The sequence below is a fragment of the Cynocephalus volans genome, chromosome 4, assembly GCF_027409185.1.
Source record: "Cynocephalus volans isolate mCynVol1 chromosome 4, mCynVol1.pri, whole genome shotgun sequence".
Lineage (NCBI taxonomy): Eukaryota > Metazoa > Chordata > Mammalia > Dermoptera > Cynocephalidae > Cynocephalus > Cynocephalus volans.
Genome location: NC_084463.1, coordinates 67391013 through 67679370, shown reverse-complemented (window position 1 = coordinate 67679370; position 288358 = coordinate 67391013). Strand labels below are relative to the sequence as shown.

Sequence of the window (288358 nt, the reverse complement as noted above, 5' to 3'; positions counted from 1 at the left end):
GTTGATAGTATCTCCTGCTGTGCAGAAGCTTGTCAGTTTCATGTAGTCTCATTAGTTTATTTTTGTTTTAGTTGCCTGTGACTTAACAATCTCACTCAAAAAAGCACTGCCCATTCCCATTTTGTGTAGCATTTCCCCTGTATTTTCTTCTAGCAGTTTCATAGTTTCAGGTCTTCCACTTAGATCTTTAATCCATTTTGAATTAATTTTTGAGTATGTAGAGGAATAGGGGTCTAGTTTCAATTTTCTACATGTGGATATCCAGTTGTCCCAGCACCATAAATTGAACAAGCTATCCTTTCTTCACTGCATATTCTTGGCAACTTTGTTGAAAATCAGTTGGCTGTAAGCATATGGGTTTTTTTCCAGGGTTTCTATTATGTTCCACTGAGCTATCTTTCTATTTTTCTGCCAGTATCATGCTGTTTTGGTTACTATAGTTTTATAGCATATTTTGAAATCGGTAAGTGTGATGTCTTTGTTTTTTTGTTCAAGATTGCTTTAGCTATATGTATTTTGTAAAGATAAGATTTGAAAATGGGCATTGCAACATTTCGAGATTGAGTAGATGAAGAGGAACCAGCAAAGGAGAATAGAGAATATAACTAATAAGAAAGGAAAATAAATAAGAGACAGTGTTCTAGAAGCAAGGTAAAGAAAGTGTTCCAAGAAGGGAAAGTGATTAAGTACTTCCATGATATGCTTAGAAATACAGTACAATGAACAATGAGCATTAATTACTGGATTTGCCAATGTGGAAGGTCATTGAAGATCTTAAAATAAGTTATATAAAATCAACGTGCTACAGGGTTAAAAGAAAAAAAATTAAAAATAAAAGAATTTAAATGAATTATGCTGTCATCTGGAGAAATGGCTAGAGGGGGATGTGATGCCAGGGTTCATTAGTGATATAAAATGTTTTTATTTGCTAATAAGGAACAATCCTGTAAAGAGGAGAAAATTTTGACTAGCGATACAGAAAAAGTAGAGGTAACTGAGTAGGTGAGAAGGAATGAAATACAGTACATAAATGAGTAGACTGGCCCTAGATAAGAACAACAAAATAATTATTTACATATTTAAGAAAAGCACAAGGAAAGTACATAGGTATACATGCATGTATACTGGTAGATGTGGTAGGAATTCCCTTCCATTTGCTCCTATTTTCTCAGCAAACTAAGAAGGTCATCAGCTTAGAATGAAAAGATGGCAGGTATGAAAATAGTCCATTAGCACTGTACTCAAATATTCTTAGCATTTATCATATTGTGCTATAATTATTTATGTACCTGTCTCTTTCTCCATTAAACCATAAAATAATTTAAGGTAGGGGAAATACTTTTTACTTTTGCACTACCGCATGTAACACAGTGCTTTACAAATATACGTTATCTCACTGATCGAATAAATGAATGTTACAGATTCCTTTAAGACTGGAGCAAAGCCAAAAGTTTGAAAACAGCAATAAATGAAATACTGTCAAAAATCTATTTGATATATATGCTTATATGTAATTTGCAAATATTGAAAAATGGATACCATTAAGCTTCAACTTATTTGTGAAAGTAAAAAAAACTACACACAGAACATAAACATTTCTCTTTTTTTAACATGCTAATAATAATATCCTGATATTAAAAATAATCTATAAAGTTGTGAGTTATTCTGCAGTCTGCTTCACACTGATTCTAGGCTGTCAACATTTCATGACAAAATGTCAAGGCTAAGAATCCAAAACAACAAGATCTTTGAAAAAGACTTACTTCAACAATATCTTCCATATAAAAAAGAGTAGGAATACTCCCACACCACAGCCATATTTTATAAGTACAGGGTTTTCTCTTGACAAATTAAGTAATTTAGATCAAGTGACAACAACAGAGAGTGCTCCTAACATGTAGAATACTCTTATTATTTAAGATTTTGTGATAATCGATATAACCCCAAAACAATGATTTGGCTACAGATTTGAACTTTCATACAAACCCTAAACAACTGTAAATTGTGTTATCTGGAACAATTACTTTTAAAGCCACCAAAATTCAAAGATACTATTAATAAATCCAGAAATTAAAACAAACTTGAATCGTGAATATATTTTATCATTTAATCCTTTAATACTTTTGAAACATTATTTTTCCTTTAACAAAAGGTATAGTAGTCATACTATATGCTAGTGGTAGAAAATTAAGATCTCTTCTATAAAATCCTACAGAAAGAAATCGCACTCATTACTGAATATACCAAGTCTTATTATAAAAACTGTAAAAGAAGCTAGGCAATAGACTTAACCTCGAAGTAGGCCCACTTCCCTCTGAACAAAAGATTTGCTATGCTTCCTAGATATCCCTTCAGAAAAGCCTTCTCTAAATAAACTGTCTAGTTTTGAACACCAGGAAGTAAGTACAGAACAGGAATGTGAGCAGGTCATCCAACATATCTGCCCTTACTCCATGGTCACTAAAATGAAGTCCACAGGAACAGGTGGGGAGGAAAACAATGATGCATGGTTGTCAGATACCCAGAGGAGTTTGCTGCTGTGACTCTCTTTACCTGTGACCTAAGAGTCAGTTGTTTATGCAGATGCAATGGAAATAAAATTGAATGGGACCTGAAGAGGATAGTAAAAATGAAATGTACGCTTCAACATTTTTTACTTTTGGTGAAGTCATATGGTTTCCACCACTGAGCAAACTGCAGTGCTTTTTTCCTCTGATCTTCAAAGCTTTCTCGGATTCCTTTCCTCCAAAGTCTTGGTTCTATATCCAGCATTCCACCAATTATTTCCTTTCGATGAATGAAAAAAATACAAACAAATGCGTATATAAATATTAATAAAAACAGAAATGAAATTATTGTTGTTTATGCTGCTATTAAATATAACAATAAGTAGTTCTCCATGACAATGTTCAAATGTTGCATAACTATTCGTTTCCAATAAAAAAAAAAATCCTGTTTTCAATTAGCTCCAACTATGTAAACTCTGATTCTAGGAGTCCTCCCCATGTCTTCTGTCAAGCAATTTGTCCATTTCGTTGCTTAGCACATCCAAGAGACAGTACCAAAGGGGAGGATGAGAAAGTGAAATTTAATTAATTTGGTCCACATTACCTGCTCTGGTAAACAGTTTGGAGAAAAGGTTAATCAACTTGTAGCAATTATTAACTTTGTTGCTCAATGCAGTTGAATCTCAGGCTAATGTTCTCTCTGTTACACAGTATATTTATAAACCAGTTTCTTCCACTACTTGCTGGAGATATTTTTTCAGGAAACAAAATCATATTTTAATACTAACCTAAGTAAATCTAGAATTAAAAATTATAAATCACCTTCACTTAAAAATTTAGTTACATTCTCAAGCCTTGAAAAGAATGTCTTTTTGGTTATCTGCTTATTATTCTAGATAATTTCCTTCATGATCTTTTTCTTCTGCTATTAGCTATAGAAACTAATCAAATTTATGCATGTGAATATCCATGCACAGAAAGATAAGGGGAGATCTGTAATGCTTGGAGGGCAGTATAGTAATAAAGAAAAACACTGGACTAAGGATCAGATTCTGCATATTTAGTCTAACTCTATCAGACTGTGTGATGAAATATTGGACAAATTATGCAACCTCTCTGACACAGGTTCTTCATCTTTACTCAGTAAATATACCATGGGGACCTACAATGCACAAGCAAATGCCAAATACTGAAGAAGATACAAAGATAACTAACATAGAGCTATCTGTCTTCAGAGAGCTTTAACATGAGCTGTGGTGGGAGCCAGAATAATGACTCAGCTATATGAAAGCCTGTCTTACAAAAGAGAAAAAATAAGTGCATAAGCAGACCATTTGGAGACTTAAAAGAAGAAAAAATTCTATTTCTTGAATAAATCAGGAGAAGCTTCATGAAAAAAGACTTGTTTTCATTAGGAAAGGGAAATAAATGAGCCAACAGAAATAGCAGTCTGTATAAAACATCAAGAGAAACAAATTAAGATTTACTGCAAGATTTCTCAGCATCAGTTTAAGTAAGCAATATAGTTTAAGAAAGCCTAGCTTATAAATTAATCTGAAATTGTCTCTATAATATACCGAGTTTTGTTTTACATGTACCACACAGGATTGATTCTTGCTCTGTTCCTGAAGCAGCTGTTAATAAAAAGAGACCATCCCAATAATCTCTTCTTCCTGTCTGAGCAATTACTCAGGTATCAGGCTGAAGGGAGGAGTTCTTGTGCCCACATGTTATTTCTTGAAAAAGCAAATTTTGAGAAAAATGGCTCAGTGACAGAATGCTGACTAGGGGAAACTTTCCTTTTAACCTTAAAACAGTACCATATAAACCAATTTACATGCATAATATTTGAAGGGGGGCAATCTACCAAATCTACCAATTAAATTTATTCAAGAAAAAAAAAGGGTATTTTACTTCCTTTTCACTAGAATCAAGTTCTAACAAAATAAATCCAGAGTCACACAGACTTCAAGCTACTGAATAACAACAGGATTTTCAGAGCAGAAAAAACAAATTTCTTTCTAGGTAACTCTGGGGCAAAAAAAAAAAAAATGAAAATTTCTCAAGCAAAAGTTTCTGTAACATATTGTAATGTTTTGAAGATACATATGACTTTGGACCCATGGTTAATCCATTAAGAACAACAGCATAAAAAGTTTTAAATCTAAACCTCTGGAGTTGAGATTCCTCCTGACACATCCCTATTCACTGTAAAAGATGGCCTTGTGAGGAGATGAAAGTGGGGAGGAAGGGGACAGCAGGGTGGGGAAGAGGGAGAAACCCAAGCAGAGTTCATCTAGGCCCCTCTAATTTAGAGGAACTGACTACACAGGGATGATATGAGCTGAAAGACCGGAGCTACACTAGACTGAAAGGCCACTTCTACAGCTATTACTGCCCAGACTTCTTTTAACTGTTTCAGTAGCTGCATTAATTTCATTTCAGTTCCTGACACTAACTCCACAGACCTCTAATTTAAGGTCTACATCACTACTCGAACATACTGGCAATTAAAAGATCTGTACTCTAACATCTGCCCAGAAACTATTTGCATGAAATGAGCCATGTATTCTTCTTGTCCTATACATTGCTTAACTATAAATGAAGAAATGAGATAATTTGTTCTCTAGTTCAAGCATAACCATATGCACCTCTGTTTCTGTCACTTAGTAGCACATAACCATGGGCAAGTTAAATAATCTCTATAGCTCAGTTTCTTCACCTGTGAAATGAAAGTTATAACAACATATACACAAGTTATTGTGAGCACTAAATGGGTGCTTAAAACAGTGGCTGGCACACTGTAAGCCCTTAATAAGTGTCAGCAATTATCATCATCAAAGCACAAGGCTGGCTAACTCCAAAAGAAAATATTTATAGTCACTACTGTTGACACTGTCAAGAAATGTTTGGCTCCAAAGTGATAATCCTGAGGCTGTTATAGACATCCTGGGATATTTATATTAATAATTACAAGGTTTATTAGTAATTACAGGGTTCACTCTAAAAACTGGGTGGGGAAGTACTCACTAACCTCACTATACACTGTGCCCAAAGTTTTGATTTCCCTTCGAAAGAAAAATGTTAACCAAATTGCTAAACTCTGGAATTTTATCAAATTTGTCAGCATACCTTTCCAAAGTAATGAGGGAATTTGTGCTGATCTTCAATAACATGCGCAAACCCTCCTTGAAGGCCAAAGTCCACAGAGAAGTAAGGTAAGCCTCTGGGTACCTAAACAAATAGACAAATCACACATAAAATACAACATGAAATCAGAAGGTAATGCTTAATATCTCTTCCTGCTCTCTGAGATGACAGTAATTAAGCATCCCTCAAGATAAATGTACACAATAAATCTACAATTCTAGAGATACTTAAGCAATGACCTAACTTTCTAAGGAAAAGATTTCATTTTGGTAGTGTTTCAGCCAGACAGCTCTTCATCATATCTAGCAATTATAATCAAAATCAATTAATTTCCTGTCAATAGGGAAAATGGGGAAAAAAATTTTCTTTCATATAACCAAAGAATAACTTTTCTTAGACTACACAAATAAAAGAATAAGGATATGCTTTCCTATATTTTACTCACAATGCAGAACAGGAAGAGAGGCCTGGGCTATATACTTAAAGCTTTGCTTACAATATTCCTGAATCTTTACTACTACATATTTATCAAAGGTAAATTAAACAAGAACAATCATAATTTTTTATTAACGGGTGAGATGGACATAGCAACACTTAGTTTATCAACCTCAATTCAAAATATCTCCAGGATTAACTCTCTTTTCATCTTTCCTTCCCTTCCTTCCCTTCCCTCCTTCTCTACACATACAAACACACACACACAGAGGAAATACTTTAAACTATATCTTGACTGGCTGGAAAAGGCCATAATTTCTTGCTTTCTCTCTCAGTGGAGTAGATCTTGTGTCCTTGCAAGATTTTCTTCCAAGCCCCAACTCTGTCACTAGAAATTGCTCAAGTGAGTCAATTTATAACAACATTTCCCTTCTCTAATCCTTTCTTCCAGTCAGCATTTACGCACTGGGGCACTGAATCACATATTTCTACTTAACTCTATGAATTCTATATCCTCAAGATGGTACAACTTGGAATGGCATAATGGTATGGTGGAAAGAGAGTAGTCATCTTGAAATATTATAAAGCAATTAAAATTAGGGCTTATAAAGAGAGTTGTTCATGTTATAGGAAAAGCATAAGTTTGAAAAAAAATTTTTAAATAGTGTATAACATAAAATGCAGAGAAATGGGTTACTGTTTTGTGGCTTTATAATTTTCTATATTTCCACATTAATACAATAATCATGTATGACCTTGACTGCTAGGAAAAAATAAAATAAAAGAGACAGACAAAGCTCTAATTGCAGATAGGGTGCTTGTAAGTGTGTGACCTTAGGCAAGCTATTTAATATCTCTGAGACTCATGAGAAATATGAAGAGTTCAGAAGTTTGCTGTGAGGATCAAATAGGACAATTTACATGAAGTGCCCAGCCCAGTTCTTGGCATATAAAAGATTATTCACATATAGAAGATCACTACTTTCCTTTCCATCTCCCATACAAGAATGGTCTGTGCAAACCTCATGGTCAAAGAAAAAAGGTTCCATCACAATATTTTTGCCATCTGAACTAGGTCACCAGGTATGAAGCATGAATCTAAAAGGACTAAAAGGAGGTTATGGAACTATATCAACTAAAGGACAGTACTTTGAGAGAGAGAAATAACTTATGGAAGAAATGTATGATGACAGTACGCAAGCCTTTTGTTTGTATCATACTGTGGTAGGTGGAATAATGGCCTCCTACAGATTTCAGTGCCTTCCCTAGTCTACAATTTTCCATGAATATGTTACCTTACATGGCAAAAGACACTTTGCAGATGTGATTAAGTTCAGGATCTTGAAATGAGGAGATTATCCTGGGTTACCCAGATGGGCCTAATGTAATCACAAGGATACTCATAAGAAAGAGACAGGAGGGCCAGAGTCAGAGAAAGATTGGAGGATACTACAATTTTGGCTTTGAAGATGAAGGAAGGGGCCACAAGTCTCAAAAGGCAGATGGCTTCTAGCAGCTGGAAAAGGCAAGGGAATGGATTCTTCTCTGGAGCCTCCAGAAGGAAAGCAGGCCTGCTGACACCTTGATTTTGGCCCACCAAACCCCATTTCATACTTGTGATCTCCAGAACTGTAAGATAATAGATTTGTGGTGTTTTAAGCCACTGAGTTTGCAGTAATTTGTTACAGCAGCAATAGGAAACTAATATACATACCAAGGCTCAACAAAACTACAAACCACTACTGAAAGAAATTAAAGACAACACAAAAAGATGGAAAGACATCCCATGCTCTTGGATTGGAAGAATGAACATCATGAAAATGTCCATACTACCCAAAGTGATCTACAGATTCAATGCAATCCCCATCAAAATACCAGTGACATTCTTCATAGAAATAGAAAAAACAATCCTAACATTCATATGGAACAACAAAAGACCCCAAATAGCCAAAGCAATCCCAAGCAAACAAAATTAAGACACAGGCATAACACTGCCTGACTTCAAATTATACTACAAAGCTATTGTAACAAAAACAGCATGGTACTGGCATAAAAACAGACACTCCGACCAATGGAACAGAATGGAGAACCCAGAAATCAACCCACAAACTTATAGCCAACTGATCTTTGACGAAGGCAACAAGAACATGCATTGGGGAAAAGACTGCCTCTTCAACAAATGGTGCTGGGAAAATTGGACATCTATATGCAAAAGAATGAAACTAGATCTGTACCTCTCCCCATACACCAAAATCAACTCAAAATGGATTAAAGACTTAAGTATGAGACCTGAAACCATAATGTTACTAAAAGAAAACATAAGAGAAATACTTCAGAAGTAGGCAAAGACTTTATGCATAAGCCCCCACAAGCATAAGCAACAAAAGAAAAAATAAACAAATGGGAGTATTCCAAACTAAAAAGCTCCTGCACAGCAAAGGAAACAGCCAACAGAGCCAAAAGACAACATACAGAGTGGAAGAAAATATTTGTGAACTATACATCCAACATGGGATTAATATCCAGAATATACAAGGAACTCAAACAACTTCACAGTAAAAAATCAAATAATCCAATTAAAAAATGGGCAAAGGAGATGAACAGACATTTTTCAAAGGAGGATACACAAATAGCCAAGAGGTACATGAAAAAATGTTCAACATAATTAATCATCCAGGAAATGCAAATCAAAACCACACTGAGATATCATCTCACCCCAGTTAGATTGGCAATTATTAAAAAGACCAAGAATAACAAATACTGATGAGGATGTGGAGAAAGAAGAACTCTACTACACTGTTGGTGGGACTGTAACATGGTAAAGCCATTACAAAGAAAAGCATGGAGCTTTCTCAAACAACTGCAGACAGAACTACCACGTGATCCTGCAATTTCACTTCTGGGTACATACCCAAAGGAATGGAAATCATCATGTCGAAGGGATACCTGCACTCCCATGTTCATCACAGCTCTATTTACAATAGCCAAGATATGGAACTAACCTAAATGTCCATCGATGGACAACTGGATAAGGAAATTGTGGTATATATATACAACGGAATACCACTCAATCATAAAAAAAAAGAATGAAATTCTGCCATTTGCAGCAACATGGATGAGCTTGGAGAAAATTATGTTAAGTGAATAAGCCAGACACAGAAAGAGAAATACCACATAAGCTCACGTGTGTGTGTGTGTGTGTGTGTGTGTGTGTGTGTGTGTGTGTGTGTGTGTGTGTGTGTGTGTGTGTGTGTGTGTGTGAGAGAGAGAGAGAGAGAGAGAGAGAGAGAGAGTGTGTGGGGGGGAGAGAAAAGAAGAGAAGAGAGGGAGAGAGGGAGGGAGGGAGAAAGGGAGGGTGGGGGAAAGGAAAGGAAAGGGAAAGGAAAAGGGAAAGGAAAAGAAAGGAAAGACCATAATAATACGTTAATCTTTCAGAAGGAGAGAACAAGTCTATGGTTATTAGAGGTGGGAGGGGAGAAAGGAGAGGGGGATAAGGAAAGATTAGATAAGGGGCATAAAGAATAATTGTGATGTTTAATAATAAATATGCTAATAATATTGATTTGATAAACATATGTTGTACACAGGTGATGGTAGTCAACATTGTACCCCCAAATATGTATAATCAATTATGCTTCAATAAAAATATAAAATTTTTTTAAAGTACTGACAGAATTACAGTAAGAAATTTTATTTATGGTAGAAAAACAGTAATATCTGAATTTTTTCCTTTTATTGCTGGTGTTACTCCTGACTTTCTATAAGTATCCTTGAGTTTAAGGTCTCTGCTAAACCTAAACTTTCCTTTCGAAGTACCTTCCTTAGTTTTAAAAAATGTTAGATGTTTTTCATTTGCTATGTTACTACAAAATTAAACTTAAGATAACATTTTTAAAAATTCAGAAAGAATTCTCATGAAATCTCAATGAAAAAGCCTTATGAAAAATGATCACTTTTCCTGACAAGTTATTAATCATCATGCAACTCCTCTGCACTGCACACTCAAATCTGTTTCCCCTGCTACTTTCATGAACTTCACAAGACACTGTAAAGAAACCAACAGACACATAGAACACAAACAGAATGGACAGAAAAGGGAAAGCTAAGACCACACAGCCAAAATTTTTTAAAAAGCATAAATTCAAAAAAATTCAGAATGAATTACAAATAGGTGAATCTCTATTACAAGCCAAGAATCTACTTGATGAAAAAAATGTCACTTCATCCCCAACGAAGCAGGCAAAATACTTTACAAAATTACTACGGACATAAAACTTTTAAAACAAATACAATGAGGTTCTTTCAGAAGTAAAAATAATGTTAAAATAACTCAATATTATTCACTCAATGTTCAGAAACACTTTAATCATTTTAAAAAGACACCGGAAAGCTTGTTAACCTAAAAATTGGCTTTCTTTGGAATTATTCTTATACTAAAGTTTTCTTTCCAATTCTATCTTCATAATTATAGAATCCTAAAGCTAAGAGGGACCTCAAGAGGTCATCTGGTCAATCCCCATCCACTGTGACTCTCGAATAGTCTCATATACAGGAACTATGTGATGCCTTAGTAAAGGCAAATGTTGCTATCTTTGAAATGCTTTTAGGTTGAATATACAACTGCTGTTCTTATAAGGATCTGTATCTGAATTTTATTTTCTGTATTGGTTAAGTTAAAAATATTAAGACTTCCTGGCTACTTAATTCAGGTACTCATCTGGGTTTTAAAAAACAAATAAGTAATGGATACTGGGTGGTTCACTAGTAAGAAACTATGTATATATACATTATAGCAAATGGAGAATGATATATTTCTTTTAAATTTCCTACTTTAAAATATTTTCAACTGTCATTAAAAGTGTGCTCTGAAAGAATATTTAATGGCACAGGGAGCTATGATATGAGAAGTGAAAAACCCAAGGACAAAAGATACATGCACATTTTAAACACCTTTTCCTATAGGCTCATAAGGGAGAGAAGTAAATAGGACCTTTAGGGGATTTTTGTTTTTGTTTGTTTGTATTTTAATATGTTGTCTGGCCCAATTCACCAGCAAGAGAACAGAAAATGATTATAGACAATGTTTTAGCTCTTTATATATCCTGGACATTAAGCCCTTGTCAGATACATAGTTTGCAAATATTTCCTCCCATTCCATAGGTTGTCTTTTCACTCTGTTGATTGTTTTCTTTGCTGTGCAGAAGTTTTTTAGTTAGATATAATCCCACTTGTCTACTTTTGCTTTTATTGCTTGTGCTTTCAAGGTCTTTAACCTCTGAATAAAAACTGTTTCTTCAATAATAAAGTAAAATTTGAATCTTTTGACTGCAGTATAGTAAGTGTAATAAGGAATCCCATCAGTCACATGATGCGTAATGGGAATGTGGCTTTCCAAAAGAAGAAATAGGGGAGAAATACTCTACCGACATCTCCTACAACAGGAATTGGCAAATTTTTTCTGTAATAGGTTCTCATAAAATATTTTAGGCTTTGTGGTTCCTATGGTCTCTGTTGGGACTACTCAATTCTTGCCTTGTAGCATGAAAGCAGCCATAGACAAATACATAAACAAATGAGTGTGCCTGAGTTCCAACAAAAATTTGTTTACACAAACAGACAGAAGAATGAATTTAGCATGAAGGTTTGAGTTGCCAACCCTGGCACTAAAAAATAAGCACAATAAAGGCAAGAATCTTCTGTTTTGTTCTACTATGTTACAAAAAGCACCTAGAACAGTGCCTGAAAAATAGCAGGCACTCAGTAAATATTTGTAGAATAAATTAGTTTTTTAACAGAAAAACAAAAAAGAAATCCATACTTCTATTAAATTTCTATTACATTTAACTTATATTTCTAGAAAAGAGAGAGGCTATTACAGAAGTACTCAACTTACGTGTAACTTATATCCAAAAGGTGATCTGCAAATCAAGATTAAACTATGAAACTCGGTGAAGCAAGTCTCCAAAAGAATCCATCTTAACTCAACTACTGTTTTAAAGAAACATAGCAGGAAATCTTCGTGTAAGAAAAAGAAAATGAGTTCCAAATTCAAATTGGAGCCTCTAGAAAATTTCTTCTCCCAGAGTAATTCCATTAACAAGAAGGCCGCCCTCACCACTTGTCCCACAGGAGCTGAGAAGCCCACCAGAGGAGCTCTCAGGGCAGAATCTAATGGTTGCCACAACCAATTATAAGGGACTACAATGGCAGAGGACTGAAGGTCAGGAAGAAAAACGTTCATATGAACAAATAAAAACCCTCTACAAACAAATAAGCATTTTCTAGGGCAGCTGGGAAGAAAAAAAATTTTTTTTTAAGTTGTGGAATGAGTTACTTCACCTTTAGACACTCGGCTAAATGGTTTCTTTTAAACTAAGACATGGAAAATAATGAAGATTCTGAACACTATGGTAATTTCTTATACTAGAAAAAAAATTGGTACTTACAGACTTCCTGATATCTTTAGAGGAGAGATCAATTAACTTCTTGTTCATAGACCACTCTTCATCAGATTCCATTATGGCTTTCTAAGAAATAGCCATTTGTCAAATGAAAACGTAATATATAAGCAAATACAAAGAGACCATTTAAAACAAAGTAATACAGCGAATTAATTACAGGTTATATTATACATGGTAGGCCATTACTCTGAATGAATTAAGGCTTTAATTTTAGTTATTTAAAATTGGAACTTCTTAATTTTGTAAAGTACTATCTTTAGCCAAAGACAATGTTCTTTTTTATTTATTTATATATTTTAATTGACACATTGTAATCATACATGCTTAGGGGTATATTATGATGTTTTGATACATATGTATGTTGTGTAACGATGGGCCAGGATAGTTAATGTAACCATCACCTCATGCATTTATCATTTCCTTCTGGCAAAAACATTCAAAAGCCTCTCCTTTAGCTATTACGTAACATACAAAACTTAACTGTTAATCATAGACACCCTACTGTACAACAGAACATCAGAACTTATTCCTCCTATCTAATTGTAATTTCGCTCTGGTTGGCCAGCCTCTCCATGTCTTCCCTTCCCACCTTCCCTCCCCAGTCTCTGGTAAGCACTGTTCTACTCTCACCAAAGACAATATTCTTTTACTCATTCTTAACTCACAACTCTTGGTCAACTTTACAACACAAAAACAATCCTTAATAAGACTGAGCAACTTAATAGTGAACATAATTTGTGAACATAAAAGTTCACAAGTTCCTCACTGCATTCACTAAAAGCTACTCAAGTAAATTCATTTAGTTTTACTGCTCTTCTTCCAAACATCAACAGAGTAATTCATATGCTTTCTGGCAACCAAGGACTTGAACTATTTCTGCCCATATTATAAAGAAGTAAAAATGTAGGGAATACCTTATAACAGTCTATTTCAAGTTGACGTCAACTTAACTGTGATTTATATACAACTCTACACATTTTATGTTTTGATGGCAGAATTTATACAGTTGTAATTTGTCAATTTGTATTTTAAAAAAAATTTTTTTTAAATGCAGGAAAAGAAAAATACACAGAAATGGGATTCAAAGACTTCCTAGGATAAGCAGTATGACTACTATTTTTGATAAAAGAAATATTTAATAAAAAAAAAAAGCCAGGATGCTTAACATAAAATTACCTCATTTTTTTACAGTATCATTATTCATGAAGCAAATTTTAAAGATGACATTAACATTGAAATAAGTACAACTGAAATACATCAGATATACTGCTGTCCCCTATTTAAAAGGTATCAGTTGCTTGGCTTGACATTAAAATATAGCATATTCAATATAAAATTGAAGCCAAATCAAATAATAAATAAAATGCATATTTAATGATCATAAGAGGCTTAGTGTAGAAGAGAAAAGTGATACATAAGTCTGCTAAGAGATGACATTTCTGTCACCCCACATGAGCAACAGTGGCTGTTCTGTGCTGGGCCACATACCTCAAATACCTCTAGTCACAATCACCTAAGACTACTGAGAAATACAGAAAAACACACTGAAAAAAGTATAATAATCACTTTCTCAACTAAATTTGGCTAACGTAGGACGGGCATGAATCTTTGGGATTATCTAGCTTATTCTCTTATACTTTAATGGCATAAGTCTTCACATCAAATAATCAGATTGTCTTTAAAGATTTCTACAGAGAAAATAGATATTTATCAACTCATAAACCCTGAAAGATTTTATAATACTTTTTATTAGATCTTACAGTTCATATTAATAAATTTTACCATCCCATATTGTGTAAATGTTTCATATGCATCTTCTTAAACCAGCTCACAAAACGTTACCTTTCTTTTTCTTTGGACATGTTAATACTTTATATATGGTTCTATATTTACGCATTTGTATTATTCTATAAATCGTATTCAGATCAGCATGAAGCACATACTATTTGGTAAAAGCTGTCTGAATGTTTAATGACAGTTATCTGGTTACAAACTCTAATCATTTATTATGTTTCCAAAAATGTACATCGTGTTGGAAATTTTTCTTTTTACAAATAGCATGATGAGATATTAAATACTAAAACTTATAGCAATAACTTGTTTCAGCAACTGTAATTTGTACAGTTTGTATGTTATTATCTTTGGCTCTAATGTATTTCAATAATCAGTTTTCTAGAATTATGACTACAATTTTGATTTGAAAGTGCTTCAAAGTAAAACCTTGATTTAATTTGAAAAGTGAGAAATTAAAATGGAAATTATTCGTTACCATTTGACAGTCTATTCATGCTTCTAAGCAAGTATGACCTTTTAAAAGTTTAAAATCTCAAATTTCCTTGATAAAAATTTATACTGCAGAATATCTTATGCTTTACTTCATTTCTTTATATGATATAAAATTTAATATAAGTACTTGTATATCAGGGAAAAAATATAACAAAGATAACTGTATTCATAAAATAGTACTACAGCAAAAAATAAATATGTATGCAAAGACTAGCTATAAATACCTTAAAATAGATGGGAGCCATATCACCCACTTCCTTTGGAAGAGGAATGCATTCATAAACCATGTGATACTGTTTCTTCATGCTCATATTAGTCTCTAAAAAGATGCAGTCCAATCCCTTAACTTCAAACATCTTTACCAATGATTTTCTGAACATCTGAAGAAAAAAAACAAGGTAAATAAAGCATACAGGAGATTCAAGATAAAGCACAAGGGATTCAAAATAAGAAAACAATAAAAAACACAATAAATCCCTTAAAAGAAAACAGAAAATAATGTCTGAACTCTATAATGTCATCTTATAGTTATTTACTTTCTAAATCTACTACAGAATTTCACATATTTAAGCAATGTTTTTTAAACCTGAAACCTCCTCTCTATATATTGGAAATGGTTCCAGTCAACTGAGAAAAGGAATAGATAAAATTTAACTTAGGTGGTAAAATATACAGAACTGACAGTAAAATCATAGGAAAATATCCATGAGCCAAAAAGGTACTCTGAGTAGATGGGCACCCTTAAATTCAGGAAGCCAAATACACCAAAGTTGAAAAGTAAGAGGGTTTTCTTTTCTCAAAGAGCTAAGATTTATTATACAATCCATTATATATGTATACATTTATTTCACACTCTTAGGCCTGAGGAACAGCTGTTTGTAGAGGGTGGTTGAATGGAGCTGGATGGTTCAGGATGTCTGCATGCAATCACGTGACACCCCTTGCAGTATAGGATGGAGTTAGGGGCAGAAAGAAAGGAGAGCTGGCTGCAGGATGGGCACCAGAGGCCAGCTCTCCCCACACCACTATGCTCTAGTGTGGCCCTCCAATGTGTCTGAGAATTTATATTCAAAGTTGGCCTTGTAGGGTGTTACACAAATATACTTATCTAAGTAGGAAGATAACACACATTTTACCTAGATTTTTCAGCTTGATTTATAACATTTTAATTAAACTTTTTTTATTTTGAGGTAATTAGCAATCACATGTAGTTATAAGATATAATATAGATGGGCCGACCCTGTGGCTCACTCGGGAGAGTGTGGCGCTGGAAGCGCCGAGGCCACTGGTTCGGATCCTATATAGGGATGGCCGGTGCGCTCACTGGCTGAGCGCGGTGCAGATGACACCAAGCCAAGGGTTACAATCCCCTTACCGGTCACAAAAAAAAAAAAAAAAAAAAGATATAATATAGAGAGACCCCATATACCCTTTACTCAGTTTCCCACTATGATAATGTCTTACAAAACTATAGAACGATATCACAACCAGGATATTGACACTAATACAGTCAAGATATGAGCAATTCCAACACCAATCATAAGGATCTCTTCTGTTGCCCTTCTATAGTTGCAGTCACTCCACACCGTACTGACTCCCCCAAATCTCCCTCGCCTTAACCTCTGGAAACCACAAATCCACTCATTTCTTTAATTTTGTCATTTCAAGAATGTTATATAAATAGCATTACGTAATCTTTTGGGTTGACTTTTTAAAATCAGCATAATTCCCTGGAGATCAATCCAGGTTGTTACATGTATGAATAGTTCAATCCTTTTTATTACTGAGTAGTATTCCTGACATGAATGTACCAAAGTATGCTTAACCATTCACCTTTATCAGATAATCTGTACTGTAGCTATATAGTAAGTCTTGCAATCAGGTAAGATTGACTCCTGTCACTTTTTTCTTCTTTTTCAATTTTGTCATAGCTATTTTAGTTCCTTTGCCTTTCCATATAAAGTTAAGAATAATCTTGTCCATACCTACAAAAAATCTTGCTGAAATTTTTATAAAAACTGTGTTAAACCTTTATATAAACTGTCATCTTTACTATGTTGACTCTCCTAATCCATAAACATGGTCTCTCCACTTATTTGATCTTTTTTAGATTTCTTCCATCAGTGTTTTGCAGTTTTCAGCATACAAATTCTGGACATGTTTGGTTAAATTTAAACCTAAGTATCAACCATCCTCAGTATTTGTAGATTCCGTATTTGCAAATTTGCCTACTTGCTAACATCTACTTGCAATCACAAAATCAATTCTCACAGCAATTTTGAAGTCATTTGCAGACAAGTGTAGAGCAGTGGAAAATTTGAGTCACCTGACATACACATTCCCAGCTGAGGTTGAACAAAGTGATGACCTGCCTTGTTTCAGTTCTCATCCTGTAAGTGTCCTTTTTGTGGTCTATTTAGTGCCACATTTCCGCATTTGTGCTTTTTGATGCTCATTTCCCTGTTTAAAATGGCCCCACGCATAGTACTGAAGTGTCTTCTAGTGTTTCTATGCATTACAAGACCATGATGTGCCTTATGGAAAAAATACACATGTTAGATAAGCTTCATTCAAGCAGTTGTTAGTCTTTGTTCTGAGAGTTTTTATTTTGATTCTGAAAGTTTTTATCATGAATGGATGTGAATTTTGTCAAATGCTTTCTTCATCGACGATATGATCATGGTGAATTACGCTGATTAATTTTTTAATACTGAATCAGTCCTGCATACTTGGTATAAGTCCCACTTGACCATAGTGTATAATTCTTTTTATATATTGCCAAATTCTATTTGCTAATATTTTGTTTTAAAATGCTGCATCTATATTAATGAGGGATATAAAGCTGTAGTAGTTTTTTTGTTTTGTTTTTGCTTTTTTAACTGTCTTTGTGGTATCAGGATAACACTAACATCATAAGATGAGTTGGAAAGTGTTCCCTCCTCCTCTATTTTCTGTAAGAGATTATATAGAGTTGGTGTCAATTCTTCCTAAATAGTTTGGTAAAATTTTCCAGTGAAACCATCTGGGCTTGGAGACTTAGTTTTTAGAAGTTTTAAATTATAAATTCAATTTCCTTAATAACCTTAAGGTTTTTCAAATTTGGTATTTTATATTGAATGAGTTGTAACAATTTGTGTATTTCAAGGAATTGGCTCATTACATCTAAGTTGTCAAACGCTGTATGTTCATATTATTTCCTTATTACCCTTTCGATGTCTGCAAAGTCTACATGATATCCTGTTTATTACTAATATTGGTAACTTGTGTCTTCTCAATTTTTTTCTTTATCAGTCTTGCTGGAAGTCTGTTAGTTTTATTTATCTTTTTAAAAACCCCAGCTTTTTGTTTCATTGTTTTTTTTCTATGGTATTTCTATTTTCAATTTCATTGATTTCTGTTTTTCTCTTTATTACATCCTCTTGCTTGTTTTGGATTTACTTTGCTCTTCTTTTTTTCTAGGTTATTATGGTGAGATTTTTCCTCTTTTCTTATATAAGTTTTTAGTTCTACAAATTTCTCTCTCAGCACTGTTTATCTCTGTCTCACAAATTTTAACATGTCATTTTATCTTAATTCAGTTCAATATATATACATATTTTTTATTTCCCTTGAGATTTCTCTTTGACCCGTAGATTATTTAGAAGTGCACTGATTAATTTCAAAGTATTCTGTACCTCTGTTATTTGTTGCACACATATTTAGGGCTGCTATGTCTTCCTGGTGAATTGACCCTTTCATCATTATGTAATGTCGCTCTCTTCTCTGGTAATTTTCTCTGCTCTGAAGTCTACTTTATCTGATAAATATAGCCACTCTTGCTTTCTTTGGATTAATGTTTACATGATATTCAAGGGGTCTTCAAAAAGTTGATGGAACGATTCATCTTATCTTTCAATTCCATTTTTTCACAAACTATTTGCATTGCTCACCTATATATTTCCATGCTTTCACATTCTACCTGCGACGTTATTACATTTAAAAAATTAAATTTAAATGTCACTAGATAATGGTGATAAAAAGCACTTGAAAGAAGTGGCTCCTGCATTTGCAAACAATATTTTGGGCTACACCATATCATTTTTTACAAATATATCTAATAAAAGAGGTAATTATAAGGATATTTGCCAGAGTATAATGAACTCCAGTTGTCATACATACTTGAAAGTAAAAACAAAGAAGTGCATTTCTGTAAATAGGCTAGGATTCAGATATTTCATTAGTTCACTATCCTATGGTAATTTATAACTTCTAACAATTTTTTTATTATGTTACACAAAAAGAGTTATAATGCCATTATTTACATAAAACAATTTGGCTTTTCCTTCCTCTCTCAAGTTTCCATAATGCATCTGGGCTTCTAAAATCTGCTAAACTATAACATAACCTATGCTATAATATACCATACCTTTGGGTAGAATTAATGAATAATTTTATCTCTACATTTCTCACAGCATATACAATATCATATCTGTTGAAAATCAATTTCTTCCTATCAACTTCATTTTCTTCATCAAAGAGCTTAATTTTTTATAGAAATATAAAATATATAACTAGATTCTTGTAATTGCTTAAAATCTTTTTTGCACTGTATTTTCCTCTAGGTTAAATCAATTTTATATGTAAAAGTTTTAAAAGGCATCCCAGAAAAATTCTAAAATAATTCTGAAAACCAAATTTCCATACTTTCCACCTTAAATTACCTATTGGCACTGGCATCAACTACTAGGAAAAAAAACAAACTTTCATATCAAAACTACTTGTCCACATTCTTACCCTTGCTTGGCCACAGATGCAATAAAACAATCTGCCCTTTCAAATTTCATAGAATAAATTTAAAAAGTGAATGGAGTAAGAGACTAAATTTCATGAAATGTCATCAAAATATCTCCTTTTCTGACACCTTTATCAGCATGCTGCAAAAACTAGTATAGTAGTCTCTTCTGAAGTCTTACAAAGTTCACATTTTCTAACTAGGGCTCCCTGTAACCCCTATTCAGTTGTCAGGCATTAGAAAAACAACAGTTTTCTTTGTTATTTTTTTGGTCATTATTAGGTCTTGAAATAATTCAATAACCATTTCAACCATGTTGTGCCTTTTACTCTCTTAAAAAATCAGCCATAAAAACAAACTGCTGAATCTAAAAGCTGGGCCAGGATATGAAGGAACAAGGGCAGAAATCAAAGCTAGAAATAAAAACACCACAAAATCACAGCAGCAGAGAAGGCCAATTCCATTACAGGAAAATGTGGCAAATGCTGAATGTAAACCTCTAACTCCCAAAATTGCTTTACATTGTCTGAAAAATTCTTTCCTTTTGGTTGGAATGTATTACCTTACTATGGTAAGAATGATTCTCAAGCTACACAAAGGACTAATTAGAAATCTTAGATTGATTTTTTTTTAAGAAAAAATAATTATTTTGTCACAGTTTATTTAGTACACAAAAGTTTTCAAAAGATGGAGTATATAAAGGAAATAAAATGATCTGAAGATCTATATAACTATGAAAATACAAGTGTTTAAGTTTAGAAAATAAAATCATTGAACAAAGATAAAAAACCTGTTGGAATCTATCACAATAGTTTGCAAAAATTACTCATGAGCTTTATAATGATAATGTGACATTATCACGCTAACCTGAATTTCCTCCCAGATGTCTTCATCCAGTAAGGTAGCTGCTCTATGGTGCTGCAAAGGTACTATCAGGCAGTGCCCCTCAGTAAGAGATCGGAAGTTGGGTAAACATAAGTAAACCTAGGGGGAAAAGATTCCAAAGGTGAAATGCTATTGTTATTTAGTCTCAGTTGAAACAGATGAGCCCCCAAAACAGCTAATATTTAATAAAGTATACTTGCTTATAAAGGAATGTTTTTTATTTTAACATTTTTAAAGAGATATAATATTTTTAAATTTTTTTAAGTCATGAAGATGGCTTTTAATAAACTGGAAAGTAAGAGCACTAGTCTTAATTTTCACTGTTATACATCAGACAAAAATTAAGATTAGCCAAGGAAGGACAGAATGAATGACAGACCCTTTATCCTTGATTTGATGGAGCTATATACTTTGAAAACCCTTAAAACAGCACAAGTTTTGCAAGAATAAAAAGATACATGGCCTGGTGATGGTAGAATAGTCTAACTGATGTCTATCAATCAGGCCCACCCTTATTAGCCAAGAAAAAAAAATTAACCCAGCTAAGAGGGAGAAGAAATAACCTGAAGATTACTTAATGCTGTTTATTTACATACATATATTACTTAAAAGTTCGTGCTATTTTTCCATTACACACAAACTGTCTTTTTTTTAAAAGAAGTCAGTTAGTATCTACGCACTGAGCACATGGTTTCATAAGGAGCATAAATAATACTCTGCAAAGAAGTTTGGTCTTATTTTCTATTATTTTTGTTAGGTTCTGATTGGAAATATTTTTCACAGCAGGCATTATTTATTGATCTATTTTACAAAATAATGAAAATTTTTAAAACTTTGCTGAGAAAGGACAAAGTAAGAGTAGACACAGATATTTACCCAAATTTACAGTAATTTCACAACCACATTCATAAAAAGAACAGACATTCCCATTAAGAGCACTGGGAATGTCTGTAAGCAACTTAGAAAATGAAATACTGGGTTTTCAAGATGGCGGCGGCTGCGGCGGCTGGCGCGGAGTAGCTGAGGTGGAAAAGGCGGCCACTGGGCCTCAGGCAGCCGGGAAACTTGTGGACCTTCCTCTCGCCATCTCTTAAGGGAGGACTGCTGCTGCTGGCCGGTCGTGGGGGGTGACCGCCACTTTGCCCCCGGCAGGAGAGGCTGCCTCACTTACAGGCAACAGCTTTGAAGTGTGGAGCAGGAAAAGAACTGTTTTTTAGCTGCAAAAGCGAGTCTTGAAACAGGGAACACGGCGCCAGGGCTGCTGTGGATGCACACAGGACCCCGGAGGCCAGGGCCGCGCTGAAGGCGGCCAGCAGCCCTATTCAGGATTCGAGGTTTCAGGCCGGCAATAAAGAAGATTCCTGGGAGCGCCCGAGCCCGCGCCGCGACTGAACAGCCCGAGGCGGCAGCAGCAGAGAACTGGGAAAGGCGGCAAACCAGAGACAGAGCAAGCGCCCGACCTGGCACAGCACTGTGAGTGACCCCTGGCACAGCTCTGTTCGGGGGGATAGATGCCCACGCGGCTCCCGAATGCACCACCAGGCCACTCACCGCCCCGGTGCTGCCTCCATTTTCCCAGGTGCGGGCAGCTCCGCCCTACTCGGCCATCACTGAGCCCTCCAACTTGCTTGGCCTGGCGCAGGGCTTTCCAGAGCCTGCAGTCCGGCCTCTGCTCCCACTCCCTCCGCGGTTCTCTGGCGGGGCTGGTGGCGGGAGGCATCCCCGGCCAGTGTCGGGAGGGCAAGGAAGTACGGGCGGGCCGACTGTCACTCCAACACACCCTGGACTCCGGCCCCAGGTAAACTCCCTGTTACTGGGAGGCAGATACCATCTCTGCGGGCACCAGTTTGGAAAAAAGCCTAACGAATTTCTGGTTGGGAATAGTGTGGTAGGAGAGTTCCCAGGTCCGCTTGAACCTGCCGGAGACCAGGCTGCAGGTGGGCACTAGACTCGGTTTATACTGGGGGGATACAAAGGTGAACAAGACCCGAGAAAGATCTACATAGTGCTACAAAGGCACCCAGAGAGACCGGACGTCTGTGCCTAGCAGAAACCTGGTAGACTTCCTGGGCGAGGCGGTGCCGAGCAGGGTCCTGAAGGCCCAGCTGATAGACGGGGGGGTGCAGAAGACACGCCACAGCCCAGCACAGTGCGCACAGAGTGGGGAGACGTGCGGCCAGGGAGGCAGAGACTCGACAGAAACCACACACCCGGTGGGGTCGCCACTGCACGATCTAACAGCCTGGCCCAGAGCACACGGAACAGGGAGAAGTCCTGCACAGGAAGTGAAAGCTCAACAGAGATCACACACCCTATGGTACGTGATCCACCAGCCCAGCAGAGTCCAAGCTGACCAGAAAGGTGGCTCCCCGGAGAAGCCCAAGACCCGAGGCAACCACACACACAAGGCACTAGAGGCCAACTGAGCAGTCACGGAGGGAGCCATACGAAATTGGTAACCACAGCAACATCCTAGTTAGTCATTAGTCTCAAACCGGTGGACTGTGAAACCTCCTGCCACAATGAATAAACACCAAAAAAAAGATACCAGAAATACAAAAAATCAAGAAAGTACACCACCAAAAGTTAATAAATCTCAAACTCTAGATCCTATAGAACAAGAAGCCCTTGAAATGACTGACAAGGAATTTCGAGTGATAATTCTAAAGAAACTGAATGAGATACAAGAAAACTCAGCTAGACATCATGATGAAATGAGGAAAAGTATACAGGATCTGAAAGAGGAAATGTACAAGGAAATCAATGTCCTGAAAAAAAATGTAGCAGAACTTGCTGAACTGAAGAAGTTATTCAACAAAATAAAAAACACAACGGAGAGTTTAACCAGCAGGCTTGTCGAAGTTGAAGAGAGAACCTCTGAACTTGAAGATGGGCTGTTTGAAATAACACAAGCAGACAAAAAGAAAGAAAAAAGAATCAAGGACATTGAAGAAAATCTGAGAGATATCAGACAACCAAAAGTGATCAAATATCCGAGTCATGGGTATTCCAGAAGGGGAGGAAAATGGAGATTCCATTGAAAACATATTCAACAAAATAGTGGCAGAAAACTTCCCAGGTATAGGAAAAATCACAGATCTTCAGATCCAGGAAGCTCAACGATCTCCAAACGTATTCAACCCAAAAAGGCCTTCTCCAAGACATGTCATAGTCAAATTGGCAAAACTCAGAGACAAAGAGAGAATCTTAAAAGCTGCAAGAGAGAAGCGTCAAATCACCTATAAGGGAGCCCCAATCAGGTTAACATCAGACTTTTCATCACAAACCCTAAAAGCTAGAAAGGAATGGGATGATATTTTCAAAATACTAAAAGACAAAGATTGCCAGCCAAGAATACTCTACCCTGCAAGGCTATCCTTCCGAAATGAGGGGCAAATAGTATATTTCTCAGACAAACAAAAACTGCGGGAGTTCACTACCACAAGACCACCCTTACAAGAAATCCTCAAGGGAGTACTGGGTTTGGTTCCTGAAAAATAACTACCACTGCCATAAAAACCTAAGAAAAATCTAAACCCGCTAGTACAATAAAAATGGCATTCATGAAGAGAAAACAAGCTAACAAAAACACTATCTACAACCTAAGGAACCAACAAACAAAGAAACCAAACAGTAAATCAGAAAGCAAGGAACAAAAGACACCTAAGACAACCAAACAACCAATAAAATGCTAGGAATAAATCAACACCTTTCAATAACAACTCTTAATGTAAAAGGCTTAAATTCCCCAATTAAAAGACACAGACTGGCTGACTGGATCAAAAAGCAGGACCCAACTATATGCTGCCTACAAGAGACCCACCTCACCCATAAAGATTCACACAGACTAAGAGTGAAAGGATGGAAAAAGATTTACCATGCAAACAGAAAAGAAAAACGAGCTGGAGTGGCTATTCTTATATCTGACAAAATAGACTTTAAACTAAAAACCATAAAAAGAGACAATGAGGGACACTATGTAATGATCAAAGGACTGATCCATCAAGAAGACATAACAATCATAAATATGTATGCACCCAATGTTGGAGCAGCCAGATTTATAAAACAAACTCTATTTGACCTAAAGAAGGAAATAGACACTAATACCATAATAGCAGGGGACCTGAACACTCCACTGTCAATATTAGACAGATCATCTAGGCAAAGAATCAGTAGAGAAACACAAGATCTAAACAAGACTCTAGACCAATTGGAATTGGCAGATATCTACAGAACATTCCACCCAACAACCTCAGAATATTCATTCTTCTCATCAGCACATGGATCATTCTCCAGGATAGATCACATATTAGGTCACAAATCAAGTCTCAATAAATTCAAAAAAATTGGAATTATCCCATGTATCTTCTCAGACCACAATGGATTAAAACTAGAAATTAATAACAAACAAAACTCTGGAAACTATACAAACACATGGAAATTAAACAGCATTCTACTTAATGACATATGGGTCCAAGAAGAAATCAAGCAGGAAATCAAAAAGTTTATTGAAACTAATGAAAACAATGATACATCATACCAAAACCTGTGGGATACTGCAAAAGCAGTATTGAGGGGAAAATTTATTGCATTAAATGCTCACTTCAGAAGAATGGAAAGATGGCAAGTGAACAACCTAACACTTCACCTTAAAGAACTAGAAAAACAAGAACAATCCAATCCTAAAGTTAGCAGACGGAAAGAAATCATTAAGATCAGAGCAGAACTGAATGAAATTGAAAACCAAAAAACAATTCAAAAGATCAACGAATCAAAAAGTTGGTTTTTTGAAAAGATAAATAAAATTGACAAACCATTAGCATGGCTAACAAAAAAAAGAAGAGAGAAGACTCAAATAACAAAAATTAGAAATGAAAAAGGCGATATCACAACTGATTCATCTGAAATACAAGGAATCATTCGAGACTACTATAAACAACTATACGCCAACAAATTTGAAAATCTGGAGGAAATGGATAAATTTCTGGACACACACAAGCTCCCAAAACTGAACCGTGAAGACGTTGAAAATTTGAACAGACCAATAACAATAAAGGAGATTGAAGCTGTTATCAGAAGGCTCCCAACAAAGAAAAGCCCAGGACCAGATGGATTCACAGCAGAATTTTACCAAACATTCAAAGAGGAATTGACACCGATTCTTTACAAACTATTCCAAAAGATTGAAACGGACGCAAATCTCCCAAACTCATTCTATGAAGCAAACATCATCCTGATACCAAAACCAGGTAAAGATATAACCAAAAAAGAAAACTACAGGCCGATATCCTTGATGAATATAGATGCAAAAATCCTCACTAAAATACTAGCAAACAGAATACAGCAACACATACGAAAAATTATTCATCACGATCAAGTGGGATTCATCCCAGGGATGCAAGGTTGGTTCAACATACGCAAATCAATAAATGTGATACACCATATTAATAAACTCAAACACAAGGACCATATGATCATCTCTATAGATGCTGAAAAAGCATTTGATAAAGTTCAGCACTCATTCATGACAAAGACCCTCTATAAGTTAGGTATAGAGGGAAAGTATCTCAACATAATTAAAGCCATATATGCCAAACCCACTGCCAATATCACCCTGAATGGGGAAAAGCTGAAAGCTTTTCCTTTAAGAACAGGCACTAGACAAGGATGCCCACTCTCACCACTCCTATTCAACATAGTGTTGGAAGTACTAGCCAGAGCAATCAGAGAAGAGAAGGAAATAAAGGGCATCCAGATTGGAAAAGATGAAGTCAAACTGTCCCTGTTTGCAGATGACATGATCCTATATATCGAACAGCCTAAAACCTCTACAAAAAAACTCTTGGAATTGATAAATGATTTCAGCACAGTAGCAGGATACAAAATCAACACACAAAAATCAGTAGCATTTCTTTTCTCCAATAGTGAACATGCAGAAGGAGAAATCAAGAAAGCCTGCCCATTTACAATAGCCACCAAAAAAATAAAATACTTAGGAATTGAGTTAACCAAGGAGGTGAAAAATCTCTATAATGAGAACTACAAACCACTGCTGAGAGAAATTAGAGAGGATACAAGAAGATGGAAAGATATTCCATGCTCTTGGATTGGAAGAATCAACATAGTGAAAATGTCCATACTACCCAAAGTGATATACAGATTCAATGCAATCCCCATCAAAATTCCAAAGACATTTTTCTCAGAAATGGAAAAAACTATTCAGACATTTATATGGAACAATAAAAGACCACGCATAGCCAAAGCAATGCTGAGCAAAAAAAATAAAGCTGGAGGCATAACACTACCTGACTTTAAGCTATACTACAAAGCTATAATAACCAAAACAGTATGGTACTGGCATAAAAACAGACACACTGACCAATGGAATAGAATAGAGAATCCAGAAAGCAACCCACACACTTACTGTCAGCTGATCTTTGACAAAGGCACCAAGCCTATTCACTGGCGAAGGGACTGCCTCTTCAGCAAATGGTGCTGGGATAACTGGATATCCATATTCAGGAGAATGAAACTAGATCCATACCTCTCGCCATATACTAAAATCAACTCAAAATAGATTAAGGATTTAAATATACACCCTGAGACAATAAAACTTCTTAAAGAAAACATAGGAGAAACACTTCAGGAAATAGGACTGGGCACAGACTTCATGAATACGACCCCAAAAGCACGGGCAACCAAAGGAAAAATAAACAAATGGGATTATATCAAACTAAAGAGCTTCTGCACAGCAAAGGAAACAATTAACAGAGTGAAAAGACAACCAACAGAGTGGGAGAAAATATTTGCAAAATATACATCTGACAAAGGATTAATATCCAGAATATATAAGGAACTCAAACAACTGTACAAGAAGAAAACAAGCAACCCAATTAAAAAATGGGCAAAAGAGCTAAGTAGGCATTTCTCTAAGGAAGATATACAAATGGCCAACAGACATATGAAAAAATGCTCAACATCACTCAGCATCCGGGAAATGCAAATCAAAACCACACTGAGATACCATCTAACCCCAGTTAGGATGGCTAAAATCCAAAAGACTATGAACGATAAATGCTGGCGAGGCTGCGGAGAAAAAGGAACTCTCATACATTGTTGGTGGGACTGCAAAATGGTGCAGCCTCTATGGAAAATGGTATGGAGGTTCCTCAAACAATTGCAGATAGATCTACCATACGACCCAGCTATCCCACTGTTGGGAATATACCCAGAGGAATGGAAATCATCAAGTCAAAGGTATACCTGTTTCCCAATGTTCATCGCAGCACTCTTTACAATAGCCAAGAGTTGGAACCAGCCCAAATGCCCATCATCAGATGAGTGGATATGGAAAATGTGGTACATCTACACAATGGAATACTACTCAGCTATAAAAACGAATGAAATACTGCCATTTGCAACAACATGGATGGACCTTGAGAGAATTATATTAAGTGAAACAAGTCAGGCACAGAAAGAAAAATACCACATGTTCTCACTTATTGGTGGGAGCTAAAAATTAATATATAAATTCACACACACACACACACACACACACACACACACACACACACACACACACAAACCGGGGGGGGGGGAGAAGATATAACAACCCCAATTATTTGAAGTTGATATGACAAGCAAACAGAAAGGACATTGTTGGGGGGGAGGGGGGAGGGAGAAGGGAGGGAGGTTTTGGTGATGGGGAGCAATAATCAGCCACAATGTATATCGACAAAATAAAATTTAAAATAATTAATTAATTACTTAATTAACAAAAAAAAAAAAAAGAAAATGAAATACTGAAAGAAATAACTAAACTTCCTACATGATTACTAAGATAATGAGCTAGGTACAATTGTCAATCATAGGTAAGAAAACTGCGATAAAGTTCATATTTTAAAGCATTATAAACATAAATATCACCTAAAATAGGTATTAAAAATCATTTTTCCCAAACGAAAATAGACATATAAATGAGAAAAGAAAAACAGATTAATTAATACCTAAAATAAATAAATTAGAACACATAAAAAACAATTTGACAAAGTGAGCAGAGACATTTATTCATGAATCAATAATTACTGAGGGCCTACAATAATGCCACACACTGCTCTACAAGCTAGGGAATCAGCAATGAGCAAAGAAACACAAACCTCTTCTACAAATCTAATCATAAGGAGTTTGTGGGGTGCTAAATGTCTGTGTTCCCCCAAAACTCATACATTAAATCCAGCAGGATTCATATATGACATGCTGTCTATGTGGAAAATCATAAAGAATCAACAAACAAACTTTTGGAACTAATAAGTGATTATAGCAAGGTTACAGGATATAAGGTTAATACACAAAAGTAACTGTTTTCCTACATACCAACAATGAAGAACTGGAATTTAAAATTTAAAATACAGTATGATTTATAATAGCACCCAAAAAGTGTTATACTTTGGTATGAATCTAACGAAATATGCACCAGATCTAGGTGTGAAAAGCTGTAAAATTCTGCTATAGGAAACCAAAAAAGATCTAAATAAGTGAAGAAATATTATATTCATAGATTAGAAGACTCAATATTGTTAGGATTTCAATTCTTCTCAAGCTGATCTACAGATTCAACGCAGTCCCAATCAAAATCCCAGGAAGCTATTTTGTAGATCAAAAAGTGATTCTAAAATTTGTATAAAAAGGCAAAAGATCCAGACTAGCCAATGCAATAATAAGAACAACAAAGCTGGAGGACTCATGCTACCCAACTTCAAAACTGACTATAAAGCTATCATAACCAAGACAGTGTGATACTGGTGAAAGAACAAACACAGCAAAACAGCCCAGAGACAGGCCCACATGAATATAATCAACTGATCTCTGATAAAGGAACAAAGGCAATTCAATGGAGAAAGGATGGTCTTTTCAAAAAATGGTGCTGGAACATTTGGACATCCACATGCAAAAAACATAAATCCATAGACAAATCTCACACCTTTCACAAAAATTAATTCTAAATGTAGAAGGCAAAACTATAAAACTTCTAGAAAAAAAAATCACAGAAGAAAATCTAAATGACTTGGGTTTAATGAGTTTTTAGAACTCACCAAAAGCATAATCCATTAAAGAAAAAGTTGATAACCTGAACTTTATGAAAATTAAATACTTCTGAACTATAAAAGACACTGCTAAAAGAATGAAAACACAAGCACTGGGTGGGAGAAAATATTTGCAAAATGGATATCCGATAAAGGACTTGTATCAAAATATACAAAATATACAAAAACAAACAAACAAAAACCTCTTAAAGCTCCTCACCAAGAAAACAACTCATTTAAAACATGGGCAAAAGATCTGAAGAGACATCTCACCAAAGAAGATATACAGCTGGCAAATAATTATAAGAAAAGATGCTCAATATCTCTGTCATTAGAAAACTACAAGTTAAAACAACAATGAAATACGACATTAAAAATTACTAAATCCAAAAAAGTGACAATACCAAATGCTGGCAAAGATGTGGAGTAACAGGAATTCACTCACTGATGTTTGGAATGCAAAACTGGTAGGTACTTTGGAAGATAGTTTGGCAGTTTCTTACAAAGCCAACTATAGTCTTATCATACAATTCAGCTAGTATTAACCCAACTGATTTGAAAACTTAGGTGCACACAAAAACCTGGATGTAAATGTTTATAGCAGCTTCATTCATAATTGCCAAAAACTGGAAGCAAATGGGATGTCCTTAAACTGGCACAACCATTACAATGGAATATTATTCAGCAATAAAAAGAAATGAGCTATTATTCCAGGAATAGATATGGAAGAAACTTAAAAGCATATTGCTAAATAAAAGAAGCCAGTCTGAAATGACTACATCAGGCATGAGTCCAATTATGCGACATTCTGGAAAGGGCAGTGGAGACAATAAAAAGATCAATGGTTGCCAGGAGTACAAGGAGAAGCAGGGATGGCTGAATAACAGGAGTCCTGGGGATTTTTAAGGCAGTAAAACTATTTTTTTGATACTTTAATGATGAATATATGACATTATATATTTGTCAAAACTCACAGCATAATTTTATATTACAAGCTTTTTAAAGACTTTATTTAATTATAATACCCATACGAAAAAATACTCAATTCATAAGTATATAACTGATGAATTTTCATGAAGTACATAACTGTATAATCAGCACTACATCCGGAAACAGAACAACACCAGCAGCTAGAACCACCCCTCGCAAATCATCTTCCACTCACTACTGTTCCCCAAAGAATAACCCTTATCTTGATTTTTTATTATTTTTTTAAAATTTTTAATTCTTCAATTTTTTCTTTTTTTTGATAACTTATTATACATACATGTGGGGTACAACATTGATTTTCAATAATTGTGTACAATGTGTGACGGTTAAACTGGATAGTTAGCTTATTCATCATCACAATACGCAACCATTCTTTGTGTCTGTTGACAATTCCTCATAAGCCCCCAGCATTTTAAAGCACAAAGAATGAACCTTCACATATGCAAATTTTAAAAAATTATTTAGGAAATCAAGGGATCCCAGTAAGGAATGGAGACTGTGACAGGAAAATCTAATTGTTTACAAATGCAGGAAATAATATACCTGAAGAGGGTAGAGAGCAAAAGGTGCTGACCTAAGTAATTTTGGAAATGAGTGGAGTCTGTAAACTAAAGGCAAAAGCAACTGGACATACCCACTATACTCTAGTTTAAAAAACTGTTTCCCACAGGGGTACAGGTTAGCAATTCTGATACTGCTATACAATTGAACTGGAATTAAATGGATGGTGGAGTGGGAATTTATAGATAAGCATGCAGAGGGGGCTAGAATAATTCATGTGGATTAGAGTCGAAGACATCAGTATGAAATCATGTTTAGCTTGACATAGACACTGATGATTACAAATAGAAAAATTAACAGATATGTATATTAACACAGGTTAGTATACACACATATATTTCTTTACTCTGTCCCTGAGAGGGACTAAAAGAAACATCCCAGTAGCAATGATATCCAGACCCTGGTTTCTAATACATTCTCCAATACCTCGGAGAAATGGCTGACTCCAAGACTGGGTCAGAAAATACACAAGATTAGCCCGGAGCATTTTATCATTCCAGAAAGTAAGAAAATCCTCAAAAATAAATAAATAAATAAAAAGCAAAACCCCATTCATGGGGGTATGTCAAAAAGATACAGGAGCCAACTAAAAGTGTTCTCAATAGCCAAAGCTGTAAGAACTTGAGCAACAAAATTAATAATGTAGTATCTGGTTATAATAGAACACATAAAATAAGTATCCATGAGTCCATAATGACATTAAAAAATAATTGAATAAATACATAAGTAAACAGGTGAGAAGAGACAAATCTCCCATGTAGAAAAATTCCAAATAATTTATGTAGGAGAGCGCCAAATCCAACAGAGAGGAGACATACTCCTTACAACTGTCAAGGTTATCAAAAATAAGGAAAGTCCAAGAAACTGTTCCAGCCAAGAAGAGCCTAATGAGACATGACTACTAAATGTAATGTGGCATCTTGGATGGGATCTTGGAAGAGAAATAGGACATGATGTAAAGACTAAGTAAACCTGAACAAACTATTCAGTAACAATATCAGCACTGATTAACCAATCGTAACAACAAATATACTACACTAGTAGTGTTAAGAAGTTAATAGCGAGGTATATGAAACTCTATATATTATCTCAATTTTTCTGTAAATCTAAATATTTTCTAAAAGATAAAGACTATTTTTTTTAAAAAAGGATGTGCACAGATGACTTTTATTAAAAAAGGAAGGAGGAGGCATGGATAGCTAATGAGAAGTTATTAACTGTCTAACTAATAAGTGCTAAAATACTTTCAATAACGTATTTTGGATCTAAGATGTTACTTTAAATATTAGAAATCCAAGCCAAGTAAGAATTGCTGAATTGCTTTGAAATACTGTTTCAGCTTAAGGGCATAGCAATTCCTTTGAAACTCATTATCATATATGATTAACTTAAGGAATAACTAAAGGGAATAATTTGTTATTATTTATTCGGGTTAAGAAAGTGTTCTATTTGCTACAATGAATGAGACAGGCAGTCAGATATAATGAAATTCCTTCTAATCAATATTTCAAACATTTCTATATTGAAATATTTACAGTGAAAGGCTTAAGGTAGATGGTAATTTTTTAGAGCAAAGACAGCAGAATAAACCATAGAGGGAGAAGGAAAGATTCAAATGACTTCATATCCTTCAGTATGAAAAGCTTAGTCCAAGAGGGAAAGAACAGATTAACTCACAGTAAATTGAAAGCAAAGAGAAGAATTTAATACCACTAGAGATGATTAATTGGAAAATATGGATTACCTCACAGCAGAAAAAGAAAACTAAGAAGGGGAAAAAAATGTATGCAAGAGTTGAAAAAATAGAAATGTCTGTTACTGGCCAACAGTTTTGGCCAATGAATGCCTACTTTGGGATGCAGCCTATAAAGTAGGAGGCTAAAAAATGGCTTGTACACTTAACACCTCTGTGCCTCCCTGCACCCAGCCTGTCTTCAGTATATTAGGGAAAATCAAGTCATTGAATAAACACCCCGAAACTTCTCCTAAGGCATTTTAGGAAAACTTTAAATGTTACTTGATGTTCAATTTACACTTACATTTTTAAAGGTGTGGATGATCAGACAAAAGGGGAATGAAATATTTATATGTAAGATGATAATTATAAAAAAGAAAATGTTTATGTGAAAGTCTGGAAAGAAAATTAGAAAAATTAATACAAGTAATTGGTTAAGGTTTTTATTTTTTTATTTTTGGTTGAATTTTCAATGGAATTTTTATATTTACCCTGTTAGTAAAGTACGGAGGGAAAGAAAGAAAGAAGAAAAAGAAGGGAAGTAAAAGAAACCAAAATCCAAACAGATAAACTGACTATCATAATGACCAAAAGATATTAAAGAGTAGGTGTGTGTGTTGAAAAGGGTGTGTGTGTAAGTGCAAGAAACAATTTAAAAATATGTAAATATATATTCTCCAAACTAGTAGCTCCCGAAACTAGAATTAATTCATTCAACCTCTTCTTTTTTTTCTCACACACTCCACTCCAGGCTTCTCTCCACTTCCTCAATGAAAAGCTCATTTCTTCCTCAAGGCTTTTCAGTCCCCGATGCTCCTTCCTGAAACATTATTCATTCATATCTTCATGTCATTTCCTCTTTTCCAACTTACCTATCTTTACCAACATACCTCAGAGAAGACTACCACAGACACTGCTTAATGTGGTATGTTCCACCATCCATGTGGATGTTCCACCAGAGCCACTGCCACAGCCACTACCACTGCAAGGGCAGCTTGTGACCACAGCCACCGTGCAGGGGGCCTGCTAACAACTCAATGGCATTGATACAAGGAGCATCAACAGTGGAGACCAGAGAAAGAGCTGAGCATAATATTTCATCCAACAACTACAGAATATACATTCTTATCAGAACATGGAACATTCTCTAGGATAGACCACATGTTAGGTCACAAATCAAGTCTCAACAAATTTTTAAAAATTGAAATCATTTCAAGCATCTTTTCAGACCAAAATGGTTTAAAACTAGAAGCTAATAACAAGCAAAACTCTGAACACTCTACAGCCACATGGAAATTAAACAACATGCTCCTGAATGACATATGGTTCCAAAAAGAAATTACACAAGAAATCAAAAAATTTCTCAAAACTAATGAAAATAAAAACACATCATACCAAAAACCTGTGGGATACTGCAAAAGCTTTAATAAGAGTGAAGTTTATTGCAATAAATGCTTATATCAAAAGCAGAAAGATTTCAAACAACCTAATGTAACACCTCAAAGAACTAGAAAAAACATAAACAATCCAATCCCAAAATTAATAGACAGAAATAATTAAGATAAGAGCAGAACTAAATGAAACAGAAGCCAAAAAAATGATCCAAAAAAATCAATAAAACAAAAAGTTGGCTTTTTGAAAAGATAAACAAAATAGACAATCTACTACTAGGCTAAAAAAAAAAAAAAAAAAGAAGAGAGAAGATCCAAATAACAAAAATCAGAAATGAAAAAGGATACATTACAACCAATACCACAGAAATACAAAAACTCATTAGGCTATTATAAACAACTATATGCCAACAAATTTCAAACCTTGGAGAATATGGATAAAATTCTGGACAAATACAAACCACCATGACTGAACCAAGAGTAAATGTAAAACCTGAATATAGCAAGAACGAGCAATGAAATTGAAGCAGTCATCAGCAGTCTCCCAACCAAAAAAAGCCCAGGACCAACTGGCTTTACTGCTGAATTCTAACAAACTTTTAAAGAGAAATTAATACCAATTCTCTTCAAACTATTCCAAAAAATTGAAACAGAGGCCACTCTCCAAAACTGATTCTATGATGCCAGCATCACCCTGATACCAAAACCACACAAAGTTACAAAAAGAAAGAAAACTACAATCCATTATCCCTGATGAACCTATCAACAAGTATCTTCAACAAAATTTTAGTACAAAGAATGTAGCAACACATCCAAAAAAATTATATATCATGATCAAGTGGGACCCATCCCAGGGATGCAAGGATGGTTCAACATAAATGAGTTAATAAATGGGATAAGCCACATCAACAAAACCAAGGACAAAAATCATATGATTATCTCAATAGCTGCAGAAAAAGCATTTGACAAAATTCAACACTGCTGGCCAATAAAAATTCTCAGCAAATTAGGTATAGAAGGAAAGTATCTCAATACAATAAGAGCCATATACAAAAAACCCACCATCAATATCACCCTGAATGGGAAAAAGCTAAAAGCTTTTCTCTTAAGAACAGGAAAAAGACAAGGATGCCCACTCTCACCACCCTATTTAACACAGTATTAGAAGTACTAGCCAAAGCAATCAGGCAGGAGAAAGAAATCAAGGGCATCCAGACTAGAAAAGATGATGTCAAACTGTCCCTGTTCGCAGAAAACCTTAACAATTTCAGTAAAATTGCATGATATAAAATCAACATGCAAACACCAGTAGTGTGTGTATACTCCAATAACAAACTAGCAGACATCAAGAAAGCAAGCACATTTATGATAGTTACCAAAAAGCTAAAATACCTAAGAATCAACTTAACCAAGGAGGTGAAATATCTCTACAATGAGTACTACAAATCACTGTTGAAAGAAATCAAAGATGACACAAAAAGATGGAAAGACATTCCATGCTCTTGGATTGGAAGAACTAACATTGTGAAAATATCCATACTACCCAAAGGGATCTATAGATTCAATGCAATCCCCTCGAAACACCAATGACATTTTCCACTGAAACAGAAAAAAACAACACTAACATTCATATGGAACAACAAATGACCCCAAATAGCCAAAGCAATCCCAAGCAAAAAAAAATAAAGCCCAAGGCATAACACTACCTGACCTCAAATTATACTAAAAAGCTACAGTAACCAAACCAACATGGTACTGGCATAAAAACAGACACTAAGACCAATGGAACAGAATGGAGAACCCAGAAATCAACCTGCACACTTACAGTCAACTGATCTTTGAAAAAGGCATCAAAAACATACATTGGGGAAAAGACTGCCTCTCCAATAAACAGTGCTAAGAAAACAGGACATCCACATGTAGAAGAATGAAACTAGACCTGTACCTCTCACCATATACCAAAATCAACTCAAAATGGATTAAAGACTTAAATATAAGACCTGAAACTATAAAACTCCTAAAAGAAAACATAGCGGAAACATTTCAAGAAGTAGGACTGGACAAAGACTTTATGAATAAAACTCTGAAAGCACAGGCAACAAAAGAAAAACAAATGGGAGTATATCAAGTTAAAATGCTTTTGCACAGCAAAAGAAAGAATAGACTGAAAAGAAAACGTACAAAATGGGAGAAAACATTTGCAAACTACACATCCAACAAGGGATTAATGTCCAGAATATACAAGGAACTCAAACAACTTAGCAGTAAAAAAAAAAAAGTACATCCATTAATAAATGGACAAAGGAGCTCAATAGGCATTTCTCAAAGATATACAAATGGCCAACAGACACATGAAAAAATGCTCAACATCACTAAGCATCAGGAAAATACAAATCAAAACCACACTGAAATATCATTTCATCCCAGTTAGACTGGCCATTATCAAAAAGTCAGGGAATAACAAATGGCTGGTGAGGATGCAGAGAAAGGGGAACCCTCCTACACTTTTGGTGGGACTATAAATTAGCACAGCCATTATGGAAAATAGTATGGAAATTTGTGAACAACTACAGACAGAACTACCATATGATCCAGCAATCCCACTGGCTGGGTATATACCCAACAGAATAGAAATCATCATGTTGAAGGGATAACTGCACTCTCATGTTTATTACAGCTCTATTTACAATAGCCAAGATATGGAACCAACCTAAATGTCCATCAAGAGACAACTGGATAAGGAAAATGTGGTATATATACACAATGGAATACTATTCTGCAATAAAAAGGAATGAAATTCTGTCATTTAAAGCAACAAGGATGAACTTAGAGAAAATTATGCTAAGTGAAATAAGCCAGGCACAGAAAGAGAAATACTGCAGGTCCTCACTCATAAGTAGGAGCTAAAAAATAAACAAATAAATTTTTAAAAAATAAAGAAAAACATGACAATCACAATACCTTGAAATTTCAAAAGGAGAGAACAGAACTGAGTTTCCCAGAGGTGGGAAAAGGGGAGGATGAGAGGGTGTAAGGGAGGAATTGGTAAAGGGACACAAAAAATGATTACATTGTATAATGTTGAATAAACTAATTAACCTGATTTGGGCATCATTTATTGCACACAGGTACTGATATTCAAGTCTGCACCCACAGATATGTACAATTAACTATGTTTCAATTTTAAAAATTAAATAATTAATATTTAAAAATAAATATATAAAAATTACCCCCCCCCAAAAAAGCATGCACAGAAAAAGAATGTCCTCATTCACAAGTGGAAGCTAAAAAATAAGAAGAAAGAAAGAAAAAAGATACAACAATCACTATAATACACTGATCTTTCAAAAGGAGAGAACAGAACCGACACCACCTGAGGTGGGAAAGGGGTAGAGGGAGTTAGCAAGAAATTGCTAAAAGGCCACAAAAAATGATTACACTGTATAATGTTGAATATACTAATTAGCCTGACTTGAGCATTACATATTGTACAGAGGTATTGATATTCAATGCTGCATCCCACAGATATGGGTAATTGATTATGCTTTAACAGATAATTTTTAAAAAATACCTCAGAGAAGCCTTCTGGACCATGTTATCAAAAATAATAACTCCACCATCAATTTATCCCATTTCCTCGCTTTATTTGTTTTATTACAATTAACATTCTCTTCAATCAGGGCAATTATTATTTTATTTATTTTCTGCCCTATTTCACTAGAATACAAGCTCCAAAAGTCTGATTCTCTAGTTTTCCCCAGTGACTAATTAGGGTCTGATATATACCAGGTATACAAAAATTATTTACTTAATATAACAATTAAATCTATAAATAAAGGACTATTTTATACTAAGAACAAGGCTAGATGCTTGGTATACAATGGTGAACAAAAGTTACCTCTGTTTTCATGAACTTTAAAGACTGTTCAGGGTGAGACCCAATAAACAAGTTAAGCAAAGAAAATATAATGAACTTCTTCGAACTGTGAAATAGTCTATGAAGAAACAAACAGGTCCTACGGGAAAGTAAGCAAAAAGCAATAAATATATTTCTTACCTTAACACCTACTGCAACAATAAGGTGCTTGGGAAATTGAGAGCTGTCAAAACAGTACAGACATTTTTCCATTTGTGCAACAAGACTCTGATGCTCAGCAATAGCTTTTTTCCTCTGGTTTTCTTCCTCTTCACCAAGACATTCTCTCTCGGCTGCTTTGGAGACAAACATGTCATCCAGAGTATAATATTCTCCATCTGTTTTCCCCATAAACTGAAAAGCCAAAATAACAGTAGTAGAGATCAGAAGGCAGTGGTTAAGATTTTATTGTACTGTACTACCCTGAAGTCATATCTGTAAATTCTAGGATAAAACTCATATATTAAGAAAGAAAGAAAGAAAGAAAGAAAGAAAGAAAGAAAGAGAGAGAGAGAGAGAGAGAGAGAGAGAGAGAAAGAAAGAAAGAAAGAAAGAAAGAAAGAAAGAAAGAAAGAAAGAAAGAAAGAAAGAAAGAAAGAAAGAAAGAGAAAAAGAAAACATGATTAAAACTTAAGTTTGACCTTCAAGAGTCAATCAATCTATCATCATCCTCATAGCTAAAACATGCATCAAAGCTGATGTAGTGGACTGAATTATGTCCCCCCAAAACTCACTGAAGCTTGAATTGTGTCCCCCAAGTTTTATGTATTAGAAAATTGGCCCCCACTGTGACTGTTAGGAGGGTGGAAAATCCTGTTATGGTGACTGAAAGGTGGAGCCTTGAAGAGGTGATTGGATTGTAGGACCACACAGTAGTGAACGGATTAAAAATGGTAGTCAGGGGCGTGATCCTGAGGGCTTTAAAAGAAGAGTAGAGTATCTTTCTCTGCTCTCTGCTTCCACCACCTTGCAATGTGAGACCCTTGGGTCACTGTCACCACCACCAGATGGACTTTGGACTTCCCAGCCTAAGAAACTGTAAGCAATAAATTTCATTTTCTTTATAAATTACCCAGTTCCAAGTGTTTTGTTATAAACAACAGAAACGGACTAATACAGCTGAATATTTCTTATGTGTAATTCTACGTGATTTGATTATGTTTTATACTCCTATGTGGTAATCTTTATCACTTTCATCTAATAGATAAGGAAATTGAACACAGAGGTTAAGAAATTACTTTCATTTTAAAAATCAGCATACACTTTATACAGAACATGAAACATTTTTCTACCATATCTCCAGGTGCCTTTTCCACACCTCCCCCAACATAAACCATGGAGAGATTGATACTTTTAAAACACAAATTTTGTTTGCTCATTTTATGTTCCTGCTTAAAATCCTCAAAGAGCACTATATTGTATACAGGATCAAGTTTAAACTCTGGTTTGGCTACTAACTTACACACACAGAAAGACATGGTGGTTAAAAGCTTAAACTCTACAGTCAAAAAGACCATGGTAAAATCCTCACAGGCAATTATAAGTATTAATGTATGCAAAGGGCCTGACATACTCATATAGCAAGACCTCAAAAAAAAAAAAAACGGTAGTTATTATTATTTTCTCCCAGATTCTCCCAGAACAGTGTTCTCAAATGAAGGCAATTATGCACCCCACCCCACCAACACCACCACCAGGAGACACTTGACAATGTCTGGAGACATTTTTGGTGTCACAACTTGCGATGAGAAGGGTTGCTACTGCTATTTACCGGCTAGAGGCCAGGGACACCACTAAACAGTCTACAATTCACAGTCCTCCTACAACAGAGTTAGCCAGCCCAAAATGTCAGTAGTGCCAAGGTTGAGAATATATGTTTCAGAGAGATTCTGATTTAGTTACTGCAACAAAGAATGTTCTTTTATATTCACTAATGATAACAACCATCCACAGGAATTGAGGATTTAAATAGAATTATTACTGATATTCTGTTTAAACAGTTTCCAAATTTAAGCCTGGAAATAGCATTAGTGAATTAATAACCTGAATATTAAGCACACAAAAATACTGAATGTCCTCTAACCACGAAAGCTAATTTGTTTTTCCATTTTGATGTTTGAGTAAAAAAACCTGAAATACAACAAAGTAAGTGGCATCTTATTAAAATATCATGTATTCAGATCCTTAAATGAAAACTGTGAAAACTAACGGCTTTTTTTTAGTGTCACAATGTAGAAACAATGGTTTACAACAAATCTACTTAATTAGTATTGCATTATTACACAGGGATTACCAACAAAGAAAAATAGACCGCAGCCTAATTTTTATAAAAGCATTTCAAGTTTTATAATAATATTTTTTTAATCAAAATTGTAAAAACTTCTTCAAGCTCCAAGCCCTCAAATTCATTGGAAAAAGGATGAAATTAGATGATGAAATATAAATTTCAAATAATTTTGGACACCATTTTTCTTTAAGAAGAAAACGGATAGTTTTCTTTACAAAGAAGAAATGGATAGTTTATTAAGCCAGTATACTCAATTGTCAACAAGTTAAACGTAGGTCAAAATCTGAGAGAACTGCCCAAGAGTCCTCATAAAATCTCACCATGGTCTAGAACTGGGACCTGACCACAGCTGATACCACTTCATATCCATTAGTACGGCCATTATAAATAAAATCAAAATAAATTAAAATAAAATAAAAAACACCAGAAAATAAGCACTGACAAGTATGTGGAGAATTGGAACCCTTGTCAATTGCTGGTGAGAGTATAAGTTATGCAGACACTATGGAAAACAGCACAGTGGTTCTTTAAAAAGTCAAACATAGTATTAGCATTTGATCCAGCAATTCCACTTCTAGATATATACCCAAAAGAACTGAAAGTAGAGACTTGTACACCAGTGTTCATACAGCATTGTTCACAATAGCCAAAAGGTGGGAACAATCCAAATGTCCACCAACAAATAAATGGATTTTTTTTTTTAAAAAGTGGTATACAGTATACATACTATGGAATATTACTTAGCCTTAAAAAACAATGAAACTCGTATACACTCACAAACATGGACAAATCAAAACACATTATGCTAAGTGAAATAAGTCTCATACAAAAAGAAAAGTATTGTTATAACTCTGCTTACATGAGTTATCCAGAATAGGCAAGTTCATAGAGACAGAAAGAAGTTACTAGGGGGTGCAGGGAGAGGGAGGCAAGTAGGACAGTGGAAAGAGGAGTTACTATTTTCATAGATACAGAGCTTCTGTTTGAGATGATGAAAAAAGTTCTGAAAATGCATAGTGGTGATGGTTGCACAACACTGTCAATGTACATGATGCCACTGAATTGTACACTTGAAAATGGTCAAACGGTCAAGTTTATGTTAGGTATATTTTACCATTAAAAAAAACCACTGGGACCTGAACTATACAATGTTAAATAAATTTTTCTGGTGTTTCCACCTCCCTTCATTCCCCTCATCCCTAGGTGAGGTTTAGAAAAACAAAAACTATTTCCTTAACAAGCTTGGACTGGGATCAAGCCCCTACATCTTTTGGGAAAAGAAAAAGCTATTTCAACATTTATCTTACTCAGTTCTATGTAAAAGCAAAATATCAGTTTTACCATTTTATGACACACAAATTTCAAACTTCCTTTTGGGGTTTTGTCACAGGAACATATATACATGATTTCACACTCTTAGATTAGCCTCTTCCAAATCTAATTTCATCCCATATCTAAAAAAGTCTCTGAGAATGGAAATGGCTACCATTAGAACTAAAATGACCAAAGGATGCTACAATAAGTTGACAATTTCAATATTCCTTATTTTACTCTAATCATACCTTTATAAAAGGTATGTCACTTAATCTCTCAAAACTTGTTATTAACATTACAGTTTACTGGAAATAAAAAAAGGATTCAGGTTTAAATGTGTATTATTATGGAAATATGTAATCCATATTTTAAAGATTACCTCTAAAAGAAAATACATTAAATCTTAAGTGTTACAAATATAGAAAAAATAAAATTGTCAATAGAAACACAAACATCTTTTATTAGATAATAAAATCATCTTGGTTTTCTTAAAGTGAAACCCTAATTAGTTTGAGTCTGTTTTCTTTCCCTTACCATTTTTCTCTTGTACTTTTCACTTTTTCTCCCCTCCAGGCCATTTTTAATGCTCCATCAGTACAAAAAGGATAAAATTACTGTCCACAGTGCTAAAAAAATTAATGAGGAAAGATGTATCTAGATCTCATGAAGATGTGCCTAAGTTTACGTTGCCAAGGAAACACTGACGTCTTAAATTTTAAATGAAAGAGTTTATATTTAAAGATTGCTGGAGTCAATAGAATGTATTTTAAGAACAAGCAGAGCATACACAACTTATTATTCCAAATACCAATAAATGACACATGGAAATTAGACAAAGACATTAAATTTAAGCATCAACAACTATCCATTAGCATGAATCATTTGAAAGGCAGTACTGTTTAAGCTGGACTGGGAGTTAAAAGTTGAGGCTTCTGATGGTGGCTTTTGTGACTCATTAGCTGTAGGCATACGGAAGTTACTTAGCCTTGTATAAGCCACTTAATTCTCTTAGAGTCTCAGTTTCCTTATCTATAAAATGTGGAAGGTAAACAAGATTAGTAAGGTCCCTTCCCAGAATTGAAAAATCTTTGGTTCTATGATTTCAAAGGAAGAAACTTCTTTACCAAAAAGAAGTTACTACATACCTATTATCTTCTGGAAAATCATAATAAATACACTAGCATATACATGGTAAGAAAACATATGAACATGCCCTTCTTTTGGGGGATATTTTTGATTGTTCCCCTTTTTTCATTAATTATGTAGTACATTTTCAGAAAAAAAAACCTGAGCAATATAGAAAGGAAAAAGATAAAAACACAGCAACCATAATTTCCCTATCTTAATACAATCAAGTTCACATTTGGCATGAGATACCTTTCTTGAGCTGGTTATAAGAAAGAGATGCTATTAAAGATTTAATGGTAAAATAACTGAAAGAAAGTAAGCCGAGATGCCGGGTACTGTTCAAGCTTTATTAAAGAAAGAAATCTGCCCGGCTGTGCTCAGAGTGGCACAGGGCCCATGGCTGCCCTTGAAAATGGTGGACAGCCCAAACAATGGGTTTGCGAGAGTTTATATTAGCTTTTGGGCGTGAAATCTACCGGGGGAGGGACCATTAGGTTGATGTAACTGGGTGAAGAACTGCACCTATGCAGAAGTCAGGAGGCTTCTTGTAAAGGGAAGGGGGGAGGCGAAGGGAGGAGGTGGGCGGTGCCATTTTGTATTTAGGCTTGTCTAAACTGGCGCTGGTTATGTTGCAGATCTATTAATAACAACTGGAAAGAAAGTGAATAAAATCTGAATTTCAGAGCTGCATGAAAAGGATGGACAGTAGAAATTAAATAAATAAATAAATGTAATACGATAGTAATAAAAAGTAAAATAGCTATCAACAGCAAATACAACCCAGACTTGAATACTGACCAGAAACAGTATCAGACTTGCTGTTCAACATGAAACCTTTCCTTGTCTCCCAGTTCAGATCAGGTCACCCTGGTGCTGCTCTCAAGACTTTCATGTCTTTCACAGTAATATGCACAATCATAATTAATGAACTCATTTTCCATTATTCTTTACTTAATGCTTCTTTTTCCCCATTAAGGTATAAGCTCAGTTAAGTCAAGGATCATGTCTTCCTCAAGTGCCAGAGTATCCCCAGTACAACACCTCACAGACTAAATGAGACCAATTAACATTTGCTGACTAAATAAACACCTAAACAGATTCTTCTTCTTCTACATCAACTATTTCTTATGGCTACTTTCCCCAAGATCTAAGATCCATTTTCAGGGGAACTACTAAGTAAGGGAAGTACCCAAAGATATTTGAAGGAAAATATATATTATTTAGATACCCTAATCCAGGTATTGATAAACTACAATAAACAAGCCAGCCACCTGTTTTCATAAATAAAGTTTTGCTAGAATATAATCACACCCATTCATTTACGTATTGTCTGTCGCTTCGTTGCACCATAATAGTAGAGCTGGTAGTTGCAACAAAAAGCCAAAAACATCTACTATATGGTCCTTTCCAGAAAAAGTTTGCGGACACTTGTCCTAGACAAATGACTTCCAACTAAGAAGAACATAGAATAATAAGCATTTGTGGTCTCTTCATGAATATATTTAATGTATTTAAACTATATACCAACGATATTATTATCTCTAAAAATTCATTAACTTAGATACTTTAGTTCATAAACTTTTAAAAGTGCAAAGATTAAGCACAGTGTTTACAGAAATGGTCAATACTCCAAATACTCTCTTTTTAATTATAAAACACACAAAACAAATTGCTACTATGCTGTGGTTAATTATTAGGCAGGATGAACTAAATCACAATGCCAAATCAGCATTTCCATAGCAACCTGTACCTCAATTAGCTCTACCACATAGAGGTAAAGTCTGGCATTGCTCAATATATTTTAAAAAACACCTTTGTCCTTTTTTTTTTATGAGAAATTGCCTAATATAATTTAAGTTCATCCTCTTTCTTCTGCTATCACATACATATCAATCGTCAGGCCAAAAAACAAACAAAAAAAAAAGACAGGAAAAGTTAACACAATTGATTGCACGAAGAGAAAAGGGTACAGTTGTACACTCAATAGTTTGTCTAGTTTGTAGGTTTATTTATTGCTATCAGTTCTGGCTGATTTCCACCGAAATTATAAGATAATATCTAAATCATATAAAAAAATGAAACAAGCATTTATTTATAAATAGTGTAAAAATTGAACAAAAGATGGGAAAGAAACATTTATGGAGCACCTACTGTCTATCCTAGGAAGCCTCTTATAAATAAATTTAATAAGTATGGTTTCATTGGACTATTTAATCCAAAACATGTCGTTTTATAAAATTGGGACATTATTTTGTAAGCCAAAATTAATATAGACTGGGAATGAAATTTTTAAGGGTCAAATACCACTGGCAAACTTTTATAGTATTCTAGCTTTATAATGTTCTAGATTAGTGAACTTGGATTTTTAAAAAAAAAAATCAAAGGTGTAAAATGTTCAGGGAAACTGATTGAATAAAGATGCGATTACAGTCATGCATGGCTTAACCATAGAGATACTATCTGATAAATGTGTCATCATTTGGCAGGGTCCCTACCCACCCCAGGTAGGCTACCCAGGAATATTCAGGCTGAATAGACATTAGCCACCTCCTTGATTTGTAGTTAATGAGCCCATAAGAAGAGAGGAAAAAGGAAAACCCCTTGACCAATCAAATTAAAGAACCCCAGAATTCTGTGGTTTTCGGAACAGGAAACAAAAATCACAAAAACCCCAACACATGTGCACTAAGGACAGAGATGCAAATGACCACTATACAATCTTCACATGTGGCGCCAGACCAAAAAGGGCAAACTTAAGGGAAAACTGGCCCCATTGCCACATGACCCTTTTCTTCAAACTCAGCAATACACATGATCGAAAGGAGAAGCAGCCCCCCGAGCCAGGATTTCCCCAATCTCTACCCAAACTAAATATTCCTCCCCCTAGTTAAGTTAGAACACCATCTCAGTCCCCAGATGACATATAAAACCCATGACCCCGAATAATGACAGGTTGCTTCTCTCTCACCAGGTTGCCCTCACTCTCTCTTGCGTGTACTTTCACTGTGCAATAAACTTTGAGTGTGTGATATCACTACATGAGCTTGGAGTTATTGTTGAATTCTCCCTGGTATTCCTCCCTCAGAAAATCCAACACCTTCATCTCCCGCAACAGATGATTTCATCATTGTGCAAACATCCTAGAGTATACTTAAACAAATCTAGACTGTAGAGCCTACAACACACCTAGGCAATATGGTATAACCTACTGTTCCTGGGCTACAAACTTGTACAGCATATTACTGTATTGAAGACCACAGGCAACTGTCACACAATCGTAAGTACTTGTGTGTCTAAACAGAAAAAGTACAGTAAAAATACACTGTAAAAGATAAAAAATGGTAAACCTATATAGGGCACTTACCATGAATGGAGCTTGCAGGACTGAAAGTTGCTCTGAGTGAATGGTGAGTGAATGTAAAGGTATAGGACACTAACATACACTATCACAGATTTTATAAACACTGTATACTTAGGCTACATCAAGTATGATCCCATATGACCCATCATTACGCAGCACATGACTGTACTACTAATATTAAAAACAATCCTATACAAGATAAGTATTAGTACAAGACTTCATAGTATACAAATAACAAAAGAAAACCTATATATACATGCTCTATTCTTTGTACCCTTAAAGTAATAAGCAATGGTGGTGAAATATGAAAAATATGAAACAAGTCATTATCATTGTATCATGATTCAATGAAACACGTCTCTGTCAAAATGTGACACAAGAAAAATACATAACCATAAACCTCAGATGGACCACCTGGCAAGCCTACATTGTATCACTCACAGTTTCTCCCAAACACCATTTCACACCTTCTTCTCAAACCCTGAACACCCCTTCTCCATCATCATTCTCAGATGACAACCTTAGTCTCTTTAATAAGCTAACAGAAGCAATAAGAAGAAAACCCATTCATCTTTCTACTACCAAATTTACAAAACTACCTGCATCTGTATTCTGAAACTCTGCCTTTCCTCCTGTTAGAAGTGGTGGGCAGTAATCAGCTCCTTTCTAAGGCCAACTCTTCTCACGTTCACTCTTGAACCCAATATAATTAGGCTTTTCTTCTTACCAAACCACAAAAACTACACTTACCAGTCACCAGAAACTTCCACATTGCCAAATGCAATGGTCATTTCCCCATCTTCAAAGATCTTACTCAACCTCAAACATCTACTCAATGTCTCAGAAACAGCTAAAATCTTTCCTGTCTTCTCTGGCTTCTGAAACAACATACCCTCAGTTTTCCTCCTATCTCACTAGCTGTACCTTCCCAGTCTCATATGCTAAATACTTTCTGTCCTCTTCCAGACAGCACTCCAGGGCACAGTGTACAGGCTCTCCTCATCAGCAATTTAAATCCCATGGCTTTAACTGCTATTTAAATGCTAACAGCAATCTAAATCTATTTGGAATAACCAACATGACCCATAATTCCAGGGACAGTCACCCCATACCACCACGTAAATGTCTAATGAGCATTTCATACTTCACGTTTCCATAACAATACTCTTGATCTTCCACACCTTGCAAAATTTGTCCCTCCCAATTTTTCCCATTTCAATATACGGCACCAGCATTGCTCCAAATCCTAACACTTCTCATCTGTGTTACTACTCTAATCCAATGCTCTATCTGAACTAAAGGAAGACCCTCCTGAATCATCTCCCCGCTTCCACTGTTGCCTCTCTACATTACCTTCCAAAAGAATAACCAGAAAAATCCTGTCAATATATAAACCAGATCATGACTTGGCCCCACTAAAAACCTTCAAATGGCTTCCATCATGTAAAACAAAAGCAGAAGTTCTCACACCATGGCCTGTAACACTCTATGTGACCTGACTCCTACTGTGTCCCCCATCTCATCTTCTACTTCTGTTTCTCTTTCTCCCTCTGCCTGTCTTCCTACTGTCTCTTGATGTTCTTCAAGACTGTCTCTGCTTCAGATCCTCTGCATTTGCTGTTTCTTCTATTGTAATATCCTTCCCCCATATAATCACACAGATCCCCTCAACTCCCTCTTTTGTTCAGAGTCTGCTGAAACATCACCTCCACAAAGAGGTCTTCCCTCAATCCTCCATTGAAAATATAATCCCATCTCCTTTCTACTTTGCTATTTATTTTCCACAAAAATATTTTCTATTTTATAATACATCATTTATGTTATATAATATTTTATATTATGTATTTGTTCATTATGTGTCTCATCCACTAGAAATAAAAGCTCCTTGAGGGCACAAACTTTGACTTGATTGCTTCTCTGTACCCAACACCTACAATGATAGCTGGCACAAATTAGGTGTTCAAAAACAACTGTTTAATTAATAAATGCCCATTACAATTTTTAACAAGAATTTTTCTCTTGTGTATAAACTTGAATGAACTATGACTAGATTGTTAAGACTGTTATTTAATTTAGACTTCCATATAAAGTGGAACCATTTCTGAGAAGGAAACTCTCATAAAAATATGTCCTCCTCCTTTTTCCAGACCCTAAGAAATTTCTAGCATTTCCCCCAAATAAACCGAGGCAAAATTATTCTAATTAGCTAAATTGTAAGATCTCATATAATTCTTAGTGACAGGTACAATGACCATTTTTATTTAAATCCAACTGTATTTTACCTACCCTCCACCAACACACACATATACACACAAGATACCTTGGTTACCTTAATTTTCATCAAGTTAATTTTTTGACCAGGTAATATACTCACATAGTTAAAAAAAAGAATAAGTCTGGAAAGGTATACAGCGAAAGGTCTCCCTCCCATTCCTGTCTTTCAGATACCCAGTTCAAACACAAACTACCAAAAATAATCACTGGTATTATAGAGCAAGGGGTGGCAATTTTTTTCTGTAAAGAGGCAGACAGTAAATATATGTATTCTTGTGGAGTATACACTGTCTGTCACAACTACTCAATTTGGCCGTTACAGAGCAAAAACAGCCTTAGACAATATGTAAACACATGTGCAAAATTGTGCATCAATAAAACTTTATTTGCAAATATAGGCAGTGAGCTGAATTTTTTCCATGGAGTCACAGTCAGCCAAACCCTATTATAGAGCTAAGTTTAAATACAATGCCTCTTTTGTAAAAAAATTTCAGTAGTAGTGTTTGGAAGGGATTACAATGGCAGAGATTGGAACCAAAAATGATATTTGAAACAAAAATTCATCCCACTACCTATAAAGATTTAAATAATGAATACATGAATTGTATATATTACATATTTATATTTTCATTTGAATAGACTTAAAATCATTCCAATATATATTCTCTATAATCCATAATACATTAGTCTAAATATTTTCTTCTATCTCTTCATGGCATAATTACGAAGAATTAGAGGACCATTAAGACAAGACAGATTGGTAACCTAACTAGCAGCACACTGGCAATCATTAACCTCTGGCCGAAAATTCTCCTTAAATGGTAGGTGAAATATATAAGTAATATCTTCATAGAACACATTAAAGAAATAAACCAGAGCCTATGCTTAAAAACAAACAAAATCCCAAATGTATATTCCTAAATCAGATCAATTCCAAAATGCATGTTCCTAATATGTCTTCCAAAGCATTAAATTTAATAAAGTAAACCAAGATTAGAGAGAACCCAATCTCTCCGAAAAGTAGATCATTGTTAGATTAAAGAACCAGCTTCCCAAAATTCAAAGGAATCCTAGGAATATATCTTACCTTAGATGCCATTCTCATAAAAAGTTTGTTTTGGTTTTCTGCTGTTCCCATCTTTTCGTTTTTGACTAAATCATTCAGGCTTAGATTATCATCATCATGAAAGTATCTGATCCTTTCTCTTTCCTCATGGGTTGAAACCTATGACAACACGAACATTATTAATTTAGTGAAAATATGAGTCTCTGAAGTTATTTTGTTTGTTTTCTATTGGAGGCTGGACGGTACAGGAGATCCAAACCCTTGACCTTGGTGTTATAACACTGCACTCTAACCAACTGAGCTCACAAGTCAGCCCTGAGGTATTTTTAATGGATTACCTATAAACATGTTATTAAATGGAAAAATTACACTATGTATCAAGACCTCTCCTTCCAGTTTATCCCCATTCTATGTGCTTCCATGTGAAAGAACTTCCATTAGAATTACACTCCCTACTTCTTCTGCCCTTTTACTCTCTTCTTCCCCAGAAATAGAAGCATGACATTTATCAATAGCATGATAAACTGCTCTATCCTTTGTTCTCTCTTTTCTGCTCTTCTCCTTGTAGTTAAAATTCCTTACCACTGCAGAAGGAAGATTACAGTTATCCAGAGGTGGAGTAAGTACATATGTTGGGCCCATTTTTAGGAGCAAACATTATCTGTGAGCCACATGTTGCCTATGGGAGGAGGATGAAGATGGCGCCCGCCCGCGAGAAGTAGGCGAGGCATAACCCAAGATAGCTCCAAAAGGTTTTTATTGGTCCTCCAGTATTTCCGCACTTGTGAACCCTGCGTGATCGCTATGCTCAACATGTCAGTACAAAATGCATGCCCACGTGATCCTTTAATTGATTGGTTAGTTCATGGAAAGCCCCTACTTGCTTGCTTATATAAATTGCAGTGTAACGGCAATAAAGTGGAACTGCCCTGACAGAACCCCTGCCGCGTCTGAGTGTCTCTTTCACGGGGCTGGGTTGGCAGGCAGCAGGCTCACTTTTCCCCGAGATCCCTCGATCCCATCATCAGGGGTAATCCTGTCGGCTCCTTCTCCTTCTGGATCTGCGGGAGGACCCTAGGCGTGCCCCCGCATACATCAAAAACAGAGAAGTACTAGCAAACCCATTACAATGGACTTAATGTTTATGTCCCCCCAAAATTCTTATGTTGAAATCCCAATGTGATATATTAGGAGGTGGGGTCTTTGGTAGGTAAATTGGTCATGAGGGTGGAGCCCTCATAAATGGGATTAGTACCCCTAAAAAGATGTGAGAGAGCTTGCTCTGTCTCTCTCTCTCTCTCTCTCTCTCTCTCTCTCTCTCTCTCTCTCTCTCTCTGCCACATGAGGATACAAGGAGAAGACCACCATCTACAATCCAGGAAGCATGCCCTCACCAGAAACTGAATCTGCCAGCACTCTGATCTTGGACTTCCTACTCCCCAGACTATGAGAAATAAATTTCTGTTTCTTAAGCCACCCAGTCAATGCTATTCTGTTATAGTAGCCTGAACTAGCCACTGAACTGACCAAGACACCCACTTCTTTTTCTTTTTTTCTCACAAAAATTTAATATATGTTTGAGGATTTTCAAAGAGCAAGATTATATATGATAAAAATTAGGAAAGCAAACAAGCAGAAAATTTGTAGCAGATGAAAGAAAATTCGTACATATGGCAAAATATTCAACCTCACAAATTATTTTAAATGCTGGCTGAAACATCAATGAAGTACCATTTCATAACTAATAAATCAGAACTTAACAGCCAGTACTAATACTGTGGTTAAACAGACATATTATACTTTGTAAGTAACAAAAAACACCTACCTACTTCTAATTATCAAATCCTTGTTTTATAAACAGCTTTCTCAGAAACAAGGCTGATATTCTGATCACCATCTAATTCAGTCCTGGGTTTTCCTTTCAGTTGGTTCCGTACCCAGGTGTGGAAAAGAAAAGTGCTATTTATTTCCTCCCAAATCAAATCTCCCCAGTGCTGCTCTCACATCCCCCTATCCAAAAAAAAAAAAAACCTGGTCTTCAACTTCTTTAAGATCTTTGGAAGCAGGGTCCCACGACTTTTCCCAACATTATTACTCTTGTCTTCACTAGCTTAACCCACACATTCCATGACTTCAATCACCCATTTCTGGCCCTCTGGCCCTTCATTATACCCAAAGAGCAAACCCCAATACTGAACAAATGTGTCTGCCTTCTTTATTCCTATACCTAAATTGCTCAGTAATACACAACTCAAAAAGGGCAATCAATGCCTTCTGGCAATGTATTTATGGATCCCAAGTCAGTTCTGTCATTTCATATAATTCAAATCTTTGCTATTCTCCTGCCACACCTCCTCTCCAGCCCCCTAATTCCTCCCATTACATTAGCAGAGGTATCCATTCCACTTCTATTTGTTGAATTAATTAATTAGTATTTCCAGCAGCATAGGCATTCAACAGGCAAATAATAAACAGCTGAAAGAAAAATTCCAAATGAGCAATTCTTTTGTGTACCCAATTATCACTTGTATGATCTTTCAAATTTACAACAGTAAACCTAACTTGGGAAAACTGAATGTGTTGTTTTTGCCATCTCAAGAGCCTCAAGGTAGTGCTAAAAACTAATTTCTAAAGCTAGAAGATGAACAATAAAATTCGGATTATTAAGGATCACAGCACCTACATAATTAACACATTACTGTGTATGGATACCCCACCACCAGGTCTCATATTAGCTGTCTAACACAGGTAACAGGTCTGGGAGACCAAGGTTTTCCCTAAGAGCTATGGTAAGTATGTAAAAAGAAACTAATAACACCGCCAAAGAAATGTACACTAAAATTAAAATTGCCTTAAACATTCAATATTCACTATTATTTGAAAAAATGCAGTTGAATGAGATCTCATTTTGTAAAAGGCAAAGGGATAAAACTAAGAATAAAAGCAATAACATAATTTACTGCCTTCTAACATCTGTTTTAGAAAGCTACATTTCAGAAAATATTCTGTAGTCTGATGCAACAAAATCCCCACAAGGAAGAAAGGAATTCTGGATTAACAAACACATATATTAAACATACCATCTGTCTCTTCCTTCTTCCTCCTTTTGATTCCAGAGGTTTTCGTGGTGTGTTTACAGGCCATACTCTTCCAGACTGATCTGTTCTGACAAGGATCACTTCTTGCTGATCTTCATTCTACGGAAAATTTAGAGATAATTTGAAATTATCCTGAAGAGTGTTGAATGCTTATATTTAATAACAAAAAAAAAAGCATTAAAAAGATTAAAGTTTTCACATAATATTATGGATGTCTTAAGTCTCCTGGATTTTCTTTACTTACTGTACAATAAAATGACTATAATTTTTTCAGGAAAAGGGTGGGAAAAATCCCAAAGTTTATTATTTTAAAAAAAGCAATCACAGAGGTAAACTTCAAATAAAGTTTTCATTTAGACAATATCAAAAGATGACAAAGTACCAATAGTCCATCAGGCATTGCATGACAATGCCCATCACTTATGCAGCAGATGTCATGTTTAATGGATATTACTGAAATTTAAAGATCCTACTAAAACTTGATTATAAAAAATAAAGCAACTAAATGACAAAACAAACTTGCAAAATTAATAATTATAATGATACTCCACACAACTTCTGTTCTTCCTATTTAACAGCCCTCAAATGCTTTCCGCTTCTCTGACTCTTCAGAAGAATTTATATGCCACACATTTTCAAGCCATAATCTTTTATCCTACAAACTTTTAGCCAAATGCACACCTGGCACAGTACAGAATAAGAGTAAAATTTATTCAACAATGAAAATGGAATATTACTGGAAAGGTTCTAATGAAGAATCAATAAAAAATAATAGGGAATGAATTCATTAAAAATCAATTTAAACAAGACCAACCAAATTATTCACATTTCAATTTTCTTCTCAAATCAGGATCAAATACAAAAAAGTCAATTTCAATTCCATTTAATAAAGGTTTAGTTCCCCTGATGAAACAGAGGGAAAGAATAAGAAGGTACTTCAAAAAGTTTACAGAAAGATTCATATTATCTTTTCATTCCACTTTTCCACAAACTGTCTGAAGTACATTCAAACATACCTATAATTAATCTTACTGATTCTCAATACTAACAGGTAGCAAAGATTATTTACCACTACTTTTCTTCCTCAATGAATTAATTAACATTAACTAATGAAGTGTCATATTTAAAAGGATCTCTCTACTCATTCTCTTACTGGATAATAGAGATGGGCAAGAAACTACAATCTGACTTCTAACAATCTGACTTCTAACTTTATCAGGCTGCTAAAGTTGATCTCCCTAAGGAATTTCAAATTATTAAATCTAATAAATACTTACAAATGATCATCTTCCTTAATTTGAAAGCATTTGATTCTGTTTATTACCTTCTCTAGCCTGAAACTCTTCTTATTCCAGTTTTAAATACTCTAATGTCTCCTGGTTCTGCCTTTATCTCTCTGACGCATTCATTCATCAAATATTTTCGAAAGTGCCTAGGTTATGTTAGTAGCCAAAAGAAATATAGCCCCTGCCCTCAAGAAGCTTATAGCCTCGTGGAGGAATTACTCCTTACATGATTATCAAAATAAAGAAAGTCACTTTCATTTTCTCATCCATTTCCAGCTCTCTCTAAAATGCTGATTCCAAACTTTCTTGGTTTCCAACCTTCCATCCTGAAACCTAACTATCACTCATATTGCCAAAAAGGTCATTGTGTTAAACACATATATAATCATACCATTCTTTGCTTAAAAATCTGCAGGGACCACATATCACCTAGGATGGCCCAGAGACCAGTGCAAGCCTGAGAATTACCAGCCATGAAATATTTGTTATTCCTAATCCATGATGAGGTACGTAAAGAAATTCAGTGTTTATAAATTTTAAAACAATTATCTAGAATAATGTTATGTTGGTTCAATCTAAATTTTAAAATGTAAGACCTGTATTTCATATGTCTATTTCATTTTTCTATAATTCATTTTTATTGTATTTTATAAAACTATTCGTACATGATGGCCTGGGAAGTTTAAAAATATATGTGTGTGTATATATAATCTCCCTAATCTTACACCACAGTCTGAGAAGCACTGCGCTAAACTATGCGATAAAGGCCAAGCACTTTACCATAGTATACATTGCAAATTCTGGCCCCAGACTTCTTTTCTAGCTCCTCATAATTTCTGTAAATTTACTCTACATTTTACTTGTTCTGCATGCAACAATGTATCCCTTGCTCAACTAGGAACCAGGGATTTTAGTCACAGCCAATGCTCTATACCAAATAATTTTAGGCATATTTATATTGCTAGACCATAATATTTTTAGTAACTACAGTATTTGTCTTACATTTATCTCTTTACCACATTTCCAGAACAAAAACCAAGCTATACACTACTTGGTGGTATCTATAGGACCTGGCATAGTGTCCAACAATAGTGGGTAATCAATAAATGCTTAATAAATAAAATTAACAAGCTGGTGCCTCAGACAGATTAATTATACTCCCAAAGCTAACCCACTTTCCCTTTTAGTTGCCTCTCTCCTCCCTTTGTACACTTTCTGTTCTTTAGGCCTGCCAAAACAAAAGACCCTAAGATGTCTCACTTTGAGTACCCAAGACAGAGTGCATTCCTACCATCTACTTGGCATTAAAACCCAAGATACAAATGAGAAATTCATTCTACAAAGAAAATATGCAAAAATATTTTCATCATCCATATAATTTACTAAATTCTCTCCAAAGAAAGCAGAAACATTTCTTGATATAATGAGAGCATTATGGACACATTCTTATTTTCATAAGAATGCCAAATGCTCCAGGTTTTTTAATTATCCCCAACAACTGCAGTTTGCTCTGTAGGACTTTATATTTTAAAAACATCAAAAGTGATTATTTGTTATAAACACTTTATATGACTCCTTTAATTAATAATTCTAATAATGTTCTGGAACCATTCACTGACTAAACCAAAATATACCCTCTGGCTGACAGAATTATGAATAATTATTTCAAAGGAAGAAAGGAGAAAACAACACACTTTAAATAAAGTTATAAAATCAATTTGCTAACATAGGCAGGGATAAACCTTCCCTATTGCCATCTACAGTATTTATGAGATAATAAATGATTTTTCCTATAAAGTGCATATAACTTTTTATAGAAACGAAGACTTGTATTTTCCAGCAAAACACACTTCAGGGTCTAATCCCTCTAAATTTCCATTGAACCCAACAGATATTTAAAAAAAGACCAAGCTGCACATTACTTTCTATCTATAGGACCTAGCACAGCGTCAAACAACAGTGGGTACTCAATAAATATTTGATAAATGAAATTAACAAGCAGGTGCCTCAGACAGATTAATTATACTCCTGAGCTTAGTTGGTTAGAGCATGGTGTTGATAACATCAAGGTCAAGGCTCTATCCCTATTCCAGCCAGCTGCTAAAAAAAAAGTTTTATATATATATGATTTATATATGTGTGTGTGTGTGTGTGTGTGTGTGTGTGTGTGTGTGTGTGTGTGTGTATCACGCCATAAAATTATATTCCCAAAGCTACACACCTTCCTCTCTATTTTCTTTTTCTACATGCTTTTCTACTTTCTGTTCCTTGGGCCTGCCAATACAAATTACATCTAAGTTTTCCCATTTTCAGTACCCAAGACAGAAATATTGAGAAGCCCAGAAATATTGAGTAAGTCCCCAATTTTCTACCACTTTAATACGGAATATAGGACTTACTTAATAACCTGCATCAGAGTCAACAAACAATGGCCCACAGGCCAAATCTAGCCTGCTATTTGTTTTTGTTCAGCCCATGACCAAGAATGGTTTTTACATTATTAAATGGTTGAAGAGAAATTAAAACAATATTTCATGACAAATTACAATTATATGCAATTCTAATTTTAGTGTCTACAAATAAAGTTTTATTGGAACACAGCCACGCTCATTCAATATTGTCTATTGGGTGTTTTCATGATACAAGAGCGGTTGAGTAGTTATGACACAGGCTGCATAGCCCACAAAGTCTGAAATATTTACTATTCGGTCTCTACAGAAAAAGTCTGCCAACTCTTGATCTATATTATTCTCCAGCTGATACAACTAATTCAAAATCATTTTACTGATTCTTTTTACTACCTAAGAACAAGCAAGACAAAAACTTTCAGTTGACTGATAGTACTACAAACAGATCCATGCTGGTAACAAGTACAGCAAGAAAATGGGCCTTGGCACAATTTTATTTTGCAAAAATGTCTATGCTTGACTTCCATTTCAGGCCACGACAGCATAACATAAAACAAACATAACCTGCCACTACTAAAAAACTAGACAAAAGGACAAATATATAAAACAATCATTTCCAGACATTGGACACCAGGCGGTAAAGGAGTGTGATGCCTGAGAGAAGGGAAACAAGTGAGATGAGCCTAGAACTGCCACTGCTTTCTATCAAGAGGCAGTTTATAGGCTGTAGTGCAGGAAGGGGGAATCTAAACAGAGCTCAGCTTCTCTGCTGATTGAATTGGGATATAGTTTAACCAGCTGTTGGAAGAGAAGATCTAGCAAAGAAAATAAAGCAAACAAAAAAAAAATTGAAGGTAATATTAATGCCAATTAAAACCAAATTTATTTACATAAATGAAAGGCAATCATAACATACTATTTGGCTTAGCAGTGTTTAGAAATATAGAAGTAAAGCCAGAAGAAACAGCTAAGAACTAAAAGATGCTAGAAACGTGTAGAAAGGGCTCAAGGAATTATTATTATTACAGGTAGGCCTTTTAGCACTACTTGTATGTAACACTGATTAAAAAGAAAAGGAAAAAAGCATGCATTGCTTTGATTCAAAGCTGTTATTAAAAAGTAAATGTTTGGGGCTGGCCCGTGGCTCACTTGGGAGAGTGTGGCGCTGATAACACCATGGATTCAGATCCCTATATAGGGATGGCTGGTTAGCTCACTTGGAAGCTGACAGACAACACCAAGTCAAGGGTTGAGATCCCCTTACTGATCATCTTTAAAAAAAAAAAAAAAAAAAGTAAATGATTGAAAGCCCTTTCTAGCATTTTTAGAAATAAAGCAAAACTCTTCCACTAGAGCAGGTTTTCATACCAGTGGTCCATGAACTTCTAGAGGTTCAAGACAGTATTTCACAATTTTGTCATCACTGAAGGCCATATAGCATCTGTTTCAACTTTTGTTTTTCAAACTTTCAATAAATAAGCAGTTATTATATTCTTAGTGTTTTCATAACTTTTGAACAATGTCCTCTGTATCTCTAGTTACAGCTATAGTCACATTACAAGAGAGCAGGTTGTTCACTACACACAAGTACCCGGCCAAGGGAACGAGTTGACTGAACACCGAGCTACATTCCAATCACTGAGATGTGTGTCTTAGCACAAAGCTATTTTTTAATTTGTACAAAGGTATTCCCAGAACTGCATCTACGCAAAGAAAGCATCTTTTTCTGACCCCAGGCAGGCACCATGAGGGCTGAAAGTAGCCCTAAGTTATATCCCCCTTTCCTAATTCTTAATGCTGTTTGTCTTCCCTTTTTTTTTTTTTTTTTTTCCCTTGATCAGCCTTCCTAGAGGCTTGCTTATTTTATTAGTTTTTTCAAAGTATAAACTCGGGTTTCTGATCATTTCTATTTATTTTTGGGTTTCTATTTCAGTAATTTCAACTTTTATCTATCCTTCATATTTTCCATCTGTTCTTGAATACATTTTCTTTCATCTCCTCTGTGTTGAGTTATTGGCTAATGCAATAGGCATTATTCTATTTGGTTGTTAATTATTATTAAGCTATTAATCTTATTATTAATCATTATATCAATTATTGAGTATTAATAATTATTCACTATAACTTAATTTTATATTTAATTCAAAGAATTATACATAGAAGATTTACTAAGTATTTCTGAGCAGACAGGAACATAACAAACACTATAAGTTTCCCTGATTCACTGTGATATTATTTCAAGCATTTTTTCCTTTTCTTTCCTTTTTTTTTTTCAGTGTTCAGTTTCATTCAACTAATCTTAGTTTTTCTTCCTCATAAATCTTTTGTTAGCAACTGTCTACTACAATTATTCCAGTCAAAACCTCTTTGGTACCTGCATACCTATTATGCACTGTGAAACTGGAAACTGCATTTTTAGTTTTCCTAAAAGCACATTAAATTTGACTTCTAAATATCTTCAACAATTGGTTATGCATTCTACAATACAGTTAAAAGTAATTTTTAAACAAATACAAGGATAAAAATTTACTTTGAAGTTGATTTGTTTCCCTTAAAATGCTTTCCATTTAAACTACAAATACACAATATAAATATGTGACATCATCTTTCCACCCTCTCCCACAAAAAGAAAATCAGGAAAGAACATGTAAGAATCAAACCCTTCAAGAGAACACATAAGTCTCAAATGCTACTAAGTAGTAAAAGGACTCACTATTTTTCATATGGAGTAACATTTCATTTTCCCCTTAAATTTAATTATATGGCAGAAAAAAAGAATGAAATGCTGATAGTAGACTTAGAAAAAAACTAATAAGCATGTGGAGGAATAGAAGCAAACCGGTGGAGGAGAGAGACTGTGGCTGAGTTATTCTTCCTTTTCTAAAGAAACCAATTAGTTATGTCTTCAGTGTCTGTTGGAGAACCTGTTCAAAATTTGAGGCAGTTCACAATACATAATTCATCCAAAAATACGACTAATAAATATACCATCACAACTACCCAAAATAATGGCTCTACAAGTTTCTCTAAATTATTACAATTGAGAGAATACTCTTCATAAAACAATAAAAAACTTTTTTTAACTGCCCCAGGAAGCACTAAGAATTAAATATGGCCTACAGTCAAATGAGCAGGTAATTCCTATTCAATGTCTGATGCCTATGGGTCAGCACTCCCACCTAGGATGACACTTAGCCGCCATGCTAAAGATCATTCATATGGCATACAAATAAATCTTATAGACAGCAGTCATAAAAAGAATAGCTTTTGCTGTGGCAAAGTTATAAAAATGGTGATAAGATCCAAATATAATGGCTCTAGCCTCAGAACATTCTCTGGATGCCCAGACTACACCAGGCCCTCTTCACTACCTCCATATTTCTACACTTTTCCTTTGAAAGACCATCAAAGCTGCAATAATATATCTGTATAATTAGTTTTATTTATATGTTCTCTTTCCAGAGAGAATGTTTTCCAAAGGAATATACAATGTCTGAGTTAAGATCTAAAGGGGGAATAGAAGGTAACTAAGGGAAGAAGGGGGAAGAAGAATATCTAGGCAAAGGAAAGACTGTGCAAAGGCACTGAGGCAGGAGAGAAAGCCGTTACTTCAGAGGTAAAGACAAGAGATGATGGTCATCTGAGACAGTGTGGTAGATACAAAAAACAAATAGGTTTAAGAAATATTTAGCAGGTAAAACTGACACTTTTATGATGAATTTTATGTGAGGCATGAGAACAGAGAACAGGTAAAAGATTCTGTGTGTTACTATGAGTTTGCATTTTATATCATCTATAAAACTGTTTTTGCTTTAATTCAATTAGCTTAAAATGTTTGCTCCTACGGTAATAGTCTATTTAAAGAAATAAGCCCTTTAGTAATGCATACGATATTATTTCTAACCGTACAACACAGAAAAGAGGGATACATTAGGGAAGATTTAAAAACAAATTGATCTGTATGAAAAACGGGTACATCTATTGACCTATTTTGCTTAGCTGGGGAAGAAACTAGCTTAATGACTAAAAGAAAATAGCATTTTTGTGTACTTACTCTGTCAGAAAAGGCTATACCTCAACTAAAGTGTGCCTACAGTAAAGTGACGAGATAAATAGTGGAAAAAATACAAAGCTACAGTAATGGTATTTTAGATTTAAAATATTTAATTTAGAAAATTGAGAATGCAAGTGCCTTCTACAGAGAAGGAACTGAAAGTATTTGTTGAATAAAGGTCAAACCCCACCGCTGAAAAATTAAAGGCAAATCACAAACACAGTAATTTTATCTTGTAATTTTTTCTTTCTATTTCTAGGGATCAACTACAGGGACTGTGATACTGAAACATAAAAAATCAGTCTAGAGGTTCACATATTCTGGGAATCACAGCAATGGCAGTATACTGAACTTACAATGTACCCAAGAATCAGATCCAAAAGACAGTGTTAAAGCAGTAAGCAAGTATTATCAAACTACTATTGAAAATATTTTAAATCACCAGTCAAGTGCCTGATTTTATATAAAAGATGAGGAATTTATCTGTTTCTTTAACTATTTATTAATATTTCTCTATGGCCCTCGAAGGCCCTTAGTTAATTCCTCAATTTCATTCAAAACAATGTCCATACACCCTCTCTACATAGCTGCCTAGGGACCACAATAATGCATTTCTCTTCTTTATCGACAGTGTGAACAAAACATTAAAGCCACTGCACCATTATGCAATGATTAATTCATTGTTTACTGCAAATGGTGAACTGAATTTCCTGCACAATTTAAAAAGGAAAAAAAATGTAGAGCTGAATTCCCTAAGATTAAATGTGTCCATGATGTGATTCCATTGAAGAATTATTAACAGGTTGAAGTTATAGAAGGGCATATTAGAATCTAATATATTAAAGAATTGGAATTAGATTTTTGCTGATATAAAACTGGCAGTCTCCAAAACTCTGTGGACCTCATCACTCAGTGTCCAAGTACAAGTTAGATGGAGATGCTGTATAGCTGGGTTACTGTTTAAACAGGAAGCTACACTTGTGGGAAGGCCATACTAGATCATTCCAAAGATTACAGATCATTTTTAGGACTTACAGAGAAGAAAATAAATCAAAGACATTCATACAACAAATATTTCAATATTCCTTTGTTGTCTACAATGTGCCAAGCATTGTCCTATGCACTAGCTATGAACCAAAAGAATAACCCTTGTCCTAAGTACTAAATAGTTCAACCTATAAAGAGGAAGAGAAATAAGCAAACCAATAATTAAAGAGTTGATGGTTTTTCATGGAAGCCAAAATGATATTCATAGATCTTTGAATCAAGTTATTCTCATAACTTAACATTTCCATCAAATAAGCTAAGCAATGAAAGAATTCCCCCCTGTTCAACTGTTCTATGAATGGGGTTTTCTTTTCTCTAAAAGCTAAATTTCTATCAAAGGTATCACAGGATTTTCCTCCAGTATGTCATCAAATTTAGATAAGTCAAGGCCCTGGCCCTAATGAAATAAATTACTTTACTTTTATGGCAGTAGAGAATTCTTTCAGAACTGTTGGCAGAGGTTTGCTTTACATACATACCTGGTAAAGCAAGTGTCCAATCTCTGCAGAGAAGATGAAACTATATGTCATTTTGGTCAAAGAATCCTTAGAATAAAAACCTTTCTATTTGAAGCTTCAAAGGGCTATACAGTTTCCATAACTACTACTGAGTTATGAGGTCTACTGCTCAAAGCTAAGAGAAACTAGAAATAATAAAGACATTAATAATATAAGAGTTGTGTGCTCAAGGAGTGACATATAGCCTGTCAATTACTCTATGATATCCTTAAGACAGTAGAAGAAATGTTATTCAAAGAATATTTCTGCTTCAATTTTTTCCTTCTGTTTCAAGCCACAAACTAGTTCAACCATTTCCAGAGCACACAGATTCATCCCAAGTATCTATGTGCAGCCCAGGCTTCTCCCAACTCCCAACTATCAAAGTGCCTACTTGACATCTCCACTTGTTCTACATCTAAAAGGCATTCAAGCTCAATATATACTAATAGAACTTCTAATCTTTGCCCTAAAACCTACTCTTCCTCTTTCTTCCACAACTCAAATAATGGCCAGTTTATTCTTTCAGTGGCTCAAGCTAAAAACCTTGGAGTACTCTTTGCCTCCTGTCTTTTTCTCATTACCCACCCACTCCCCATCTATAAAAATCCTGTCAGTTCTCCTTTCAAAATACATATAGAAAATATTTATGTATATACAAAATGTAATCACTTCGAACCATCTCCTTAGCTGCTATCTTGGCCAAAGCTACCATCATCTCTTATCTGCATTATTGCAAAAGCCTACCTAGACTCCACCTTTTGCCCTTACTCTCCTTCAATTTATCCTTCTTTTTTTGTCTTGGCAACTGGACAGTACAGGGATCCGAACCTGTGGCCTTAGTCTTACCAGCACCACTCTCCCAAGTGATCTAACAGGCCATCCTCAATCTATTCTTAATACAGAAGCCAGGATGGTCCTTTCAAAATATATTCACTACTCAAAAGCATTTAATTGCTTCTCATCTCAGTCAGAATAAAAGCCCACTTCGACTCCATCCCCAGCCCAGCCAAGTGCGCGCTAACCAGAGAGGCACCCCACTGGAGAGGCCCGAGATCTGCAAAGACCACACGCCCCATGGTGACAGTGTGCAACTGAGCAGGTAGGCCTCACCGCTGCCAGACTTCATCCCCAGCCTGGCCGAGTGCGTGCCGACCAGAGAGGTGCCCCACCAGAGAGACCCAAGATCTGCACAGACCACACACCTCGTGGTGACAGTGTGTGACAGAGCAGGTATGGCTCGCCACCACTGGACTCCATCCCCAGCCTGGCTGAGTGTGCGCCAACCAGAGAGGCACCTCCCCGGAGAGGCCCAGGACCTGAGGTGACCATGCGCCCAAGGCGCCAGTGGGCAACCGAGCAGACACTGAGACAGCTGTGCCAAATTGGCAGCACCAGCAGCATCCTAGCCAGACAACAGTGTTAAACCAGTGGACCGTGAAATCCCCTGCCACAATGACTAAAACTCAAAGGAAAGATAGCAGAAATATCAAAAATCAAGGAAGTACACCACCAAAGGGTAATAACTCTCAAGCTCTAGATCCTATAGAACAAGAAGCCCTTGAAATGTCTGACAAGGAATCTCGAATAATAATTCTAAGGAAACTAAATGAGATACAAGAAAACTCAGCTAGACAACATGATGAAACAAGGAAAAGTATACAGGACCTAAAAGAAGAAATGTGCAAGGAAATCAATGCCCTGAAAAAGAATGTAGCAGAGCTTGCTGAGCTGAAGAATTCATTCAACAAAATAAAAAACACAACAGAGAGTTTAACCAGCAGGCTTGCAGAAGCAGAATAGAGAACTTCTGGCCTTGAAGATGGGCTGTTTGAAATAACACAGACAAAAAAAAAAGAAAAAAGAATTAAAAATATTGAAGAAAATCTAAGAGAGATATCAAACAACCTTAAGTGCTCAAATATCCAAGTCATGGGTATTCCAGAAGGGGAGGAAAAAGGAGAATGCATTGAAAACATACTCATCAAAATAGTGGCAGAAAACTTCCCAGGTATAGGAAAAGACACATATCTTCAGATTCAGGAAGCTCAAAGATCCCCAACTGTATTCAACCCAAAAGGTCTTCTCCAAGACATGTTATAGTCAAATCGGCAAAACTCAAAGACAAAGAGAGAATCTTAAAAGCTGCAAGAGAGAAGAGTCAAATCACCTATAATGAAGCCCCAATCAGATTAACATCAGACTTTTCATCACAAACCCTAAAAGCCAGAAAGGAATGGGATGATATATTCAAAATACTAAAAGACAGAGATTGCCAGCCAAGAATACTCTACCCCACAAGGCTATCCTTCCAAAATGAAGGGCAAATAGTATATTTCTCAGACAAACAAAAACTGCAGGAGTTCACTACCACACGACCACCCTTACAAGAAATTCTCAAGGGAGTATTGGGTTTGGTACCTGAAAAATAACTAACACTGCCATAAAAACTCAAGAAAAATCAAAACACACTAGTAAAATAAAAAATGCCAACAATGAAGAGAAAAAAAAAAGTTTATCTACCATCCAAGAAACCAACAATTACAAAAGACAACCAGTAAATCAGAAAGAAAGGAACAAAAGACACTTAAGACATCCAAAACAAAAATCAATAAAATACTAGGAATAATCAACACTTTTCAATAACAACTCTTAATGTAAAAGGATTAAATTCCCCACTCAAAAGACACAGACTGGCTGACTGGATTAAAAAGGAGGAACCAACTATATGCTGGCTTCAAGAGACCCACCTCACCTATAAAGACTCACATGGACTAAGAGTGAAAGGATGGAAAAAGATTTACCATGCAAACAAAAATGAAAAACAAGCTGGAGTAGCTATTCTTATGTCTGATAAAATAGACTTTAAACTAAAAGCCATAAAAAGAGATCATGAGGGACACTACATACTGATAAAAGGACTGATCCATCAAGAAGACATAACAGTCATAAATATATACACACCCAATGTCAGAGCAACCAGATTTATAAAGCAAACTCTATTAGACCTAAAGAAGGAAATAGACACTAATACCATAAGAGCAGGGGACCTGAACACCTGACTATCAATATCGGACAAATCATCTAGGCAAAGAATCAGTAGAGAAACACAAGATCTAAACAACACTCTAGACCAATTGGAGTTGGCAGATATCTAAAGAACATTCCATCCGACAACCTCAGAATATTTATTCTTCTCATCAGCACATGGATCATTCTCAAGGATAGATCACATGTTAGGTCACAAATCAAGTCTCAACAAATTCAAAAAATTGGAATTATCCCATGTATTTTTTCAGATCACAATGGATTAAAATTAGAAATCAATAACAAATGAAATTCTGGAAACTATACAAACACATGGAAATTAAATAGCATTCTACTTAATGACATACAGGTCCAAGAAGAAATCAAAAAAATTACTGAAACTAATGAAAACAATGATACATCATACCAAAACCTGTGGGATACTGCAAAAGCAGTACTAAGAAGGAAATTTATCACATTAAATGCTTACTTCAGAAGAATGGAAAGATGGCAAGTGAACAACCCAACACTTCACCTTAAAGAACTAGAAAAACAAGAACAATCCAAACCCAAAGTTAGCAGATGGAAAGAAATCATTAAGATCAGAGCAGAACTTAATGAAATTGAAACACAAAAAGACAATACAAAAGATCAATAAATCAAAAAGTTCGTTTTTTGAAAAGATGAATAAAATTGACAAACCATTAGCACGGCTAACTAAAAAAAGAAGAGAGAAGACCCAAATAACAAAAATTAGAAATGAAAAAGGTGATACTACAACTGATACCTCAGAAGTACAAGGAATTGTTAGAAACTACTATAAAGAACTATGTGCCAACAAATTTGAAAATCTGGAGGAAAGGGATAAATTTCTAGACACACACAAACTAACAAAACTGAGCCAAGACGATGCAGAAAATCTGAACAGACCAATAACAATAAAAGAGATTGAAGCTGTTATCAGAAGGCTCCCAACAGAGAAAAGCCCAGGACCAAATGGATTCACAGCAGAATTCTACCAAACATTCAAACAGGAATTGGCATAAATTCTCTACACTATTCCAAAAGACTGAATGAAACAGACACAATTCTCCCAAACTCATTCTATGAAGCAAACATCACCCTGATACCAAAACCAGGTAAAGATACAACTAAAAAAGAAAACTACAGGCCAATACCCTTGATGAATATAGATGCAAAAATCCTCAATAAAATACTACCAAACACAATACAGCAACACATACACAAAATTATACACCACGATCAAGTGGGATTCATCCCAGGGATGCAAGGCTGGTTCAACATACGCAAATCAATAAATGTGACACACCATATCAATAAAATCAAACACAAGGACCACATGATCATCTCTAGAGATGCTGAAAAAGCATTTGATAAAATTCAACACTTGTTCATGATAAAGACTCTCTACAAGTTAGGTATAGATGGAAAGTATCTCAACATAATTAAAGCCATATATGATAAACCCACTGCCAATATCCTGAATGGGGAAAAGCTGAAAGCTTTCCCTTTAAGAACAGGAACTAGACAAGGATGCCCACTCTCACCACTCCTATTCAACATAGTGTTGGAAGTACTAGCCTGAGCAATCAGAAAAGGAAATAAAAGGCATCCAAATTGGAAAAAATGAAGTGAAACTGTCCCTGTTTGCAGATGACATGATTCTATATACCGAACAGCTTAAAGCCTCAATGAAAATACTCTTGGAGTTGATAAACAATTTTGGCAAAGTTGCAGGATAGAAAACCAACACACAAAAATCTGTAGTATTTCTATTCTCCAATAGTGAATATGCAGGAAGAGAAATCAAGAAAGCTTGCCCATTAACAAGAGCCACCAAAAAAATAAAATACTTAAGAATAGAGTTAAACAACGAGGTGAAAAATCTTTATAATGAGAACTACAAACCACTCCTGAGAGAAATTAGAGAGGACACAAAAAGATGGAAAGATATCCCATGCTCTTGGACTGGAAGAATCAACATTGTGAAAATGTACATACTACCCAAAGTGATATACAAATTCAATGCAATCCCCATCAAAATTCCAAAGACATTTTTCTCAGAAATGGAAAAAACTATCCAGACATTTTTATGGAATAACAAAAGGCCACACATAGCCAAAACAATTCTGAGCAAAAAATATAAAGCTGGAGGCTTAACTCTACCTGACTTTAAACTATACTAAAAAGCTATAAAAACCAAAACAACATGGTATTGGCATAAAAACAGACACACTGAACAATGGAACAGAACAGAGAATCCAGAAATCAACCCACATACCTCCAGCCATCTGATCTTTGACAAAGGCACCAAGCCTATACACTGAGGAAGAGACTGCCTCTTCAGCAAATGGTGCTGGGATAACTGGATATCTATATGCAGGAGAATGAAACGAGACCCATACCTCTCACTATACACTAAAATCAACTCAAAATGTTTTAAAGAATTAAATATACACCCTGAAACAATAAACCTTCTTAAAGAAAACACAGGAGAAACACTTCAGGAAGTAGGACTGGGCACAGACTTCATGAATACAACCCCAAAAGTACAGGAAGCCAAAGGAAAAATAAACAAATGGGATTATATCAAACTAAAAAGCTTCTGCACAGCAAAAGAAACAATTAACAGAATGAAAAGACAACCAACAGAGTGGGAGAAAATATTTGCAAAATATACATCTGACAAAGGATTAATATCCAGAATATACAAGGAACTGAAACAACTTTATGACAAAAAAACAAGTAACCCAATTAAAAATGTGCAAAAGAGCTAAATAGGCATTTCTCTAAGGAAGATATACGAATGGCCAATAGACGCATGAGAAAATGCTCAACATCACTCAGCATTCAGGAACTGCAAATCAAAGATTTGCATCTGAGATACCATCTCGCCCCAGTTAGGATGGCTAATATCCAAAAGACTGTGAATGATAAATGCTGGCGAGGTTGCGGAGAGAAAGGAACTCTCATTCGTTTTTGGTGCGAGTGCAAAATGGTGCAGCCTCTATGGAAAATGGTATGGAGGTTCCTCAAACAATTGCAGATAGATCTACCATACGACCCAGCTATCCCACTGTTGGGAATATACCCAGAGGAATGGAAATCATCAAGTCGAAGGTATACCTGTTCCCCAATGTTCATCGCAGCACTCTTTACAATAGCCAAGAGTTGGAACCAGCCCCAATGTCCATCATCAGATGAGTGGATATGGAAAATGTGGTATATCTACACCATGGAATACTACTCTGCTATAAAAAAGAATGAAATACTGCCATTTGCAGAACATGGATGGACCTAGAGAATATTATATTAAATGAAACAAGTCAGGCACAGAAAGAGAAATATCACATGTTCTCACTTATTTGTGGGAGCTAAAAATAAATAAATACACAAATAATTTCGGGGGGGAGATACAACACTTACGATTCCTTGAAGTTGATATGACAAGCGAACAGATATGAGGTTGTTGGGATGGAGGGGGTAGAGAGAGGTTTCAGTAACGGGTCACAATGATCAACCACATTGTATATTGACAAAATAAAAATAAAATTAAAAAAAAAAAAAAAGAAGAAGAAAAGCCCACTTCCTTACTATGACTTTCAAAGCTTAACATGATCTGGCCTCCTGTGATCTCTCTAGATTAGATCTCCTACTTCACTCTTTCTCATTCATTCCACTCCAGCACCACTGGTCTCCTTGCTGTTCTTCCTACACATCAGACATGTTTCTACCCTTGGGCCTTTAAATTCTCTGTTCCCTATACCTGGAGTGCTCTTCACTCAGATACACATAGATGCACTCCTTCACTTACTTCAAGTCTGCATCAGTGTTACTTTTCCAGTGAGAATTAGCCTGTGTGCCCCAAGTCACCAACCCATCTGTCATTCAAATTCCCCACTATCCTGCCATAGAATGTATGACTTTCTAATATGTTGTACAATTTATTTATTTATTATTTTTATCATTTATTGTCTTTCCCTACCCAAATGAAAGTTCCATTCAGGCAGGTGTTTTTATCTGTTTTGTTCACTAATAGATGGATAAATAAATCATGAAACAAAGTAATTTGCTTTAAATGAAATGGATATTTAGTTCAAGTCTCATTCTGTAGGGGAAAAATTTAAGGAACTGTTTGACTTGCAGTTTGACTTGTATAAGGTCAAACAGTCAGTAAGAAGCAGAATAAAAGCATAAGTCCTTGGCCCCAAACCTAGGTTTTTTTCACCAGGGCACACTGGTGGAATGTAAGAGAATACATATAAAAATAAATTTTAAAAATAAGCAAACAAACAAGCATACACACACATAAACACAGAGACACATCTCACATTAAAATATTACCACTGCACAGTAATAGTATTACACAAGGTAATTATATGCCTGCAAAGAAAATTTATTACTTACCTCTACCCCAGATTTTTTTGATGATATCTGTGTCACAGTTTCTTTGAATTTATTTGCCTTTTCAAGTTGAGCTTTAAGTTGTTCAGCTAATTCCTTCAAAAAGAAAATCAGGTGAAATAGGTGTAATATACAGTTTAATTCTTTACTACAGAATATTTTCAAATTTACACAACAGAAAGGAAAATAGCATAACCAACACCCATGTAGCCATCACTTAACTTCAATTACCAACTTAAGGCCTAGTATATTACTGTCTAATGAACTTATCTCAGTTACACACATCTCAAATACCTGTGATATTTGTTTATGCTTTGAAAATAAATAACTACAAGGACATATATTTTGGGGGAGACGAGGAGATGGAGGAAATACATAATCTTAAGAATGACATTTTTGCAAGTAGATATTACAAATTTCCAATACTTACAAGCTCAGTTATTTGTAACAAGGAAGCCATCACAAGATTTGAAATATTACCTTCTTTACTGTTGATAAATAATTTAGATAAACATACTGAATAGAATTCATTTTTACTCTACGAAGCCCATAGCAATTTATGTAAACAACTGCCATATAAAGCAATAAACCACAAAGTAATAAATTAAATAAGCAGATCTATGTGACAAGCAAAGGACAGCATGCTCCACTGCAGTGGTTCCATGAACACAGGAACTCCTATTTTTAACCTCCTACCTAGGTGACCTCTCTTTCACTATTTTAACTACTTCTCTGTACTTTCAAAACTCAAACTTCATTATCTTGCTTTAGACACTGTCATTGATTTACCTCTTTTACCTCTTGCTATTGTTGTCGCATTTCTGGGGTGAGTCGAAGTTCAGTGTTACCAAAGACCAGATTCAGAGAGAAAGAGCAGCATATGCCTGATATGCCTTTTATTAGACATACAAACTAATAAAAATACAAATATTGTGTTTGGCTACCATTTATTCTACTCAGAGTATATCAAAACTGAACTTAATGATCACTTATAATTGTGTGTAAGATGAGTGCATATATATAACCATGAGTGATACATGGAATGGTATCTGGCTGTGCTATTCTGCCACGTGCACTTTAATAAAAGGGTACTTCAAAAAGTTTGTGGAAGAAAAGAATTAAAAGATAATACAAATACTTCCATGAACTTCTGGAAGTACCCTCATATATATATTATTATATATTATTTTAACAAGCATGTGACAATATAATAAACGAATAAATGAATGAATGCAGTTCATTTGTAGTCATCCCTATTTCTATTCAATTCTGAGGTAAATCGGTCTTAAGTCAAACATTATTATGGGAATTAAATGAGCTAACCTGTACAAAGCATTGGACACAGCATCAGGCACAAAAACACTGCCTTAAAATTTGAATACATGAATTAATCATGCTTTTCTAGGAACTCATTTTTTATGTTCTTAAGTAATTTAAGAAAGTAATAAATGTTCCTAATAATATATAACTAAAATTAGGAAAGAAGCCAGTGACAACTTTATCTCCTTCAAATATGCTCAATAAGTTAGAAATGTAAGAATAAAAAGCAAATAACAAAGTAAAAAAGAAATTAAAAAGCACATAGTTCCCTAAGGATCTTAAATTTCAGAAATCTGATGTAGAAAGTAATTTATTTAGAAATTGACACATAGTACTGTTTCTAGAAATGCTCAAGAATTTCTTAAAAGAATCAATAAGCAGCAGTTATTTTCACTGTGTGCTACATCCACACTGCTGAGGAACTTCTAAAATTACTCATAAGAAGTTAAATATTTAATACACTATTCTCTAAAAGAACAAAATATAAGAGTCTCACCATATTCCCCATCATCTCTGCCTTGATAATCTTGGCTCCCAACTTGTTCTTCTCATCAACACTCAGGATGTGGATGGACTCATCCTCTGGACTACTGTTGAAACAGGAAAGTTCTTAAGAGCATATGAAACGTAAGTATAATGCATAATTACATCCTATTTTCCCATTAAAATTTACTCTCTTTAAAACACACACACACACACACACACACACACACACACACACACACACACACACAACACTGGCTAAAAACTTTAGAGGAAGAAGTCTTAAAAGGGCTCTGGCTCAATGATATTTCAGAAACCTTGAGTATACTGCAATTATTCTTTTTGTGCTGGCAGTGTCCATAGATCTCCCTTTAATTATTCTTTTCTTATCACTTGTTCTCACAACTTTCCCTATACAACTCACCTGGGCCCTGTTCCCCCTAATCTTATCCCAGAAGAGCTCATTATCCCTTCATGTGTGTAAATACCATAACTATAAGTATCTATACTTATACCTGTAATAAAGCATCAGGGCATTTATGTACCATATTCGTTTACATCTATATGACTGCCTCTCTCGTACTGTGAGTTCTTTGAAGGCAGATACTATGGCATAATTATTTTTATTCCACCAGGACTAGGAAATAGAAGCATTCAGTAAATACAATAAAAAATGAGTAACAGAATGAATTTATCAAAGTCATCTAACTTAAATCCCAAGGGACAACTGTGATGTGAAAATAACTTCCTCTTTTTACCTCATTCCTTGACACACCAGTCCAGACATATTTTTTCAAAACTGAATGAGTGTAAGAAACACATTGTTTCTCAAATTTTCAGTATCCAAGGATCACTTAAGGGAAATATGATAGGAACATGGACCAATAATTTTAGGTTAATTTTGTTCCAAAGGTTCATCAAAATTTGGGGGTAAAAATAAACTAAAAACAGTAAGAGTCATAACAACGGCAGGATATTTCAATTTTGTGAGCTATATGTGAACTAAATTATTACATCACTTTTTTTTTTTCCTTGAAGTAACCAAACTCATCGTGGTCCACGCATAGACCAAGAGGATCACCAATATTCTGGAGATCATATATTGAAAAACACTGACCTAAGTCTTGAAGAAAGAAGTCCTAAATTTTCCTCCCCTGTCACCCACAATCTGTAGCCATACGTTCCTCTTCTTTTAACATTTCCACCCAAGGCTAATCCTTCTCTTTCCCTTTTGGGCTATAATAACAAACTCTGCCAAGAATGACATTCCAAGGCTAAAATATTTTGTAAAATGGGTTGGTTTCTGATATTAAATTTACAAAATCTAAATTAAAGACATCACATTAATTTTTGTTCATATTACATACTACCATAGGTTTCAAATTCCTGAAAGTACTTAACTAATTTATTTTCCAACAAAAGAAAAACATAAGCAACCACATTTCATTTCTAAGAAAAATAAGCTTAAAGTTCTTAACCATATGGGCTACTACTGGAGGATGTTTTCCTACTAGTTAAAACAATCACAGGGCCTAAAAAAGAACAAAGGAAAGGATGACAAATTTGATCACATTAAAGAAAGAATAAAAGAATGGATAAAAAAAGAAAAAGAAGGAAGGCAAATTACAAATGATGAAGAAACTATTTGCATTACATGACAACTATAAAGAGTTCTCGCAAATAAAGAACTCAAAATGCATGCAAAACATGTCTAGTAAACAAAAACAGAAATAAAAATAAACACATAAAAATACAGCCAATTTCATTCACACTTAAAGAAAAAAAACAAGGAACAAGTCTGTTTCTCAACTATGTATATGACCAAGACTTTTTTTAAAGTTCAGTATACTATCAGCAAGGAAGTAGTATGTCATTCTCATATATGACTGTAAGAATGTAAATTGGTAAATACAACAAACATATTAAAAGTAAAATGCACGTATTCTTTGACCTGATAATTACACTCCTTGGAATTTATTTTACAGCTATATTTCAATAGTGTGCAAAGCCACACATAAAAACTTCATTGCAGCCTTGTTTGTAATAGCAACAAAGTGGAAACAACCTAAAAGTCTACTACTAGGAGACTGGTGAGAAATATTAGGTTATTTCTAAGTTTAACATTAGAATATTAAAGAGCTTTTAAAATAAAATAGGTAGATACATATGGGCTAATGTGAAAAGACCTTTAAGATATAATGATTGGAAAAAACAAGATTCAGAATAAAACATGCATTATGAAGATATTTAAGTTTATATATGTTATGTATGTATATAATTTCGTATGCTAAGTATATAAATTACACACATTCAAATGCACTAAAAAATCTGGAAAGACACTGTTAACACTATTAATCTGGCAAGTGGGATTAGGGTTGAGGGTGACAAGAAAGAGAGACTTTTTCAATTTACGCTCTTCTGCCTTCACCATTTAAATTTTATACACATGCATTTACTATCTACTTGATTACAAATGGTTTAATGTTTTAAAACTATTAAAGTAGCAAGAAAGGTAAACATAAATGAATGATACATATAAAGGAATAAAACCAATTCAACTAATTTCTCTATCACTATTCATATGAGACGAAGATATTAGTTGTTACAACTTTTCCACAGTCTGGTAGATTGACCTATGGTACATTCCAACACCCAATTTATAAGAGACTAAAAGTATTTTCCAGTCATCACTGAAAATGTTTCACTTTTTGCAGCTTATATATCTTTTTTCCTCTCTCCTATGCCACTAATTGGTCAACTCTTCTCATATTCTACCAAAATTACTCTTACAAATGATACCAATAACTTTTCCATAATCAGCGCATAAAAGGAAAGGGTCTTTTTCCCAAAGAAAATTCATGGTTCTACTTTTAATCTTATTTGAAACCACACTAAATCAGCATCAGAAGACATGAAGACTAATCGAAGCCTTGCAAATAACTAATAATATTAATAGCAACAACAGCTAAGATTTATGGAGCACTTACTATGAACCAGATACTATGCTAAATTTAAATTTTAGGTAAATGGCAAATACTTTTTAGCATAAGTATGTCCAAATATTGCAAGAGACTTATAACTTTTTATTAAAAAAATCTGGAAACCCTAGTTACATAATACATTGTGTGAGTCACAACTTCAGCTCCCTCAGTTTCTACATATACAAAATGCAAGGATCAGACTGATTTCTTCTATTTCTAAAATCAATTCTGTGATTTTTTTCTAGTTCTAAAATTCATTGATTCTAAAACTCCCCAGAATTTTGGTATTTTATTTTAAAAGACCAACATATTCCCAGGATAATAAAATTAACAGCTTCTAACAATCTTTCACTGAATCTTTCTAAGCAGTCTTGAAATTTCTGTCTTGGTCTCTTACTTTACACCACTCTACATGCTCAGCAATCTTTTTTTTCATTCAAATATAGTGGATGATTCCCAGATTTTCTTTCCTTCTCCAGACAATCACAGAATTCATGAAAAGCCTCAAACCCTCTGTAACATCAAAATTAACACATATAACAAAGAATACTGTCTTCAAACCAAAACACACACACACACATATGTACACAAACACAGCTTTTAGTGAGTGCTTATATTACAATATACCTATCAGAAGCTTACAATTTGAATAAGACACACAAATATGAAGCAATCAGACAACCAGATGAAATACTAACAATGTTAAGATTGATTTGCATACTCTGCTTAGCTACAGTCACAAAAATCAAGACCTAGTGATCGTCCAAATGCTAAATCAACCCTAATGATATCAGGAAATAAGAGCTTCATCCCACTAGCAACTGGGAACTAGAAATAGTGTACCATCGAGGATAGCTGGAGTGAAGCCTGGACAATTGTATATGCACACAGTCTTAGACATTCTCTAATCCCTTCCTTGCTTATTCAGCCAATACAACTGGATTTCTCCTTCAGTTTCCTAGGAGCAAAGCCCTGACCTGAACCAGAGCTCATCTGACTGGGGCTCAATCACTCAGTCTAGATTTTGCCAGCTCCCTCCCATAGAAAGTTACACACTGTGCTTTATAATCCAGTGCTTCAGATGGAGTCGTTAACAAAAGCGATTTATCAGAATCATGACCCCAAACCACAATGCTTATATCTACTACTACCATTGATTTTTATTATTTCCTAAAATGCCTTCCTTTAGTGTCCCACTCATTTTTAACACAATTTAATGATCATTCAAGTATATGTTTGTCATTATCCTTGGACACGTATTTTTTATGTCTGGCTACCTCCAACAAGGCCAGCCCTAAAGCTAAACCAAGCTTTCCTAGGTTTGATCCCACTCATCCTGAGTTTCCTCATCTTCTGACACAGACCTATATAAGTGCAACAATAAAAAAAACAGTAAGTGCCATCTATTTTCCTAATCATTATGGGTACAATCATTATCCTACCCTTATTTTACATTTGAAACCCTAACATTATCTTTAAAATCTGCCATTTGCCCAACATGGATTATTGCTTTTTCTGCAAAACAACAACCATAATTCATGGTTCCCTCTGCAGGATCTTTCACCTATATTTGTCACTTCATATTGGGTTACAGAAGCATATTTTCCTTCAGTCTCCTATACCTCCTATAGATGTGCAGTATTTATAATTATGATTATACTTAACAATGGGGTAATTTCCTTAAAATGTAATATGGCACTGATAACAAAATCTACTCAAATTTCTCCTGAAGCTCATCCATTTAAAAGATTCACTCATTCCAGTTTTTAAATTGCAAAAAAGCAACGAATTTTGAGGATAGAACTACTGAATTCTTTCAGCTCTTTTAAAAATAGAAGTGAAAAAAAAATACAATCCACAAAACAATATTACTGTATTGCTAAATCTGCCTATCTTATCTCTTCCATCAATTTTAAGAAACAGACCGTACTCGGATCTAATTAACAAATGATATTCTAAAAATATTGTTCAGTTCTTTGAATCTTCTGAACCCTAATGTTCTTTTATCACAGTGAAAAAACAAATGATAAAATACCCAGTAAATGTAGACTTTGTGTCATTTCTCAGGCTTTCATCTTCTGATTTTTCTCTCATGTCCTCTGGAATATGTTGGTGTTCAACACTGCTACTCGCTTCCAGTGGCTTTTGATTTGAATGTTTCTTGTCTCCTTCTCGCCCATTAGATTGACTCCATGATGTTAAACTATCTTCACAGTTCTCAGTGGGTTTTCGAAAACCACAACGCAAAGAACCCTGAGCTACCAATGCTGAAGGTAAACTAGATGATTGAAAATTTCTGCCCTTGCTGCGAAATGACAGTTCTTCATCATCAGAGGGTCTTAAGAATTTATGTCTCAAATTACCTGGAGAAGAAAGCTCTTGATTTTGCCTTGGGTTGGATTCTCTTCCACGTCTTTCTAAAGACCCAGATCTTTTCTCTTTTTCATCACCAGTAAACTTATATTTATTGCTATTGTTTGCAATATCTGTTGTAGCATATCTATCCCTTGAACTTTCTTGATATTTTACTAAGTCTGATTTTCTATTTTCTTGACTACTTTGTGCTTTATCCAAATATGTTGGTTTCCTCCACCGTTCTCGTCTATGATCCTGTTTTATGGAAGCAGTTTTTTCAGCTTCTTCTAATTTCGACTGAAATACTTCCATTGACTACAAAAGACAAAAATTAAGACATTTAAAATTTAAAAAGGCTCAGTGACTTGCTCCCCACATGCCACTGTACTATGATAAGTGGCACAATAAAAGAAAAACCCACCAATGGGGGAAAAGGGGAAGACCCTTACAATCATCCCACACTGAAATGAATACTTTTTAAAAACATGAGTGAACAGTAAAAGATTACCAAATAACAAAAACAGATCCCAAGAGGATAATCATGTTGACCAAAGGCTCTGCTCTAACACAAAGTACAGTACATAAAATGGTAGAGACATAAACTTTCAAAAACATAATAAATTCCTACTGGTAGTTATATTCAAGAGTATTGCTAAAACAATATTACTTTTTTATACTGTATTCGTATAAAAAAACGGGCTCTCATAAAAAAAAGAACACTTCAAGAACAAGAAAATGAAAAACTATGTGTCAAAAAAAAATTTTTTTTTAATGTCCTGATATACTGAGTAGAAGAGAATAAAGTGCTGAAAACCAAATTAGCCTGGGAATTCTCTATACTTTAGGAAGAAACGGTAAATAAGAAAAAGTCTTAGACAATCTAATATGCATGTACTAGTACTTCCAGAAAGATGGAGCAAAGGTGAAGGAAGAAAAACATTAATTTTTTTAAAAAGAAGAAAATTTCTCCCGGATGATTTTCCAGATTAGAAGCGCTCATCCAATAAACTCGGGGGAAAGGAAGTGGAGAAAGACTTACACACACACACAGAAAAAAATCCTAATTCCTTAATCTCAAAACTCAAGAAAAAAAAATTCTTCACAAACACTGGATCACAGGAAGGAGTGCATCAGTGTAAGAGTGTATATAGATGGAAACAGGTAGATAATACATTACCTACAAAGGAAAGAAAGACTGCTGTCAACTTTCAACTCTAATTCTTAATGGACAATGCAATAAAGATCAAACTTTGAAAAAAATTATTAGGCTATAATTCTATATAAAAAATTAAATTCACAAACTATCCTTCCCTGGTATAGGCAAAAGAAAATCAAAAATGCAGGGAATGGTTGGCTGGTTAGTTCACTTGGTTAGAATGCAGTGTTATAACACCAAGGTCAAGGGATCCCCATACCAGCCAGCAACCAAAAAAATAAATAAATAAATGCAAGGAATCATAAGACAAATCACTTAATAATTCTGGGGAAAAAAATTACTCAAGATGATTAAGCCAAACCATAAATGAATTAGGGCAATGTGTGAAGTTTAATACAGTTGTCAAGGAGAGATGCATCATACACAGAAACAGAGAGTAGGAAGGTTATTACAGAGTTGGAGGCAGGGGAAAAATGGGAGATGAAGGTCAAAGGGTACAACAACATGTCAGTTACATAAGATAAATAATCCTAGAGATGCGAGGTACAGCATGAGGACTGTAGTTAGTATTGTATCATACATTGGAAATTTGCTAATTTGATTATAAAATTAACTTTTTTATTAAAACTTTTACTACAAAAATAAAAAAGGTAACCATGTGAGATGATGAATGTTAATTTACTTGACTGTAATAATCATTTCACTATGCATATGTATATCAAAAGATCATGCTTCTTACCCTAAATATTTTTTATACAATTTATACAGAAAAATTTTTTAAACAATGAAAATTTTTTTTAAAAAGGAAAAAAAAAAATAACACTTCTTACTAAACTGAATACAAGGATACTTTATCTAACCATGATAATCCTCATCTTAAATCCCAGAAGTCATCATTTAAACACAGAAAGACAAGAACACTAGCTTCCAGTGCTTTTATCAAAGTTCTAAACTTCGATTTCAAAAAGTAAAGGAAATTTAAATATTTTAACATTGAAGGGAAAAAGCAAAATAATCATCATTTGCATGCTACCTTCCCAGATAACCCAATATAAAAAAAAAAAATTAGAAATAATAAGAGTTTGTTAGAAATTTGGCAGACCACTACCAACAGCAATTCAGGAAACATAAGGGAAAAAAATTGAAAAAAAAATTAAAAACAGCCATAATGACGCATACATAATTGCACAGAGAAAATTATTGAAGAACATAAATGAAAACTTGAATAGAGAAATACCCAGGGTTTTAGAATGAGATGACTCAACATTATAAAGGTATTAACTGTTTTTGATATATCTGTACATTTAAATTTAAATCAAAATTTCAAAAAGTAAATTTATAATGGATTTTAGAAAAATGTTTATTTCTGTTGAGCTTAAACTTGACAAAGTGATTCTAAATTGAATAAACAAACACATAAGAATGAAAACTACTTTTTAAAATTACTAACAAGACTTACTTTGCCACGCAGTAGGTGTTCACTAATTATTCGCTATCTGTTAATCATTTACTGAAAAGTACAATAATTATAACAGTATAAATAAAACTAATTGCAGGCAAAGATAGAAAAATCAAGGAAACACCCATGAGAGTAAAGGAACAGACCCACATATATAAGAAAACCTAATGTATAACAAACATGTCATTTCAAATTAATGGGAAAAGAATAATTCATTCAATATATCATAAAAAATTATCTAAAGACTTTAGGAAAGTTAGACGCCTACTTTGCAACATACACAAATATGTTCCAGAAAGATGAAGGATAAACATAAAAAATAAAACTGGATAAATACTCAAGGTAAAATATATGTGCACATTTTCATGGCTTTCGAGTAGGGAAAGCCTGTCAATTAATCATACCAAGAGCATTAAGTCATGAAAGAAAAATATGAAGAATTTTGCTAGGTAAAAATATTTAAAATTTAACCATAGCAAATTATCAATAAAGTAAAAAACAAACATGAAACTAAGGGGAAGAAATTTGAACAGAATAATTAAAAAGTCTTATATAAATCATTATCCCAAAAGAAAGACAGGAAAATGATATTAATAATCAATTCACTAAAAAATACAAATGGCCAAAATAAATGTAAAAAACAAATTCCAATTCACTAGTAAACAAATGTATAAAAATAAAAGCAAAAAAAGGTGTTTACCAATCACAATAGCAAAGACTATAAAGAATGATGGTCCAACTGTTGAAAATTATGTGATAAAATGGTAAAAGAGGCATTTTAATAATTTGCTCAATCTTTCTGTAGATAAATTTGGCAATATACATCTCACTTCAATTGTCTATATCCTTTAAATAAGCAATTTTATTTTTACTAATTCACCTGAATACCCAGATAAATATGCAAAATGCACTGGACAAAGACAGTCAGCACAGTGCAAGTATTTAACCGAGGGAGGAAAGAGCATATACATGTCCATCCACTGACAAATAATGGAAAACCAGATTAATATATAAGAAAATATTAAAAGGTCATTAAAATGTATATATTTACGGGAATCCAACTATGTCTACATTAGTAAGTAAAAAAAAAAAAATAAGGGTATATTCTATAAGCATACTTTAAAACATAGGGGAAAAATATGCAAAAACATATTACAAAATGTTAATAGATTTAAGACAAAGTGTAACATTTTCCCTCTTTTATTTGGAAGAGGGGGCAGTGGCACTAGCATACAGTTTTGAAATCTTTCTACTTTCTAAATCTCTAAATCTGCTTTCCTTTGGAAATTGAAGAAGGTGGGGGGGGAGGACATCAATGGTAATTACTGAAACAGAAAGATTATCCACACATGGTGAAAAGAGGATCTGTTTCTAATATATCATATACTGCTGCATGGTTCCATTGTTTTAAGAGTATATACACTCTTTTAAAAACTCTGGAAAATATCAAAACTCTAGAATATACCAAAATTTCTACAGTGGTTATCTCCAGAAGTATACTCTGAAGACTTTCCTGCATTATTTAAATTTTATCACAACGAGAAAATGTTATTTTTACATTAAACACACACTTAAGTTTTACATTTGTTATGTCAATAAAAATATGCTACCTAAGTTCAAATAATGAAAAGCAGAAAATGACTTCAGCAGTATACAGAAATGAAATTTAATATTAATTCAATTCAAAAGTGTTTCACAGCACAAAACAAAGTTTAAGGCACTTAATTTTTCACATAATCCTGAAAATATTCATATCTCCTTAATACACATACTCACCCCATATCTTTCAGCTACAACGTCCTCAAAATTTCTATTTTGTTTCTCAGCTTGTTCCTTCATTCGTTGATAAGATTTCCTTAGCCAACTTAATCCACCGTCTTCTACTACTGAAACTAAATTCCAATTTTAAAAGTTAGTTGTACTTTTAATGTGATTACCACAGAATTAATATTTATTGCTTTTATGATGACTTCTGAAGTACATAATAAAATATTTTTCTTTGAATATATAAAAATCATAAGCACATTTTAAAGTCAACATATATCTGGTTGCCTATATACAAGAGTACTTCAAAAAGTTCATGGAAAAATAAAATTGAAAAGTAATATGAATCTTCCCATTAACTGTTTGAAGTGTACCCTTGTTATGCAACATACAGAGTTTTATCATTATGAAGAAGGAAAAAATAAATAAAACTACTCTCAAGAAAATTCCAATCTAAGAGAATAAGGATAAAAGAATATAAATAATTACAATGAAGATAATATGTGATAACTATTTATTTAAAAAAATGTAAAGGGTTATAGAATATGAGAAAAGTGAAGAATTATTTGTAACTGGGAGTTCAGGGAAAAATCCATAAACCAGGCTCGGGAAAAATCCATAAACCAGGCTCAGGAAAATGAGTCAGATTTCTACTAAAAAAGATAAGAGTAGAGAGGACATTCCCAGAAATAAATAAGGAATAAAGGCACATACATAGATGGGAAAAAGATACCTCAGATGCAGCACAAAGAACAAATAAGAAGTTTATGGAAGATAATGCTGAAATGTATGTTAAAACAAATTATCCTACTTTAGTCATGATTACCAATCACGAATAGCTGAATACCTTCAACAAAATTTATTTAGCTGCTTATATTTCCTTCTGTACACATCACACTTTTGATATGTATAAAAAGAAAATCTAATCAACTACCTAAATTAAAATTCTGTTCCTGATTTTCATTGCCCAAAAACAGGACACTTTAAGATTACGCCAAATATATAACCAACAAAAATGGACCCATGCAGACTCCAAAAGGCATGTACAAGAATGTTCACAGCAATAATCTCAACCTGTAAACAACCCAGGAAATGTCTACCATCAATAGAAATGATACATAGAGTGTGATATATTCCTAAAATAGACTATTATATAGCAAGGAGAATGAAGGAACTACAACTATACACAACAATATGGATGAATCTCAAAATGTGGGCAAAGGAGAACATAACTGATTTTTGGTGCTGGAAACCAGGACAGTGAAAACCTTCTGGTGAAAGGGTAGTGACTAAAAGGTCCACAAATGGGGCTTCTGGGTTGCAAATACAAGAGTACATCAAAAAGTTCATGGAAAGATTCGTATTATCTTTCAATTTTATTTATCCATGAACATTTGGAAGTAACCTCATAATATTGTATCTCAAACTGTGCACTGATTACACAGATGTTTTCACTTTGTGAAAATGATCAGTCTGCTGTACACTTATTTAAGTTTACTTCTTTAAGTTTGCTTAAAAAAAGAACAGATTTTTCAATCCTTCAATTAATTATATTCAAACTAATTCTATTCCCTCATTCAAATCTCGACAGTTTATCTCTACTAAGCAATCTCTTCTAAGTTAATGTGTCCTTTCTTTACAGGTTTAAAATAGTATGTATTTCAAAACCTAGATCTCTAGTTAACTCAATGCTTTCACTTTTCATTCAAAACCTTACTTTACTCTTCCTCTTTCATTCTTATTTATATAGTCTATGGGTTCAAAATTAACAGTGGAGCTAATCAAGGAACTTGGGCTAAATCTGCCATTTACACAGTGATAAGTAAAAGAAACCCATAGAAGTTAACACCTATATTAATGTCCCAGCTATATAATTAAATTGTTTATTCCATAGACAAAACTAATAAATGCTGATGATCACAGTAAAAATTTCCTGAATAATCACCAAGATATTAATATAGCTCAAAGAAAAAAATATCAGAGGAAAAGTAAGACTGCTTTTATTCCTCTACATTGACATTTATGAAGGAAATTTAACAGGAATAAAAATTTTCAGCCAATTCAATCGCAAGTTAAATCCACAATTTTAGAAATATTTATATAATAATGTTATTTTTAGTTGATAATATGTTCTATTTCAACAGTCCTATTAATCTTATAATTACAGAGGGCAATGATGAAGTATTTTCAATAAGAGAAATCACTGAATGTAATACTCAAAAAGCAAACAAAGGGCCGAGCCGTGGCGCACTCGGGAGAGTGCAGCGCGCTGGGAGTGCAGCGATGCTCCCACCGCGGGTTTGGATCCTATATGGGAATGGCCGGTGCACTCACTGGCTGAGTGCCGGTCACGAAAAAGACAAAAAAAAAAAAAAAAAAAAAAAAAGCAAACAAAAAAATACCAACTTGCAGCACCATCCTGAAATTCAATCAACAAATATTCAATGAATATTTACTATAAATGTGATAACTTGTAAAACATAGTAGGAAGTAAGAACATAAAGAAAATACAGTCCTAATCCTCTATGCTGAGACAAAGATATATCAAATAATTATAGTAAATTCACTGGCATACCGCTTTTGAGGTATAACTGTATCTCAAATCTGTTTTTTATAATAAGTCAAAAATTAAGAGACTTAAGTATATGCTTCCATCATAATTCAAAGCTATATTGTTATAGACAAAATAAAACCAAATGAATCTAGGTTCTAGTCCCCATTTCTCTCAGAAGACAGGCTAATATAGAAACAACGATAAACTAAATATCTAGAGACCTAGAGTTTATTCTTGCTGCTACTACTAAATAGTTGTAAGATCTGAACCAAGTCATTAACTTCTCTGGACCTCTGCTTCTTTACCTGTAAAATAAGGTAGCTGATTTAAACCACCTTTGAAAGTTTTTCCAACACAAAGTTTCTAATAGAGAAGTCAAAGAATAAAGAGGGGGAAAAAAATCAATAGGAAGAACAAAATCACATCCAAAGAGTCTGTAAGCAAGAATTTCTACTAACTACATGGTAAAAAATATAGCCTTCTACTAAAGAATTTAGAGTGACTAACCCTAGACTAGGAATCAGAAGATCTGATCTAGTATTACTCCCATGACTACAGGCAAATTACCTGGCCACTCTAAGCCTTAGTTTCCTAAGCTATAAAATTAGGATAACAATAACATATACTCTGCTCTCCTCACATGGTTGCTATGAAAATAAGCTAATGTATAAATATGCCATGTAAACTCTAAATTGTACAAATACTCCCATTACTAAAATATGATTTAAAATAATTGTGTATGAGCTCTGAAAATGGTTTACTTACCTTTCCACCTAATTTTCTAAGAAAGAAAAGATTAACAAATTTTCTTGAAAATATGGTACCTCGATCATTACAAAAAAACTTGATAAAACCTTCTCAAAACATTTAATCACAGAACAAGTACTTGACGTCATCATCATTATTGAGTATATACTATATTCCTGATAACAACAGTAAAAGATTTTTCTCATGTAATCTTCACAATAATTACATAACATAGGTACCATCCTTAGTCCCTATTACAGATGAATAAATTGGGCTCAGAAAGGTCAGGAAACTTTTCCAAAATCAAAAGCTAATAAGTGGAAATGCCAAAATTCTAGTCACCTCTACCTCCTTAATACTAGTGCTATAATACTTTAAAGTGCCTAACAATTTCAGCCGTATCATTAATCCAAACAGAATGATACCGCTATCTGCATATGCAGAAAAACCTGCAGATCATTTTTTAAAACTTAATTTCAACTCTGGGATCTAAGCCTTTGACAGAAGCTTTCTGCCATTTTTCTTCATTCTAAATAAATACAATATTGGAAAGGGAAGTGGTGAAATCATGATGTGAAGGTGAAGGGGAGAAAGGCCCTCTAAAAGCTTTACGTGAGGTCATTTTCCTCCTAGTATCTTTGATTCCGCTGTTTCAGCCAGCTAAAAGATATTATCTAAGGTGGAATTTGGAGTCTTCTCTACTCAATGAAGTTAAGAACCTGTTGATTACAGAATATTGGGCTTGTCAATTCTAGGTTTTCCCCAAAGATGAATCTATTGACTGCCTTCTGACAAAAGGGTTCGTAAAAGCTTAGCTCATAAAATCAGCCCTACATACTAATGGGTCATTGAGCTAACTTACTGCTCCCCAAACTTTTTTTTAAGTTCCTCTAAAACAATACAGATACCCCTCGACTCATGATGGGTAATCCAGATAAACCCATGGTAAGCTGAAAATATCATAAATCAAAAATGCATTTAATACACCTAACCTACCAAACACCAAAGCTTAGCCTAGCCTACCTTAAACATGCTCAGAACACTCATATTAGCCTACAGTTGGGCAAAATCATCTAACACAAAGCCTCTTTTATAATAAAATGTTCAATATCTCATGTAATTTATTGAATACTGTACTGAAAGCAAAAAACAAAATGGTTGCATGGGTACTTAAAGTACATATCACTTTTGCACCACTGTAAAGTGAAAAATAAGTTGAACCATCATATACTGGGGACTATCTGTATTTCAAAAAGAACTTTATATGTCTACAGTTGCTATTAAATAAATTTTTCATTGAATTATCAATGCAGCACTTAATAGGCATACAAGATTTTTTAAGTATGTTTAAAATTATGTATGCTAGGGCCGGCCCATGGCTCACTTGGCAGAGTGTGGTGCTGATAAAACCAAGGCCACAGGTTCGGATCCCTGTATAAGGATGGCCGGTTGGCTCACTTGGGAGAGCGTGGTGCTGACAACACCAAGTCAATGGTTAAGATCCCCCTACTGGTCATCCTTTAAAAAAAAGAAAAAAAAAAAATTACGTATGCTTATGTGACACAAATATTTTGTCTCCATCTGCTGGAAAATAACAGTACTCTCCTAAGATCAATATAAATTTTAAGAATGCTGGCAAAGTAGGAATTTCTGAAAATAGGAAACTATATCTTTAATGTTTATACATTATTTTCATGAAATTTCTCAGACTTAAAATTTTTACATCTTATTACAGAATGTAACATACCAAAAGCATTATTATATCCTCACAGAATCATACTTTGCATTAATCCATTTAAAACAGAAATTCATTTATGAAAACATGATCAACATAAAAATGCATATTTAATCATCTTTGCTCCCAAATACATCATAATTAAAATAATCTTCTCAAGTACTAATAACTTAAGTAAGGCTTTAAAAGACTGTAAACATTTTATCAATGCTTTGTCTTATGTAAACTCGGATCATTCCCTCAGGAACATCAAGTTATCAGAAATGCCTATGTGTTTACAACCAAAATATAGGAATACCTTTAGTAAGTGATGATACACTACAGTCTTCTGGTGGAAGACCTGTCCCACCATCCTTCCAGAATGGATTCAATTCTCTTTCCAGCAGTTTGGACTAGAACAAAACATTTTCAAAAGTCAGAATTTAAATATAAACCCATCAAAAAATATAGTAATAATTAAACTGAGATGCAGTTAACAGTTGTAACCCTGTACAAATCATTTAAAACACTCTTAAGACACGCTGTTCTGTAACTTGCAGGAAATAATGTCTAAATTCACATTCATTCAATGTTTTTATTCAATGTCTACCATGTCTCAGAATTGTCCTACATGTAGAAGATGTAACTGTCAATAATTCTGACTCAGCCCTTGGTAGCTTGGGACATAGTGAGAAAAACAGAGAATAAATAAGTAATTGATAAGTGCTTTGAAGGTAGACACACAGAGTTCTAAAGCCACACAAAGATTCAAACCCCTCTCACACTGAAAGCCTTCCAAGAAGAAATAATATATACAGTCTTAGACCTAAGGATGGGTAGAAATTAGCTAAGTTTTCTTTTTTTTTTTTTAAAGGCCGGAGGGACATAAAGATGCTCCTGATAGAAATAATAATAGCATGCTCATGAAACCCTAGAGAAAAAGAAATCACAGCACTCTCAGGGAACTTAAAGGAATTCAGACTGGCTAAAACTTAGAAGTGTGAGTAAGTAGTGACAAGCCATTAGATTGTAGAACAATCAAGGACTAGGTCACATGAGTCATTTTGGACTGTTCTTGAGTTTTTATGCTGGGGGCAATGGTGACTCATGAAAGTGATCAGCTTGTATCACACAAACTACAAACTATTCTCAGTGTGGAAAAAACCCTGGAAAAGAGCAAGATTAGAGACACAATCCAGTCAGAAAATGGTGGCAGTAATCTAGGCAAGAGATGATGGTAACCTAATCACAACCCAAGTGCTTCCTGCATTCCATGCACTACGCCAGGCACTGGGCTATAATGAGTAAGGTGGGCATGGCCCTTGCCATCAAAGAAATTATGGTCTAAAGAAGGGGAAAAGACAATTTGGAACATTAACATAGATAAGTGCTATGAAAATAAAGGGTGCTACAGAACTACCTTCTTTTTTTTTTTTTTTTTTTGTCTTTTTTTTTTAGGTGACCAGCACTCAGCCAGTGAGTGCACCGGCCATTCATATATAGGATCCGAACCCGCGGCGGGAGCATCGCCGCGCTCCCAGCGCTGCACTCTCCCGAGTGCGCCACGGGCTCGGCCCAGAACTACCTTCTAATGATATCTAACTTGAGCTCAGGGGGTGAAAAAATGCTTCCTACAAGAATAATAGCAACAGGATGGAGAGAGAAGGAAAGTGTTAAACATTAGCACCTTCAGTTTCCAAGAGTATGAACCAACCATACTATTGAAAAGAAAATGTTGGATAAAATGTTTAAAGAAAAAGCTTTTTAAATGTATCTACGAGCTGACAAAAAAGACTCTTCAAAGGACAAAATTTAAGTTAATGTTTAACTTGGAGGTTTGATCCCTTACAGTAGTTTGTAGCAAAAAAGGTTCTGTCACCTGCTTTGTTAATTTACTACAAAATCTCTCAGTATTTATAATTAACTAATTTCTTCCAATGGTCTTATCTAAACACTCAGATACACAGCAGATACTCAACAGGATAAAAAAAAAAAGCTAGATTATATACTGAGGAGGAGAACTGACAAGAGGCCAGACAAGCTGTGAGATACTATCTGAAAATGTATGAGACAAGGACTAAATATATAAGAACTTCTACAAATCAGTAAGAAAAAGACAAATGAACCTAACAGAAAAGTAAGCAAAATCATAAACAAGCAGTTCACAGTACAAGAAATCTGAATGACCAAAATGCATGAAAAGATCTCTTGTAGTAACCTGAGAAAAACAATAAAATGCCATTTCTCACCCATTAATTAATCTGGCAAAAATTTTAAAGTTTGACAATTATAGGTACTTAGTACTAGAAAAGAAACACATATTGCTGGGGCAGTACCAATTGTTATATCTAAGGTCCTTCATTGTAGCACTGTTTGTAATAGTGAAAAACAGTAAACAATGTAAGTGTGCATAAGTAGAGGAATAGATATTTACAGTGTGGCATAGTAAGATGATGAAAGACTATACAGTAATGAAAAAGAATGAAACAAATAAAATATGTCAAAGTGAATCTATCTCTAAAACATGTTCAGGTCTTCTAGTCAAAATGGCTTAGTAAGATTCCACTTCATCACAATCTCCCTGCTCTGGACAAATAGAAGAGATATACAAAATATAAAACATACTTGAGTTCAAAATAAGATAACTATCTCTATGGACGAGAAACAGAAGAGACTTGCAAAGCAGTAAGCAGTACTGAAGCCATAGGTCTACTAGGCCCTGTGTGTAAGCAGAAAACAATAGTTCTGCATTCAATTTGCATAAGATAATAAATACTAAAAGTGCTCCAGTTAAGACAGAAGAATGGAGCCAGTCTCGCCATATAAAGCCAAGAACTGGGGTAAGGAGATCTGCTTTTGAAAGAAGGCTGAAGAATTGGTACGAGGTACAGACTGGGTCTGTTGATAAGTGCTATAGTTCTATAGCATTTAGCACAATGCATGCATAAGAACAGAAGAGGACACAGACACAGCCTCAAGCACTGGCTTTCAAACTTTTCTGTGACCCTGACCCATAGTGAAAGACAGCGTGAGTGTGTGTGTGTGTCCAAAACAAAAGTTTAAGGAAACAAAATACACCTTTATTACATGTAATACATAGCTGGTATTTTATATTTTTAAGTGCTGATAGCAATAAATTAATTTCATGACCAATATTTTGAAAAACACTAGCCTAGAATACCAAAGAAATGATATCCCCAATATCAAGAGGAGATATATAATTAGCGTGCTCCCACCACCTGACAAGACAGGTAAATTTTCTTGCCTTCAACTGGATTTTTCCTCAAATTCATCATTTCCTCAACTTCATCCTTTCATTAAGGGTATATTCCTGCAGGGTCCCAGATTTATAGGGGTTCATCAACCAGGTTTTCCCAACTCATGCAGGCTCTTGCCTTTATGTCCTATCCCTAAGGACCCATTAAAATTGAAATTCAAGATTATCAGGATTGTGTGATGCCACCTGGAAAGCCACCAGCTTCAGCACTTCCTTACATGCTTATGTCATATTTTATCCAGAATTTTTAGGTGTCTTGAAATTAAAGCATTCTTATAGTCTCTAATTCAGTATGTATACTGAAACAAGATGAAAGGGTTCACTTTTAATACAATGATATTAACCTAAAGTCAATATTCATTCAACTATATATATTCCCTAGATTTATTAATCTAGTATACCTTTAAACTGGCTTCCTATGGGAAACTTATTTTAACAAAACATATCCCATTTCATAGCTGTTTTCACTAATTGTATTAAAAACCACAAAACATAAAATAATATTTTACAAGTAAAATTGCATTTATATAAATGTCTTAGTTTATTAAAGGCAAATTAGAAAGTTAAAGCATTTTAAATATTCTCTTACCTGTTCAAGTGCTTGGGTTTTCTCTTGTTCTATTTTCCTTATAGTTTCCTTTTCAGCTTTGAGTGATGATGACGACATAGTTTTAACAGACATAAAATCAACAGTCATCCACTCATCCCTCTGTTGAAAAAAGATGACCATTTCAGGCTAAACTGATTAGAACTTAATAAACACTTTGCTCTAGGATTTAGGCACTCACACCTGGCTCAAATCCTATATGGCTGTATAACTTAAGGTGAGTTTCTTAATCTCTCTAGGCCTTAGTTTCTCCCCTGTAAAATGGGATAAAATATCTATCTTTCAGGACTGTTTTAAGGAGAAAACAAGAAAATGGATATAAAGCGTCCAGCTCAGTGCTTGGCACACAACAAACAAACATTAGTTCCTTTCACATTTCTTCCTTCATCTGTGTCTAACAGTGGATACATTACATTCTCCCTTAGGCATATAAACTATAACCCAAAATCTGTGAACTACTCAACTGTAAGCATTGCTAAGAAAATTACAGCATGAGGCGAAGGGAAAGAAAAACTATTTTTGAATTCTACTCACTGTAGAAGGTTCAGATAAAGTACCAGTACAAGGCTTCACATACATAAAAGGAAAGTGCCACTTCTCTCTCAATAACCAGAAGCAAGAAAACCTCTAAGGGACTACGACAGAGACGAACACTCACTCTCTCATAGCAGGAGGAGGAGGGGAGTCCAAACACTAAGCAGTCAGCGCTACTGTCAAATTATTCATAAAGTACACTGTTTTCAAAGTTAACTTTCTACTGAAGAAATTAGAATAATCTTTCATTTTGACATTCATCTATTCTTAGAAGTTGACACTTTTTTAAAATCAGGTGACTTGCTTACCTGAATAACTTGATTGTCATCTTCTTTTTCAGACTTTTCATCTTTCACTTTCCAGGCCTTTCCCTTGCCAGGAGTCTGGGATGGAACAGCCTCAACCCACTCATCTTCAGAGCTCTAAGAATATTTAGCACATGAGAAAAATTTTCAAATTTGAATATTTTCATATAAAACTTCTGTGCTATTGTTAAGGGGTAGAAATTCAGCTTCCCATAGAAAATTCTGACACTGTATCTCCCCTTTAAAAAATGACATTGAAAATTTAAGAAAGAACATGTAAACCCACTACTTTGGGTTAAGGCCACAAAACACAACCAAATTATTTCTATTTTCTTATAAGTTTATTATCAAGACAAGGGAAAGCAAAAAATAAGACTTGGAACTGCTATGTAGAGAATTCACTTCAGCACAGAGCTTTAGTTTCTACCAACATCAAGAGTACTCACATCTTTGCTTCTCTAGAACAAAGGAAATGACATTGAAGTTAACAAGTTTGCAGTTTGCCCCTAAGTTTCAAATTTTGGGATTTCTCTGGATCTAAAAATGCAGAGATTTCAGGTAACAACTAGTAAGGCATTTTGCTAACTGTGTTTAAATTCCACATTATTAAATCAACTGAGAAGTATTTAGTCAACATGCCCTATGTGCTGATCATTATGCCAGGTTTTGGGGTTTGTTTTCAACAAATGTATCAGTCTACTCTTCTATGTCAAGTACTGCATTAAATACTTTCACATATATTATCACACTGAATTCTTATCACAACTCTAAAGTATTTTTTTCATTTTATAATAAGGAAAGCTCCCCCAAATTAAGTAATTTGCCCAAGTTACATGGTATACAAGTGTGAAAACCCAGTTAGGAATCTAGATCTGTCTGGCTCTAAAATCTATTACATATTCTTCGGAGCTATAGAACATAAGTGTAGCAGAGATCCTAGAAATCACCTAGTACAAACCACCTGTTAATGTACAGCTGAGAAACTTTAAGCCAAGAAAGGAAAAAGTGAGTGAATACCAAGGAAAACATTAGAATCTGGGTTTCCTGAATGAGACTAATATTCTTCCATTCTGCAAAGTTCTTGAAAACTACCTAAAGCGTTCTTTGACTACAGAACATAAATACATCTGTCAAAAGGTATAATGCACATGGAGTAAACATATTTGCGCTCTGCCACCTCAGCTGCCAACTGTTTCCCATAGCAAAGCAGATTTTATTCACTCATTCAGGCCTTGATTTGGACTTACAGAAACCTTACAACTAGTTATTTATATTTATAGTTACAATTTTTTAAGATAATCACTATAATGTATTACTGGTCTACCCATGGTCAAATCAGTTTAGAGATACCTGGTTCCTAATTCTTGAGGTCACCACTAAACAGGGTAGTATAATCTAAAAAAAAAAAAAAAAGTACTTTCTTTCTGAGAGTGCCAATTTGCTAAGATCAAATTAAAATAATTAAAAAGTTGGCATTCCACAGGACTCTGTCATAGGCCTTCTTCCATAACTACAGATTTTCACTATCTTACAAGCTGTTGACCAACCACTTGAAATTCATTAACTGGAGCCACCAGTTGCTTCATCACAACAGCTGCAACCAGTCTCCAGCTCTGGATAAATCCAATCACCATGATCTGCAACATCAGTTAAGCTAGACTCTGAACCCCAAGTAGAATTCCCCTTGCTGGTCCTTGGTCAGTTCTCTCTTCTATTCTCTTACGACTTTCTTTTAAAGCATTAATCATTTTTACATTCATTTATGTGACTATTTGATTAATATCTCACTCTCACACTAAGCTGTAAGTTTAAAGGAACCATCTGCTTTTGCATACTTTGTGTCTCCAAGCACATAGCTTAATACATTGGCAAATATCATTACCTTCTTCAACACCCTCCTCAAGCTTTCTACCAACGCCCATTCCCCATAAGCTTAGCAAATGATCTCTCCTCTTACCTTATCAAGAGAAATGAGGCTACCTTAGCTTCCTACCAATCTCCGACAAAATTATTTATGGCTGCACCTATCCTTACCTCCTGTTAACTCTTCCTTTTCAAGGCATGTCCTCCTCCAAAGATTTTGATCACAACCATACCTGCTCCTCTAAAACCTTGATCCATCAATTATCTCCTTCTCTTATAGCTTCAACCAAAGATCTCTAATGGACTCGAAATATGCTCAAGCTTTTTTTTTTTTTGAAGCGGTAAGGGGGGAACTTCCTTGACCCTATGTATCCCTCTAGCAGGAATCCATCTTCCAACTTCTATTCTCAGACAAACATCTTGAAAGAGTAGTATACATCTACTGCCTTCACACCATCACTTTCATACATTTCTCAAAACTCTGTAATATAACTATTGTCCCCATTAATCTACTGAAACTTCTTCAAAGTTCACCAATTGTTTCTATTATGCCAATTCAACAAAATGTTACCATTTTTATCACCCTAGACCTCTCTGCTGAAGACAACAATGTTGACAACTCATTTTCTTGACTTCCAAGACACTTTCCTCTTTTCCTCCCACTCTTTGTTTCTTCTCCATTTCCTCCACGCTCTCTAACTCCTATAAACCTAAGTTTGTATCTAGTAATAGTACCATTAAAAAATGAAGATGAAATAAAAGAAATTTTCAGGCAAACAACAGCTGTGTTTACTGTCAGCAGACCTACACTATCAGAAATATTAAAAGAAGTTCTACAGGCAGAAGGAAAATTTTATTAGACAGAAATTCAGACCTACACAAAATAATAAAGAATGCCAGAGATCATAAATCTATGGGTAAATATAAAAGACATGTATAACTTATTTAAAAGATAATTGGGTATGTAAAGTAAAAATAATAACAATATATTATGTTAAAAGTTATAAACTATGTAGGGTTTATAACACATGTAGAAGGAAAATGTATGATAACAATAGCACAGAATATGGTAGGAGGAAATAGAAGCATACTGTTCTGAAGTTCTTATTATAAATGCAAAATGATATTATATTTGAAGGCAGAGCATAATAAGCATTTTTTTTAAATGAGGTACATCTAACCTCTTGCCATATACCAAAATCAACTCAAAATGGATTTAAGACTTAAATATAAGACCTGAAACTTTAAAACTCCTGGAAGAAAACATAGGGGAAACACTTCAAGAAGTAAGACCGGGCAAAGACTTTATGAATAAGATCCCAAAGCATATGCAACAAAAGAAAAAATTTAAAAATGGGATTATATCAAACTAAACAGCTTCTGCAGAGCAAAAAAAAAAAAAGTAGTGTGAAAAGACAACCTACAGAATGGGAGAAAATATTTGCAAACTATAGATCTGGCAAGGGATTAATATCCAGAATATACAAGGAACTCAAACAACAGTAAATAACAGGTAACCTAATTAAAAATTGGACAAAGGAGCTGAATAGGCATTTCTCAAAGGAAGATATACAAATGGCCAACAGACACATGAAAAAGTGCTCAACATCACCAAGCATCGGGAAATGCAAATTAAAATCACACTGAGATATCATCTCACCCAGTTAAGACTCGCTATTATCAAAAAGACAGAGAATAACAAATGCTGGCTAGAATGCAGAGAAAGGGGGACCCTCCTACACTGTTGGTGGGACAGTAAATTAGTGCAGCCATTATAAAAAACAGTATGGAGTTTCCTCAATTATAGATAGAACTGCCATATGATCCAGCAATCCCACTGCTGGGTATATACTGAAAGGAACGGAAACCATCATGTTGAAGAGATACCTACACTACCATATTTATCACAGCTAAGAGTTGGAACCCACCTAAATGTCCATTGACGGATGACTAGATTAGGAAAATGTGGTATATCTGCACAGTGGAATGCTACTCTGCCACAGAAAAGAATGAAATACTGCTATTCACAGCAACATGGAGGAACTTACAGAAAATTATGCTAAGTTAAATAAGCCAGGATCAGAAAGTGAAATACCACATGTCCTCACCCACAAGTGGGAGCTAAAAAAATAAACAAACACATAAAAAAAGAAAAGAAAGAAGGATAAAACAATTACAATAATTCACTGAACTTTCAAAAGGAGAGGACAGAAGTGAGGCCACCAGAGGTGGGGCGGGAGGAGGTTTAGCAAGAAATTGGTGAAGGGTCACAAAAAATGACTACCTTTTTTGATGTTGAATATACTAATTATACTGATTAGAACATCATGTATTGCACATAGGTATTGATATTCTACACTGTACCCCACTGATATGTACAATCAATTATGTTTCCATAAATAAATAATAAATAATTTTAAAAAGAGAACACCTGGTAAGCCTATAGTGGAGATGAAATGGAATACTAAAAAACCCTCAATACAAAAGAAGGCAAGAAAAGGAGGGAGAAAAGGAATACAGAACAAATGGAACAAACAGAAAAGGAATCACAAAATGGTAGATTTAAGCTCATCCATATCAACAGTTACATTAAACATAAATATCTAAACCAGTTCTATTCAACAGAATTTTTCTTTACCTACACTGTCCAATATGGTAGCCACTAACCTAGCCATACGTGGCTACTGAGTGCTTAAAATTTGGCTAATGAGACTGAAGAAATGAATTTTCAACCTGAAATAATTCTAATAAATTTAATTAAAAATTTTAAAACCATACACAGCTACCATATTGGACAGTGCAAAAAACAGTCTAATTAAAATGGAAGAAACTGATAGGCTACATAAATAAGCAAGACCCAAGTAATGTTATTCATAACAGCCCCAAACTAAAAATAACCCAATGGCTTTCAACAGATAAACATATGAGCAAATTGTGGTATATTCACACACTGGAATACAGCAATAAAAAGAAAGGCACTACTGATAACATGCAATAACATGAATGAATCACATATGTTGAGCCAAAGCCAGACACAAAAAAGATCATATTACATAAATCAATTTATATGAAATTCTAGAATAGGAAAAGCTACAGTGTGCTAAAGTAGATTTGTGATTGCCCAATCCTGGAGTGGGAGAAGAGAAAGAGGGAAGAAGAGGGAGGTAGTAGGGAGATTGACTGCAAAGGACCATGATGATCTTTATGGGATAGTGGAAACATTCCACATCTCAGTTGACATGGAAAACAGGTGCATTCATCAAATAGTACACTTAAAATATGAGCACTGTATTATATGTAAATTGTACTTCAATAAAGTTGATTTTAAAAGTTAAAAGAAAAAAAATTTAAAGACCTTGTCAAAGCCAAGATGTTTTTTAGCCTCACATGGATCCTCAATGCTATTGAGCAATTTTTTTGCTTCTCTTTTATTATCTAAGCAAAGTTATTTCAAATTTATACCATTTCCTCAATTGTCCTTTTACTCCCAAATACCTTCTCAGATGATTTTACCTTCTACTTCACAAAGGAAACAGACAACAACAAGCAGAAACACCATCAATAATCTGCTCTCCTTCTGACCATACTACCTCCTTATTTATCTATTTTTACACACATTTTTTACAACTTCCCTCCTAGCTCAGAAGATAGGTGCTCCTACTCCTGATCAAAGCTAACCCTTTCCCCTGGGACCCTGCTAATTAAAATTTATCATTCTCCTCAATATTTCCTCTCTCCTAAAAACATTTTCTCAAAAAGACCTTCCAAAAACCCTGACTCCTCTAGCTACCCCTCTGTCTTTCCTTCCCTTCACTGCCAGTACAAGCTTCTCTTTCATTCTCCAATCCACCTCAATGTGGTGTGAGCACAGAGCATTCATTCAAACTGCTCTAAGGGTGTGCGTGCGTGCGTGCGTGCGTGCGTGCGTGCGTGTGTGTGTGTGTGTGTGTATGATACAACTTATTATGTATATATAAGTATACATACTATATGTTGCAGCAAAAATATATACATCTATTTCCAGGAAAGAACTAATGGAAAAAAAATGGACAATGGGGAATAAAGTGCTCTAAATCAAATGATGTAATATTTAGACAGCCTGGCAGATCCGGGGGTTCTTAACCTGTAATCCTTGCATAAAGTTCAGGGTATTTTATAAACTCCACTGAAATAAACAATTTTGCATGTACATGTTTTTTTGGAGAAAGAATACAAAAAAACTTTTATCAGATTCTCAATGGAGCCAATAATCCAAACCCACAATTGTGGAAATAGTGTTCCTATCTTCTTTTCACTTTAAGATTTTTTTAACTCCCTTTGTTTTGAGTTATATTTTTAAATTTTTTCTATATAATATAAATATGTCTACCATTACAAAATATACTGGCTAGTCTACAAGACTATCTAGTTGTATTCCTCACTATGAATTAATATACCATATTCTCATATAAGATAGGCTTTTGAGGTCAATTACCATATCAAGCATGTCGAGAACTGCAGAACTCTTGGCACAAAACTCCATCCAAACTCCTCCTGCACTAAGAGACTTAACTGAACTCTAGCATGGCTACTAGCAGCATAAGACTGTGTCCCTAGGATGACCCTTGCCCCACAGTAAAATGCTTGTCTAAGAAAGCTCAATGCTGCCAGAAAAACTTACTACTTGTTCTAGCCAACACCTGATGATAGGCTCCTGATCTCCCTCTCTTAGGGCATTTACTAAAAAGAATGTACAGTTGTAAATATGGTATCTCTTAAGAACCTCAAAGCCAATCCTCTGAATGTAATTATAGGCTCTCTGTCTCCCAGTCTCTGTAGGAAGACGGAATACTAACTTTGAAAACTGCCAGCTAGCAAACACAGCTGGCCTAATCAAATTTACAGTGACCAACTCTTTGTAATTTTTCACTTTTCTGACTCTACCGAGGCTTCGCTCTCCCCCATCCCTCATTTTCCCTTTAAAATACCTAAATCATCTCTGCACAAACTGAAGTGGAGTGTAGCAATTTCCCCAAATATCAGTGGTGTGGTTACTGAATAAAATCTGTTTTCACCTTTTTAACTAATATCAAGCTGTGATTATCTTTGACAGTCTACTGCCAAAGTTTCTGAAACTACAGGTGGGCCAGACATTGAACTACGGTGATTCAATGAGAGGATAACCGTATGAAGATCAGACATGAGAGACCAGTCATCCATAAACATCTCTAGCTCATCACTCTCTAAGCAAAACCTTTCTTCCTGAAAAAGTATGAAAGATTTGTCTTGTTTTCCACAGTGAGCCCTCTCAGTCCAGAACTGGTTGGTGCAGCCACCTCAGCATTTGCTTCCTTTTGGCTCCAGAGTATATAAACATAACCTACTTTAAAGACTTTAATATTAACTTCTATGAAAAAACAGACAGGGGTAACAGACTCTCAAATATCTTGAAACTCTTTTCCCTTATGTTTATAATACTGCTCTTCCCTGCTTCTCTAATTTTCAACAACTTTTACTTAGCATCCTTTACTTCCTATATGGCTCTTAAGTGCTGGTGTTTCATCTTTATTTTCAGTCCCCCTAGGGATTTCATCCATTCTAATGACACCAAGTAGCAATAATTCCCAAATAATATCCCCAGCCTCTTACCTTTCTCTGGAACCCAAGATCCACATTTCCAATAGTTTCTGGACACCTCCAAGTAGATGTCTCCCAGATATTTTCATATCATAACTAGCAATATTTTTTAAGTTCATATATATTTTAAGTTCCCAAATATTATGCCTTTAAATAAAATTTTCTCAAATAGCTTCTTTGGTTAATTTTAGTACATACTTACTGATGAACTATCAGATGAATCATTGTTTTTTTCATATTTCTGTTTCTTGCTCTTTTTCTTCTCTTTCTTTACTTTCTTTGAATGCTTGTCTTTTTTCTTTGTTTTCTTCACAGAATGTTCCTGTAAATAATCATTTTGAACATGTAAACAAGGAATTTAATTTTGTCTTACATTAAAAGAAAGCATTTTGAGGGAAAAAACTCATGTTCCAAAATACTTTAAATCTTTCATGAAATGAGGCAAAGAATATGACTAAACAAGTATAATCTTCCAAGAAACCATAACATGCTTTCTATAATATGTACACTACTAATAAATCATATAGCTGAGATTTCTTATCAGAAAAATATGAGGAAAATTTTGGTTTTAATTTATTTTTACATTCATGTGACACAAATATAACCAAATAAACACACATATATATATACAAGGGTACGTCAAAAACTTCCTGGAAAGATTTGTATAATCTTTCAATTCTATTTTTCCACAAACTTTTTGAAGTACTCTTGTACAAAACATATCTGTGCATACATACATACACACGCACACACACATAATAGCTCTCTATGGTCCCCCAAAAATTTATACATGATTATTAGGCCATAAAGAAATAAAATAAGACAGCATTAATTAAAATTGTAGGAGGAGGGTGCAGTGGGGGGACGGAAAAGGAATGGAGAAAGGGAAGATGGTGACTAAAGGGTACAACATATTAGTTAGACTGGAAAAATAGGTTTTAAAGATCTACTGTACTCCATGGTGCCCAGAGTTAACAATAATGTATTATATACAATATTCCCCCCCTTATGAGCAGGGTATGTGTTCCAGGACCTGCAGCAGATGACCGGAACAGCAGAATAGTACTGAACCCTACATATACATACCTATGATAAAGTTTAGCAGTGAGAGACTAGCAACAATAATAAAGACAACAATGATAAAGACAACAATTATAACAATATACTGTAATAAAAGTTATGTGAATGTGCTCTCTCTTTCTCAAAATATCTTGTACTGTACTTCCCCTTCTTGTGATAAAGGAACAGAGAGGGATGGCTCAAGATTTCATCATGTTACTCAGAATGGTATGCAATTTAAACTCATAAATTATTTCTGGAACTTTCCATTTAATACTCTCAGACTATGGCAGACCATGGGTAACAATAGATGGCCAGTAACGGAGACAGAGGAACATGAAACCATGGATAATGAGGGACTACTATATTTCACATTGTATCCCACAAATATATACAATTATTATGTCAATTAAAAACAAATTTCAAATATTGCATGAAGAGAAAACAAGGCTTGAAACAGAAAAAATAATCAAGACATAAAGCTAAAAGGTATAATTTGTGGGTTGGCTAGTTAGCGCAATTGGGAAACCATGGTGCAGATAACAACAAGGTCACAGATTCAGATTTCCATATCAGCTAGCTGCCCCCCAACAAAAATATATAATTTTTTAGATCCATAAGCTTGCTATAAGTGGGACAAATATTTAAAGCTAAGCATTCTCACTGCCAACTCAAGTAAAAAAATCTTTTCAGTGTTATAATATCCGAAATATTATATTGTAACACTTCTGCCAGAGAGATAAAACTATTCGGTAATGCCAACTATGTGATATTCATTCCCTATCTTATGACGTCTATAAACTTGTTCTTCTGATATTAACTTAAATAAGTACAGAAAAAGACAGATAATCTTACACCAAGTAAGCCTGTTGGTATTCACCTGTGAGAATTGTTCAATTCGCTCATTCACATCAGGTAGCATCCAGGTATCCTCACCCCGGAGTCGCTTAAGTTCTTTACGCCGTTCTTCTTTTTCAAAATTGGCTTTAGCCTGCAACAACAACAAAAAAGACAAACTGCCAATTGAACCAACTGCTTTTCACAAAAAAAGGCAAACAAAAACCTGTCCAGCTTTCATATATACCTACCTGCTCGTGAATGAACGGTCTGTTCCTTGCCAGGAATCTACTTCTACCAGTGCACAAAGACAGACAAAAACAAAAGCCCTCTCCTTCTGTATTACCAATCACATTACCAATCTCCAGTGAATGGAGCCATCATTCAGGGTCAGAATCTTGGGACCTATTCTAGACCCTCCCCTCTCCCTAAACTCCCTACCTCAAATATGACTTGGAATCTCTTTTCCCTTCACCATCCCCATGGCTACTGCCTTAGACTTTAGACTGACCTCCATGCCTTCAATACGCATTGCTCACACCCCAGTATCCAGCCCCTCAAAATGCTTCAGGATGAATCAGCTTTCTAAAAAGAAATTATCATATTGCTAATTTTTATTCATCCTTCAACAATAATCAAATAAAACAAAGTTTTTCCTAGAAGATTGTTCCTGCCCTCTCATTCTCTCTCCCAAACTCCAAAGCTGGGTTTGGTCTTTCTCAAACTCTATGAATATCTCTACTGTAAAATTTATCACAGCTTATATACCCTACTCTCTCCAAAAACTGCTTGAAACACCAAAAAGATGAAGATGAAGAATATTTATTATACATGTATATTACATATGCTGAAATCAGGGAACAATACCAACCTTTCACCTGTCCAACTCTAACTGCACACTATTTCCCATTAAAATCTAGCGGTAGTCATTACCCCTTTCTCCCTTCTGTCTTCTCTACCTCTTCTCTACTGGCTCCTTTCCATCTGCATTTAAACTAGTTTAAGACTTTATCATCTTAAAACAAACACAATCAAAAACTCTCACTGAACACTCTGTTGCTCTCCAAGTACAACTTTTCCCTTTCATCGCCACACTTCTTATATACTGAATAAGCTGTCGCACAATTCAGTACGGTTACTTCCTCCATTCTTTGTATGTTACCTCTATGCATCTCAATCTTAATAAGAAATACAGTACTTTTCAACCTTTTCTGAAAGGCTAAATTTTCTGGATCTCTAGTGTGAACTCCTGTTTGGATCAGTAAGGGCTTACGATAAGTCTGGAATTGATACCAACAGTAAGACTAGAGAATGAAACATCAAATGAAATGAAACAAAGTCTACTCAAACAAGCCTTACATGTGTTACTGGAAACAAACAAACAAACAATAAAACACATTTCAGATAAGAGCAGATGCAATGACAGGCTAGCAGAGTACCTAGGAAGTCCGCAGTCCCGGTATTAGAAATGTAAAAAAATGGATGACTCAGAAGGTAAGGGAACTTGGAGAAAAAGAAACAGATCATCCTGAAAAGACAATAAGTAACTGGAACCTGCGAGACCATCTGGGGGCGGGAGATACATAAGAGTTTACCGGCATCGCAAGGAGAGACTCCACCCAAACAAGGTGGTGAGGGAAGCGGGGAGTGGGCAAGCTCCCGGGAACCCTCAACTCCCACAAATCTAAATTCCTACAAAAGCCCCCAACGGAGGTACCTGGCGCAACACCTCAGCTCTGGCAATCCGGGTCTGTTCTTTACGATCTTGGATACTCTTCGCACTTTGAAATCTACCACTGGCGGCCGCCATAGTTATTGTCATCGTAAAGCCAGGAAGTCGTCAGGAAATCCCAGTTTACGACAGTCGTAATTTAATAAACAAACCTGGACTTCCGACTAGAGGGAGGAGGGTTGCTACTTCACCAGCAGAGCATGCGCAGATCTGAATGCCGCTTAGCGTTCCCGCGATAGTTCCAGCTCCAGGTTTTCGTCCAGCGGGGACTTCCACCAAATTATCCACTAAAGTATCCTTTTTCGTTTGCCTGTGCTGAAAACAGGCTAGCAAGAGGGCAAAATTTCTTTGAAGATTCAGTGTTTTGCTCTGGTGGATCTTTTTTAAATATATGAAATAGTCATGTGAATTTTGCCTTGTACTTCATATTTTATCCGTGCCTATTTAAATTGTTAGAAGTTTACATTTTGTTTTTCTCACCTCATATTATTTGCTCATACTTATCCATCCAACAATCTTTTATTACAGTGAGCAATTACCTATTTATTTGTGTGGGGATTTTTTTGTTCTGTTTTATATTTATATCTGTCAAACAAAACTTTAAGATCCATGAAGAATAAGACATTCTAAAGTATCAAGTGCTTTGAGAATACACTGAGCTTATATTAGTAATCATATAAAAATAAAGAAGGCTGGAGAATACTTATAAACTAGATATCTTAAGACACTAAAAAGAGTTAACACAAGCAAGATTGAGGTAAATAGTCTTTCTTTTCCGTTTTCATAAAATTGAGTTTGTGTTTGCAAGAAGCTTTCCCAGGAGCTTCTATTTACCATTCTATGAAGGTCTTAACCTTGAGAACAATTTTTACTTGTTTGATATATCATAGAAAGTACTCGTTGTATTTTTGTTTTAGATAATTGAATTTTAATTTACTAATTGACCTTGGAATACTTAACCAAATGATTACTTTGACTGATTTTGTCATAATTAACTAGTGTTAAAGACTTTTCAGATCTCTTCGGATTCAGAAAAAACATGTTCTCCCCTTTGTATCAATTACACAGCAGATTAAAACAAACAGTGGTTATAGTAGAAACTTGTGTGTTTTAGTCCCTTCAGGCTGCTGTAACAAAAACACCAGAGATTGGATGGCTTATGAACAACAAACATTTCTTACAGTATTAGAGGCTGGTGAGTCCAATATGAAAGCACTGGCAGATTCTATGTTAGGTGAGGGCCGTTTTCCAGGTTCATAAATGCAGTCTTTTTATTGTGTCTCACGGTGGGTAAGGGTGAGGGATCTCTCCGGAATCTCTTTTTTAAGGGCACTAACCCTATTCCTGAGGGTACCCATTCTGATGACCTAATAACCTCCCAAAGGTCCTACCTCCAAATACCCTTACATTGGGGATTAGGTTTCGACATATGAATTCTGGGTGAACACAAACGTTCACTGTATAGCGATGTGCAAATTTATATGAAGAAAACTTTAAAATCTTCCTTAAGGGCCGAGCTGGTGGCGCACTCGGGAGAGTGCGGCGCTGGGAGCGGGGCGGGAGTGGCGACGCTCCCGCCGCGGGTTCGGATCCTATATAGGAATGGCCGGTGCACTCACTGGCTGAGTGTCGGTCACGAAAAAGACAAAAAAAAAAAAAAAAAAAAAAAAATCTTACTTAAGCCTCAAAAGCAGACTAGACCAAATGGAGAGGTATATGATATGCTTAAAGAAGACTCAAAATCATAAAAAAACCAATTCTCCATAAATTAATTTGTAAACATATGCAATACCAATAAAATTACCAATAGAAAATGTTGGGGTCAGGGAAGGGAACTAGACATGTTAAAATAGACAAAAAAAAAAAAAAAAAAATGGTAAAGCAAGTTGTTTAGGATAGATTTTCATTTGGTCACTCCTGATAGAAATCCAATCACACAGTTTAATCAAATAAGAGGTAATGTAATAAGGAGCCTATAAGGTAGCTGGTCCAGCTTTGGTGTAATTGCTAAAGGAACCAGGTTGTTTCTTCTTTTTTGCTTTGTCACAGTCTGTGACTTTAGTCTTCATAGTTTCAAGCAGGGAACTACATTCTTCTACATATGTGCATGGCATCTATTAGACACAAGAATGAAGGGAAAGAGCAAAGGGTAAAAGGTGTATGCCAGCTAAGCCAACCCTGTTTTTTATTAGGAAAATGATGGCTTTTCCTAAAGCTTACTCCAGTTTATCTCATTTAAATCTGTTGTGTTTTACTTTTTTTTTTTTTAACCTTTACTTGTACATATTTCTGCGGTACAGTGTGTTGTTGCAATACATGCATATACACAACAACTCACTTAGGGTAGATAGCATAGTTTTGTACCCATTAGTTCACCACATCTCCCCCCTCACACACACAACCCTCCCTCCTGACCTCTAGTAACCATGATTCTATTCTCTACTTCTATGCGAACCACATTTTTTTTAGGTTCACACACCACATATGAGCAAGATCAAGTGGTATTTGCTTTTCTGTGCCGCTCCACTGAATTCACGTAACATGATGGTTTCCAGTTCCACCTGTGATGCTGCACATTATAGGATATCATTTCTTTTTATAGCAGAATATTATTCCACTACAGTTTTTTAATTCATTCATCCTTTGATGGCATTTAGGTTGAGTCCATCTCTTGGCTGTTATGAATAGTGTTGCAGTGAACATGGGAGTACGGGTGTCTTTTTGATATATTGATTTCATTTCCTTCAGGTATATACCCAGTAGTGGAATAGCTGGGTGGGAAGATAGATCTATTTTTAGTTCTCTGAGGAACTTACATATTGTTTTCCACAATGGCTGTACCAATTTGCATTCCCACCAACAATATAGGAGGGTTCCCTTTTCTCCACGTCCTCACCAGCATTTGTTATTTTCCATTTTGTTTGTAATAGTCTTTTGGAGATGAGATGACATCACATTGTGGTTCTAACTTGCATTTCCCTGATGATTAGTGATTTTGAGCATTTTTTCATGTGTTTTTGGGCCATTTGTATGTCTTCTTTTGAGAAATGTCTGTTCAGATCCTTTGCCCATTTTTTAATTGGGTTATTTGGTTTTTTGCTGTTGTTTGAGTTCCTTATATATTCTGGATAATTAGTCCCTTGTCTGATGTATAGTCTGCAAATACTTTCTCCCATTCTCTAGGTTGTTTCTTCATTTTGCTGATGGTATCTTTGCTGTACAGAAGCATTTCAGTTTTAGGTAGTCCCATTTGTGTATTTTTGTTTTCGTTGCCTGTGACTTTACAGTCTTCCTCAGAAAAGGGCTGCCCACTCCCATTTCGTATAATGTTTCCCCTATGTTTTCTTCCAGTTTGGGGTCTTAAATTTAGGTTTTTAATCCATTTTGAGTTGATTTCTTTGTATGGTGAGAGATAGGGATCTAGTTTCAGTCTTCTGCATGTGGATATACAGTTTTCCTAGCATCATTTATTGGAGAGACTGTCCTTTCTCCACTGTATATTCTTGGCGCCTTTGTCAAAAATCAGTTGGCTGTAAGTGTGTGTGTTTATTTCTGGTCTCTCTATTCTGTTCCATTGGGCTATTTGACTATTTTTATGCCAGTACCATGCTGTTTTGGTTATTATTGCTTTATAGTATATTTTGAAGTCAGCAATTGTGATGCCTCCGACTTTGTTCTTTTTGTTCAGATTACTTTAGCTATACAGGATCTTTTGTGGTTCCATACAAATTTTAAGATTGTTTTTTCTATTTCTGTGAAGAATGTCATTTGTATTTTGATAGGAATTGTGTTGAATGTGTAGATTTCTTTGAGTAATACAGACATTTTGATGAAGTCAATTCTTCCAACCCAAAAACATGGGATATCTTTCTATTCATTTGTGTCTTCAATTTTTTTCACCAGTGTTTTATAGTTTTCATTGTACAGGTCTTTCACCTCCTTGGTTAAATTTACTCCTAGGTATTTCACTTTTTGGTAGCTATTTTGAATTGGATTACTTTCTTGATTTCTTCTTTAGCTATTTTATTATTGGCATATAGGAAGGCTATTGACTTGTGTGTGTTGATTTTGTATCCTGCCACTTTACTGAATTCATTTATTATTTCTAGTAATTTTTTGATAGAGTCTTTAGGGTTTTCTATGTATAGGATCAAGTCATCTGCAAATAGGGATAGATCAACTTCCTCCTTTGCAATTTACATAGCCTTTATTGCTTTCGTTTGCCTTATTGCACTGGCTAAAACTTCCGGTACTATATTGAATAAGAGTGGGGAAAGTGGGCATCCTTGTCTTCTTCCAGGTCTTAAGGAAAAGCCTTCAATTTTTGTCCATTCAGTATGATATTAGCTGTGGGTCTGTCATATATGGCCTTTATTGTGATGAGGTACATTCTTTCCATACCTAAATAATTGAGTGTTTTTATCATGGTAGGGTGTTGGATTTTATCAACTGCTTTTTCTGTATCTATTGAAACAATCGTGTTGTTTTTTTCCCTTCATTCTGTTGATGTGATGTATCATGTTTATTGATCTGTGTATATTGAACCATCCTTGCATCCCTGGGATGAATCCCACTTGATCATGATGAATGATCTTTTTAACATGTTGGATTAAAACACATTGGATTCTGTTTGCTAGTATTTCATTGAGGATCTTCACATCTGTGTTTATTAGGGATACCGGTCTATAGTTTTATTTTTTGCTGTGTCTTTTTTCAGTTTTGGTATGAGGTAAATGTTGGCCTTGTAGAATGAATTTGGAAGTAATTCCTTCCTCTTTAGTTTTTTGAAAGAGTTTGAGAATTGGTATTAGTTCTTTAAATGTTTGGTAGAATTAAGTAGTGAGGCCATGTGGTCCTGGGGTTTTCTTTGTTGTAGATTTTTTATTACTGCTTCAATGTCATTACTTGTTATTTGTCTGTTTAGGTTTTCTAGTTATTCATGATTCAACCTTGGTAAGTTGTATGTGTCCAGGAATTTATCCATTTCTTCTAGGTTTTACACTTTCTTCACATTTAGTTGTTTACAGTAATCTCTTATGATCCTTTGTATTTCTGTGGTATTAGTTGTAATGTCTCCTTTTTCATTTCTGATATTATTTATTTGAGTCTTCTCTCTTTTTTGTCATTAGTCCAGCTACAGATTATCAATTTTGTTTGTCTTTTTGGAAAACCAACTCTTTGTTTAATCATCTTTTGTGGTTTATTTTAATCTAAAATTCATTTATTTCTGATCTGATATTTGTTATTTATTTCGTTCTATTCATTTTGGGCTTGGTTTGTTCTTGTTTTTCCAGTTCCATGAGGCACAGTGATAGATTGTTTATTAGAACCCTTTTTATTTTCAGTGTTGGTATTTATTGGTATAAACTTCCCTCTTAGAATTGGTTTTGCTGGGCCGACCCATGGCACACTCGGGACAGTGCGGCGCTGGGAGCGCAGCAGTGCTCCCGCCGCGGGTTCGGATCCTATATAAGGATGGCCGGTGCGCTCACTGGCTGAGCACGGTACTGCCGGTCATAAAAAGACAAAAAAAGAATTGGTTTTGCTGTATCCCATAGATTCTGGTATGTTGTATTTCATTTTCATTTATCTCCAGGAATGATTTAATTTCCTTTTTGTTTTCTTCTTTGACCCATTCATTGTTTAGGAGCATTCTGTTTAATTTCCATGTATTTTTATTGTTTCTAGTTTTCCTTATGTTGTTGATCTTTAGTTTTATTCCATTGTGGCCAAACAATGGAGTTGATAGGATGTAAATATTTTTTAAGTTTGTTGAGACTTGTGTTGTGACCTAACATATGGTCTGTTCTAAAGTATGTTCCATGCACTTCTGAGAAAAGCTGTTGGACGAAATGATCTATATATGGCTGTGTAGTCCCTCCAAACTCACTGAAGCTTGAATTGTGTTCCCCAAGTTTCACGTATTAGAAACTTAACCCGCACTGTGACTGTTGGGAGTATGGAAGATCCTATTATGGTATTGGAAGGTGGGTCCTTGGAGAGGTGATTAGATCATAGAACCATGCCATAGTGAATGGATTAATAATGGTGGTCAGAGGGGTGGTTGTGAGGGCTTTAAAAGAAGAGCACATGAGACGTTAGTCTCTCTCTGCTTCCTCCATCTTGCAATGTGATACCCTGTGTCACTGAAGCCATCACCAAGGAAGACCTTCACTAGCTGTGTTCCCTGGACTTTGGACTTCCCAGCCTCAGAAACTGAAAGCAATAAATTTTGCTTTCTTTATAAATCACCCACTTCCAGGTATTTTGCTATAAGCAACAGAAACGGACTAATACAGGCTGTGAGGTCCACTCAGTCTACAATAGAGACTAATTCTGATGTTTCCTGATTGACTTTCTGTATGGATGATCTGTTCTTAATTGAAAGTGGGGTTTTAAAGTATCCAACTATTATTGTGTTGGAGTCTATTTCTCCCAATAGTAATTCCTTTATATAACTGGGTGCTCTGGAGTTGGGTGTGTAGATATGGAATTGCTATATCCTCTTGTTGAATTGATCCCTTTATCATTATATTACAACCTTCCTTAACTTTTTTCACTTTCCTTGGCTTGAAGTCTGTTTTATCTGATATAAATATAGCAACTCCTGCTCTTCTCTGGTTTCCATTTGCATGAAAGATCTTTTTCTGTCCCTTCTCTTTTAGATGGTGTGTGTCTTTATATGTGAGGTGACTTTCTTGTAGGCTGCATCTTGTTGCTTCTTGTTTTATAATCCATTGAGCCACTCCGTGTCTTTTAATTGGGACATTGAATACATTTACATTTAGAGTTGTTACTGATGTATAGGGATTTCTTACTGCCATTTTATTCCTATTTTTCTGGTTGTTTTGTTGATCCTTTTTTTTTTTTTTCTGATCTTACACTGTCTTCCTTTGTGATTGAGTAGTTTTCTTTAGGAGCATATTTTGATTTCTCACTATGTATTTATGGTATGTCTCTTATAAGTTTCTGTGTTATAGTTAGCATGAGGCTTACAAAAAAGCATCTTATAGTTATAACAGATTATTTTAGACTTAATAACAACTTAACTTAGTAACAAAGCCAACTCTACACTTTAGCATCACGCCCCCCCCCCCACACACACACTTTTTGACAATAGTTTCAAGTTACATCTTTTAATATTGCCTGTCTCTCATATGGTTGTCGTATATGTTAGTGTCATGTTAGATTTGTCCTTTAGTATTCATACTAAGGATATAGGCAGTTTATTCACCACCCTTATTACATTCCAATGCCATATTCTGAGATGGTCTGTGAGCTTACTTTTCTAATGAATTATGTACCTTCAGATGCTTTCTTGTTGCTGCTTAGCATCATCTTCTTTCAGACTGAAGAACACTCTTTAGCATTTCTCATAAGGCAGGTCTAGTGCTGAGGAATTCCTTTAGCCTTTGTTTGTCTGGTAAAGACTTTATTTCTACTTCATGTCTAAAGGTTAGTTTTACTGGATAGAGAATTCTTGGCTGACAGGCTTTTCCTTCAGCACCCTGAATATATCATCCCATCCTCTTCTGGCCTATAGGGTTTCTACTGAGAACTCTGTTGAAAGATGTATTAGACCTCTTTGAATGTTATATGTTTCTTTTCTCTTGCTGCCTTCAGTTCTTTATTTTTGGTTTTTGATAATTTGATTATGTTCCTTGGGGTGTTCCTCCTTGGATTGGATTTTATTGGCAACCTCTGACCTTCCTGTACCTGGATGCTGTCATCTTTCTCCACACTTGGGAGGTTTTCAGCTATTATTTTATTGAATATGCTTTCTACATCTCCTCCTTTTCCCTCTCCCTCAGGTACTCCAACTATGTGGAGATTATTTCACTTGAGGGAGTCCCATATTTCCTATATTTCTGTTTCATTTTTTCTTATTCTTTTTTCTTTTTGCACTTCTGATTTGATAATTTCGTATGTTCTATCTTCAAGGTCACTGATTCTTTCCTCTGTTAGATTAAGTCTGCTGTTGCAGCTTTCTATGTAGTTTTTCAGTTCAGATAATGTATCGTTTATTTCTGGAATTTCTATTTGGTTTTTTTTTTTTGATTGATTTGATGATTCCTTTGTCAAGGTTCTCATTTTGCTCCTGGACTTTTTTCCAGATATCATTTAATTTTCTATCTGTATATTCTTGTGACTCACTGAACATCCTTGTATTAGTCCATTTCTGTTGCTTATAAGAAAATACCTGCAACTGGGTGATTTATAAAGAACACAACATTTATTGCTTACAGTTTCTGAGGCTGGGAGGTCCAAGGTCCATCTCATGGTGGTGACAGAGAGAGCAGAGCAGAGCAAGAGAGAGAGAGAAAGACAGACTCTCCTCTTCTTTTAATGCCCTCAGAACCACTCCCCTGACCACCATTTTTAATCCATTCACTGCTGCATGGTCCTACAATACAATCACTTCTCCAAGTCTCCACCTTTCAATTACCATAATAGGATTTCCCACCCTCTTAGCAGTCACAGTGAGGCTAAGTTTCTAATACATAAAACTTGGAGGACACAATTCAAAATTTAGTGAATTTGGGGGGGATATAATTCAATCCACTACAATTCTTAAGAGGGTCATTCTAAATTCTCTTTCAGACATTTCATAAATCCACTGTTCCTGTAGGTCTGTTACTGTTGCTTCACTTGTTTCCTTTGTTGGTGTCATATTTCTCTGCTCTTTCTCGATCTTTGTGTCTTTACACTGATGCCTGGGCATTTGATGAGACTGCTACCCCTTCTAGGTTTTATAGGTGTTCTTACTGGATAATATCAGAGCTTTGTGTCTGGGAGTAGTTTGGTTAATTACAAAATTGGGGGAATTTTCTATGGGGACCAGAACTTGAGCTCTGTGGTTGTGCTAAATTGCTGCTTTGCTGGTAATTCTCTGAAGAAGGCTTTTTTTGTGGACCAAATATTAATTACTGGCCTTTTTTTAAAATTTTATTTTATTTTATTTTGTCAATATACACTGTGGTTGATTATTGTGGCCAATTACCGAAACCTCCCTCCCTCCTGACTCTCCCCCCTCCCTCCCAACAATATCCTTTCTGTTTGCTTGTCGTATCAATTGCAAGGAATTGTAATTGTTATGTCTTCTTCCCTCCCCCCCGCACAATTTTTTTGTGTATTTATTTATTTATTTATTTTTAGCTCCCACAAATAAATGAGAACATGTGATATTTCTCTTTCTGTGCTTGACTTGTTTCACTTAATATAATTCTCTCTAGGTCCATCCATGTTGTTGCAAATGGCAGTATTTCATTCTTTTTTGTAGTAGAGTAGTATTCCATTGTGTAGATATACCATATTTTCCGTATCCACTCATCTGATGATGGACATTTGGGCTGGTTCCAACTCTTAGCTGTTGTAAAGAGTGCTGCAGTCAACATTGGAGAACAGGTATACCTTCGACTTGATGATTTCCATTCCTCTGGGTATATTCCTAGCAGTGGGATAGCTGGGTCATGTAGTAGATATCTACAGAACATTCCATCCAACAACCTCAGAATATTCATTCTTCTCATCAGCACATGGATCATTTTCAAGGATAGATCACATATTAGGTCACAAATCAAGTCTCAACAAATTCAGAAAAATTGGAATTATCCCATGTATTTTCTCAGACCACAATGGATTAAAATTAGAAATCAATAACAAACAAAACTCTGGAAACTATAAAAACACATGGAAATTAAACAGAATTCTACTTAATGACATATGGGTCCAAGAAGAAATCAAACAGGAAATCAAAAAATTTATTGAAACTAATGAAAATAATGATACATCATACCAAAACCTTTGGGATACTGCAAAAGCAGTACTAAGGAGGAAATTTATCACATTAAATACCTACTTCAGAAGAATGGAAAGATGGCAAGTGAACAACCTAACACTTCACCTTAAAGAACTAGAAAAACAAGAACAATCCAAACCCAAAGTTAGCAGATGGAAAGAAATCATTAAGATCAGAGCAGAACTTAATGAAATTGAAACCCAAAAAACAATACAAAAGATCAGTGAATCAAAAAGTTGGTTTTATGAACAGATAAATAAAATTGACAAACTTTTTTTAATTAGCATGGCTAACTAAAAAAAGAAGAGAGAAGATCCAAATAACACACATTAGAAATGGAAAAGGAGATATTACAACTGATACATCTGAAATACAAGGAATCATTCGAGACTACTATAAACAACTATATGCCAACAAATTCAAAAATCTGGAGGAAATGGATAAATTTCTGGACACACACACAATCTCCCAGGACTGAGCCAAGAAGACATAGAAAATCTGAACAGACCAATAACAATAAAGGAGATTAATTACTGGCCTTTTAATCACTTCTGGGTCTTGTGAGTTCAAACACACCTGGACTGTGTGGAAATTCTAGCCCAGGACTGAGTCTTTCCAGCAAACTGTGCCCCCTGCATTTCTGTCACCCTGACCAGTTTCCACTAAGTGGGCCTCTGCTGGTCAGAAGGCAGAATAGCTGCCCACTCTTTACCCCAGTGATCTCCCAGTAGGCCAGCTTCCCTCCCACACTCCAAATCCTTCCCAAGGGTCAAGCCATACTTGAGCCCCTTGCGATAACTCACTGACCTCTGGGTGTTTCCTTGCTTCAGCTGACTGCAGTTCCTGGCTCCGATGTGGGTCCACAGGAACCCTGTCGGTGGTCTTGTTGGCTTGGAGGCTGGAAGGGTGCACTTCAAGGCACTCGTCTCCTCTGCAGACTCCAGGTAATGCCATGCAACAGGCTTAGCTGTGGCTTTTGCTGGCTCCTGCTCCTTGTGTATTACAACTTCTTCCCACCTCTCACTGGGCTGGCCCTGAAACAGCCAGGGCTTGAAATTGTCAGAGCTGATTTTTCTTTCTCCCACCATGGCTTCTCCTTCCTTGATGAACTCCGCAGGTCTCTCCTCCTCTTCCCGCAAGCTCCAACAGTTCCAGGTTGGTAGACCTTGCTTTTTAGTAATTGTAAATTGGTCTATTGTGGGGGAGAGTGACGCTGGGGACTGTCTATTCCTCCATCTTGGTGATGTCACCTTCGAGAATCTCTCATTTAAATCTATGAGCCAGAAGTAGGTTACATGCCTACAACTAACTACAAAAAGTCTTGAAGATTCCAGGACAGTTTGTTTATAGAATGTCACTCAACATATGTTTTATGAGGTTTCCTTGTGATTATATTCAAGTTAGGCATCTTGAGCAGGACTAGCACAGAAGTGAGGCTGTAGTTTCATTGCATCCCATTGGGAAGGACATGATTTCCATTCATTCCATTACTGGTTATGTTAACTCTGACTTAAAGTGCCAAGCTCATCCATTGTAAAGATTCCTCTCTTTCCTCTTTGTAATTAATAAGTATTTTGTGAAGTGGTTCTTTGAAACTATGTAAATTCTGTGTCAAATTTTCAAGTAATTCATTTATTTTTATATCTTATGCACTCGTGATTTCTCAGTGGATTTGATTTTTGTTCAGTGAGATAATAAGTTATTATAAGTATTTATTTTGCTGCCAAAATTGTCCCGTGTTAGGCTAGTGAGAGCCATTTCAAGCTGGTTTCCGTGTCCTTTAGACATGCGCCCATATTCTTAGAGTATTTTCTTACTTTCTGGTACAAAAAGATGATCCCAGGCTCATCACATACTTTCTCTGCCTGAGTCCTAAAATCAGCCTTTTTCCCAGGTATTCCAGGTTTATTTTAGCTTAAAATGGTACTTAGAAGCTGTCAAATAAAAAAACAAACCCAGACTTAGGTAAAGAAAGATTTTATCCAAAAAGACTATTGCAATACCAGGGGAGTCAGCGGAGATATTGTAATTGGGAGAACATTTGGAAACTAAGATCTGTAAGGGTCTCAAAGGTCAGGCAGTGTGGAGAAGAAGTGGTGGACAAATGTGTACAAACTGTGCTCTCTACCCTAAATGATTAATTGCATAGTATATGCATGTATTCTACTTTCCATATGCTCTCTCCTTTCTTCCTCTATTTTTACATTTTGAGAGCATGTAATAATTATGTACTATTCTGTTACATATCCCATCATTTAGTCTTAGTTCTACAGTTACACATGTACAGTGTTCATGGCCAGTCCTCATACCAAAGCATGAGCATGGGGAAGGACTCACATAAGCAATATTCCCTGAGTTCCTCTATATTTTTAATAGTATTTCTGAAGCCTTTATGTGTGATAGCACTTTGGTTGGCTAGAAAATTCTTGGCTAGCAGTTTCTTTTCCTGAATATCTTAAATATGCTATTTTGTTGTCTTCTGGAATAAATTGTTGCTGTCAAAAAAAAAAAATCTGATGCCAATCTGATATTTTTCTCCTAAAGGATTGTATTTAAAGGATTGTTTAATTTTAGCTCCTACCTTTAATTCTGTGATCAATTTTGAGTTAATTGTTGTGCATGGTATGAGAAAGAGGTCCGGTTCCATTCATTTGTTTGTGAATATCCAGTTGTCCCAGCATCATAATTTGAAAAGATTATTCTTTTCCACCATTGAATTTTTTTTGGCAAACTTGTCAAAAATCAACAGACCTTATGTGTAAGGATTTGTTTCTGGACTCTGTTTTATTCCATTGATCTATATATCTGTCCTTATCCCAGTACCACACAGTCTTATTTTTTGTATACCCAAAGGAATCCACAAAAAATATACATCTTCTCATCTGCATGTGAAACATTCTCCAGGATAGACCACATGTTAGGTCACTAATCAAGCCTCAACAAATTTTTAAAAATCAAAATCATTTCAAGTATCTTCTCAGACCACAATGGATTAAAACCAGAAATCAATAACAGGCAAAACTTTGGAAACTGTACAAACACATGGAAATTAAACAACATGCTCCTGAATGACATATGGATTCAAGAAAAAATTAAACAGGAAATCAAAAAATTTCTTGAAACTAATGAAAATAATGACTTATCATATTGAAACTTGTGGGATGCTGTAAAAGCAGTACTAAGAGGGAAGTTTATTGCAATAAATGCTTACATCAAAAGAATAGAAAGATTTCAAATAAACAGCCTAACACTACACCTCAAAGAACTAGAAAAACAAGAACATTCAAATCCCAATATTAGTAGATGGAAAGAAATAATTAAGATCAGAGCAGAACTAAATGAAATAGAGACAAAAAATGATACAAAATATCAATGAAACTAAAAGTTGTTTTTTTGACAAGATAAACAAAATAGACACAAACCATTAGCTAGGCTAACTAAAAAAAGAAGAGAGAAGACCCAAATAACAATTAGAAAAGAAAAAGGAGACATTATAACTGATACCATAGAAATACAGAGAATTATTTGAGACTATCTATACACCAAAAAAATTGAAAACCTGGAGAAAATCGATAAGTTTCTGGACACAATACAGACTATCAAGACTGAACCAAGAAGAAATAGACAACCTGAACAGACCAATAACAAGGAATAAGATTGAGGCAGTAATCAGCAGACTCCACAAAATATACATATATGTAGATATGTGTGTGTGTATACCCAATGGAATGGGTTCCTAAAACCAATGGATTATGTCCATGGATTAAGCCATATTGTTATCACTTATGTCATTTGTGAAGAGGGATTATTTTTTTCTTCTTTCTTTCCCATCTAGCAGCATTTTATTTAATTTTCTTGCCTAACTGCCTTTTTAGGAACCTCCAGTACAATGTTGAATAGAAGATGAGAAAGTGGGCATTGTTGTTCCTGATCTTGAAGGAAAAGCATTTTGTCTCACCATTTAGTGTGATCTTAGCTATGGAATTTTCATAGAAGGCCTTTTAACAGGTTAATATCCCTTTTTATTAATTTCCTAGGGCTGCTGTAATAAAAACCTTCAAATTTGGTGGCTTAGAACAGAAATTTATTGTTTCACAGTTCTGGAGGACAGAAGTCTAAAGTCTAGGAGCTGGCAGGGCCACATCCCTCTGAAGGGTCTTCTTTCCTTGCCTCTTTTGTCTTCTGGTGGCTTTCAGAATTCTTTGAGTTCCTAGCTTGTGGTAGCATAAGCTAACATCTCCCTCCATCTTCACATAGCTCTCTCCTTTTTGTCTGTCTGTTCCTCTTCTGTCTCTTAGATGGACACTTGCCATTGGGTTTAAGGTCCACTTGAATAATTCAGATTGATCTCATTTCAAGATTCTTAGTCATATCTGCGAAGATTCACTTCCAAGTAAGTGCCATTTACAGGTTCTGCGTATTAGGGCATAGACATATTTTGTAAGGGGGGGGCGGGGAGACATCATTCAACCCACCACAGTTTGCCTCCTAGCTCCACACAATTCGCATCCGTTCCACATACCGTCTTTCATTATTGATTTTGGCAATGCTTGAGTCTTCTCTCTTTTTTTTTCTTGGTGAGACGGTTGTCAGTTTTGTTGCTCATTTCAAAGAAAACTTTTGATTTTGTTGATTTTCTCTACTTTTTCCATTTTTTTATATTACTTTTCTCTAACATTTATTATATTTTTCCTCTGTTTGCTTGAGGTTTGTGCTGCTTTTTCCATTATCTTGGGTTATTGATTTGAAGTCTTTCCTCTTTTTTAATATAGTTCTTTACAGTTATAAATTTCCCTCTAAGCCCTGCTTTATTTGTTTCTCATACTTTTTGGTATGTTCTTCATTTTATTAATCTCAAAGTATTTTCAAATTTTTCTTTTAACTTGACCATTTAATTATTAAGAGTGTGGTGTTTAATTTCCACATATCTGTGAATTTCCCAAGTTTACTTCTGTTTTTGATTTTTTATTTTATTTCATTGTGATTGAAGAACAAACTTTGTGTGATTCCAGTATCTTTAAATTTATTGAGGTTTGCTTTGTGACCTAACATATGGTCTATCCTAGAGAATGTGTCTTGAGCACTTGAGAAAAATGTGTATTCTCCTACTGCGGGGTTTCTATTGATGTCTGTTAAATCTAGACGACATATAGTGTTGTTCAAGTCTTCTATTTCCTTGTTGATATTCTGTCTAGCGTTTTATTGTAAGTGGGGTGTTGTTGAATTGACTATTTCTTTCATTTCTGTCAGTATTTGCTTCATGTATTTTGTAACTCTGTTGTTAGGTGCATATGTATTTATAAGTGTATTTTCCTGATGGATTGTCCCTTTTAAAGTTATAAAATGTTTATCTTTAGTAATGTTTTCATTGTAAAGTCTATTTTGTCTGATGTCAGTATAGCCACTTAGCTTTCTTATGGTCTCTTTTTGCATGATATGTCTTTATTCATTCTTTTACTTTCAATCTATTTTTATCAGAATCTAAAATGTGTCTCCTGTAGACAGAATATAATTGGAACCTATTTTTTTAAAATTCAGTCTGACAGTCTGTGCTTTTCGATTGGATTGTTTAATTTATTTATGTTCAATATTATTACTGTTAAAGTTGAATTTACATCTGCCATTTACCATCTGTTTTCTGTGTGTCTCATGCTTTTTAAAATTCTTCTGTTCTTCCTTTACAGCTTTCTTTTGCATTAGTGAACAATTTCTAATTTAATATGTAAATTCCTTTAATATTTTTTGCTGTATTTTAAACATTTATTCTATTAGTGGATACTCTAGTGCTTACCAAATACTTATTAACTTATCAGAATCTACTTCAGAATCTTACTAACTTAGTTTCAGTGGAATATGGAGATGTTATCTATATAGCTGTATTCTCACTTTCCCCTTTTGTGCTGTTATTGTTATACATGTTATGTCTAAAGTGTTACAAATACAACAGGATGTTGTTATGATTATTTTATACAATATTATGTTTTTTAAAGAAGCTGAGAGGAGAAAGGAGACCCAGTATATATATATTTAAAGAGTTTTTTATATTAACCTTCTTATTTGCCATTTCTGGCTCTCTTTGTTTCTGTTGCTTTGAGTTACCATTCAGAGTCATTTTATTACTCCAATACAGCTTTGTTCCCACCCATCTCCTCTGTGCTATTATTGACAAATAAATTGCTATATGACATAGGCCCAACATTTTTAGATCAGTTAGGAGAAGCAAGGAGAAGAAATATGCAATTTACTTTTTTTATAATTACATAATTACCTTTACCATGTTCTTTGATTTTTTGTGTGTGGATAAATATTACCTACTTGTGTAACTTGCCTTCAGCCTGAAGAACTTCTTTTAGTATGTCTTGTAAGGAAAGTCTGCTAGCAATGAATATTATCAGTTTTTGTTTATCTGGAAATATCTCATGTCACTTTCATTTTTTTCTAACTTTATTGACAAATCAAAATTGTATCTATTTGAAGTTTACAATGTGATGTTTTGATATGTGCGTACATTGTAAAAACATTTCTTATTTTACCACAATAAAGCTAATTCACATATCCATCACCCTGCATAATTATAATTTTGTGTGTGTGTGGTGAGAACATTGAAGGTCAACTATCTTAGCAAATTTCAGGTATACAGTGTGGTATTATTAACTATAATCACCATGCCATATATTAGATCTCCAGAAATTATTCATCCTGCATAATGAAACCTTTGTATCCTTTGACCAACATTTCCCCATTCATCTTCATTTTTGAAAGATAGTTTTGCTGGATATAAAATTCCTGGTTAACAGCTGTTTTCTTTGAGCACTTTGAATATGTCATTCTGCTGCCTTCTGGCTCCGATAATCTTATTAGGCTTTCCTTATATGTAATGAGTTGTTTTTCTCTTCTTGTTTCCAAGATTTATTCTTTGCTTTTCAAGTTTTTTACTATGATATTTTTGGGTGTAGTTCTCTTTCATTTATCCTACCTGGAGTTTGTTTAGCATATAAGATGTGTAGGTTAATATTTTTCAAAAATTTGGAAATTTTTCAGTCATTATTTCTTTCAATGTATTTTCTGCTCCTTTCTCTTTCTTCTCTCCTCTAATAGCTCAACACTATGCATTTGATGTGCTCAAAGGTGCCCCACATTTCTATGAAGCTCTTCATTTTTCTTCACTTTTTTCTCTCTGTTCTTCAGATTGCACAATCTATATTGATCTATATTTATGTTCTCTGATACTTTCTTCTGCCAGCTAAAATTGAAATCTACTGTTGTGCCTCTCTAATAAATTTTTCATTTGTTATTGCACTTTCAACTCCATAATTTTCACTTGGTTCTTTATTATAATTTCTGTCTCTTTACTGATTTTCTGTTTTTGCTGAAACATTGTCATCATATAACCTTTTAGTTCTTTAAAATAAGCATTTCCTTTAGTTCATTGAAAATATCTATAATAGTGTCATTTACATCTTCGCTAAGAATGATACCTGGGCCCTTCAAAGGCAGTTTCTGTTGCCTGCTTTTTCTATGATATATGGGTCATACTTTACTGTATCTTTGCATGTCTTATAATTTTCTGTTGAAAGCAGATGTTTAGATGGACATTTTAGATGTTATACTGTGGCAACTCTGGATACTGATCTCCCTTGTCTGGGGATTGTTTTGTTGTTTATTTTTTTAGTGACTTGGCTGGACTATTTTAGTGAAGTATATTTCCCTCACAGTGTGCCATCTTTGATATCTCAGAGAGCAAGGTCTCTAGCAGGGATCTCTCTGCCAAGATGTCTCCCTATATTGATATCACACCCAGCTGTTAGAGTTCTCTAATTGCTGGCTGATAGCTTTATTATTTTTGACAATGTCCTGGGACATAAATTGCTGCACAGACTGATTAAACTTAGTTTGAGTCCTTTTGCATAGGTTAAGTCTAAGGCCAGACTTACAGCTTTGTTCCAACTTCAGGACGGCTCTTCTCAGCTGTATCTTTCTCTGGTTCTTCTGTATAACTTCTAGTTGTTCTAGGGTTGAGCTTGTTGCTCTCATGGAGCTGCAAACCTCCTTTTAATTGCTTGCCACCAAAATCTCCACTGTTTTTAGTAGCACCCTTGGGCTTGAATTTTCCTCACACTTCTGTTATAAGAAGTCAGTTTCCCTTGAAAAAGCTTCTTAGTTCTTTGTTCTTTTGTCCTGTCTTTCCGCCTGGGAAAAGACTCTGCACCATCTTCTTGGAGCTGGTTGTGGGGACATTCTGCTTCTCTTGTACTGACACCCCTGCTTTATGGTGAGGGGTCTGGGTGTCATGGTAGCCTCTGGTCTTCTCAGCTTGACTAGGATATGGGGGAAGAGGGATCCCTGTTTTCTTGGCTGTACCTGCCCAAAGTAGAGCATCTGTCACTCTGAGCTAGGGAGGTTGATGGAAGGAGTTCATGACTCATTGCCACAGACTCTCTGTATTCTTACTGAGATTCAGTAGATTCTCTTGATTAATTGTTTCTTCATTTGCTGTCTGCCTTCAGGACAATTTCCAATGCCCTAAATTTTTTTTAAGTAATTATCACCAGTTATGGTTGCTTTGCTGGACAAAAGGTCTGTGGAGCTCCTTATGCCACCATTCCTGAAGTAGCTTCTCTACTGTGCTTGATATTTTGTTGGAGGTATCAATCAGTGTAATCAGGGAAGCGAAAGTAGTGAGAAGCATAAGAATTGGAAAGGAAGTGCTAAAATTATTGCTGATGATAACCCAAAAGAATTAATGGAAAAATTACACAAAATCAGGCATGTGTATATATATATGTTCATCTATACTTCATACACACGTGTGTACACACACGCACAACACACACATACTCCCCAACTGAAGATATAATGAAGTAAATTCCCACTCCCCCTCCCAAAATTCCCTAGGCATAAACTACAAAAACTGTTCAAAACCTATGTAAAGAAAACTACATAACACTCCTGAAAGACACTAAAATAGAGCCAAATAGATGGAAAAACTGTCATGCTCTAGGGTAGGAATTTTTAATGTATTAAAGATCCCAAATCTCCCTTTAATTTATAAATTTTAAACAGTCTCAATCAAAACAAAATCATGGGGGTTTTTTTGGAGTCAGACAAGTTGATTATAAAATTAAATTTTGGAGAAAAAAAATATTTGGGAAAATCATAAGACACAGGGGAAATGGGGAGTGGGGCGGCTGATCCACCAGACACTGAAGCATACGCGGGAGCTTCCTAGTTAAAGCAGCGCGGTATTGGAGCCGGAGTAGAGAGACCGATGGAATAGAACAGGACACGGAGTGACAGAATACACGGGACATGTAAAGTTAGCATTCAATAGAGGTGAGCTGGTATCCTCCAATGGCTGGGGTGTAATAATTAACTTTGTAGTGATTATTTTGGGGCCAGCTGGATAGTTTTACAGAAAAGGAAAACAGATTGATTCTTTACACAGTTCATCAGTTAAAAAAAAAGACATGAATGGATCAGATTTAATTGTTAAAAATTATAACCATAGAAGTACCAGGGGGAAAAAAGGGGCCAATTCATTTGTAACTTGGGGATGGGTAGCACTTTTCTGACCATTACACACAACCCAGAAACAAGAGAAAATACTAATGCATTTGATTATATGAATTTTTTTTAAAGATCCTTTTGTTATTCAGAATTCCACCTCTAAGAAACCATCCCAAAGACATAATGGCAATTTTAATTAACGAGGCTGTTCATTGCAGCACTGTTTTCCATAACATTAAACTGACATAACCCAGATAACCGTCAATAGGAAATTAAGCAATGGTTGATTAAACAGTAATACATTGAAGGTGAGATATCATGCAGCTATAAAGGAAATAAAGCACATGTCTAATATCCAGTCTCTAGGATATAGTGTTAAATTATCAAAAGTAAGATGAATAAAAGTATAACATGCTGCTGTATATGTAAGATGGGGGAATGTGTGTATGTGTTTGGTTTATTAAAAAGTAAGTAGTAACCTCAAAAAAAAAAACTGGTTAATTATAGGAGAGATGGGGAATAAGATGGAGAGGCAAGGATAGAAGCAGGGCTTTGAATATATCTTATAGTTTTTAGTTTGGAATCATATAAATATTTTGTACAATTATGAAACAAGATTAAAATTGCTAAAATAAATTTCTAAATATCAAAAGTAAAATGAAAAATGAACTATGAAATTAACTATTAAGTTGGTGGCATAACCACACAGAGCTAATTAATTAATTAATTCATTATTTCTCTTCACATTGAACTTCAGGGCTCAAGCCTGAGGGAAGTGGCTTAGAGCTGCTCCCATCTCGTCTTGAGCCAAGGAGACCGTCCTAAGTTATTTTCCCAGTTGTTTGTACATTGTAGTGGGATATATCCTAAGGATAAAACTAATCACAAGATCTTAAACTGTCTCCTGTAATCACTGGTAGTTGTAGAGTATTTTTGTTTTTGTTTTCTGAGACTGGTGGGTGTTCTTGTGGAAAAAATTAAGTAAGGAATTATGCAGGGCCAGGACTAGGGTAAAGGGTGGAAGGCATTTGCCTTGTCTTTTCTTTTTTTCCTGATGCTCCAAAGTTTCCTTCTTTTATTATTTACTTTCTGTTTACAGAATTTCCATTCACCAACCTTTATGGGCATGACTGCTAGTGACAAATCCTTAAAAGTTTTCCTTCATCTGAGAATGTCCTTATTTCCCCTTCATTCGTAAAATGTAGTTTCACTGGATATTTGATTCTGGGTTGACAGTTCTTTTTCTTTCAGCTCTTGCAAAATGTCGTGCCATTTCCTTCTGGACTCAATGTCTTCAAATGATAAATCATCTGTCATTTTAATTGGTATTCTCCTACAGGTAGAGATCTTCTTTCAAGATTTTTGTCTTGTTTCCAGACATTTAATTATGATTATCTTTGTTTGCATTTATCCTATTTAGATTTCACTCAGTTTCCTGAGTGTGTAGGGTTGTGTGATTCACTAAGTTTGGGAAGTTTTCAGCCACTATTTCCTTGAATAGCATTTTAGCCTGACCCTCTCTCCTGGGACTCTGATGAAACAAACATTGGCTCTTTCATTACTGTTGCATAGGCTCCTGAGGCGCTGTTCATTTTATTTTCTTGTCTGTTTTCTTTTGTTCAGAATGTAACCAAACTCTATCGACCTGTCCTCAACTTCACTGACTCTATCTTCTGTCATCTCCATTCTGCTACTGCACCCACACGCTGAGATTTATTATATTTTTCAGTTCAATAATTTCCATTTTGTTCTTTTGAATAACTTCTATTTCTTTAGTTTTTCATTTTTTGCCCCAGATAATTTGTATTGGATTTTTGACACAATTCAAAGATGAATGTTTTAAAATCATCTCAGTGTTGATGTCAGTTGTCTTTTCTCATTGAAGTTGTGATTTTCCTGGTTCTTGGTGTAAGAGGTGATTTTCAGTTGTATCCCTGACATCCTGTCTATAAGAGACTCTGGGCTCTATTTAAATCTTTTATTTCAGCAGGCAGTCACTTTGGTTAGATTTGGCACCCAAGACCTGGACTATGTTTGAGGGCTGTGGGCCCAGTGATGTTTAATTTTCAGAGGTTTTCTGGTGTGTTACTTTGATCTGTTTCTAGCTAGGGAAGTCTCTTTGTCCCTCTGGCCTGAGACTACCCTGGCTGTGTACTTTTTGTGACTCCTGTCTATGCCATCTGGCCATCCCAGATTCTTTGGACAGAAAAGGAGTCTTTGGCCCGCTGGGGCAAAGCAGCTTCCCAGGCTGAGCTGCTTGTGGTTGAGTCCCTCTTGCTGTTGCTTGGCCAACCTAGCATCTTCCATTGAGGGAGGGGAGTCTTGGGCCTAACAGGAAAGAACTCTTCCATTAGCCATTTATTGTTAACCAGGGTCCCATCAATTCCTCTTGCTGGTGGTGCCTGCCTCACCCAATGGGTGTCAGAGACACTGATTGATCACCTGGAGAAATGAGCATATCTGGACTGCATTCTGTTGACACGCTTGGATAGGTCAGACCTGGGTCACTTTCTTTTATCGGGTGAGGAAATATAAGATCCTCTGCTGCTGAGCTCTTCCTCCAGTACTAGAGCTCCAAAACAATTCATCTTCCTTCTAGCACTTTTCAAGGCTCTCCTTTGGTTGTCTCTTGCATTATTTCCAGGATTTACAGCTGCACTTAGTGGAAAGGAGAAGGGAGGCACGAGTCTGTCATTTTGTCTAGACCATATTCTTCCTCCAATTATTTTTATATTCTTCATATCTTTCTAAATTATTTCTGATATGGGATGATTTTCTTAAACAGGAGATACCTGGCCCAGACACAATAATTTGGTAAAGTTTGGATTGGTCCTCACACATATCATTTGTGACTGTTTACTATGGAAGAAGAGTTGTCATCTGTATTTTAAGGTAAAAAGGTAGGAGAAAAAGAGCCTGGGTCAGAGTAAAGTTCTAGATGAATTTACTTACCATTTACTTACAAGAGCTACTGTGAGCATTTAATGAAATAATACATGTAATTAATGCATTTATTGCCAGCACATGTAGGCAAATAAGTATCTAATAAATGTTACTGTTCCTCTTCTGCTACACAGCCCAACTTTTCCCTTGGTTGTTTAAAGTCCCTGAGGATAAACAATTTGTCTTCTCCACCTTGTATCACTAGGGTCTGGTAGAGTATCTGGCAAAAAATTTAATGGCTTGAATAGCATCTTATCATTTTTAACACTTCTGTTTCCCCCATCTGTGCTCTTTCCCTCTTCTGCTTTTTTGAACTCCTTGCGATTCAGTTTCTTGCTTGAATTAGCTCATCTAAAGCTTTCCTCCCCTCTAATCATTTGCTGGGCCAGCAAGCAGTAAGCTTCTCTGTCTTTATGTATCTTGATTATCCTTTGGTACTCAATCATCTATTCTTGGGCAAAGATAAAAAGCATTTCTTTTCCTCCTGAACATATTAGGCAGTAGCTATCACAGCCCCTGTGATCTGGAAGAAAAGGGATATTTATTTTAAAACATTTTTTTGTTTGTTTTTTGGCAGTTGGCTAGTAAGGGGATCTGAACCCTTGAAGGGGATATTTCTTTATAGCACCAATTTTATTTCCTCAGACTAATGGGACTACCTCACAATTTTTTAGCCAGTATATTCACTCCTCATAGCAGATCAAGAGGATGACAGGAGAAATTCTAAATTGAATCCCAAGTTACTGTAATCTGAAATCAAACCTAGATGAAAAGGATTAGCATTTAAATATTAATATCTCTAAAACCTGCATCTTATATTGCTGTGTGAAATTAAACTCCAGAAAACAGTTTATTTGTCCTTAACAAATAAAATAGGTTAGAAAAAACACTTTGAACTATTTAAAAATGCATATGTGCTCTGGTGCTGCACAGTGAGAACACAAAACAATATTCATCTAATACCATCCTCTGTGTCTATTTCTTTGGGATTTCAAAACAAAAACTTTCCAAATTACACTCCAAGGCCTTCTGCCATTTCTGCCATAACATCTGACCTTATGCAGAGTGAAACTCGAGTTCACTGCATTTAAAAACAACTGAGGGCAAGATGAAGATGGCTCAGACACAGAGTAGGACTCACACTCAGGGGAGGCAGCACAGAACACGAGTACTATTCCTTTCAGCAGGAACTCCTCATACCAGATAGGTTTTAAAGAAACTTAACATTTTACCCTACATTATTATTCAGGGAACAAAACTTATTTACTGCAAGTATCTTGGTAATACCTTTTTCTTTGTATTGAAATAGTTTGCCAGGATGTCCTCTCAAAGTCATTAAAACATGACCTGGTAGGAAAATATAAGTTAAACATTTACCATCAAAATTTTGATCAACATACATAATATTCTTTTTTTTCCAACAGAAAAAGTATGCCATTGGTTCAAGGATACATTAGATCCATTCAATTCAATGTCATGCTATAAAAAGTAGAAAAATACAAAGGAGATAATTTCTTAAATCTCGTCTTCTGTAGACTAAGACCCTTTTTTAAAGTAAAATTATATTTGCATTTCTGTAAAACTTGGATAGAAATTAATATCAGTGTATACGTACATAGTGACATTTCTGACACTAGAGCAGTGGTCTTTACTACTTAGTTAGAACAAACTTCTTCTAGAGTAAGGTAGTATTTTTCTGAACCCCTTTGAAATGGTGGTTAAATTTACACACAGGATACCTAAATGAACTGTGAGAAGGCAATGATGCAGCAGGCATGAGAAACCAGTCAGATTTAATAAATTTATATGACTTGAAAAGCACTGATGTCTTGGTATGTATCTGAGGCCAAGTGGGTACTCATTTGAATGGTTCAAACTTAAATAAGAAAATCTCATACAATCAATGAAACTTACAAGAATATAGACTATATCTCATTCCAGGAGTATAATGAAAACAGTGCCTAAGAAAATGAAGGCTTTGTGTCTAACACATGACTTGTTTGGTCGATAAGACTAAAAAACATAAAAGAAAACTTTTTCTAGAAAGACTGACTGTGGCTTTTGACTAAAAGCTCAAAATTCCATTTCCACATTACTTACACTCTATAAAATTCCCAATGTTAAGCAGAGATTGAGCGCATTATCAAAAACAATTCTACAAAAGGCAGTGGGATTGTTAACTCTGAAGAATGACATTTTATTTAACAGACAGCATGGACTTCGTACATATCCATTACCAGTGCTTTTAAAACCAAACAACTTTAAAAGTTGGCAGCAGTTTCTGCATGTACAAAAATACACATTTATTTCATAACATATGGTAGTAAAATTTATCAAGATATATTACACAAACTCAAGGCATTTTAGGTAAAGCATCAGTCTCGTATATTACAGATTGATGTAAAATAAAATGGCGTATAGTCTGTCTTCAAATCGCACAATATATTTTACAGCAATATTAACATATTCACATTATTACAAGAGTATCTAAGTGAACACAAAGAATAGGAAAGGTTATTAAAGAACCTCAGTAACTATTTTCTTCTAAACCTTCTAATCTAGTGGATGATTTTCTACCTGCCAACATGAAAGAAAAGAGGCTAGAACTATTTTCGTAGGAAGGGAAACTGTTTTCCAGAAAAACACTCCAAGCCACAAGAGCTTCATTCACATCTTGCAGTTCTGACAGTAGTATGCCGTAAGGGTGAGGTAAATCCCTGCTAAGTTTATATATTATGCCACAAAAGGTGTGGACACTTAGGAGTCTTCACATGGGAGGGGTTGGTTATAAGGTGAAATCTATTTCACACCTGTGACTGAGGTGGCCAGGGTCATGCAGGAGCTCCTTGGACACAGAGTTCAAAAAGTTAATTATAATGATTAGGGTAAAGAATGCCATGTCCTCAAGAGGAAAGTAGAACCTATAGCTAATACCAAAGTAACTTCCATCTTACAGAAAACATTTTTTCCATATAATTGGAAATGTAACCTTTAGGACAACAAGGAAAAAACACTGATATGACAATTTTCTGGTGACTGATAAGAAAAAACAATTTGGAATAAGCTAGTTTGTGGGAGAAAGGACCATTTGATGGTGGACTACAGAGTTCACATGGACTGTAAGCAACTTCTTATAGTAAACAGTTTAAATGACGGAAGACGCACATCCATTTTTAGTACTATCCCTTCGTTCTGGTCTGCAAGGCTTATGGCCTACTCCTAGGTGAGGAAATGAACAGGTGTAACCTTTAAGAAAAAAGAAAGGTCCATGGATATGAAATAAACCATGGATATGAAATGAGGTATAAACCATGAATCATTTGGGACTAAAATATGGAAAAACTTCCGGAAGTAAGAAAACCCAAAGCTAATGAACATCTGATAAGGCCTGGCAGCCACTTTGTTCGGTATTCTATTCAGGGACTTCTTATAATTTATCAACTTCTAGATTGCTCTCTCAATTACAAAACTACGAAAATCAGAAAAATGATTTATGTCTACGGGCCTAACACCCTGAACGCACCTGAGCTCGTCAGAAAAACGATTTATGTCTACGGCCCTCCCACCCTGAATGTGCCCGATCTCATCAGAAAAACGATTTATGTCTACGGCCCTCCCACCCTGAACGTGCCCGATCTCATCAGAAAAACGATTTATGTCTACGGCCCTCCCACCCTGAACGTGCCCGATCTCATCAGAAAAACGATTTATGTCTACGGCCCTCCCACCCTGAACGTGCCCGATCTCATCAGAAAAACGATTTATGTCTACGGCCCTCCCACCCTGAACGTGCCCGATCTCATCAGCAAAACGATTTATGTCTACGGCCCTAACACCCTGAATGCACCTGATCTCATCAGAAAAATGATCTATAAGTAACTTTTTTTTTTCGGGCTGACTGTAATCTGAGGGTAAGGGCTGCAGAGAAACACCTCAGCAAAGATGTGCCAAGCTTTCACATGATTTGATGGTTTATACCTCCTTGGTTTAAGCCACCATGATTTATATCTCCATGGACCTTTCTCCTCTCTTTTGCCATAAAAGGTTACACCAATTCATTTCCTCACCTAGGAATAGATCATTAGGCCTTGCCAACTAGTATAAAAATGGACGTGTGTCTTCCTTTATCGTAACTTCTTACTATAATGCTTTGATTACATGTTGGTAACAGCACTTGTGTAACTGAGAAGGGACTGTTGCTGCACTCTTTTCCTCCATGCTGAGACAGTGAATGCTGTCAGGAGGTCATCTTCTAAATCAGAAAAGTTACATTTTTGGAGAATGTTTCTAGCATAGGTACCTAAGGAAAGGGCATTGAAATAAGCAACCATTCCCTTCTTTCTCCTCACATCTTTTTCTTGGAGCCTTTGCAAAGCAATTCAACACTAATGGAAAAACAAATCAACTAACACAACAAACAAAAATTATAATATCATGGTACCCAGGGCTCTTGAATCACTCGTTTTCTTCACACTAGCTGAATCAATGGGCTGTTCCTGGAATGATCCTGTGAGGACATGTGACTATAAGATACCACAGAATGGCCACTGGGTTAGATTTGAGGAAAGGGTTTCCATGACTTCCATCATTATCAGACATGCTTTTCTTCTTTTGCTTTGAGTAGCGGCATTTTTCTTGCTTATTAAAAACATTCCATCGAATGTGGATGTTTTCTCTGTACCCTTCCCCTCTCTCTCCAGTCCCCTATATTTCATTTATATCCTGGTTTTCTCAGGACACTAATCTCACAGACTGTTCATAAGGCATGTTCCTTTATAGAAGATACTTTCTCTAGTCCTCTGCTAGTATCTCTATAACCATATAACAGGACCAATCCCATGCTTTAATAAGGAAAAAATCTCCCAGACACTTATGTGATAAAAGTTTTTAGCATAAAATTTTTGTCAAGTAGTCTCAATAAAAAGAATTATTTTGTTGCCCTAAGTATTAGCAATAATTATCCTAATGCTACCTATCCCAGATATCTTGTACAAAGGGGTCATAATAACTATCATCTTTATATTATTAGCCCAGTTCTTGTTCTCGTAGATGTCGGATCCTCATTGTGGTTAAATGTCTTTGGTTAAATGTCTGGGCTGGCCATATCCTCCATTGTCCGAAAGCTGGCTGAGGCTCTTCCCCAACACAGAACTCTAGAATAGCCCTGACCTACAGGCTTGACATCCTTGTGGGACTTCATACACAGTCTGAATGCGCTGTCTATTAGGCTGAATGGAGAGCTGCTGTGTCTCTCTGATTCCTGGGAGGGAGAAGAATTATATGAATGGGTTGTCTGCACAGTACCAAGTACATCCACGGCCTTCATGGGCATGTCTTTCTGTCTCTCTTCCAGTGAGTTGGCTTCTGGAAGACCAGAATCATGAGGAGGTGGCTCTGAAAGTCCTTTTAGAGAACCTATTTTATTTTCCTCTGGCCTGGCTACCTTTGCTTTCTTTTTGAGGGACCAGTTTCTCAAACAGGCTATGCCATTTCTCAACCATGTGTTGGGGTGAAGAGTTACAGAACGCATTTGTGAATGCCGCCCTACACTATCCTTTTTTGTATTGACGAGGTGGCTGCTGCCCTGCCCTGATGATGGACCAGGCATTCCAGAAATGAAGTTGGAACTGCTAAAGTCAGAAGAAAGCTCTCCCTGTTTTCTTTGAGCCAGAATATTGCAATCTATTGGAGAGGGAGTTTCAGTGGGTGTAAACACAGAATGTTCAGAAGTCTGAGAAAAAGGACTGTCCTGACAGCTCACTGATGAGCCAGATGGAAAAGTGCCTGGGGAGGATAAGCTGGAACAGCTAGTCTTTGGGCAAAGGCTTAATCTTGGGAGTAAAATCTGCTCAGTGTTTTGGTTTGTGGCACTACTCTTGCCCACCTCAATCCCCATGACCAAACTCTGATTAATAAGCTTTTGCCCCTCCATTTGCAAAGACTTATGCTGTTTGAGATAATCCTCCTCTCCCTGCAAGAGACCAGCTTCACAGCTGGTTTTATGTTGTTTCTTTGAATAAATCCCCCTGAGATAGGTCAGTTTACAGTGCTGGTTATCTATGTTGGTGGCATTTTTCTCAATGACATCAGTGCTTGTGACTGAACTCTGTTTAAAACATGTCTTATCCCCTCCCTGGAGAGGTTGATTCTGCTTCAGATAATCCTCATCTTTTTGAGAGAGAATTGCATCATAGCTGGACTTGTGTAGCTTTTTCTGATAAACCTCAGGAGAGGAAAGCTTAGAATCTAGACAGTCGGTGCTGGGCTCCAAGCAGCGAAGCTGTCGCCTCAGGGTTTTTGGAGCATCTGTTGCATCTGAGGACAGGTGGCTGGGTGTGTACATGTCAGATCGGGCCCTGGCATGCTCCTGTAGTGGGAGGGCCTCTCTGTACATCACTGCAACAGTCATCGGCTTGGATTCAAGAGGCTGTTTCATTTGAATGTCTTCATCATTAGACTGGTCTAAGTCAAAGTCACTCACGGTTAAAAGGCCTTCCACCTCAGGCTGGTCAAGGCCTTCCTCCTCAAGCTGGTCAAGGTCATGGTCACTGAGGGTTAAGATAGAGTCCATGCTTCTGCTACTCTGGTCAAGTTTCTTTGCCAAGTCACTACATGGAGCATCCACATCCCCATTTACTTCATTTTCCAAGCTGTTATAGGAAGAGTCACTTGGTTGGAAGCAAGAGATATCTGTCAAAAAAAACCAAACCATGATTAACATATTTACTTAGCATAAATATAGCACAAGCTGCCTTAAACACAAACTATGGTGCTTAGTTTAATTCTCTTTTCACGTAGAGTGTTCAAATCTCTACTCTCAGGAAAGAAAGATTCTGTCACAATCTTCTCATTTGTTAGTGCAGAATAAAAATAAACTGTTGGGGAATATTGTACTAAATTTATCTCAGTTCCTGACAAAATGTTCCTTAAGTTTTTCTCAAAACAGTGAAAATGTCATAAGACCATGAAAGGGTTAAAAAAGAACCCCAAACCAAAACAACAGCATAAGGGAATTAATACTAGGTATATCCAGATTCCAAATAAGACTGCCTTCTAACATGGATTGTTGGTGTTTATATAGAATTAACTCTAGTCTTGGGGAAACCAGGAAACCATTTACTAACCCTATTAGTTCCTCTTTTACAAAGTTCTTTAATATCCATTACCTTATTTAATCTTTACAATAATCATAAAGTTAGATTTTATTGTTATCCACATTTTACAGATGAAGATACTGATGTTCAGTGGCATAGAATAATTGGTCAAGGATGACATAACTGGCAGTAGAGGAATTCTGGAAGGTTGTATGTCTTTGAATTCAGCACTTCCCCCCCCCCCAAATGATGCTAGTTTTCAAACTGTTTCATAGCACACTAGAATCCTGAGGTGTCTCAGGGACCAGTAAGAGGAAGGAGAAAAAGGAAAGGAAAACAAGAACAAAAAACAGGTCTGCCTCTACTGCCTCTGGGCCTTCTACACTAGTTTTAACAACAGCAATTCTATTATATATATTAGGATTCTTCATAAAGTTTTACTAAAAAAAAAAAAAAAAAAAAAAAGCTTCAAACGATCATGCCACAGCATGCTGCCATTAAACATTCCTTGAAGGCTGGGACCTCATCTTACACATTTCTTAACCCCACCACACTGCTAATATACCCTGACATATGTAGCAGGACTTCTAAGGAAGGAACAGAGGCCCTGGGCCCCACTGACCCAGGTCAGAGGCCTCTTTCACCTCAGCTGCTGTGGGCTTTTGGACAACCACTGTCCCAGCATCTTCACAGACAAAATCTCTCTTTCTCACAAAAACCAACCCAATTATTCACAATACCTGAGGCATTCTCTCTAGTGCCACATCTCACTGAAGTCTCTCCTAAGAGGGAAGTAATTTCTTCACCAAATATCCTGCAGCAATTTTCAATCAGAAACTGTACAAGCAGGGGAACCTGTAAAAAAGGGAGAATGAACTGCTACTTTTCATATAACATGTTTATAAATCACATTTTATGTGAATCTTGATTTTAACAAAAAATACTAAAGTATCCTGAGAAATTTATATGCTTTAAAAGTATACAAAACAGTATCCCCTAAAAAATACTTTCAAGAGAAGTTTGGGCATAGAACTTAATTTTAATCAGTGGCCTAAAATTATTTGTGTCCTTGGCTTAGAGCTAACATTTTATACCAATAGCTCTGTTTGTAACGTTAGGATAATTTCAAGTATTCTCTATAAGGTGTTTGGGATGAAGAAATATATTTTGTTACTAAAATTTTTAAGTATCATTACAAGATAAAGACATGAAAAGTACTTCTTGTGTAAAGGACAGCTTGTCCTAAGCTTGGGAAGAGGGCTCCTCTGTGGGTATATTGTCAAGGACAGAGACAGCTAGAAAGAACATTTGTGTTTTTCCTGACTAGTGTCTACCCATGCACTTGTCTGACTAGCTTATCCACTGTTGCCTTCCATAAGCTTCCTAACTGAAAGTGCTTGTGGGGGTAAGAGTTTACTCGGGGGCTTTGTGCATCCATTGAGATGTACTGGAACCTTTCTGTAGTTTCTTACCCCAGTAGCTGAGGCCAAGGGGCAGGAGGAATGTTGGGAGGAAAGGAAACTAATATCCCCAAACCCTTTATTAACTGCCAGGCACTACAGGAGTGTGATTTCAAGTAACTACAGTATTATCACCACCTCCCTTTTTCAGATGAGGACATAGTGGCTCAGTATAACTGACTTTGCCTAAGACTGTACATCCGGCAAATGTGGGGGGGGCTGAGAATTAAACCTTAGCTTGTCTAACTCCAAAGTCCCTGGGGTATTTTTTGTTTTTTTAATAATCATATCAACTGCTTTATTATCACTTTATGGTTTAAGTCAGTCATAGAGTTTAGCCTCCTTAAAGGGAAAAGAGAAGAAACCCAAGTGCAATCTCTTTTCTGCTTAACTATCACCTTCCTATAGCCTATTAGGCTAGGATAACCCACTTCATAATCAGTAAACTCAGTTTATAAGGCGGTGTACTTAAGTTAATTAAGAAACTGTCTTTCAGAATTAATGCTCTGAATTTTGGTTTCAAAATGGGGACTCAGTCCCCCAGAGCATAAAAATGAGAAACTTCTTTACCTTTTTTGTAAATTCATTTTGTACTTCCAGGCTGGAGGAAAGAGGAGGCCAAAGGATGCTTGGAGTGATACACACAGCTAAATTATATGCAGTCATCTGGTTAGACGAGGACTGTTGTTCAATGTTGTGTAATACCCCAAAAAGATACCTTAGGAGAATAACATTTGCTCTCGGAAGCTGGTCTAATAGCCTAAAGACAGAAAAATGTGCTGTTTAACCATTTCATTAAAAACTTGTAAAGATGGGCAACCCTAACTTTGCATAAGGAACTGTGCAAGTCAAGGGGGTCAATCAGTAACAGGGTTCAGATATGCAAGAATTTCCGTTAACGTGGTACCATACAAAGTGAGGACCGCCTATACAGAAAGAGAAAATTTTAAAAAGCACTGGGGATTTTTTTTTTTTTACACTGCCTTCACAACCCAATGAAAATGTAAAAGAATGCAGAAAAATGTCCCATAAAAAAGTGCTGCCTGAAATATTTCCCTGAAACTAGTACAATGTGTTTTAGCTTAGGCAAATCCTATAACATTTCAGAATATTTTCAACCAAAACCCACAAAAAGTTTTCTGATAAAGTTTAACAGTGATTAAATTTAAAGTGCTTCTTTATTTCCAAATAGCAACACAGAAATGCTGTCTCTTGGTGAGAACCCAAAGCTTAGCTACTAAGACTTTCAGGTCTATTCTGAAAGCTTATGCTCTGCTACACCAGCTTCCAAGGTCAATTTTGTCCCAAATCTCTGTTTCATTGGTATCACTTTCACATATATGTCAAGCTTACAATAGTATATTTTCTACAGTTTTCATTTTGTAATTGATAAGGGATTTTATATTTATTTATTTATTTTTCATTTTTATTGAATCAAAATTGATTATACATATTTTTGGGGTTCAACATAGAGATATATTGATCCAATCAATATTACTAGCATAAGTATTGCTACAAATCATAATTATTCTTTACACCCTTTGTCCAATCTCTCCACATCCCCCCTCTAATTACCCTAGATTTCTTCTCTCCTTCTTCAAGAATAATGGTTACTCCATTGATTTGTTGCCTAGATGATCTGTCCAATGCTGAGAGGTGTGATCAGGTCCCCCAGTATCATCATAGAGCAGATGCTTCTTCTGTCACTCTGAAATGGGCTTTGTGGAGAGAGACGTCCTCCTCTTTTCTTTATCTCTGCTGGTGACTCTCCTTGTGTCAGTGCATTCCAGTGGCTGGTGGACCATTTGCAAGGTGGTTGTAGCATCTAGCTGCTTTTGTGGCAGCCATGGTTATTGTGATGGCTGTGATGGGCCACCCACATGGAGGTGATGTTTTTGGCATGCTTCTTGGCGCTGGTGGTGTGCCTGGTTGTGAGGAGTGTCTGGTCCCTGGCTCCATACCTTGGGTCCCCAAGTGGGCCCCAAGGAACTGGAGCGGTGCCTGGTTGTGGTAGGGGGCTCTGGTCCCTGGCTCCATGCTTCAGGTCACCAGGTGGGCACCGAGGCACTGACGTGGTATGTCTGCTTGTGGGTGGGGGTTCTGGTCCTCTTCTCCATGCCTTGGGTCTCCAGGCAGGCCCCAAGGTGCTGGCACAGTTTGCCTGGTTGTGGGAGGGGGGTCCAGTCCCCACTCCATGCCTCATGTCCCCTGGCAGACACCAAGGCGCTGCTGGTATGTCTGGGCTGGAACTAATTTTTTGTCCTTTGCTTCCCACTTCCTGTGGGAATCAGTACTTGAGCTGTGTGGTTGAGCAAAACTGCTGCTTTGTTGCTGTTTCCCTAGGGAAGGCTTTTCTTGCAGCTCAGGGTTTAATGGTTGACCTTATAGGTACTTCTGGCTCTCCAGAGAGCTGGTGCACCTGGGTGGTGCAGAAACTCTGATCTAGGCCTGAGTTTTTCCATCAAACTGCACCCCATACAATTCTGCATTCTGGACCAGTCTCCTCTGAGTGGTCCTGTGCAGACTAGGGGTCAGATCAGCTGTCCTTGCTGTGTCCCAGTGTTCTCTCAGTGGGCCTGTCTCCCCCACTGCCCATGCTCCAAACAGTTCAAATGGGATGGGGCCTGCGCTTGTCCCTTGCGATGACTCATCGGCCTCTGAATGGCTCCCCCTTTTCAGCTGTTCTGGCTCCTCCTGCATGGCTTCACAGGAACCCTATTAGTGTTCTTGCTCTCCTGGGGGCCACCAAGGCCCTCTTCTTCCTCCCTGCTGCCTCCAAGTAACTCCATCTGAAGGGCACAGCTGCAGCTTCTGCCAGCTCCTGTTTCATGCACTCAGCAGTTCCAGCCATAAAGTGGCCGCAGCACGAAATGCTCAGAGCAGTTTTTTCTTTCTGTCATCATGGTTTCTCCCACCTTCATGAACTCTGTAGGTCTCTCCTTCTCTTCCCCTGAGCTCCAGCAGCCCCAGCTTGGCTGATGTTACATTTTTACAGTTGTAAATTTGTGGATTTGTGGGAGAGAGGGATGCTGGGGACCGTCTATTCTGCCATCTTGACCAAAACTTGATACGGGATTTTTAAATGATCATTCACCAAGAATGTTTTTTACTACCATTCGGAAAACAGATAAGCTGATATTCATGACTACTGCTTTTTTCAATAAGAATCTGCAACCTGGTGGGAATAAGGTAATCTGCCTCCTATTGCACAAACAGCAGAGAGGTCTTTCTTCAGTACAATGGACTGACAATGAGTATATTTTGTTAGATAAGTTATGAAGAACTTTGAAACAGACCAAAAGATTACTGGGTGTATTCAATGGCAAATAAGTCATCTAGCATATGCTTCTGGGTTATCTGTTTCTATGGGGGCTCTGAGCCTTTGAGCTATTTTACAACTCCACATGTTATAGATAACTGATAGCAGTGTACCTAATACTTGTCTACAGACTTGAAAATTCTGTCTGACAGAGAGACAACTGATTGATCTGCACTCATGTTTGAAAGTTGCTCAAGAAAAAACTGTACTAAACAAGCACACACAAAGAAATTATATTGGGACTCTCGGGTTTTCTCCTAGTATCTTTTACAGCACAGATTATACTGCATTGTAATTCACAATTTATCTACTTTACTCTATCAGACTGCAGACTGTGAGTTCCTTGAAGGGAGAAAATAGGTCATTTTCTCTGTATCACTTCAGTTGCTGAAGACAATAAGGAGTCATCTGGTTAGTTAGATATTTATCAAAATTAAGACCATAAACTATAGATGGGGCCTACATATTAGCTAGTAAACGAATGTGTTTCATTTGCTACCAGATTCAGATATACAGAAGGTATACAATGTTCAAGTATTCCATGTTAATAAGACGAGGGAAAGAAACACTAACAATGACAGAAGTCAGCATAAATCTATTTTCAAACTGGTCCCTGGGACCATGACTTTGATAATTGTCCTTATTTTAATAGACAAGCTTTTAAAAGCTTTTTAGAAGTATTTTTGAGACATGACCAAATTAGAATAATTACCTTTGAATTGTATTTATTTTCTCTTCATTGTTTCCTTGATCCATTACACAGACCCAGTGATCATAGAGATCTGATGAAAAAATGCTTCCAGGAATATTTCGCAGAAATTCCTTACATAGATGGAAAAACAAACATTTTAAATCATTATTCTCATGCCAAATGTGTATTGGAGAAATAAGAAAGAAAACAACTTGTTGAAAGTTCTGTGAAGTCCTCCCTTCTTCGTACTACATAGAGCTCTGTGCCCGCTCTCCACTGACTAATGCACATGGAAGCGTGTGCTTTTATTTTTTTCTAATGAAAACCATTTGGATAACCAAAGTCTGGGTGATGGTGAGAAAAAGGACAGCCTATTTGGGCCAAAACCTCCTGTTTTATATTTTAAGCAAATTGGTACTTTATAGGGTCTGGCAGTAAACAATCTTAAATCTTTTTTTCCCTCCTTTCCCTTAAATATCTAGTCCAAGGAAATGCACCAAGATATCTGTGAGATTCATAATCTGGTAATCATTCATTTGCTCATTCTATATATGTTTATTCAACACTCTATATGTATTTATACATATATGTCAGGCACTGTTTGAGGTGCTAGGGATAGAGAAGTGAATAAAACCAAGTCCATGCTAAATAGTATGTCCATGGTACAATATCCTTTCTTAGAGATCCCATTCTGCTGAGACCACTGGCAGGGCTAAGTGTGGTGAAACTAGACGATGACACAAACAGGATATGACCAAGGGCATTTGCTGTTTGGATTTTTGTTTATCAAAAGCTTAAAAATAAAGTACATTCGCTCTTGGTCCAAGAGTTCATTCTAGGCCAATTTTCTCTGTTGCTTTCGGCCAAGCTTCCAGTCTCATCTTCCATCAGCAAACTTTAGTCAGAGAAAACTCAGTTCTTTGTCAATGCCAAGCACAGCCCGAGCCATAGTGGAAGTAATGACTGAACTGCTGCTATGTGTCACATGGGAAAATACTAATGGGGGACATGGGAAGGCTAATCAACTGAAACTGAGATTCTAAGATAATTTTAAGAACATCCTTATACTCACTCTGTTAACATATTCTTTTTAGAGTGGTTAACAAGAAGGATGGATTAATTCAAAGTTTTCCACTGTTCTATTGTATGTTGCAGTAGAAATATACCTGGATACTTGTGGTTCAGATATATTGTCACAAAACTTACCTTTTTGGGTAAAGCTATTGAATTTTCATAATTCCAAACTAATTTTAGCTGCTGCACCCACTTTAAAAGTCAGTTAGAAGAAGCAAAATTTGTTACTTTAAAATGGGGTGCTGACAATAGCTCTCTTTTTAAATCTCAATGGAAAACATACTTATGATCTGCCTTGAAGAAAAACATCATTAAATCTTAAACTTACACTTAAAAGATAATAACTCATAATATCTCAATGAACTCTCCCACAGCTGGAATAACAATTTACAAAATAGAGCCACCATCACAGCTGAGAAGGATGTGCGAGCTGGTTCTGAATTACAATCACCAACTCACAGAAACCACAGGCCAGACCATCAGCAGAACTCTCCAATTCATTTGAGATGAAATTCTGCCAGATTAAATATGAAATTTTCCTTAAAGGTCTGATAGATCAAAGCTATTGTTTCTCAAGCAATTTTTGTCCAATTATAGTTTGAGAAGTTAAATGTATACTATACCACTTTAAAACAGTCTTAAAAATGAGAAACAAAAGTTCAAAAACTTTTGGCAAAATTGATCTCCTTTCATGAAAGCACTTGGAAGAAATGTGACTAAAACACAGTTACATAATGATAAACCTTCAATTATTTGGAACCTATTTAACCAGACTCTTCAATCATTTGGATAATTTTTTGTCTATTGCTTATTTTTGGAAAAATAATATTTCTGCAATCTAAAACACAAATGAACTCTTCTAGAACTATGCTTCTTTGTAATAGCCTCCAGAATGTAGCACAAAATTTTAAGAAGTATGGTGTTGTGAAGAACAGCACAGTAGATTGAAAGAAACAATGATCAGGAAGGCTCTGGGATTTTCTGCCACTACTTTAGCAGAAATTTCAGTGAACATTCATCAGGTCTGTGAATTGAGAGACAGGGTGTTAAATACTGACTTCCTGATTTGGGGATAGAAGCTAAAGCTGTGCACTTGTGGAGCTACTAGTTCCTGAGGGTGAGCTCTCACTTCCCCATCTACTTTGATGTAGTAGAGATAGCAACCCTTCTGGGAGACTGGTTTTGTAGTGTTATTGTGGGCCCCATTGCTAGATGCCTTGCTTCCTGGCCTTCTAGTGATTTTGTAAGCATCTAATTCCTTTCATTAAATACCATTCTGGTTACAACAACAAAAAAAAAAAAAAAAAAAAAGAACAGCACAGTAAGGAAATTCTTCTAAAACATTGGTTTCATCTTCCTAAATTAAGGGCTGGGAGAGAACCTAATTATATGAACAAGAAAAACTCATATGCATATACTCGTATATCCTTGGCATATATATCTAGCTAAGCATGCCACAGATATCCTTATTGTATTTCAGGACTGAAGAGTCATCACAAACCCTGTACAAAACAGATTACATGACCCTAGCTAAAACTCTCCAGTTCTCTTGAGTGATAATATATTGCAAAAGTCCACAGCAGGGTTGGTTTAAGAGCAGACATGGCCCATTTACCCCCAAACACCTAAAATTCTGTAAGCAGCTGGCCACTCAGCTGGAGTAGGGGTATGCAAAAGTCTTCTTAACCATATTTTCCGTCATTTGGTTTTTATGTTTCAGGCCTTGGGATGCAGGCTGGGGGCCTTGTCTCTACCTGTGGCTCCAGTATACCCCAACCCTTTGGGAGATGGGGCCTCCTTCTGCAGGTCTGCAGAAGCTACTACTGGGGTCAAAAGCTCTGCTTAAAGCTGGTTTTGACTCTAGGTTTTTCAAAAATGTATGACATTTCCAAGAATGTGAGGGAAGAAAACATTTTAGAACTCTGTCAGCCATGGGTAGATGTGACTTAGTAACCATGGGTAAAGGGTAAGAACAATAGAGACTGTCAAATGTAGTAAAAGTGAAAGAAGGCCCAGATGTTGTAGCCGTTCTTACTCCACTTCCAAAGTAAAAGGCATTAGGGGACAAAGGAAGGAATATTTGTGGGCATGATGATTATGTAAATGAATGCAATTTTCAGTGGTCTCAATAGTTTTTTGTTTCAGTTGCAAGGCAAATTTTTGTTTATTCCATGGCAAGCTGTAACTGTTTTTGAAAACTTTGCCTTCATTAGGAAGGTAGTGAGATAGTGAGAAAATCATCATAAGCAGGATGTTTATTTTGGTAAACATGCTGTGTATGTTTTGATTATTTTAATTTTTAATTACAATTTTTTCTTTTTGCATGGGGAGGCAGAACTGAAGAAGAGATTGGTGTGAGGTAAAAAAAATTTTTTTTAAGTATATCTGACGTCATATCATCGGCAGTGGCCTTTAAAGTCCAATATTGACTTTTTGAAATGTTTTTAAACTTTTTTAGATTCTAAATCTACTTTGGTTCTTTCCACATAGGAATAATGTTCATAATGAAACAAAACAAAACATAAAATGTTTAACTTGCTCCAGAGCTACACCACGGGGTGGATAAAGGGAGAGCTTTTCCTACCTTTAAAACAGATGCTATCACAAAAATACATTCACAGTCTAGGTGTACTTCGATTCCAGAATTCAGTTTCTCTTTTAGCTCTCTGCAGGATTTCAGATTGGCTGATAGCCTGAAGATTCCTTTTGTTAGGGGTCCTTTTTGATTAAGAAAATAAAGCATATCCTATGGGGAAGCAAAGGAAACAAAACAAAAAAGCACTTCACACATACATGCAAGGGAACATGTACTTCGGCTGCTAGAGGCCAGATTAAAAGCACTGAAGGATCGGAGGTGGATGGACAGCTAGAAGGATTAAAGTCAACTTTTAGAGAGTAGAATGGTGGTTACCAGGGGCCGGGGATGATGGCGGGGGAGTTAGTGAGATGTTGGTCAAAAGATACAGAATTTCAGTTAGAAAAGAGAAATAAACTGAGGTGACCTATGGTATAACATGTTGATGACAGTTAATAACAATGTACTGAATTCTTGAAAATTGCTAGGAGAGTACATTTTAAGTGTTTACTCACTTTCCTTTCTTTCTATTTGTATGTCTTCTACTTGCAGTGTAGGAAGAGAATGGGTTTTGGAGAGAAGCAATCCGTGGCATTTAAAATCTAGTTATGCCACTTATTTACTGTGTAACCCTGGGTAAAGTTCAGAGGCTTTTTTTTTTAATTAGTAAAGAAGGAATGATGACAACAATAACTACCCCCTATATTTGCTGTGACAGATAAGCTGTGAAGGGGCTAGACTAGTGTCTGGCATTTATAGATGCACAATATGGCATAAAATGCCATACATCTAGTATAGTGCTTGCAGGATACTGCATACTCAATAAAAATGTTGGTTAACAGTGATTATTTAATATATCAACACAAACTCTGTGGCTTTCAACTGACCCATTCTATACACAAGATGACTAAATGCCAGAGAATGTATCTTTATTCTTAAACACTTGAAATACAAATAAAGCAGTTTTAAAAACTTTAAAAAATATAAGATTAAGTACTCTGTTGCTGAAGTGGTTAAAAAAAAAAAGACTTTCAGAACAATATGGAGTTTAAGAAGGATTTGTGAGAGATAGAATATGGATTGTCTATCTACAGAGCAAATTCTAATTTACCTGAGCAGGCTTATATGGCTCTTTCTTGAAACCAGTAGTCTAGATTATCTCTTATGTCTTCCTTATGATTCTGCAATAGCTAAGTCAGATTTTAATTCTTTTAAGTAATGATAATAGAGACTCTTAGCTAAAGCCAGGGATGTCTATAATCTTTCCATCTGGGGACAGGTTTACTTTCCAGATTTCCCCATTCCTAAAATTCCTTTCCCATTAGTTTACAGGCCAAAATGAGACTTACTAAGACAGGTTTGGGCAGATTATCATTCTCACAAATATTTGGCAGAGAAACTCCAAACAGCTGTCCTGGCACAGGAGATGTTGGAGATATGGGCAAGTTGTGCTGGTGAGTGCTAGAACCTCGCCAAAAAGCCCAGTTTAAGATAGATCTTCTCCTTTTAAATGTCTTCTGATTTGAATCTAAGGCAGAATTGAGAGTATTAGAAAAACTAGTTTTGTTTACTTAACTTTATTTCTATAATTTCCATTTCACTATATGTTCGTTACTATGGCTCAGAAAAAAAATGCTTACAGATGTCCTTTGTTATTGACAATTCAACCTATGAAATTTCACTATAATATTCTGTAAATTAAGGAAAAATCAACTAAGGAAGAATCAAATGTTTGGTTCTTTGTCTATCCATTTTTGAGACACCACTGGTATGTTTACTCGAGTTTTGGCACTAAATTTCAAAGGTGAAAGAATGGCTTCCTATTGAACTATTACAACTTAAATCAAAAAGTGTTTTTCATACTAACATATACATTTTCCCATTTTAAAGATGAGACGGGGCATCCAGAAATTTGAAGACTGAATTATACTACAATTAAATCATGAGAAAAAGCAAGCAAGGAGGAGGGAAAGGGGAAGATGGAGGAGAAAGAGGAAGAAGAGTAGGAAGAAGAGAAGAGTTGTTGTCTCTATTAAGATGTTCTATGGAAAAAAAGAACGCTTTATTGCCTGATGTCCCACTCTACTACTGACAACAGATACAGGAAGCCAATGTCCTTTGTTTTTTCCCTTTCTTTGCAACTGAAAAGACTTTCGTGTATCTTTTCAGTTCCTGACTTTAAGACATATGCATAAGGCAGGATGGATGGGTGCAAACATGACTGAGACTTGCCCTTGCCATGGTGACATTTATAATCTAACAGGGAACAAGACTGGTGGTGGGGTGGGAGAGAGGAAAAGCAAGTATATTGATAAATAAAACATCATAAGGGTGGAACAACGGACCAAAGGTATTCAGAAGAAATTAAAGCACATTGATCCAGTAAGAGGGAGAGGAGTGATCCTGGAGGCATTTGCATTTGATTTGGATGTTTTTTTGGCAGTTCGCAGGTATTGGGATCCGAACCCTTGACCTTGGTGTTTATAACACCGTGTTCTAATGAACTGAGCCAACTGGCCAGCCTGATTTGGATTCTGAATGAATAAGACTTCAACAGACAGCATCCAGCGTAATGCCTTGTACCTAATAAGTACTCAATTGTTATTGAACAATGATGGAAACGGAGAAGAAATTTAAGTGGAAAAAAACAACATATACAAAGTAGGCAGAAGTAAAAAGGGTCAATAGTGAGTTATGATTTTGATACCACAGTGCTGAAATTTTTGTCATCTGTGTCTAATTTTAACATTAAACTTAGTTTGCAAATGATCTGATACATAAAAAGGTTCCATTTTTAAAAGTTCCACTTCTAAAAGCGGCTGGTTCCTTCTCCCCCCTCCTTTCCCCCAACACACACACACACACACACACACAACAACAACAACTATAAAGTCTACACAAGTGAATGAAAATAAACCTACCTGTAGTCACTAAAGAGTGATCAAAAGAAGGTAGATACTGAAAGTAAAGGTTTGACCCTTCAAAGAAGGGAAAGTCATGGCACTGAATGTTTCCCATTCTTATAGCTTTTATCATTAAGACAGGCCCCAGGGTGGCGGGGTAACTAAAATTTGGAGAGAAACTGGAACTCTTACTGGCTTGGAGAAACAGAGAACAAAGATAAAGGTACCCACAGCATCTGGAAAGTGAGAGGGAATCATAGAAAGGACAAAACCTGACAGAGGAAGCCCCAAATATTGTACATTCAGTTCTGCCCAGATTGATGGCTAACCCCTAAAGCATGCATTCCTGGGGCAGATTCAAAACATCTTGCAATTAAGGCTAACAGAACCAAGATATGAGAGGCCACAATAACCAGATAGCACTCACTCACGGTTTGACTCCATTCTCTCTAAGCATCATCAAATACTAACTTTAAAGAAGTCTTTTATCTAGTTTGGATATAATGTACCTTAGCATTTTATTTTCTCAGAATAACCTACTTAAACCAAATATTAAAAAAGCCAAGTTGTGAGAGGAAAGCAAATAAGCAACATTTTACCAGATGGCCTTACGACCATCATCCACACTTCACTCCCTTCGGATACAGTAAGCACGTCGTCAATGTACACACACGGTCAGGTGTGCAAAGCTCTTTGGCTTTGGAGTCAGGAGCCGAGTTAGACTCTGGTTTCAGACACTTATTTAGGCAAGTTACTTAACTTCTTTCCTTAACTTTAAAATGCAAAGGATAACCTATCCCTCAAAAGCTTACTGAAAGGATCATGCAAGATAATGTACGGAAAGTATTACTTTGCCCAGGGCATGGGTCAAAGGAATCTTGATTAAAGCTGCCAAGAGACCAATCTACTCCTCAAAAACAAGACCTCCTCTCTGTACTTACTCTCCATTTGGTTTAACAGCCTTCTGGAGGTATGTAAACGTGAAAGAATACCACTACTCTATTAAGAATTTTCTTCCTGCTTTGACATTCCCAACCTACACCATTTTAGAAAGCAGAAAAAGACATGAAACCCTTTCTGAAATCCAGAAAGGGGTTCCTGTATGTCTAGCAATGTCAATCTGGGCAAATGTTTGTTTAGTATGTGCCATAATATATATGCTGAGTAGCTGTACTCAGTCTGGTTTGCTCACATTTAACCTGGTTTTTTTTATTTCTATAACTATGAGATTTACTTGATTTTTTAGCTTTCACATTTCTTAAGAATGCTCTATCACAAGTTATAAACTCAGTTATTCTATGAATGTAGACAGAGGTTTAAGTGCAAATTGAGTTCTTTACTTTATCATAAATACTTTCAGCTGTAGCCATGCTTTTAATGTTCAGCATTGAATCTGAGAGTCCAGGTTCCCTCTGGGACTGGGAGAAAAAAATTCATTAAAATTTACTTTGGTGCAGAGCCTTTAATGTATAGACCTTATTTTCTAAATGTCAAAAGCTGATGAACAAACATGCTAGTACAATTTAAAAAAAAAGATTATGTAAATGTAAAGCAAACTAATTTCATGTAAATCTAGCTTTCCTAAATAACCCTGGCAAGATTCAGGCTAGTGTTTTTGCATGCTTAAATTAGAAAACTGAATATTAAAAATTAAGATCCTTAAAACTTTGTGCATATAGAACATAACCACAACAGTAAAAGCTTTAATTAGAAATTCTATTCTGGCCACATACCTACAGAAATTAAGAATACCTTTATTTTTGTTTTTTTCCAGAGTGGGAAATACATATGAGAGAACACTGGAATGACAGGGCAAACAGGTAAAAGAAACATGTCCCATATTTTACTATCCACTATAAAAGTTCAGATTAATTCCAGTTTAGTCCTGGGTCTGAAGCAGATATGGAAGGTAATAAGCCTGCTGTGGGCTCACAGAAATGGAGTTCCATTTACAATAGAACCCCAAGGGTTGCTTCAGACCACACTCAGAAAGATCCCGCTAATTAACTCTTCCACCTCATTCAAGTTTTTCCAGTAGGTGTGACTAAGCCATTCAATCTTTCATTTAACTTCTGCTCTGTTCTATACACTGAACTAAGTCCTGGGATGAGTTCCCAGGCCTTAGACAAGCTCATAATCTAAAGAGACATGTAGATATGTAAACAAATAATCACAATGTAATTTTTTATGTTACACTAGAGATATGTATACAGTGCTCTGGAGACACAGAGAAAGGGGTAGCTAAAGATTCAAAGAAACAAAGATTTCCTAGAAGTGACATTTGAGTTGGGTCTTGAGGTCAGATCTTTGAATGTCTCTATATTCTGCACCCCCAATTAACACTAGAGCTATCTCACTGTGGACCAACCACCCCAAGGATGAGTTGTAGTGACTCAAGTCTCAGAGGTGGAGTTCTGAGAGATCTATTGCTCTTCTGTTTCCAGTGTAAGACTATTTAGTGGGAGGTCTCCACAATGAAGCAGAAATTTGAAAAACAGATTGAAGATAACTGTGCTCACCTAAAGCTATGCTGGTTAACAGGGATATTTTCTTTGAGCTAACTAGAGAAAACCTCTCTCAGAAATGGATGTGTGAAGCTCTGTCTAATTGTGGCTTATTTTATTCAGGTGGTTTAAAAACATATTAATTGTTCTCAGCCAATATTTTAATAGAAACTATCTTCCTCTTTTATCTCCTTGCTAACTTTAGAAACAACATATAAATTTCCACATAAGATCATGCAAAATATCTACTTCCTGAGGCTAAGCAATTTAAGATTTTAAGAGTTCTGTGGATTTTAAATATACAGGCCACAAACAGTGTGATAAACTCTGAGTATAACAAGTGGCACTTGGTAAATAAGGCCAAATTCTATATGTATATAATATGTGCTGAAAAAGTATTAGCTCATTTTTCCCTGTTAGAAGTCAGGTTAATTGTTGGTATGTATGTGAAGAAAGGCAGGGAAAGAGAGTGAAGAGAGTCCTGTTCTTAAACTCATTTCCTCCTATGAGGTCTCCTTGTTAATTCTGATTTATGTTAGGGATGAGTTGGGGGCACAGAAGGTGAGAAAGAAGGAAACAGAAATATGGACTTTAAAGTACATAAAATTTTGATAATCATAGGGTCATATATTCTACATCACAATGAGGCTATGGAAGTACTGAAAACAATTTCCAGAGTGGCATGTTGCCTTCAAATTTAAAAAAAATCAAGAGTATTAATAAAAGCTGTGAGGATGTTAACAGTAAGACAAACAATAACTATGTAAAACTGTCTCTATTTCATGAAGTGAGTTAGTACTAACATGTCCACATAATAGGGCAGTTGGGTCTAGTGATGAGTGGAGATCTAAGGACAGAAGATCTATGTTGAGATTTCAGTTCTACTGCTATATGCTTTGTGATGCTGGACACAGTCTGAGTCCGCTCATTTGTAAAATGGGTAATAATGGAAACTTACATGGTTGTTTTGAGGCTTAAAAGAAAGTATTCTATAAACTGTGAAGTTTTACATAGAAATTACTTGAGAACATTATGAAAAGTGTCATCATCCAGGGACCAAAAATTCCATTTGTAGAATTTCTAGGCTCTCTACAGTTCTTTAGTCTTTCTAAATGCCTTTTGGCTTTTTTACTTCTCATTAAAACACTGCAAAGATGTAACAGGCAAAGAAACGGACACCAGTCAAAAGAGATGGTTCTGTTACTTAGGGGAAACTCTGTTATAAAGTCTGGTAGAATACTGAGACTTTAGCTGAAATGTTTTTGATTAAATGTGCATTCTAATAATCTAAATTAGAGGGCAGCAAACTACGATCCCTGGGCCAAATCTGGCCTGCCACCTCTCTTTGGATAGTCTGTGAGCTAAGAATAGTTTTTCCATTTTTAAAAGGTTGAAAAATTCAAAAGAAGAATAATATTTGGTGACACATAAAAAATGTTATGAAATTCAAATTTTACTGTCTGTCACAGTTTTGCTGGGACACTACCACACTCATTCATTTATGTATTGTCTATGACTGTTTTCACTTCACACTCTATGGCAGAGTTGAGTAGCTGTGACCAAGACAATATGTTGTGCTCTCATTGCTTTGCACTGTTGCTCAGGGCACTACAAATTTCAGTGACTCCACTATATCTTGACAATGTTTCAAGTGCCAGGTGTGTCATGATACTGCAAATCTAACTTTATTTTTTATTATTCATCATGTCAAAACAAGAAAAGTAGACTTCCAGTGCTGAGTTTTTAGGGCACTGTGAAGTGTGTATGACATTGTTATTGAATCAATAGCCAAAGTATGTTGTTACTGTGCAACGACATAACAGCCATGGTGAAAAACTATATGTCAACTTTACCAGACTAAGCACTTGTCAATATAGGTTGACATTACCAGACTAAACAGTAACAATCACAGTATCCCCAATGTAAAGAAAGCAATGATCAGAAAAATTAGAATATTTAAAATAAAATATCTCATCACCGCAGATTTTCTTCACAAAGACAAAAAATGAAAACAGACTGCAACAAAAGTAAATTTGAGTGGCTCATTTGTTAGCCAAGAAAGGACAGCCATTTACTAATGGTGAGTTGATGAAATCCTGTGTGCTTGTAGTAGATGAAGAAATGAGCCCAGAGAAACTAGACTTAAGATTATTAGCCTTTTAGCGAGAATAGCTGATCAAATAGTTGAGGACCTCAGGAATAATATCCACAGTAAACTAAAAGAAGGCAGGTGACTCTCTTTGGTTCTTAATGAGTTGACAGATGTTACCAATACTGCTCAGTTGCCTATTCAAGAAGTTGATGCCAAGTTTGAAGTGACTGAAGAATTAGCCTTAAACAGACTGCATAGAACAACTATGGGTGAGAATATTTTGAAAGAATTTGAGAAAATAATTCAGCACCACCTGAAGTGGAACCTGCTAAAATGTGTTATGTCTGATGATGTAGCAAATGTATGGAGTGAAAAACGGTGTGATTCGACAAATTTACAAAGGTTGTAAAATTTTAAAATGTTTAATACCTATGGTTTATTCAGTGTATTGATCAGTGGTACTGCAGGGAAAATATTTCAATCTATAAAGTGTTCCTGGATTAGTAGTGTCAGCAGTGAACTTCATTTACTCTCATGGACTTAACCATTGTCAGTTTTGTGAATCGTCAGAAATAGAAGCCAAATATTAGCCTTTCTTGTACTATCACAGAGCAGTTCAATGGCTCAGCAGTGGTAAAGTTTTATAATGATGTTTTGAATTCTGGGCTGAGATTAAACTTTTTATGAATGAGAAGAACTGCTTTCAATCACTATTACTGGACATTGAATGGCTTTATAAGTTAACTTTTCCTGTAGATTTGATGTTTCTTAATGAATCCCACCTAAAATTACAAGGCAAAACAGTGCTTATACATAAAACTTTTAATGCAGTAAAGTCATTCAACAATATTTAATCACAAGTAATGTCAAGCTGCTTTATACACTTCTGGTGCTGTCAAAACAAGAAGCCAGATCTCTAGTCCCACACAAGTCTGCAGCACATATATTTTCCAAGTTCAAACGATAACTCTAGTAGTGTTTTACCAATCTCCACGCAAGAACAAAAGAAAATATCATAACTCAAAATCTATTTATTCGATTGAGGAGCTTCCACTTAATCTGCAATTGGAAGTGATTATCTTCCATGAAATGAAGAAGAATCTAACACAAGTCTACAAATGCCATCTAAGAGAGAAATGTGCTCAATTAGGATTGTATGCTCGTAGAATGATATCGATATTTGGCAGTACCTATCTGTGTGAAGAAAACATTTTCAAAGATGAAATATAAAAATCTCATTACAGATCAGAACATTTGCAATCGATTTTGATGATTAAGTCACGAACTTTAAATCCCAATTAAGTCAAATTTTATCCCCCTCCATATAATTCAACTCTTATTAGTAGATCTCTATTATGTATAATTATATTCAATTATTATATTTTGAATTCCATCAGTAAAAAAAACATGGAAACTTTCCTTCTTTTGTTACATAAGCACCTACCTGCAAATTTCACTATCCAGCCCCTTACAGAAAAACTTTGCTGACCCCTGATCTAAATCAGCGGTTTCTGAAACAGTTGTTCATCAAAATCTTCTGTATTAAAAAAAAAAAAAACCCACATAAGTGGTTCACCTGCAATTTTTAGTTGCACAGGTGATTCTGATATCCAGCTTGGCTTTGGCACCATTGGGCTATAGTTACTCCATCCCTGATCCCATTTGCCACGAATCATCTACCACTGGAACTACCATTATCCTAACTTTCAATAGAAAGAAACTAAGCGGAGGATGCCTACAATTTATCTTAGAAAGCAAGTCACTGGCAAAACTGAGTAAGACCCTTAGGATTCCTACTCTCTGATTATCAGTCAAATTAATTAAAATTGACAACAGACCCAGAGAAATAGTTCTGAAAACATGGGTAAAAAAGGTAGACTGGGAGAATATTATTCTCCTTAGCATAGCTATAAAGATTCTCTTTGTATCTTTAATGAGATAACAAATCTAAAAATTAATTTGATTATCCATTAAACAAATATTCATTGAGTAAATATTCATTTACATATGCCAGGCACTGTGGCAGGTTCTGGCAGTACAGAAGTGAACAAAACAAACCAAAATCCCTGCTTTCATGAAGCTCACGTTTTACTGGATGGTAAACCATGATACCTCTCTCTATAGCACCCCCTCAGAACAGCCCAAGGAAGTGAGCAAACAGCTTTATAGTCCAAAAGTTCAATTTACCGTTATAGGAGAGGAGAAGATGACAGGTATGAATTCACGGTAAGTTTGTACACCGGTGTTGGCAAGATGAGGGAGCCCCTGATGACCGATCTATTAATTTACTGTTGACTTCAGTAAAATAGAGTTGGAGGCCAGGTCACCATCCACAGAAAGTGACAGGATTGGGTGTGTATATGTGTGTGGAGGCGATTCAGTCAGAACTGTTGACTCAAGGAGTTGGAAAATGCCTTAGAGAAAAAGTTAAGTCTCTCTAGCCAGTATAGACTGCCCATTTGAGGGGGGTCATTAGTGACATAAAATTGCCCTGCTGCTGTATTATTTGCTCTAGCAGTGTTTCTTTAGAGTTCATCTAAAGAAGGACTTTTACTAGGTACATAGGAAAGTAGGAGAGAGGGTCAAAGAAGCTGAGGTTATCTGCAAGAGAGATAATCATGATAATCATGGAATTCAAGTTGGATAAGGAAAGAAGTAAAAATAGGAGTTGACTAAAAGATGGAGAAAGTGATACAGTGTTGTAGGTTATAAGTAGACAGAAGGAATCTGGGCTTCCAGAGAGGAAAAACTGTTTTGTTTTTCCATGTTTCCATGCACAAAGACTAGATGTGTTATTGTAAATGAGGAACTGACAAATCATTTGGGAAGGTCGAGATAGTAAATATTGTAGCTTTTGTGTGCCACAGCTTCTGTCCTAGTTATTCAACTCTTTAACAATAGCAAGAAAGCAGAGAAGAAAAAAAGGAACAAAGCCTGGCTGAAGAGGAAGAGAGGGTAGTTACAACTCTTTTTGCCCAATAAGATGTCAAAATTTGGAATCAATGGAGTGAATAGGAAGATAAGTTTTATGCTAGTATTGCAATTATTTTTTAAAAATCTATACATGTTTTAATATGAAAATTATAAATTAAACAGTTTTAAATGAATTGAAAGATGTTTTGTTTAAAAGGGATCTTGGTGTGTAAAATTCTTCACAATGAGTGCTTATTTGTCTGTTTTCTCTAAGTTTAGATTGCTACATACACATTTTTCTTAAAGTAGGGTCATTCTACAATGAGGTTAAAAACAGTATGAGCTACTTTTTCATTAATGCTACATCAATTGGATCACACACAGATGAAGTACTTCAAAATTTCATCTGGCATTCAGACGATGCCTAAAATCTGTCATGTGGCAGGTAGGTGGCTTCAGTGATCTCTCAAGGTCCATGCTATGCCTTTAAATTTATTACTCCTTGGGCCTGAGTTTGCTCATTTGCAAAGGCAATTCCACTGTTCACTGGACCCCCTGGTTGGTTCAAATTGATAAGGGCAACTGTAGAAATTTAGCATCCATTTTCTACTATCCCACTCATAGTTTCTGGTATCCATTTTCCATTTCTCATACACTCTTGATTTCAGACTGAGAGCTTAAAACTCAAACTTGGCTTAGGGTAAATTATGTTGGACACCATTTTTATCATTCTAGAGTCTTTATAATGCAGAGGTAAGAGACAGCTCTGTTCACAGGAAATTAATACTCAAATGGTAGGCTAAGGAGAGACTTTTGTAGAAATCATCCTAGTCTTCACATAGTTATCAGTCCCAGGATCCAGGCAGGGCATCAGAGTCTTTTGACATCCATCACTGACGGCCTCCTTTTTATACTGTGACCAGTTAGGGGGAACACACAGTGGAGTGTATTACAGTACAAAGAAGGTATTGAAGCACCTGCAGCATTGCCTAGTGCCTTTGACTCTGCAGTGGCCATAAGGTTAAAGGGGAAAGAATGGCAAAGAAAGAAGGGATAGACTGTATTGCTCTTAGTTGCTGGTTACATCACTCATGCCTATTGCTGATTTATAAAATGATCTTCTTCTAAAACTCCATCTTTCCTTTCAAAACTCCTAGCTAATTCAAAAGAAAAATCACCCCATCTGGCTGGAAGTTTAGGTCTTTTCATTTGTACAAAATGTGTGTCCAGGAATGAAAACTTTTGCTGAAAGAAGGCTCTATGAAGGACGAGAAGCGACTCACCACTCAGTTGCTGGGCCATAGCCAGACGGCTGCGCTTCAGGATGAACTGGCACCGCATCTCTTTGGGCAGCTGTTCCATAAGGAAGGGCTCCTGGAAGTTGAGAGGTGTGGTGGAGTCCTTTGATCCCTGTGTCAGGAGTGCAGTGTCTCGAAGATGGCTCATTTTAATTCCATAAGGATATTCATGCCCTACACAGAGAAAAATCTAAATGTAGACTTCAGACAGGCTGATACTGTGAGCATGTGTGCTACAAGCTGGAATGTACTGCAATTTACCCCTGGTACTTTTGGTATAAAGAATCCTTTTGTTGACTGAATGATCACCATGTGCACTCTCATAGTTGGAGACCACTGCATAATGGAGGTGGTCCTACCAAAATAGTTTTAAGGACGAGAAGAAAGGAAGGAAGAAAAAAAGTCTTTTCAAAATATCTAGTGTGGAGTGAATGTACAGGTCAGTTTGTGAGTTGCATAATGTTGGTTTCTCCTATTTGCATATAAGAATATTTAGAGGTATTCTAGTTTCTCCTTTGACACTAACCGGATCTATAAACCTTCGGCAAATCCCCGTCCTCTCTCAGCCTCAAATGCATGATTTAAAATACTTACCCTACCCCTATCACACGAGTATTGTAAAGATCAAATAAGTAAACATTGGTGGTTAATATTATTTAAATAATAGGAACAATGATCTATATATGTCAAGAATTACTATTGTTACTATTATTTAACACAAGATGTCTGACTGAAAAACGTTTAATTAGTTTTTATTAGTTATATGAGTAGAGCTTCTCAAGAGCATTGAGACTGGTTTGACTTATGCTTCCCTCCCACTGCTGCCCTCTGAGGCTGGTGTTCATAGGCAATAATCAGAAGGAAGACTGCAGGGGATTAGAAACACAGAAACAGATGCAAAAAGGAATTTACAAACTAGAAAAGCTAAACCCTGCACATCTGATCACAACATAACTTTTGCTATTTAATACTCTAAGTAATTGCAGCCTCTTAGTGTAAAGCTCAAACACTACTGGGTTGCTGATTTTTTAAGCACAGGAGTAAGTTCGCTTCTATTGCTGACTTATCACTAAATGTAACTCAGTAAATGCTTACTGTTCCTTTCTACCTGGCACAGGCACATAATGTCAATATTCGATTAATATCAAGTGATACAGCAACTTCTAAGAATTAAGCAAAAAAAAAAAAAAAAAAGAAGGCTTCTATAACAGCAATAAAACAATCAATTTATCTAAATAGCCAGCAGCTCATCTACAATTGAGGTTTGCAAGGCACATTAAAATATACAATTATTTTTATTTTTATTTTTTGGTATATCGCCAATACAGGGATTTGAACCCTTGGCCTTGGTGTTATAACACTGCACTCTAACCCACTGAGCTAACCAGCCAGCCCCAAATATACAAATAAGAACTGCTATTCAATCGTGGGACAATCATATGTCATGTTCCATGGTTTTTTAGTAAGAGCTAGTAATGAAGCTTGGAGATGTTTCCAGCTTGAAAGTTACCATCCACCTAGTTTTAATTAAATTAATGTATTTTATTAAAACATATTTTAAGTATTTTTTTTAAACTTGACAACTTTAATTGTTGTCCATTGACTTTACAAAAATGGCAACATTAAGTGAGAACTAAAAAAGAGAAAGAAAGGAACTACAATCACAATAATACATTGAACTTCCAGAAGTAGAAAACAGAACTGTGATTACTAGAGGTAGGAAGGGGTAGGGGTATTAGGGAGAAATTGGTTAATGGACACAAAGAATTATGTTTTGAAATGATAAATACACTAATTATCCTGATTGGATCACCATATATTGTCCACAAATACTGATAGTCCACTCTGTACCCCACAAATATGTATAATCAACTATTTCAGTAAACATAAAATTTTAAGATAGAGGGGGGGAAAAAACCCTGAAATAAGTCAATTTTGTCCTCAGTTTATGCATGATCACTTTCTACATTCTAAGCATACACATTTTGTAGAAAAGTTTGGTTTTAGATTACTTAGATCACTTGAAGCACTGATTACACAGTAGTGACCTCACAGATAAATGAAAGGACTGCACGAGATGATGCATGTGAAGTGCTTTTCACAATGTGTAGCAGGTAGTAAGCATTTTTCAATTGTTAACAGAAATCATCATCATCAACATCATTGTGTTCATCATCTCAAAATCTGCTACAGATATTGTCCCTCATTTTAATTGCTCTGTTTCTGTTCACCACTCTGAATAAAATTACTGATCAAAAAACATTTTTAAGTAAAATGATTTAAATAAGGTGAGGTGTAACCTATATACCAATACTCCTCAAATCAAATGCTGGGTAATTGAGCTACAGAAATAGCAAAGTAAGTTAGTGAAGTGGTAGTAGGTTAGCCAGTGAAGATTTATATGTTTAAATGGATTAATCCATTTTCTTTGATGCCTAGAAAATTCCTGGCACAGGGCAGGTATTTCACACTCACTGATGGTTTAAGATGCATGACTGGATTATAGACTGGTGTTCCAGAGAGGCAAAATAGTAGATAGGAAAGGGAACAGAAAATCCCAAGAACTGAACATAAAAATAAGTGTATGAAGAAAAGGAAATACATATTGCTGTGTTACAGAAAAAAAGTAAAGGTTTGGCAAGCTAGCTCTGTTTATAAAGTGAAAAAAAAATTCACATTTTTCTTCCCAACTATAAAATTAGCTGCTTGAGCAAAGAGATTTTGTCTAACACACAGAAATGTTTGGTAGATATTTATTCTTCATATGAGATTTAACATTTAATAGTATTTAAAGTTCGGACCATACGACTAATTCTCTCAGCCACTTAGTATTCACTGAATTTTAATTATAGTTCTCTTAGATTTTCACAGAAACTTACCAATGAGTGGGTATGGTGCCGCTTCTTTGCCAGAATTGACCCATAACTGGTAATCTCTCTCTGAGCCCTTGGAGATAAAAGAGTTAAAAGTCATAACAAATCTTCAACATTTGGTACTTCAATGAGGACTTGTTTTTTTTTTTTTTTTTGCATTTTTATGTTTCGTCAAAGGAAAAACCTGGGGACAATGTAAATGCTATATAGGTTCACGGGAGTGATTATGATTTTTTAAGAAAACCCCATCTCTCTCCCCCCAATCCCCAGTGATGGCTAGGGATCCACAAACTTCAATGGAATCAGGCCCTTGATATAAAGGGAGCCCACGGAGTGTGAAATCTTGACTAAATCTTTTTACAAAGGAAGAACAAACTTCCTGGTTCTAAAAGGCTAATCTCTTCTTTAGAGTCCTGACTTCTGCTATGTCTCTGGACTTCTCAGAGAATATCAGACTTAACCTTCAACATGTCCCTGGCAAAGACAACCTTGTTATCCAGAAAGGCACAAACATTTCTTTATGTATGATTAAGAAGTAAAATATCAAAGGCTGATTTTAGTTCAGCTGCTTCTGAGCAGGAGAAGAATGACCAAGAGGCTTTGAGCAGATAGGCAGTTGGCATAGTCTACATTGGCTTTAGTTTGGGCAAGTCCAGTCCTGGGCACAGAAAGAATGAGAATTCAATCTAGAGAATAGGCCCAGTCATGGAAAACAATAAAACAAAATTTTTCACTAGTATAATTATAACCCAGGAAGGGTTATATTCCTCTAGGAGGAATAAGGTAAATATATTTTAAAAGAAGCCAGAAGAGATATAGTCAAGTCTGTTGGCAGTATTTCATATTCTTGACTTTAACTTCTGATTAGCAATCACGGTCCCGCCCTTATAACGGAGGGTCTTGGCTATGGAGAATACCCTACAGACTGCCCCCTCTACCATACACACATAGTTTGTTACTTCATCACTAGTGAAAAAATTATATTTCAAATGGAATGAGCAACCTAATAAAAATCCTTTCTTTTTATATAGTGTCTAAAAACACTGTGATCATCTCTTAGACCAGGTATACTCAAATAGCCTCAATTCCTAATTAAATTAATAGAATTATTTTTGGGTCTGAGGAGATTGATCACTTTATCCAAAAGAAAAATACAGATAAGGAAATGAATCCTGTCATTAATTAATCTCCCTTCCTACCCCTAAATCTATTCACTTTCTTCCAAAACATATTCACACAGGTTAGAAATCAATGCAGAGATGCCTGCTTTACTCACTGCATATAAATTTAATTACATTTAAAATACATTGCTAAATTTAATAAGTCAGATTTTTTAATCCCAAATTTTTAAAGAGCTCAGGGGTCTTTAAAGGCTTACTATAGCACTGTGTACTAGCAAGTTGAAATACATGGCATGTCTTAAACATGTGTCATGTCACATCAGTGTGTTTTAAAATTTATGGGGAATCTCACACAAGGAATAGTGTTGTTCAAGTGCTTTCCTTAGTTTCCACCCTTATGAAAATCACTCTCTTTAATAAAAGTACTCATTAGGTGGTGTTTATATAACTGATAGGGAGGCAATGAGGAGAGCCTTCCAATTCTCTTTCCCCAACTCATTCTCAAACATTTCAATATTTTCCTCTAAAACAATTTCAAATGGTAACCTCTGTCCCAGAAAACAGGAGCAGAAGCTAAAAGCAAAATGAAAAATGTGGAGTATACACTAAAGCCCTTCAAATCCATGATCTAATTAAAAGCTTGTCTTTTTATTTACTAGTTCATTAGAAGTACCAGGCATCTGATCCTCAGGACCTGCAGCCAGGCAATATGGCTTCTAGCCATGTGTTCTTTATGTAAAAATTCTACTACAGAGCAAATCCTTCAGAATTCATCATCCTAAGACTAATTGTGTCTTGGGATAATAACAGGATGATTAGGTAGGGAGAACTGTCAAATACTGACAAGTAGAAAGGAGGGAAAGAGTTGAAACTGTATTATTAAGAATCTTACACCAAAAAAAATTTTTTGTAGATGTATATAGCATATACAATAAAAATACATATCATCCTAAAATTACAGTCCAATCTTATGCTTTTTGGTTCATACAAGTTTTAAAATAAGAGTGGAAGATAGCACCCGTATTTTAAACTAACATTAAATATTTACTGTCCTTATTTTCTATGCTTTGGGGATAAAATATGATTTGGGTATATCTAATAACCAGCTGTCTTATGATGGAAGGGATAATATTGACATGAATCTAAAGTATCAAGGTTTGTTTTCAACTAAGAATATCTAGCAGAGTAACTTACAGTTATCCTTAGCATTGTTAATGACATGTTGATAACTTCATCCGCTGTATCTGAATTCATTACTGTTATAGTTTTAGACTGTAGAAAAAAAAGAAATAAGAAATACAGCTATAAATAAAGAATTTTAAAACAGGTGAACAAATAACAATTGTCAAATGATTATCCAAAGGCAAATCCTGATTTCCTTTAGGTAGTTGTAAATAAAATTTCAAACCCGATTTCAAGTGTGGACAGAGTAAAGCACATGACTTAAGTAGAATATAAACCTTTGACTATAATTTACTTTCATTTCCTTATATATGATGCCCTTTAATAAAACATTTATTTCTCTCAAAATAAAGGATGTGTGGCTCACAAAATATAAGAGTTTAAGGAAGTAAGGAGAAGACCAAATATATTTCATAGAGAGTATAATAAAAAAAAATTCAGTGAGGCTGGTGTTCTGCCTCATTTCCATAGTTGTATTTCCATAGCGCAATGGGTAATAAAAAAGGGAGAGAGCTGAATCTCTTTCTATCTCTTCCTTAGTACTGTTTTCACAATATAGGATTTTATTTCTTTGCATGGTACAAAGTCAGTTTAGGTCAAATCAGAATAAGAATTGGTTATGAAAGACATTTAAAGCTTAGAATTTTAAAACACAGCTATTTATTGAGCACTTTCTATGTGTTAGGCATTGTGGCTACTAGGATTCTTATTGTGAAAATCTTCAGAGAATTTAAAACTGATGAGTCTAGGGAAAAAATGAAAATTTTAGAAAGCTCAATTCTATTACCAACTCTGCCATTCAATAGGGTATCTGTAACAGCTCCGTGCTAAACCACATTGAGAATTGCTATTTAAAAATAGACAATTTGCATGCTACAAACAGAAAAGGGATTAAGAAGATTCTGAGCTATCTATAGAGCTCACTGCATTCCAGAATATATTATGTAAATATAAGACAGTGTTGTGTTATCAAAAAGGAAATATTTTTGCTATGCACATAGTTTTTATATATGATAATTATCAGATAAGTAAGTGATCAGGGCTGCTGATAGAAGGGCTTAAATGGTACAAATAAGGAGCATAAAAGGAAAAAAAATAATATAAAAGCAAAAATGATATAAAAATAAAGCTAAGTGAAATCCACTGATAATTCATCAATTGCTGTTCCCTTATAATATGTCTTTCCAATAAGTCAATTACTTCACATGACAAATTGCCTTTAAAAGTTGTTGGTTAATAGAATTTTATGTAAAAAAAATTTTTTAAGTGCACTGATTTCAAATTGTCCTCCTTCTATCCCAAAGATTATGCAAAAGTGTCTCAGAGCACAACAAAAAGGGCTTGGAACGCCCAATCCAGTGCCTGTTTTCTACCAGAGTGGCATAGTTATATTACATACTGAGCTTTGTAACTTGACATATAATTTCAAAAAAGGCTTCTGCTTTTTTCTTTTTCTTTTTTTTTTCCAAGTCTGAAAACCATTTGATTCAATTTAAAGCAAATCTCTCATGAAGTCTTTTGTAGTGAAGAATCTATCCTCCCAATTACCTGGTCTCTAAGGTAATGGTTTTTCTTGACACTAGGCACATATGTTCCAAGTAGAGCTATAGGAAGTGTATTTTTTCCTGCTTGCCTTTCTGGTAGACAAAAAAAAAAATGAATTTCGGCAGATACAGCTCTTTGGCTAGTAAACAAACAACAAAACAAACAGACAAAACTGAAAATGTGGCAATTCCTTTCCATATTAGCAGAACTCACTGACAGGTTGTGCCTAACTGAAGACCAAGGATAAAGAATACTTCCCATAGATGCACTCCTATTTGGGGAAATCACTCTTTCTGGAAGCAGGGCTCCCTGAAAGAGAATCTTGCCATGAAAGCTACTTCAGAGAGCAAAGGACATAGTGTGTCACAGCACCCTTGACTTATCCAGGGTACTAGTGATAAAAACAGAACACCCAACCTGACCACACCTCCTGTCTTCTCTTTCAAAATGGGGGACATCAGTCCTTTCTCAAGCACACACTTTCTATATACTGAAAAAAAAAGTGTTAAAGGATTTTCCATGAAAATCCTGAATGTAACCAACTGCCACAACAGTTGAATGAAAGCAGGCCGAAACAACAGTGTTGTTGTTGTTGTTTTCCGACTTTGCTGCAGGAGATCTCTGTAGTCTCATACCACAAAAATCTGAGTACTTTCCTCAAGCAGCGATATCTCACACTCAGGAGTTGGTCAGAACATTTGCATAGCTTTTGCTTTTCTCCCAGACATAACTGTTTTGCATGCATTTTCTACACACAAATAAAACTATCTAATGTAATCTAGAGCTGCTGTGAAGTATGACAGTCCATAAGATCATAAAAACATTTGTAAGTTTCCATCTTGTTCATCACTGATAACATCTTGGCCCTTGTACTACAATTTCAGTCATCAAATTAAAAATAACAACTATGGTTAAAGAATTAATATTAATTTGACCAAAATGATAAATACCGTGATGTAGAAAAATGCTGATTCCCTTATAAATATTATCTTTCTCAGATCTTCCACTTATTAACCTGAGGGATTCAATCCCTAAAAACTTAAAGAATGAAAAACTTTTCAAAACCACTCTCTACTTAAGAAGTGATAAGTTGGAAAAAAATTGCATAATACTAATAGGAAATACCTTGTGGAAGTAGATTTACTAAAAGCCTCTGCAGCTGCTATTGAAAAGATCCAGAGAAACATTCAGGCCAGAGGGAGGAAAAAGCCATCTGACAAGCAATATTCTTTCCAAGTGTAAATGTTAAATACTGTAGTTAATATAAATCTTTCTTGCTTTATTTTTGCTAGGTTTACTTTTCATATATACAAAGACATAAATATATCCAGGAAAATGCATTTTCCCCCTATCGTATTTCAAAACACCTTCCTCCTATAGCACACACACAGTCTGTTTGCCTGCCTGTCTCTCTTTTTATTCATGGTGTTCTGCCTTATGCAGGGACTTGGAATTTAATTTTCTGGCTTAGAAACACTTACATAGGCACAATTCCCAATGTCCTCGGTGAAGATTTTGAGCGGAATGCTCTTCGGGTAGTCCTTGTCTTTCTCTAGATTGATGTATCTAATCAAATGCAAAAACAACCCAAAACAACACTGAGTCAGATGGAATTCGCTAATGGCTTATTTTAAAAATCAATCTATTTTGCTAATATTCTCAATATACTACTTATACGCCGTTTTTAAAAAGGCAGAAGGAAAGACTAAGCAAACTCAGATTACATTATGGGTTGGAAGGAAATTTTAAAAAATCAGGACATTAGGCATGGGCACAAAAAAGAATGGGACATTCATGTCAGATGAGGTTGGAGAAGCACAATCAGCTCAAGGCACCTCTGGGAGATGTTTTTTCTTCAAAGCTTCCCTGTCTTCTCTGGACAGGTCTGGCACCTTACTAATAAGTACAGGAACATATATGATACTTTTAACTAGGACAAACCAAAGCAATGGCTTTGGACTTCTCATTTAGCTCTCCAGCAGAGGGTAAATCTTGGTTATCCCATTGCTTAGGAAGCAGGAGAGGGGAGAAAGGGGAAAAAAATTGTGGGTCTAACAGACGTGCCTAAGTTGACCATTTTAGTCTGAATGTTCAATAACAAGGATAATAATTCATTTTTGAGGTGCTCAGCAGAAAGCTCTGAATTTGTGGAAACGGTATATACTTTGAGGAAACTGTTAGTTCCAATTGGTAGGTTGGAGACAACAGAAAGAGATGGGAGAGATTATTACCTAAATTCTGTCTCAAATGATCTAACTAGACCTCAATGTTCTCCTTCCTAGAAAGTACGAAATACATGTAATGAGAGAACATTATTTACAGTAAGTAGTAGCTAATGTACAGTCTAAACAACAGCTTATTCTGAGGACAAATGAACAATTTCTACCAAAGAGAAGGAAAATAGTTTGGGGAACATCTCTGCAGAAAAGGTTTTAATTCATTTATTACAGGTTAAAGACTAAAAACACATATACTGAAAAAGTACCTCTGAAGGAGAGAGAACCATTTTTCCTTTTGTTCCGGAGAACTGCAATCAAAGAAAATGAGAGAAAAAAAATTAAACCATGTAAAATACTATGCTAGCATATTTAAGATTGTCAATCCAGGTGAAAATATCAACAGCCTGTTGTTACTGATGTAGTTACACATGTAAGCTGCAACCGCGGCACAACTGTGTTTTGGATAACCCTGCTGTGAAAATGCCCTTTAGGAAAAACTACATAGTCAAGTGTGGTTTTATTAAATCCTCTTCAATAGATACAAGACAGAACCAGTGTCCTCATTTACTGCTCTTTTACAAATGGTATTATACCAGTGGGAGGTATCTCTTACCGTGGAAAGAACAACTTGATTTGGAATTCAAACACCTGGTTTCCAAATTATATGCAGGCTAGGTGATCCTAAGTCACTTAATCTCTCTAAGCCTCAGTTTCCACACCAGAAAAACTGGGTTAATTATCTCCCAGAGTATTTTTGCAGCTTAAAGGGCCATACAAATAAATTATCTTAGAAAGTTTATGCAGTTGAAAAGGGCCATACTTAAGAAAGTATGCTTAATATTGAGATTAAAGAGTTTGAAGAGAAATTTGGCATATGGATGGAAATATCTTGGCCCAGAAACCCATGGCCCAGAGCCCATGGCGCTTCCTGCAGTGCTCGGTGGTGGTTGCTGGGCTGTCTGAACACTTTAAAGATGTTGTTCCACTGTCTTCTGCCCTTCATGGTTTCTAATGAAAAATCTCACAAAATTTTAAATTGCAGTTCTGCTATATGTAATGGGTTGTTTTCTCTCTGGCTGCTTTCAAGAATTTTCTCTTTTGATTTACAGAAATTTGTCTATAACATGGCCAGGTGTAGTTTTCTTCATACACTTCCTTTTGGAGTTACTGTGCTTACTGAATATGTACATTTTTGTCTTCCACCAAATTTGGGAGGTTTTTAACCATTATTTCTTTACTGCTCCAAACCCTCTCTCTCCTCTTTTTCAGATTTCATTAATACGTATATTATATCTTTTAATATTTTTTCACAAGTCTCTGATACATTTTTTCATTTAAAAAATCTTTGTTTTCTCTGTTCTTCAGATTGGACAATTTGAACTGATATATCTTCAAATTCACTGACTCCTCTTTCACTTCCATTCTGCAAGGAAGGCCATAGGGGAGATTTTTTATTTGAGATACTGCAGTTTTCAGTTTTAGAATTTTTATTTGGTCCTTTTTATATTTTCTTTTTCTCTGCTGAGATTTCCTATCTTTTCATTAATTTCAATTGAATTTTCCTTTTATCTATCATGCATACCTTAAAAAGCTGCTTTAAAGTTCTTTTCTGGTAATTCAACACATAGGTCATCTCAGGATTGGCTTTTATTATCTTTTCTCTTTCCTTGTTATTCATATGTCAAGAAATTTTAGATTGTATTCTGGACATTACGAATGTTTGGTTTGGAGACCATATTCTATTATAATTGCAAAACGGTGTTGATGTTTTTGTTTTAACAGACAACTAACCTGATTAGATGAAGCTACAAATTCAATCTTACCTGTGGTGGGCAGCAGCTCAGTTCAATTCTTTTAGTCTTAGGTTTAAGGTGCTTTGAGTCTATCCCATGCATGTGCGGTTCAGCAATCAGCCACAGACTTGGGCAGTATCTATACACAGAATTTGGAGATTCCCTTCTCTAATGCACTCCTTTTTGAGATTTCTACTTTTGCTTTCGAATAACTGTGGTTGATCTGGACTTCATATTCTAGTTCTTCAGCCCAGAAAGACTGTGGGTTTTTGTCAGTTTTAGTAGCACCATACCATGATGTGACTGCAGTCTGACCTCAAGCTAAAGCCTTAAAAATAGGAAATGCACCCAGTGTGGTGTCTTCTTCCAAGTTTCAACTCCTCTCCCAAATCTTCCAACTTTTGTTCAGTCTCCCAAACCCTCAGTAGTTACGGTTTGTATATTATTCAGAGTTTACAGTTGTTATCTGTAGGGTGGTCAGTCGGTTGAGACCTCACTCTGCATTCCAGAGGCAGAACTCAACACTTTACTTTCTTAAAAAATAAACTTAATTTTGAAATAATTTTAGATTTCCAGAAAAGTTACAAAGATAACCCAGAGGTTCCCTGTATACTTCTCATCTAGTGCCAGATCCTCTAATGTTATCCTCTTACATTATCATGGCCTATTTGTCAAAACTAAGAAACCAATATTGGTACATTACTATTAACTAAACTCTTGATCTTATTCAGATTTCACCAGTTTTGTTTTTATTTAATTAATGATCTTTTTCTGTTCTAGGAGCCAATTAAGGATAACACATTACATTTGTCTCCTTAGTGATTGGTCTATGACAGTTTCTCAGTCTTTCCCTGTTTTGTTTGTTTGCTTGTTTGTCTGCCTTTTTTTTTTTTTTTTTACCTTCACAGATTTAAAGAGGACTGGTCAGGTAACCTATTGAATGTTCTTAATTTGTGCTTGCTGTATGTTTTTCTCATGATTAGACTGAGATTATGGTTTTGCGGGTAGGAATATCACAGAGATGAATTGCTTTTCTCTTCACATGATATCAAGGGGTATATGATATCTACATGACATCACTGGTAATGTTAACTTTGATCACTTGGTCAAAGAACCATAGTTTGAGCAATACAATGTATGTAAAACTTGTTTCCACATTTTCCCCTTCTTAGAAAGAAGTTTCATGGAAAATCCTTGATTAAAAATATCATATAGTCACATCCCTCAATTGAAATTGCTTCCTTTCACTTCCAATTCCAAGAAGATTAAGCAATAGGTAATGATAATATGAGAATACTTCAAAAGGTTCATGGAAAGATTCATATTATCTTTCGATTCTACTTTTCCACAAACTTTTTGAAGTGTCCTTTTAACTACAGAAATACATCATGCAGAGAATGATACAAATACATGTTTCTTCCAAATAAGCTGTTAAAATCTTGGGGTAGGCCAATACTGCAAAACAGAATATAATGGCATGCCTGTCCTTTATTGGAAAATTAACAGCTTGGAAAATTTTAGTTATGTGGCTTTAGAATGGTGCCTAAGGAGTTTGGTGGTAGTGTGAAGAGAAGCAGAATGAAGAGCATCATTTGCATGTGATAAATACTAACTCTTAAATGTAAAATAAATACTGGAGTTGGGGCACATTGTTTAAAAATTCACAGGTGTGAATTTTGGTTGTTCACTCTAACTGAAAATTACAATTAAGTAGGTTCAGGGTAAGAGGACAAATACTTTGTATTCATACATTCTCCAACCCCATCTCAGCCAAAAAGTGAGTCTTGGGAAACTAACTTTTACTCCTTAAACTCATAAATTTGCTTATGATTATTATATTTCTATAGATACTAAATCAGATTTAATACACAATTCAGGCAACCCAGTATTTCATGACATTAATTTATATAATGAAAAACTTTCTTTAGAAAGTTTGTCAGTATAAACCAGTTAGTCAAACTTAATTGGACATTTAATAATCATTTTATAATGATGGAAAATGATCCCAGGAGTTCCCAATATTTACCATTAATTTTCACATATTTTAATTAAAAGCTCTTTGGGAGAAACATAAAGCACACAAGTATTTGCATTGGGGGTGTGTGTCAAAACATGAGTTATCGAGTGAATACTCAAGCAGAATAAAACATTTTCTTTTAAAAAATTAAAGGAACAAGATTTTATTAAATTTTTCTCTCCAGACAAGAAATTATCACAGTAGCTAACCCAGGTAAATACAGAACAAGCTGTGGTTCTTACCTGAAAGTGGCCACAAAGTTCACTGTGGGCCAGCCCAAGACAAAGGATTTCATGGCATTAGTGTTGCCTTCTCCCACTTCGTCCACACAGGTTGCTGTCCACATATCACTTAATTTAATTTTATTTTTTATCTTAAAGTTGTTGTTATATCTAGAAAGATAAAAACCAAACAGGATCTCTTGTTTTGTTTCTTAAATTTTACAGGAGCTTCTGTACTTGTGATAAGAGGGCAGTTTTCACTAATCATGACTAAAGAATGTCTTATTCATTGTATTAATCTTCAGTATCCAGCACAGTAAATCATAACATGATTGGCTACGTTGGCCCAAGAAAGCCTCTGAAACTTTGGTGAAACATTTATTTAGTCGTCACCCTTGCAATTACAGCAGCAAATAGCCATAAACTGGCTTTTTAAAAATTTTCTATATGTTAGGCACTGCATTTGGATCAAAAATCTAATTTTAAATTTACTGCTGTTACAAAAATTAATTTATTATTTGTAATTTCCTTACTTCCAAAAAGATTGGAGTGGCTGAACACAAAAACTACACATGATTTATTAAGATGATTATAAAATTTTTATCTTAAAAGAGATGCACTAAAAAAACCTGAAATTAGAGGAATTTAAAGTACATTTTTAAGTAAATGGTTACAAAATTTTCTAGCCTTTAGAAGCACAGATTAATTTCCTTTCTTAAGATTTTGTTCAACTATTTTCCCTTATATTCCAGCTAGAACTGAAAAACTGTAGCCTAAAAACAGAACCTAAACTTAAACAAACAAAAAAGCAGAGCTGACAAAATTAGCAATCATCTCTGGGGACTCTGAAGGTCATCTACTTTAAGATAGCAGAGAAATTGCTTTTTGACAATTTCTACCTAATACCGTTTAGTCCCCTGTTATGGAAACCACCATCCATCTTCACATAATTGACAGATTTAATCCTCACGATAGACCTGAGACTTAAATACACATCAATCATAACAACTCCTTGAACTTTTTAAGACAAGTGAATAGATATGATGTGGGGGAGAGGGGAGATAAAAACCAGGGAAGAGGAATGGGTAAAGGGTCATGAAAATCAACTACAATGTATATTGAGACGTTAAAATTTTTTAAAAAGATACATTTGGAAGTATCCCTAAAACTCCACTGATTTATAGAATATTTAAAGCTAAAACTATTCACCAGGATTATAAAACGAAAACGTGTTTTTCAGGAACTATAAATGAAGGATGATCTAGATTCAAAGTCTCATTTATACTTTCCATAGGGTACACTGATTTTAAGTGTAATTGAAAAGTGCCTGTGTGGCATGATAGCTTCTTTCTATATCTCACCCTACTGCTATAAATCTTTAGACTTTGTTTATGAAATAGACTCTATTACAGACAAAATCTTACTTCTTTGTGGCAACTATTTAGGTAATGTCAAACAAAATCTATAAAGTCAAACAGCTTAAGTAGTAAGCTAGAATATGAAATTGGGCAGTGTTGATTCATGATCTTATTCATGCCCTTAACTACTATGTATCTATAAAAAGCTCTGGATATTGCCATTCCTATAAAGCACCTGGATGAAGTATCTTTCCATAAAGTTCCCTTTTGCATTTCTATCTTTGGCCTACTTTTTTGTTTCTCCACAGCTATAAGGTTTTTCTGATGAGGCTGTTAGTTTACTTCAGAGTTTGGGGGAGAAATCTCATGAACACTGATAGAGTTTGGATGTGTTATCCCTGCCAAAACAAATGTGGAAATCTGATCCCCAATGTGGCAGTGTTGGAAGCTGTGTCATGGGGGTGAATCCCTCATGAATGGATTGATTCTCTCCCTGGGGGATGGGGGTTCTGAGTGAGATCTTGCTCTATTAGTTCCTTTGAGAGCTGATTGTTTAAAAGACTTTAGTACTTCTCTCTCTCTGTCTCTCTCCATGTGATCTCTTCCTCTCGCCATGTGATCTGCTAGTACCCACCAGCTGCCTTCCGCTTTCCGCCAGGAGCAGAAACAGCCTGAGGCCCATGCCAGATGCAGCTGTCCCAGAATTGTAAGCCAAATAAACCTCTGTTCTTTATAAATTACCCAGTCTCAGGTGTTCTGTTATAGCAACACAAAATGGACTAATATGAATGTTTTTGTACATAAAGCTAGATGGGCGAGCTTGAAAATATTTAAAAGAAGTATTCCAATAAAGCTTTATATTAAAATGAACAGTCCTGAAGTCACAGTGTACATTTTCAGATTTGTCACTCTCAATTTCCAATAGCGTTATGCTACAAAAATTTAAAAATATATAAATCTAATGTGAACTGGCTGAAAACAAAGCAAAACAACACCTAAAATCAAATATTTATTTCCACAATGTAGTTCCTTACTGCAAATTTATTAAGATAACAGATATACTTTGCTTTCCTATCCTCCAATCTTCAAACTGTAAGGAATTAAAGTGTAATGTTGAAATACACAAGATTCTAGGGAGGTTTCTCCAAATTTTAAGATGAAGATATCTTATCAAATATATTCTAGAGCATAGATCAAGATGTATTCCACAAGTATATGATGGCAATTCTATTGATAATGAATTAATAATCAGACTTTGTTTAACTTCATCTTTTTCACTTAAACAGAACTCATTATTGTTTACTATTTGCTTAGGAAGTAAAATATGAGAATAATGATGGCTTAAGAGGGTGTGAGGTAAGTATAGTCATTTTCTCTCTGTAAATTCCATATGAGTACTGCTGTAGTTTAGATATGTTTGTCCCCTGAAAGCTCATCTTGGAAACTTAATTCCCACTGTGACAGTGTTAAGAGGTTGAGAAATCCTTTTATCGTAATTGAAAAGTAGGGCCTTTAAGAGGTGATTAGATAGTGAGGACCATGCCCTAGTGAATGGATTAATCCATTGATGGTTTAATGGTGGTTATGGGTGTGGTTCTGATGGCTTCAAAAGGAGAGCTCATGAGAAGCTCTCCCTCTCTCTCTCTCTCTCCTGCTTCTGCCATTCTCGCCATATGATACCCTGTGGCACTTTGAGTCATCACTAAGAATGAGGCTCTTACCAGATGTGTTCCCTGGACTTTGGACTTACCAGTTACCAAAACCAGTTATAAGCGATAAATATTATTTCTTTACAAATTACCCAGTCTCAGATATTTCTGTTATAAGCAACAGAAACAGACTAATACAGGTGCTCTATGACTATTAAAAAATATGAACTCTTCTAAATATTTTAATGTCTATACAACAGATCCTGTTTTAAAAAATGAAAAACCATAATTTTATTGGTAAAACAATTCTTATTTATTTTTCTAATGAATATCAAAGGTGGTCTCTAATAACCCATCTACCTTTAACACTTTTCTAACTTAGTAAGGAAAACAATGACAATAAACTGAAAACAATTTTCAGCAAACGTTGTCAACATTCAGCACAAAATGGAGCAAATGTAATACTTTAGCCAATAAAAGTAAGCATTTAACATCCTCTATATTACTGCACTTACTACAATTAATTTAGTTTGACTAAATAAATATGTAAGTAGCTAGTCAATGATTTATCCCGCTTGTTTATTTCTGTAGGCTCAACTAAAGATTGAAAGCAGTTTCCAAATGAAGCATGAAGATGAGGTGATATAATATGGAAATTAAGTTATCTCCTCCTTCCTCATGGCTAAGAATAAAGACTAACTGCTAGTCTTGGATAATTTCAGCAAATATATTGATTCACAGTACTACCCAATCCTTCATCTAAAAGTGAGAAGTGATAGGAAATAAACAGGTTTGGTATCGCAGGTGGCTATTTCTTCTTGGTTGCTGTTTATTTCAGAAAAAAAATAAGTTCTTTCATATTAAGAAGGATCTGTGAATATATTTAAATGTTTGCTACGAGAATGATCATGTAAGCAATTTACTGGAAAATGGTGGTCAAAATTTTTGCAATGTGGCAGGATTCAATAATAATATAATTATCTCCTCAAATATCCATGTTTTATCCCAAGGGTCTTGGGTTTATGGCAAAAAAATAAGTAAAAACAACTTAGATCACTCACACTTTTAAATATCCCCAACACATATAGAAAGTACTAAAATGAATTGAATCTCTCAAAAAACAACATTTAAATCAATTCATATAAATTTTGTCACTTCATAAAAGCATTGAAGTGGACACAAAGAGTTCTCTCAAAAGCAGTCTGGAAACAAATTGTGTAACTTTAGGTACAATCAAAATAAAAAGTCAGCTATAGAAGTAGAAGATTGGCACACATTTTTCCAATATATATCTAAAAGAGCAATTTTCTAGTGGAAAAGAAATTGTCCTTATATAAAAAGTTTTTCCAAAACATAGGTCATATAAAAACCACTTAGATGCTAGCAGTAAACAGAACATAAATAACTTCAGGTAAGAAAACAAAGGCCCTGTATGATAAATATTACTACAACTGCTAAAGGAAAAAAATCTAAAGATAAAGGAAAATACATTCCTCCCTATGAACTAGATGCATGTTACAAGTAAATAGTCTTTAAGGTTCTAAAGTTTAGGAAATTGGTTATTATAATAAATTTTTGTTGTCTGTGTATCTACCTCCAGGCTGAGTACAAAGCTATGTACCTAATGAACACAATGCGGTAAAGTGGAAAGAGCCAGCCATGGAATTAAGGCCTTCATTCAAACTCCAGGTCTGCCATTTTCTAGTACCCAACAAACCTCACTGAGCCCCTGTGTTCAATGTGTAAAACAACTCTTGTTTGGGGCACTTGTTAGGAAAATCATTATTATTTTTTCCTACGATTTTATTTTATTTTATTTTATTGACAGTTTTTTTTTTAATTCATCACCAATATGTGGTGATCAAATCAGGATAATTAGTATTCTCATGTTTGCAAACTGTAATGAATCTTTGTGCCCCTTAACTAATTTCTTGCTAACCCCCCTTCCCCTCTCCCTTTCCCACTTCTAATTTGTTAGGAAAATTAAATGAGACATTTGTGATTCTCCTATTATAATACCTAGCATATAGAACCCATCTAATAATTTTTAAACAAAAAAATCATAACTAAACTACATTTTAAAAAAATAATGATTTGTTCCTGTGTTAATAGCCTCCCTACTTAGAGCTTCAAGTGGACCTAGTGCAAAAGCATAGAAGGAGAGACTTTTTGTGCTCTTTATTCCTCATAACATCATATCCACATATAATTACATTGTATTATTTCTATTCAAAACACATTCTGAAACTGTTTTCTTTATCTTTGCATTTAAAAAAATATATGAACATTTCACTAAACATTCCATTCCATTTCTGACTAGATGAGTAGTTGGACACTTTTACTCATCACAAAGGGAAAGACTGATTTTAATGGTAATAAAAACTATATGGTTGAGAAATCTATGAAATCCAGAAGAAAACAAACAGTAATAGAGGCAGCAGACCACATATGGGTTAAAAGAATGAAATTTGAAATAAGATGGACCTAGGTTCACATGTAGGCTCAACTAATTACTTTGTGATCTTAGGGAAGTCACTTAACTTCTCTCAGTATCAATTTCTCTTGTAAAATGAGGCAAATAATACCCACCATGTAGAACAGTTATAAGGGTTAAAGTACGTAGAATAATACCTAACATACGAGAAGATCCCAATAAATTTTGGTTTTATTGCTATTAATACCACTCAGATTAAATATAGTATGTTGCAAAATTAGTACTTAGCCCTGCCCATGTCTCATTTATGACACTGAACAACTTAGGTGTGAGAGTGTAGGTATTAGAAAAAGTGTTTACTATTCTCTAGTGACTAAAAATCCCTTTGATGAGATTGAATCTGTTAAAATACCCTTATCGTTCATGATGTTTCATAAATAATGAGAATGAGGGATGAAGCAAGTAGCAGCTACCATGTTCTAGTCTGGGTATTAATGCATTAACATTGAACATGAACATTTAGTGTTGAACAGAAAGTGAATTCTCTTAGGTACTTCTAAAGTATATTCCAAATGTCTGTATCCTTCTTTTAACTGTCATTTCCTCAGATGAAGCCTCCTTATCTCTCATCAGGATGCTACAATAACCTCCTGTCTAGTTTCCTTGCTTGCACTCTTGCCTACCATTATTCAATCCATTATCTAACATGAGCCGGAATGATATTTTAAAAACATGAATCACATTATGCCACTCGCCCAGTTAAAACCCTTTGGAATAATATCCAAACTCCTGATCACAACCTTGGTGGAACCAAGCCTCCAAGATGGCACCCAATGAACCCTGCTTCCTGATATTCACACCCTTGCGAAGTTCTCTTCCATACTGTACCAAGACTGATCTGTGTGGCCAATAGAGTATGTCAGAAATGATGGCACACCACTTCCAAAATAAAAGAATATGGCTTCTATTTTGGGTGCTCTCTCCATTGCCTTCTCTCTCTCTCTCTCACACACACACACACACACACACACACACTCAGATTTTTCACTCTGAAGGAAGCAATCTACCATGTTGAGTAGCCCTGTAGAGAGACCCACATGCAGAGGAACTAAGGCCTCTGGTCAACAGACAGTGAGGAACCGAGGCTGCCAGCATCCACATGAGTGGAACTGGAAGTGGATTCTCCAACTTCAGTCAAGCCTTGAGGTGACTGCAATCCTGGCCAGCAAATGACTGCAACTTCACAAGGCCCCTTGAGCCGGAACTACCCAGATAAACACTTCCAGCTTGCTGTCTTCAGAGAAACTATGAAATGTTTATACTTTAAACTCTTATGTTTTGGGTTAAGTTAGCAATAGATAACTAATATAACCTACAAAGTTCCTGAAACCTAACCCTTGTCTACTTTAACCTTAACTCCTGTCACTCTTCTTTTGTTCATTATGTTCCAGTAACACAGGCCTTTTAACTCCTCCAAGGGCCAACCTTTCCCACCAGCTTTAGACCTGCTATTCCTTCTACCTAGAACGCTTATCCTCACAATACCTGAATAGCTGGTTGCTTTTCATCGAAATTCAGTTATTTTTTGCTCCTAATTCACCTACCTAACATATATCCCACCCCCATTTTACTTCACCCAGCACCCTATTTTCTTCATAGCACTAATCACAATCTATAATTCCCTCCCCCACACATAAGAATGGAAGCTCCCAAAGTGTAGGGACCATACCCATCACATTCTTCATTGCATCTTAGAATAAATTTATTCAGGGCATAGCACAGAACAGAGATTAAATACACATTTGTTGCATGAATAACAATTGACTTCTTTTTGGCAAAAACAAAACAAAAAGCTCACTACAGATATTAGCTTTAGTAATAGAGGCCAGACATTCTTACGGTAAACATTGTGTAGAAAAGGTATCTTTGTTAGTGGAAATGCAATCTTATAATGATTACTGGGAGAGAGTATGCAGTATACTTACTTGATTTTAGTCACAACAAACAGATCGTTGAATAGGAAAAGGTGTCGCTCCTTCCTCTGCAGGCCTCTTTTCAGTTCTGCTGGGGCATCAATCAGCAGAGTCCTACTGGAGCACATAAATGATGACAGAAATGCAGATGTGTCAACACTAGCAGAAGGACTTTTCCTGTAACAGATCAAATGCCACAGATCAGTTAGTCAAATGATCAAGTATAGAACCAAGTTTTTATAAAAGTATAGCTAATTGTTGGTCAAGAAATATATAATTCTATAATTTTTTTAATGCAATGGCATAGTGTCCTTATTGGTCTCCAGTCTATTCTTCACACAACAGTCTTTAAAGTTTCATTATAAAAATTTTGAAACATAAAGCAAAGCTGAAATAGTTTTACAGTAAACACATATATACTCCAATGTAGATTCTAACATTAATATTTTATGTACTTGCTTTATCATATACCTACTCAACTATCTATCCTTCTATCTCTTTATTCATTTTATTTCTGGCATTCAGTGCAAACTGCATACAGCAGTGCATATCTCCCAAAATATTTCGGTATGCATATCATTAGAGTTCAATATTTATTTAGAATTTTTATTTTGATATAAAATTAATTTAAAAATGAAATACACAAATGCACAAATCTTACGTGTATATTCACTGAGTTTTGACAAATGTATTCATCTGGGTAATTTAAGCCCCTATCAAGATACAGAAAATTATTATCATTCCAGAATATTCCCTCTTGACCCTTCTCAGTAATTATATATATTATCTCTATGCATTGGCCCCTAGATTGTTAATTTTTTCATTGTATGCTGAGACCTATTAGCTCAAAAGCTCACTGGTACCAAATTCAAGTTCACACACCCAATTATTTGAAAAACAGCCCAAATGAGCAGATTTTTAGCCCCCCACGGCACTGCCATGCTACTGAGCAACATGACCTGGACATGTAACCGCCAGAGATATCCTCTCTGATCTTCCTCTCCCTTAGGAGGTTCCCTTGTCCTCCTCCCCTTCTGGATGGTGGCCCCTTGCCATAAGCCTCTGGACAGTTTCATGCTATGAGTGACTTATCTTCTCAGGCAATCCTGTCCAATGATCATATCTTTTTCCATGATCAACCCCCAAATCCCTCAAACTCCTTATACCAGTCAGTCTCTATTCCATCACCCCATAAGCAACCACTATTTCCCAATGAAGATTAGTTTTGCCTGTTCTAGAATTTTATATAAATGGCACCACAGTATATTCCCTTTTGTGTAAGATATCTTTTACTCAGCATGTTTTTGGAATTCATTCATATTGTTACATTTGTGAGTAATCCATTCCTTTATATTACTGAATAGTATTCAATGTATAAACATACCAAAGTTTATCTCTTCTCCTATGGATGGACATCTAGGCCATTTCCAGTTTTAGCTATTATGAATAAAACTGCTATTAAATATTCTATTGATCTTTTTGTGACCTACGTTTTCATTTCTCTTGGGTAACTACCTCAGAGTGGAACTTTTGCGTCACAGAGCAAGTGTATGTTTAATTTTAGAAAAAACACTAGTTTTCCAGAGTGGTTGTACCATTTTACATTCCCAGCAACACTGTAGAGGAGTTCCAGTTTCTCCACAAACTTACCAACATTTGGTGGTGTCCGTCTTTTGAATTTTAGCTACTCAAGTGGATGTATAGTAGCATCTCATTAAGATTTTGATTTTCATTTCTCTGATAACTAATTAATTTATTTCATGTTCTTACTGGCCATTTGTGTATCTTCACTGGGAACTGTCCTTTAGCCTATTTATCTAAAAATCATGTATGTATCTTTTTATTACTGAGTTGTAGCAATTTCTTTATGTTTCCTACATAGCAGTCATCTGTCAGGTATGTGTTTTAGGAAATATTTTCTCCCTACCTACTGCTTGCCTGTATACTTTCTTAGTGATGTTTTGAAGAAGAAACAATCAGCACTAAAGGTACATGTTATCCCTCATTTTACAGATTTGAAGCTATTTACAGTAGTCAAAATATACCATAATTAAGTGAAAGCAATTTACCAGTAAGCATGGTTTCAAAACATGTGCATTTAAAACTTCAATGTAGCCTCTCAAACAGCCAAGCATTTCACATTGATTCAACTCCCTCCTCTACCCATGGTGACTGAGCTCAGTAGTTTAGCTGAGTCGGTTAGGACTTAATGGCTTGGGAGGTGGGGGCTGATTCTAACTTTTTTGTGAAGTAGCATGCAAGTTATTTGGTTGCCTGTTTCTGCAGCTGTAAAGTAAGGAAGAAAGACTTGGATTATAAGGTCTTTAAATTTCCCTTATAATTTGTATATGGTACTAAGTATAATAAGAAGTACCCAAAAAGTAGAATTAAGATTACTGATGAAAGAGAAAAAGATAATGGATATGATTAGCTATCTCCATGAAAGCAACCCAATCCTAAAGCATGGTTTATAAATGCATAGTTAAGCATATTGAGAGTCATCTCAGGGAAACAATTTAGAGTTGAAATAATAATAATAATAATAATAATAATAATAATAATAACAGTGACACGTCCATGCAAGCAACAAAGCCAGCCAAAATGCCTGGGGGTCTGCAGGCAGGGGCCAAGGGCCTAGGCCATGCCCTCGCCCACATCCAGGCAAGCAACACAGCCAGCCAGGATGTTCAGAGGTCCTGAGATGGGAGCCAAGGGCCAGCCACACCCCAAATCGCAACCAGATCCTAAAATGTATTTATTAGACATGTGTGTTTCTTTGGGATGTGTGACTTATCTGCTCATTTATTTGACCAGATATCTGCTTAGGTTTTTCTAACACATTTTTAAGAGTTCTTTTTGCAATTAAAAATTAAAATAAAATAAAATAAACCCCAAGCAACAGTAATAACAATAATAATAAAAAGAACTAAGAGATAGTTCTCTATTAGTCCAATTAAAAAGGAGCTCAAAGAACAAGAACTTGGCAGAGTCTCCATTAAATTACACGTCATAAGAGGCCATGAGTTATCACCCCAACTATCCGATTCACCTGGCAGCTATAATAAATGGGGATTCTAGCTTATCTATGTTCCTTGGGTTTGAATAGTATGGGTCATAATGTCTGATCTCTCCCAGGAATACTAAAAGTCTAAGGACCATACACAATCCTGACAACTTTGAGATAATGCCTGAGTGATCAGCCATCCCTTCCTCTATTATAGTCATTCTCTGTGTGTTGTCCCCTGACCAGTAGCATCAGCAATAACTGGGAACTTCTTAAACATGCAAATTTTAAGGACCACCTCAGACTTACTGAATCAGAAATGCTGAAGAGTTGTTTCAACATTCTGTATTTTAACAAGCCATTCAAGTAACTACTACACATTGACATTTGAGAACCACAGTGGTTGGCTGCTGGTAACTGAAACTGTGGGTAATGGGGGACTATGTATAAGTTAAAAAGATGTATAGGTGAAAAACAAGGCAAGTAAATCAATTAGAGTCCTTTGGAAGAAAAGGGAAAAGGGGTTTTTATGCTTGCTATTATAGATTGGAATTAAGCAGGGACAAAAGAAAATGCCCACATTCTCCATCATAGAGAAGAATCTTTTCTCTCTCAAATTCTCTTAGGGTGAGGGATCAAAAAAAGGTATAACGACATCTTTTCTATGTAGTGATCTTCAAATTTATAGAAGATAGGAATAAAGCTTCATTTACTCTTACCAAAACTGGGCAAGGACAAGGCTAGCAAGCAATAAATGGATGAAAGAATGGCTAAAATAGCATTTTACATAGCTTTAATCTCTTTATGGAATGACAAGAAAACACTGAGAGAGAGAAAATCATCTTTTGCATTTTGCTTTAGGTATCCAATAAACAACTGCTTTTTGGTTATAGTAATAAACCAGCAGAGAGCAGTATGGTTTAAACTAGGGATCCTCAAACTATTACTTAAAGTGTCAGATAATAAATAGTTTAAGCTTTGTGGGCCATACAGTCTGTGTTGAAACTATTCAACTCTGCTTTTGTATGGCTACATCACTCATAGACAATACATAAGTGAACAGGTATGGCTGTGTTCCAATAAAACTTCATGCATGAAAACAGGAGGTCTGTCTGGGCCGCGGTTTGCTGACCTCTGGTTTAAACAATACTTCTAAATGTTTAAATGTTTATAAATTAAGGCTAATCTGAAACAATTAGGAAATCATTATTTTTTGCTTGGGGTTAGCCTAGGCCAAAGATTAATTAGGCTATTTTTAAAACTAGTTTTTATTTTAGAGCAATTCCAAAGGATGTTCATACATAGCAACTCATTTCTACTTCATGGTAATACTGTCAAATAAGTACATTTGGTGGTGGCGTTGAGGAGAATCCACAATGAAATTACTTTTATTTTTCTGTGTGGGTTTATCAACATATATGTCTATAATCTGTCATGTTAAAGATCGACATATAAGTATGGCAAGAGATGTTTCAATACTTTAGCAAGCTCAGCATTGGTTAAAAAACATTCATGCAGTACTTCAGAGAAAAATAAACATCTCAGCACCCACATAAGTTAAAAAGAAAAAAATCTTTCATAGAAGGAAACAAAAACACAACCTTTGTGTTTTTTAAAACTACAAATCTTAATCAGTGTTTCCTACTTAAAAATGTATTGCTCAATTATGTGATTCTGAAGTGTTTATTTTTAATCTGAGTGCAAAGTAGATGTGTTTATTTTAGTCTCTTAGACTATGGAAATGGGGGGGGGTAAGATTATAACCTTCTATTTAGCCTCTTAATATAACCTGATTAGGATTTACAAGTTATAGTTAACAGAGCTCTAAAATGATCTAACAAATACAAGCAGAGTCTAACAAGCAAGTTTCTTGCTTCTTATATATTAACATTTCATTTTCAAATGGGATTGTGAAGCTTTTTCTGAAGGCAAGAAGGAGTTTTAGGAACTTAATCATTTTTTTGCTAAAACTAGATAATAACTTTCATGAAAGATGGCCACAGTAATATCTCTTAATTTATTGCTAAGGCTCATTCTAAAAGTCAATCCACTTTTTGGTACAGTTTTAGAGGTGGTGCTTTGTTGTAAATCACAAAATAAACTAAAATTCAGAATACTTCTTGGAAATGTCTATGTTTATAAGTGGTAATCAATACGAGATTATAAAGACCAGTGCTATACAGGACCTGGACAACCTCAAAGCCTGTTACACTAACGAGCACATAGTCACTGCTCAATAATTACTGAATAACTGAATAGAATTTACCTTCCAGAAATTTACTCATATCTCAAAGCCCATTCCAAATGCCATCTATCCCATGAAAACTTTCTCTCCACTGAATCCTTGCTTGGCATCTCTATATGACATCTAACATTCATATTCTCGTTTGACAATAATTGAACACACAATTACCATATAATAAGTTATTTGTAATAGTGATAAGAGTTGCCTTTGCTGGCTATCTGCCATGTGCCAGGCACTGAAGATAGGTTTGATCCCTGACCTTAAGGAGTTAGCAGTCTGACAGGGGATTCAGACTTACTAGTAAACACAATGATAAACCAGTGAGGTAAGTGCAATAAAAGAAATGCAAAGTGCCAAGGCACAAAGAAGAGCAAACACAGGAATCCCTATCTGAGATTGGATTGGTTAGAAAAGTTTCTTGGAAGAACCAAAGTTTTAAGACAGACAGACCAATGAAGTCTGAAGAGAACTCTAAGAAGAGCATGTCAAACATGTACCTGCACCGTGTGCTTCAGGAACTGTGGAAAGTTCAGAAAGTCTGGAGTTACAAGCACCTGAGGAAGAGTTGCAGCAAATGAGGAAGGGGCCAGATCATCAATGTTTTCCCTACCATGCTATGGGGCTTTGATCTGAAAGCTTAAAGGATTTTAAGCAGTATACTGTGTTTTGTAATATATTGAAGAAAACAGAGAAGGGCATCTTAGAGGAAAGGAGACATTAGGGAGTTACTGCAGTAATCTTAGGCAAGAAATGTTGCACACCTGAGTTGGCAGTGAGAAAAGGATAGGGAAGATAGAAGAAAACATATTTAAGAGATTTTTTTTTAAGATTGTTAATTAATTCCATGCAATTGTATGTTTAAAAATGATTAAAATGACAATCCTTATGTTATATGTATCTTACCACAATAAAATAAATAAACACAGATTGTTAAAATATGTAAATTGATAAGTTGTGAGGGGTGAGATGAAGATAAAATTTTTTTAAAAATACAGCCTTACTGCCCATTCTTTATTTATTTTTTTATTTATTTTTCATGCATCAAATACCTGCTGAGCGTCTATATGTGTTGGCTAGGCATTGTGCTAAAATGGTGGAGATACAAAGCAAAGAGTCTAGTTATTCAGCTCGATTTCTAGTAGAGGTTGGAAACCGCACTCCACAGTCTTATTTTATTTGGCCCACAGAGGATTTTCAAAAACATTTGGTTTTCAATGTCTAGTTCACCAAGTTCCCTCTCTGCTACTTCTTTACTCTGTCTACTGCACTTCCTAGGGCCCTGAAATCCTTTCAGTTTGTGATTCTTGTCCTAGTGTTGCTTCTTTTTAACTAGCTTAATTTTGAGTTCTTTGTAAAAATTATGGTAAAATGCACATAAAATAAAATTTTCCATTTTGACCATTTAAAAATGTATAATTCAGTGGTATTTAGTACAATAACAATGTTGTGCAACCATTAACACCATCTGGTTCCCAAATATTTTCAGCACTCCTAAAGGAAATCCTATACCTATTAAGCAGTCACTTCCCTTAGCTCCTGGCTGGCAACTACTAACAACTTTCTGTCTCTATGGATTTGCCTATTCTGGATATTTCATATCATATAATACATATGTCCTTTTATGTCCAGTTTATTTCACTTAGCATAATGTTTTCAAGTTTGATAGATGTGGTAGCATGTATCACTACTTCATTCCTTTTGATTGCTGAATAATATATTCCATTGTATGAATATACCAAATGTATTTATCCAGTCATTAGCTGATGAACATTTGAGTCATTTCCACCTTTTGGCCATTCTGCATAGTGCTGTTATAAAAGTTTGTGTGCACATTTTTATTTGAATATCTGTTTTCAATAATTTTGAATACATATCCAGGAGTAAAATTGCTGGATCATATGGTAATTCTATGTTTAACCTATTGAAGAACTGCCAAACTGTTTTCCACATTGGCTGCATCAGCTGACGTTCCCACCAGCAACGTATGAAGGTCCTAGTGTGACTTTTGATTCTTCCCTCTTTTGCTCCCCGCATATAATAATTTCCTATGTTTTAAGGACATTCTAACTAAACAATAAAATTTCTTGACTCCAAGCCCTCACATAACGTACAGTCATTTGATTCATAATGAACTCCTAACTGAACTCTCTACTTTCATGCTCTTTTTTCCTAATCTATATTACTCACTTCTCACTTCTGTCAAATTAATCTTCCTGATGCAAGTACCAATCATTATAACATGTACTCTAAAGAGTAAACCCAACTTAATAAACTATCAAGTTCTAGCATGTTTTGCCTTACCTGGTTATGATATAGCAGGTTAGAACTCCCTATATTGCCTGTATAAGGGGCAATCCTGTTGAGTCTTAGACAATAAATTAGTCCAGAAGTAATTTGGAACAAAAAGACATAACTATTGAAATAAAGCTACAAAAACCATTATCAACATCAAAACTGTATCTTACTCAGCAATAAAAATTTGTCCATTAAATATTAATGACTATTTTGAACATCTCAGCATTGAAAGCATATTATCTGGAAATAGAGTCTAAAACAACCATTTGTCTTATTGATGAGACAAAGCATAAGAAAGTACTATTACATTTTGATTGTCATTATCTTGATAAAATCACATTCAAATCACCAAAGGAAACTACATATAGTGATTATAACATGATGTGATTGCAATATGTACTATACTTCCACTTCCAAGTACTCTCAGTGATAAAATGATGAATCATGTAGCTCATATACAGTCTGAGTTCTGACTTGGATTATGAGAACAAAGCCTAGTGATAATCCCAAGATCAAAATGAACTAAAATAGGAGAAGGGCTTAGCAGGATAGATGGATGAGTGGTTGGATAAACAGAGTGAGCAAGGGCTTAAAAGCAAGAAGTATTCAAAGCAGCATTTTAAAATTATCATCAAAATGCTGATTGGAACAGACAGCTTATATGATATAATGAGATCAACAATCTTACATCAACAGTAATGCTAATATTTAAAGATCAAGGAAAACATTAAATTAGTAAAGACAGAATAACAAGAATGGAAAGAGGGAGTGAAGGACAGAGAAGGACACTAATAAATAGTTACACTAATAGAGCAAGATCCACACACAAAGAAACATCATTTCCAAAGAAGGGAGTTAATTTCATCACTTCCTCACAGTCTTGACACAGAAACTGCGCAACAACATCTATTAGGAATTCACTTAGTGCAAAGCACTTGACATTACAAAAACAAAGGAGAGAACAAGATCCTAAAAGCATTGTCTCTGAGGACTTAAAAAGGTGATAATTTATATACAAATTACATACCATGATGCAAGCCCATTAATCAGAGAAAAATTTGAGCTTGAGAACTTCGAATAGCCTAGTAAAAATGGCAACTTTTTGAGAAGAATAGCTCTACTTGATTATGAAAGAATGAGTAGAAACAGAGAGATACCAATTAAGGACTGGAGAAAATGCCAAACCAGTCACTTTCGTATGGCCTGCTGGCTTGAAAATACTACTTATCTTCATTATCAACTAAGTAAAGTTGGTTTTGGTCATCATCTTGAATCAAAGAAGAATGGAGAAAACAGTCAGGCTACTCAAGGAAATTTATATATGTAGTAATTACAAAGTGATGTGGTTATATGTTTATTTACTGATTCAACAATGAAACAAGTCACTAGTATGCAGATTAGGCATTCTAGTAGTTTGACTAGTTTAGTTCAGGTAATAATTAAATAATGGTACACTAAAAAGAGAAAAAAGAATAATACCTGATTAAAGGTAGTTTTATCTACAATTTTTAGGTCTGTTAAAGTTAAAAAATATCAGCTAATAACTTGTAACTAGGACATTAAGAACTATCATATTATACCTATGAATTACAAAGTCTTTAAGGCAGTATACTCCAGGCACTGACTTAAGTTACCTATCACCTCCAGCTCATTAATGCCAAAATGTCAATATTCAGGTTAATACATAAATGAGTTGCTTCATAATTAATAGAAGAGATAGCTTGGACAGGAAACTTTAACTATTATCCTGCCAAAATACCTACATAATATGTTTTAAGATAAGTAAGAACCACATAATGAATACTTGCTTTAAGACATTTTTAAAAGAAAATAAGAGGTTCAATGAGTTAAAGTTTCTTTTAAAAAAAATCATTAGTCTTTGAAATAAATTTTTGAGAACATTCTTGTTTTTGATAAATTTATTTCAAATTAAATCATTTGAAGAATTAAAGCAAATAATTTTTTAGTGGATGCTAAATAAAAACATGAATATAATGGAATATTTTAATTCAGAGTGTTGTTTTTCTATATTGAGGTGGCTAAACTATTTGATGAAGGTTTAACTTTTATTTTTTAAATCCCAAATCATATTCCACATCTAAAAATAATTTATTCCATCACTCACACATGAATGATTGCCCACAGTACATTAAATACTATTCAAAGTACTGGGAATATAGCAGCCAATGAAGTAGCGAGGGGCCACACAAAGAATTTCACATTTTAGTCTAAGTGAGATAGAAGAGTGGATGGTTTGAACAGGGAAAAAACAGAATCCATATGGCGAACAGATGGCAAATAGACTGGAGGGAGGCAAGAGTGGAAGCATGCATTAAATACTTGCTTCAACAAAATTTTAAAAGACGGTGTTATAACAGCAAGGTCAAGGGTTTGGATACCTTTACCAGCTGGCTGCACAACCCCTGCCTCCCCAAAAAAGAAAGAAAATTTAAAAGAAAACTACAGTAAAGAGTTGGCTAAAATTATTTAAATAAAATCTTTTTGGAGGCTTTTTGCAATATAATAACTTCGGAGAGAGATAATGATGGTTTGCAAAAGATGGTAGTTGTGGAGGTGCTAAGAAATTCTGGATATATTTCAAAGGTAGAACTTAAAAGGATTTGATGATAGAGTGATTTCTGGCATGAGCAACTGGGGTGGAGGTGATGATAAGAAATTTGGTTTTGTACAAATTAGGCTTGAAAAAACTATTAGACATCGAAATGGGGATTTTAAAGCTACGGGAGAGATCAGATTATCTAGAAAGTTAGTACAGAAGGAGAGCAGGTTCAAGTACTTACCCCTGTGGCATATCGACATTTACAGTTTGAGAAAAGAAGGAGAAACTAGTAAAGCAGAACAAGCTGGATGTCAGTAAACAGAACCAAGAAGCCAAGGGAAGAAGGGAGAGACTGGGGTGTCCAATGCTGAAGGAAGGTCAAGGAAGATGATATGACCAAAGATTATGAAGTTCTCTAGTGACCCTGAGAAGAACAACTTGATGGGCATTCATGAAGAAATGACTCCAGCTTGGTTTTATGTTAACTTCAAATTTTTGGAAATCGATGATTCTGCAATGTCACTATCTAACTTGTTCAAAACCATGTTCGATTTCTGGAAAAATGTGTTAAGAAGATAACAAATAAGACTGGATACATACAAAAGATGTCTCTAATCCAGGGAAGCCCTAATAAAATGATATTGTCCATTATTTGGTAGAGCTATTTACAAAGCTCTAACAGTATTCTCTCCCTACAACAGCTCAAACAACTAAAGTTAATAGAACCTAAAAGCTACATCATAATTAGAGTAGATATTTTCACATATTCCAGAAAATTCTTCCCCACAGTTCAAAGAAAGTATCTCCCCTGTGAGAATGCTAAGCATGCTTTCTTGTGGTCAGCAGCAATAACATTTAAGAAACACTACCAACTTTTTGCAAATTGTTATTGGAAGTTAAGAATCAGTTGAGATAAAGAAAAGAAGTCAGAATACTCTCTTTGACAGCCAGTCCATTTCAGTTTTCCAAAAGAATGTTTTAAAACTATCTTACATATTAAAGCTTGAATAACTACCAAAAAACCTAGGATTGTTTGTTTTAACATTTAGGACTGAACAGCCTTCCTGTCTACCAAATCTAACATATGTATGTCACAATATATATGTATATATGTATATGTATATATGAATATGTGTGTGTACAGATGTTTTTAACTTACAATGGAGTTACATTCTGATATAAACCCATTCTAAGTTGAAAATATTGTGGGTTTAATATACCTAAACTTATGGAATATCATAGCTTAAACATGCTCAGAACACTTACATTAGCCTACAATTGGGCAAAATCATCTAACACCACACTTACTTTTATAACAAGTTGTTGAATATCTCATGTAATTTTTTGAATACTGTACTGTATTGAAAGTGAAAAACGGAATAGTTGTATGGGTACTTGATTATGGTTTCTACTTGAATGTGTATCACTTTCACACCATCACAGAGCTGAAAAATCATAAGTCGAACTATCTTAAGTCAGGAACCATGTGTATCTGAATCCTTGATAACTGAGGATTAAGTAGATGTTAGAGACACAATGAATTATGATTCCAGACAAAGGAATAGACTCATAAGTCCGACATCATAACACGAAATGCTTTTTAAATCAGTAAATCTCTGATGTTAACTTGCAATAAAATATTCACATGTCTCTTTTGGATAAAAGTACACCAAAATTCAGATAACTGAGTTTTCCAGATAACTTGGTTGCTTATTTTACTGTACTAAAACTTACTTACTCTAGGTAGAATAAAAGCAATAACATACTAAAAACATGCCAAAGTCTTAGATAGGGCTGCCTTAATATATCTCAAGTGCTTCACCCAAGCCTACATTGGAAAATCTAATCTTGACATTTACACTTTGAAGCATTAAAATCTAACATACTTTCCATTTTCAAACAAAAGTAAACTCAAGTCTTAAAATCATATAGAACAAATGCAACATACATTGTCAAAAAACTTTGTGCTAAAAGGCTCAAATTGTACAGAAAAACAATTTTATATTTACTACTGTATAAGAAATTGTCTATTTTACAATTATTAATCCTTTCCACCTGGTGCTGTCACCACTGGTGAAAACACTGAAATGAAATATGATATAACAGTACTTCAAAGTTCTGGCATTTAAAATAACTTCTTACCCTGTACAATCTTAACATCTTTCATTTCATTTCACCGTCATCAAAACAAATAAAAATCCTCTAAATTGACCAGTCACATGTTCACTGTCATTAATATGTATTAAAAACAGTGTAATTAGATGTAAAAATGATACAAAAGAAGGTTAAAGGTGGTAAGTATCATAGAAAACAGGTCAATATTAAGGGAGTTTAGGAGTCAGAAAGTGTCCTCCCTGACAACTAGGTGGTGAAGTTGCAGAGGAGTGGGCAGGGAGGAAGACGAGATCAGAAAAAGCTTCACAGAGGAGTCAGCATTTCTTCTATGTCTTTCGGAGAGTTATGTCTTGGACAAAAGAGAAAAACTGAAGCATAAATTGATCAGGTGATTTGCTAAAGGTCACAAAGCTACTTATTGCAAAGTCAGACCTGGAACAATGGTTTCCTGATGCCTAAAGCAAGTAGACTTTGGATTAGGCATGAAATTCTGGACATAAGTGGCAGTTTGGGCAGTATTTTTCATCTAGTTTTACTTGTAGGAAATAATCTTTGTTTATTTTTCCATTTCTCTGGTTGAAATAGGTCACAGTGAAAAAAAATTGCTAAAAGGACACTGAGAACAAGAAAAATTCCATAGCTCATGTTTAAATTAGCTGTGTTTCTTGATCTTTCTCTACTCTAAACACAGAAACTATATGAAACCTTAAAAAAAAAATCCCCTTATCCCTGGTATATTAGCACTATCTGACTCATAGTAGGTGTTATAATTATTTGTTGATTTAGTGTACTTATAGCCTACAAATATTCTACCTAGCACTTAATTACACATTAGCTCACATTCTTTACTAATATTTTAAATTTTATTTTCTTCATTGTACATGTTTATGGGCTACAGTTTGTTATTTCAATGCAAGCATATGTTGTATAATAATCTAATCAGAATGTTTAGCATATCACATAAACATTTATCATTTCTTTGTTACAACATTCAAGATCCTCTTTTCTGGCTATCTTGAAATACACAATACAACATTATTAGCTATTGTGACCCCAGGGCACCAGAACTTACTCTACCTGTCTAACTGTAACTTTGCAACTTTGTATTAGTCTACCAACCTCTCCCCTCACACCCCACCCCTCGTTCTCTACTTATTTTTTATTTGTACATCATATTTCCCCAACTAGAGGGTAAGCTCCTAGTTGGCACTTTACATTTTAACTACACTATGTAGCAAGGCAGGAACTATTTGGCTCCACAACTACAGCTAATGCAGAGCTAATGTCTGGAATCCTCACACAGTGCCAATTGTCTAGCTCTTAATCCTGTTTGCGATGCCAATTATAGAGCTACGTGACCATGCCAGTTGTCGGGCTCTTTTACCTGCCAGTAATCCTGCACCAACTGGGCTGATTCATGAGCTAGGGCTGGGTCTGGAGCTCCCAGACCCCTCAAGCCCATTCACAGACTGGGTCACAAACCCTTCACATGCCAGGCTGGGTCCTCAGACCCCACACACGCCAGGCTGGGTCACCAGACCCCTTTACGCAGGTCTATGAGCTAGGTAACTGGCCAAAAGGTCCTCGGAGCCATAAGTTGGCTGCGCAGGGCAGACGCCTGAGGCCATTGCCTGAGGCTGGTGCCCTCCTGCCTCCTTGCTTCACTAAAACCCTCTCTCTACTCTCTCTCTCTTCCTGAAGAAGAACACAAGAATAGCAACAAAACTAAAAAGACACATTGGTGCACATGTGCACTAACTCCATCCACCCACACACACAATTTGCTTACAATGGATGTGCTAAAAATACACCCAATGGGACCCAAGGCAAGGGCCCTGACCAAATTATTCTATTTTCCCAACAGGAACCAAATCTTATTTCTGATCCCCTGTTCTTAGAACTGTGCCTAGTATAGAAGACTCAGATATCTGTAGAATGAACAGCTAAACACAACACAGTGTCCTTAGTTTCTTCTCTACATATAAAAGTGGAGAAATCATTCAGTTTATTTGTATCATTCAGAAACCAAAAACAAACCCCAAAGCCATTTTGGTCTGAATGTGTGGTGACACTAATATTTTTTAGATGGAGCAGAGGTGGGATGGGGTGGGAAAGAGAGGTTTTTCTCTCTTTTGTCTGATAATCACCACAGTTACAGTATCCCAGTGGAACACAGGTAAAGAAAGTAACTACCTCTCTTGAGCAGAGGTAGACCCATCTGATCATCTGCTCCCCTTCTCTACCTTTATGATTGTAGTAGCACCTCTACATCCATGCCACTCTATTTCTGGAATTCTTTTCCATTAGTGCTTCTAAATAGAAATCAAAAAGGAGGGGATGAGAATTCCAGAAAGATGAGTACCTGACTTCACGCAATTTAGTTCTCTAATTGCCCCATTTTATTTTCTCAAGTGATCAAATCATTCCAAAAAGTGAGAAAAAGCTAAATGCTATTAGATATTATGTAAAGCAACTGTCTCTCTTGCCTAAGCTAACAGACTCTAATTCAGACTCAACCCTCTCAAAGACTTAGGCTGTGTGCACATGTACAACAGCATGTGCTAAGATGCCCAGCATGGTTTTGGAATTCAAAACCCTAATGTGAGGACAAATCTTTCAATTTTGCTCCTTACAAAATACAAAGTCTAGCATATACTCAACAAATGCTTGCTGAACTGAAATCCAAATTGAAGAAAGCCAAGAAACATTAATGTACTTATCCATTGGATATCAGTCATAGGAGCCATCATATGAAAATCGTTCTATTAAAAGTCCTTTCATCATTCTCAAAAAATTGTTCCTCAAGTTCAAATTATCAGGAGATTTAATCATAATGATTGTAAATTAATGCTAAATAAATATTTTAACTTCTATTTTATTCAGTCTTTAAAAAACATTAGTAATAATGGAATACTTATAAATAACTGCTGATGCATGTCAAAGTGTGGAACCCACATATTAAAAGCTAGACAAAATAAAAATTGACAGCTCAGCTAAAACCAAACCACATTTTAAGTCATTTTTCACATAGCTGAAATGACATCATTCCCTTAACAAAGCAGAAAGCATGCATTGCATCTGTGTTCATGGAGCTGAGCAAACACACATGTGGCCTGATTTATTTCCAGACTGTGAAAATTTTAGTGCAATGCTATAGGTGCTTTCCCTGACCATTTAAGCACTAAAGCAAAATTCCCTGGCATAAAGGCCTCTCTGGAAAGAGAGGTTAATGGGAAAGTGCTCTACCAATTCTATCATTCCCAGTAAAACTAATTGTAAATAAATTCTGGAGGTTTCAGAATCTTGGAGTTGGGAGAAGAACTGAGAATAAATCTTTAAGCAAAACACAATTAAATTCTAGTAGAAGTTTCATTCTCATTCTTCAGAAAAGCTTCTCCACTGACTTTTACTCTGGATATTTACATGGAGAGTTAGTATTCCACAAAAACAGAGTAAAACTAACCACATTTGAGCTGTCTATTCTCTCTTTTTATAACCAGGAATCGAGGTAGACAACTTTCTGAAAAAAAGAAAACAACAATAAAAAGGATTGGAGCAAGCCTTATTTGCTTCTGGAATGACAGCCAAATGTGTTCAAAACATTAGCACAACAAATCAGGGTCCCTGCCTTCATGGTACTTACAATCTAATGAGACAAGGTGAGCACATATGAAACAGAGAACAGAAAGTTTTAAAATAGGTGGTACCAATTACAAATATAGTAGAAAGAGTCACCATCTTATAACAAACAAACAAACAATCCTATACTAAAATCTGGTAGAAATGAGATTTAGGTCGAGCTTATCAGTTAATTCCTAGAGTGAAATCCAGAGTGGGGAGAAATGGGAGACCTATATGTAAATTACACTTAGCACTAATATGTTTTGGATTGGAACATGAAGGCAATCACCACAAGGCCAAAGGTTTCACTGTCGTGTTCACTGCTGTGTTCTCAGAAGCACTTGGTCATAGGAAATACATTTGTTATAGTCTTGTAAAGCCCCTTTTGCATAGTCATGGGTTTCCTCTGAAGGTGGCAGATACTTGGTTAGTGTCCAAGGAAGAGTTATGTCTTTGAAGTAGGTGAGCGTGCCTATCTCTGACCTCTCATTTTTCTATCTGGTGCCTTATTAAAGAGTGGAGATCCTCAGGGTTGGAACTGAGATGACCAATAGAAACAGAGGAAAGAACAAATCCAAATTTATAAATGAGATTTCCTAAAGGTACACAGTTGTCTTTATTTCCTTAAGGGCCCAGCATTTCCCTGAGTATCTTCCATGAAATGTTAATAGGTGTCTCAGATCAGGGAGGCCTTCTCTGTCTATTCTAACCTAGTCACTCTCTAATTGCCACATTTTATTTTCTCATACTAGACATCACTTTCTAATATTATAATTTGTTTGTGTGTTTTGCTATCCATCTCCCCACTAGATTGTAAACTCCATGAAAGCGGGGTCCTTAGGACCAAATGCCTAGAAAAGTGCTTGATACATAGTTATTGCTAAAATATTTGTTGGGGCCGAGCCTGTGGCGCACTCGGTAGAGTGCTGCACTGGGAGCGCGGCGACGATCCCGCTGCGGGTTCGGATCCTATATAGGAATGGCCGGTGCACTCACTGGCTGAGTGCCGGTCACGAAAAAACGACAATAAATAAATAAATAAATAAATAAATAAATAAAATATTTGTTGAATAAATTAACAATTATCAGGTACTGTTATAGGGGATGAATGAGACAGATAACATGCCTATTACTTCCAGAGTGCACATTCTATGAAGGCATAGATATGGTACTGGGAAAAAGAAACTGAGAGATACACCAGATTGAAGAGGTTTCTTTACCTATTTTTCAGAGCTTTTACTATGCCAGTACGTAGAATAAAAATTGATGAAGAACCTTTCTTTCCCACAACTGCACACCTGGCAGGAGAAATGCTTCCTACTTTCATTGAACACACTGAGAAATGCAGTCCAGTGTCTTGCTTAGGTAGTCCCATCCAGCCTGCTTTGGCTGTGATGCTGGCACTAGGGAAGATTCCTATATGTATACCTGGGCTACAGTATTACATAGCCCGTGTGGTGATAGCAGTGATAACTAGGGAGAGATCTCCAATGCAGTAAGGTAGCCAAGGGACAAAAGGCTAAATTGACAGTTCCAGCCATCACTCTTCACCTGGATGTTCTCTCTCGACAACTAGTGTAGGAGGATCTGGGTTTTATTTATCCAGCTTGAGATACTCTGGGTCCTTACTAATTTTGTAAAATTCTTAGCCATTATATCTTCAAATATTTTTTCTGTCCCTTTTTTCTTTCTCTTTTTCTTCTGGAGTCCCAGTAACACGTATGTTAGACTGTTTGATATTGTTTCACGGCTCCTGGATGCTTTTGTTTTTTCCTTTGTGTTTCACTTTGGAAAATTTTTATTCAGCCATCTTTCAGGATCACTGCTTCTTCGTTCAGCTGTATCAAGTCTACTGATGAGCCTTTAAAAAAACTCTTCATCTTTGATATCATATATTTATCTATAACATTTCCATTTGGCTTTGTAAAATTCCCATCTCTTTGTTAAAATTTCTCATCTCTTGACAAATATGGTCTACCTTTTCCACTAGATCCTTTACATATTAATCATAGTTGTTAAAATGTCCCTGTCTGATAGTTCTAACATTTGGTTCATCTCTCAGTCTGGCTGATTGTCTTATCTTTCAACAGTAGTGTTTCATTATTTTTTAGTGTGCTGTGGAATTTTTGATTGAATGCCGGACCTTGTGATGGAAGAATAATAGAGACTGAGGTAAAGCGTCATGGAAATGGGCATGTCTCTTCTTCTGTTAGGTTATTAGCATGAGAGGTTGAGTCAATTCAGTCAATAGTTGGGTTTGGGTTTTGTTGTTGCTATCTTTAACCTCAGTATACCACACACTTCAAATTCTTCCAGCAATGGGCTGCTGTTACCTTGTGCTCAATGCAAGGGGTGGGATGATGGAGGCGTTTCCCCACATTTCTGCTCTACTTTCAGCTTTCAGCAATCCCTAAATGCTTGCACTACAGAAGGGAAAGTTCTCTTGGCAGCTAGCCCCTTCCCCAACAGCAGACACCTATTGCTTGTTAGTCAGCACTGGGCTCTTGGTGGGAGTATGTGGAATTCTCAGAACTTCTGGTATGTCTCATTTCTAGGCACAGCCTATGTACCTGGGCCTCTGAGGAAGGGTCTTCTCATATTCCTGCCCCTCCTTAACCCTGTGGCTTCCAAATTCTGCCACGAATCTGTGGTAGCTGTTGGGCAGAAGAAAGTTTCCAGCCTCTCCTTCAGTGGCAGCAGAACTCTGCTTTGTATTGGTGTAGAACCCTGGGAACAAGAAGTTTTTTTTCCCTTCCCATATGGACAGATGACCTGTACTTCTACTCCTTCCCCAGAAGCACTGGGTGTTTGCATGAGTCCTTTGGGTGAGGGAGATTGTTCCCTCTCCAAGAGGCAGATGGGTTTTGCTTTTACCTCTCCCCAGGAAGGAAAAGAGCTTCACCTGGACTCAGGATGAGAGGGTTTGCTGCCCTCCCTTGGTAGCTTAAGGCTTTTGCTTAGTATGAGAGAAGATTCTGAGGGAGAAGGCAATGAGTGCTTCATGTCTGTCTCCCAGAGGCAACCAATTGACTTTTGCATGCCTGGCCACTGAGGTGGGCTCTCTTTCATCTCCTGAACTATCTCTAACCTTTTTTGTGAGAAAACCAGTGTAGGCTCATGGAAAAGAACCAATATGTGAATATAAATTCCCTTTGTGTTCTGGGGATTCCAGTTACTTTAAACTGATACTTTAGCCCACATTTGGGGCCTTTACAAAATACTGAACTTTAGTTGATTACTTTTTACCTGCTTTGGTGATGTCCACCTCTTCCTGCCATGATCTTCCAAAAGTAAAACAGTTTATGTGTCCTATCTCTCTTCGGAGGGGCTTGTCACTCTTTGGAGTTTAGTTCACTTGGTTGTTTTACAAACTCAGTTTACTAATGGGTTCAAGAGAACCTATATTTTTAAAGATTACATGGCATTTACTCATTATTAGAATGGAAATGATGGTCCCTTGAGAATTTATTTTATTAAGGAAATGGCTGTTTAATATTTTTTCAATCCTTCATCCTTTAAGATGTGAGGGTTTTTTTGTTTGCTTTTGCTAAGTTCATTTCAGTTCTAAATTTCTAAGGTTCTGAGAAAATCATGGAAGGGAAATATAAATTTAGGCTGGAGTTATCAGTTAAAGAGAATAAGAAACTAAACCTGGCTATCGGGTAGTCACTGGCCATTCAGAGACACAACAGAAACCTAAAGAAATGATTATGTTATATGTGTGGTGAAAAACCATGATGGGAATTTAGTGTGAGGAGTGTGGGGAGTTGAAGAGGGAAGATAGAAAGATCTGGCTAGGAAAGGTACCACAAGGCATAAGTTGAACTGAGCCATGAAGTAATTATCTCAGTACAGAAGCAAAAGGGGAGTCTATTCAAGGCCAAGAGAGATAAATAGACCTTAGAAGTGTCTAGGGCTGAAGGGTGGGGAGGGAGTGCCAGGAAATGAGGATTAATGGCATAAATTTAGGAGTTAGACAGACCTGAGTTTGAAACTTGGTCTGATGCTTCAAGACTGTGTGACTTTGGACAGTCAGGTAAGACCTTTAAATTGCATTTTACCAGTCTGTCAAATGGAAGCATTAATGCCTAGTTCTCAGAGTAGCTGTGTGGACTGAATGAGATAATCCAAGTAAGGCACTTAGCTAAGCACATCTGGATCACATCTGTGCTCAACACGTAATGGCTGTTACTACTGGTAGCAATGGTTCTCTATCACAGAGTAGCAGCACCACACATCCTCTGCAGTATTAATCACTTGGAACTTCTCTAGAAACTTGAAGGAGGCTAGAGGGTCACTTGCTTTAGGAAAACAATTGTCTCCCTGTGGCCCAAGAATAATTCTCTTCTTCCTTAAGATATTACAGTTCCTATCTCCTCAGCACAAAAACCAGAATATATGTTTAAAGGTAGTTCCAGAGAGCCCCTTGTACTGGGAAACAGCAAGTAACAATTTATGCCTGGCAAATAGGAAGAACTACTAATTTCATCTGTTTCACCGTCTCTATGTGGGAAGGAAAGCATATAAAAAAGGGATACACTGAAAATCCATTCTTACTTAAACGGCAGAGTTAAACCCATGTTACATAATGCAAATACAGTGAAACAGAGTTCAGCAAAGACTTCATTTCTGTACCAGGAACTAACATTTGGTCCATGTCTATAACATCCAAGACTCAGGTGCTGGTTGTTTGTTTTTTGTCTTGAGCTACCAGAGCCTGCAGTAGCTCTCCAGACACTTAGCAATCCTGAAGAGGCCTGAGAACTGTCCTCCTAGTGTCGCTAAGGAGTAAACTATATTACCTGAATCTTATTCCCTGGGCTCTACCACTTAACTATGGCTTAATCACTTCACAACAAAATTAATGTGAGCATTAACTCACAGATTACTTTCTAATAGCAAAAGGGGGGAAACACCTTTACAGAGGATATCAGGTCATCTTAGCTAAGTGGGACAACCTGACATTACGTACCTCCTGAAATGATGCAATATGAAATATGAGTACTTCAAAAAGTTCATGGAAAAATACAATTAAAACATAACACAGATCTTTCTGTGAACCTTTTGAAGTGCCTTCGTATACTCTATCGTATATTAAGCATTCTTGCACATAATGATTCTTGAATAAAATTAAGTAATCAAGCATTTAGATATGATTTAGATATAATATAAGAAATATGGGAGAAATAAAGGAACAAGTTAAATGACAATACAAAGAAACATCAGACAAATCCAGAATGTAAGCTGTGGTGGCCAGCCTCTAAGTCAGCATGCCATGATATCTGCCTGCTGTTATCCACACTCCTATGAATTCAATTCAGAGTACGTACAATGTTGGTCCTTTTGACCAAGAGCCTATGGCAGAAGTGAGAGTATGTCACACTTCCAAGATTAGGTTATAAAAGACACTCTAGCTTTCATCTTGGGTCATCGTGTGTGTGTATGGGTTTATCTTTCTCTTGAATTGCTTGCTGTCGGGGAGATTAGCTGCTATGTTGTTACCAACCCTATGGAGAGACCCATATGGCAAAAAACTGAATCCTCATTAACAGCCATGTAAGTGACTATTCTTGGTAGTGATTCCTCCAGCCTCAGTCAAGCCTTCAAATGACTGCAGCATCAGTTGCCATCTTGACTACAACCACATGACATATCCTGAGCCAGACACATCCAGCTTAATTGCTTCTAGATTATCATCCTTAGAAACTGTGAAATAATAAGTGTTCATTGTTTTAAGCTGCTAAGTTTGGGATAATTTGTTATACAGAAATAGATAACTAATATTGACTATTCTATAGACAGATCCAGATTTTAGAACTAGTCTCTTTAAGAAGTTAAATAGGGCTTTAAAAAAAGTTACAGGGCCTGTTCTATATTACAAGAGAATAAAGAGACATAATAACCAAATGTAACTGTGAACTTTAATTCCTGGTTTAAAAAACAATAGCTATAAAAATAGGAACTATTAGAATAGTTTGGATATAAACATATTTTAGATGACATTAAGGAAGTGATGTTAATTTTCTTAGGTGTGATAATGGTATTCTTGTGTAGAAGAATGCTAATAATTTTAGGAGTTTATGCTGAAGTATTTTGGAGTAAGAACTATTAATTTAATTAATAGTTTATAATTTAATTTCAAATGATTTAGAAAAAAGAACAACATATATATAAACACCTAAATGAACACAGATGAAACAAATAGACCAAATGCCAATAATTGTAGGTAAAATATAGTAGTGGGTATATGAGTGTCCATTTTACTATTCTATAAATTTTATGCTCAAAATTTTTCCTAATTAAAATGTTAGAAAACAATCAAATGCCCCACCCACCCATATTAGAGCTACCTGTAATTGTCATTAGAATTAAAAAATTGCAGCCCAGTGGAAATTGAGTCCAAATTTCTACACTACAAATTCTCGCTACTCAGTTCAGAAGTTTGCACAATTGCAAAACAAATATATCAAAGGACCATTGTTGAACCAGTTGTTTCACTTAAAAGTTACCCCATCTGTCCAATGTTTGCTGAAGGTTAAAAAATAAAAAGTTGTTACTGAGTCCTTCATCTTTTCCTGTTTTTCTTTTATTTTCCTTTTAATAAAAAGCAGACAATTACTAAGTCCAAAAGGAATAAGTCCATTTAAGTATCCAGGTGCACAATCATAACCATAAACTCATTTTTATATAATAAATTAAGAACTTACGTGTTTATCCAAAACACAGGGGGAAAAAACACAGTGGAAAGAAGGGGAAAAAAGCCAACAGGAGGACAAGGAATTAATACTCAGAAGTTAACTGGAAAAGGTCCTTTAAAAACCAATGAGTTAAATTTGCAAGTTTAGTAAAATTTTACTTCCTTACAATGAATTAATTTGGAAGTGGAGATGTAGAGAGATGAATACCAACTTGAAAGTGGTAAGAGATTGTTACCTAAAACAAAAGTGGATACATTTTTGTGTAATTTCTACAAGGTGGGCTGAATACCATTACAAAATGATGAATTTCTGGAGGGAAAGTTTGTATGACTTGAATTCATTCCTAAATAATGAAGAAATATCATAAAGATGCCAATACATGTGGTATTTCCAGACCACATACATGAGTTCTTGTGCTATTCTGCTGCATGAAATTACTTCCTAACAATAACCCAGAATCATTTTGTTAAAAGGAATTTCCATTTTTCACTCGCATAAATTTCACAAATAATACCAATCAACAAGGAAAGTCTCTTATGTATTGGCTACCTAAAGGAGGTCAGGAAAGTCAGAAACTATTATGGTAACCTACTAAATTCCTCTCTCGGTTTGGAAATGGAGCCACTCCTTCATTCACTCACTCATCCAACAAATAATAATTGAACACCAAGTATGTACAAGGCATTATTTTATTAACAGATGTATGCTAGGACACTAAAGAGAACATGACATATAAGGTGATTCCAATGAAGTGTGATTGAGTGCTATGACTAAAAGATACGCAGGGTTCTATAGGAGCATGAATATTATTTAAGAGGCATTAGAGGAGTTTCTGAAGCAAGTGACATTTGAGCCATGATTAGAGAGTATGGTGGGTTTAGGAAATTGTAAGCATTAGAATTCAGAGTATACAGAATGGGAGAAAATATTTGCAAATTATACATTTGACAAGGGATTAATATCTAGAATATGCAATGGTTAGAGCTCGGTGTTGTAATGCCAAGGTCAAGGGTTTGTATCCCTGTACAGGTCAGCCACAAAAAACAAACAAAAGCAGCAACAGAATATAGAAGGAACTCAAACAACTTAACAGTAAAAAAATCAAATAATCTGATTAAAAAATGGGTAAAGGGGCTGAATAGATATTTCTCAAAGAAGATATACAAATGGCCAATGAGTACCTGAAAAAGTGCTCAACATCATTAAGCATCAGGGAAATGTAAATCAAAACCATACTGAGATATCATCTCACACCAGTTAGACTGGCTATTATCAAAAAGACAAAGAATAACAAATGCTGGCAAGGATGCAAAGAAAGGGGAATCCTTTTACATTGTTGGTGGGACTGTAAATTTTACAGCCATTATGGAAAACAGTATGGAGGCTCCTCAAACCACTACAGATAGAACTACCACACAATCCAGCAATCCAACTACTGTGTATATAACCCAAAGGAATGGAAATCATCATGTTAAAGGGATATCTGCACTCCCAAGTTCATCACAGCTCTTTCTACAATAGCCGAGATACTGAACCAATCTAAATGTCCATCAACAATAACTGGATAAGGAAAATGTGGTATATATGCACAATGGAAAACTACTAAGCCATAAAAGAGAATGAAATTTTGCCATTCACAGCAACATGGATGAGCTTGGAGAAAATTAAGTTAAGTGAAATAAGCCAGGCACAGAAAGAGAAATACTGCATGTCCTCATTCATAAGTGGGAGATAATAAAGACAAAGAAGCAACCAAGCATACATACCAGCTCTAAAAGGCTTTATAATTCCCATAAAGAATAGATCTTATTAAATAATCTCAGAACAAATATCAAATTTTCTATTATTAATTAGAGAATTCTTGTACTAATAAAACAAACAACCCCCATGCATTAAAAAAATGTGATGTTAAACACTCTTCGGCTAATATAATGTTCCAAGCACATACCAAATGTGTAATATCAGAGTACTTTAAAAATTTTGTGGAAGAATAGAATCAAAAAACAATATGGATCTTTCCGTGAACTTTCTGAAGCACCCTCATATAAAACTTTGCACTCACCTGGTACTAGGCCGTTGTAAGGCTTTACCCAGGATATGAGATGGAGCACTCCTCCTCCTTTCTGCTTCCATTTTCTGTGAGGAAAAAAATATTGAAATGAAGGCCACGTGGCTTATAATGGAAGTAAATGTTGATTTTCAACTCAAATCAACAAATTTTGTACTGCCTATCTTTACCTAGTAAGGAACCTAAATTTCATTATGGAGATAAACTATAACATCAAAAATGGGCTAGTAAGTGTCAAACATGGTATAGGCAGTGTTTCTTATGAGAATAAACAGGTTAAATGTTGATCTGAATATTTGGGAAAAGTAAGATCATAACCATTATTATTGCTTATCATGTGTCAGGCCCTATGTTAAAGGCTGGACATAGATTATCTCATTTATACCCCAAAATGTCATCAGGGTAGGAACTACTATTCCTATCTCATAGGCAGGACAGGCCCCGAACTGGGCTTCAAGGAAAGACAGGACTTGGAAAGATCCAGTAAAAGAGAAGAAAAAAACTGTTAAAGTGAAGGCATAGAGACTGAATTTTTACATAAACATTTAATCAACCTTTAAATTTTGTTCTACATTAAAATATTTGCACATTTGGGAATCTCTTCCTCCAAATAGGCTTTTTTACTATAACTTTTTTTTTTTAAAGAAAAAATCATTTTTTCTCTTCTAGGTGGTATATTAATAGAAGATAAACTGGATAAGTCAGGTACTCTGTTTCCAATGACCTAAAATTTGTGGTCAATGAGGTTTGGATTACCCAGATAATTACTCTCTAAATTCAATCTTAATATCTCTAGATACAGGCAGAGAGCCTGCCACTAGAGAGAGATGAGTAAAATTAACAATATAACCACAAATAGCCATGAGGGAAGTTCAGGCTGTGTCACACTAAAGCCATTCTTCCTGCTATACCCTTTCGCCCTATCCTAACCAGAAGTCTCACCCATGCCTGTGGGCCTAGGGCACTCATGCTTGGGAACTGGATGTTGCTCTAATAGGAACCATATAAAACTAACTAGCTGGCTCAGTGTCAGTATCTCATTACATGACTCATAAAGGAACTGTTTCTTGGCTAGTAAAATAAAACCTACATCCTAGCATAGGAATAGAGGAAGAATCATCCAGTGGGAAGGGGATACTGAAATTCTTTGGCACAATTCTTATCCCACAAATTCACCATGGCCCCAGGGATCTCTCCCAAATTATTGTGTCGTCACTGCTCTGGCCTTAGTGTTTCTGTTCCCCTCATTAATCTTTTGGCTCACATAGGGAGTCTATACACCCAAATCTTCTTACCACAGCTGAGACAGCAGTTGAAACAATTATATAAAACACCGATCAAAGACAAGAAACAAATGGGTTAAGAAATAGAGAATATCAAATGTATTGATCAGGAGTTATTAACATGAATCAGTTTCAGGCCAGGTTATTTGTATAACATTTTTTGCATGATGTGTATTTATTTGGTGCTTTTCTTCTAGAGAAACAGCCTATAGCTGTGAGATTTTCAGAAGAGTCTAATCTCTCCCGACCCTAGTGATTTCAATAACCTAGTTTATATATTCTAGCTTGCTAGTCTCATCTCACTACTTCTATTAGTCACACCTCTTCGGAACATAACCCTCAGGAATCTAACATCCTGAGGCTAATGTAACTGCACAGGTTGCAGGGAGAAAGGAAATCTGGAAGACAAGTATTTGTATTGCAGGATATAGCAGCACCTCCCGATGTGAAGAGTCTCAATAATGGAATACTGCATTGATTTTACTTAAAAAAAAGTGGCAGTTTGTTCATATGCCTCAAGCTATAGTCTAAATCTTTTGCAGGATTCTGTTTCACCTTCAGACCTTGGCTTGATTCCTACTACCTGTACTGTATTGTTACAGCAGTAGTTACACCAATTGTCTGGTTGGGGTTATTGTTGGACTCCTGCCGACATAGGCAACGGTAAAGCTACATGACAACACCAATTGTGTGTCTAGGCAATTCATAACTAAAGCCAAAACATTTCATTATTTTAGTTATACTAAGTTTCCACTTGTACTGTCAGGGCTAGGGCTCAGACACTTCAAAGCCATTATACAGACTGGGTCATAGACCCCTCACACACAGGTCCATGCTACATAATTGGGAAAGATCCCGGGAGCCACTGGCAGTCCTCAGCAGTAGCAGCAGAAGCAGCAGTGGTGGTGGTCTCCCAGGACATCCTGGGGACACTGGCAGCAACAGCTTGTAGCAATGGCCTCCAGCAGCAGTAGAAGCCTCCCCATGGCCGCCCCCACCGCCTGGGGGCATCCCAGGGGGTGAGGGGCTCTGTGGATCAGAGCCACTCATCCTCTACACTTAAGTCCATAACCCAGAACTCCTGGGTGCACATGAGCAATTACATTAGACAATAACCAAGGAACACCTGGGCACACGTGCATCTCTACATCAAATGCTCGGCAAGATTCTGAACATCTGAGGGGCTCTGACCACTGATTCCCATTTTTCAGGACCTATTTAGAATTAGTCCTTTGAAATTTGAAATGTGCCTAATCCTGTGAGCTTTACCTGAGCCCCTTACCCTCTGCTTTGACCTTGAGGGTCTGGCCTAACCTAGTGGGGGTCATTCCAGGATCTATCTCAGCAGCTTTATGTCTGCTTCCTCTACCTTTTGATTTCAGTATCAGATCCAAGATCCTAAACTTTGTTAGTACGTGATTTTTAATTCTGAGCTCCTGGCTTTTTCAGATTTATAAAGAATTTGGAAAGAGTTCAAAAGACAGCCATAAAGTGATTTAAAATGTGGAGAAAAGAAAGAGCCTATGAAAAAAGGTAAAATGATCTGAGAGTCTTCACTAGAAACAGTCATAGTCTCCAAATTAATAAAAACCTATAATATGGAGAAAGTAAGCATCTTCCAAGGAAGACGAGGCAAAAAGAAATGGGGCGAACCTGTAGAGCAGGAATCCATGTTGATGCTGGATGTGGTTCTTTAAGAAATTAACAAAAGCTGTGAACTAAATTTTGCATACAACTTCAGGGGGTTCGGAAACTCCCATAAAATAAATTCCTTAGGCATTCAGGGACTCCAAATTATGAAACCTTCTGACATAAAGAAATCTTTCTGAAAGTGATAGCTGTTAAACATGAGAACATATAATCAAAGAAGGGTGAAAATTTTTCTTCTGCAAAGGTGCTTTTAAAATAGAAGTTTTGCATATAAACTTAATGTAGATCTTTTACATACAAAGTGATTAGACTGTGTTTTCTGAGTTACCAAAACTGTCAGTGTGTAAGCAGCCAAATGTTGAATGTATCCACCTCCTCCAGATAAATTCATATTGATGAGAATGCAGTCAAACCACAGGCAAATGTTGTTTTTAATCTAAGGTCCTACTGTTTGTATTCAGACTTATTCTACCAGTAATGAGATATAAAACCCAAGGCAATTCAGTCACTTCTCTGGGCCTCCATTTCCTTACCTACAAAATGAGAATATTTGGACTACTTAGTTTCTTAGGTCCTTCTATTTCTGACATTCTCACATTAAGTGTCCACCAAAGATTTACCCTGGATATGTAAGAAAAGAAACATTACATGCACCATGCATTTAGGATTCACAGGATTCATTTTTTCTTGTAAGCAATAAAAAATCTTAAGAGCAGCTAATATAATCAGGGCTTAATAAATAGATTTAGGTATAATTCATTCAAATACACATATCTCTTTCTTTTGTTCAGAAGTGTAGCAGAGCAAATGGCCAATAGTAACTTCAAAACAAATTCACTAATCTATTAAAGAATCTGTTCTCAGGCAATAAAGACTTGAATTTTCTTCTTGTTTATAACAACTGTGTGAAATGCAATACATCAAAATAGAGTGAAACTATTGATTAATTTACAAATGTATAATAGTACAAACTTATCAGGACAGGTTGAGGTTATGCTTATATTAGCACCAAGAAATTTCACAATTGTTCTGTGACAGGAATAACTATTATTCTTTGCCTTACAGGAAACAGAAGGTAAACTTCAAACAGTGCATATTTTCTTTGTAAGTTTAAAAATCACATAGTGGATGCCATTTTGAACTGAATTATTTTTAATTTTTTTTTAAATCGAGAAACTGTACATTAGTCAAAAAATAAAAACAATTTCATTAATCTTTTGGAAATGGTTTTCTTGATATAGTACCATTTACCTAGTGTTAAGCAATCCCAAAAACTAAACAAGAACTTTATGTGAGTTAGAAAACAAACAAACATAAAGTAGCATCTATCTACTTCTCTGCCCCCAAATGGGAAAAGATGAGGAGGAGCTTGGAAGAAGTTCTAAATGGGAATTAAGAGTGGTGAAATTTCAAAAATTGTTGTCTTTTTACAAACAGCCATTTATTAGGGAAGCATAACATGCCTATTGTGGTTTCCTACCGTTCCTCCTCTACTCCTCTATTGCTCTACTTAGGGTTTGGGAAGATGGGGGTGGGAAGGGGGGTGGTTGTGTATTAAGTGAATGAATTAACATTGTTTATACATGAGATTTTAAGGTGGTAAAAAAGTGTGCCTATGTATAAAAATGAAGTTATAAACAGGTAACTAAATTTTTTAAAAGTTTTGTTTTATTTTCAACAACTCAAAATTTTTACAAAAAAACCTGTATATACAATGAAATTTTAACTTCATATCAACCAAGAGATACAGTATCATTTTTGGAACTTCTAAATCAGTCTGAATCTGGTCATTCTTTTTTCTCACAGCAATTAAAGGAAATTAAAGTAGACCAAAAGAAAGGAACAGAATGAAAGATTTGTCAGAGGCAAACAGCAATTTTTCTTGCTTTATTTTGTTCCAATCACTATGAAGAAAAAAAATTCATGCATTTTAGTTGAATTTAAGTGAAATGGTGCTGAAGTCACTTTCAAGCATTACAAACAAGCATACCATTAAAATAAGGGCTTTAAGGAAAGCTCTTAAAGAACCCTAGGTTTTTAAGGCTAGGAAAAAATATTTAAAATATTTAATCAAATTTACAAATTGGCTTATTCAAATTTGACAATTAATCCTTTTGTGGCTAGTCTGTTCAATTTAGTGAACAATAAACTATTTCTTTCTTGTCTTCCCTACATTTGTGAAGCATTTATGTGTGGAGACATACCCAAGCCATTGAACAATTATACTTCAAAGACCCTGGCTCTGCAAGAGAAAAAGAGAATTACTTTTAACCTTGCACCTTGTCTCTGGGCCCTATTATCACAACAAGGTTTTGACCACTGGGTAAGCTGAAACTTCCTACTATTGTCAGTTTGGTCTCTGATAAGTATGATCTATTTACTCATAAATCATCTCATCCAGAATCAGTGTGAGTTTTTAACTAAAACAAATGTCATCACAGTACAAACTACTGTTAAGGAATATAAATTCCTTCCTGAGGTTAAGAAATAAATTATTTCACTTTTGGCTCTTTCCTCTTTCTAGGGGACAATTACCACTTTGAAGTACAACAATAAACATGAGAATTTATGTAATGTAGAAGAACGGGCACTGGGCTAGAAGACATTAGACCTTAATTCTGGACCCAAGCTCTATTACTTAATTTCTCAGATTCTCTCTAAAATGGACATAATACTTGCCCTGCCTACCACAAACAATCAAATAAAAGTATATATGGCAGACACGGCTAGAAACATCCAAATCAATGTCTAAGAGCAGCCCATGTGCACTTGCTCAGGGAACCGTTCCAAGGAAACCTGACCCCGATTGGAATGCTCCCGCCACACCACTGGCCCTGTTCATTGGAATGGCAATGCTACAAGTAGTTGCCTGCATCCCTCCTCCCAGCTTTGACAGGGAACACGCTCGCCGCCCCCACGCCCACACAGACACCCAGGTCCCTCTCCAGCTACGCCCGAGTCCCGAGGGCCAGGGGACGAGCGCAGGGCGAAGGCCCCCCACCTCGGCCCTCGTGATCCCCTGACACAGCCCCTGGCTCCCACACAGCCCGGCTCTAGGCCAAGCGAAACCCCCATGTACCCGAGTGTCGACCATTAGCACCCTTAGTCGCACCTCCTACTCTCACCACCACCTCGGAGACCTGGGGTCGATCCAGGACCGTCTGGCTGGGCACGGGAACACCTCCCCTCCCCAAATTACCGCGGAGCAGCCGCGCCCCCACGGCCAGGTGAGGGGCTGAGCCCGTCCACCTACCTTCTAAGTGGCTGGCTGCTGCGCCCGCGCAGACGCCTGCGGTCCTGATGACTTCGGAGATGACCTTGCCAAGCGGCGATGCGCGCCCAGACAACCTTGGGGGACTCAGGGTCCAAGCACGCAGAGGGGCTGGGGGAAGGTGACCCCCCAGTCCAGGCCCCAGGCCCGGACTGAGGGAGGAGCCGGGCTGCCGATCCGGAGGCGGGTGGAGACGGGGAGGGAGGCTGCGGGTCACTCAGAGACGGGTTAAGACTTCGGAGATGGGTTAAGACTTCAGAGACGGGTTAAGCTTCAGAGATCAATAAGGCAGCCGGTACCGGAGTGAACCGAGAGACGGCAGTGCAGTCGTCGCCGGGGCGACAGAACACTGGAACACTCTGAAAGGAATTCCGAGGGCCTCAAGCCTCGCGAAGGCGTCCAGCTCACGTGCCATTACATCCCCTGAAGTTTGTAATTGACATGAGTATTAAAATATTTCAAAATTCTGAGAATATTTGGGGCCCATGTAATATTTATTCCAGATGTTCATTTTTTTCTTTTTAATATAACTAATTGGTACCTGTCCTAGTCCGTTTTTTGTTTATAACAGAATACCTGAAACTGGGTAATTTATAAAGAAACAAAATTTATGTCTTACAATTCTGGAGACCAGGAAGTCCAAGGTCCAGGAGCACAGCTGATGAGGGCCTTCTTCCTGGTGGGGACTCTCTGCAGAGTCCCGAGATGGCACAGAGCATCACATGGTGAGAGGGAGAATGTGCTAATGTGCTTCCTTAACAACACACTTCTTTCTTAATAATAGAATGTGCAAATGTGCTTCTTCATTAATAAATGGAGTAATGAATCTGTACAAAATAAATGGATTAATCCATTAGTGAGGGCATAGCCCTCATGATCCAATCACCTCTTAGAGGCCTCACATCTCAAATACCGTAGTCACATTTCCTACCCTTTTAATACTGTTGCAATGGGCATTAAGTTTCAACGTGAGCTTTGGAGGTGACATTCAAACCATAGGAATAGCATGCTGTGCTCAGTTTTGCTATGGAATGCATTTGAATGAAGCAAATCCTTTGAAATTCCTGGGTTTGTCTGGAAGTCATCTAGCTAGTAAGTGTGCTTACCTGACCATGCATCAGCCACTCTCATTTCATTTCAGCTTTATTGTTTTCTTGCCATGTGAACAGTGACATTCTCATGAGTTGATGTCCTTTTGAATATGGCAGACTCGTGATTAATACAGTAATGTCTTGTAACACCAAGGTCAAGCGTTTGGATCCTTGTACTGGCTAGACCCCCCCCCCCAAAAAAAAAACTGCAGTAATGTCAAAAAGTGCAGTACATAGTTTGAGGCAGAATTTAATTTTATATATTAAAGTTCTGATGCATACTAAGCCCTCCGCCCCCAGCCCCCAAAGCCCACCGCTCGGAGCATGCGCGGGCCGTTTGGCGCCAATTTCGGACCGCCACAGCCAGCGTCAGCCTCGCGGGTCCCCGGGCGGCGCGCGTTCGCCCCCTCCCCGGCTTCGGGATGATCGGCCAGAAGACGCTCTACTCCTTTTTCTCCCCGAGTCCTGCCAGCCGGCGACGTGCCCGCAGCCCCGAGCCGGCCGACCCGGGGACCGGCGTGGCGGCCGTAGCTGAGGAGAGCGGGGATGCAGCGGACAGCCCCGCCAAGAAGGCCCGGGCTGAGCAGGACGAGCCCGGCACGCCGCCCTCCTCGCCGCTGAGCCCTGAGCAGCTGGTCCGCATCCAGAGGAACAAGGCCGCGGCCCTGCTCAGACTCGCGGCCCGCAACGTGCCCGTGGGTTTTGGTGAGAGTTGGAAGAAGCACCTCAGCGGAGAGTTCGGGAAGCCGTATTTTATAAAGCTAATGGGATTTGTTGCAGAAGAAAGAAAACATTATACTGTTTATCCACCCCCACACCAAGTCTTCACATGGACCCAAATGTGTGACATAAGAGATGTGAAGGTTGTCATCCTGGGACAGGATCCATATCATGGACCCAATCAAGCTCATGGGCTCTGCTTTAGTGTTCAAAGACCTGTTCCACCTCCGCCCAGTTTGGAAAACATTTATAAAGAGCTGTCTACTGACATCGATGGTTTTGTTCATCCTGGCCATGGAGATTTATCTGCGTGGGCCAAACAAGGTGTTCTCCTACTCAATGCTGTGCTCACAGTTCGGGTCCATCAAGCCAATTCTCATAAGGAGAGAGGTTGGGAGCAGTTTACTGATGCAGTTGTGTCCTGGCTAAATCAAAATTCGAATGGCCTTGTCTTCTTGCTCTGGAGCTCTTATGCTCAGAGGAAGGGCAGTGCCATTGACAGGAAGCGGCACCATGTACTGCAGACTGCTCATCCCTCCCCGTTGTCCGTGTATAGAGGGTTCTTTGGATGCAGACATTTTTCTAAAACCAACGAGCTGCTGCAGAAGTCTGGCAAGAAGCCCATCGACTGGAAGGAGCTGTGATCCTGAACTGAGGGGTGTTCTGTCTCCATCGGTGGTTTTGAGAAACTGCTATTGAAGTATTTGTCAGTTCTGAAGTTGAATGGAAAAGTTCTCTATTAATTCTTAAGTACTCTTGCATAAAGGGAAAAAGCTTCCGGAAAGCAGCGTGAACTAGGCTGCCACAAATGGCAGAAACAGCAAAGACCGAATGTCTTTCTCTGCACCATGGCTTTGGCCTAAAATTCAGATGAGGTCAAATACTCACCTGGCTCTCTTCAGCTCCCTTACCTTTACAAGTAAAGGGGGAGGTGCGCACCTTTTTGTACAGCAACTAGTTTGGTACCTGCTGCTACTTTTTACCCGGTAGGTTAGACTTCAGCTTATAAGGTGTTGGCTGTTTTTGTTATAAAGGAGGCACGCTCTTCCCATGCGCAGCCCACAGGCATTCCAGAAGAACTGCCTGCCCTCTTGATCTTTCAAGGGGCCCTTAGGCTCCTCCTTGAAGGAAGCAGGGAGATGTTTTGCAAGTTTCTAGAAATCTGGCCCAGGAAATAGGGAACGGCGTCCTGATTGTAGTAGAGGTGAAGATTCCATAGGAATAGTCCTTGGTTTGAGTCTTAACAGGTAGAGGCTGAGAGAAATGAGCTGGGTCTTGTTTATCCTGTAATTTGGGGCTGTTTCTTGGAATAAGCGGTGGAAGTTGAGCAAGAGAGGAGAAAGGGGATTTTTAAAAAATTTTTTTTTTAAATGGGTGATTTTCTCCTAGGGTTATCCTGAGTTGGGGCTTTTAAGGCAGCACAGACTGCCAAGTTCTGTTTTTTATAGACTGAAATCACTGGTATACTTTTTTTTACAACACTGGAGAATTTTACTTTTTGAAAAAATACTTATGCAGATACATATTTTTTTCCAATCCTTTTTTTAAAGAGAGAATCTTTATTGGGTCTGCACCTCCATCTTTGATCTTGTTAGAGATGTTTTTGCTATTAGCCAAGTTAAAGAGTTAACCCTGCTGGAGTTTGGAAATAAAGATTGTTGAACTTTCAAAAAAAAAAAAAAAGTTCTGCTGAAGTCATTTACATTTTTTAGTTATTTGTTATAGCAGTTATTTTTGAAGATCCCGATGTTTCTGTTGAGGATGGCAGTAGTCTGTTGCACAAAATAAATTGACTGCAGAACATCCATACTTACTGGGACAGTAGTATAAATAAATTATGGCCTTGGAATATACATATATGTAGTCTGAGGTAGATAAGGGAGTGATAACCTTAGTAGGGCTAAGTAAATGTTAATTGTTATCATATGCCATTCATAATTCTAAGACGTTTTTGGTGGTAGAGCATTTAATCTTCAACACCATGAAATAAAAGCACATTGTTAGTGCTTAGGAATATTGTGTTCCTTAAAAGTTCAACACCCATTAAACTTTCTAGGCCCAGAAATTTCTTCATGGTCATTGCTCTCAGTTTAATGTTTCTTCTTGAATCAATTTTGATAATCATTCACTTAATGAAAAGTTTTTTTAGAAAACTTCATTCACTTCATCTTTCTTCTAAGTAACTAACTAAGTAACTTCTAAGTGACTTCACATACTGGGATTCATTCCTGGACTTGATACTTAGGTAGTATTTGTGTTCTTTCTTTCTCTCTTTTTTTCCTTTCTGTAATTTTTCTTGTTTTCAATACCCTGCCACCTCCCTATTTAGATTTGCCTCTTTCAAAGCTATTTTTACAATTGTGGTGAAATATATATAGCCTAAAATTTGTTGTTGTAGCCATTTTAAGTATACAGGTCAGTGAATTTTGCCATGTTTTAACTACTTTATTGTTTAACACTTCTATTCTTTTTCTAATTCATTAACTTTTGTTTTAATATTTACTAATAACCCTTTCCCATTTTCTTTAGGGCCTTTCTGAATTGATTTCTAATCTTGAGCTGTTTTTTTTTTTTTCTTCCTTCAAAATATACTGGAGGTTAGAGCTATGAACTTAACTTTAAGTACGGCATTGGCCAGACATCCAAGGTTTTGCTATGTGTTCTCAGTTTTGTTGTTTTTCTGCATCTCATCATTCAACAGACCTTTACTTAATACATGATATATGCTAATAACTATGGTAGGTACTGGGAATTTAATGACTGTTCCTGTCCTCTGATATTAAATATTGGTGGGTTTGTAGTTATAGATTTATTACTTCTTTCTTACAATACTTCTCTATGAACTTTGAATATTGAAGTGACTTGGATTTTGAAATATGTAGTATGAACTTTCATAAAGCTTATATTTCTTTTGGTTTTTGTTTTTGTTTGTTTGTAAGTGAATGTAGCCTGTATAAATTGTGCTTTTTGGAATGCAGGTTTTTGTTTTTTGTTTTTTGGGTAGCATAGTGTTTGATCAGTTTTTGTAGTATTTCATGGAGCTTGACAAAAGAAGTAGTCAGTGGTTTTTTAGAGCTTGACATAAATCCAATAATTAAGACTTATTTAAATTTGTCATTTATGTTTTTGTCTACTTGATTTGTGTGTAGATTGACAGGTGCTCTGTTTGACCATTGGGAAATTCTGTTAATTTTTATATGGAGATTTTAATGGTTTTTGCATTAAGTATTTTGACATGTTTGTTTGTATATTGAGTCATGTTTCCACTAAGATCATATCTCCTGTTAATGAAGTAATCTCTGTTGCTCATATTTTTCTGATCCATGCATTTTTTAATTTGCATTTGCTTGCTTTAAAGTCTTTCATTTAATTTTTCTTTTCTTTCTTTCTTTCTTTCTTTTTTTTTTTTTTTTGCTCAAGGGTAAATAATGAGTAGCTTTCAATCACTGTTGCACTATTTTAAGTATAAGTTTTCTGAGCAGCAGTAGGATTCAGTGTTGCTTTAAAAAACACATTATTTTCAGCATCTTACTGAGGTATTTCTGTTTCTCAGAAGGAGAAAACTAAGTTACGCAAAGGTTAAGTGACTTCTCAAGATTATGCAGCTTATTAGGAGGTGAAGTTGGGTTTCAAATCCAGGCATCCTGGCTCCAAAGTCCCAGGCTCTGTACCTTTCTGCAGTTTCTCCTTTTAACTATTACTGATGTTCATACTCTTTGTGTTAGTCTGCCCGTAATGATGAAAGCACTGATGGAGATGCGATGAAAGGCAATTCTTCTAGTCTGCCCCTCATTAATTTATTCCTGATTTTTTAGGCATATTTTATTTGAGAGCATGTGTAGGTCTGAAAACAACTATTGCTGGACTGACGGGTCAGCTCAATTGGTTAGAGTGCAGTGTTGATAACACCAAGATCAAGGGTTTGGATCCCTGCACCAGCCAGCTGCCAAAAAAATTGTTTAAAAATAATGAAAAAATTAAAACAATCATTGCTTACTAAATTTTGTTTGGGGAGAGACATATAGTTCTCCAGTAATGTTTTATTATTATAATTTTTTCCATTCTGTTTTATCACAGAAATTCAGATGATTCAGATGGCCAGAGAAAAATTGTCAGCATTAATGTGATAATTAGTGTGAATTGGAAGAGGTGTCAACATTTTGGAAGGAAGTTTAGAAATACAGTACATATTTTTTAAAACATACTTTTTGCGATTCTGCTATCTATTTCACATTCTTTTTACCTTTGACCATCACCATCTCTGGTTAGGGTGGTTTTTTTTTTTAATTTTGTGGGGTACCCTCCAGTTTTATTCTCAAACGTCTAGTTCTTAGTGATTCTGCTTCTTTGAGTTGCTGTAATCTGTAATGTCATTCCTTCCAGTCAACACCCTAAAACTTTTTTTTTTTTTAACCTGTTGATTCAGAGGCATGAATAGTCCAGATACTCAGGCTCAACTTCTGGTATACTAAAACTATTATCAGCTGGTACTCCTGTTCAACTTTTGGATGCTAAGACCTCTAAACTTGCAGAACCCAGAGGATAGCGATGGGAAGGAAAATTTTCCTGGATTGGTCATTCGGTGTAGCAGTGAGAGGTGCTCCTCTCATTCAGACCCTTCTTTTCCAAATCTGTATATCTGGCCATAGGAGAACAAGTACCATGTATTGGTCATTTGTGCAGAATATATACTGCATCTTGTGGGACACTTCTTTGACACCAGAAGTCTCTCATCTGGTGCTCTGGGTCCCCAAGAGGCCATTCTGCCATCCTCTAGAGCCAGTTGCTTCTGGATGATGGAGGGTATGTGACACAAGAAGTAAATCCCATGATCAGGAGCCCATCACCTCACACTGGTCATAAAATGAACTCCTTGGACTGTTGTGTCCTAACAGTCCTTCAGTACAACGGTGACATTGAGGAACAACATACTGTACAGTCTAGGTCCAATCAGGTGACAGAACTACACAGTAATTTATTTTTTTAATTTTTAAAAAAATTATTGATATTTTTAGCACTGGGTTCCCCATGAATGCATATTGCATGATGGGCAAGGGGGCAGCTGCCTTTCTGACTGCTCCCTGTTTCCCAAGATGAGGAGCTCTCCACACTAGACCCGGTCCTGGCACACAGCAGGGTGCCTCATGCAGACACAGTCATTTAAACAAGGGAAGTTTGGCCTACATTGAAGGACACCGGCTGCAGAATTTGTGGCTTTGGCCAGATTGAAATCATGGCAGTCCAGAAACTGATGCCCAATTCCACTTCACTGGTATCAGAAAATATTTCGACTCTTACACTCTCACAAGTAGAATGCTGTGTACTGGTCACATACGGAGGCATTGCTTTGATGATCTTATACTTCAAGGTAGGGTCCAAAAAACTCCAACTGTGAAAGCAACATAAATGGATTCTAACCTAAACCTCATGTGGTAAGTTCCTGTGCTTGGAGAAGCTATTGTCAACTCATCTTGTGATATTCAGTTTGTACCATAAATTATGAACCTGGGGGGAAAATGAGGGAAGTTTAATATATTAAAGAATTATTAAGCTATGATGGGAGAGAACTGCAAACTGAAAGAGAATTCTAAAGGCTTCTCTAGGGCTGAGGGATAGCACCCAAGGAAGGACACACTTGGAAGAGGGTCTCTCTTCAAGCAAGACTGGGGTTCAGACCTTGTGGAGAAAGTGGTGTTGCAGTCAACTGGTTGGCTGGGTCGCCTGGGCCAGAGCAGGTCCACAGTCACCAGGAAAGCAGGAGCAATCTCGGGCACAGTGAACTGAGACTGGTGGATGGGTGTGCAGCAGCATTCAGGGTGCCCCTGTGGGTGTGAGACCAGGAGTGTGTGTTGTCTGTTGGGAGGGCCATGGGAAACAAGCCTCTAAGCCTCCAGTAAGACATAGTTGATGTACAGATGTGGAGACTCGGCCAGGGTGCCATTGCTGGAGCCGTAGTCCACTTCTGCAGGAACTCACACACTTCTGTATGTGACTTGGGCCAGGGCAGCTCCAGGGCACTGTGTGGGATGAAGGTTGGGTAGCAGGCTCACTACACAGGTGGCCCTGCAAGACTTCTGATGGATAGAGGCATGGGGCTGAGGAGAGTGCAGGAGCAGTTACCTAGTCTGGGGGCAGGCCCATGTTCTCTGGGAGTCCTGGCTACAGTGCTGCTTCCCAAGTTCAGAACTGGAGAAAGCACATGTTGCCAGACGCTGGAGAAGCTATGTCCTGCAGACATCTAGCATGGAAGAAACTGCAGTCTGAGCAGTGGAGGAGAAAGATGTGCTTTCTCCAGGAGCCTGGCAGCCTTGTTCTTGCAGAACCAGAGAAACCCTTTCCTCTTGCATTGCTCCTCCAGCTTCCTCTACTGATGAGGCCTAACATCTTACTGGCAGCAAAGGAGAACTATTTATAAGGCCCAGCTCCATTTTTACTGAATAAGCAAAAAGGGTGAACGTGGAGTGGAAAGGCAGTATATAAGTAACCAGCACATATGAGAGCAGGGGATTATCAGCATGCCAGTTACCAGTTTATTGCCTCTTGGCTCCACACTCACCCTTCAGTGCTGTCTTTGTGTTTCTTGAGCTGGACCCTGTAAGCATTTCTCTTTTGCCAGCTGGTATGCTAAGTTTTGTCAGTAGTGGGTGCTGTAGGACATTGCAGGAGGATGGCGTTTCTGATCCTGATTCTCATGTGCTTTCCTTTCTTCTTGATCTTGGGGTACTCAGCCAGCATGCAGGGTATCCAGTTATGCTCAAGTAGCATGATCACTTGGTGTTCTGTGGTCAGGCATTCAAGCTTTTCTTATCTGCTACAGTTATTTTGAAAGCCTTTGGGTGTGATAGAATTATAAGCCCAAGAAGACTGGAGAGTCTTTTCTTGCTTGTCCTTTCAACAGATACTGCCAGTTCTAAGAGCAGTATTGTGGAAAGCGTTAGTTGAAGGAAGGTGATTGTAACGAAGTCTCTGGTCTCAGGGAGTTTGCAGTGAATTCATTGCGGGGGAGGGGAGAGACAAGCACATGTAGTGAGAAAGCTCTATGATAAAGGCTGTGAGAACAGAAAGGAGGACATTGCTAACTGCTGAAACCAGGCGAGTATGGCAGAAGAGAGTCGGGTTTTAAAGAGAAGATGATGCGTGAACTATATTGAAAGATGAAGGGCATTTTCCAGGTAGGTGATGAGGGGAGGAAGCCTTCCTTAATCCTCACAGGCAAGTGTATTTGAAGAGAGGCAGTTAATTGTATTGTTGCTGAGAACAGGTCCCAGATTCAGACTGCCTGGATTCAGATCCTAGGTCTGTGATGTTAAGTGAGGCTTCTTCATGGTTCTGTTCCTTAGTTTTCACAACTTTAAAATGAGGGTAATAGTGCGTACCTTGGGAGTCATTGTAAGGACTAAAAGGGAAAATACACGTACAGATGGTTCCTGACTTAAGGTGGTTCAACTTACCAATTTTGGACTTTACAATGGTGCGAAAGTGATATTCAGAAGAAACCATGCTTGGGAACCCTAGAACTATTGTTTTTTATTTTCAGTACAGAATTCAATAAATTACTGAGATATTCAACACTTTATTATAAAATAAGCTTTGTGTTAGACAATGTTGCCCAACTGTAAGCTAATGTAAATGTTCTGAGTACGTTTAAGGTAGGCTAGGCTAAGCTATGATGCTCAGTAGGTTAGGTGTATTAAATGCATTTTCAGCTTATGGTATTTTCAACTTACAATGGATTTATTGGGACGTAGCCCTGTTGTAGGTCGAAGAGCATCTGCGTAGCATTTAGCACAATGCCTGGCACTTAGCACTGTAGCCTGATGTGAGTTGTCCAAGCCTCTGTTGTGTACTTCTGTAGCAACATGTATGTACAGTACTCTTTCGTTCCACTATATTGAAACAGTTTGTTCCCATACCATTTTTCTTTTCTTTTCTTTTTCTTTTTTTTGGTGGGTAGCCAGTACAGGGATCTGAACCCTTGACCTTGGTGGTAATAACATGACACTCTAACCAACCGAGCCAACCTGCCAGCCCCATGCCGTTTTCCCAAGAGCCAAAGCATATATTTGGTCTTTGGATCATTCTACAGCACCTTGTAGGTCTTCAATAAACACTGCACTGCGAAGAGGAAATAGAATATAGGTGAAATGGATTAGTTTGTAACCTTATGAGGTTTATCTCTATCAATATATTTCTGGTACTATATTTTATTTGCATTTACCTTTCTTTGCACCCACGGTAGACTTTCATGTGAGAACAGAGGCTTTTAACTGAGTGATTCCTTGGCATCTTCTTTAACAGGACCTGGCACAGAGCTTTCAAGCATAGGTCTGAGTAGGCAGTGTTTGGTCCTAGGATCTGCAGCCCCATTATTAGGTGAATCTAAAAGAGCCAGCTTCTCTGAGAGGAGGCTTCCAGGGATTTCAGCTCATGATCATCTATTCTCTTCTCGTTTAATTTTAGTTTACAGCTCTAAAAACATAGAGTGAATATTTTAAAAAGTAAAATGTGTCTTCACCCCCAAAATAGAACAAGTAATTTGAAAAATATACCTTGAGATAATAGAGATACAGGGAACAGGTGGAATATTTTTGAGATGTTTGATCCACAGTGATTTTTATTTTATTCAGTCTTAGTGTCTTGATGGTCAAGTGATATTGATTTGAGCACAGCAGAGACATTGACTATGTCCCTCACTGAGCAGACATCTCTCATCTTACATGTGAAACAGGGGTTATTCCTTATTAATTGTAATGCTAGTTAACACTTGAGAATCTCTTACCACATGCCAGATAGTGAACTCTAAGCACTTACATGTATTAATTCACCTGCTCCTCACTCAGGCTGAGGAGGCAGGTGGGCAGCATTATCCTTATTTAAGGTGAGGAAGCTGAGGCCGAGAGGTTCGGTAGCACCCATGTTGACCTTGCTAGTAAGTGAAACTGCACAGCCTGGCATTAATCATGCCTTCCCATAATTAGTAGTTTTTTCTTTTCTTTTTGTTTTTTACTTTGAAAGGTAAACTTTACTGAGGTATGATAAGTAAGGTGCACCCCTTTTAAGCATGTAGTTCTAGGAGTATTGGCAAATATCTACCACTCCAATTAAGATGTAGACTGTGACCCTCATCCCACAGAACTCCCTCCTGTTCTTTGCCAGCACATCCCCCTTCCCTGGCCCCAGGCAGCCAGTGATGGTTATTGATAAGATTTGGTTAAGATCTGCCATCTTGCTAGCAGTTTTCTGTTCATCACATTTATTCTTTGTTTTCTTTTTCCTCTTTTTCTGCCTCCTTAGGGTTTAATTGAGCATGTTTTATGATTCCATTTTATCGCTTCTACTGACTTATTTATACTTCTTAAAAAATTTTTATAGTTGTTGCCTTAGGGTTTACAGCATACATTTTAAATTAATCCAGAGTATGCCTTCTAATGATATACTGCTTCACAATATAGTATAAGGACTTTCCACAGTATATCCCAGTTCTTCCCTCCCATCTTTTGTGCTATTGATGTTTTACACTTTGCTTTTACATATACCATAAATGCATAGTGCATTGCTATTTTTACATTTGAAAGTTAGTCATCTTTTACTGCAGTTAAAAATAAAGTAAAAGCTGATTGTTTTACTTTCACTTTATTCCATTTTCAGGGCTCTTCAGTTCTTTTGTAGATGCAAGTTGTGGTCCGATACCATATTCTTTCTTCCTAAAATATTTTCTTTAGTATTTCTTCTGGGTTAGGTCTGCTGGCAAAGAATTTCCTCCATTTTTGCTTGAGGAAGTCTTTATTTCCTCCTCTGTTTTTGAAAGATACCATTGCTGGGTATAGAATTCTGAGTTTGCAGCTTTTTTTTCCCCAAAGATTTAAAGACATTACTCCACTGTTTTCTGGTTTCTCACAAAAAGCCTGGTGTACTGGTTATCTTTGTTCTTCTGCATGTAATATTTCTTTTATCCCTGGCTGCCTTCAAGATTTTTGCTCTTTGTTTTCAGTAGTTTGGAAGTGATATGACCAGGATATTTAATTAATTAATTAATTTTAATGTTCTCTGAGCTGCTTGGATTTGTGGTTAGGTGCCTGTTATTAATTTTGGAAAATTCTTGACTCATTATTTCTTCTGCTCTGTTCTCTTTTTCTGTGATTCCAATCACATGTATGATAGAATGTTTCATATTATCCCACATTTCTTGGATGTTCTGTCCCTTGCCCCGAACCCCACTCTTTTCTCTTTGTGTTTCAGTTTGGATGATTTCTATTGAAATATCTTCAAGTTCACTGATTTTGTAGTTTCAATCTCTCTGCTGAAATTAGCCATTTGATCTTGCATATTGTCCATCTTTTCTGTTATATAGTCTTTAACATACTAAAGATATCTTAAGTTAAATCTAAAGTTATACTAAAGTTAAATTCCTTGTCAGATAATTCCAACACCCACATCATGTCTGAGTCTTGTTTTAATGAATGCTTTGTCTCTTGGTGTATTTTGTGTGTGTGTGCTTTTTTGTATGCTTTATAATTATTTTTTCAAAGCCAGACATGTTGTACAGGACAGTGCAGATTGAAGTACATTGTTTTTATGCCTGGAAGTGAGCATGCCTCCCTTTTCACTAGGCCTTTAATGCTGTGGTTTGCATTACTTTTGTTCAGAGTTGGCCTCGGTTTATAACTTATTGTTGTTATGTTTATTAAGGTTATCTTCTGTGTACCACGGGCTTCAGATTTTTTAGAGATGGCTTGTTTCCAGGGTGGAGGGTGGTTTACCAGAGCAATGTCTGTAATTTTGAGTTTTAAGTCTTCCCTCTTTGCTGTACTTCACAAAGGGTCTCTTTGCACATTCTTGTTACTATCCTGTTCTTTTCCCAACAGTACTCGGCTGTTGGCTTCTGTTTGAAGCTTTTTGACTGGGACATGTGTGATGCTGGTGAAATCCTGCCTCTTATTCTTAGTAAGGCTCAGTTTTGGGTGTGTCTGGTGACCGGGGTCTTGGGTACAGCCTTCTCAGTTCCCCTACCCCTTCCCTGGCTGTAGTTGTGGGCAGCTCAATGTATAATCTTACCCCTCTTCCAGGACTGCCCCGCCCCTCCCCCAGTTGTAGTGAGTGCTCACCAAAGCCCTTCCCTGAACAGGTTAAGGCTTTTGTTCCTTAGTGGAGATGGAGAAGAGTCTGGGTGGAATTTCTTGCCCTCCCTCATGGCTCCTTTTCCCCCCACTCAGTTCTGTGCCACTGTCAATGCTTTTTGGGGCTCTTTCAGATCTTTTGAGTGACTTCTCCCCCCCCCAGTAGGTTTCATGGAGACAGCCTGCAAAGTTATGCAGACTTCCCTAATTTCTGCAACCCCCAGAAATTGTCCTGCCAGCCTTTACTCAGCCTTTCCCAATTTGTTGCCTGTTCTTACTGAAGTCTTCTTACCAGTGTCTGATTACATCAACTCCACGTGAGTGTGTGTTCTCTTTCCAGCCTCTCCAAATAATATCTTCTGGTTCTGTTTCTAAGGGGCACCTGAAAAGCCATGAGAGCCTTCATCCCCTGTCACTTTCATTTGAAAAGAAACTGGATGCAAAAAGGTTGGTTCAAGCCAATTCCTTAGGCGCTGTCAGTCAGCCTGAATCTGTCACTGCTGCCAGTCCTCAGTGTCCTGGGAATGTTTGAGTCCTGGCTACCAACCAGCCACTCATCCCTCTGGTAATATCACTCTCACAAGAGGGCTGCCTTCTCCGAGCACTCAGACTAGAGATGTGAAACGGAGGTAGCTGAACTCTTTGGAGCAATAATTAAACAGCCTCAGTCTAGTTAAAGGTCCCGGCTGAGCAGCAAAGCCATGTCAGCTGCACGGCATCTTCTTTGTTCCTAATGCAATCCTTAGTGGTTACGTTCATTCCAAAATGAGACCTTCTCTTGACTAGAAAGTGCCCCTCCTTTCTTAAATGTCAGGAAACACACACACAGGACAAACATGGAAAGGGGAGTAGGGAATCGAGAGAGGTATTTGGTTTGAAGAGTTCACTTTAGATACAGACCCCAGTGGAAAAGCCTTTACAGTTTTTTTGGTTTATTTCTCCAGCTGACCCACTATTAAAACCAAATACACACACCAATTTATAGGGGAATAAAAGGAGGAGGATCCAGGAGACAGTCTCAAGGGTAAAAGCAATTTCTTACAGCTTAAACCAATATGAAAAATCAAGCATACAGCATCAAGTATAAAAAATAAACCATATTTAGTAATATATACAAATATGCACAAACACACATGAAGGAAATACAATAATAGGGCTTTCTTTGGCTCTAGATCATATCTTTCATTTTACATTTTTATATGCAGAAATGAGAGCTTCTTAGACAAATAAAATAGGTTTATTTTTATGCTAAATATGCAATATTCATAAATATCAAATGCTTTCACTAGACTTAAGGTTTTTTTCTTAAATTTAAATGTTTCCCACTATAGCCCCTAAGATCTAATTTCCCTGCCATGGCAGTTTGTGTCTGCATTTTAAAAGCATATGCAGAAGCCACCACCTGATTTAGCAATCAGGCTGCATACTGCTGGAGCTTTCATTTGCAGGCACCTTTGAAGACAGAGTGATATTTAATACTGAATAGAAGCAGTCTTTTCATCTCCCACTGTTGAGTAATTGCTTCCCCCTTCAGAACTGTAGCATGAGTTATCATCTCTGACTTGCTCTCTAAGTGCTATGGCCAGCATGGAAAAAAGTGACAAAGAACATTATGGGCTTACTCAAGGGAATTGGATCTTTACTAACTGCCAAGGAGAAATCGTGGCTAGTCAGACATAGCACAATGACATACAGCATGAGAAATGACATATGTTACTGGGCCCTAATTCTAGGAAATCATTCCTACAAAACATCCTCAGAATGTAGAAGCTGAACCTTTCTCAGCATCAAACACACCACATAGAAATCATAGCTGCATATGGATGGTGTTTATAATTGTACATATATACTTGAGGGACACCATATATTTACATATTTGCTGAAAAATATATATGTATATATATAATTTGCTGAAAGTTACTGTTTACAGAACACAGTGAAGGTGGGAGGTAAAGAGTGCTTTCTCCTAGACTCTAGGATGAGGATGCTTTCAGAGTTACCTATTATCAAATTGGCTTCACATAAGCTGTCTACCTAAAGATGATACAGAAGAAAATCCTATCAGGTTTGGCCCACAGTGTCTACTGTCTTTTGCATTTAAAAGGCACAAAATATAACAGAAAAAGCTGATAAGGATAGTGGGGCAAAGCCCGGAGAACAAGTTATCTTAGGCATTTTTCATCCTGCATCAAAGAGGGAAGAAATTAATATGAGAAAGTAAATAACAGGCCACATGGCCTTAAGTTCAAGTAGAATGTCATTATATATAAGCATAAAACACATATTAAAAAGAGGATTTACAATTCCACTTCAACATCACAAACATTATTCTAGTTAAAAAATAAAGTCGTTTTGTCAAATATACCTTAATAGAGCTGGGAAGAAAGAAAAAAAATTACACACACACACACCCTTACCTTTGTTTGTCTCTTGTTGGCTTCTCTTCTGGCCTCCCTTTCTTTCAGTCTTTTCTCCTACAAGTAGAGGAAGGAAATTACCGACATATAAACATCTACTATGTGTAAAATAGACTACACATCCATTACTGTTTTATTTCTTAAAGCTAACTGATATGTGGCATTAATTGTTCAATAAATATTTACTGAGTACCCATGATAAGATGGGCATTAGTATCTGTCATCATGAAGTATATGTCAGACAGATCTGGAATCAAATCTTAGTTCTATCAACTTACTGGCTATGCAATTTTGAGCTACTTATACTTTCTAATTCTTATTTTTCTCATCTAAAAGTAGAAACAATAGGAGAACACCCATCACAAAGCTGATACAAGAATTACATAAAATAATATACCTAAGAGGTTAGTACAACACCTGACATTTACTTGTGGGCTGTTAGACTAAAAGGAAGAAAAAATGCAATAAAGACTATTTCCCTTGCCCTTGATCTGAAAACAGAATTTACAGAGGATATGAAATCCTCATCCTAGGGATTCTTAGGAAAGTGGCAATTTTTTCTTAAGTAAAAAACAATGAAAGGTCATTCTTATAAAGTATGTTATTTTATTAAATTGCTTTATAATTTCCCCATTAGTTTTCCATTCATCACAAAATAGGTAGAAAATGTCATACCAACATTTTCAAATAAGAAAAAGAAATAAGCACAATTTTAAAATGCAAAACAAAATGACCCAGCTTAAGTTGAAAAGAATGCTGTTTTAAATTTTTTAAAAACCACAAAAATTATAAACTATCTTTGCCTCCAAACATAAAGTGTTAATAATAAAAAGGCTATTCTCAATCCTAAGTATATGTATAACTTCTTTTTTTATATTTTGATGAACTACTAGGTCAATGTAAAAAGTGAATAGATAGCAAATAATTCATTTTCGTGAAGTAATATGAAAGTATAATCATGATTCACTATTACACTAAACACATATTAACATTAGAATGAACAAGTTTTCTAAGTCTGGGCACTTTTTCATTTATCATTATGCTGTATGTATACATGACTTTCTACAGATTTGAAAATCATTTCTAATCCATACTCTAAAGACATACCTGAGGCTGCTCTGCTGCTCACAACATTGAGAAGGACAGGAATTGCTACTACACACCGTGTCTAATATTCATAAATTCCTTTATGGTAGAGTGAGAACATATGAGGTACTTCAAAAAGTTCATGGAAATATTCATATTAATCTTCAATTCCATTTTTCCATGATCTTCGTGAAGTACCCCTCTAAATGTTAAAAGTCGCAAAGGAGGTTAAACACCAATTAATGAAAAGAGGATGGGAGTCCACAGAGCTTATAGCTTCCGTCTCTATAGCTTCAGATTGCACAGTAGGAAAGCTAAATTCTAAATGAAACAAAAATTCACATTCACACAGCTGTGTATGTGTCACGCCTCTCGGTAATACATGATGTTAAATTATTCTGTTTTTGTGATTATCCTTTTTCTTCCCCAGCTTTAGAGAAAATTGGTAGTACTCTGACTTCCAAATAAAACATACAACTGACAGGGCAGGTAAAACTTAATGTTCAATTACACAAGAGGAACATTCTAAAGATTCCTTGGAAGTTTATTATCAAAAAGCTTAGTTAGAAAGAGAATGAGTTCAAACTTGGGCCTTCATGTGCCAAGTCTAGTGCTTTTTCCAGTACATTCTTATGCAAATAAAAATGGTAAATTAAGGTTTGGGGTTTAAACATCAGTAGGTGTGACTTTAATAACAGAAGAAAATACCTAGTGTTATTTTAGCAAGCAGCCAATTAATGCAATAGTATCAAACTCTATCCCTGAATTGGTTCTCTAAGGAGATTATGAGAGATGTTCTGCCATTAAAATGAAATAATCTTGATGTTTCTTCAAGCTGTGGAAAAAAATAAGTTAATAGATGGCAGTTTCTAAACAATTTGCACCCAAATTTTTCATAAAAGTTGGAACCCATTACTGATTTGCTTTGAGTATTAGCAGACTACAAAACATATAAAAGGAGCAAAAGAATATTAAAGAAATAATTTGAAATAACTGATCATGATTATGCTTAGTTTGAGAGCTGGCTTTAGCTTGTGGATGTTTGTATTTGTAATTTTCTCTCTTTCCCCCACCCCCGCTATTTAATCCTACTATCTACAAAAAAAAGTTTTCCTCTTTTAGATACTAAAATTAAACATAACAGTACTTTATGTTATTCTACAAAGATCACAATGACCTTCAACTGTTCTGCTGCTTAAACTACCTTTAAAACTACACCTATATGAAACATCAAATAACTACACAGAGCAATGAAATTGTCCTTTCATAAAAATTTATTTGTCCATTAGCACATAATTACATAGTAATAATTACTGTTATTTTTCTTACCAACAGTAGCTCAGAATTCTTAACTATCAACAATGTGCTAGGCATTTCACACATCAATTTGTTTTTTTTTAATCTTTTTAAATTTATGTAAGAGAATTTGTGAGATATTATTATTTCCATTATAAAGATGAAAAATGGAAGATCAAAGTAATTAAGTAACTTGCCTGATATCACACAGATAGTGAGTGACGAACTTGGGACCAAACTGGGTCTGTGCAGCCAACGACCTGGCTCCCTCACTCCAGTACACTATACTACACTCCATACTCTTCCATTAGAATGTTCATTTAGCTTTGTAGATTCACATATAGTGTTTCTATCTTATCAACATGTTTTAGACAAATGTTGCCATTTCTTTCATCATTAATAATTTAGTCTGCTACCATACTGGTCTTTTCACCCTGATAGCATTATTTTTCTAACAGCATTTTATGGATAGTACTTAATTAATTTCTGCCCATCTCCTGTGCAGAAGAAACAGATAATTGACCACATTTAACAGTCACACAAATTTTTGTTGTAATTGTTCAATAATGGGCCTTCTCCCCACACATTAGAGTATCTGAAAATGGCATGTCAAAGTTGCAGATAATAACCTCAATATGCTATCAGAAAAACCCTTTCTACAGAAGTAAACATAATCTCTGCACTGGGACTTTTCATCTAGCCATTTCAATTATGGCAGAAAAAAACATTGAGAATTTTCTATTCTATTGAACTCCAGTATTAATTCCTTATAGTCACTAAAGAATATTTTTGATTTCAGATTTAAATTGGATTTCAGAATTCACATGTGCATGCCAATAGGATCATTTTCCCTTTCAAGTTTTCTGCCACAAGTCTTGAATGAATGAGGGACATCAAAAGACTTTCACAACATTAAAGCAAACATGATCAAGACACGAAACAAAAGTCCAGTAAAGACAAAAAACTTGCAATATTGGGTGAAATAAAAGGAAAATAATTAGAAGCAAATCACTAGAAAACTTTTCTTTCTTATCTGAAAAAGCTCTGTTAGTACTTTGAAAAGAGCCAAGAGTAAACAACTGCCTTTAAATAGAGGAGCAGAAGAACAGGAAGCAGAATTATAGTAATCTAAAATTTGGGAAATAGATACAGTGAAGAGAGTACAATCTTTCCTTGCTGAGGTAGGGATAAAAGAATTCACTTTTTTTAAAGAAGGTTTATGACGAGACATAAAGATAAAAGGTTGGAGTATAATGACTTGAGGGAAAAAGTATAATTTAATTTTATTAGATTCAGTGACTGTCCCTCTCCCCCTATTACATGTGGTTCAAATGCTTTAAATCCTTTATTTTTCTATTTCATTTTTGAGGGCATATTGGTACCAAAAGCTATTTTATGTCACCAAAAAAAAAGACAAAATTTTGTCTTTAGTTCTGCCATGCTACAAATGATTAAATATAAGGAGAGCATGAAATTCAATAATGAAAATCAAATTCGCAAGGGATAGGAAAACAGAAAATCACATTTCAAGGTACAAAATACTCCCTTTATAGATATTATACTTCTTTTGGCTTTTCATACACTATAGGTCCTTAGCTTCCAGAAAAGTAGCATGAAATATGAATTTCATCGGCAGCCAAGTCTATGCATTTAAACTTTTTTCACTCTATGGTGATAAGTAAAAATTTGTAAATTTGGAAATACGGCTCATTTTTCAGGAGGTGATGGAAGCATAACCCATTTAAATGAGTATCGGGCAACCATGTCAATTTGGTAAGGAATTGAGTCCCTGCCTATCACATACAGAAGGAGGGGACATGTATCTTAATTTCAGTATTACAAAAACCTCTTCATCAGAAAAGAAAATTGGCTCAACAACAGTGAGTAAAAGAATGATTATAAGAATTTTAAATTTTAAAGATATTCTCCTGCTGTCCAAGAACAAAATCCCAGTAAACCTAAATCCTTCCCAGGAACTCAGGACACAACAAAGTTCTTTGATCTGTTACCTATTCTACAGGGTTTTGCTTGAACAACAACAACGAAAAAGTGGTCTTCTGTATACAAATTTGTAACACCTACAACAAAGATATGAAGATGGGGGAATAAAATCAACATGGAAACACTGGTTCACTAGTTAATTCCTTGAATATTTACTGAGCTACTATGTGCCAGGCCACAAGGTGGGCTCTGAGTATACAGTAATGGGCAAGCTGATAAGGTCAGCCTCCCATGGCCTTTTAGCCTATGACCCAATCCAGTCAGACTCCTTGATTCCACTAGCACCCAATTCTGCTCCCACCCCATCTCCAGCTATTCACCATTAATCTAACAACCAGCTCACCTCTCAAACACCATACGGTGTTTTTTAGTTTTTGTTTTTTAATTCCACAAAACAAGAATAAAAATAGAGGTAATAAACAGCTCAAAGACTTGCCATACAGCTGATAGATAAGAGCTATGCAATACTGAATATTTGTCTCATTTCTGATGCTGGATATAATGGAGGACTCAAGAACCAAGATGGTGAACTGAATGCCACTAAATGCTATAAGCTCATGAGATTAAAAACAGAAACCTCCCCCAGCAGATATTTCCAAATCATAGAATTATAGGCAACGGTTTTGCAGTAACAGGGTGGCTCTCTCTTTTTTTTTTTAAATAGTAAACCTGGCTGTGATGGTGGCAGGAATGGTTGAAACTGAAAGGGGACAGGGTTGTACAGAAAAGGAGCTCTTTTCCTCTCATGTAAATAAGCTTTATTCATAACTTCCACTTTAGAATTAGGCACCAGATGTTTAGTCCCTTGCCCTCGTGATGACATTTCTGACCTCAGTAAAATTTCATAAGACCACATGAGCCAGACCAGCCTGATGTTACCTCAGACACATAAATGGCTACAGCTACTAAAAAAATAGATTCTGGTACTGATACCTATATAGCTCTGCAATGAACATTCAGGGAAAGGTAATATTAGTATGGGGTCCTAAACTATACTATACTACTAACCAAAATGCTTATTTTGTTCTTAAATTTATTTGAGATCAAGGAGCCTGATCTGGAAATATGAATAATTTCTATTATTTGTTATTCCTTCTTCAAAACCCTGCACTCCTATTATCATCCTCCACCTTTTTATTCACTGCTTCAGAGTTACCCTGTTGTAAGAGAATGCCTGATGGTTTGAGACACGCTAACAGTGCAGCTGAATAGTTAAAAACACAAAGTCTGAAGAGTAACAAAGACCTTGTTAAGAGTCCCAGGGCTGCTATTTCTATGTTGTCGGGTCTTAGATACATTACTTGACCCTTCTAAGTCTTAGTTTTATCATCTGTAAAATGAGGCTAACTCACTGATTTCAGAAGTTAACTGTTACCATGTAATATGACAGGACATGTAAAGCCCTTGGTGCAGGGCCCAACTGAGTAACTGCTACTTGTTATTGTTAATATTCTTGTTACGACTATTCCTAAGATGCCAGTTTATTGCTTCCCGCTTTCTTGAGTATCATATAGATTTGTGGTTAAGTTACCTGGTCCATGCCAATTTAATTCTGTAACAACAAAACAAAATAGATTTTCTAAAATGTCCTGACTTTAATCCTTTCCTGACTTTCTAACATTCATGCTGCTGTTAAGTGGGACCCAGACCAGTGCTGTACCGTCTTTGCAGGCAGTCCAGAGCCACATCTTGATGTGTTTATGTTATCTAAATATACAATCCAATATAAATAAGGCACTCAAAGCAAATTTCAAAGGAATGAAAGAACTTCATAATAAATTGTTTCTCTCCATCCTCACCCGTGATAACAGATATTATCACCCTAAATACAAGTAATCTTTCAGAGCTAAGAATGATGACATACACTACAGAGCAGAATTTCACTCTATTAAAGTAAAAACTTTTCAGTGATGTGATCCACAGCCCATCTTTCAGTTCTGATTGAATTATAAGAAAAAACATTGTTTCCATACAAGAGTAGAGCTCTGTCTTTATAATTTACTAATGGTTTCATATGCAAAAATTATGACTCTCACTATATTTTTACTTCTGATGAATGGTTTCAAGAGATTCTGCAAGGGAAAATAAAAGTTACAGGCCTAGTTAAATACAGCTACCTAAAAATGCCAGGCAAAGTTGAAGACTGGGATGGTCTCAGAAGAAAGTGGTACTTAAAGGCAACAATGAAGACTCATGAAGAGAAAATAAAGCTAAGTGACCCAAAGCAGCTGCAGAAAGGCCCTGAGTCCACAGAGTGAGTAGCTGTGAATTCTGGCAAGTGGTGAGCTGAGCTGTATTTCCAGTGATGCCATGAAATTATATAGCTTATTTCTTTTGTGTTATAAACCAGCTAAAAAAAATTTTTTTCACTATGAATATTCATAAGATACAAAGCTAACTGCCACCCCTCGTGCCCATGATGTGTGGGCCAGATTCACACTGGGGCATACCCATTACCAGAAATTACTTTTGTACCCCGTGTCCCCCACCCAATTATCCCCCAACCTCCTTCCTCCTCCCCCTTCCCCCCCACTCCTCTTTGTAGCCCTAGGAATGTTCCCTCCCTCTGTAAGACCAATGCATTTCTGTGGTCTTTCTTTCCTTCCTTCTTTCTCTCTTAGCTCCCACATATGAGTGAGTACATGTGGTATTTATCCCTCTGTGCTTTGCTTATTTCACTCAACATGAGTTTTTCCAGGTTCATCCATGTAGTTGCAAATGGGAGTATTTCATTCTTTTTTATGGCACAGTAGTATCCCATGGTGCATATATACCACACTTTCCTTATCCAAACATCCATTGATGGACATTTAGGTTGGTTCCATATCTTGGCTATTGTAAACAGAGCTGCGATGAGCATGGGAGTGCAGGTATCCCTTCGACGTGATGATTTCCATTCCTCTGGATATATACCAGAAGAAGAATTGCTAGATCGTATGGAAGATCTATCTGTAGTTGTTTGAGAAACCTCTATCCTGTTTTCCATAGTGGTTGTACTAATTCACAGTCCCACCAACAGTGCAATAGTGTTCCCTTCTCTCCACACCCTTGCCAGCATTTGTTATTCACCGTCTTTTTTATTATAGTCAGTCTAACTGGGGTGAGGTGGTATCTCAATGTAGTTTTCATTTGCATTTCCCTAATGACTGGTGATGTTGAGCATTTTTTCATGTATCTGTTGGCTATTTGTATGTCTTCCTTTGAAAAATGTCTATTCAGCTCCTTTGCCCATTTTTTAATTTGGTTATTTGTTTTTTTACTGTATGATTGCTTGAGTTCTACGTATATTCTGGATATTAATCCCATAGCATGTAACTTTGCTAACTTCCCTAAAATCTTTATACCTCTTACACCCACAGGAATTGAAATCAGTATGTCAAAGAGATGTCTGCACCCCCATGTTCACTGCAACTTTATTCACAATAGCCAAAGTATGTAAACAACCTAAGTACCCATCAACAAACAGATTTTTAAATTGTGGTATACATATATGTGGAATACTATTTAGCCTTAAAAAATCAGGGAATACTGTCATTTGTGACAATGTGAATGAACCTAGAAGACATCATGCTAAGTGAAATAAGCCAGGCACAGAGAGACATATATCGTAAGATTTCATTTATATGTGGAACCTAAAAAGGCAAACTCATGGAAGCAGAAAGTAGAATGGTGACTACCAGAGGCAGGGAGAGAGGGGTAACCAGGAAGGAAAGGGGAGATGTTAGTTAAAGGGCACAAAGTTTCAGTTAAGACAATAAGTTCTGACGATCTATTGTACAGCATGGTGACTATAGTCAATAATAAGGTATTATATATTTCCAAATAGCTAAAAGAGAGGATTTTAAATGTTCTTACCACGAAGACATAATAAATATTCGAAGTGATGGATATGGTAATTAGCCAGATTTGATCATCCCACAATGCATACATGTAATGAAACATCACATTGTACTCCCTCAATATATACAACAGTTCTCTGTCAATTAAAAATTAAAGTAAAACTAAAAATAAATAAATACCTCCATTTTCTAAATCTTTAAGACAAAGGTATTTACTTCAGTCACAGTAGAAATTACACAGCTTTCAGAATTTGGTAGATGAACCTGAGTCAAGAACAGGTGTAACAGTATGGAGGAAAAATGAGTGGGACAAGATGAGTACCTGAGTCCTACATTACAAAGATTGAGTGCATATCCAAAATGACGGGGCAAGGTTGTCAATTTTTAAAAGCAGGAGCACCTACTTCCAAACAGAAACATTAAAACTAAATTCACTTACATATTAAATATTCTTATTCTTTTAAACCAAAAATATAATCATGAAATATTTTTGGGTTTTGTTTGGGGGTTTTCTTTGGTGGGGGGGGTGGCTGGCTGATATGAGGATCTGAACCCTTGACTTTGATGTTACAAGGCTGTGCTCCAACCAAGTCAAAATTCCATTTTCCAAACAGTAAAGGGTAATTTTATTCCCATGACTTAACTAGACCTTAACTAGTTAGAGCCAGAGGATCTCACTGATGACCTGGAATTAACTGCCATTCCCACAGCTTCATTTTTCAGGTTAGGCAAATGCAGTCCAAATTGGTGACTGGTAATCCAAATTACACTAGATAATGCCATACTCAGGACTCAAATACAGGTATTCCGCCTTACAGCCTAGTACTCTTTCCACCAAGCACCACTGCTTCACTATGCCAAACCTTAAAACTTGCCATTTAAAAAAATATTCCATGTGTCTTATTGGCAAAAATCCACTCCATGACAATTTGGAGCGTAACTGATTTCAGCACCTACATTGCGTCTTATGTAGGCTGTCATAATAAACACACTAATTTCAAAGTGCTAACAAATGTAAAATTTTCTCTAATACACAGAAATATATTTGTGTGAATAATAATTTAATTGATGAAAATACCAAGAAACCAATCATGTATTTACATTAACATAGCATAGAGAGAATTATTCTAGATATTTCCTTGTGCTTCCCCCCCCCCCCCCAGGCTACATAATATTTTCAAACTCTTATTTGGAAGGTATGCCATGGGCTGCCTTGTGCGAAATATACCTATTTTACATAAAATAGAAAGTTTTCACTTGTTTAATAAGACTCTTTTAGTTACAGAGGTACTGACTTCAAAACCCATAGTATGTGAAATTCAGATGATTTCTCCCATGACTTTGTCAGCCCAAAACTGCTCTGTTGAACCTTGCTGTGAGACAGTCATTGAGACAGTTTTAAAATCATGTTATATTTTAACAATGTTGCAAAAAAATATTTAACAGCTCAAAAATGAGTGAAAATAGAAAACTGCAGAACAATCTATACACAGTATGCTAACTTCATATAAGAAAGTGAGAAAATAAGAATATGTATTCCTATTTACTATTTCCATAAAGAAAATAGAAGGATACATTAAAAATTAATAGAAGTAATTAGCTATAAAGGTGGAAATATCAGTAACACAGACAGAAGCAACAATACTCAAAGTATAAGGTTTTTTTTAATCATCTTGACATTGGAACTACGTGAATATATTATTTATTCCAAAAAATTTAATGTTAAAAAAAACAGAGGTACAAACAGCTGTTGTGAAATGACAGCATATACACAGTCAATTATGATTTAATTATAATCTTCCTGAGGACAGAAGGACCCATGCATTTTAGAAATTCCACCTTCACAGTCTAGGGAATAGCCTAACACACAAATGCCATGTAATACATGTACAATTAGTGCATTAAAAATTGACTTTTGAAAGGTTTCAGAAACAATATTCTACAACCTGAATATAGTAATAACTCCCACAATATGGGAGAATAGAGAAGGCAAGGAAAGGTAAGGGAGAAAAAGCTTTATTTGATGAAAACTCTTCATATTTCTTTTACTGTTGGCTATAACTTAGAAATAATGAAGGGTAAAACATTTCTATGTTCAATCTTCTCCTGGATAAATACTCTAAGACTGTAAGCTGAAACATGACTGGCTGCTGACACTCAGTATTATAAAAGATTTTAACAACAAAGTGTTAATGCCAAATTTCAATTTTAAGTACCATACTAAAAGAAGCAATAAAAGAAATGTTTAGTTCTCTCAATAACATAAATATCTAACAATTGCAACCAGTATATTTCATGTTCATTTGTACTCCATTATTTCTGGAATGTTTTTTTCAACATTCATTCCCAACTGAAGCTATCTTAAATATCTACTTTTTTTTTTCATCAAATACTACTGTGTAGCTGCATCAAATCTTAAAGAAATAAGAATTGCTGCTCTATTAAAAAAAAGAAAGAGAGCATGTATACTGGTCCATCAGTTACAAGGTCAAACAGGAGTGAAAAACTACAAGAACCCTTTGGTTAACTGAATCAGGATACAGTTAACAATGCCCACATCCAAAGGCTTAAAAGTTTCTTAATACAGAATCTAATATTATGGCATTCTCAAGTATGATATTGTGCTATTCTGAAATCATTCATTGTCTCAAGGGCATGCTGCAGAAAGTTCTTTAAAAATGTAAATCTGCTTTATTTAATTGATCCATTTATCTAGCAAAATGTCCACTTTCGGGGAATGAAGTAGTATAACAGAATGATAATATCATGTGTGACCACAATCAAGTGAAATAAACGGCCAAGTTTAAGGCCACCAGGGCACATTCTTTTTTATATAAAAGCACTGTCTCTTAGAAGGTTTCCATTTTTTGTAACAATAACAAATTTAATCTCATATCTATTAACAAGTAATTATTATAGAAAGAAATTTAACTGCTAAGTTGAATCTGCAAACACCATCAATGTCCTTCAGCGGGTGAATGGTGAGACAAACCTTGGTAAATCTATACCATGGAATACTACCCAGTAATAAAAGGAACGAAGTTTTGATACACACAACTTGGATGAATCTCCAGAGAATAATGCTGAGAGAAAAAAGCCAGTCCCAAAAGGCTACATACCATATAGTTTTATGACAAAATTATAGTAATGGAGAACATGAGATCTTTCTGTATTACTTCTTACAACTGCATGTGAAACTACAATTATCTCAAAATGAAAACTTAAAAAAACACAGTAATATTACTTGGGTCACCTCAGACTAAAAGCAGATTTAGGTGACATTCTCAGAAACCAGTCAGTAAACAAAGATTCCCCCAACAGAAGGTCAAAAGGAACAGATAAAAGAACAAGACAGCCATAGAAAAAGAACTGGCAGTGAAAACAACGAAGAAAGTAACATAGTCATTAATAAATAGCTCATGAACATTTAGATATATTTCGTGACATACTAAATTTGACTCAGTATTAATTCAAGATGGAAATCTTACCCGATGCTTTGCCTTTATTTTCTTCCTGTACTCTTCTTTGTCAAATTTGTCCTCTTCCTGAAGCCTTTCCTTTGCCTTATCCAAGTTGATACCACCTGTGCTGTCTTCTTCCTCAGTATCCTTCATGATGGATTTCTGCAGTTGTGGCCACTGCTGAACCAACTACAGACAGAAAAAAGGTCAAGTGTGGGGCAGGAAAAAGAAAAGCCACAGAAAACTATTTCCTTTTGTATGATGATTTTGAAACGGTGCATTTAGCCACTTTCTGCCTTACAACCTGTATTTCTTAAACTTTCTCGCAAACATCAAAATTAAAATGAGCAAGCCACAGAAAAGACTAGCCTGGTCAAGATAAAGTAATGCTGCAATAACCCAATGAGAACTGAATTAGAAGAAAATTTCACAAAATTATTTGGAGAAGGTAGTTACAGAATAGAAATGCTTCAACATCTTCTTGGTGATCTTAGTGTCCTATTCTCCATATGACTCCCCTCAAAATTATCTGCACAGAGCAGCACCCAGGCTGACTAGCATCTATCTCCTATGGGCTACTGTGGCACCTGTGTGCCTCTAACACATATCTCATAATACTGTGTTTTACTTTCCTGTTTTTCTTACAAGAATTAATCTCCTTGAGGGCAGTTCATTTGTCTTGTTAATTTATTCTCAGAGAATCAACATAGTGTCTGGCACATATTAAACAGGTGCTCAAAATTGATCAATGAATCACTTATCAGCCAATATTACAGATAAGGACTGCAATAACTAAATGTAAAGGAGAAAATTAGTTTTGATTTCACAGGCATGCTCAAATCCACACAATTTTATTCACAGTTTATGGTCAGAAACAAGTGACATAGAAGACAGGTCAGTGACCTGGGAGTCAGGGGACCTGGCTGAATATCCTGGCTTTTTCACTAGCCTACTGCATAAACTGAAAAAATTCCTTAATCTCTGGACACCTGTGTCCCTTTCTAGAAAAATAAAGTTTATTTGACTCACTAATTTCCAGGTCTCACATTGTAAAACTCCCCTAGATAATTTAGACAAAAAACAGTTCCCTTATTTTATCTAACAATTAATTGCCAGAAGGATTTAATAGCTGCTACTATTTCGAAAGACTGCTAATTAGCCTGTAGGCAAATGGAAATTGTAGGCACATACATCACAGGTTTTAATGCCTCCTCTCACTCTTGTAGCCACGCATTCTTCGAGATGAAATTCCTATTGAGTCTCAACTTTTGGCAGATAATGGGGGTGACAAATAATATCGCATGAGCAGCCATGCTAGCAGTCACTGACCCTAAAGAAGCAGAGAGTGGGATCAGTTGTGACAATAAGAATATCATCCATTACTCAGGCTCCTGATCCCTACTTCTATCATAGAGAAGAACTGGTTATCCCTCTGCGGGTTGAACAAAAAAACTGGTTATCCCTCTGCGGGTTGAACAAAAACTATAGCTCCTTTCAGAGCTTTAGCTAAGAAGATACAGTATGGGTCATGACTACAAACAGTTCCCAGAAGCAATAAGTATACATTAAAACATTTTACAGTTAAGGATTTATACTCATGATGGAACTAACTGATATAATCTGTGAAGTTAAACTTAGTCACACCCTAAGGAACCTCATTATGCTAATAGCACTCTTCTTATTTTACAGTGAACATCAGATGTAATGTGACTATATTCTAGTTTAGCCTCCTTCTCAGGTGCTGACATCTTTTTAGTAATTTCATAAAGATCCATTATTTATCATTTATATAGACTTCCTCTTCAACTTCTAGCAACTTTAAATTGCACTCTATTTTGTTACTTTTTGTGTGTGTGTGTCTTTTTGTGACCAGCCGCACCTCGCTCAGCCAGTGAACGCACCAGCCATCCGTATATAGGATCCGAACCCGCGGCGGGAGCACTGCTGCGCTCCCAGCGCCGCACTCTCCCGAGTGTGCCACGGGGTTGGCCCCTATTTTGTTACTTTTCATCTGATTTATACACCTCAAAATAACATCCAAATCTTTGTTAACTTCAAAATTAAAAGGAAACATACTCCACTGGATATAGACTGCTTAAGCAGCATTGATTAGTGATGATGAAATACATGATGTGATACATTATAGTCAATATGAAAAGCTCTATTATTTTACTGGAATAACAGATGATGAATCATTCATTCAAAAAATTTTCTTATGGGTTTGTTATATGGTAGGCACTGGTCTAGGTGCTAGAGATAGAACACTGAATAAAGACAACAAAATACCTTCCCTTGTGAAGAAGTGGAGTGGAAGAAATTGACAAAAGTCAAATAAACATAGACTATGAAGTCACAAAATAAGTGCTGTAAAGCGAAATAAGGAAGAGTGAGGAAAATGATTTTATGGTGGAGGTAAGGTGCTGTTTGTGCTGTATTAGGATGGTCTGGGAAACCTGTAGGCTGGTGAGAATGAGGCTATGATATGATATTCAGAAGACTCTGCCATGATGATTAACTAGTCATCACTCCTTAAATAAGTCACTTGACATTCTGGATCTATTTCATCATTTAAATAACAAGATAATTACTATGTAACAGAGTGAGCTTTCATGAGTAACCTATGAGTGGTAACCCCTTCCCTACGCTATGGGTATATACGAGCATTTACAATAAGGCCAAGGTAAAGGAAAGATGAAAACAGGAACTTAGGTGTCTGAGATTACTTTAAAGCAGAGAATTCCCTCCCATAGCCAGGCCAGCAAGAAACATGCAAGTACAGCATCTAAAATTAAGGAAGTGCAGAGCAGAGGCTAAGAGTCAAGCAAAAGCAGCTGTGGCATGTAGTTGTTAGTATTCTTGTGCTTATTTCCACTGAACATGTTGATAATACCATGATGAGAAAAAAAACACAAAATTTAGAAAGTTCAAAGCCAACTCTGTGTCGTTATCACCAAGAATTATCTGAGTTTATTGTCAATAAGGCATCCTTGTCCACAGCTGTAGAGCCGATGAAATACCTACAATAACAGTGGAAGGAACTGCCCAACATGCTGTAAAGAAACAATTTACTCTCTCGTTAATGAATGGCAAATCAGCAGGAGAGTCAAACTCTTCTTAGTACTTGGAATGTACATCAGCAACAAAGCATCTACAGAATCTTACCTCTCCTTCATCGGTAAACGTTATTTTCTTGTTCACTTTAAAATTTCTCTTCATTACTTTTTTTGCTTCTGCGACTTTGGTCACTTTTTTCTTGACACTGGATTTAGAAAGTTTCTTCTGGGCCGGCCCCGTGGCGCACTCAGGCGAGTGCAGCGCTTGGGAGCGTAGCGGCGATCCCACCGCGGGTTCGGATCCTATATAGGAATGGCCGGTGTGCCCACTGGCTGAGCGCAGTGCGGGCAACCCTTGGGGCAACACCACACCAAGGGTTGCGATCAAAAAAAAAAAGAAGGTTCCTTCTTCTGTGTGAGAATATATAAAAAAAACACAGATGATTAGGGAAATGGTTGTTTTATATTAACAATTTAATTCTGGCAGTATGCTTTCCAAAACAGTGCATTTTTACTGTTCATTGGCTAGTGAAAAGCACCAAAATCACTGTCCGGAAATAAAATTATTAGACTTATTAACTAATGACCCTCCCCCAAAGCAAAAGTGGTTAAAGTATAAAAAGGAGGGATATTAGACATAAATAATTTTTATACTTCCTTCTATTGCTAGAATTGTGCTATCTTAATAATGTTGAGCACTAGAAACTACATGATAATGTAATAAATGGACATAAAGTATCATCCAGCTAAAATATAAAATTAAAAGTATTTTTAAATTCCCAAGTGCAAACATTTAGACTAGGAAACTGTATACTTAGAAGGCAAAATGACTGCAATACACTGTTTGCAACTCAACATTCCTCCTCCAATTATAGTAATTTATTATACGAACACTGGAAAACATTCTTTGATAATTAAACTGTGTCCAAAGGTGAGATGGAGTAACAGTACTTAAGAGGACACATTGATCAGGACCTAGCTAATACCCTAAAATCAGTATAGCAAGAAATTAAAAATTCAAAGCCAGTGCTTACTTATGCAAAGTGAATGCTGGGTGACCCACATTAGATGGGGAATAGAAGAAGTCACAGAATAGCCTGCTTTGATGAGACACTGACATGAAGTAACTCATGCTTAAGAAGGACTTAAAGTATTCTCTTCAAATTAGAGCCAGTAGTACCATTGGTTGTACTTAGTTAACGAACTTAATGCAATTTCCATTAGATGACTGACAGAATGAATACAAGTCTTCAGTGTAATAGTTAACAAAAGGAATTTGACCTTAAGCTGTACCACTTATGAGCTATGTGAGGGCAAGTTATCTAACCTCTGTGCTTTGGGTGTAAATTAAGGATAATAATAGTACCTATCTCAGTTTTTTGGGAAGATTAAATAGGAAATGTAATAAGCTATACAAAAAAGTGTTCAATAAATCTCCAATATCACTATTATATGTTGTTTTATTCTATATAAAGAGATTGTGCCAGCTGTCTAGAGGCTTAATTTGCAAAATACCAGACTGTGAGCTTCCTAGTTGGTTGATTTTTAGTTCTGTACCATAGGGAACAACCCAAGAAAAAGAAAGAAGGAAATGATCTAGAAAACAAGAATTATTCGAAGCTTCAGGGAAGATGTACATTGGTAACAACTATTACATTATAATAATAAGTAAGCAAAAAAAAGAACAATTCATTTAACAAGTAGATGTTGTTAAAAATAAAATTAAAAACAACAAACTTACTAGACTAGAGGTTTGTGACAATTTACTAATGTATTATATTTTCAGATAATGATTGTGGTTATAAAAATCAGCTAGTGCATCTACAATAATGTTATGATTTAAGCACAAGAAAATCGTTTTGACACCACAGTCTCATTTATGTGGGTATTAATAACCACTGCTAATAACACTGCTTTTGTATTTCTGGTTCTTTATAGATGAAAACTTTAGCATATAATAACATTTACTTCTCATATTAAATATAATAAATATTCCCATATTGTTATATATTATAAATATTTATTATAAATATTTATATTTATAATATATAATTAATAATATATGTTATATATGTAATTTATAATATAATTTATAATATTTATTTTAGATCACAAATCAATTCATATTTAACAAGCTATTAGCAACTTCAATACATATTGAAACTTATGAAAAGGATAAATCGCTTCTAAGGCAACAAACTTTTATTCTATCAGATACATACCTACCTCCCAAAACTTCTACAAAAAGAAATTAAGTTTGTTTTAGATTTCTGCTTCCCAAGGGACACCCCCATCTCCTCCACCCCCCAGGAGTTTGACTTCATGAATATTACCCACTGGTGACATCAGGCCCTAAATTGCTATGCCTGCTCCTCACAAGCCCTTCTCCACCACTGTTCTCTAAGATGCATGATTATTGTTCTTCCTCAGTAAATATGACAATCCTCATTTCCTTATCTCACTTCAGAGAGCAATTGAGTAAGTTGTGTGACAGTAAAACTCCTAAATTCAAAGGGAATAGCATAGCAGGAAGCTTGTCACCCTATACAAGTTGCTACCTGTATGGTCCCTGTGAGTACAGGGGTTAATAAGACCCCCACCCTGCTTCCTTCAGTCCAGTCAGTACTGCAACACCTTCTTTTCCCCATAAAGGCTTATCAAAGAACACCAACACAGCCACCAGGGTTGGCAATTTCATTACTGACTCCTACTTGATCTTTTTGGCTTTATGATTAGGTCAGTTCTTAAAGATCCTGGGTTGAATGATCTTCTTTCATCAGACTTCATCTAATGATAGAAGGAATGCTGATCAAATTGTAAACTGAGAGGATCACTATAATGTAAACATAACAATTAAACAGGAGTAATTTATAATCATTTAAATCGGTAAACTAAAAGAACTAGGAAATGACATAGCAAACTTTCAGAGGTGATGATAATGCTCTGTATCTTTATGAAAGCTTGGGTTATACAAGTGTATACTTTTATCAAAACTCAGATGTTACACTGAAGATGTGTTCATTTTATTGTACATAAATTTCTACCATACATACAAACACACAAAGAAAGAGTCCTATAAACAAATACTGAACTCCAGTTGATGCCATGCAAGCTGGAGAGTAGAGGGGAAAGTGGAATGACGTTGGCAACTTACTCTGAAATGCACTAAATAAAAAAAGATGCATGAATAGTTAATGTTTTAAAGGAGATATGGTAAAAGGTTAATTGTAGAATATGGGTGGTGGATATTTTGGTGTCCAAAAATATACTTTTTACAACTTTTCTGTAGGTTTGAAAATCTTCAAAATAAAATATAATAGCCAGTCCTAGGAACAGGAGGAAAAAGTCATAGAACAATGATACCAAAGACTGTCAGAACAGAATAAAGGTCGGTCAGAAAAACAATCCTGCAGAGTGGAACCTTAGAGTGAGATGGGTCTAGTTGAAGAGCTTTAGCGAAGTCATTAAAACCGCTAATGTTACCTGAAAAAATTGAAGGTATTTGTATCTTTGCCTTTTTTTATGTTTAATTTTGGTTCCTAAAAGGTATGCCCCAACAGCCCCACACACAAAAAAGGTTATATTTTTTATTTATTTTAGGGAAGCCATTGAAAAATTACAAAACTACAGCTAAATAAGAGGAGTAAGTTTTAGTGGTCTATAGCACTGTAGGGTGAGTACAGTTAATTTATTGTATGATTTCAAACAGTTAGAAGAGAGGATTTGGGATGTTCCCAAAACAAAAAAATGATAAATGTTTGAGGTAATGGATATGCTAATTACTCTGATTTGATCATTATGCATTATATACACGCATCAAAATATCACCCTGTACCCCATAAATATGTACAACTATTATATATCAATTAAAAGTAATAAATTTTAAAAAAGGAACAGAAGTGAATGAGAAGAGAATTGTTTATAATATTTTCCTGATAGGCTGTGGCTTTGCTCTGATATCCTAGAACTATTCTTCTCTCATTCAAATACAAGGGCACTTCAAAAAGTTCATGGAAAGATTTGCATTATCTTTTAATGCTATTTTTCCATGAACTTTTGAAGTACCCTCTTACATACTGAGGGTCAACAACACAGAAGGCACCACAGACCATACTGGGGACCCAGCAGTTCAAGAGCAGTGGGCTTCCAACCCTCATGGGCTCTATCCATGGAAAAAGATACTAAACCAGTGGAAAACATTAGCTATTTAATCACACAAATGTAGTAAGTGATAAGAAAAATATATACAGAATGAATAAATATGTGTAATAGGGTGACTGCCCTAACTAGTCAAGGGTAAAGAGGGCAGAGCAAGAAAAACTTCCTTTCGAGACAGAGATGTTTGAACTCAGTGGCAAACACTAAAACACTGCAGCATTACTGACACAGTGATGTACAAACACCTGGGTTGTCCACTGATGATGTATTTCACATATGGCTTCCAAGAGGATCTTACTCAATGTTATTCTTATTAATTTTACCAGGTAATGCATGACATGTATTCTGTAAAGAATACTGTTAAAAAGTTGCCTTTCGGATCCTCTTCAGCAAACTCAGTTTCCCTCCCAAGAAGCAAGTGTTGTTACCAGTTTCTGTATTCTTCCAGAGAGATTCTGCCACATTGAGGTATATATGAAAAACACAAAGGTACTGAAAGAGCTACCCCTGCAATGAGTAGCCTAGTTTACATATGTTCATATACATACGCATTTATATATCTAGGATAGGTTTCTAAAAGTGAAAGTGATCAAAGAGTAGGTGCATTTAAGTTTTGAAAGAGATTTCCAAATAACCCTCCAGAGAAGCTATACAAATTAATACTCCTGCAAAAAATTTAAGAAGAATTGAATTTCCATACCTACTCCAACAAAGTATATTATTAGGCTTTCTGTCTGCCAATCAACTAGGTGAAAAAAAATAATATCTCAGGGGAAGTTTTAAGTTGCATCTGTTATTTATGTATAACAGAACATCTTTTGAAAGCATTATTTTTCTGTGCGCTATTTGCCAGTATTTCTAATGAATTCCTAGCATTTTATTTATCAAGTTGTGGAATCTCTTCATTTGTTAAAGATTCTTCAGTATTTTCCTGCATCTCATCATTTATGTCCAGACTTTTGCCATAAAGTAATTTTTTGTTGTTCTTGTGTGAAGCAGAGATTTTTAGTTTTTATGTTATCGATTTTACTATTTTTGAAAATGTTTTCAGGATTCGTGACATACTTTATAAAAACTTTTCGAACTAAAAGACTTTTAAAAAACGAAAACTTTTAAAATGCAGATTTTACTCTTTTAGAAGTTTCAATATCATCTCTTGACAAGATAAAAAAAGTACTCAATACTTTTTATATTTCAGTTCATTAACATGTAAAAAATATACAGGATACCTCCTGCTAGAAAGGAGATGTATTTTGACTACAAGACTTTATATTATTGGAATAAGAATGAAATGTATAGCAGCCAAAAAGTATAACGAAAGACAGCCGACAAGACGTACATCAGTCATCCTAAATCTACTGAGCTACAATAACTCAAGTACTCTCTAATTTTAAATTAAGGACCCTATTTTTTTTTGCAGCTGGCAGGTACAGGGATTCAAACCCTTGACCTTGGTGTGTTATCAACATCGCACTCTAACCAACTGAGCTAACCAGCTAGCTGACACACTATTTGACATTTTATTTTAAAGCCATTGACAAAATCTTTTCTTAAGAAATAAACTTATTGCCTCCAAAAAGTACCAAAAGTATTGTGTTTGTAAAATGTTTTCAAAAACTATAGTCTTAAAATTAAGAGCCACCTAACAGGTATAGTGTTTCAGTTTTGCAAGGTGAAAAAGTTCTGGAGATTGATTTCACAACAATGTGAATGTACTTAACACTACTGGACTACACATTTAAAAATGGTTCAACTTATAAATTTATGTGACTTTTACCATAACAGAAAATAAAATTTAAAAAGTTAAGAGCCACCTAAAATACAACAGGACATCAGTTTCAAATGTTATTACAGGAGCAAGTCTGTCTTTTCAGAATTCCTACACAATGTAAACTCGTTAGGACAAGGTTACATGTTATAGCAACAGTCCTAGAATTATACAACACTAAAGGAACCATTTCAGCTGGAAGATGGGGAGCAGAATGGACAATGAAAGGAAAGGGCACAACAGACACAGGAAGGATTAAAGACCCTTAAGTACAGATCAACAAAAATTATATAAACCAAAAATATTGTTGCCCCCGCTCAGCATCCTCACCTTCTTGGTGCTGGGGCATCAGGCGATGAGAGACACTCCTGTCAGGGAAGAGGAGCGCCCCGGCTGCCCCCCCAGAGTCTCCTGCTGGGGGGACATCGCTTCCATGAAGAAAATCTTCAAGCAAATCCCATTCCAGGAGGAGGCTTCGCGGTCATGTCTGCGGGCTGGCGGCCGGAGGGACGAGGACGTGCGGGCTGAGGCGCGGCTGCCGCGCTAGGCGGGGCCCGGAGCTCCGGGTGCGGGCAGCGCGCCTCCCGTCGGGGCCATGTATCGCCGCCTGCGCTAGGCACCTCCAGCTGAAGGCGATTACAGCGGTGACCGCCTGTCAGCGCGGCAGCCCGCCCGCCGCCTTCCGCCGGCCTCTGTCCACTTCCCCGCGGTGCGGCCTGCGGCAAGCCGGGCATCTTTCTATATATATTCGGGCGCAGGCGACCGGCTGACCTTCTCAGTCTGCGACTCCGACTGGGTCCTGCCTTAGTGAGCTCACCGACCCGTGTCAAGCATGGGGGCCTCTAGTGCACGGACAGACACCTGTCCCGCCGCCCTGCCTCCTCCCAACCGACCCTGTCCCTTCCCGCCCCGCGACCGCGACGGAAGGCATCGCTGCAACATATGCATCAGCGGAGCGGTGGCGACCTCAGCCTGAACGGAGGAGTTGCAGTGATTCCTGCCTTGCTTTCAGCGGATTGCGGAGGGGAACCTCCCTACCCCCAGCCCCCAAGCCTGAGGCCTCGAGATGGAGTGGCACGTCGCAGAGTGCCGCAGCTGTACAAATTTGGAAGCCCACAGCATCGCCTGAACTCTTGTGCAATCCCGAACGGTGGCCTGCCCGGGTAGCCCTGCCCGGTCTGCAGCCTCCCGTCTGCAGCCCCTGCACATTCGCCCCAGCGGTTTCCGCTGCCTGCGGGCTTCAGGGACAGGGGCATTCCAAACGTGAAAGCGCAATTAAGGAACATGCAGGCAGAGAGAGGATGCTGAAATTTGGCTTAGCTATTGAGAAGGCTACAATATGTGGAAGTGTTCATCAGATATCGGCGCTGAGAGCATAACTTCCTGTCAGCCCAAATAGTGGCTTTTTTTGTTTGTTTTGGTTTTTTTGTTTGTTTTTGTTTTTGCCAAAGAATAATCAGAGGGAGGGGATTTGGAGACGACCCGGGTTGAGTTGAGTGTTGCTGCACTTTGTCGGACTGGCTGACTGGTGCCGATGATTCGGTAGGTGGCATTCTTCCCTTGGAGTCAGGCCTGCAAAGCAGCGGTGGATTTGTGAGGAAGGACACCGCTCTATGATACTAGGTTGTTGAAGGGGGGCGGTTTGTTTTTGTGGTAAGGAGGAAAAAATTGAGGGTTCCTGCTGGGTTGGGCTGTTTTTAAGACAGGTTGTAGAAGAATAGGGCTCTGGCAGGCCCTGATCCAAGCAGGGATGCTGTCCAACACACACACACACACACACACACACAGACACACACACACACGCACACGCACACGCACGCACACGCACACACACACACACCCCATCACCACCATACCCTGGAATTGTTTATTGTGGAAATAACGGGGAGAAAATGTTCCAGCCCGTTTTAAGCCTTGTCCACATCACACTGTTTAAAGTAGGCTTACATAGGCTTTATAAATCATATATATGATTTGTGAGTAATATATAATTGTGTGTATGTGTAGGTATGTATATGTATGTATGTTTTTCATGGTGACTCTTTTTGCAACTGAGACTGCTGTGCAATGACAGGACTTTACACCTACCATAGGGTTTATCTTGAATTTTAGGCTGCAGAGGGCTTTGCAGTTCCTTTCATTCTTTGTTGAAATCATCCTCTTGTAACTTAGTCTTTTTTAATTGCTGTCATGAATGGAGCTTCCAATGTTCCTTATTCTGCTTCATTTGTTTTGGTGACATTTATCTCCTTCTAATATTTCATGCGATTTATTTATGTTTGATGTTTATTATCTGTATCTCAGAAAAATGCAGCTTCCAGAAGGCAGGAATTTTTGTCTTGGTTATTCACTGGTGCATCCCAAGTACCTGAAGCAGTTTCTGGTACAATAAATGTTGATTAAATGAATTAATGAGACACACAGAAGATGTGAGATAGATCTAGAAGAGCCAGACTGGAGTTGGTTGTTTCACTCAGAGCCCCATGTATTATGAGGTGTTTCTTTTTGCAATAAATACCTCATGCTCCAAATCAAAGTATTGTTTTTACTGCATATATTAATTAGTAAGTGCTTTTATTTTAAAATCCATTAGTTTTGGTTTGCATAGAAAACCGTCCCACCCCACCCCTATAAGGAGTTTTGAGACAGGTCTCACTTCCTAAAGAAAATTGAGTTGGCTCAGATTAATATTATCACCACAGCAATGTTATAAGAGCACAAATCTGACACATCACTCTCCTGCTTAAACCCTTCTTTGGCTCCTTGTGATTATAGGATAAATTTCAAATGCCATAGTATGATTGGCAAGACTGCATATAATCTCACTCTTGCCACCACTTCTTACTCTTGTCACTCTTGCCTCTCTTCAGCTCTCACCCTCTTCTCTGTCTCATTGAACTCTTTGTAATTCCAAGAACTCACCTGGACTTCACACATTTTCATGACTTTGAATCTGCTGTTCTCATTGCATGGGAAGTTTTCCTTCTATATTTCCAACCCCTGTTACTTTGCACTTACATATCTAGTACCTGGTGCACAGTAAATGCCCAATAAATATTTGTTGAGGAAATCTTCAAGATTTGAATTAATAACTACCTCAGAAAAAAAATCTTCCTGACTTGGCATTTCTCCTTATCTCACTACCTCCACATACCAACCACACACACAGGATTAAGTGCATCTTCTGTAGTGGTAACAGAACATTTATTAAGTGCTTACTTTATTTAAGCATTTTAAGTATATTAATTCATCTACATCTTTATAATAATCCTATGAGGTAGATTCCCTTACTACCTCATTTTACAGATGGGGAGAAACAAGCCACAAGGATGTTAAATAATGTGCTCAAACAGCTGATAAGTAATCAAGCCAGGCTTGGAACTTGGGATGTCTGCTCCAGAATCTGTGTTCGTAACCAAGAGAGGCAGAAGGCGTGCTCCTGCCTTCTATCATTGTCGTGTCAGGGGTAGGCTTGGTGTCTGGAAAAACCCATAGTGCCCTGCCCAGCCCACCACGTTTGGCCTGGCCTGACCTCTTCTACCTCCATGACTGGCTCATTTTGGGCTGAGGCAGTCAGTGTAAACAGTGGCCCTTGGCACAGCCAGGGTCTGTCCTTTCTGCTTGCCACTCTGAGTACCCTGGAGAACAGGCATACTTACTTCTGTGAACCTTTAAGGTCGTGTAGGCCATAGCCATGAGCAAATGCTCGCCCTCCAGTAAATAGACATCCGAAGGTTTCAGGGCGAGGCTGAACGGGGCCTGCAGGAAGAGCAGGTGTGGGAGATGCAGGCTTGTCCAGGCTGAGTGCTGGTGGCCTGAGCTCGTCCCACTGGGAAATCACTTTGTAGCATGGAGCCCCCCAGCAGAGGAGGAGGTTCTCCATGAGGCTGCCTGAGACACAGTCCTGCAGCTTCTCAAGGGATGAACTCACATCAGAGGGGTTTGTCTCCCAGAAAGAGGGGCTCCTGCAGGGCTCAGGGCTTCCTAGGGCTCTTCCAGGATAGGTCCTGGTTGGGTTGGTCCATGATTCTGGCCCAGAGGCCCAGCTTCTCGCATAGGATAGGCCTCTGCAGGGCCCAGCTTGTCTGCCCAGCAGGGACATGCCTATGCCTCCTGTGATGTGGGGATCATGTGGGTTCGACTGGGAGAGTCAGGCACTGTGCAGAAGGAGGGTCTCTAGCCTGGGGTGTCCCTGTGCAGCCTTACCTCCTTGATGAAACACTGAGTGAACCAGTTTGACTCACCTGGTTGTCCTGACAGAAGGAACACAGGTGCTCAGAGTTCCCTGGGCTGGCCTGCAAAGCTCCCAATTCCAGGGCCCTCTGGTAGACAGTTTCCCAAGGGCAACACTCCTGGTGGTGGCCAGGGCTCTGTCCAACCTGCCACCTGCCCCCTGCACAGATCTTTGAGTGGCCAAATTTCCTTAGCCCTGGTCAGCCTAGATCTGACCGTATCCCCCTGCTTCTGTCCCTCCAGGTGAAGGAAAAGGAAACCAAACTTTAAACCCATCAAGAATCCCACTTTCCTGAAAAGGGTCCAGCCAGTACCAGGCCTCTCACCATGGCAGGAGGGACTCGGGCTTTCCCTCTCCCCCTGACCTGATGGGACCCAGGGCCTCTGGGAAGGAGGTGAGGGGAAGGTTCACTCACTAAGTGTTTCTGAAGTTTGGGAAGCATTTATCTGACAATGTGCTCCTGATGGAACTGCAGTCTGTGAAGTTTTGGGAATTCTGGTATGTAGAATCCTGAGAAACCCACAGTCCCCCCAAAATCAATGCCTGCTCCCCCCAGCCAGGTGGAGACATGCAAGGCCATACACTGAGACAGCTGAAGTCACCTGGGAAGGCTGAGGTCCAAGGCTGTAGGAGTTGGGCAGTGGCAGCGTGCCCCTCTGAACCCAAGGCTTCTTCCTCTTCCCACCCAGTGACCCCACCATGTGCCCTTGGCCTTGAGGAGGATGGGTGGGCATGTCCTCCCAAGCCCTGGGTTGATTTGCTGCCCACCTGCCTCCTGAGATGAGGTTCCAGTGGAACTGGGCTGACTTCCAGGCAGGAAGGAAGGATGATGGCAGATTGGAGGGCTGAGTGGAGCCACATTGGAGCCCTGTGTGGTCATCAGGGTGACAGGTGTGAGTGATGGGAGGGGGTATGGCTGTCTCTTAGACTCTGGGTCTGGCTTGGGGACACAAATGGGGAGACACTGCCAAATGAGCTTTGTCTGGTTATGGGAAGGGTGGCTGGGAGGATGGCCAGATGTGAGGCAGAAGTTAAGAGCAGAAAGGTGAGAAAGGCCTGGCAAGAATGAGGCCAGAGGCCCGTGGCTGCAGAACACAGAGGGCAGCCACAGGGAGGCTGCAGGGTCCTTCTCTGATGGAGACATGAAGTGTCCAACTTGGGATTGTGGGTCCCTGTGCAGACCTGGGCTGCTGTGAGACTGCCTAGGGGACTGTCCCAGAGACTCATAACCAGTCAGACAGAAGGTGCGGTGGCTATAAGTTACCATCACTCAGCCAGTGTGACCATCCCCTGGCTTGGCTGTGCGAGGCCTGTGGGTAGCTGTCCACCTACCATGCATGTGGTGATGCTGATTTGTCATCAGCTGGACCAGTGCCCAGAAGACGTCTTCCTCATTTAGGTACATGAGCAGGATGGTGGTGACACGGTTCATGCCCTGGCAGTAGCCTACCTCCTGCAAGAGCCAATGTCACCATGCAAGGTCAACCTGAGACAGCTGAGGTTACCTGGAAAGTCTGAGGTCAAATGGGAGGAGTGAGGTTGCCAGGGAGTACTGAGGTCAGCTGTGAGGGCTGAGGTCACCGGGGAGAACTGAGGTCACCTGGGCTCAGGTCAGCTGGGAAGGCTGAGAATACCTGAGAAGACTGAGGTAGCTAGAAAGAGTTGATGTCACATGGTAGACTAAGGTAACCTGGGAGGACTGATGTCACCTGGGAGAATTAAGATCGCCTGCAAGTGCTGATGAAATCTAAAGGGACTGAGGTCACCTGGGAGGGCTGAGGTCTCTTGTGAGGCCAACCACAGACCTTGGAGTATGTGGGGTGCAGCCTCTGTGCCCCTCCTGGGACCCTCCGTGCCTCTTCTGGGCATCAAAACTGAGCATGTCACATACACGTCAGGTCACAAGGAGCTCCCAGAGAGACTCCTGCAGAACACTGGCCAAGCTCATCTGGCCAGAAAGATCAAATCAAGAACTGGCATGGACCCCCCTCCCCAGATGCCAGGCCAGGGAGGCTTCTGTGCCAGGCTCAGGACAGCATCCACTATCTGGCTTCACCATGAGGGATGGCTGTCACCGAGCACCACACACACAGGGTCCTGAGACGACCCACAGGCTGCCGGGCACAGGAGGACATTTAAGTTCAGACCCCACATGTGCAGCCTGGGGAGTCCTCTTAGCTGCTTTCTCTTGAGAGAACAGTCTGAAAATCAGGGACAAAGCAACGACCTCAGGTGCCACCTCCCAGTCTGCTGCACTCCTAGGGGGTACAGGTGAATGGGAAATTTTATCTCTGCCAAGTTTTGGGTTAATCATAATGACACTTGCAAAATCCACACTCATTTGATGAATACCCACGAGGAACTTAACTCTCTTGGAAAAGATCACTCCTGACATGAGCATCCTGCAACACTACCAGGCTCTTGAGATTTGGGAGAAACCCCAGCAAGAAGATGTCTGCTCTTGTTCTAAGTGGTGGCCCCAGACCCCTGCTCCTTCTACCCCTTTTAAATACACAGGGGCCAGGCCATCCCAGCTCAGGCCTCCTGCTGCATCTCCCCTGGGGACTCAGTTTTCACCTGGGACTGTCCCACTCCTGACCATCACTTTCCTTCTCTGCACAAGGGCCTCTCCCCTTGAATGACAGCAAGTGTCCCCTTGGCCCTGAGCTTGCTTCCCCTGGGATATTTTTCTCAGGACCTGCTCCCAGGGGTGGCCTGGACCCCACTCAGGGATTTCCAGGAGTCAAAGAGGGCAGCTCGTGCCTGGGTCTCTACTCCCTGATGTCTGCCTGTCAGGGTGACAGTACAGAGCTGATACCAACCCCTGTGAAGGCTCCCATGCTGAGCTCACTCATTTCTCAGGAGCACTAGAGAGGTGAGTCTAACAGAGGGACAGATTGCTGCCTGGGGCTCCAGGAGAGCTGGGCCTGGGGCATGTGGCTTCTAGGCCTGTCTGCCACTTCCCTGCTGCTAAAAATGCCCTCGAGGAGCTCAAAGCCTCATAGCCTTGACACTCCCACTTTTGGGGCTTAGGGCTCAAGATCAGCCTCACTGGTATTCGTGTTTCCCCATTTCTACCATTGTTTGCTAATACAGAGGAAAAGCCCTGATCCTTGCATCTTATCTTGCAGCCACCGAACTTGCCAGATTAGATTTTGGAGAATCTTTTGAGTTTTCATATATGATAATGTACATACGATGCACTCTATGGCAAATAAAGATAAATCCTGTTTGTTTGTTTGTTTTTAAACTTGTGTAAGTTACCTTTATTTTCTAGTCTAATTGTGTTAGTTAAATCTACCCTAAAATTTCTGAAATCAGGGAGGATAGCAAATACCAGTGTTTCCTTCTTTCCGATTTTCATGGAAATGGCTTCAGCATTTCAAGGCCCTTTAAGATATTTTCTGTTTTTTCCAAAATAGTTTAAACAATAGTTATTTCTACTCAGATATTAGTTAATGATTTGTAAATGGCTGCTGAATTTTATGTACCAATTTTCTAAATTCTACCGATATCATTCATGCCTTTCCCCTTTTACTGTGTTGATGGGATACGGAGTATGCATAGACTGGTGAGCCTCCTGTGGTTTCTGGAATGCATCTTCCCCAGTCAGGATATATCCTCTTTTTTAACTTCTCCATACCTTAGACTTGGGATGAATACATTTGGAATTTTCTATCTATAAAGTTCCATGTGAAATTAATACCCAGGTCTGTCTTTCTGGTGCTATGTTTACTAGGTTTTGGTATGGAGGCTCGTGCCTTCAGCAAGAATTTGGGAGTTTTCCCCTTTCATCGGGTCTTAAAGACCCAGGCTGAGGAGATGTCCATTTTGAGAAGATTTTATGCACCTCAGCCATGGTCAGTCCGGCCCTTGACTGATGCCGGTCCCTATCTTTCCAATCTGTACTTTGGTAGTCATTCAAGGAAGGCTTTTCTTTCTTCTACGTGGTTCAGTGTTGCTTGACAACTTATAATTTCCTTGATTTTCAAAAGTATGCCCAGCAACATGCAGGCAGCTTTCCTTCCTAATTCACTTTATCCTCATCTTGCCTCTATTCAGTGCCCCTTTTCTATGAATTTCTCACATTTTATTCTCCCTCTTTTTCTTGCTTTATGCTTTGGAGAAATTTTGTGCTGAAACTGGCCTTTTCAGAAAACTAGGTTTTCTTTTTTTTTTTTTTTCCTCCTAGCTCTTTTGGTTTTCTGTGTCATTTTGCATTTTTAAACTTCTTCTTTCTACTATATTGTTCTTCCTGAAATTCAGGTGTTCAGGCATGGCTGGGGCAGGTCCCATGTGGTCTGGGCTCATCCCTGTCTGACATGTCACTGTCCAGTGTGCTCAGAGCACCCACCATGTGCAACCCCTGTGCTGGAGGGCAGGGGCTGCACCCACACCCTGGGCACCGCTCACTCTCACAATCTGTATAAATCCTGCCAGATGGAAATGACCTTCCTCCACCACAGCTGCCTCCTGCCGCTCCTGCTGTTCCTTCTAACCTGTGTGCTTTCCCTTTCAATATTAGGATGGTTGTATGATATGCCCAAAATGCTGTGACACACTTTGCTGGAAAAGGTGCCACCTAATTCCTGTTTGTTTGAGTGTTGACCAGAATTGAGAACTGGAGAGTGAGGGTTCTGAAAGATTCCAGCATTTTGTCTCTATGGTTCCTTGGGAGAGATTAAATCTACCTAGAACTAGGCCTTGTCTCTCCTGAAAACTGACTGGATGATGGCTCAGGGTTCTGAACTGTGATCTCCACTTATTCCTTCCTTTGGGGCCACCTTTGGAGGTTTCCCTATCCCATACCTAGGGTGGTCCAAGCTCTGGCACCAGATCCTCTCCCAGCAAGCTGACCCTTGCAGGGGTGTGCAGGAAAGCTGGGGACCCAGTCCTGTGTCTCTTTGGGGTCGGGACAGGGTACTGCCACCACCTGAGAGGCAGGCAGCACCAGGGAAGAGATCAAACATCATTCACCCTACCTATGCAGAGAGTGGTCACGGGGACCCTCAACTCTCCACTTTACTTTCTGACTGCTTTTAAACATCCCAATTTTTAAACATCTTCACCCATTCGTGTGACTGCCTTCTGTGCTTGCCCTAATAGAATGAGAAATGATGAACTTAGCTGAGCTGCTGCCTTTTTAGAGTGGCCCTTGGATGCTGTGTCAATCTTGTACTGAGGGGACCCTGATGTGACAGAACTGGAAGAAGCCAAAAAAGGTGTAGGCCCTGGGGCTGAAACCCTCTGACTGGGTGAGTGTGAGTGGCCCAGCCTGGTGAACACAGGACACACCATCCTCAGGCCACAGACCTCCAGGCCTAGATGGGGTCCTGGCCTCAATGTGGGGTCCTGCTGGCCAGCAGATGGTCACCACAGAGCTGCATGTGCAAATCTGGGATGGGTATGTTTGGCAATCAGCCACTGGGATGGAGTCCTGGGGTCAGGAACAGCAGGAATCTTGGCCCGTCCTGGTGGCTCTGTGCCCTTCTCATGGACCCCTGCCCATGGCCATAGGCAGGCTGGGTTTGCCTAACAGATGACCAACCAAGCCTTGGCAGAAGGAATGGCTCTTATCTTCACCTTCAGGGTACTGACACAGGGAAGCTCTGTCTCACTAAATGGCAATGGGGTCAGAACTGAAGACTCGCTCCAGGTCAGGAACCATCCCCTTCCCTGAGCAGACCCCAAGGAAGGACCAGCCCCCTTCCCATCCACCTCCAAGTCACAGCCCAGGAGACCACATAGGAAAGGGAGGAGAGGGCCTTTCTGCTGCCTGACAGCCAGGAAGGTCTGAGACACAAAAGCAAAGGAGCAGCAGGGCCAGCCAGAGGCCACTCAGGGTCTGTGGGGCCTGGGGGTGCACCATCCACCTGTGCCTCCTGGACTGCAGGCAGCACCCTCAGGGAGAGGTAAGAAAGTCCAGATCTAGTAAGAAACAGTTTTGCCTAAGGGTTGTTTGGCTGGTCCCTGACAGCTTCCCCCAAGGAAGTGACCCCATCACCCAAAAGGGGTTCCACGAGGTCTGACCTAAGAACTTCCTAGTGCATCGAGGGTGCACCCTGGAGCTGTCCCACCTGACACCTCCACCCCACCCAAGCTCTGAGTGTCCAACCCCCACCCCACCCCCATCCATCTCTGCACCCTGGCCGACAGTCCTGCCTGTTCCTTGACTTCACCCCATCCCATCTGACCCACAGACCCTGCTGTCTCTTCAGTTACTCTGGCCCTTCTTTTTCCCTTGTCCTGTGAGATCCTCTGAACATGCCCCCCCACCTCCAATCAGTCCAAACACCTGCCTCATGCATTCTCTCCCTGGGCTGGGAGATGCCATCAGGTGATGAACAGTGACTGAGGGCCCTCTAGGCGGCCAGAATCACCCTTGGCCAAATCTCCAGCCTCAGCTGGCTCTCTGGGACATCAGCCCTGCATCCTCCTTTCTCCTGCTGCAGCAGCTGTGGATGGCACAGGCATGTGGCTTTCCACCTCCCACCTTCCTGCCCTGTCTCGGCCTGTCACTTCCTCCCTCCACCTGCAGTGTTCACCAAGCAAGCGGAGAGCAGAGTCTTCAGAGGGCACTGTGGCTGGGCCATGGGAATGACCGTGGCCTTCTGAGGCTCAGGACCCTGAGGGAAGCTTTTGCCCCTGGCCCCCTGTAGCCACGCTGTCCTCCCCCAGCACCTTTACCCTCTCCCCAGGCTCCCTCAGTGAGATGCATCCCTGAGTCACCCATCACATCTGGTCACCTGCAGCACAGCTCCCCCAGGCTCCTTCCCTCTCTCCATCCTGTGACCTCTGGAAAGACAGACTCCAGGATGGAGTCCTCCCCAGTAGGCCTCAGATTACCTCCCAGCACCAGATCAAGGAGGCAGGTCGCCTTCATATGCAGCCTCTGCCTGCCTCCATGGCCTTCACCCTTCCATTCCCAGGTAAGGGCCCTACCCTGCCCCTCATCTCACTACGTGGCCACATTCTTCCCTGTCCCTTGTGCTTCTTTTCACCCCTCTGAGCTCAGGTAGACCTGCTGGACAACTGCCCACAGGCTGGACCAAGTGCCGTCCTGCCCTCTGGCCCCACTCTGCTGAGCTGACAGCAGGACAGGCTCCTTCTGGGGACAGGGCTCGACCGTCAAGTTGTGATTTTTTTTCTGCAGACATAAACACATCACTGCTGAGCACTCAAAGGACTGGCCCAACCACAGCTTGGTCCCCACCCTCTTTCCAGAGCTTCCTGCATGAACTGCAAAACTTGAGCGAAATGCTGACCAGGGGGTGGACCTCCAGAGGACCTGGGGACTAGTAGGGACCCTGGGAAGAAGGTTGGCTCAAGCCTGGGAGACATACCCTGCCTCATATTGGCATTTTCAAAAATGGATCCCAACCCTGAGATAAGATTGGGGTGTCACAGAGAAGTCACTGCAGAAACCCAAGCAGGTCGATAAATTTGTAGATGCTGAACTCCTCATCCCAACTCTTCACCAACATCCCAGCTCAGTGTCCCTGCAACCCAGAGAGGGCCTGGAATAAAGGAGCCATGGTGACATGGGGGGTGTATGGGTGGCTTTGGATGACTGCTTCCTCCCCTGTGTCCCTAGTGAGCCCAGGCCTTTCTGGCCTCAGGCACAGCAGAAGAGGCCAGGACTTGCTTGCCTCAAGGGAGCAGCCTGACCTTTACCTCCTGGTACTTCTCGATAATGTCCATTTGCTCCTAAGCCAACAAGCCCTCCATATTATTCCTCATGGTTAATATGTAAGATGAAGATAATCCAAAGATTACAATGCCCCTGAAAGCTTCAGAGAGTACACCTAACTGTTACGGCCAGGGATTCCAAATTTTGCCATCACAACACCCTCTCCCCCAACCCCCAGTACAAAGGGACCTGACTCTGTCTCTATCCCGAAATGGTCTCTGAGGTCTCTTCCCTTGGCCAAGGAGAGGCTCCTGCCTGAGGACTTGAGAACTGGGGGACCTGGAAGGTGAGGCCTGTTGTCCCCAAGGGCTCTGCACATACATACACCTGCCCCAGCAGGACCAATGGCATTCACCTGCTGAATGTGAGGGGCCCCTGATGGGCTACTCTGGGCACCAGGAAGCAGAATGTGATTTGGACACCAGAGGTGTCTGTGTGATCAGCCTCCCAGAAGCTCTCAGGAAATATACAGTTGTCCAATTCTTTACAGGCAAAAAGGAATCTCATGACTGCTGTGGAGACAGACCCTTCCCTGCTTTCCCAGACCCTTAGCTGCAGTAGACCCTCTCCCCAAGTGCCCCCCTACCTGTGTCGCCACAATACTCAGGTATCCCTGATGCTTCAAACTGTGCCCAAGGCAGGGTGTTTACTGGTGCACCCAGGTCCTCTATGTGGCTGCATGAAAAGTTGCATTTCTTTACCTTCTATAACACGGAGCTGTCCCCAACCTCTCCTATAGATGCAGAGTTTTCATGACACGGTTTCAGATGTTGATTTCAAATCTAGAATATAAAATTCAAATAGTTAGTTGTGTTCATACTTTCTTACTATGGTTCCATTAAGAAAATTAACTTAAGAGGCTCAATTAAGTAACACAGTCAAAAATAGAGTAATAAGGTAGGAGAAAGTAAACTGAGGCACCAAGGAGGAAACAATGATGATAAGACTAGAAACCAATAGAAAAACAAAATAATGTCTGTTTTCTACCTTGGAGAGTAAACACCTTGATGATAGGGTCTCTGTCTAATTCATTTTTGTGTCTCTTACAACACCTAACTTATTGTTTGACACATAGTAAAAACTTGGTGTTTTCAGAAAATGAAAATAAATGACCAAATGATCCAGAAATTCCACTCCTGGCTATATATGCACAAGCAAAGAAATATTTGCACTCCTATGTCCATTGCAAAATTATTCTCAATAGTGAAGATACAGAAACAACCCTAATGTCCACCATTTGCATATTAAGAAAATGCAATATATACATAAAATTTAATATTATTCAGCTTTAAAAAGAAGGAAATCCTACTATCATTTGAGACAATGTGGGTGGATCTGGAAGACATGCTAAGTGAAAGAAGTCGGTCACAAAAGAACAAATACTGCATGATTCTACTTATATGAGGTATCTAAAATAGTCAAACTTATAGGAGCAGAAAATAGAAATGGGATAGGGTGAGTGGGCAATGGGAAGTTGCTGTTTAATGAGTATAAAATTACAGTTATACAAGATGAATAAGTTCTAGAGATCTATCTGCTCCACAGCATAGTACCTGTAGTTAACATTACAGTGTTGTGCACTTAAATATTTAAGAAGGTAGATCTCAGCATAAGAATGTTAACACACACACACACACACACACACACACACACACACACACACACACACACACACACACACACACACACACACCCCAAAAGCAAAGGGATACAAGGAATCTTTTGGAGGTAATAGATATGGTTATTGCCTGGAGGGTGGTAATGGAATCACGTGTGTATGCATATGTCCAAACTTATCAAACTGTATTCATTAAATGTGTGCAGTTTGGTTTTTTGTGTGTATCAATTATACCTTAGTAAAACTGAAAGAGAAAAAATGAATGAGCTAAGTTTCATTAAAACTAAACTACTGCACATAGCTTTCAAAGTACAAAGTAATTTTATTGACATCAAAATCCTACCTACCTAGTGACACCAACTTTATCTCACTATTTTTCAAGAAAAATACATTATTTGCCTCAGAACAGCTTTGATATCTCACAAACACCCTGCTTCATTTCATGTTCTACTTAGATTCATTCTAGTCCTCTTACCTAGAAGTACTATTTCTATTTATAGTTGATATGTTTTTTCACGTAGCCTTCCCTGACTGCTAAAGTGCATAATGAATGCTGGTGTAGACTGTCCCTCAAATTCTGACTCATTTGTACTCTGACTTGCATTGTTTAGTCTTTTATGAAATGTTTTAGTGTAGCCTTCTAACTGACCTCCATGAAGGCAGGCACCATAACTGGCTCGTACAACTTTCTGTATCCCTTCAACTCAAATTTCATTTTAGTTTCTTAAGAGAAATTATTTGATTGAATAATGGCATGATTTGTATAAGTAGAGAGGCTTAAAGTGAAATAGTCAGAGTAAAAGAATCATTTAGTTTTACACCAAGAGTCCCCCCATTCATATTTTAATGTATATTTTAATGAATGAATCCAACATTCTTCAGAGTCCTGATCGTTATCATCAACTTGAGTTATTTTTAGAGAGATAGGTGATACATTGATAGATAGATGATAGATAGATGATAGATAGATAGATGGATGGATAGATAGATAGACAGACAGACAGACAGACAGACAGACAGACAGACAGACAGACAGACAGATAGATAGATAGTTGGATTAAAATTAGCAAGATGATTCTAATGAAGTAATGTCTGTAGAAAAGTATGAGAGCCACTCTGTGAGCAACGCACTGCTGCCAGCCCCATTCCTTGAGCTGAGGTTATTGATTTGTTAGCTTCCTATCATGCTTGAAGTTTTGGGAAGCGGTGGTGATTTTCAGACACTGTTCAGATACAAAAGATTGAAACCAAGTGATGGAAGAACTGAAGTAGTAGTTTGATTTAAAAAAGGAAACTAGAGTCTGAAACATAAGAAGGAGCGATTATAGAAAGATATAAGGGTATGTATGGAGGCCAAAAAATGCACAGAAATTTTCTAGAATTTTTTTTTGCAGAAATCAGGATTTTGGCTGTAATACAAGCTTTTATTTTAGAATTGTTTTACATTTACAGAAAAGTTGCAAGAATATTACTGAGATTTCACATACACTTTTTACACCCAGGTTTTCCTATTGCTACCATTATAATGGAACATTTGTCACAACCAGTATTGATATATTATCTAAACTCCATACTTTAATTTTCTTAGTTTTTACCTAATGTCCCTTTTCTGTTCTTGCAATGCATCCAGGATATAACATTAGAGTTAGTTTTCATGTTTTCTTAGGCTCTTCTATACTGGTGTTTGGTAAAATGTCCCTCAACTTATGTCTCCCTGACGTGTTGCTTCATGATTATATAAAGGATATATTTGTTGAGATAAAGATCACATAAGCAAAGTGCCATTTTCGTCACATCATATCAAGGGCCATTACGTGCAGCCCACACTCAAGTGGTGAGTAATCATGCTCCACTTACTAAAGAGAAGAGCATCTACATAAATAATTTGGAATTCTGAATTGGAGATTTGTTTCTTTTCCCTATTTGTTTGTTTGTTCCCTTATTTAAATCAGTGTGGACACATGGATCTTTATGCTTTGATTTATATTCCAGTACTAGTGTATTTATTTTTTTGCTCAACTTATTACAGCGTTGGCCATTGGAAGCCCTTTTATTGGCCTTCTGTGCCCCTTTGACATACTCTCATCATTTTGTTTTAACACAGCCTTGCTGTCTTGCACTAAAAGGTGCTCCAAACATCTTGTATATTTTTTGGCCCAGTGTATGATTAGCTGTTTCTCCAAAAAGCTTTGGTTCCTTTTATTGAAGAAGAGTATTAGAAGCCCAGCACACCCATGGGAGCTGGGTGTGCTCATTGCTACTTGGGTGTCATTGCTTCTAGTCTTCTCAGCAGACTGAACTAGGAAACACACATGTATATACTAACCCATTTTATACCCTTATCTGTAATAATGTATCTATAATTATATATACTTGTGTGTGTGTCTGTAATAAGCTAAACATCAGTTCATATTGATGTTTCCTAATCTCAGTACCATGTGGTCCACTCTCAAAATCCCCCCTTGCTATCTATAACCTTCCACTTCAAGAAACCTAGCTGCCATTATCCAACATCCATTTATTTATTTGTTCACTTCTAGTATACAATTACAGTGGTTTCAAGATTGTCAGCCTGTACCTCCAGGGGAAACAACTTTATCAACCACTTTATCAACTACAGTACAGTGCTGATGCACAGCTCACTTTGTCTTTAGTCCTGCAATCCCCACTCATTTCCAAAGTTACTTAGGTAAGCACTCCCACCACCTCCTTCACTGAGGTTCTGCCATAAAGTGTCTAAAAACGTTTTTAAAAAAAGCACATTAAAGAGCAACTTTTACTGATGATTGCATACAATCAAATATTTTTCCAAGCCTTAAATAAACAGAAAAAGATAAAAATTGTGTTTAAATATTTCAGAAATTATATTCAGATAGGAGGTTGTTGTCTTGAAGACCTCTTAGAACCACGTCCGCTAGGCTTTAATTTCATCCCCTAACTTACTAAATGCTATTTCAACACTGAGAGAGAATATTATACACAAGGGAGCTAATATGAGTGCCTTCAAAGGATGAAGAAAGCAAATTTTAATTGCTCTTACATCCCAATAGCTCATCCCTTGTGAAAGGAAATCTTGAGGGAGCTTCTGTCTATGCTTGTGATGACGCCTCTTATATATCAAAACCCTGGAGAAAAAATGTCACTTTGCCAAGTGCCTTGGGTGCCATTATGAGGAAGCCACAAGAGTGACACCTGGCTTTCCATCCACAATATCCATGTGAGCTATTCAGAGACTAAGATCAGCTTTCTTATCCTTTAAGTAAAAGAGCCCAGGAGTCCCTGTTTTGAACTGTGACCAGCAACATCAAGAGCTATTTTTCTTAGAGAGCACTGGGTGTAAAACAGAAATATTACCCAGACCAAGGTTTCCAAGTAGAAAAAGGGGGAGTATCTGAGTTCCATCTGTTCCATGTTTCAATCTCAGCATGTTGAAGGACTTTTATGAAGTCCAGACTCTTCACAACATTATAGAAATTTCCTAAAGCTATCTGAAAATGGTTACTCATCTTTTGCTGTGACACATCTGAAGACAGAAAATTATCTTATTCATAATTTGACACATACTACCTTCAGGCATGTTTACTGGTTAGAGAGATTTTGATGTTAAGACAAAATGTATCTCATTGGCTATAGCTCTGCCATATGAGGTCACATAAAATAAATCCAATCTTAATCTGTGTTACTAGTCATGTAGATACTAGGTGTAGAGTATTTTGATCTAAATTTTTAATTTTCCTGGATAATTATAATATGTAAATCACCATCATAAAACCTAGTCGCCAGAAACAAGCACAATTCAGCAGATGCTGTTGATTTAGTGTGACCATTGCTTCCCTCTTTTTGGATACTATGTTCCTTTTAATGAATCTTTTGGTACTCATTGGCATTTTTAGCTGTTTGTCTCTGGATCCAGACTTTTTACCATGAATGTAATCTATAAATTTCATAATACTTTCTTGTATGACATCATCCAATTTGTTGGTAGAATTCTTTTTCCAGATAAAATTAAAGTCCTATAAAGTAACAACTCAAGATGTCTCATGTTGTGATTAGTCTTTAGATGCTCCTTGAGTTGACATTAACTATGAGATTTTATTCCGTATTTTCACCTGTGACACAACTGTATCGTGTTCATAACATTATTACAAGAGATTTAGAAAATAGTTTACTAAAATCAATATAACCTACGACTATTACATCCTTTTACTCTATTAATCTAGTAAAACTCTAATGGAACAAAAATTCTGGGCATACATAAGCAATCTTATGCTGGTTCTGAATCACCACTTCTTTCTTTTATAAGGGCTCAAAACATTTTTTCCTGAAGGAAATCCTGCCATTTGCAACAACATGGATGAACTGGGAGGGCATTATGATAAGTGAAATAAGCCAGTCACAGAAGGACAAATACTGCATGATTCCACTTATATGAGGTTTCTGCGATAGTCAAATTCATAGAAGCAGAGAATACAATAATGGTTGTTGCAGGTAGGGGCACAGGGGAAACGGGAGTTGTTCCGTGGCTATAAAGTTTCAGCTATCTAAGATGAGTAAATTCTAGACATTTTCTGTGCAACATTGTGCCTATAATTATCAATACAGTACTGTGCACTTTAAAATTTGCTGAGAGTAAATTTCATATTATATGTTCTTCACACACACACGTGCACACATACACATGCGTGCACACACACACAATCCCAAAAAACAAAAAACAAACAAAAAGGACACAGGAAACTGTGGGAGGTATGGATATATCTATAAATTTGACTGCGGTGATGGCATCATGAGTGTTTGCATATGTTCAAACTTATCAACTGTACTCATTAAATATGTGCAGTTCTTTGTATATCAATTATGCCTCAGTATCACTATTTTTTTAAAAAAGAAACTTTTTTCTCTTGAACTATTTTTGCATTATACTAGAGATTTTTGCATTATACTAGAGATTTTTCATTTATCTCTAAGATGGATCAGGCAAAAAGACAGGGTAAGACCACTGGCGCAGGACAGATTACTTGGAAATTCTCCATAAGCAACAGTCACAGGCATTCAAACACACAGGTACACATAGGTGGTGTTAACAGGGTGGAACAGGAAGCAGTAGGGATTAAGAAAATGTGTCAGAGTCGGACTTCGGTGGGAGCTGGTCACATGTAATGAAGTAGAGCTCCGCACTTGCTGTCAAAGTTACAGAGATTGGATAAGAGATAATGGAGCTTCTGTGATGGAGCCTAGTATTTAGTGGAACAGCCTTGTGAGAGACAAGAAATACAGAAAAAACAGTCAACTGCCAATGTGAAGAGTCAAAAATATGGAAGGATGTAGCAGTTCAGTTCCTCTAATAGAGGTAAAATCAGGGGGTGTACTAAAATCAGTAACTGGGATTTTATAAAATATAACTAGGAAACTATCATTTCTAGGTTTATAAAATCAGCAACAGTTTGGCTTGATCATGAGTTGACAATTTTGTGCTCTACATATCCCTAAAATTTTCTACTGAAGTACAGAGTTAACCGGAGTTGGGGATGGTTAGCCGTTGTAGGAGACAGAAAACTGAGGCGTCAGGGGCCGGCCTGTGGCTCACTTGGGAGAGTGCGGTGCTGATAACACCAAGGCCACGGGTTCAGATCCCATACAGGGATGGTCGGTTTGCTCAGTGGGTGAGCATGGTGCTGACAACACCAAGTGGAGGGTTAAGATCCCCTTACCGGTCATCTTTAAGAAAAATAAAAATAAAAAATAAATAAAATAAATAAAAAGAAAACTGAGGCGTCAGAACCAAGCAGATGCCAGGCAGCAAATTACTCAGCACCTCACTTGAAGCTGCTGGGTATTTTCTGACAATCTCTTCATTCATACTGTAATTACAGTCCTCCTTTACTATGTTTATTTTTATTTTGTATTTGTTAGTTATTTCTTGTACAAAAGAACAGAAGAAACATTTTTAATTGAGTATGCATCTGCCTTATGCATGCAACTTATTAATAATTAAATGTTAGAAAGGCCTATATTTTTCTTGTTTATTAACTAGAGGGAAAAAATTATAACAGTAAAAGATAGTTTTATATATATATATATATATATATTTTTTTTTTTTTTTTTTTTTTTTTTTACTTTATTTAATGACCAGTAAGGGGATCTTAACCCTTGACTTGGTGTTGTCAGCACCGCACTCTCCTAAGTGAGCCATGGGCTGGCCTGATAGTTTATTTTTGAGTCAGTACAGTACAATTTTTGTGTGTCAGCGGGGAGAGACACATACCACATTGTTTGGAGAAAAACTCAATGCGTATGTTTGCCATAAATAAAGAGGTTTACAGTAGGCATAACCTAGATGGGAAAGGCACAAAGGATGGTGGCAAATTAGCAGGTTGTGGTGCAATGTTTTGTATGGTCAGATTGTGTCATTATTATTTTATTGTTGTTTTAATTTTTATAACACCTTCACTGAAATGTAACATCCTATAAAATTCACCCTTTCAAGTGTACAATTCAATATTTTTTAGAATATTCATAGAGCTGTAAAACTACCATGGTTTAATTGTAGAATATTTTCATCACCACCCTACAGAAAGCCCTGCACCCATTAGCAGTCACAGCTCATTACCCCCATCCCCACAACCCCTGGCAGACACTGAGCTACTTTCTTTCTTTTTTAAAAAAAATTTTATTGAATCATAATTGATTATACATATTTTTGGTGTTCAACATTGACATATGTTGATCAAATAAATATTACTAGCATACATATTGTTACAAATCATACTTACTTTTTATGCTCCTTGTCTGATCTCTCTCCATCCCCTTCCCCCTCCCCCCTCTAATTATCCTAGATTTCTTCTCTCCTTCTGAAAGAGTAATGGTTACTCTGTTGATTTGTTGCCTAGATGATCTGTCCAACGCTGAGAGGTGTGTTCAGGTCCCCCAATATTATCATAGAGCAGATGCTTCTTCTGTCGCTCTGGAATGGACTTTGTGGAGAGAGACATCCTCTTCTTTTCTTTGGTCTCCGCTGGTGACTCTCCTTGTGTCAATGCACTCCAGTGACTGGTGGACCATCTGTGTGGTGGTTATGGAGTCTAGCCACTTTTGCAGCAGCTGTGGTTATTGTGGTGGCTGTGGTGGGCCACCTACATGGAAGTGATGTTTTTGGCATGCTCCTTGGTGCTGGCAGTGTGCCTGGGCTGGAACTAATTTTTTGTCCTTTGCTTACTTCTAAAATGGGGGAACTTCCTGTGGGAACCAGTACTTGAGCTCTGTGGTTTAGCTAAATTGCTGCTTTGCTGCTGCTTCCCTAGGGAAGGCTTTTGGTGCAGCTCAGGTTATAATGGTTGACTTTATAGGTACTTCTGGCTCTCCAGAGACCTGGTACACCTGGTTTGTGTAGAAACTCTGATCTTGGCCTGAATCTTTTCATCAAACTGCACCCCATGCAATTCTATATTCCTGACCAGTCTCCTCTGAGTCATCCTACGCTGATTGGGGGGCAGATCGACTGTCATTGTTGTGCCCCAGTATTCCCCTGGTGGGCCCATCTCCCCCACTGCCTGTGCTGCAAACACTTCCCATGGGATAGGTCATGCACTGGTCCCTCGTGATGACTCGCCAGCCTCTGAATGGCTCCATTTTTTTCAGTTGTTGTGGCTCCTTGCTCCTATGTGGGTCCACAGGAACCCTATTAGTGGTCTTGCTGTCCTGGGGGCCACCAAGGCCCTCTTCTTCCCTGCCTCCTTCAAGCAACTCCATCCAACAGGCACAGCTGCAGCTTTTGCTGGCTCCTGCTCCATGTGCTCAGCAGCTCCAGCCTTAAAATGGCCATGGCCCAAAATGGTCCAAGCAGTTTTTTCTTTCTCTCATCATGGCTTCTCCCACCTTCATGAACTCCGTAGTTCTCTGCTCCTCTTCCCCTGATCTCTAGCAGCCCCAGCCTGGCTGTTGTTACATTTTTATAGTTGTAAATTGGTTGATTTGTGGGAGAGAGTGATGCTGGGGACCATCTATTCTGCCATCTTGACCTGAACTCTACTTTCTATCTGTATGGATTAGCCTAGTCTGGACACTTCACGTCCATGAAATCATATAACACACGGCCTTTTGTGCCTGGCTTTTTTCACATAGCATGTTTCAGGTTCATTCCTGATGCAACATATCTCATACTTAATGCTTTTTATTGTGAAATAATATTCCATTATATGTATATACTACACCTTGTTTGTCCATTCATCACTTAATGGAGATTTGTGTGGTTTTGACTTGACTTTTACAAATAATGCTGATCTGACCATTCATGCCATCTATGTACAAACTTCTGGGGGGACATATGTTTTCAGTTCTCACAGGTATATATCCAGCAGTGGAATTGCTGGGCCACATTATAACTTTGCGTTTTACATTTTCAAAAACTGCCAAATTGTTTCCTAATATCTATACCATTTTACAATCCAACCAGCAACATATGAGGGCTCTGATATCTCCATATCTTTGCTAGCACTTGCTATTGTCTTATTGATTACAGCCATCCTAATGTGTCTGAAGTATTATCTCACTGTGGTTTTGATTTTCATTTTCTTAATAACCTGTGATGATGAATATCTTTTTAGGTGTGTATTAGACTTTTGTATATCCCACACAGAAATGTTTATTTGAATCCTCTGACCATTTTTTCTTTCTTTCTTTCTCTCTTTTCTTTTCTTTTTTTTTTTTTCCTTTTCTTCTTTTCTTTTTTGGCATCTGGCTGGTATGGGGGTCCTAATCCTTGACATTGGTGTTATAACACCACTTTCTAACCAACTGAGCTAACTGGCCAGTTCTTCCTGTGACCATTTTTTAATTGGGCTAATTGTCTTTTTGATTGCTGAGTTGCAAGAGTTCTTCATATATTTTTATGAAGATATATGACTTGAAAATACTTTTGCCATTCTGTGTGTTGTCTTTTCACTTTCTTGATGGTGTCCTTTAAAGCACAACAGTTTTTAATTTTTTCCCTGCCCCCAGTTTTTAATTTTGATGACACCCAGTTTACTATTTTTTCTATGGTTGCTTGTGTTTTCAGTATCTTATCTAGGAGACCATCACCGAATCTAGCATTTCAAAGATTTATTACAGTATTTTAAGAGTGCTATAGTTTTAACTTCTACATTTAGTTCTATGATCCATTTGGAGTTAAGTTTTGTGTGTGGTGTGAGAAAGGGGTTCGACTTCATTTTTTTACATGTGGCTATCCAGTTTCTCAGCACCATTTATTGAAGAAATTATTCTTCCTCCATTAAGTTGTCATAAAACACTTGTGAAAATTAATTAATCATAGATGTATAAGTTTATATTTTGACTCTCAATTTTATTCCACTGATCTGTGTGTAGATACTTAAGCCAGTACCACAGTCTCTTTTTTTAATTTAATTTTTATTTTTTATTGACAAATAGCAATTGTATATATTTGTGGGGTACAATGTGATGAGTCCATGCACATATACATTGTGGAATAAGAAAATCAGGCAAATTCACATATTCATCACTTCACGTACTTATTACTTAAAATCCACTCTTTTAGTAATTTTCAAATATACATTATTATTTAATATATATTATTTATATATAGTCACCTTTCTGTGCAATAGATCACCATACTCATTTCTCCTAACTGAAACTTTGTACCTACTGACCAACATTTCCCCCTTCCCTGCCCGCCTCCCCCAACCTCTACTAATCCCCATTCTACTCTCTACATCCATGAGTTTGGCTTTTTTGCTTGTATGAGAATAACATGATGCAGTGGAGTCATGAACTACTTTGACTGTTATAGGCCAATGAGAAAAAAAAAAACACAAGAAGCAAATGTAATACAAGAATGATGGGTTCGATCCAAGTGGAGGTTTAATATATAAATGAGCGAAAGTTTTACAATAGTGCAAAGACTGAGTCAACACACATTAGGGCAAATGCTATAAAAGGCATGTTGTCATAAATGGGCAGATGTGTTACATAAATTTCATCATTATACACAGGACCATTATGTGTACTAGTTGATATGCAATAAAGAAATTTCTTAAGACAGTGTTTTTTATTCATTAGTATTGTATTGGGGGATATGCTATTAAATTGAATGCTTTATTAAAGTAATCGATTGGTGGGGTTTTTTAAATCTAGTTCATTGCTTTCTTTCAGCAAAACAACACCCTCTGTTTCATTACATACAGGTTAGTAAGTTGATTTTTAGGTTTTTTGTCTTCTTTTTATTTAATTTTTAAGTTTTTAAAAAATTGTTATTCATGTAGTTTTAAAAAGCTGATGAATCAGAGGTCTATAAACTATCATATGTTGTGCATATTTAAGCAGCATTTAAATAAAGATAGTTTAAGTCATCATTAAAGATTCAAGTAAGAAACAATGGTACATAAGATAAGATTCTAGAATGGGAGACAGAATCCATGCACTGCAGCCCTGGATTTTGTTAGGTTGAACCATATAAAATTGCCAAATGATCTTTCTTTAATTTTACCTGTAAAAATTGCAATAATACATAATAGGTATGTCACCTTGAGTAAGAAACTTAACCTCTTTGAGTCTACCCTTTCCCATCTATAAAATAGAGAAAAATAGTTCTGATCTACCTTACAACATAGTTGTTTATATATTAGAACATGATTTCTTCTACATATCTAACAGGTCAAATCATTTTTTCTTTCAGGGATATCTTCCAAAGAATCTGGATCTTTTATAATCAGACAATTGCTGCATTTCCTCTGGATGAGTAGAGGTGTCCTGATACCCCCCACCACTAAGCAGGAGGGGAGAGGAAAACTAGCTGAAAGAAAGAATTTTCCCAACAAGAGTGAAGATTTCAGCTCCTCCCCACTGAAAAAGTCTCCTACATGGAAAGGCCACAAAGATCCAAGCCACTTCTGGAAAGTTCCAGAAGAGCAAAACAGTTTCCTACATGGAAAAGCCATAAAGATCCAAGACACTTTTGTCAAAATCCATACACTATCTTGTGTCAGAGAGAGTGAATCTCACATTTACACTGTCATATCGACCAGACCAAAACTAATTTTTAATAGCAATGACTGTTAACTTATCTATTTGTGGAATATTAATTTGGACAAAAAGAAGATCATCAGTCTATGCTCAATAGAAAACCAAAATGGATAGATAAATAAAAAATCATCAGATAAGATTCCTGAAGAATGGATAAAAGCTGTAAGAATTTGAGGCAAAAAAAAAATCTATATATATGTGCAAATATAAAGGATCTATACATAAATACATGGACATATACGCAAAAGGTATATAGCCTTTGACTTTACAGTAGACATAGAGACAAAAAAAAATTTTGCAGACACTCTATGGAAGGAAAAGTATGGGTTATCTTAAAGATAATAAAGAATTGCCACATGAGGTTAACCAGTCATTTCTGAACAGCATCAGTATGCATTTATATTAGTGGCCAGGGTGACACCAGATTTAATCTAAAATCCCAGGTATGAAGATAATAATAATAATGTCTCAAGTACCACCCTCAGGCAGCTATGAGAATTAGCTATGACACGAGGAGTTTCACAAGGGAGTACTATAGACATGAATCATATATACCACAAGAAGATCACTACTGTTTGTGATGTTACCAATTTTATTTATATACAGGAAAGGGGAGGGAGTAGAAGAGAGAACACAGTATATTTAATTTCTAAAATTCAAGTCCTTTTATAAGTTTTCTGCATTTGATTCTGGGTAAAACCTGAATTATAGGAGTGAGATTTTCAGCCTTCCCAGAAACTCCAGTGAACACCCTTTCTTTTCCCAAGATGCCTGACTGAAGAGGCACTAGTGCCTTCTCCACCCCTCCTACAAATGCACAGAAAGAAACCAAAATGACAAAGATATTTATTTTGACTGAAACAACTGAGGAAACACTGCAGAGCACCAGGAGAGTGACAAGATCCTTGTGAAGTGTGGAAGGATGGTTCAACATACACAAATCAATAAATGTGGCGCATCACATCAACAAAATCAAGGACGAAAACCATATGATCATCTCAATAGATGCAGAAAAAATATCTGGCCTCTTTCTGGACCTGGCCGAGCAGGAGGTGCCATCATGGGAGTCAACATCTGCCACAACAAAGATCGAAAATTTTGGTGCAAGGAGCCCAAGAGCCAGGACATCTTCTTAAGGCTGTTGGTCAAGCTATACAGGTCTCCAGCCAGATGAACCAACTCCACCTTCAACAAAGTTGTGATGAAGAGGTTGTTTATGAGTCACACCAACCAGCCTCCTCTGTCCCTTTCCTGGATGATCCAGAAGATGAAGCTTCCTGGCTGGGAAAACGAAATGGCTGTGGTTTGGGGGACCATAACAGATGATGTACAGGTTCAAGAGGTGCCCAAAGTAAAGGTGTGTGCACTGCATGTGACCAGCCGGGCCCGCAGCTGCATCCTCAAGGCTGGGGGCAAAATCCTCACCTTTGACCAGCTGGCTCTGGACTTCCCCAAGGGCTGTGGCACTGTCTTGCTCTCTGGACCTCACAAGGGGCAAGAGGTGTACTGTTGGCCAGGCCCTGGGAACCCCACACAGCCACACCAAACCCTACATACATTCGAAGGGACAGAAGTTCGAGCATGCCAGAGGCTGATGGGCCAGCCACAGCTACAAAAACTAACCCTGGATCCTGTCCTGTTATTAAAAAGATTTTGGACACTGGAAAAAAAAAAAGCATTTGACAAATTTCAACATCCATTCATGATAAAGACTGTCAACAAATTAGGTATGGAAGGAAAGTATCTCAACACAATAAAAGCCCTATATGACAAGCCCACCACAAATATCATCCTAAATGGGGAAAAGCTCAGAGCTTTTCCTTTTAGAACAGGAACAACACAAGGTGCCCACTCTCAACACTGCTATTTAACACAGTATTGGAAGTACTAGCCAGAGCAGTCAGGCAAGAGAAGGAAATAAAGGGCATCCAAACTGGGAAAGATGAAGTCAAACTGTCCTTGTTTGCAGATGACTTGATCCTATATATAGAAAAACCTAAAAACTACCAAAAACTCCTAGAGCTGATAAACACATTCAGTAAAGTTCAGGGTACAAAATCAATGCACAAAAATCAGTAGCACTTTTATACACCAGCAATAAACCAGAAGAAAAAGAAATCAAGAAAGCAAGCCCATTACAATAGCTACCAAAAGAATAAAACATGTAGGAATAAACTAAACCAAGGAGGTGAAAGATCTTTACAATGAGAACTGCAAAACACTGCTGAAAGAAAGTAAAAAGGACACCAAAAGATGGAAAGACATTCCATGCTAATGGATTGGAAGAATTAACATCGTGAAAATGTCCATGCTACCCAAAGTGATCTACAGATTCAATGCAATCCCCATCAAAACACCAATGACATTTTTCACAGAAAAAAAAAATCCTAACATTCATATAGAACAACAAAAAACCCTGTATAGCCAAAGCAATCTTGAGCAAAAATAAATAAATAAATAAAGTCAGAGGCATTACACCATCTGAGTTCAAATTATACTACAAAGTTATAGTAACCAAAGCAGCATGGTACTGGTATAAAAATAGAGATATGGACCAATGGAACAGAATAGAGAACGCAGAAATCAACCCACATACTTAACAGCCAACTTATCTTTGATGAAGCATACATTGGGGAAAGGACAGCGTCTTCAATAAATGGTGCTAGGAAAACTGGATATCCACACATAGAAGAATAAAACTAGACCCATACCTCTTGCCATATGCCAAAATCAACTCAAAATGAATTAAAGACTTAAATATAAGACCTGAAACTATAAAACTCATAGAAGAAAACATAGGGAAAACACTTCAGGATTTTAGGAGGACTGAGCAAAGACTTTATGAATAAGACCTCAAAAGCACAGGCAACAACAACAAAATCAGCAAATGGGATTATATCAAACTAAAATCTTCTGCACAGCAAAGGAAACAATCAACAGAGTGAAAAGACAACCTACAGAATGGGAGAGAGTATTTGCAAACTATACATCTGACAATGGATTAATATTTAGAACACAAAAGGAACTCAAACAACTTAACAGTAAAAAAATAAATAAATAATGAAGGAGCCGAACAGACATTTTCTCTAAAGAAGACATACAAATGGCCAGCAAGTACATGAGAAAATGATCAACGTCACTAATCATCAGGGAAATACAAATCAAAACCACAGTGAAATATCATCCCACCCCAGTCAGACTGGCTATTATCAAATAGACAGAGAATAACAAATGCTGGTGAGGATGTGGGGAAAGGGAACTCTTCTACACTGTTGGTGGGACTGTAAATTAGTGCATCTGTTATGGAAAACAGTATGGAGGTTTCTCACACAACTACGGGTAGAACTACCATACAATCCAGCAACCCCACTGCTGGGTATATACCCAGAGGAACAGAAATCATCATGTTGAAGGGATACCTACACCCCCATGTTTATTGCAGCTCTATTTACAATAGCCAAGACATGGAACCAACCTAAACATTGATTGACAGATGACGATATAAGTGAAATGTGGTATATATACACAATGGAATACTACTCAGCCATAAAAATAATGAAATTCTGCCATTCACAGTAACATAGGTGAGCTTAGAGAAAATTATGTTAAGTGAAATAAGTCAGGCACAGAAAGAGAAATACCACATGTCCTTACTCATAAGTGGGGGCAGATGGAAGGAAGGAAGGAAGGAAGGAAGGAAGGAAGGAAGGAAGGAAGGAAGGAAAGGAGGGAGGGAGCGAGGGAGGGAGGGAGGGAGGAAGGAAGGAGGGAGGGAAGGAAGGAAACAATCACAAATAATTCATTAAACATTCAGAAGGAGAGAACAAAACTGTGGGTACTAGAAGTGGGGAAGTGAGGGGGGAGGGAGTTTAGTGAGAAATTGGTTAATGGATACTGCTGTGGATTGAATTGTGTCCCCCAAGGCACATGTATTGGAGTCTTGGTCCCCACTGTGACAGTGTTAAGAGGGTGGGAAGTCCTATTGTGGTGGTTGAAAGATGGGGCCTTGGAGAGGTGATTAGATTGTGAGGACCATGCCCTAGTAAATGGATTAATAAGTTGAAGTTTAATGGTGGGCATGGGTGAGGTTCTGAGGGCTTTAAACAGAGAGTGCATGAAGAGCTATCTCTCTGCTCCACCATTCTTCCATGGGAGACCCCTGCATCACTGTTACCACTAACAAGGCCTTCACCAGATGTGTTCCCTGGACTTTGGGCTTCTCAGCCTCCAAAACTGTAAGCAATAATATTGTTTCTTTATAAATTACCCAGTTCGAGGTATTTTGTTATAAGCAACAGAAATGGAGTAATACAGACACAAAGAATGATTATGTTTTATAATGATGCATATGCTAACTATCCTGATTTGAACATCACATAACGTACACAGATACTGATATTCAACTCTTTATCCCACAAATATGTATAATCAATTATGTTTCAGTAATTTAAAAATGGATCGTAAATTCCAAAACAAGCATGTGGGCACACACGCCCCCCGCCCCCCACTACTTTTAATCCCTAAACAAATGCTTCTTTATTTTGTCTATTCAAACACATCTGAATTTTTTTTTAAGTATTCTCTTATCATTTTTCATTCTGTTAGTATCTCTAACAAATGTATACACTAAAAGTAGAAATGAAGTTTCCTTGTGCCACAGGGACTTACAAGAGGGGAGGAAAGAGACAGGGTCATGCACAGCTTGTGATGGCTGTGACAGGTTAGATCCATGTAACATGCTTAAGTGGTTTAGGCAGCTTCTGCTTCAGCTGACTTTCTTTCTTTTTCAATTTACCCAGAATTCTGCCATAAATTCATTATCTCTTCACTAATCAGATGCAATCCCAAGGCATTTTTAACCTTTTTGGAATTTCTCTGGTGTACATCTGGTGTTAACAGAAAACACAGCACAGAGACAGCAAAAGGTCTTGCCTCATCTGCACCTTTGCAAGGTGACTCAGCTTCTCATGCCCACAAACAGCATCTGCATCTCACAGGCTAACAAGGCAATAAACAGGAGTGCAGGTGTCCCTTCACCACGATGATTTCCATTCCTTTGGGTATGTAGCCAGCAGTGGGATTGCTGGATTGTATGGTAGTCCTACGTTAGTAGTCAACAGGTAAAGCTTCCACCTCATTCTGAACCACTGACTTATCCCTGGGTTAGGCCTTAGTCACCCTCCTTCTCTTTCCCTTCCTTTTCTCTTACTCACATCTCAATTTGTACCCAAACATGATGTTCCATTAATAATTAATACTCTTAAAGTGCTGAGAGGGAGGATGCCGCATGTGAAGATGAAGGGTTTGCCTTCTTTCTCATGTAATGGTTTTAGCAGAATCTATATGTTAGCACACTAAGCCTTGCTTATAAAGAAAAATTCTAACAAATAGATCATGAAAAATATGAGGGTGTAGAGTGGATTAGAATTTAGAAAAATTTCGAAGGCGCTCTTGGTGATAGTCTCATGGTATTTCTTCTTACAATACACACCTAATTTGACATTAGTGAAAAGACAGAAGCCCTGGGAACTATCTCAGGATATCCTATCCCCAAATGGGAGAGTATTTTGTTTTCGATCAGTCCTCGAGTGTCAATTTAAGAGAGGGGCCTTGATTAACGTTAAAATTTCCAAGATTAAACTTCTTTTCTGGCCCATTTTATTTGGCTGTATCCTTACATTTTCTACCTTTGCCAGGCTGTAAAGTTTTGAAGGCCAGGGACTATGATACTGAGCATTACACTGAGCACACATTCACTGAATATTTCAGGAATAGGACGGAATCATGCCATCCCTAACTCATCCTCCTGGATCAGTCCTCCACTGCTCTGGAATGTGAGTACCCTATTGAAGTGTCATGGTGACGCTGATCACCACAAAAAGGAAACAATCTCTCGGGATAAACCAGGAAGTCTTCTTCTAGTCAACACCCAGAAGACAAGGTGATGATTCATACAATCCCAATGAGGTAATCACAGGACAAGAGGACTTAAAAGTCAAGCAGGAATTATGAGTCGTAAGAGTCATGTGTTAAGTTTGAATATTCAGGTTGTTTTGCTTCTCAGGTAAATAATAGGCAATATACCTACAAATAGATGAAAATAAAAGGCCCCGATTATTTGATTTTCTCACTTAAATACTCTTTATGAACAAATATATTTTCATCTTATGACCATGGAAAAAAATGAAATGAATGATGTACATTTTCTTCCATTTCATAAACTTTTTGTGTGCATACCTAGGAGTTATATTTATTTCAAAGTTTAACATTCACTCAAATAAAATGTCCTAAATCATTGTGAATAGCCACTGGAAGTGAGGACTCTCCCATAGGAAAGCCTCTCCTAACATAATCCTCATGACAGTTGCTCTTGAGATAACATTAATTCTACTGTATCTTAAGCAATATAACTGAAAAAGTATCATCACAATATTAAAAGAGCCACATACTAGCAAATAAAAAAAAAGCTTAGAACCTTATTAATATGCCACTATGATTGATAAGCAATCTTTTCCTGGCCGTTAGTAAGAAAGAAATAGGTCACTTCTCTTTTCAACTTCTTTGTATAGACATTAGCACAGCAAAGCGTTCCCTACCAGCTAATGTCCTTAGCAATTTTGGCTTTCCACAAAGTGTCTTCCACACAGTGAGTGTCCAACATATATCTGATTCTTGAATCGGTGAAAGAATGAATGCATTTCTCAACTTTGACATGCTGGGCTTATGGTTGGCCTTCTATATAAACTTCTTGAACTGTTTTGACACTATCTTTAATGCTTCTGTCAGAAGCAGTTTCTTCTCATGCCTTCTACTGACCTTGAAAGTTGCCAAATAAACAATACTTGGATACACATTGCTCCAAGCATGACCCTGGTTAGATTATTGTGTTGTACTCTGGTCATTTTATTCAAACCTTCCTGCTCTGTAATGATCTGTGTAGAATAAGATAGAGCATAAAATATAATTCCTTCCCCCATAGTTAATAGCTGTAACATCTTTAGCAATTTTAATCCAGTCGTCACAGAGTGCCTGATTGATGTGTTGTAAACAGAAACTTGGAAATCATGACTCATCAGCACAATTAGGCGATACATGTTCTGTTGTAAGTTAACCTGTTCAGTACTATAATCACTCATTTGGTGTGTCTCCTTGAGCATAAACAATAATGAAAGCTGCCTGTATAACAGTTTCTTAAATTTTACTATTTATATAACTAAACACTGTATACAATCATCTTAATCTTCTTGCTATCTATGTAAACATTTTTTTAAAAAGTATTTTTCAATCCAGAAGTATAAAGCTTCTTAAAGTACACTCTGATAATAACTTCTACAAGAATGAATGGCATAACTTGGCATCTTGCACGTGCTGGACTTTGCAAGTCTGAAGCAAGTATTGTCAAATAGAATATTCATTCCAGTCTCCTACCCGTTCCCTTCAAAGAAAAAAAGCAAAACTAAACTGAACTAAATCTTGTGGTCGTCTTTGCCTCATAAAAGCATGGGGAGATCATAGAGTATGACCCTCTTTTCCTTTCCTGCTCTCCAGTTCTCCAGCTCTCCTGGGTACTGTTCATCCACCACCGCCGCCATATGGCCTACAAATCCATATCAAGTTGCTCCATTTAGAAAGCCAGTTCAGGAATGTTGGGAAAATATAGAAAAAAATGGTCAGGGCCCCTCAGATGTTCAGAATCTTGCCCAGCATCTGATGTAAATATGCACATGCGCACAGGTGTTCCTTGCTATTGTCTAATGTGACTGTGCGTGTGCACCCGGGTGTTTTGGATTATGGACTTGAGTATAAAGGACTAATGGCGCAGATGCGCGAAGCTTCTGAAGACGCTCCGGGAAGCCACTAGGTCAGCTGCTACTAGCTCTGAATAAAGCCTATTATTTCTTCACCCAGGGCTCCCAGGACCTTTTCCTATTACCTAGCTTGTAGACCTGTGTGTGGAGGGTCTGTGACCCAGTCTGGACAACGGACTCGAGGCGTCTGTGAGCCCTAGCCCTAGCCCGACAAGGCAAATGGCAGAGAGGTGTGTCAATTAAAATACCAAAACCTCTTTCAAGGGTAAGTGAAAAATAAGCATAAGAATTACTTGGGATTTTTTTTATTTTATTCAGTTCTTCAGTGAGAGCTCTGAAGATCAGCTTAATCTAAAATAGGAAGAAAAGCAAGAAAATTGCCTCTGGACTTTTCTGCAGAGGAGCAAAGCAACAGTGAAAGGCTGGGCCTCTTTTGTAGCCTTGCTGTTCAGGAGACCACATACTCTCTTGTGAGCTCCCTCATTTGTCATACTGTTCAGGCAGGCCGCATGGTAGAGCTGGACCAGGGCAAATCACCCAAACCAGGAAACTGTTTGGGGTGGAAATGTTGAAAAAACACCAGCAAAGGGCAGTGAGATGAGAGAGGGGCGGATAACCAGGGTCACACATCAGGCACATCACGTAGGACAATCATGAATTGGACAAAGTTTCTCAGTTTTGCACTATTAACGTTTTGGACAGAATAATTTCTTATTTTGGGGGGCTATCCTGAGCACTGAAGGTTTAGGGGCATCACTGGTTTCTATGAACTAGATGCCAGTTGCAACCCCCGCCTATGCCCTCCCCCCACCACCACCCTGGAGTTGTGACAATCAAAACTATCTCCAGATGTTGCCAGATGTCTCTGCTTGGCGGAGTGGGGGGTGCGGTGTGCAAAATCGCCCCTGGTTAAGAACCTCTTACATAGGATAAAAGTTCAGGAGTCAAAGGTCATGGGATCATGGATCCTTGAGAGATACCCAGAGCCCAAGACGGAGTCTGTGTGTGGAAGACTAATTTAGGCAGGAATATTTCTCAAGGACAGCGGTCGCTTCCTTCCTGGACTTCCTCACTCTCTCTTCTTTTCTTCCCTTTTTCTTTTCTTTTTTTTTTTTTTTTTTTTTTTTTGTCTTTTTTGTGACCGGGTGCAACGCACTCAGCCAGTGAGCGCCCCGGCCATCCCTATATAGGATCCGAACCCGCGGCCGGAGAGCCGCTGCGCTCCCAGCGCCGCACTCTCCCGAGTGCGCCACGGGTCGGCCTATTTTCTTCCCTTTTTCCCTTCTCCTCCTCCTCCTCCTTTTCCTCCTCCTCCTTCTGCTTCCTCTCTCTCCCTCTCCCTCTCCCCCTCCATCACCACCCTCTCTCTCACATTGAGGATGCAACTTTGGCCTGCAGAGAGCAGCCCTCTAAGACAGTCTTTGCAATCTCTGCTTGAGCAATTTTCTATACCGTCAAATGGACACCAGCCAAAATTCTCTGACCTGCTGGATAGGAAGCTGCAGAGAAGCGTGGAAGCTTCCCTTCCTCATTCATAAATGTGCATTCAACCATGTGGAGAAGAACATTTAAGCTTAACAGTGGTGTATTTGAAGCCTCCTGTACTTCCAGAATATAATTAGCTTGTCCTGAATGTCCATTTTGAGAATTTGTTAATCACAAAAACATCTTTCTTCTGTTGTGAGATGATGATCCTCAAATCTTCACTTTAGGAAAGTGAATTTGAGCACCAAAAACCTTGGTGGTGGTTACAAACCTTAGCATGCATAAGTACTGTCTTACAGTGCTTGTTAAAAATGCAGATTCCTGGTACTGCTGGTAATTCGGATTCAGTAAGTCTGGGTAAACCCAGGAATTTGCATTTTGAACCAGCTACCCATGTGATTTTGATCCTCAGATAATCCTTTTTGAAATGCTAGTTTATAAAGGAGATGAAATGTAAGGATGTGCTGAGACTAGTTAGAAATGTATGATTTGCCAGAGAGGCCAGAATGCAATTTGCTTCAATGAATGCAAGATTTAAAAATTGGTTCATGGGGAAGCTCTGAAAATAATAGGACAGGGTCCCAGGGCTATAGAAATGTCCCTGGATTTGGTCTAGGAGAAGTCAATTGGCAGGTACATGAGCCCTTGTTTGATGCAACTGTGGGTGGAGGTATGAAAGATTAGTGAAGGGGAGGGATTCCTCACGTGTGTAAATCACCATGTGAGGAAAGTGGGTAATTGCTTGGCGTTTAGGTAATTATGCATGCAAATTAGAAGAGCATATATATGAGCCAAACAAAACAAAGATAATTGTTCGCACATTCTAGAGCCACCATGCCAGTCACACCACCATGTCCAGCTGCCCAGATGTAAGTACCAGCAATGGCATGGTTTAATGCTCTGATGGTCACTTATTTAAGCAAGAATGTTTTACTTGGAGGGTATTTTGTATATTGAATGAGGAAAAATTATGGTATATTCTTTTCCAGTTGACATTATATTCTCCCTTCACTGAAAACCGTAAGACATGCAATAAATATAAGCCTAAGTAAGTTTTAAAAACTAATTCTTATTCTCAGTGTTAATATTGAGTATTCCCAGCGTGCAATTCTAGAATTCTTCCTTCTGTCTTTCACTTCTTTCAGTTCTTCAAGGCATGTGAGTGACAAGCAGATGATAAAGGGAACAAAGAGAAATGAAGCTCTTCCTCCCTTTTTCTAACACCTTACGTAGGACAGTAATATTTTCATTAAGAATGTTTTATATTTGTGTTCTGTTGGTCTATTGTCTGAACAGCTGATGGACTTCTGTTTGTTCTCAGATTCATATTTCAAAAGATTTCCAGAGAAGAGCTTCTATTTTTAGACCTCCTAATCTCTCCTACTTCTCTTGAGCCTGAATTCAGTAACTCTTAGGTGGCCCCAATGAAAAGCCCTTCACTTAGGATCTTTGTAGCTTATGAAGGTAAATGGAAATGATCTCAATGGCTCAGAAACTTTAAAAATCTGTAAGTGGTATAAAAATATTGAGCCTGGAGCAGAGTGTATGAGTTTAAAAAATAATTAAGATAGTACCGTCCCTGCTTCACAGAGTTTATTGTTTAGCTAGGGGAGAGAGGTATGTAAACAAAAGTGTCATAAAGTATTCTAGGTGCTATGATAGAGGTCTGTATGGGTAGGTGAGGCTTGAGGGAGGCTGTCCTCAGGCAGGGGTGTATCATAAGGGGAAGGGTTAGGAAAGGGTTTATACACAAAGTGAGTCTTGGAGCTGAGTCTTTAGTATGAAACTGTCTTTAAAAGGCTTAAAATCAAGGCATTTACAACTTCACGAGAGAGCCCAAATTTAAAATACATGGAAAAAATCATTGAAAAATTTGATATTAAGTTGTGTAGGACTGATTAATAGGCGTAAAAAGCTTTTGGAAAAGTAGGGCAGATGGGTTGGAGTAGGTACAAAGGGCTTTATAAAGGAGCTAAAGTTGAGCCAAGCCTTAGGATGGGCAAGATATAGATAAACACAGTGGAGACTGAGGAGCATGAGGCAGGGAAAGAGTTTGAGCAAAGACAGGGCCCATGAAGGAGAAAACCAACTGATTAGAGCAGAGAGTGTGCTTGCCAGGGACTGGTGTAGGCACAGAGGGATGTAACAGGGTCACATCATGATCGGGCTTAAGAATCAGGAAGTTCGGGGATTTGATGAAGAAGGTGATGGTGAGACCTCACAGATTCCTGATCAGGGAAGTCATTTGCTGAAAGCAATATTTCAGGAAAACAAGCCTAGTTTCCATTTCAAACAATAGACTAAAAAGAGTTTAGGCTGTAGGATGGGAGACCAGTGTAGAGGCTGCTGCCATCCTCCAGCAGGGAGGCATTGCGGGCCTGCAAAGGGACAGCAGCAGAGTGTTGGGGGCAAAGGGACTGCCAGTCGGTGCTTCTGATGGTGAACTATCACATTTGTATTTCTCTTCACACTTTTAATAATGATTCAGCATGATGTATGTCCACTATATGGTGGGAGTGGCAAGCAACTTTAAGCATCAGAAGAGAGGCTGAGTAGCTTTTCCAAGGACACAGCATTAGCAATGAGTAGAGCATACCCCAGAACCCTGGTTCTCTGACCCCAAATCACTCTAACACAGGGTTTCTCAGCCTCAGCACTGTCGACATTCTGGACCAGATAATTCTTTATTGAGGGGGCCTTACCACACACTGTAGGATTTTTAACAGCATCTCTGCCTCTACCCACTAGATGCCAGTAGCATGCCACCCTCACACACGTAACAGTGAAAAATGTCTCCAGACATTGCCAAATGACCCTGGGGTTGGGGGCAAAATCACCTTCAGTTGAGAACAACTGCTGTAGTGTATCCCACAGTTTAATTTTTGTAAGAATAACATCTCCTCCTATGCTCTGCCTAGACGGCTGTTTCTCATGACTTTCTTGTGAAGTTCAGGCCAGGGCTGCTCAGACACTGAGTCTTTTCAGGATGAGAAGAATCCAAGCAACAGGGTCACACTGCTATGGTCACTAATTCATTTGAAAATGATGGCTAAAATTGATCAGCAGTGAGGAAGCAGCCTTTCCAGGTACTTCACCATCACACACGGTTCCATCTGGAACTTTGGGATGGTTGGTTTGACACTCTTGCCCAGAAATTTTCTTTCTACCACCTGAGATCCCATCCCAATCCCAGTGATCTTGCTCTTGGGGAATGTCCCTCTTGCCCACTGACTTCATTACTGTCCCTTCCAAGTTAGTCCCATCCAACTCAGCTCCATCCAACTAAGCCTACTTCTTGAACATGTTTATTTTATGACTTCTGAAACCATTATTGATTTTACCAGAATTTTCTGTCCATTTTCAGATCTTTTGAGTGTTCTTTCCCCTTTTAACCTAAAACTAATTTTGTCTTCATGACTTGAATTTCCTTCTTGACCACAGGTGGTGGCAATTCTTGTGTTCCCCTCTTCCCATTGGCCCTGGGGTCTCAGGACCCTCAGGTACTGATATTTTCCTTGGCCTCCCCATCTACTTTGAGCCCACTTTTCTAGCCATCTTTCTTTAGTATCGTCTTTTCAAAAAGTCATCTCAACACTCCCATTGGCATCCCATCCTGTCATCTATAATCCAGGACACTTACTTACAGAAAAGGGGTTGGGTTCAGACCTCCTCAGGAGGAAAAGCTTCTCTCTGAGTTTTAATTTGCAATAATAATATACAGAAAATAAATACAGAAAATACAAAGAGGTCAGGTAGGGCAATGAGGGGAGGATGAATTGAAAGGAAAATAGGTTTTCTTTAATCAGCAAAAATATTCAGTCCTTCCTTCAATTAAATGTAGCAAAAATAACTGCCTACCTTTAAAAATCTAAAACAGATCGACTAACATCAGAATATCTTTCCTGACCTGGACCACTAGATACATCTCAAATGTATATTTACTTCTGGATAATAGCCTGTTACGCTTCCCCAACATCTTTTCAGAATCCCAGCCATCTTTTCCCTCTGATCTCTGAAATCTGTACTTGCTCCTCCTAAAAACAGCCTTTCTTTCCTCCGGGTCAATCCAAAAGAAATCTTGCTCCTTACGGTTATTAGGTAGTATCAGGAAGTGGTCTCCACACACAGGTGGAGATGCTTATTTGTTCCAGCATTCACAGTCATGCAGAGCAAACGGGCTGTAAATCAGAACAGAGTGGTCGTGTCTTGCATGTGCTTACAGCTCCTTTGGCTTAATACTGTCCTGTTTCACATTTTGAGAAAACTGAATTAATAATGGCATTATGCTTAATGCACTGAGTTTATGTTTGGACTGCTCCCTAGACAACTGGGGTGAGGTTGGGGAGGTTTACAATTTTATCAACATGGACAAAAATAGTGAAATATGATTTAAAAGTTATTTTTATTGAGGTGAAGTTAACATAACATAAAATTTACCATTTTAAAGTGAACGATTCAGTGGCATTTAGGACATTCACAGTGTTGTGCAACCACCACCTCCATCTAGTTCCAAAACATTTTCAGCACCAAAAGGAAACGCTATGCCCGTTGAAATATTTTAAATCAACCTGGTAAATTATATATGATTTACACAGTATTTGCTGTAGGTGTTGGGTTTCTATTTTCTTTTCTCATCCTACTGACCCCTTATAACCCACTTTACATTAAAGACAGTTTTAGTGAAGTGGGAGTACAAGAAGGACAGCAAGTTACACTCTGGAAAATTGCTGAATAACAGAATTCTATGTAGAACACACACTTCAAAAAGAGATGGGGGCAAATAACTGCACAAAATGATCAAGGAAGGAATTTGGAGGAAACCAAACTAAAAAGAGAAGCTAGAATGAAGAGGTAAAGAACAGCCCTAGAACACTGCCTGGCACGTGCAGGTGCAAAATAAATATTTGTTGAATTATTGAATGAATCAAAATAATCCTAAGTGAATTAATGAAAATAACCCAGAGTGAATGAATGGATGGCTGCATTGGAAGTGGATCAGGATGAAGGAGCAGTGTTTCAAGGGGGCAATTTAATATACGATGAGGGGAAGCACATTAGTTGCAGTTAGACCAGCCTTAAAAACAAATAGGGAAGAGATAGAATCTATCATTTCATATTCAAATATTTACAGTGTGGGGAGGGAAATTAAAGTTTCCACCACCTTTGCTATTTATTCATGTTAAATACTTGAGCTTATGAGAATTCAACTTTGAGGGGAAAAAAAGCTTACTGAATTCCCAAATTTAAGGTTTTAACAAAAAGGCCGGAAGTAGAAGAGCATCTGTTATTATAGAAATTGTTGTTTACTAGCTTGGATCGCACCTAGTGTGGTTGTAAATTTATGTGACCATTTCTTAGTCAGTCTGGAGGATACTATTCCTAGTTTGTATTTCTTTATATGTTAAGTGTATTTTCTCCCCTATGACTATTAGTTGAAGTATGCTATTAATTTAAAAGTTTGGCTACCTAGTCCGTCCCTCGACCAGAAGAACTTCTAGTATGATACTTACCATCATGTGACTATTGGTATTATAACACACAGTTAATTAAAGCACTGGCATATTTTGATCTACACAGTAATTAGTTTAATAGGATTTAGCAAGACGGGGAAGTTACTCTATTCCAAGACAGTAAACATTTCTGCTCAATTAATACTTAAGTTAGACATTCTAACTCCAGGGCAACAAGCATATATGGCATATTTTTACCTCCAGCAAGAATATTCTATACCTGCAGGAAGCCCTTCTATTGTAGACAATTCTTGCTGATCCAGGGGCCTAGCTACAGGTCTTAGCATGCTTCTCCAGGCACAGCAACAACTTTCTGTGTTCTTTCAACTGCTCATATTTAGAAGTTTACATGTCATCATCCTGTTTGAAGATACTGAATAACATTGTACTTGCATCAAACTTGTCACTTGACAACAAACTTCTAACCATGTGAAACGACAAACATAACCGGAGAACACAATTATATGCCTTGGGAAAGGTGATAGAATCCCAAGATCTGTGTGGTTTAGGTACTGTTTGAAGCATGCCCCATATATGAGAACAAATGACTAGTAAAGGAAATGAAGGACCAATAAGTGCTAGAATACATCCCAATTAAGTTACGGAGGGTAAGTTACAGAGGCCTTGATTAGTTAGCTCTGCTTATAGTCTCCCAACCAGACACTACCTTGGTCCTGATAATGAATTTAGAAACAGGAAATGAAATTATCAAATTCTATTTATTGGAAATTTGCCTACTTAAATCACAATACAAGTTTTGAAGAACTGCAGTCTTGATACTGTGCCTGTCACATTAAACGGATAACAATTTTATCTAGTTTAAAACCTATGATTTTTAATCAAAATGAAAAAATCCAAATGCATTAATAAATTCTCTTTAAAACACATAGAGAAGAAAAGATACTTCCAGTTTTGTCTGAGCCACAATTTCATTAGATGTCAGTGACAGGCTAATTAATTGCAGTGATCCATCTAATTAAAAGCTGCAAAGAGGCGACTGCACACGAGTGCTAAGGCTGTGGATGGAGAAAGAAAAACCTAACTTTCAGTTTCGCTCCTTTTATTCTGAGTGGACATCTCTTTGAAGTTTGGAAGAAGCTGGGTTCAGTCTTCTGTATTAGAATTTTCTTTCACTCTTTCTGTCCTGCTTTCCCCCACCTCTCTATGCAATATAGAAGGTGAAGTGTAGGGAAGGGTCCTCTCTTCTTACCTCCCTTGTACATTCCAAGTTGCCCAGATGGCAATTTTTCCTGGACTCAAAGAATAAAATTAAGTTCAATGGTTTAGTATTATGGAAGCAAACAAATACAGTCATCCCTCAGTATCCGTGGGGGATGGTTTCCAGGACCCCTCATGGATACCAAAATCAGAAGATGCTCACGTGCCTTATATAAAATGTTGTATTATTTACATATAGCCTACACACATCCTACCGTATTCAGTACTTTAAATTACTCCTAGATTACTGATAATACCTGATACAATGTAAATGTTATATAAACAGTTCTTATACTGTATTGTTTATAGAATAATGACAAAAAAAGTATGCACATGTTCAGTACAGGCATAACTATCCTTTTTTTTCCCCTGAATATTTTCAATCCATGCTTAGCTAAATCCACGGATACAGAACCCACAGATATGGAGAGCCAACTGTATAAGCCTTTGACTTTGAAGAAGTGAGTCACTGAGAACTTTTAAAAATCTTCTAGTGAGAGCAGGCGTGGTGTTCCTTCTCTCAGGCTGACAGTAGTTATTAAAGTTTCCATCCCATCAACAATACAGGTCCTCTCACTTACCCTGCTTTCTTTACCAACAAGAATATTCCCCAACAACAAACGAAGAAGATTTATTTTTCAGGTGTCACTTAATCTGTGCATGGGGATTGTTATTTAAAGGGTACTGTTTTCTAAAAAGAAAGGCAACCACACAGCAGTAGGCAGAATCACTAGAAGAAAGAATGATCAATGAATGGATATTATAAAATGCTAGAACTGGTTACTGAGGTAATATGAAAAAAAATCAATCTTATTTCTGTGAAACACTTTAAAGTTCTCAAAGAAACTTCTAAAGTGTTTTTTTTTTTTTAATCCCGCTATATTGTGAAATCTTCTGCAGAGGTCTTTCATTAATAGTATTAAAAGCCTTTATCAAAATATGCACACTGTGATTACAACTGTGTTATGAAAATGTGTTTGTATATATGCATATACACAGTTGTGATTATAACTATAGTTATAAATATATACACACGGAAAAGAACTTTAGAATTATATTTAAATATGGAAATAATCCTTAAACTAGGATGGTAGGATCATAAATATCTTTTTTTTTCTTTTATTACTTTTGTATCATCATGCTATATTTTCAATTTAAAACCATTTCAATCCTTATGTCACAAGTCATTTGAGGTGGGTTGGGGGCAAGAGTTTCTCCAGCTTGGAGTCAGGGAGAGAAGAGATGACATCTAGAAATCCTTCCTTATCCAAGAAGCTGGCCAGGTAGAGGAGAAAACTGGGCAGAAGTCAACTGGCCACCCAACAAGAAAGATCTCTCTCTCTCTCCTTCTCTCTCTCTCTCCCCCCACCTCATTCATGAGGGCTTCCTATATGCTAAAGCACTTTACATACATTATCACATTTAATTCCACAACCTTGTGAGGTAGGTACTATTATTACCCATGTTTCACAGATGGGGAGGTGAAATAACCACCCAAGTTCACACATCTAATAAATCCTGTAGCCAAGCTTGAACCAAGGACTCCTGACTCCAAGCCCATGCCCTTAGGATAGGAGCTAAACTCCTTCACCTTGGCCTACCAGCCTTATGTCATCAGGCCCATGCCTCCTTCCCCAGCCTCCCTTTCTGTGCCTCTTCCCCTTATTTCCCGTGGTCCAGAGACATCAGCCCAGATCTGAAGGGGTGGCACAAGTAAGCGCTGGCTGCAGAACCAAAAAGAGCTTTCCAGTCTCTCTTGCTTCAGTGTCTTGGCCCTTGCCTCTGCTTGGGAAGACCTTCTCCTAGCTCTTATGGCTGGATCCTTGACACCCTTCAGGTTTCCGCTTACATCACCTCAGGGTGGCTGGCCTTCCTGACCACTCCATGTAAAGTATTCTCCTCCTCCTCAAAGTTACTCTCTGTCATATCACCATTAATTTTCCTCATAGCACTTTATCACACTTGTCTGTCTCTTCTCCCAGGAATACAAACTCTATGAGGACAGAGACCTATTTGTTTTTGTACCTCTGTGTTTCCAACACCTGGAACCGGGTTCAACACAGCAGGTTGTACAAATACTAAATGTCCCTAACGATGTTATCTGGGACATGGAACCCAGTAGATTATTTCTTGCATGAAGATGACAGGTTCAAAAGATTTTATACATAGCACATAAGTCTACTTTTTAACCCACATTTTATTCCAATTTAAGCCTCTTTGAGGACGTCTGTGCATTCATTTTCCCAGTTCTTCACATGTCTGGCCTCTTATCCTTCAGGTTTCAGCTCAGATGGCATCTTATCAGCGTCCTCCTGACCACTCCAAAAGGAGCCTTCCCTCCACTGTCCCCCGCCACCTGTTTACTTAGTTCATAGCACTTATCACACTCTAAACTTAGGTTGACTTGTTTCTTATTTTTTATCTCTGCCCATTAGAATGTGATATACTTGAGGGCAGGAACATCTCATCTACACAGTGTGTAGAACATTTCTCGACATATACCAGTAGACATTCCATAAATATTTATTGAATGAACCAATACACTGTCCACTAATATGTATTCTCTTTGTAGTCCTAATAGTTATTAATTAGATTTCTTTGATTTTTTACTAAGTATATACTCATCTCTGATCGATTTTCTCTTTTCTGAGAGTTACACCTCATTATTTTTTTTTCTTTATTGTATCAACTAGAACTACCAGAACAATTTTGGACAATACTGGTAACGGCAGATATCCTTGATTAGCTTTTATTTAAAAGACTCACCATTAATGATAACATTAGTGTTGTCTGGCACAGACAATTCTTACCATGTCAAGGAAACATTCTTCTAATCCAACTTCACTAAGTATTTTAAATTTAGTTTAGTTCTAACAAAAAACAATCTTGAATTTTATCAAAGAACTTTTGATAATACTATTTTCTTGCTTTGACCTCCTGATAAGGGAAACTATGTTAATATTTAAATATTCTTGCAGTTCTGGAATAAACTCTACTTCTATTTCCTGGCATTTTTCTTAGAATTTGGTCACATCTATAGTCACAAGAAAAAATTGTAGTGTGTTTTTTGGTTTGTGTATTTGTTTATTGACCTAGGTGTCTGGGTGCTATAAGGATAGCAATAGATTCCTATAATGCCCTGGGAAATGTTTTACTTTTTTCTCTGGGTACTTCAAAACATTCACAAAAAAATAGAATTGAAAGAAAATAAAGATCTTTCCATGAACTTTTGAAGACCCCTCATATGTGTACACACACACACACACACACACACACACACTCATATGGAAAGGGGGAATACATAGGGATATAAATAAAAATATAAAAAATAAAAATGGTGGTTGGGTGTAGATATACATGTATGGATATTGAAACTTTTGGGGCTCTTTTCCATATTCTTACATTTTTATATAATTAACATTACCAGAGGGAACAATCTGTTCTATCACTTTTTATGAGGGGACTGGAGTAACTCCCAGCCTCTCTGCCTGATCCTTACTCATTCCTTCTCAGGGTAGGTGGGGCAGTAAGTTATTTTGTGGTAAGGTATGCTTTTTCACCGGGTGGGACTAATTTATTAGAAAGCTTGAAGCACTTGGTTGTCATTCTCCCTCCTACCTTCTTATCATCAATAATGTCTGTTCCCCAGATCCCCATCTTCTTCTGGTGCTCTATCTGCCCCAGGGTCTAGATCTGAAGGGGTAGCACTAGTAAGCTTCGGCTGCAAAACCAAACCACATTCTTCAATTAAACTTTACTAGTAATAAAGCTGAAATTTTTATCTCCATCTATCTATCTGATTTGTATGTTATGCAAGGGTACTTCAAAACAAGTTCATGGAAGGTTTGTATTATCTTTTAATTCTATTTTTCCACAAACTTTTTCCAGTACCCTCATATTTTTCAATTTTCTCCAGCCCCAATAAATATATATTACTTTTTTTTTTTAATTTTATTTTGTTGATATACAATGTGGTTGATTATTGTGGCCCATTACCGAAACCTCCCTCCCTCCTCCCTCTCCTCCCTTCCACCCAACAATGTCCTTTCTGTTTGCTTGTCATATCAACTTCAAGGAACTGTAGTTGTTATGTCTTCTTCACCTCCCCCCGGTTTGTGTGTGTGTGTGTGTGTGTGTGTGTGTGTGTGTGTGTGTGTGTGTGTGTGTGTGAATTTATTTATTTATTTTTAGCTCCCACCAATAAGTGAGAACATGTGGTATTTCTCTTTCTGTGCCTGACTTGTTTCACTTAATATAATTCTCTCAAGGTCCATCCATGTTGTTGCAAATGGCAGTATTTCATTCATTTTATAGCTGAGTAATATTCCATTGTGTCAATATACCACATTTTCCGTATCCACTCATCTGATGATGGACATTTGGGCTGGTTCCAACTCTTGGCTATTGTAAAGAGTGCTGCGATAAACATTGGGGAACAGGTATACCTTCGACTTGATGATTTCCATTCCTCTGGGTATATTCCCAACAGTGGGATAGCTGGGTCATATGGTAGATCTATCTGCAATTGTTTGAGGAACCTCCATACCATTTTTCCATAGAGGCTGCACCATTTTGCAGTCCCACCAACAATGTATGAGAGTTCCTTTTTCTCCGCAACCTTGCCAGCATTTATCGTTCAGAGTCTTTTGGATTTTAGCCATCCTAACTGAGGTGAGATGGTATCTCAGTGTAGTTTTGATTTGCATTTCCCGGATGCTGAGTGATGTTGAGCATTTTTTCATATGTCTGTTGGCCATTTGGATATCTTCCTTAGAGAAATACCTACTTAGCTCTTTTGCCCATTTTTTTAAGTGGGTTCCTTGTTTTTTTGTTGCAAAGTTGTTTGAGTTCCTTGTATATTCTGGATATTAATCCTTTGTCGGATGTATATTTTGCAAATATTTTCTCCCACTCTGTTGGTTGTCTTTTAACTCTGTTGTTTCTTTTGCGGTGCAGAAACTCTTTAGTTTGATATAATCCCATTTGTTTATTTTTCCTTTGGTTGCCCATGCTTTTGGGGTCGTATTCATGAAGTCTGTGTCCAGTCCTATTTCCTGAAGTGTTTCTCCTATGTTTTCTTTAAGAAGTTTTATTGTTTCAGGGTGTATATTTAATTCTTTAATCCATTTTGAGCTGACTTTAGTGTATGGTGAAATGTATGTGTCTAGTTTCATTCTCCTGCATATTGATATCCAGTTATCCCAGCACCATTTGCTAAAGAGGCAGTCCCTTCCCCAGTGTATAGGCTTGGTGCCTTTGTCAAAGATCAGATGGCTGTAGGTGTGTAGGTTGATTTCTGGATTCTCTATTCTATTCCATTGATCAGTGTGTCTGTTTTTATGCCAGTACCATACTGTTTTGGTAATTATAGCTTTGTAGTATAGTTTAAAGTCAGGTAGTGTTATGCCTCCAGCTTTATTTTTTTTGCTCAGCGTTGCTTTGGCTATACGTGGTCTTTTATTATTCCATATAAATGTCTGGATAGTTCTTTCCATTTCTGAGAAAAATGTCTTTGGAATTTTGATGGGGATTGCATTGAATTTGTATATCACTTTGGGTAGTATGGACATTTTCACTATGTTGATTCTTCCAATCCAAGAGCATGGGATATCTTTCCATCTTCTTTTATCCTCTCTAATTTCTCTCAGTGGTGGTTTGTAGTTCTCATTATAGAGATTTTTCACATCCTTGGTTGACTCAATTCCTAAGTATTTTATTTTTTTGGTGGCTATTGTAAATAGGCAGGCTTTCTTGATTTCTCTTTCTGCATGTTCACTATTGGGGAATAGAAACGCTACTGATTTTTGTGTGTTGATTTTGTATCCTGCTACTGTGCTGAAATCATTTATCAATTCCAAGAGTTTTTTTTGTAGAGGCTTTAGGCTGTTCGGTATATAGGATCATGTCATCTAGAAACAGGGACAGTTTGACTTCATCTTTTCCAATCTGGATGCCCTTTATTTCCTTCTCTTCTCTGATTGCTCTGGCTAGTACTTCCAACAGTATGTTGAATTATATTACTTTTATAGTGAAAGAAAATGTTACTTCTAAAATTGTAGGCTGCTTTGTATGCAAAGAATATTATTAATAAGTACCATTTATTGCACATTGACTTTGAATGACCCTGTTAATTGCTTTGCATCATCTCAGTGAATTTTTATAACAATCTTAAAAGGTTGGTTCTACTATGATCTTTAGAAGTTTTTTTTTTTTTAAAGGTAAGGTTTAGGGATTTTAAGCTGCTGTTTTTCATGGAATCTTTATTCTGTAATAATGGATACAGGACCGAAGCCTCCAGGGAAACAAAAAGGGAGTTTTCTATCTAGATTTGCAAAGCTATTCACTAAACAGTTGGAATAGTGAAAATTGAAATGAACAACTGTGCAAACTCCCTTAAAATTTTACATCTCTTGTTCAATCATAAAGGCTTGTTATCAGCATCTTACATTCAAGCTGACTTGTATTTGCTTGTTTAACTGAAAGCTATCACCCAAACTCACGCCATGACCTGCAGCTGGAAGAGAAAACATTTGGGTTGTCTGGAGAGAAGAGCTAAAATAGGTCAGAAAGATACCTCTGTGAAAAAACTATCCCAGTCTACAGAGTTGCTTCTCAATGGCCTACTGGGGTCATACATACTTTTAGATGGCAAAAATTCATACATTCAATGAAGTGATGTGATTAGCATTTCTCTTGGCTGGGTGATTGCCAGGAAAGAAAAAAATTAAGCCCCACAACCTGGAGAAGATAGGAGACTATTGGAGATTTCTAAAGATTATTGCTTTCTATCTAGATGATACTAAAAAAACAAGAACAATAAAAATTTTTAAAAACTAGTGAGTATCTCTTTAGCTGAGTGGCTCAGCAGAAGGTTGCTGTCAGGGTTACCAGATACTAAGATTAAAAATGGCTGCTTGCAGCTGGCTAAATAAATCCATAAAACAAACCCTTGAGAATGATTTACTTTAAGAGTACCATGTTTATAACCCCACAGAAACTATTCTGTGTGTTTTCAGGGCAACCCCCAAAGCCTTGTAAATTTCTCAATATAATAATTTCTCAGTGCTATGCCCTAATTGTGCTACAACCCAGGGCTGAAGCATGCCTCGATGCTGACGTCTGATAGAGCTGAACCAATCTCTGCTCCCTGTCCACTCTTTGCTGCGACCATCTTATCCAGTGTCAGGGTTTTGGCAATCATCTTTAAGCAGATGACTTTTGAATCGACTTCTCCATCCGGGCTTTAAGAATTCCAGTCCCACATTTCTCATTTTTGCTGGGTAACCGCAGGCACCTCAAGCTCCTTATGTCTGAAAGTGAATACCTGATCTCCTTAGAAACCTTATGTTTCTCATACCGTCAAATAGACTAGTCTCCTTTAAGATACTTCTCTTGAAATCATGCATCATCTTTGTGCCTCCTTTCTTGACCCTCATACCTAATAAGTTACCAAGTCCAGCCTATATCTTTGGACTTGAGCCCTCTTTTCTATTTTCACTTCCACTGCTTTAGTTCAGGTCCTCTCTCCCTTTCTCCTGTATCAGCATTCCCACACAATGGTTTCCTTGCAAACATTCTTCACTCTATTCTTTCTTGTCTACTGCTATCAGAGTAATCTTTCCAAAGCTCAGTTTCAGCTATACCATTGTCATTCTCAGAACCAGTATTGGCCTCTCATTGCTTATACAAGAAGACTAGATTGGTTACCACGGCATTCACAAGCAGATCTCAGCCGTATTTACTCTACAGTGCCTTCCTTATCTGCTAGCCCAGTGTTTCTAAGCCTCTTTTTCATTACTGTCCCCACTAAAGAGCCTTTTTAGAACTTTTTCTTAATCACCACCCTCAGAAAATGTTAATACCACAGATATACTGTGTATCTGTCTATGTATTGTGTGCATATGTGTGTTCTATACACAAAAAGAGTAAGATTTTGCCCTTACTAGAATGCATGCTGTAGCCAAAACAGACCACTTACCAACCCCTGAATATGCCCTTGTATTTTCTGGATTCCAAGTTTTTGCTCACTCTGGCCATTAGTCAGAGGAGTTGAGGGAATATAAGAAAATTCCTGGAGTGTACTTCTGCTATCAGCACCTGTTCCCCTTGCCTAGAAAAGAGTCACATGTCTCCTCCCACCACCATCTGCTTCTTCCTGTTGAAATCTGACCCTTCATGTTGCAACCTAAATACCATATCCTCTCCCCTGATCCCCTTAGCTGTAACTTTTTTCTGTGCTCTCAGGGAATTTTCTTTTTTCCTCTATTATGTTCTTTGTTCTTAAGTCATTTTTCTATTCATGGTACCTCTCCTACCAGATTATAAACTTCTTAAAAACAAGAACTATGTGTTTGCAGTGAACAATGCCTTCATGTAATAGACACCAGAATATGTCGTTTGAAATTAATTCACTAATATACTGGAAACACGGTAAAAGCCCACCAGTGCCTACATTAAGAAGTCCCATGTATGTGTTGAATAAATGAATAAACAAACACACTAGAAAAATTGGACACCCTGTCCAACTCTAAGACACACTCCCAAACCACCATTGCTAATATAGAGACTATAAAGGAGT

At 36.9% G+C, this 288358-nt stretch overlaps 2 protein-coding genes and 3 pseudogenes across 5 annotated transcripts; 3 read left to right on the top strand and 2 right to left on the bottom strand.

Moving 5' to 3' along the window:
• Window positions 1-2146: 2146 nt before the first annotated feature.
• Window positions 2147-101897, bottom strand: CWF19L2 (CWF19 like cell cycle control factor 2). Of its 4 annotated transcripts, none has more exons than XM_063093804.1 (18): window positions 101792-101897; window positions 100118-100228; window positions 98381-98500; window positions 90703-90816; window positions 89843-89962; window positions 86296-86389; window positions 80974-81089; window positions 76263-76897; window positions 71260-71353; window positions 69447-69539; window positions 52682-52798; window positions 49623-49760; window positions 38313-38525; window positions 20478-20594; window positions 15064-15219; window positions 12539-12619; window positions 5640-5741; window positions 2147-2787 (listed from the first exon to the last, which is right to left on the bottom strand). In XM_063093804.1, the coding sequence occupies exons 1-18, from the start codon at window positions 101894-101896 to the stop codon at window positions 2644-2646; spliced, it is 2670 nt and encodes an 889-aa protein (XP_062949874.1). In that variant the 5' UTR covers window position 101897; the 3' UTR covers window positions 2147-2643. The 4 variants fall into 4 exon arrangements, with proteins under 4 accessions (XP_062949874.1, XP_062949877.1, XP_062949875.1 ...); XM_063093807.1 differs by lacking the exon at window positions 101792-101897 and adding an exon at window positions 100326-100371; XM_063093805.1 differs by lacking the exon at window positions 12539-12619.
• A 27139-nt stretch (window positions 101898-129036) lies between these two features.
• LOC134375710 (rho GTPase-activating protein 20-like) lies at window positions 129037-239615 on the bottom strand (annotated as a pseudogene).
• LOC134377237 (uracil-DNA glycosylase) lies at window positions 204687-205640 on the top strand. The gene has a single exon (XM_063095867.1). The coding sequence runs from the start codon at window positions 204687-204689 to the stop codon at window positions 205626-205628; it is 942 nt and encodes a 313-aa protein (XP_062951937.1). The 3' UTR covers window positions 205629-205640.
• Window positions 205816-210390, top strand: LOC134374979 (ATP synthase membrane subunit K, mitochondrial-like; annotated as a pseudogene).
• Window positions 239616-264819: 25204 nt separating the features above from the next.
• On the top strand, window positions 264820-265381 carry LOC134377218 (large ribosomal subunit protein eL18-like; annotated as a pseudogene).
• The last annotated feature ends 22977 nt before the right edge of the window (window positions 265382-288358 follow it).

Excerpts from the sequence above, each read along its gene's own strand:
- LOC134377237 (XM_063095867.1), top strand. The coding sequence starts at position 204,687 with ATGATCGGCCAGAAGACGCTCTACTCCTTTTTCTCCCCGAGTCCTGCC.
- CWF19L2 (XM_063093804.1), bottom strand. The coding sequence starts at position 101,896 with ATGACAATAACTATGGCGGCCGCCAGTGGTAGATTTCAAAGTGCGAAG. Across the intron at positions 86,390-89,842 it reads AAACCCAAGCACTTGAACAG|TCCAAACTGCTGGAAAGAGA; the intron begins GTAAGAGAATAT and ends GTTTTGTTCTAG. Across the intron at positions 12,620-15,063 it reads TGGCTCCCATCTATTTTAAG|AAAGCCATAATGGAATCTGA; the intron begins GTATTTATAGCT and ends GCTATTTCTTAG.